At 34.9% G+C, this 276,542-nt stretch overlaps 7 protein-coding genes across 14 annotated transcripts; 4 read left to right on the top strand and 3 right to left on the bottom strand.

The window, feature by feature from the left end:
• Positions 1-45,746: 45,746 nt before the first annotated feature.
• Positions 45,747-183,506, bottom strand: LOC129947342 (protein furry). Of its 5 annotated transcripts, none has more exons than XM_056057865.1 (37): positions 183,350-183,506; positions 166,527-167,596; positions 166,322-166,459; positions 159,526-159,866; positions 159,331-159,469; positions 158,204-159,271; positions 157,888-158,011; positions 157,613-157,814; positions 157,371-157,553; positions 152,158-152,301; positions 134,618-134,785; positions 134,391-134,540; positions 134,149-134,318; positions 133,914-134,068; positions 133,731-133,841; positions 132,856-133,010; positions 132,624-132,784; positions 94,215-94,331; positions 94,008-94,141; positions 93,750-93,848; positions 76,720-76,854; positions 76,381-76,549; positions 75,998-76,100; positions 73,745-73,880; positions 73,500-73,642; positions 73,242-73,407; positions 73,036-73,159; positions 67,043-67,315; positions 66,438-66,980; positions 66,252-66,376; positions 65,977-66,192; positions 65,398-65,904; positions 64,385-64,927; positions 47,999-48,046; positions 46,903-47,841; positions 46,237-46,840; positions 45,747-46,171 (listed from the first exon to the last, which is right to left on the bottom strand). In XM_056057865.1, exons 1-37 carry the CDS (start codon positions 183,399-183,401, stop codon positions 45,996-45,998), a joined length of 9,831 nt encoding a protein of 3,276 aa, XP_055913840.1. In that variant the 5' UTR covers positions 183,402-183,506; the 3' UTR covers positions 45,747-45,995. The 5 variants fall into 5 exon arrangements, with proteins under 5 accessions (XP_055913840.1, XP_055913838.1, XP_055913842.1 ...); XM_056057863.1 differs by having other exon boundaries at positions 94,215-94,334; positions 183,350-183,505; XM_056057867.1 differs by lacking the exon at positions 152,158-152,301 and having other exon boundaries at positions 94,215-94,334; positions 183,350-183,505.
• A 4,778-nt stretch (positions 183,507-188,284) lies between these two features.
• LOC129945550 (UPF0046 protein C25E10.12) lies at positions 188,285-195,564 on the top strand. The gene is made up of 3 exons (XM_056055360.1): positions 188,285-188,393; positions 188,790-189,176; positions 194,230-195,564. Exons 2-3 carry the CDS (start codon positions 188,806-188,808, stop codon positions 194,759-194,761), a joined length of 903 nt encoding a protein of 300 aa, XP_055911335.1. The 5' UTR covers positions 188,285-188,393; positions 188,790-188,805; the 3' UTR covers positions 194,762-195,564.
• Positions 195,565-204,431: 8,867 nt separating this feature from the next.
• Positions 204,432-206,280, top strand: LOC129947688 (tubulin alpha-8 chain). The gene is made up of 2 exons (XM_056058349.1): positions 204,432-204,763; positions 204,826-206,280. The coding sequence occupies exons 1-2, from the start codon at positions 204,761-204,763 to the stop codon at positions 206,173-206,175; spliced, it is 1,353 nt and encodes a 450-aa protein (XP_055914324.1). The 5' UTR covers positions 204,432-204,760; the 3' UTR covers positions 206,176-206,280.
• A 5,480-nt stretch (positions 206,281-211,760) lies between these two features.
• Positions 211,761-258,519, bottom strand: LOC129948565 (ribose-phosphate pyrophosphokinase 2). Of its 4 annotated transcripts, none has more exons than XM_056059666.1 (9): positions 258,505-258,519; positions 241,787-242,012; positions 234,798-234,981; positions 229,383-229,406; positions 226,305-226,403; positions 212,904-213,028; positions 212,627-212,825; positions 212,400-212,534; positions 211,761-212,304 (listed from the first exon to the last, which is right to left on the bottom strand). In XM_056059666.1, the coding sequence occupies exons 2-9, from the start codon at positions 242,002-242,004 to the stop codon at positions 212,212-212,214; spliced, it is 1,077 nt and encodes a 358-aa protein (XP_055915641.1). In that variant the 5' UTR covers positions 242,005-242,012; positions 258,505-258,519; the 3' UTR covers positions 211,761-212,211. The 4 variants fall into 4 exon arrangements, with proteins under 4 accessions (XP_055915641.1, XP_055915644.1, XP_055915642.1 ...); XM_056059669.1 differs by lacking the exons at positions 229,383-229,406; positions 258,505-258,519 and adding exons at positions 234,339-234,395; positions 243,723-243,849; XM_056059667.1 differs by lacking the exons at positions 229,383-229,406; positions 258,505-258,519 and adding exons at positions 234,339-234,395; positions 242,115-242,260.
• LOC129948566 (sperm flagellar protein 1) lies at positions 213,045-214,186 on the top strand. Its single transcript, XM_056059671.1, has one exon. It carries the CDS (start codon positions 213,229-213,231, stop codon positions 213,934-213,936), a length of 708 nt encoding a protein of 235 aa, XP_055915646.1. The 5' UTR covers positions 213,045-213,228; the 3' UTR covers positions 213,937-214,186.
• On the top strand, positions 257,684-267,526 carry LOC129948567 (ubiquitin-conjugating enzyme E2-22 kDa). The gene is made up of 6 exons (XM_056059672.1): positions 257,684-257,832; positions 258,137-258,227; positions 258,978-259,130; positions 263,377-263,459; positions 266,807-266,970; positions 267,037-267,526. The coding sequence occupies exons 2-6, from the start codon at positions 258,165-258,167 to the stop codon at positions 267,171-267,173; spliced, it is 600 nt and encodes a 199-aa protein (XP_055915647.1). The 5' UTR covers positions 257,684-257,832; positions 258,137-258,164; the 3' UTR covers positions 267,174-267,526.
• A 187-nt stretch (positions 267,527-267,713) lies between these two features.
• On the bottom strand, positions 267,714-275,756 carry LOC129948563 (SANT and BTB domain regulator of class switch recombination). The gene is made up of 8 exons (XM_056059665.1): positions 274,992-275,756; positions 274,623-274,896; positions 274,295-274,566; positions 273,986-274,229; positions 273,786-273,923; positions 273,302-273,524; positions 268,272-268,464; positions 267,714-268,209 (listed from the first exon to the last, which is right to left on the bottom strand). The coding sequence occupies exons 1-8, from the start codon at positions 275,735-275,737 to the stop codon at positions 267,966-267,968; spliced, it is 2,334 nt and encodes a 777-aa protein (XP_055915640.1). The 5' UTR covers positions 275,738-275,756; the 3' UTR covers positions 267,714-267,965.
• Positions 275,757-276,542: the final 786 nt, after the last annotated feature.

The raw sequence follows: 276,542 nt of genomic DNA, 5'->3' as shown, positions 1-276,542 counted from the left end.
GTTGGTGAACCTGGGACGTCGTCTTCTCTCCTAACAGAGGGTGACGATGCACTCTTGTCCTCTCCAATCGCGAATGCACCCTCTACAAAAGTCGTGGACAGTCCATCCTTAATGGAGACTGAGGACGACCTTAACATGATCCTTCTGAGCGAGGACGAACTCTTGGGTTCATCCTCAGACACAGAGGATCAAAACAAAACCGTGGTGGAGGTTGATCTGCCTAATTGTAGCCGAAATGCTGCAGTTAGTACAGATTAATCTCCAACACTCCATAAAGGCCTCACTTCTTCTCCGTCTGGCGACTAACGGGGAAGATATTGTCCTGATCCAAGAGCCATGGGTTGCAGGATCCGTTGTTCGAGGACTCAGGACTCCTGGATACTACACACTTTGTGTGACAGATAAAGGTGAACCTAGATCTTGCATACTAGTGAAACGTAGCATTAATGTATTTTTACTCCATCGTTTCAGTGACAAAGATACCACCGGAAGTTTCTGGCTGGTATCGGCGTATCTTGGGCATGACCACCTTGGCCCTCTCCCTGGAAAAACCCTGGAGAAAGTCGTCGCTGAAGCGGAAAGGCAAAGGATCCGCCTAATTATTGGGAGCAATGCTAACGCTCATCATACTGTATGGGGCAGTACGAATATCAACGACAGAGGTGAGTCTCTTTTTGATTATATTCTTGGTACTAACCTCTTAGTAAGTAATGTTGGTAATGAACCAACCTTCATAACTAAAACTCGACAAGAAGTCTTAGACATAACTCTTGTCTCAGATAGTATACACCATATGATCTTGGACTGGAAAGTATCCAAAGAACACTCGTTTTCTGATCATAGATATATCCAGTTCAATATAAATGTGAATGATAACCCGAGTCCATTGACTTTTTGAAACTATCAGAAAACTGACTGGGCTTTATACAGGAACTTATTACAGAGTTTACTAGAACCTGGACTATCTAGTCCTTCCTCTAACGCTAACGAACTTGACAACAAAGTCAATGACCTTACCTCAGCTATGAACAGATCGCTAGAAATTTCTTGTCCACTTATACACATAAGAGGAAAGAGGAAACCACAATGGTGGGCCTCAGAGCTTGACTCGCTCAGGAAGGAATGCAGGAAACTTTTCAACCGGGCCAAAGCTGCAAGACTAGCCTCTCATTGGGACTCCTACAAAGAATCCCTAAGAATCTACAAGAAGGCACTAAGGAAATCCAAGCAATCTTCTTGGCGATCCTTCTGTGGCATGATAGAAGAAACTTCTGAAGCCTCTAGGTTACGGAAAATTCTTTCAACTAATCCAGCTATGCCAAGTTGCTTGAAAAATGCAGACGGCTCCTGGACTAATTCAAGTAATGAATCACTGAACCTACTATTGGACACCCACTTTCCTGGTAGTTCTCTTACCGAAACTTGCAACAGCTTTGCACGTTCAAGTTCAAATACAACATATCCACAAGGTCTGATCACAAAGGATAAGTTACAATGGGCTCTCAACAGCTTCAAACCATTTAAAGCTGCAGGACCAGATGGAATAATACCAGCAGAATTACAAAAAGCCTCTGATATAATTGCACCAATCCTTGAGGCAATTTTTACCAGCTGTCTTTACCTGGTCCATGTTCCCTCGGCATGGAGAGAAGTTAAAGTTGTTTTTATACCTAAAGCAGGTAAATGCTCCCAAGTCAATCCTAAAGATCTACGACCTATAAGTCTATCATCATTCCTTCTTAAGACCCTGGAAAGATTGATTGTTATCCATTTAAGGTCACGTATCGATACAAGACTTCTGTCTTCTTCTCAACATGCCTACTGTAAAGGTAAATCGGTGGAAACAGCGTTACACACTTTAGTACGCACCATCGAATATTCCCTCCATCATAAAGAGTTCACTATGGTTGCTTTCCTTGACATCGAAGGTGCCTTTAACAACGTGGAAACATCTGCAATCACTTCTGCACTGACATCTCTAAATGTAGAGAGTTCGCTTCGGGAGTTAATTCATTTAATGCTTACTAGCAGAATAATTAACTCAAAACTGGGCAACTCTTCTGGTAGACGATTCGTTAGTAGAGGGACACCGCAAGGTGGTGTTCTATCCCCTCTCCTCTGGAACCTAGTGGTGAATGAAATCCTAACTAGTCTGGATGCGGAGGGTTTCAGAGTGATAGCCTATGCGGACGACGTTGCTATAGCAGTTTCAGGAAAGCATCTTAATATCCTAAAAGAACTCTTACAAAATGCCTTGGACAGACTAATACTCTGGGCTGATCGGTGTGGACTGGGTGTTAACCCACACAAAACCGATCTGGTCTTATTTTCGAGGAGATACAAAATTCCATTTGTCAATCCTCCTTACATTAAAGGAATCCAATTAAAATTCTCAGACGAGGCCAAATACCTAGGTCTTGTCTTAGACAAAAAACTAAATTGGAAACGCAACGTACAGGAAAGAGTCAAAAAAGCTACTGTAGCTCTCTTTTCTTGCAAAAAAGCTATTGGTAATAAATGGGGTTTACAACCCAGAATCACGCATTGGCTATACACATCGGTAATCAGACCGATTTTAACGTACGGTGTGGCAGTATGGTGGACTGCTTTAGAGAAAGGTATAAACAGGGATAAGTTGAATAAAGTTCAACGTTCAGCCTGCCTATGTATAAGCGGATCGCTTCGCACGACCCCGTCTGCGGCACTGGACACCTTGCTCTACCTTACACCTCTTGACATATTTAGTAAACAAATAGCTGCAAGCTCTGCTTTCCGCCTCAATGCTTCGTCGCAGTGGACTAACAACAACATTGGCCACTCCGTAATTCTAAGGTACTTAGAATCAACACACAGACTACACCATCCCCCAACTACAATTCGATAGAAATTTCCAGATTTCTATACCTACCAGATCTTTTTGGGAGGATAGGACATTCTTAGAGGATGAGTCAATCCACTTTTACACAGATGGCTCAAAGACCAAGGAAGGGGTTGGTGGTGGTGTGTACTCTGAACGACTGAAATTAAGTCTCTCATTCCGCCTTCCCAATCATTGTAGCGTGTTCCAGGCGGAACTTTTCGCGATTAAGGAAGGTTTGTCTTGGCTCAAAGAAAACGTGATATCAACATCTGATATCCGTATTTTCTCCGACAGCCAGGCCGCTATCAAATCTCTGGACTCAGTCTCTACAAACTCTATAACAGTCCATAACTGTCGATCATCTCTAATGGAGATGGCGCAACAGTTTAATATTCACCTTTGCTGGGTGCCGGGCCATAGAGACATTCCAGGTAACTGTAAGGCAGATGAACTCGCCAGGAACGGTACAGTACAACCCATCCTACCACGTCTGGCAAGTACTGGCATACCAATCGCTACTTGTAAACTGCTACTAATGCAAGACGCTGTGAGGAGGGCAGGCACCAGGTGGACCAACATCACCACGTGTCAAGACACAAAAAACATCTGCCCAACACTGGATTTAAAACGTTCAAGGTGCTTGCTCTCTCTAAGCAGATCGCATATAAGCTCGATAATAGGTGTCATAACCGGACACTGTATAATAGGAAAGCACGCCATGAGACTAGGCGTATTCTCAAATGACTTTTGCAGAAGCTGTATGGACGAGGAAGAGGAAGAAACGGTTCTTCATCTTCTCTGCACATGCCCTGCTCTAGCTCGAAAACGCAAGAATTACCTAGGAGAATTCTTCTTTAACGATCTAAACGATCTAAATCATATCGGGATAATCAGCCTCTCTCGTTTCGTAAGAGACTCTAACTGGTTCCATTGAGCTTAGGAGGAAGCCTCAAGATTCATGTGGTATCACAATGGGCCATTAAACTGGCCTAAGTGTGTCCGTTCCATCTTGGACAGCCACTATAACCTAACCTAACCTAACCATGTTGTTCTACAGATAATTTATAAAGGATGGTTAAATTTAGAGGGCCGTTGTTGAATGCTATCCACATCTAACCTTCAAGCATTTATCTGAATTTCTTTTGAAATTTCTTACTTTCAGACTAATTCTATTTGAAAGACAGCGTTAAAGTTATTCAGGTTTATTATGAAAATGGGCGTTCAAAACAAATTGCATATCGTATTTTTGTCGGTCAATTTAATCGTCCAAAATTTGCGTACAATCAGAAAAATATTGCAAACATTTGAGTAAACCTGGTCTGTAGAAGATGAAAAATATCAGTGCATGCTCGTACAGAGCTGTCTACCTAAAATCATCGGCCTGCCCAACAATTGTACCTTTCACGCTCGTCACTGATAAACCTCACGCAAAAGGACTTGTATTTACACTCTTACAAGGTACAAGAATGAAAGCCTCTTAACCATTTCAAGCTCGACAATGGTAAAAATCGTGGCAAGAAATAGCAATAGTGAATGATCAATTTTGGAGGAAAATCATCTGTTAAGCACTATTCACATGAGCACGACCAACAAATGAACGAATATTAGTCGATTTTGACATTTTTTCACATGAGAGTTTTTAAATCGTCGCGAATAAAGTTTGACTTTGACAATTGTTTTTTTTTGTGTTTATCATTATTGTGTTTTGTTTTAAAAGCAAACAATTGAGAAAATGCGGTCGAAGCTATATTTGTTTAAAAAAAAAAGTTATTGGTGTCCTTGTTAATAAACATAACAAGAAAAAGATTTCATGTGCATCCATTTAATGCAAATCGGAAAATTGAAGGAGAGTATGTTTCCTTAATTAAACTACTGAAAAAAATATCCAGAAAAGTTCTTTACATATTTTCAAGGAGCCAGAACCGAACACCATTCAACACCGAAACCAAAACAAGAACGATTTTTGTAGGTTAACTACGTTCGATTATTTTATTCGTTGCGAGTGTGGATAATGTGGAACGCGAATAAAGTTTGACAGTTCGTATCAACTACAATTTTTTTTGCGTCAAATAAATGTTGTCGTTCGTTGGTCGCACTCATTTGAATACTGCTTTAGGCAGTTACTGTGAAATTTGTATGGCCTGAATTGAACGCTATGGATATGAACAATACAAGGTTTTAAAAGGACGGTGCCACTGGCCACAGGTCTAACGAAACAATAGATCTTTTGTGCGAAAACTTCGATGACGTGTTATTTGACACCATTGGAAATCCTTTTGTGGGGTTTTGAAAGAAAAGTAGTACGTTTATAAGCCAGTTACAATTCAAGAGCTAAAGGATGAACAAATTCGGAACATTAATGGCATAGAACTATAATTATGCCTCAGCGTAATCAAAAATTTGGACCATCGGATGGAAGTGTACCGCCGAGGTCGCACAGGCCATTTGGCCAAAATTGTAATCCATGCATAATTAAACCAAATCATTTTACCATAACAACTAGAAAAAAAAACTATTATTTCTTAAAATATTTTTTTAATTCAAGATCAACATAGGCCCTTAGAATTTAGCCACAAGTAATTTGCACAGATAGATAGATAAATAAATTGTATTTACTTGCAATTATTTGTACAATTTCATTAACAATCTTGAAAGTATGTTTTTGGCGTCTGCCTGAATGACAAAGTATCAACTGTATTAAAGTTTTGTAATTAATTAAATTGCAGTTGTGTTAACTAAAAATTTTCATCTCTAATTCTGCTTCTATAAATAAGTGCTGTTTTGCAATATATAAGCATTTTAGACACATCTTCTTCATCTAAGAGAGCTAAAGTTTCGTTTTTTGATAAAAAGTCTCTACCAAGTACATTTCTTCTAGTTTCTCTCAGGACTGAACACCTTTTGACAAAATTAAAAATATCCTCTCGTTCAGCCATGTTGCAAATATAACACAGCAGTGGAAACTCTTCGCGATGTGGAACGTAGTTTATGTTAAGCAGTTCACCTCTTACCTGTTCTGTGAACACATTTCTTAGATATTCATCCAGACGCCTAATTACCTGGTACAGTAACGATTTCCATGTACTCTGTTCACTTTTTAACCCATCCTGTTTTGCGTTATATCGCTTGTAAAGCTTTTTTTTGCTAAGCGATTGTTGGGCATATTCAGTACATTCAGAATGTAATCGACTTTCAGCTTCAACGTTTTTATAAAGAGATGGGACAAGCCTGTTCATGTAGTTTGGGGTGCATTAAGGAAGACGGAATGTTCGTTTTAAATAATCTTTGCTCCCCACACTTGGGCTGCGTAAAACAGGATTGATTGGAATACTGCTTCGAAAACTTTATATTTACTGCTATGCCCAATGTTTTTGTTGCTGAAACATTCTTTCCATGCCACGTTAGTCGCGGTTTTAGCCTTAAGAAGATTTTCGTTGAGGTGTTTTTCCATACTTAAGTTTCGGGTAAAACATACTCCTAAGTATTTGTATTCTTTCACTTCAGCTTAACCTTCATCCACCTTTCTTGATAACCATCACTTTCGACTTGTTCAGGTTCACTACCAAGCACCATCGTCTACAGTATACCGAAAGTCGATTTATCATAAGCTGTAAGGATTGCTGTGAGTTTGCCAGCAAGACCATTTCATCTGCGAAGAGTAAGGCTTTAATGACCTCTCCAGCATATCTAACACCTCCTGGTAATGCGTCAGTGATGTCATTTATAAATAGTGCGAATAAGCTAGGACTGAGAACACAGCCCTGTCTTACTCCCGACTGCGTCTGAAAACATTCAGATACCTGCTTTCCATTCCATACCGCTGCTCTTGTGTCTGCGTACAAGTTCTTAATAACTCTTCCAAACACTTTAACGAAATCCCGGATGCAAACAACTTGAACATCAATGCGTTTCGATCAACTGAGTCAAATGCAGCTTTAAGATCCAGAAAAAAAGTGTATAGCTTTTTATTTTTTTCCAAAAAAGACTCAGCAATGCTCCTATCAACTTCAATATAAGTTTATAGTGCACCTTGTGACGTCATACAAAATTGCTATTAACTTTTTTTCTAGCATAACGACAGGCTTAGAATTCGTTGATTTTAACTTTAAAATCAACATTTTCAGAGATGTTAGAATCTCGAATATCAGAAACTGGATGGATTATTGATAGCGGCTTGGAAAACATTTCAGTTGCAAGTTTAAAAAGACACTAGTGGAAAGAAAGATATGAGCCTGGGTTCGTTCAAACCTCTTTTTTAAATCTAAATGTTTTGTAAGTTTCAAGCAAAAAACCAATGCTTTCGCCATTTCTTTAGCAAGCAATTTCCGTTATTGGACTTTTCGTCTAGCATTTACGCTTACCACAATTAAATAAAAGATAGCCCTCATTTGAACTTCACAGACGTATGTATGCATATTATTTTTGTGTCATATTCTTAGGTCCACCTAATAAAAGAAGGAAACAGGTTATTTCGAATGCACCGTTTATCCTGACTAAAGACAAAGGTTTTGAATTCAATCTTCAACTTAATTTACTACCTTCATACATGATAACTTTCCTAGATCATTCCCAAGAGTTATTCTATGCAAAGAATAAGTAAACTTCAGAGCTTATCTTCAATGTTTGAAGTTAATTGTTTTAATAATTGCTGTGTTTAAAATTCTAAATCCCTATTTCATACTCTAGAAGTTTACCTAGTTATCTGAAACTTTCTTGGCCTTGAAAACAAGAAACAAAAAACTTAAAACTGTTTTGTAATTCGATTCATTTAATAACACAAACGTCAGTTTAAAATAAATTGAATTTTTTATAACAGGTAAAAGGATTACGCTATTCCTTTTTACTGGAATTTTAATTTCCATCATCATCTTTTACCAAACCAAAGGGTTATTCAATTCAATAAAGTTTTTCATGAACACAAGAATGAACTTCAAACCTAGTGTTGTTTTATATTTTGGTCTTGGGTAGAAAAGAGGATACAGGATATATGCACGTACTACTAATAGAGACGTTCATCGATTTTCCTTTGTTCTTTTGAATGCAAATCGTTTCAAGCTATAAATTTATCATTTATTGTTTTCTTCCTGTGCTTATGTACAAAACATATCTACGGATGATGTACCCATCTTTTGTCAATATTGCACACGTACTTTTATGCTAAAGGGTTTCGTGAGTTGTGAGATATATGTTCATATCATGTTCATTCATTTTCCTGATGCAGATACAATTTAGAAAGGAAAATTGAAAAAGAAACAAACATCAATAACCTCAACAATTTTGAATTCGAATATGGTTTTCAAATTCAAAAATTCCGAGAAATTTAAGTTATCTGAATTTTGAATGTTAAATGAATTGGAATAATGATAAGCTAATTGTACATAAAAAGTCAAAGATTTGTAATTTTGAATTGACGGAAATAATAATTTCTCATAGAGAAAGAGAAACAGAGACCGATTGTTTGTCAGGAAGTTAACACAAATTTAGCGTCTTCATTTTGAAAGGACAACAGATAAAGCTTAATTAGCAATTAGTGCGTTCTTTGGACTGTCACTTTGTATAGAGAACTAAGAGATTTACTCCCACGATCCACCATCCACGTCCGTAGCCCATACCACCCTATGGGCCATTTATAAGATAAATTTATTTTTTTCTTTATCAAGGACACTACCTCTTATGTCAAGAAGTAATAAGTTCTTATTTAGAGGTTAGATATTTATTGTATATCTTTTCATCGTAATATTTTTGTTGCGGTTTGTCAGAAACATGGGGGCCACTGGTTTTCAACTAAAATTATGTTTTTGCTTTCTTCTAATTATCTATTAATACAACAAATTTCTGTTTCGTTTCATCTTATTTAATGACTTCAGTTCTGGTGATTTAGCATACAACTACTCTGGTGCTAAGAACTTTTAATAGGTTTTTCGTAGAAACTCAATTCGTTCTATGCGAAAAAGGTACATTTATTACAGCAAAATTGTTAATATTCATCGTGTGCCAGTTGAACCATCAAAAAGTAAAAAGTCCGACTTTCTGGTTGATTTAAAGTTGAAATGAATATGAAAGGCAAGTATTAAAGTGTTCCTGTCGAGGAACTAGCTAAAATTCCTAACAAAACACAGTCTTAAAAGGTTAACATCTTACTTTAATTTAGTTTTAAGAAAAAATTTGAATTTTTTGTGCAGAATAATAAGCGATAAACACTTTTAAATCATAAGCCGGCATTAAAAACTATTATTTAGGGTTCTTCAAAAAAGGGGTTGATTTTAAAAAGCCCCCATATTTGAGCACCTGTCATTTCTGAAACTACCTACTGTCTTTACTACCTATTATAAAACGACGCTTTAAAGTCAAAAATTGCATTATCAAATATCAAGGATTTTTTAATTAGAAACTTTCAGGTAACTGTCAAGTAAAAGCTGGGCAAGTTCAGACCACGTAATGGACTTAAAAGTCAACAAGTTTCTAGCATCTGATTGGCCAGTTGCCAAAAAATTGCCTCCTTTGGAAGGTTGACTGGAATTACTGTCAAGAAAAATCTTCCTAACTATCAAGCCACATAATAAAAAAAAAATAAATAAATTAGGTGACGCAACAGTCCGTAGAGAACTAGGGCCTAGTGACTTACAACTCTCAACCATTTCGGTGTGCGAGTAATTGTAGGGATGGAAGCCACATATACTTCTGTCAAAATGACAGTTTATCAAGACTTTTCATTCAAGTGAAAACTGAAACTCTGTGATTTATTTATTTTCTGCACGACTTTCTTAAATGCTTCCTGTTAAAGGGTTCCTCGTCAATTTGGAAAAGAAAAAAGAGGCTGGGATGCTACACAGACTGATAACTTCTCATCCCGTATGTCGATTTGTCTTGCTTAAAAGTTTGTCTATATGTACTTTATATAAAAATGACTGAATATCGAAAACAATATTTTTTGTGTTATAATAAATATAAGTTTGAAACCAATATTTTTAATTTTTGAAAAGCTATTTGAGTCGAAAGTTTTAGTATTGTTTTTTTTTTAGAGTTTTATTTTTTATAAAAAAAACTGTCAATTCGATTTATTTCAAAATTTTAACGAATGTTGAAAACAATATTTCTTATAAGATAAAATTAGTTTGAAGCCAATATTTCAAATTTTTGAAGAGATATTTGAGTCGAAAATCAATGTTATACATTTTTTTAAGGTTTTTATTTTTTTGTAAAAAAAACTGTCAATTCGATTTTTCTCAACATTTTTTAGGATGTTGAAAACAATATTTGTTATAAGATAAAACAAGTTTTAAGCCTAAATTTTAAGTTTTTGAAAAGATATTTGAATCGATATTCAATTTTTACGAACTTTGAGTAATGTTTTTTTTAGATTTGTATTCTTTATAAAATATGATATATGATAGACTTGTAAAGGGTGACTTTTGAAAGCTATAGGAAAGATTTAAAAAAAACACATACATTTCAGAAAAATGCATGAAATCTTTATTTGAATCGATAGCACGGTCCATATTATAATTATTATTATTGACTTTGACTGCGCCTCAAATGGTTAAGCGTTAAATCGCACGACCTAGGCGGCCAATCGGCCGGTTATTTGTTTGGTCCCGAACGTGAAATAAAATGTTCACCGAACGTGCCTCTCAATAAATAAATTGTTGCGAGTGCTGTGGTACCGTCATGTTGAAAACACATGTCATGCGAGTCAAGCACTTGCATTTTGGGCAAAAAAAAGTTGGATATCATCTCACGGTAGCGTTCACCATTCACAGTTACGTTACGATTCGCATCATCTTTGAAGAAGTACGGTGCAATGATGACACCAGCCCATAAACCGCACGAAACTGTGACTTTTAGTTGGTGCATTGGTAGTTTTTGCAATGCTTCTGGCTGATATTCACTCCAAAATCGACAATTCTGCCTATTTACATACCAATTGAGCCAAAAATGAGCTTCGTTTCTGAACACAATTTTTTGGTAAGAAAGTGGATCTTCGGCCAACTTTCGAAGAGCCCATTCACCAAAAATTTTACAATGCAGTAGGTTGTTCGGCTTCAATTCTTGCACCTGTTGTATTTTGAAAGGCATCACACCTAAATCGTTCCGCAAAATTTTCCACGTTGTTGAGTAACAGATACCCAATTACTGCGAACGGAATTGATTATTGATGGTCATCATTAACGCTAGCCGATACAACTGAGATATTTTCTTCAGTTCGCACTCTATGTAAGCGTGTTGGTAGTTTAACGTCCAACAATGTCAATTTGGTGCGAAATTCACAATAGCCCGAATAGCCGCTTCAGTAGGTCCATTAAACTGACCATAAAATGGAAGAAGTGCGCGATGAACTTTCCTAACAGAGCACGCATTTTGATAATACAAATCAATAACTCTTAAGTGGTGTTCGTTTTTTATGACGATTCATGGTTAAATTATAGACCAAATTGAAGATCTTGACAGTGGAAGTAAGAAACCCGAAAGTGCATCATCTGTTTAAATCAGTGTTGCCAAAAAGATACAATCTAAGAAATCACCTGAAGATTGTTTGTAGACAATAATATTTTTGGTAGTTTTGCACAATGAACTTAAAGCAGAATTTGAAGGATTTGAAATTCGTGACACTTGAACTATTTGCCTCAAAATTTCCTTTCAAATAATGAAATTGACAGCAAATTAAGTCTCTTATGTTGTCTGAACCTGCCTACTGTTACTTAATATGGAACGAAACGAAATTGATTTTTTTTCAAACGTCACCTTCTCCGCCGGAAATTATGAAAAACCGTAGTGTTGACGAAAACTTAAATTTGTAGACTTCTCTTCGATACTTGAAATAATATTTTCTTATGAAATATCAATGAAGTTCAGTTAGCATAAAAACTCACGTCGGTCGATCCCCCAAAACGTAATTACTCCTCAGTTAAATTCCTTGAAATGCATACAAATGATTCCCATCGAAAAAACATCATCAATTATGGGCCATTTCCACCTTGGAAACTCCAATAATGATTGTAGAAAAACTCCTTCACTATTTATTGCGGGCTGGCATTTATTTTGGCGATGTGTTTAGATTTTACTTTTTCGAAAATGAAACTAATGTTGAACCTAGTGGTGAATTGATTACTCTTCCGAGCTATTTTGACAAGATGGAGCTATTGGTACTAAATGAATGTTTTCTAACCATAGTGACCACAATGAGCCTGTAATTTATGTCTGTCAAATAAGCACTGCCACTTTAAAATTTTAGGAAACTGATAATTGGATTTACTACCGTGCATCTGAATTCTTGTTACCACCCCATAAAAACGATAAAAATAACTAAAAATGAAAAATTGAGTTTGCAATGCACTATAGTGAATTTGTCGGAATAAAACAAAATGATAAGAAAAAATTATAAACATGAACCCTTCGTTAGAACCCTTTTGAAAGAAAAAATATTCTTAAAGGTACTTTTTAAAACTTCATTCATCTCCGATGGTTGATTTTTTGTCCATATAGTTCTTTAATACTTTTTTTAAAAGATTAAGTTTAACAAACTTTTATTTCTCTGAACTCCAGAGATACTATAAAAGAGACAAAAATAAACCTACAGAAGATCATCATATCATGTAAAAAGCCCACTTGATTTATCATACTAAAAACACTCAAACCACTCTATCCACCCTCTACTAATGGAACTTTCGATTTTTTCTTCTTTAATTTCAAACATTGTCAATCCAATTTTACGCATCATAGATACATATACCCCACATCAAAATCATCTTCTTCCAAATCCCTTTTCATCACCAAATCCCTTTTGGCATAGAGTCTCAATCCAAATCCCAATCCCAATCCCAATCTCAAATTACAAACTGCTTCTGAAAACATACAAAATTAAAAGGAACAACTTTTAAATCCCAGATATTTAAGACGAGCCGAATAAATATACATTCACCAGGCTTTTAAAAAAAATATTTAGATATTATTTAAACTAAACGACACACATTATAACATAAATCCTTTCACAATTTAATACAAACAAAATTGTTTTTATTTTTTGTATTAATAATCTTCAATTTTATTTCCGGGAAAAGTATCCCCGATAGAACATTTTGGTTTTCAAATTTTAATCCTGCAGAGTAGATAGTTTAAGCTTTACAATATTATAGGAAGATGAATGCTTAACAGAGCAAATCTAAATAGCAACTGAGTGTCCAAAAATTCATGTAAACCATAAGTATCTATCAGATGTCAATTAATTTCGAAAAAATTTCTTTTTCAACAAATAAGTCATAACCTAATGAATGTTGATAATCCTTTTTTAACTGGCTCTAATTTGCTAAGTTACAACCGATTTTATCCGCTCTGCTGATTTTTTAGACCGTGTGAAGATAACTGGGCGTTTTCTTAAGCCTAACGAAAAAAACACAACCCAATTAAAATGCTTTTTCAATTTCCGTTGCGACTCGTCTCGTCTTCACTCATCACATCAAATCATGATAGCTCAGCAAGGCGCAGTGCGTCGATCGTATGGAAAAAGTGGACAAAATTCTATTTTCCGTAGTCAAGTTGATATTTAGTAGCAAAATTGTTTTAAATGCAATAATTAATAAGTTTCTCCAAAATTCGCGTCATATGTACGCACCCTGCCATGCCCACTTCTAAATATCGATTATATCTCAAGATGGACTTGAACAATTTGATTGAAAATTAGAGATTTAATTTGTTAGCCAAGTTTAGAAGTACAAATAAAGTTATGTCCAACCTGACACGGCCACTTTTTAAGATTTTTCACAACATGCATTGTTAAAAAAATATAAAAGAAAGCGAAGAGGTATCAATGCATTCGCTTGTTTGGAGATATTGAGCAATTTCTTCTTGATCTTCCTTACATAATATCAGTTTTTTTTTCTAAGATTAGAAATTAAAAGACCGGACCTGAGAAGCAAGATCGTCAAAATGTCTTGGTTAGTGTTAACACGGGATGACTTTCTTGGGTGGCCAAGCCGATTTCTCCGAATTCCTTAGAGAATTGACTTATATCAATAGTTAGTCCTGAAAAATTTGTATATAAGCCGTTCATCAATTCCAGTAATTTCCGCCGTTAATTGTGAGTTCTTTAAAAGTTTCCCTGCTGTATTGCCCTCATTCGTCGAACCAAAATCAGGATTAGGCTTGTTGATATAAGGACCCAATTGTGTTTTAAAGATGGTTTCAATTTGTTTTTTCTTTCATCAAACACTTTCTTGTTTTCGGAGTCTTTTATTCCAACCCACTACTATTCAAATGGAAGCCTGTACGCTATATGCAATAAACATATATCAAAACATTTTATCCATGAATCGAAAGTTTTCTTAAATTAGTGGTTTTTCATGCACTTGCACCAAATTCATTTCCTTAGGAGTTTCTCCACAAAGAAAACATTTTGATGCACAATTGGTGTTTGATAAAATGTTACATTTGGTCAAATCAACCATTGTAAATATAAACCTATGAAATGTTTAAACTATAGCCGTTTTTGGTTATGGTTTTGGGAGTAAGTTGTTCTATAAAAAGGAAACAAAATAAAATATTTTTGCTTCTGAAAAACTGAGCATAAACAAAATTACCGATCTGAGATTTCATTTTGGTTTCCTCATTTCTTACATGTTTTGGGCATTCCTTAATGAACATGAACTTAATCGAACGGCAAAACATTGTAGAAGAACATCGAAGATTTTTCCATAACTCAACACCGATACTTTCTTCAACCAATTTTAAAGGTGATAGTTGTTGGAAAACTTGTTAAGTTTATAATTGCGATCAAAATCTCTAAGTAATCAAGTTTTAACTATTATGTATAAAGAAAATATTTTTCAATAAAATATTTATTCTGTCATTTACTATCGTTATAATCAAGTCGTTTTAATATAACTCTGTTAAAAGGTTATGGGCCCAGGACAATAGCAAGATTATATACATATATAATGGAGAAAAATGTCTGTACAACAGAATTTGGGAATCCATCAAATGGAGAAGCTAACTGGTTCTGAAAATTGGTCAACATGGAGTTTTGCCATGAAAACCCAACTAGAACTTGAAGATTCATGGAAATGTATCGAGAATGTTCCTATCGTTGAGTTGGATCTTTCTAAGGACAAGATTGCTCGTTGCAAAATGATTCTGGCTATCGACAAGAGTCTTTATGTCCATGTTAAGAATGCAACAACTTCCAAAGAAGTTTGGACTGCTTTGCAAAATCTTTTTCAAGACTCTGGTCTGGACAGGCGCATAAGTTTACTTCAAAAACTATGCTCAGTGGTTCTGGTAGAATGTTTCTCTATAGAAGATTACGTAAGCCAAATCGTTTCGACCGCACAGAAGTTGAATGAAATAAGATTTGCAGTAAATGATGAATGGGTTGGTAGCTTATTATTGAAAGGTCTTCCTGATGAATATAGGCCGATGATCATGAGCATTGGTTGCAGTGGAAAAGTAATTTCAGCAGATTCCATCAAAATGAAATTGCTGCAAGACGTTAAATAAGGTTCCAAATCATCCAATAGTGCTCTTTTGTCAAAGAGAGGAAGTTTTCCCAATTCACACAAGAAATGGAAGCCTAAGTATGACAAGAAAGGGAAATATCGTTGCTTTAACTGTGGTGGGGTCGGACACTACGCTTCAGATTGTCTATCGAAGTTTAAAGGACAAGATTTGAAGTCAGAAAAAGGTGGTTCAATGTTTGCAGCCTTTCATGCAGAGTCCAAACAGCATGAATGGTATTTTGATAGTGGTGCCACCGATCACATGACATCTGATCCTGATTTTTTCAAGCAACTCAAGCCATTTCAAGGTCAAATTAAGACAGCAAATAACATGTTAATGAATGCTGTTAGTAAGGGCGACATTTCGTTGACTGGTTTAACTCCTAAAGGAAGACGTGATGTTGTTGTTCATGATGCTCTTTATGTACCGGAATTAAAAGTCAATTTACCATCCATAAAGAAAATTGTGGATCATGACAATGTTGTCATCTTCGACAAAGATGGATGTCGTGTCATGAATTCTTCAAATGAAGTCATTGCAAATGGTAAATATGAAAACGGTCTTTACAAGTTGGATACTGCTCCATATAAGAATGCTAATTTTGCAAGAAGTAACCTGGACAATGTTTGGCATCGAAGCTTTGGTCACTTGGGACAAGAAAATTTGAAATTACTTGCTCGAGGCTTAGTGAAGGGTATTGCTTTGAATAAAGTTTCTCAGTCGACATGTTTGTCATGTGCAGAAGGCAAGCAGCATCGGACAAGTTTTCCATCAGAAGGTTCAAGGTCATCAAAAGTACTTCAGATAATCCATTCAGACGTGTGTGGTCCAATGGAGGCGAAATCTATAAAGGGAAGTATATATTTTGTTACTTTCATAGATGATTTCACTCGGAAGGTATTTGTTTACTTTATGAAGACGAATGATGCTGTGTTGAACTGTTTTCGTGAATTCACAGCCGAAGTCGAAAACCAACAAGAATCCAGAATTAAAATTTTACGAACGGACAATGGTACAGAATTCATAAACAAAGCTATGCATCTAGAGTTGAAGAAGTCTGGGATTGTTCATCAAACAACCGTTCCCTATGCTCCAGAACAGAACGGTTTGGCAGAAAGGATGAACAGAACTCTTATAGAGAAGGCTCGAGCTATGTTGTGTGATGCTAAAATGCCTAAATTTTTTTTGGGCTGAAGCAGTTAACTGTGCAAGTTATATTGTCAACCGTTCACCGCATAGAAAGCTTAAAAAAACTCCAGAAGAGTTATTCAGCAATCGCAAACCGGATGTTAGTTCTTTTCGAATTTTTGGTTGCACAGCGATGTCTCACATTCCCAAACAAAAACGACGAAAGCTGGATTCAAAATCCGAAAAATGCATTTTTGTGGGATATTCGAATACTTCCAAAGGTTTCCGTCTGTACAGCCTACAAAAAAAACATGTTTTCATCAGCCGTGATGTTGTATTTCACGAGGATAACTTTCACTACAAAATTCCAAATGAAAACACCAATGAAGTTCCAAAGTATACAGCTGTAGTGGGGGTACATCCAATAGAGAAACAAGAAAATCTTGTCATAGAAAACGACTACGAGTCATGTTCATCAAATCCAGAATTTGAAGAGGGGGATAACGAAGAAGATCCATCAGTGGCAACGTCGTCATCAAAAACTCAAGATCTTGTTTCAACGTTGAGCGTCCAATTTGATGTTGGTAGTCAGCAGATAGATGAAGATAATCAAAACCTACCAGAAGCTGGAGAATCTGCCCTCTCACGCCGAAGCGTAAGAATCTCAAAATTACCAAGAGTAGTTTACAATGCTGAGACATGTCAACATCTTGGAAGAACCCGAAGACATGGAAGATATGTTATCCAGAGATGACAAAGAAAAATGGATAGAAGCGATGCAGAGTGAGATGAAATCATTTGAGGAAAATGATACCTGGAAATGTGTTGACAAGCCTGCTGGAGCCAACATTATCAAGACGAAATGGGTATTCAAGAAGAAGCTAGATGAGATGGATAATGTACGATACAAGGCTCGATTGGTGGTAAAAGGTTTTACACAGAAGAAATTTATTGACTATGAAGAAACCTATTCACCTGTTGTGAGATACTCTTCTATCCGGTATTTAATAGCATTGTCAGTAAAGTATGATTTGCGAATTGAACAAATGGATGCTATTACTGCTTTTATCCAAGGTGAGTTAACTGAAGATATCTATGTTGAGAAACCGAAGGGGTTTTTGATGGGAAGAGAAGGTCAAGTGATGAAACTGAACAAAGCTGTTTATGGACTTAAGCAATCAAGTTTAGTTTGGAACACCAAATTGGATCGATTCCTACAAAAACTTGAATTGAAGCGTTCGCAAGTTGATCCTTGCATTTACTTCCATAGAAAGGATAAGGCCATGACGTTTCTAGCAATCTATGTTGATGATATCCTAATCTTCACTAACGAAACAGTATTTTATGAAAATCTGAAACTAAATTTGATGAAAGAGTTCAAAATGAAGTTTTTGGGAACCGCGAAGAATTGTTTAGGAATTCAGATTTCACGTGACAAAGATGGAATTTATCTAGATCAAGAAAAATATATATCTGAGATGCTGATGAAATTTAACATGGATGAGTCAAATCCTGTAGAAACTCCTATGGATATCAACATAAAACTGTCAAAAGAGATGTCACCTAAATCTTCAGAAGAAGAAAAAGAAATGGCTAAGATTCCTTATCAGCAAGCAATTGGGAGCTTATTATTCGCAGCACAGTGCACTCGACCGGATATTTGCTTTACAGTCAACAAATTAAGCAAATTCAACAACTGTCCTGGCAAAGAACATTGGACTGCTGTCAAGAGACTCTTTAGATATCTTAAATCCAAAATCGGCCAAACTGAAATTTTCAAGAAATGGAAATCCTGAATTTCAAATATATTCTGATTCAGATTGGGCAAGCGATTGTGACGATAGAAGATCTGTCACAGGATACGTATGTATCTTACAGGGAGGTGCATGCCGTGTCTTGGGCGACAAAACATCAGCCAACTGTTGCATTATCCACAACAGAAGCCGAATATATGGCACTTTCGGCCTCAACTCAAGAAGCAATGTGGATTCGTGGCCTCGAGTCTGAAGTGAACCATAATTTTAACAACTTGGTCATGAATATATATTGCGACAACAAAAGGGCAGTTCATCTGGCGTCGACAAGCAAGTACTTATCAAGATCCAAACACATTGATGTTAGACATCACTTTATTCGTGAGAAGAAGAACATGAACATTATCTCTTTCATTAGAATTTAAACTGAATCAATTGTTGCAGATTATTTTACTAAGCCAGTTTCTACCGAAAAACATAATTTCTGTTCTAATAACATGGGTTTACGTTTGAGGTAAATTTTGTTCGAGTGGAGGTGTTGGAAAACTTATTAAGTTTATACTTGCGATCAAAATCTCTAAGTAATCAAGTTTTGACTATTATGTATAAAGAAAATATTTTTCAATAAAATATTTATTCTGTCATTTACTATCGTTATAATTAAGTCGTTTTAATATAACTCTGTTAAAAATAATGCTATCAAGAAAATATATTCATCCGTGTTTTTCGAATCGGAAAAAACTTGTTTATATTGGCTATGGAACGTACTTCCGTCAAAGCCCCATTTACTTGTGAGAATGGCATGTGTCTCGCCCTTTACTTCAGTTATATCGGCAATACTTTCAACAGTTTTTTTGAGACGTTCCTGAAGGCCAACAGAGGCAGTGGTTTCCGAAACTTCTCTTGTTTTCGGAAGCATTTACTTTTTGAAATTTCTCAACTTATATAGACTAGGAAATAAATCCTTACGAAAATCGTTAACTATAGATCTCAATATATTATATTTTTTTCGGAAAGATCAAGTTCTAAGTATAGTGCTAATAATAATAATAGTAATTTTTTTTCCATCTTATAAGAATCAACTCTTATACCAGAGGAACGTTCGGAAACTTCCGCAGCGAAACTCAGCTCTTCAGATGAAATGGAGAGTAAACGATTCGCAATTCTTCTTTTTTTCGTCTTTATTAACGCATCTAAAAAAGGATTTTGGGGTCTGCCCAGTTTGTGGTTCATCATTAGACTATGTTCTCTGTAAGGGATTTAAAAAAGTGACAGGAAGTGTAAAATTATTACTAAGCCAAGCCTTGTTCTCTTCTTGAAAAGATTATGATTCCTTAAACATAGCTTCCATTTCCATTTTTTGATTCTTCATCGTCATGGTTCAATTAAGTTAGAGTACATAGATATTGTGCACAACAAAGAAATAAAGCCATAGTGAGCAATATCAAAGAATTTTCAGAAATATCGTCTCTACAACAATCAGCTAAAAAAAGGACAAAAGAAAACTCATCAACACGGCTGGTTTCCATTTGGATTTGCCCTAAATCTGTTTGAAAAGGTCCTTTGAAAAGAGATAACTAAGCGAATCATCATAGACAAGGCTGTGAGTTCCCTAATAGACGGGAGCTTATATTGACCGTAGATCCAGATTTTAGCCGAAAGTGTTCAATTGGGTATAAATGCATTCATAGAGATTGCTCTGTGTATAGCTTGGCGGAATCAATGGAGCAATGTTAACCCACTTCTGCGAATATTCGAGAAAATTTGAATTGTAAAAGATATGCAATACGTTTTGACAGCATTGGATTAATTTGTGTAAGAGGCATGATTAGGTCTATTTATTTATTTATTATTATAATGCGTTAAATACTAAACTAGACTGTTGAAAAATATTAATTTGCAATTAATTTATACTTTTTATATACTTGGTGAATTAGGCGAATTAGTACAAGAGTGAAATTTATTATTATTGATTTTAATTAATTAGATTGGTCTGCTAAAATTAGTATTCAATAGTTTCTGGAGGTTTATACCTTAACGACTAAAACTAAAGTTTAAACTACCAAGAACTGTTGGTGATGAGATTGGTCCGTTTACTATTCCAACAATAAAACAAAACTGCAAGTATATTCTATGAATTGTCAAAGAAAGAAGATTTATGAGGTAATGTTTGAATATCATGAAACCACGGAACGGATCGTAGAAAAAAACGCCAAAATCTTTTCCGAATGGCTTCGAGTCTTGTGACGTGTACGGCGCAGTAAGGTGACTATACTGTACAAGAACAAATGAAACCAAAAGTAATTTTAAAACATTTGGATCATGGGAATCACGGCCAAATGTCTTAATAAAACCCAGAATTCTATTTGTTTTAAAACTATGAAGTTAATATTTTCATTAAATGTTAGTTTAGAATCTAAGACAACACCCAATTCAGAAAATTCATATACTCTTCTTAAAGGACAAGAGTCAAACATGTAACTAGAAACGATTGGAACTTTTTTGAGTGTAAAACTCATCGGTTTACATTTATCAACATTTAAAACAAGATTGCAAGAGAACACAGTCAGATGTAGAGTTAGTTTTTTTTTATTTAATTTAAATGTCTTACTTACTTACTTACTTAAGGTGACGCTACAGTCCTTTGTGAACTAGAGCCTCACCCAATAAACTTCTCCATCTAGCTCGGTGCCTAGCTAGATGTCTCCAGTTTCACGCTCCAAGTTGGGTGAGGTCACCTTCCACTTGTGCGCGTCACCTGATCCGCGGTCTTCCTCTACTGCGCTGTCCTGTGGGTGCGGATTCGAAGAGTTCCCGGGCCGGAGCATTGGTTTCCATGCGCTCTACGTGATCCAGTCATCTTAGTCGTTGGACTTTTACTCTTCTAGCTTAGTTATTCTGCGTTTGATCTCAGCGCTGGTGTTGTTTTCTGCTTTTACAGCGGAGCCTAGGTAGACGAAGTCCTTGACTATCTCAAAGTTACGTCTGTCGATTGTGATGTTATGACCAAGACGTCGGTGTTGTACGTCCTTTCTAGACGACAGCATGTACTTTGTTTTTGCTCTCATTAACCGTTAAACCCATTTTTGCCGCCTCTGCCTCAATACTCACAAAAGCCCCATTGACATCACGCTAAGTTCTTCCGATTATGTCAATGTCATCAGCATATGCCAGTAATTGGACAGAGTTTTGAAAGAAAGTGCCTCTAGTGTTGACGTGTGAGCTCTGCACTATTCTTTCAAGCACGATGTTAAAAAAATCGCATGACAGCGCATCACCTTGTCTAAAACCTTTTTGGACATCGAAAGGTTCTGTTAAGTTGTTTCCAACCTTTATGGAGCAGCGTAAATTCTCTGCCATATGTGAATATTTGATTGACTGTGGACTTTCCTGGTCTAAAACCACACTTATAAGGACCTATCAGGTTGTTGACGATGGGCTTTAGACGTTCACACATTACGGCAGAGAAGATTTTATAGGCGATGTTAAGTAGACTTATTCCTCTATAGTTGGTGTAGTTTAGAGGGTCTCCTTTTTTCAGGATCGGGCAAACAATACTGAGGTTCCATTCATTGGGCATGCTTTCTTCCGACCATATCTTACAGATAAGTTGGTGCATGCTCCTTACCAACTTATCTCCAGCTGCTTTAAAGAGATCGGCATTCAAGCCATCCGCTCCAGCGGCTTTATTAGACTTCAACTTAGATATGGTAATCTTTACTTCGTCTAAGTCGGGAGGACGGGATTGTTGGCTTTCGTCGTCTATATTGAATGGATCATCCTGCCTGACAGCGGAATTCAGTTCTTCGTCGCCGTTATACAGTCTGCAGAAGTGGTCCTTCCATATCCTCAGCATTGACTGCGGTTCCACTATGATGTTTCCACTTTCGTCTTTACAGCCTTCGGTTCTAGGTTTATGTACCTGTGAATTTCGTTTCACCTGTTCATAAAACTTTCGAACCCATTCCTGCTTTTATACCTCTCAACATCTTCGACCGCAAGCTTCTCATGCCCTCTCTTTTTCCTACTGAGAAGTCGGCGTTCCTCTCGCCTCTTCTGATCATAGAGCTCACGAGCAGCTCTCGTCCTTTTATGCAGCGAAAATTATTTAAATTTAAATGTCATCAGTATATAATAGGACAGACGAATTTTGTATGATCGAAACCAAGCCATTTATAAATAAAATAAATATAATAGGACCAAGGTGACTACCCTGGGGGACACCAGAATTCACAACAAATGAACTTGAACACTCATTACGAAATTTAACACTATAACGTCTGTCTTGCAAATATGAGAAGATCCAGTTTACGAAATAGTCGTCAAAACCTTGCTGTGACAGTTTTAAAAGTATTGTTTGCTTTCTCAAAGGTCTTGCTGAAACCAATAAAGATACAATGTACTTGTTCACGTTTTTCAAAAACATCTAAGGAAAAGGACGTAAAGTGAAGCAGATTAGTAACAGTTGAACGCTTTTTAACAAAACTATGCTGGTTATCACATATAATTGAACTATAGTGAAAAGAAAGGGCGCTACATACGATTGACTAAAATAGTTAAGGTAACACAGATAGTTTTGTAATAGCTCGGTAGTTCATTATTTCGTTTTTAGGAACTTTGTATGTACTGGTATTATGAAGAAGCTCTTCCAGATAAAAGGAAACAGTGAGTTACTTAAAGACGTGTTTAAAAGAACACAAAACGGGTGTGCTAAATATGCAGCACATTTCTTTAAAATGTTTGATGGTACACCGTCGTCGGAACTAGGACTAAATCATTTGTCAAGTTGAAGGATACTATTAAAGACGTATAAGTAATATAACGAAATTCATAGAAATTAAGTGGGGAAAATTTGAAACAGTGATGGATGCGTTAGAAAAACTAATAGTGTTATGATCTATAAAAGCATCTTTGAAGCAGTTTGAAAACATGTTCGCAATTATAATCGGCTCATTACTATTTGATGTCAAATCAGTCATTAAGTTAGGGTACCCACATGCTTTCCTATTAAGATTAACAAATTTCCAAAAATTGTCAGGATTATTAAAACTGGATATATTCGGCTTGAGCAGAACTTCCACCAATTTGAGTAAAAGAGCCAAATCTGGGTATTTGAAGATTGGTAGATTGTAAAATACTTGTTTGGCTTTAATTATAAGCTTTACTGGGAAATCCAGCAAAACTTACAATTTTATTTGTTCAAAAACATCAGCAATCATTAATGGTTCTTCTTTAGAGAAGCAGTCTTTTTTGGCTTTTGTTCTTTGAAATATGCCGGTTAAACATTTGCATTAAGTTTTTTCATCTATTCACTGAAATATGTTCGTTTTTGTATTAACTACGAGCGCAAAGACTCCTTCGTATGAGAACATTTTGTTCGCCTTTTCTTGGGGAATTCACCATAGATGGTAAATACAGGACAATCGTCCTTCCTCTAAGGCCAATAAGTATCAGTAACTAAGTATCAGTAAATATACAAATCGAATGACTAAGTGTTATCGATATTTAATACAAGTTTTAAAAAAGTCTGAAGTGGAATTAAAAAATCATTTTTAAGAATGATGTACATTGTAGATAAAGCTCGGTGGATTGCATCGCACAAGATATCGGACGACCACTTCTAGGGTTATCTTTCCTAGGTGTCACTTCATCAAAGGCTAAATTATCATACCACTGAAGATGTGGTACCACGGGATATGTTGAAGACCCCTGGTTGATTATAGGAACATAAGTTGAGAATGCCTCCTTGTGATAGTATTGTGGTGGCTGTGGTTTATCCTATATGCATTGCATAGGGTATTGATTTTTTTCATTACTCAAAAAATCAATATATAGATAGACGAAGCCAATACCAAGGTTAACAAAGAGGTAAATTTGATATGTCTTGGTAGCTTAGAAAGAGGAACTCACTCGAAGCATTTTGCCAAGTTCAAAAACTAAGCGAATATACAATGTGAGGGGCAGCAAGTATAAAAACTTGCCGTCAAATTAAGGCTCATAGCCAGGTGTTGATGTTGTACGCAATTATTCTCTCCCCTTTTCTTGCTTAATCTTGCTTTCTTAATTTTGTGGCTAATTTTTGGAAACAGTCAAAAACTAGCCAATAGTTGCATTAAAATTAAATACTTCCGTTTAAACGGGTCAAGACACTTATAATTAAGAAGCATTTAGTTGTACCTATAAGTATTTCTATTTCTATGCTAAAACAGTTGATTTCCTACCCATTATAACCTTTATTGCAATAATATTGATTATAATATAGGGCTTCTTTGTCTACCTACTACCTAAGGGAAGCAAAACAAATAATTCTAAGGACAAATGTTAAACGCCACATTAATAACCGGAACTACTTAGTTTTTCCAGGAAGCAGACCTATAAATGATTTAATTAAATGCCATAAAAAATATACTCAAACTCATAAAAAACAGAACTCCTTGAGTGCTAATATGTCTGCAAAGTGAGTATCTCCTTCGTTTTGCATTGAAATTTTCCTTTTTTCAAGGAGCAAGGTAAAAAAATTTCAAAAACTAAAAAATGTACGTCAATGGAGCGGAGATAGAATTATTTTTCGTATTCATTTTTATTCCCTGTTTTAGTTCTGTAGGATGAAACATGGAAGAGTTGGTAACGTTGTTTTGTCATAATACCGTTACAAAGACATCTTCTGTTGGATGTTGAAAAGACAGTAGCTTTTTATGTCGCCAATGCATTTGCATAAACTTGCAGCTAATAAGAATTTGTCTGTTTCTGAGAAACTTTCTGAAAGTTTTGCGAAATAAAATAAATATATACATCTATCAAATTGTTTCTTATGTACTTTTTTTTTCTCCGAAAATAAATTTCTGTAACTCGACATCAGGGAAGAAAATTCTCCAGATATCCTAACTTCTTCAAGAAAGCAAAACAACAACAAAACAAATTGGAAAAGGATAAATATGCAAACGTAGTCCGCGATTCGGGCGCTTCCTGATGTTGAGTCCTTCAGACAATGGTTGTTGGTTTTCTTGACTTTTTACTCATTTTGTAGAAATTTGTATTTTCGGAAAATTATATCGCAAATCAAATCATATCCTTGGGGCGACACTGTCAAATGCACAACACACAGAAATAGAAATAGAAAAGAATCTAATTAAGGATGCGATTTTTCTAAATGTTTTCTTTTAAATGAAAACCTTATACAAAGATGTTATTCTTGAACAGAATAATGAAACCATTTGAAATTAAGTTGCTTTTTGTCGAACTAAAAAATAGAAAAGGAAAAATTATTCCTTTATTTTGTTCAGAAGATGTGTTAATAACATTGATTTTTCGTTTCGTACAAGATTTTGGCCTTATTTGAATATGGGGTAAAAATGCCAATGGGTGACAAATAAAAAAAAATTTTCTTTTAATTGTTGAACAAAAACAGAATAATAGAATAATTAAAACAAATATTTATGAATGTTATTCCATTTTAATTAATTCTTAAACAATAATTTGGTCAAATTTTGATTTGAAGACAAAAAACAGTAATCTGTTTGGGAGAATATCACACGGGTCTAATTCCCAACTATCCCGTTCTGTTTGTTTAGTCAATTACTTATGATACAGCCTAATCAACTTCCAAGTTTCCGACCTTAATCATTGTCAAACTTATAAAAAAAAGGGAGGGATGCGACCCACACTGATAACTTCCCATCCCGTCTGTCGATTTGTCTTGCTTAAAAGTTTGTCTATATTTATGAAATTTTAACAAATTTGCGAACTATTTTTTTTAGAAACTGAAATTTTCTCTGAAATAAAATAAGTTTGAAGCCAATATTTTTAATTTTTGAAAAGCTATTTGAGTCGAAAGTAAATTTTTACCAAGTTTTAGTATTGTTTTTTTTTAGAGTTTCATTTTTTGTAAAAAAAACTTTCAATTCGATTTTTTTCAAAATTTTATCGAATGTTGAAAACAATATTTCTTATTAGATAAAATTAGTTTAAAGCCAATGTCTCAAAGTTTTGAAAAGATATTTACGTCGAAAAACAATTTTTACTAACTTTTATAGATTTTGTTTTAGGTTTTTATTTGTTGTAAGAAAAACTGTCAATTCTATTTTTCTCAAATTTTGTCCTAATTTTGAAAACAATATTTAGTATAAGTAAAAAGTAGTTAGAAACTATTATCTCAAATTTTAGAAAGATATTTGAATCGAAAATCAGTTTTTAACAACTTTTGTTAAATTTTTTTTCGGTTTTTAATTTTTTGTAAAAAAAAAAACTGTCCATTCGATTTTTTTTCAAAATTTTACTGAATGTTGACAACAATATTTTTTGAAAGATAAAAGTAGTTTAAAGCCAATATTTCAAAGTTTTGAAAAGTCGAAATTCAATTTTTACCAACTTTGAGTAATGTTTTTTTAGGTTTTTATTTTTTTTTTATTAAAAATACTGTCAATTCGATTTTGCTCAAAATTTTACCAGATGTTTAAAATGTTATTTTTCGTTGCATAAAATTGTTTTGGAGATAAAATCATTTTGTATTCGTAAGATGTTCTAAGTGCTGTCAAACTTAATCATTTTTAAATCTTCTTGTGTGGTGAAGAACAAGATTTATTCAATCGAAATCGAGATAAACCTTTGGTGGAAGCACAGCAAAACCAAAATAACTTTACTATTGTTTTCTCTTGCAAAATAAGGCCAGTTAGTCCATTTTCATTAACAAAACTAAATAATATCAACAGTAACAGATTGATTTTTTCCCCCAATGGAAAACACACATTCGAGACTCGTTTCAATATCAAAAACCCATCCGTAGTAAGATTCCACTTTAACTTTTATCGGTAGTATTTATACTACGGATATTGTTTTTGTTATTCGTGTGAAATCCTACTTTACTGTTGATAGATTTTCCAACAAAACACGGGTATTGTGTCTATAGAATGTAATCAATAATATGAATTTAAACTATTTCATTTGTAGATATATTTGTGATGAAAACAATAACGTAAGTTCGACGATTCACGAGAAAAAAAACTGAAGTTTGCACAAATAGTTTGTTTTGTGAATGGGGTTGTTCGTGCGATTTGTAGAATTTATTGTGTAAAAATCAAAATAATTTAAATATTTGCTCAGGTTCGTCAACTTTTGCAAATACTTTTTTTAAAATGACAATGAATGAAGAGCAAAAATATTGGGGCGAATTTCTAGTGCTCTACAGGGAATAACCGGTTCTTTGGAAAGTAAAGAGTCCTGATTTTAAATCAACAACAAAATTATGATAAATGAAGGATACGATCGTTTAATTAAAGGAAAATTAATTAATAACCGACTGTGAGAAAGCTGTGAAAAAGATAAATAAAACAGCTCAAGTCTAAAGCAGTCAAAATTCAGGTCCATGGATCGTATGATATATATTTACGAACCGTCCTAAAGGTATTTTTAACGCTTTCGTGTGTTTTCATGACTATTTGTCTAGTTCTTTGCGGATAAATAGCTTTAAGGAATTGTAAACCTACGTACCTATTTCTGGTGGCCAAAAACCTTAAAGCTAACGATAGGCGGTTGTTGCTTTTCTTCCTATAGTCTTTCGATTAATGATGTCACTTTAAACAGAAATTAGTCAGAAGCACGTTTCTCCATGCTTATATAATATTTTTAATTTTTTTCAAAAGTTAATTTTTTAAAAACAAAATAAATAAATTATCAATCAATATGTTGTATAAAATGAGACAAGTTTGAAGTCTTTGTTTTCTTTCCATTGGAAGTAATTGTAACCGTGCCGATTGACAGAATTGCGAGTTTTCAAATATTTCCACGTTTTCGTCTCTAGATTAATAAAAGTCCTTTTTAGATAGATGTCTAAGCAAGTGGGTGTACAAACGATATCTTTATTTAAAAATATCATTGAAGAAATCCTGAATATAAGAAGAGCTGAATATTGTAGATGTTGCCATTTTTTTCTAATCTTCTTAAAATATTAAAGTAAACAATTATCACGATTTTCTATAAAAATAAGATCCAGCTTCCAAGTTCCCCAAGTTGATTATACGGGTGTAGGTCCAAGTCATGACGCAAGATGTGAAAATTAATTTTGATCAGATAACGAGAAATGGTTATACTTTTGTAAACTGTATCCACCAAATGACATCCGGTTTGACAGATGAACCATCAACAATATTGCCTTTATCAAGCATTCTGCTTTAAAGTTCTGATTATCCCAATAGCTTTTAATTATAAAGTACGGTCAAGTTTAAATCATAGCAGTAAGAGTATGCAACCAATTCGTGTCACACTTAATCAATAAAATTGAAATCAATCCAATTTATTGCCTCAACTTGTATCAGTTTCGGAGGTGATTTTTACAATAACAGATTTCAATCAGGTAAAGTGCTTTATAATGTATACAATATAACCGTACATAAATTTAGCAACTTATGATGTTACATATTCATTCTTCCCTTTGTTTGTTCAACAATTCCAAAAAAATACCTCTAGTTTCTATTTATTGAGGTGAGTAATTGAATTGTTGAATGTAATGGTGATACTCTTAAGTATATGAGTACAGTAGAAGTACCTAATGCGAGGTTTTGTATACATTACGCCATAAATCAAAGAAAACGTTAGAAATCGTTATTTAATGAGAATAAAGGCCGGATGGAATATAATAAACGTTAAATTCTTAGTACATTACAAACAATTAACGTTCTCTTAAATAACTTTCAACGGATGAATAGTTAAAGTTTATATGCAAGTTTATATGTTTTAAAAATTATGTAAAAGTGTACATTTTCCAATGATTTGGCCCCTAGATGCCAAAAGTACTCAACTACACATAGATTTGTCATTATATAATTTTAGTTTGCATTTATCTCTGCTTTATTAATAAATTAAAAGGAGTTGGTATCGAAAAATTTCCTGTCTACGAAATTGCTTTTGATGTACTGCAAAATATAAACACTTACTTACTAACTTAAGGTGGCGCTACAGTCCAGGGCGGACCTGGGCCTCAACCAACAAGCGTCTCCAGCCAGCTCGGTCCCTAGCTAGCTGTCTCCAGTTTCGCACGCCAAGTTGGTTGAGGTCCTCTCCCACCTGGGTGCGCCACCTGAGTCGCGGTCGACCTTCGGGGCTGGAGCGTTGATGTCCATCCGCTCTACATGACCTAGCCATCTAAGCCGTTGGACTTTAATTCTGCTAACTAGGTCAGTGTCGCTGTACAGCCCGTACAGTTCGTCGTTATATTTTGTCCTCCATTCTCCATCTATGCGTACGGGACCATAAATCAGCAGAAAAATTTTTCTCTCGAAGCATCCTAAGACGGTCTCATCTTTCTTTGACAGGGTCCAGGCCTCAGCGCCATAAATGAGAACCGGGATGATGAGTGTCTTATAGATAGTGATTTTAGATGCTCGAAAGAGGACTTTACTTCTCAATTGCCTTCTAAGTCCAAAGAAGCAGCGATTTGCAAGAGTTATTCTTCGTTTGATTTCAGCGCTGGTGTCGTTGTCTGCATTAATAGCGGTGCCTAGGTAGACAAAGTCCTTAACTACCTCAAAGTTATAGCTGTCCATGGTGACGTTTTGTCCAAGACGTCGTCGTTCAGTGTCCTTTTTTGATGACAGCATATACTTGGTCTTGCCCTCATTGACCACTAAACCCATCTTCTTTGCTTCCGTTGCAATGCTCAAAAACGCTCCACTGAAATCACGCTTTGATCTTCCAATTATGTCAATATCATCTGCATATCCGAGTAATTGGATGGACCTTTGGAAGATTGTGCCTCTAGTGTTGACGGTTGAGTTTTGCACAATTCTTTCCAGAACAATGTTGAAGAAGTCGCATGACAGTGCATCGCCTTGTCTAAAACCTTTTTTGACATCAAATGCATCGGTAAGACCTTTCCGACCTTGATAGAGCAGCGTGCATTCTCCATCGTCATTCTGCACAAACGGATACATTTGACAGGGATGCCAAAACTAGACATTGCTCTGTAGAGCTCTTCCCTATAGATGCTGTCATACGCGGCTTTAAAATCGATAAAGAGATGGTGGGTATCGATTTGAAGCTCCTGGGTTTTTTCCAAGATCTGCCGTAGTGTGAATATTTGGTCGATAGTGGACTTTCTTGGTCTGAAGCCACACTGATAAGGACCAATCAGGTTGTTGACGAATGGCTTCCGACGTTCACATAATACGGCAGAGAGGATCATATAAGCAAGGTTAAGGAGACTGATGCCTCTGTAGTTGGCGCAGTTTAGAGGGTCTCCTTTCTTATGTATCGGGCACACTATGCTGAGATTCCACTCATCGGACATGCTTTCTTCCGACCATATTTTGCAGATGAGTTGGTGCATGCTCCGTACCAAGTCATCGCCTGCTGCTTTAAATAGTTCGGAAGCGATGCTGTTAGCTCCAGCAGCTTGGTTTGGCTTCAGTTTAGATATAGCTATCTTCACTTCGTTTAGGTCGGGTAGAGGGAATTGTTGATCTTCGTCGCCTAGGTTGAGTGGTTATATCTCCCTTACAGCGGAATTCGGTTCGTCATCGCCGTTATATAATTTGGAGAAGTGGTCTTTCCATATTCTCAACATAAACTGTGGTTCTACTACGATGTTCCCCTGATCGTCTTTACAGGCTTTTTTACCTTTTGGTTATTTACAAACCTCATTCCCGTTGTGACATCCCTCTATCTCCTCTATCGCGCGCTTCTCATGCTCTCTTTTTTTCCATCTAAGAAGGGTGTTCCTCTCTCCTATTCTGCTCGTAGAGCTCGCGAGCAGCTCTTGTCCTCCTGTGCAGCGCCGTTTTGTAAGCCTCTTGTTTCGTTGCGTGCGCTTGCCGGCATTCGTCATCGAAACAGGAGTATCGCTTTTGTGGCCGTGTGAAACCTAGCACTTCCGAGGCTGCCTCTCTGATGGCTGCAAGGCAATGTTGCCACTGGTTTTCAATGCTTAATGCAGGCAGCATAGGACTCCTTAAGAGGTAATTAGAGACTCGATCGGAAAAGGACATGGCATCTCTTGCGATTGTAGCCGTCTAACGTCGAAACTTCTCACAGTACTTCCTTGTTTTGGCTTGGACCGGGATATCCGTAGCCGTACCTTGGCTACAACGAGGTAGAGAAGTGGTGGTCAATCTGGTTGACGGTTGATTGATCAGGAGATTTCCATGTCCCCTTGTGGATATTAAGATGCGTGAACTGCGTACTAGCTACCAGAACGTTTCGCCCCGCAGCGAAATCCACCAGCCTGAATCCGTTGTCGGAGGTGTTGTCGTGCAGGCTGTATCACCCGATTATGACACGAAAGATGTCTTCTCCTCCTAGCTTGGCGTTAAAATCTCCTAAGATAATTTTAATGTTATAGCCAGGGCACTGCTCATATGTCTTGTCCAAGAGCTCGAAGAATATGTCTTTGGTGTCTTCATCTTTCTTCTCTGTTGGGGCATGCGCGCATATTAGGCTTATGTTGGCGAAGCTTTGATGCGGATTGTCCTGATGCGCTCGCTCACACTGTTGAAACTCAAGACTTTTTGCTTGAGTCTAGTTCCAACAACAAATCCACACCCAAATGGACGCTGTCTTTGTTCTCGGTACCAGTCGCCGTAGTATACATTGCAGTCTTTTAGTTTGAGTTTGCCCGGTCCATCCCATCGCACTTCTTGGATGGCGGTAATATCTGCCTTGCAGCAGTTTAGGGATTCCGCTAATTGTTGGGCTGCACGTGGTCTGTTAAGGGACCTTACATTCCACGTACAGATCCGAAGTTCGTTGTCCTTATTTCGTTTGCGTGGGTTGTCAACAGTGTCCGAGGCTTGTTGGTGCTTCGCAACTAAAGGTATTTTTTACATGGCTAGGAAGTCACCCCGACGTTACAACGACCAACCTGAAGGGCCAGATCCTTAGTATAACTCCAAGGATGGGGAGCCGGATAAACCGCTCCTTATAGGCCTGGGCTCCCAATAAGTCGTAGAAGCCCTATAAGGTATTCACTAAGTAGTTCAACCTGTAGACGCCACCGTTGATTCTATCTCGAGAATTCGTCCTCTGCCGTCTGGATAAGGAGAGGTGCCTTAGTGGAAACACCTCTCCCCCCCTCTCTCGTTTGCTGCTCCCAACAACTTTCCACTGGGGTTGGAACCCAATCTCCAGTTGAGGTACTAGGCACCCGATGTAGGAGTTGATAGACAGAGGTGGGTTTTGAGAAAAAACCTGTGGACGCTTGTGTCCTCTTGAATGCACATGTCTACCATTTGAAGATCAAAATATGAACAAGTTCTCTGAAATTTAATTATTTATGAAACCAACGTTTTAAAAAATCATTTTTTTCATCTCCTAATTTTTCAACTAGATTATAAAAATACATAAATATGCAAATATTTGTTATGAAACCAAATAATATAACACATCTGAAAAACACCAACATTTAAAAACAAGTAATCATAACTATTATAGCGAACCTAGTGGGACAGTTGGCACAAGAAGACAAATTTCAATTTTGACATTTTCACAAAATAAAAATGTCAACAATCTCTTTGACACATACGCAACGCAATTAACAGATTGTTGTTGCAATACACAAGTCTTTTAGTTGACCCTCACAATTCAAGAAAACAGACAAAATATTATTTTCTTTCATTTCGTACAATTTATTGTTTACAAAATTGTAAGTTTATTAATTATATTTCCAAGATTATACTTGTTTGTTTTAAATATTGGGGCTAATACAAACAATTTAATAACTTCAGTTTACGAGCGGTTATGGCTAAATTTTGTGTCCAGGATAAGTGAATTTATAGACACCTTATTGAAAGAGTTGCTACCAACGATCTAACAAATATTAAAATTTTGAAGTCCAAACATGATGTAAAATTAAATTTTTCGTTGGATGTTTTTAATAATTCACTTTCTAACATCCCTTATTTATTTTTACCAAAAATCATACGAGAATTAAATTAACACTATGTTGAACTAGCTGTTCAGTCAGATACCCACATATACCAGAAGTTCTTTAAAGCTTGGTGTGGTTTTACACTCAATCCAAAGACAATCCATATGTAAAAAATGCTTGTTTTTAACTGTTCTATACAAATTCGTCGTAGTACCCGTGGCATTATGGTTAGTGCGTTGGACTGTCATACAAGGGGTCTTGGGTTCAATTTCAATCCCTGCCTGTGTCACCTTCATTTAAAAAAAAATCGCTGGTACTGCCTCTTGCGAGGAATTGACAAATCCTTCAAGAGTAATTCTTGTCATGAAAAAGTGCTTTCTCAATTAGCCGTTCGGATTCGGCCTACAAATTGTAGGTCCCTTCCATTCCTGACCAAAGTCAAAGGAAACTTAACTTTTTATATAAAACTCAATACGAAAAACAATCACAAGAAGTAAAATGTCATTTGGAGGATAAATAATTTATTAGATACTACAGCACAATGATTATTGCCATCATGGATACGGATAAAAGGAATTGGATCAAAAACTGGAGAGAAAATAGATCTGACTTCGGGTTCTTCACTTTCTTGACAAAAGAACTAAAATCAAATGATAAATCATCGTTTAATAATTTATATAAAGATGAATTAAGAAACTTTTGAACTGCTTTTGTCGTTCATTAAAAACGACGTTAAACAAAAATACAATTTTGAGAGACCTAATATCACCAGCAGAAAAGTTGGCTGTCACTTTTTTTGAAGGGGTGAAACTTTACAAATCTTAAACTACCAAACTAGACTCTCTGCCATTGCTTCATCTAAATTAATTCGGTTATAAGGTCTTTCTTCCACTTGAAATTGTCCGGCGGCATAGTCCACAACTCTGCGGGTTGAGACTTTTTAATTTCTATTTCACCTACTTTCTCTTTGGCACGTATTTCTGTCTTTCTAAAAACGTCTGAGTGTTATAACACATTTAGATTTTTTTTTATCATAAAATATGTATTTTACTTCCTAGAACTTTTTTGCCAAACGTATCATTTTTAACTGAGGACTTGACCAAGAACATAATTAAAATTCAGTCCTATTCCAAAAACTTAGCACAAATTTATCAAATTTTGACCAATCGAAAATTCAGGGGAGTCATATGAGCGATAAAGCTTTTACAATTAAGTTGTAAAAAGATTTGTTAGTAATTTAATGACATTTACCAAAAAGTTGTTTACTGTCAAAAGCAATTAAAATTTTTGTAACTTTTGTAATGCTTTAAATTATTTTTATAAAATTTGTTTCTAAGAAAAAGAGCACATCTTCAGGTTTTTAAGAAGAAACCTTTAATAAGGGATCGTCAATTTTATGTAAAGTTGCCTTTAAGTTCCTGCGACATATAGGAACAATATGGCAAGTATTGCATTCGCAAAAAATATCGAATCAAACATGACATTAGGATGGTAAAAAAGTGGGTCTCACGATTCCGTTCGTCTGTCTGTCTGTCCTGGCCCGTACAGCCTAAATCAAAGTGCCGATTGAAATGAAGATTTTCAGCCGACAAGCTTAAAGCGGTTTTTCAGTTGCCATACAATTTTTTTGGTTTAAGATCAAAAATTCGGTTTCTTTCTACAAGAAAAACATATTTTGGTTTTGCAAGCTCATTCAGTGCTCTTGTCGATAGTCAAATTTTCAAATTGATGATGATTTTTGAGGATTAATAATATTATTTTGTTAAAAAAAAGGGATGAACATTTTTAATCGAAATGTCTTAAAGGCAAAATTTAAAAATTGTAGGTAAATATAAAAAATTTATTTAAAAAAAAACCGCTCTAATGATTTTCAAAAAAAAAAAAATATTTTAACCTGGTTTTTTGAGAAATAAAATGGCATTTAAATGTTTGAAAAAAAACTCATTTTACAGGTACATTTTTAAATCTTAAAATATAGAAAGTATTTTTAAACAGACTTTTTTTAATAAAATTAGAAATTTCTTTTAAAATTGATTTTCGTTTGAATAAAGCTTTTAATATCTTAAAAAATTAAAGAAATCTACTTTTTGAAGTGAATTTACTTTAGATGTTCTAGAACTGAAATTTAAACACGAATTTCACTTTTGTTAAAGCTAATTGAAAAACACAATGCACGTTTAATATCTATTAATATAAAAGCTTTGAATTTCTTGATAACTGAAGTGAAAAGAGATTCTAAAATTTGTAATTTGTGACTGCCACACAAAAGTTTTTTCAAAGCTTATTTGTTTACCTTAATTGTTTTTTTATATTCAGAGAAATTTTGTAGTTTAATGGACCTATATCCTTAAATTCAAGAACCAAGCATTTTTCTCTCTACAATTTTGAAGTTTTGCTGACTCCTTTAAGATCAAAATATTTTCTAGCATCAGCTCCAATGTACGAGTAAGCAGAATGATGGCGATAGTAATAATAGACTCCCGAATATTGAGTCCTGTTTTAGAGTTGTTCGCATTAATGGAAATGGTAGCTAAAAAGGATATATTCTGGAAAAAAGCTAGGTTCCTAAATAATTTTATTAAATTTCTGCGTGAAAGCAACAAAAACTTTCTAAGCTATTGGGTTTGGCACTTAATTATTCCATACTTTAACAACTTTAGGAATCTTGGAATGCATTCAAACAGTCGACCAAATTAAATACTTCGACTTTACCTTGCTAATAACTAAACTAACGACTAATAACTAAAGGTGTCACTTTAGCCGTTGAAATTTGTTTTTGAACATTATGTTATTTAAATTTGTCTAGCCTAATTTATAGAACATTAAAGTACATTTTTAAGCTGTCCGTAAGAACTCTTCTATAATGTAAGCGTTTGACCCCCCCTGATTAAAATTCTGCACCCTTGTAACAAGATTGCTGGTTTGTTCGATTGTTCGAGCTTTAACGGGTGCAAGTTCAAGTTCCGAAGAAACATTTTAAATAAACGAAATGCAGATCAGTGTGATATTGAATAATTTATGAATTCGTTAATTTGGAAAAATTGCTAAATCTTGGAAAAATGCCTTCCACAAACTGACAACAATAATTTGGCTTTTCTATTAAGGCCTTGCATGCATGTCCTTATCCTAAAACTACTGTACTTTAAATTCATAAATATGCAATTATCTTAAGAGTTGTTCCTGTAAATGAAAACGCTTTATCTTTAAATATTATTCCAATTAAAACTCAAGTTAAATACTGTTTTTGATATTTAATTTTATTAGATTTTAATTGAAATTAAATTAAATTCTATATTATTATTTTAAGCTCTTATTAATTTCACACATAAATTCTATCATATTATCATGTACAATTTAACAAAGTCAACAACTTTCACCTACATCTATACATGGGTATATTATATTCTATCAAGACTATAGGTATATATATTTACGAGAAGAAGCTCATGTCTTTCTATAGAATACTAATTCACAGGATAAACTTGTGCATAAATTATTTTTTCAATAGTTTATGGTCAGAAATTCTCAGTATGTCGGTGGGTCTGTCATGTCGGTGGGTATAATAATGTCCATCATTGAGCTTATGTAGGATTCTCTCAATTCTTGTTATCGCCTGGGAAATAGACTGCCTACCTACCAAAAGGTCAGGTTATAGAGGATGCCTCAATTCGATTCTGAATTTTAAACAGAATAAATTAAGTATATCCTGTGCTTATGTACCTACTACTCGTATTACTGAACCTACTACCTTCAAAAAGCATCAACTCCAAAGACAAAACTAATTTACATTCTAGTAATAGAGCAGAAAGATGAAAGCACGTTTTTGGGTGTTTTTGAAAAGATGCATGTTAACGGTACCTTGCCTACCTACATTGCATATGTAGCTAATGTAAGTGCTTGATTCTATTTGAAATTTCCAACTTATTTCCATGCATAAGTTATATATACGATATTATGTATGTACATGAGTTTATGCATTGTAGTTACATAAGCAGCCTTTATTCCATCATTTTTGAATGAAAACCATCTATTTTACATTTTTTACTTCCGGGAACGGAAAATTTTCAACTTTGATTTATAGTTTTTCTCCTTCTCATATCGTCGTAGAGGAAAAGAGTTTCAACATCAAGTTTTGATGACGTTTTTAATACTTGAGTTTGTACATATTTACTTGACTTTAGGTACCTTTTTATACCTACTCAAAGTCATATTTCCTTTGTTAAATTCAGTCGGAAACGAGAAGTTAGGAAAAGTTAAATTCAAAAATAATGTAAGAAACTTTGATTGCCTATGTAGCGGGTGTTTTTTTTAACGTGTGATTTTCAATGTCATTCAATTTCAATCATTTGTAAAGAGATGGCTTTTTGACAGCTGTCACTTGTGCTCATTTTGATTTGCCATTTCAAAATGGCTGCGTTCAATATCAGACAGATAGGGTATCCGGATACCTTTTTGTTAGTGTTTTACGTGTAAAATAAAAGCTGATGAAAAACAGCTGAGATGTCAAAAGAGGAATCCAAGAATTTCTGGGGTATGTAGGTATCTGACAGAACAGCTGATTCAACACATGTTGAATGTTGAATTTCAAGAAACTTGAAAATTGATTTCAGCTTTTTGTATGAAAAAAAAAAAAAAAAAAAGATACAAAATGTTAGATGAAGTTGTATTTGAGGATGTTCTGTACATAATAGACGATAAAGAAGCTATTTGACTCCGAATTTTAGAAGGCAGTTGTGATCTATTTTCTTAAACTTCAAAATTGACTTATTTTGTTCTCGTTTTGTAGATGACTAATTTGCTAGGTCTTACCTGTACCTCCAGTCTAGTATCCAGGAAGTTGAAGAACCTCATCCTGTTCCAGAGGTAGAACAAAATAAATAAATAATATATATGTATTAATCTTGTTGAAATAAATAAATCTAACAATTTTGTTTGTATGTATAAAAGCAGACAGAGGAGGGTGGAGCTACAAGCAAATAAGTTCGCTTAAAGGAAAGGTAAGTTATTCTTTCAGATGATTCATAACCCCAAAAAAGAACCACTCTATTCCCTTTTTTTAAGGTGGGAAAAATACATAAATCCATTCTGCTCTACTTGGATGAGTGAAGAAAGTGAAAGGACCAGCTCCAAGACCCAAAAACCCGGCAAAGAACAATTTTTCAAAAAATTGTAAAAGTTCTTGAAAATGATTAAGGTTATCTCTTATTTATAAAAATGTTACCCAGTTATCAATTCATTATCGTCCGACGAATCAGTTGAATTGTCCATTAAATGTTTAAAATGACTTCGAAGCTTTAATTTTTCTCTGCTTTATGTGAACAGCAGAAAGTTGTTTTTATTTTTTGACAGCTATCTCAATACAGCTATCCAACTCGTTCAACAAGGTATCTAAAAATCCTTCTATCCAAGATACCCTATCGAACGCGAGATTGAACGCAGCCAATGAATATACTGTTAGGTCGCTCATAGACGCAGATAAGTCCGAGACTATTGACGTATTGAAAGAGAATATTCAATTTAAACTTCAATCGTGTCAAAGAGCCATGGAAAGATCGATTCTCAAGGTGAAAGAATATTTCGACGGATTTACCCCGAACGTTTATGAACCCAGACTAACTTTGAAGATGTTCCTTACAAAACGAGGAAACTTAACTCGTCAGATAATCGGAAGACCAAAATAACAACAGAGTGGACTCCAATAGACAAGAAAAGAAGTGTAGGAAGACAATTCTAGAGGTGGAGTGACGAAATAGAGTATTTTTGTTCAAACTGCTGTATAGAAGCTTTAGATCGAAGAAGTTGAAAAGGTGATCAAACATATTAAAAACTTTTAAAAGTATAAATAAAGCTTGAATACTAATAATAACCGTCTTAATTTTGATAAAAAGGCCAAACAGTCGCATTTAAAAAGCTAGTAGTCAAAGTATATCACAATTCTGGATCGACTAACTTTTTATTTATTCAGCTTAATACAAGCTATTACTTAACTTAACTAAACTTAACCTAACTTAACTTAACATAATTTAACATTTTTTTAAACAATTATTAATGTGGACCCTAAGGCCCACTTAAAAGCTCTTTAATGTACAAGAACTAACAATTTTAATTTTATTACACTTAAAATTGAAAGGGGGCTAGGAATGCGGACTCAAAAAGGTAAAAAGTAAAGGGTATCTTTCAGATGGGATTTGGAAATGTAAAAGTCGAAGACTAGCATAGCAGCGTTGCAGTGACGAAGAATTATGGACATTGGTTCAAAGTGCCCGTAATTAGTGCGTTGATGAGGGATATAGAAAGAGGAGACAGATTGAAGATTTCGAGGATTGGTGTTAAGATGAATATCACTCAGGAGTACTGGGGAATCAATATTGCTCATTAACAAGTGTTGAGCAAATAATATATCAGCGTTTTTGCGTCTATACCGCCTATCAGTTTTAATCGAACGGCATAAGGAGGCAAGTTGGATGTATCATCAAAGGGAAGGCCACGTGAGGTAAATCGAACGAAACGTCTTTAAACATTTTCAATTCTGAGTGAATTGTTTTCATAAAAGGGAGACCATACTTGGAATGCATATTCAAGATGAGGACGGACTAGGGAAATGTTAAGCGCTTTAGTTACATAGGGGTTGGAAAATTCTTTTGACCATCTCTTAATAAAACTGAGAGATCTATTAGCTTTCTTAATAATTTGGTCAAAATTGGAATGGAAATTCAAGTGTTTGTCACATATAATACCAAGATCTCTTATAGAATCGACTACGTTGACGGCGTCATTTGAAGTAGTACACCCGGTGAGATGGCCTTTGTTTGCGCGAAAAGGTAATTTGTTTACATTTAACTTTGGGAAATTATGCAGGCACCAAACAAAAAAGATAAGATCATTTTACAAAAGAAAGGAATCAGATGAAGTTGAGATAATCTTAAAAATGTTCTTATCGTTCGCAAACATTAGGATATCTGAGTTTTTTTAGTTAAAAGTAGACATCGTTAACCAATAACACGAAGAGAAGGGGGCCAAGGTGACTACCTTGTGGGACGACAAGGAATTTTTGGATATGAGATAATCGTTTTGAAATGAATAAGGACGCGAAAAAGGTTAGGTCTCCTCTCACTTTATGAGGAGAAATTTCAAGACCATCATAAAATTTAAAGAATATTTCCATAAGTGCATCATGTTTGGTAGGGAGGCCTTCTTGGGAGATTAAAACCTTCATGTTTGTATTTGTTTTACCTTCAAAGCAAACAGAATCTGGTATGTAGTGCAAAAACCTAGTTAAAGACGAACATTATTGTAAATTTTGTGGTCTCTAAGACGGGACATAACATACTGATCATTAATATTGGTCTCAAATACATGTTTCGTTAACTTAACTTAACATTTGGAGGGATCATTGAGTTAAGGAATCCTTGTGGTTCTTGGCAAACTGATGAAGAAGATGCAGGGTTAAGGGTGTGAGAATGGATACAATTCGGATACGTGAATTTCTTGACAGGAGGATCAACCGAGGGCGAAAACCAAGACCCAGATGAGAAGGGTTAACAGAAACTTGTTTTTTTTTAAGAGACAAAAGTTGGTTAGGGAGAGAAAGGATCGGAAATATTCTTTTTTTAAGAGTCCAATTGGGTTCAATATTATTTTTTGGTTTAGGTTTGGGTTTGTTATATTTAATGATATGATTATTGCTACTCATTCTGAAAAGCAGCATTCGACCAAGTCGTATATATCCTCTTTGGTTTAAAACATGTTATATTTTGAGGGAATTAGGAACTTGAATCTTCTTCCAGACAATTAAAGACATTCGCAGGTATTGACACAGAATTCTCGTTTAAAATAGGAGCGAATCCATGAAGCATCCGCATATCCGAGACAATTATTCAGCACGAACCATATGTTGTTAGCAGATTCAAGCCTGCTGATTCTTAAATTCCAATCGGATAACTTCCAGGAATGGCTACATATTTTGATTACTTCGTCTTCCGCAATGGTATTTATTGAGGTGGTTTGTTGCAGAGGGTCAGCAGCCAGGTTTGCCGCATGCGTTTCATCACGAATGGATACGCTCACGATATCACGGTATGCGGGTTGTTTAATGACGTCGTAGAGAAGCGATTCAATTTTCTGCGATTTAACATGTAAGCTTTCAAGTTCGCGATGCAAACTTGTATATTTTTGTTCTTGATTACTTACATCGTAAGCAATAGATATGAGTGCGAATATGAGCCGAAGATGTCATCACCTTTAACTCATCGTCAATGTCCGAATGGAGAGAATTCAATCCACCGATAACGACACAGTATTGTTTTTCCAGAGAACGTATCGTGGAAAGGCACTGGGTGGACTTTTTTTGAGATTGGATGTTCGAGTCCTTAACACTATTGCAAACGTGATCAAATTTCTTGGAGAGATTAGAAATTTGATCTTGGCAAACCGAATGTTCATTAGAGACGAATTCCTTAAGACATTGAATTGCAACCATAATATCCCACACGAATATTTTTTGCATTCATCGCAATAAAACGCAAAACTGCGTAGATAATCTCTAAGGTATACACTCGTCTTTCTGGCCAAGCCAGGGGTGATTGGCGCACGACATTATTAGTTGATTCAGTTTTTTTAGTGCAACTTTGCATTCACAAAGCTAGTTGAACTTTCACTACGTAGCCACTAGCTTTGTGAATGCACCCATTATGTAACACAACGCCGTTTAAGTGGCTACTTCAGCTGGCTTCACAGCAGCGTATTCTGTCACTCCAATTTTACAAGACCTTGTCTAAGGTTTCGGGCTATAACTTATGAGTTAGTTAGATGATATTGGTCTTAAGTGCTTGAATCATTTCCCGAATGTTGACAATGGTATACCTGCGCAAAGGGGTCAAACATTTTTATTAACTAGTGAAGCAGTACTTCTTGGTTTTCTAATTTAACAAGAAAGCTTTTTATACAAACATTTAAAATGGAAGTGTTCACAAAGTAATACATTTCAGCAAACTAGAAGGCATCGAAGACGAGACTAACATTTACCAAAATTCTCACTCCGGAGTGTTCAGTTTTTACCGTTTCAATTTTCTCATTTAATTTGGGAATGGAAATATTAATGAAAAAATGCGATTTTGAATTATTTCCATAAAAATATCTAACTCACATCATCTTCTACGTTCTCAGGATTTTAAAACACTATTATTAGATTAAGAAACAAATTAATTTTACTTAATTTAAAAGTTATTTAAAGAAGAAACCCAACAACCAAATTTAAAGACGGTTCTAGTTCAATGTGTGTTCACTCAATGTTAAATTATGCCCAGCCAGTAAAATCTCGTAAGAAACAAATACGGTTGGTTCTTTATATTTTAGCTTTAATTTTCATCTGTTTTTTTTTTTTAAATTTTCAAGAATAAATTTCTTTTGCCAAATATTCCGACTTTCGAATTAATCTGCAGACTACACTGCAAATGCATAACACATAAATTAGCACAAATTATCACCGACTAGACTTTAACAAGAGATGATTGCCCTCTTTTATAAATTTCTTTTTTCAAAAAACTTTGCATCCTCGGCAACCCTACCAGACTTTGTTTTTCTTACTTAACTAGTACTAAATAATGTAAACAAAAAGCTTAAGCCCTATTGTTTCTATATTGGGTTAGTCAAAGTGGCTGTTATGACACTCACGCCTACACGCTACGCTACACCACTTAACAAAATAGCCCTCAAATAAATCAAGTTTAAATTCAATTTAGATGTTTACTTGATCTCTCCACCAAAAAAACAAACCCTGCCATTCTGTTCTCACTCACCCATCTTATGTCCGCCCTTATAGTTTCAATTACCTTAAAAGCAATGTTGAGCCTAAGTAAAATATAAAAAATTAAAAAAAAAAAACAAGCAAGCTAACATAATAAAACGCTTTTCTGATGGACTAGATACCTTGTGGCTTGTTGGTCGTTCTCGTCGTATCGTGCGTCGCGTCAGTCGTCGGGGTTTAGAGAAGTAAATGTTGATTTGCTTTTATAATTGAAAAGAAATTATTCAATCTTTTTAAACCAAACTGAGCCGAGGGTAGTTTTGTAAAATATCTACCCTCACAAAAAACTTTCTACGTACTTTTTAGGGGTGCTGATGGTACTTCATGAAGCGTGCTACATTATTGTGTCCCTCTTATTTTGTAGTCCCTCAACAATACATATTATATTGGAATACAAATTTTAAACTTTATATAATTTTTCCAGCAGCAAGTAATTTTCTACATTTGATGGGATGGAAAAAAAGCACACTTCCTTCTTCGATAAGTTCCATTGAATCGCCATAGAAAAAATCCCTTAAATTTGAAATTAATAGGTACGTGTTCCGTTTACGAAGTATTCACCATGAAAGTTGGCAGGCAGCAGCAATACAAAAAAGAACACACACACGAAATTATGACATCCATGTAAATTTGGCTATAAGAGGGTTTCCGAGTTAACAGCACAAACAAAGTTATTATTTAACAAAGTAACAGGAAACGATTTTTTTGTTGAATACATAATATTATGTATTATGAACTGAAGACATCAATCACCATCGACGAGTTCAATAAGAAATTCCTCGAATTGAGTTAAATTAATTTTCTTGTGATATGAAAATAATAAATGTGTATACTTACGACCAAATTCATATATTCAGCTTACAAAGTGAATTATGTTTAATCAAACCTTTAAAGAGATATATTCTTTAAGAAGTCTATAATAAACTTGACGTTACACCTTATATAGTTGAGGGTAAGGAAAGGTGTAACAAATAACGTCTTATATCCATTTCGGCTTTTTGTGAAAACCTTGAACTTTGAGAATCTTACAATTCGAATTCAAATAGGGTAGTCCTTGTTTATACTTTTTGCAGTCTTTGCATAAATAACGACACATGTCTTCAATAAACCTCGCCATAGGCAATCCAACCAAACAAATTCTATTCGAATTTTTCAAAAACACCTCTTGGCTTCAATAATAATGGTGCTACGCACGCACTCGTTTTGTTTTTGCTTACCTGAAGCTTTATATCAAGGACATTAGAAAACAAAAACTCACATCGATTTGTAATGTGTTTTTTATCTTATGAATAATTTGCTACATTCTCAAGACGTCTGGTTAAACTGGTTCCAATGAATGAAGTTCTTACCCTAGGGAAATTTATATACTTGCATTCTATACACAATTTGCAACGATGAGTCCTTCTTATAGGTTAGGTTAAAGTGGCTGCGAATTCATAATCCACACACTAAGGCTAAAAAAAAAGGCCCATTGTGATACCACATGAATCTAGAGAGTTACTTCCCACTAGTCGAACCATTTTGAGCTTTTTATAAAGCGAGGGAGATATTTGATATCCTTTTTAGCTAGTACACTGGGATTATGAAAATAGTAGTCTCCCAGATGAAGTGTCTTAGTGAAAGAGCAGGGCAAGTGCAGAAGAGGCGAGAGATTGTTTCCTCTGCTGTTAGAGATTTGTTTGAGACAAGGGATATCAGTAGTTCTTTAACTACTATGTTCCACAGGAGAGGGTATAGAACACCACCTTGCGGAGTGCTTCTACTGACAGACTTTTTCGTACAAAAATCCCCCATCTTAGAGTTGATGATCCCGCTTTTTAGCATTAGATTAATCAACTCACAGAGTGAGTATTCAACGTTTAGGGTCGTCATAGCAGAAGTTATAGCGGATGTGTCAACGTTGTTGAAAGCGCCCTCAATATCCAGGAAGGCCACCATAGTATATTCCTTTTGCTCTAGGGAGTATTCGATAGTTCTTACCAGAGTGTGCAAGGTTGTTTCTACCGATTTCCCTTTGCAGTAAGCATGCTGAGACATCGATAGTCTCTTATCAATGCTATTACGTACATGGATATCAATCATTCGTTCCAAAGTTTTGAGAATGAATGATGATAGGCCAATAGGTCTTAGATCTTTAGAGTTGATATGCGAACATTTGCCCGTTTTGGGAATGAAAACTACCTTTACTTCTCTCCATCGCTGAAGTATATAAGCCATCTCAATGATGGGCAAAGTTATGTCAATTGTAAGTTGTAGCTCAGCTGGTATGATTTGATCCGGACCTGGAGATTTATACGGTTCGAAGCTATTCAGAGCCCATGTCAATTTCTCTCTTGTAACAAGACCTTGAGGAAAAGTTAAGTTAATACCCAACCCACGACTGTTTGTTGTATTAACGGATTTGGAGTTATCTGGGAAGCGGGTGTCTAGTAGTAGGTTTAGCGTTTCTTCGCAAGAGTTAGTCCATGTACCATCCGAGTTTTTAAGACAACTAGACATGGTTGTATTTGTCGAGAGAATCTTCCTTATCCTTGATACCTCCGAGGATTCTTCTATTGAGCTACAGAAGGATCTCCATGAGGATCTTTTGGCTATTCTCAGTTCTTGTTTATACTTTTTGAGGGATTCCTTATAGGAGTCCCAGTCTTGGGGATATCTAGTTTTTTTTGCACGATTAAAAAGCCTTCTACAATCTTACCTGAGTGTTTCTAGTTCAGCAGCCCACCAATATGGTTTCTTCTTTCCTCGCACTGTAGTGAGAGGACAGGCAGTTAATATGGCTTCATTGAGAGCTGCTGTAAGCTAATTGACTTTTTGATCCTTCTGATAAAAAATATAATAAAATGAAACTTAAACTTTATAGTTTGTCATTAATATTTGTTCTTTATTGAATATTCGGTATCTAAATTGTCTAAATGCTAAAAAAAAACATGAATATTGAACTCTTACAGACTAAATTTTTTTTAATTAATTATAATTTAAAAACAACAAACTTAGATTAATTGTGCATGATTTGAATGTATTTATCTTACTATTTTAATACGTTTGAATATGGAGCGAGTTGTCCTTGTTTTATCTTCGTTTTTATATTTTATTTTTTGTTTCTTAAAGATTTGTGACTATGTCACCACCTTCACGATTTGATGTTGTCGAGATTCCAGAAAAACTTTTCATATTAATTTCCATTGAGGTCAATGCACTAGATACCTGATATAGGCTCTCTGATAAAATTGCGTAGACTTCAAAAAGTTCTGAGCTGCTTTTTGAAACTATGAAAGTATCTGTAAGAAAATTTGAACATTTAAAGCAAACCTAGCACATTTGAATTTGATCTTTAAAAACAAACCTGTTCGATCCTTCAAAAGTTTTTGCGAATAGATGTTGAGTATGAAAATTACATCATCATATTTGAGTCGATTCTCTAGATTCGAATAGGGGAATATCGACAGATTGGAATTCGATACAGACATGTGGGACATTCGTTTATATTGACGGACGTGTGCCACTGCGTCTGTCCATTTTTGGTTGTCCATCAATTCGTGTAAAGTTGTTTCAAATTCAGCACTCGTCATTGGTAATCCCGGCGAGGGAGTGGGTGTGTGATCACCCTCGGTCGATGTCGATGTATCTAAGGAGTCTTGCTCGGATTCATTTATAGAGCGCACCAGCGCTTCACGTACTAGAACAAATAGCTCTGAAATGTCCAGCATCTTTTCGTTGTGGCGGAAATTGTTGACTACATTGGAGGCGATTTTATGATTCGACTCAATCAATAACAGCAGCTGGAACATTAACTTGTACAGGGCTCGACCTAAGTCCAAAACTATTTCCGCTGTAGCCGGATCGAACGGCATAAAACTGGTGGTACTGGGAGCCTCTGCCCCCGAAGGATGTTCTGTAACTTCGGTAAATAACGCAAGTTTGCAAGAAGTTTTTACCGAGTCCAGGCACTACAACGAGTAGAATAATTTTTAAGGTTACACAAATCAAAAATAAACATACACAGACATACCTCTAGAACTTGATCTTTACGATCGAAGAAAGTCTCTAAATGCTCTTGGATCTCGAGAACATTAAACCGGAGTGTCTCATACAATCGGGGAGTAGTCGGTTGCGACTGATTGCACCAAATCATAGGCGGGTCAGCTTTCGAGCTCAAAAGGTCAGTAAATTGAGATATTTGATTACCCAATTGTGCCCCCATCCCAGAGAAGTATTTCTTCGAATCCCTTGTGATGCTGATCGATTTAAGGGTAAGTTCTTTGATCATTTTGTGTAACTGCAACAACAAATCGGGTGCGTGGGCCGATGGTTGGTTTGTCAACATTGTCTGCAGTTGTTTACGCCAATTTTCTTCGGCTTCATCGCGCATTGGGGCACCAAATCGAATCAGACCTGGCAGATGGGGAGATGCATTGCATGGTGTTATGTCTCCCAAATCACCGGCACTCGAACCACTAGTGTCACTGCGTGAAACTGAGTTTCTGCGGTGCCGCTCGCGTAGGCTCAGCGATGTCGGTGGGCCTACATGGAATGGGGACTTCAAGAACGGCTGACGATGATCTTCGTCCATTGGAGATTCCGATTCGACCTCCTCATCCGAAGAATCATCGGCTGTTTGGCGTTTGCGTTTGTTCAAAATGGGAGTCTTGTCACTGTAACTCTCGTCCAAATTAGAAATACCCTTGGATCCCCCTCCGGCCACTGTATCACTGTCTCCATCGAAGAGCTGATGCCGACGAACACCCCAATTGAAATTATCCGTCGATTCGCCAGCTATGCTATCCTCATACTCAAGGAAATCAAAGTCTTTGAATACAGTGAAGTCGGGTTGGCCATCGTCTCGGCGTGAACCACTACTCAAATCACCCTGTGGACCTGACGTTTCTTCTGTGCTCGATGCCGCCGACGATTGTCGTTCCATCAGATCTGATGACTGACTAAATATAACCTACATTACATGAAGAAAAAAAGAAATTAGTAGAATAACGACATCAAAATATATGCAAACAAAATAATAATATTGATTTTTTATAAATACTAAAATTGTGCACAGGAAAAAGTCTTATTTCTTTAAGAGTGGAAATAATGTAATTTGAAAATCTTACACTTTGTTTAGATTTCATTGATCCCATAAAAAAGGTCATGATAGATGTCTAAAAAGTAAAGGACATGCATTGTTTTGGTTTTAAAATTGTGTTATTAAACGTGCAATTAAATTTTGTTTTTTTTTGTTTTTTTCTTAATAATATTTCAATATTGAAATCAAATTTTATTTTTACAAACTAACAACGATGATGGTTACAATTGATTTCGGTGTAACATATATTTATGATTGTCCACTAGACTATAGCGAGGATATGTCAAGTACAAATAGGAGCAAAACGAAAATAAAAGCGATAAGGAGATCTACCAATATTACATAGAAGAATATTGCTTAGTGTTAAATAATACATACTTTTTTATGAAACCTAGTTCAGGAGGTCAAGAGGGAGGTTTTAAGGTTTTCGATATTTTTGAAAATATTGATTATATTAGTTTTAATGATTACATGGAAATGTATGCATTTCTAGAACGCTAATAAACCGGATTGATGGACGAATTTTATATGAATTAATAAAATTGAACCGGAAAATATTTAGACTTTGAATTATAAAACTCTATTTAAAATTGATACAAATGTGCTCGTTCGTCATCATTACTAAATTAATCTGAAATCCAAACACAAAAGTTACACAAGTTTTAGCTACCTGCTAGATGAATGAATTGTACCCAGAATGAAGAGACTAATTTTCTAAGGTACATAGATAACTAAAATGTATCTCAGATAAATGTGTATTTTTATCTGTGTATGATTGTACATTTTTGATTGGATTTCAAATGAATTATTGATTCTTAATTACAAACAAAAATAATGTTTTCGTTTGCCGTCGTTATATGTTAATTTCACGTGAGAAACAAGAGTGTCAATTTCGATTAATATTTTTTACTTGCGATTGCGACATATAGGACCTTTGTATATCGCAGGTTTTGCATTCGTAAAAAAGTTTGAACTCGAGATTTTAATCAACAAACTGAATCCCGGATCGAGTCTGTCTGACCACGCCCCTGCAACCCAAAACCATTGGATCGAATGAGATAAACCTGGAAATAAAGGTTTTAAGCTGATCCTTGTTAAGGATTTTTTTAAAGAATAAAAATAATAGTAATCCTCAGCCCCGTCGAGAATGGGGGATTTTTTAGGGGCCCGTAAAATTGAAAGCAATGAGGAGAGTATTTTTTTAATATTGGTACTCTAAATTCATCATCAACATACATATTCCCATTTATTTTTATTGGCCCGAAAATTTAAAATCATTCATGCTTTCGGGCCTCTGTTTCCATGTTATCTACCAATCTTTCAGTCACAAGCTTGCCGATCTGGGCCCCTGATTATTATTGGCGTACATTTTTGGCAACTCTTAACTATTGGAAGAAAGTTATAAGAAAGTAAATTTCAAATTTATTTTATTTTGAAAATTTTTAAAATCAAAACAAGAGGCCCGGCAACTTAAAACACAAGTATTTATTTTGGTTTCTGTTTTTATAAAATTTCTTTTCTTCTATTTTTGTTTCTACTGGGAAAGAAATTTTTGATTCGGTTTCGGGAGACCGGAAAATCCCAGTCAAACGTTTTTCAATTGTGGTTTCCGTTATATTAATTAATTTTTATTTTGAATTAATTGTTAACTGAAGATTTGAAGGATATCAAGTCACTTCAATATCATATAATATATTAAACCAGCCATACAAAAATGGCAAGTAATTGGGCATCATCCTCTTCCTTAGGAAAAGGGGACTAGGACTACGAGGCGATAGCTATCTTAATAGAGAACCAAATAATGGAAATTTTTAGGCATTTTGGAATTAATCAGTCATTATGACCCTTTACTTCAGGAGCACTTGGAAAATGTAAGAATTTCACAACAAAGCACAAGTCCACTACCTTTTCGTTGAGATTCAAAATGACTTCATTAAAATGTGTGCTAATTCCGCTATTTTGAATTCCGCTATTTTGAAGGAGAGAGAAAACGCCAAATAGTTTGCTATAATAGTCGATGCAACACCCGATTCAAGTGATGTGGAACAAAACATTTATTTTGCGATATCTGCGCTTTGAAAAAAATGTGATCCAAGAACGGTTTTGGGAATTTGTCGATTGCAACAAAAAAAAACTGGCAACGCAATAGCTGATTCGATCTGTGAATCATTGGCAAAGACCAGCATCCTTTAGAAGTCTGTTGTTCACAAAGCTATGACTGACAATGGAAGCAATATGAAACGACGGACGGTATAATGGTGCACAAAGTCATATTTTAAACAAAAATCCGGATGCCGTGTATTCAACTCACACCCTTAACTTGCTTTGGAGTCGATTCAGCGGAATGTTCATTTTTTGGTGTTGTTCAAAAGTGTGTCAACTTGTTTTGCAGCAGTGCTCAACGTTGGGAAATTCTTAAGAAAAATGTGCCCTGATCCCTTCACAAACTTTCCGATGCAAGATGGTCAGCTGGTATAAGGCAGTGAAACCATTTGCAAATCATTTGAAAAATCTTAGAACATCATTAGAAGTATTAAGTGATATAAATTTAACTGCTGATGCTCGAAGAGATGTTTTAAAATATATGCACAAAATTGAATGCGTCTTCATGTCTTCGATTTGGTGCAAGGTTCTTAGCGCTATAAATGAAATAAGTATCCTTCTTCGAGCCAGAAACAGTACTATTGACGTTGAAATTCGAGATCTCAACAACTTGCTCTCCAATCTGAACATTATTCGAAACGGATGGGATCAATTTTTATCTGAATGCAAAGCAGTACTGAATTGAGAGATTTCCAGAATCGTTCCCATCGAACCGAAAATGGCAATTAAAAAGACAATTTGAAGAAAACCGAGGAGCTGGAAAGCAAATTGAAACAGACGAAATTTCAAGAGGAACACCTTTTTCGTCATAGTTGATTTAATTATATCTGAATTTCTCTTCGGTTCGATACTATGAAAGAGTACTGTATAGCCCAAACAGTGAGTTTTTTGAGAATATGTTTTTGCCGAAATAAAGCAGCTACTGAATCTTAGCTAGTGTATAAGACTAAGAATACAAGTCGTTAGTTTCGGAGCGTATGTGAATGTGGCTGTTGTAGCCGAGGTACTTAATTCAAAAACATTAAGTCACCATCGTTTTTAACAGTTCAAAATTTCACACAATAGTTTTAGAGAATTCTGAACAAAGATTTCGAATTATTCGCTAATAAGTTACGATGATTGAGAAGCTAATGCCTCCACAGAGATTGACAATTCGGTGAGGCTTGAACTATTTTCTCAATTCTATTTATTTATTTATTCCATCTATCGAGTACAATCTCTTTTAGACTAACATACTTAAATATATTGTTTATATACAAAATATCAATAAATACCTACATATACAATTTTAAATAAATAAATAGTTGGTGTAATGACGCAATATTTCTTTCCCTGAGAGGTCTTGAAGGAATTGGGTAAAGTGCAAACAGCATAGAACAATCTATATGATTACATATAACATCTCTGGCTAAAAGATCAAAAAACTATTTCCTTCTGATTTGAAAGGTTTTTAAGCCTATAAGTAAGCATCTCTGGTTATAAGCATAATATTATCTACCAATTCAATTTACGTAGAGCATATCTAGTGAATTTGCTAACTGCATATATTAGGCACTAAATGCAACTAGCATATTCTAACGAAGATTCCACCAATAATAATAAAGCATTTTGAAAGTATGCGCATCAGTAAATTCCTTTGAATTTCTTATTGGAAAACCCAGCATTTTATTTGTTTTCGAAATCATATCATCATCATTAAAAGCTAATTTTTAAAAACAACACATATATCGTTAAGAACCGAAACTTAATCGAGGATTGTATTATTAACCTTATATTTACAGTGAATAGGGTTGCGTGATCTAGTATAAGACTTTAGGTTACACTTGAAGATACTGAGATGAAGGCAGTTATCTTTACACCACTGAATATAAATATAACATATATAACATATAAATGAGGTCATCGCAATCAAGTAAAAAATAGTACATTTTCAGAAAATTTTACACAATCGGAGATCGTTTAAAAAAAGAACAAACAAATGTGGCCCAAGCTGGCTTCCTTGTGGAACCCCTGAAATGATATAAATTCTTTTTGATATTTTACATCCAATTTTCACAAATTGTGTACGATCTGTTAAATATTGATTTAACCATTTCAATATTTGAGAATGAAAACCAAGGTTTTCTAATTTTTTTTAATTACCCGTCATGCTGTTCCTTATCAAACGCCTTTAAAATGTCAGTGTATATTACATCAACTTGCTTACCCCGTTCAAAACAAAATTGGGAAAAAAGAGACAAGTTAGTTGCAGTCGATTGTTGACTCACAAACCCGTGTTGATTATCTGAAATCCCTTTCTTAATATTTTCATAAATTCTTTTCTTGACAGAGGCTTTCAAAATGTTTGGAATAGTTTGAAGCCTTGAGATCGGTCTGTAATTAAGGACATCCTGCTTCGAGCCTGTTTTATGAATTGGCGTAATGATTGAAGTTTTACAAGTATTTAAGAACTGACCAAGACTGAGCGATAAATTAAATAAGTTTAAAAAAAGTTTAGGAAGACAATATCTGCAGAATTTAAAGAACAAAGGAGCAATTTGATCACTGTCATCTGGAAACAATTTAATCACTTAAGGCTAATACCATACAAATTGATGAGAATACACTGCTCATAACGGTTTATTCTGTTTGCGGTTTAAAAAGTATAGGACTGGCATTCAGCATTTTAACTATTTTCTTTTTTCAAGTGAAAGTCTGACATACAGATTTTTGAAACCTACTACTAAAATGTTGATTCTACCACAGCCACATATCGTGCTTTAAGAGGAGATTATGGTTTACATAATCGTTCAAATACGCAAGCAATTGGCAAAATTGTTGAGAAGTTTGAAGAGACGGTAGTGGTTACTGGTATTGTAAGGCCTGTGAGTTATCGTTTCGCTCTTACCACTGAAAATATCGCTGCTGTAAGTTATGGCTGAATCACAAACACACTTCAGCTTTGGCTTCACCTGACGTTTGCGAGTTCAGCCATAGGAATTCAATGCATGCTATCACAATTGGGCTTCGACTTCACGTTTTGTTTAACAATCGTAAGGAAAAGAACGTAATGTGACACCAAACGGAAGCTCTAGTTCTTAACTAGTTTTATCTGACAGCTCAAAAGCTGTACAAAAATGTTAACAAACAAAATATTTGCTCTTTGGAGGGATGAAATAATAGAAATGTCATTTAAAGCAACCTCGAAACAGGCCCGCCGTAACGCAGACGAAGTCGAAGCTGAAGTTTGTTTGTGATTCAGCCATTATGGCATAGGAATTCAAAACAATGAAGCTTCGACCTCACGTTTCATATGACAATCGTAAGAAAATAGCGTAATGTGACTCCAAACGGAAGCTCTAGTTAAAATTTTCTGAACATTTGCTTTGTCTGACAGCTCCACAGCTGTAAAAAGTCAACAAACAAAATACATTTGTTTTGTAGGGATTCACATTGGTTATTAAAGGCTGTGTAAGCTACTTACGCGATAAATTTAATTTTGTCGATTTTAAAACTGATATTTTTTTTATGTTGAGAAAAACAGCTGCTAATGACAGAAGTGCCATTTTAGAAATGTCATATTGGAAGTGTCATTCAAAGTAACCTCGAAGGCCCATCGGAACGCAGACGAAGCCGAAACTGAAGCGTGTTTGTGTTTCAGCCATCAAGTGTTGCCGAAGACCCGAATGTATCAATTCCTCGTCATCTCCCGAATAAGGACTGTCTCATGGCACATTATGGCGTATTTTACATAAACAACTAACGCCAGCTGACCAATCACAACGTCGTAAATACATCGAAATGGGTGCTTGAACAACAAGCGGTGGACGGAGATTTTTCGAACAAGTTTTTCTTTAGCGGCGAAGCACATTTTCCACTCGGTGGCTGTGTTAATGAACAAAATTGTCGTATTTGGGGTTCACAAAATCCTGAAGTAATCGAAAAGAGGTCATGAAGTCCACAAAAAGTCACTTGGTTGCGCTCTTTGGTCCGGAATTGTGATTGGATCTTATTCTTCGAAAACGACTGTCACCGTCAATTCGGAGCGTTATGGTCATATGATAAGCGATTTTTTTGCCTGCCACTGAACAATACGTCTTTAAGAATAATTGGTTTTAACAAGACGGTGTCACATGTCACACTCCTGGCCGCGTAATTTCTCGTTGTGGCGATATCAACTGGTCACTAAGATCATGTGATTTTACACTTTTGGACTTTTTTTGTGGAGCTACGTGAAAGACCGTGCTTATAAAGATAAACCTTAAACTCTAAACCACTTAAAATCCAAAATTCGTCAAATTATGACTAACATACCGCCCAATATTTGTCAAAAAGTTGTCGAAAATTACCTCAAAAGAATCGATGGTTGAAACAATTAGGGTGGTTGTCATTTAAATGCTGTAGTGATAAAAAAATATTTTGTATGTGTTTTATTTACGTTTACTTTGAAACCGCAAAATGGATAACCCTGTATCGAATTTTCAGTTTGCTGTTTGCTTGTTTTTTTTAGGACAAATTCTTAAACTACATAACAATAATATAAACGAAGTAAATTGTCTTTTTGATTATTGATACAAGCTCAAGCATTTTTTAGTGCGTAAATTTCTCTTAAAAGTTTTTTTTTTAAATAGTGACAACGATACCATATTTCTTGGTGTTTTCATATAAAGCCCTACATTTTTTATTTTTGCATAAGTAAAGTTTTGTTGTATTTCCTAATATTTTGCAATAGGTTGAGGAAAGGTCATATATTTCTATCCTCTCTTATTTTTGTATTGTGTCTATTTCAAGACCAAAACCAAAAATGGATTTTTACTTTTACCACAGTTTTTGTTATTAAAACTTATAAAATATTAAATATACATACATATTTAAGAAGAAATGTAAATACCATTTTATTATATTTCATATTTGTAAAATAAAATATCCGAATAAAATTTCCAAATAAATTACTAGAGGTCAACCACAAGCCTCAAAAAAAAGGAGATTTACCTTAGTCTAATATCCTACATACATAAACGACCTACCTTTTCTTTTTTTTTTATTGAGTTTCTTATTTCTAAAAACAATTTGTGTTGCAAAGAAATTGTTATGTTTTCATATAAATATAGTACCTACATACATTTGAGTTGATTTAAACAAAGAATCTTTCATCATCGGTATTATGTAACAAGTACTCAGTAATTTACAGAATCTCATACATCAAATCAAAATGACTTTCTGTTTTCCTTTTGTTGGTGTTCGGGTTCACAAATAACCCATTAGGTTTCAAGTTACTGTGTACCTAGTTGGAAGTTTAAATTATACTCAAAACATACTCGTACCGTAAGGTATGCAAAAGGATATAAGCACAATCCGCAATGAATTAAGGGCGTAATTGAAATTTTAAACTTATTTGAGTTCCAGGGTAAAATTCTTTGAGCCTGAATATAACCAATCAACGATACGTGTAGCAATACTCCTACAAAATCACCCATTATCCAATTTATTAGTAACTCTTTAGGAAACATTTTTACTGGCCTTGCACTACAGCTGTAGTAATTACTTTTCCCTAGAGTCTAAATAGTTTGAGGTATTCGAATTAATAGACTGATTGTTTCTTAATTAGAAACAAGGAATATTTTAGTAAAATAATGATAAATTTGTCTTATCTACGTTTTTTTTTAAACAAACAACCAAAATAAATAACTTTAGGGTTTTTCCTTCATACATATTTTTTTATTTTTGCAATGCTATTTTATGAATTACAAAAAATTCCAATCAGTCTTGACTGCTTTTTTAAAACGATAGGTTTCAAGAATATTTTTTTTTTAAATATAATTTTGTAAAAATATTCCATGATTGTTACAGAATTTAACTTTTATTCATGTTAATTTCTTAAGGACTACTTTTAAGTTGTAGTATTGGTAAGTGATAAATTTTATATTGAAATTTTGAAAAATTCCGAAATATTAAATTTGTGAAACATTTTTCAAAAAATTCTAAGCATTAATAGTCGAGTGGATTTAAAACAAATAATTAAAATATTCGGCCTTATAAAAAGACCGATAAACACAAATATTCAACTATTAAAGTAAGAACTTTTTCTAAGAAAAAATAAACTATATTTAATATCGCGGAAGTTTAAATTTCTTTTAACAAAAAAGCATTTTAACTTTTTATAAAGGGTGATTTTTTTGAGGTTAGGATTTTCATGCATTAGTATTTGACAGATCACGCGGGATTTCAGACATGGTGTCAAAGAGAAAGATGCTCAGTATGCTTTGACATTTCATCATGAATAGACTTACTAACGAGCACCGCTTGCAAATCATTGAATTTTATTACCAAAATCAGTGTTCGGTTCGAAATGTGTTTCGCGCTTTACGTCCCATTTATGGTCTACATAATCGACCAAGTGAGCAAACAATTAATGCGATTGTGACCAAGTTTCGCACTCAGTTTACTTTATTGGACATTAAACCAACCACACGAATGAGTACAGTGCGTACAGAAGAGAAAGACCGTGAAATGTCGATTCGTCGCCGTTCGCAGCAATTGGGTTTGTGTTATTCGACCACATGGAAGATTTTACGCAAAGATCTTGGTGTAAAACCGTATAAAATACAGCTCGTGCAAGAACTGAAGCCGAACGATCTGCCACAACGTCGAATTTTCAGTGAATGGGCCCTAGAAAAGATGGCAGAAAATCCGCTTTTTTATCGACAAATTTTGTTCAGCGATGAGGCTCATTTCTGGTTGAATGGCTACGTAAATACGCAAAATTGCCGCATTTGGAGTGAAGAGCAACCAGAAGCCGTTCAAGAACTGCCCATGCATCCCAAAAAATGCACTGTTTGGTGTGGTTTGTACGCTGGTGGAATCATTGGACCGTATTTTTTCAAAGATGCTGTTACGTTACGGTGAATGGCGATCGCTATCGTTCAATGCTAACAAAATTTTTGTTGCCAAAAATGGAAGAACTGAACTTGGTTGACATGTGGTTTCAACAAGATGGCGCTACATGCCACACAGCTCGCGATTCTATGGCCATTTTGAGGGAAAACTTCGGAGAACAATTCATCTCAAGGATGGACCGGTAAGTTGGCCACCAAGATCATGCGATTTGACGCCTTTAGACTATTTTTTGTGGGGCTACGTCAAGTCTAAAGTCTACACAAATAAGCCAGCAACTATTCCAGCTTTGGAAGACAACATTTCCGAAGAAATTCGGGCTATTCCGGCCGAAATGCTCGAAAAAGTTACCCAAAATTGGACTTTCCGAATGGACCACCTAAGACGCAGCCCCGGTCAACATTTAAATGAAATTATCTTCAAAAAGTAAATGTCATGGACCAATCTAACGTTTCAACGTTTATGCGTTTTTTTTTTTTAAAGTTCTCAAGCTCTTAAAAAATCACCGTTTACAAACAAATTTAATTAAAATGATCTTATTTTAAGATCTGTTTGAGGCTTATCAACCAAAAATTTGTGGTAATAATAACCGCAACGTCAGACTTTTTTTTAAACCATAAATGTTTCAAAGATACAGTGTGAGTATTAGGAAAAAAGGGAAGGCTTTAAAAAGGAGATGTCGATGTACATTAAGTTTGAGTGCTTGAATGTTGCAATTGCAATGACTCAACAAAAATCAGAACGTTCCAAATTCGTGCAGTTCGGCTAATGAACGAATTTTTGTACTTCAATTTACTTCCAACGACAGTAATATTCTCATGATTATTAAAATTAAAATGTTTCAGAGGAGGAATGAAGCTGTTTCACTAGAAATTTAAGAAAAGAGTGTTGAGGAAAATATAACGACAGTAATCCATAAATTGAAGTTTAAAGACTGAAGAATTTCCTTAATCATAATTTGACTTTTAAGCTACCTTGCCTTAGTCTTAGTCTTACACGTAAAAAATACTTTTAGTGGTACAGGCAGGGATTAAGTCAAAGACCTTAAGCATCACACTATCACGCGACGGGTACTATTAATAGCATGATTTTAATAATAATCTGAGGGGATTTAGTATGGAAGAAATTGAAGAAGTGAACGTTTAAGCACAAGTCCTACTACTGATACTCGTACTTAAAATTATTAAAAACAGAGCAGATACAAACGGATTAGATATAAAAGGAATTAAAAACATTTAAGGAACTGAAAAGGAATTAAAAAATATACGGACATGGACATTAAAATAGATACAAAGACATTTGCTAAGAGTAAAACCAAATTAAAACAATAACATGTATTAGAAGTAGTTTTAACCGTTATCAAAAAAAGTTAGACGTTCTTATGCAAAATAACATGTTTTTTTTGCTTGTTGACTGTTTGGAGATGAACCGTCCGTAGGTAAGGCTGTGCTTTTGGTGGACATAAAAATAGAAACATATTGGAACATAAACCTTAGTACTTAACTAGTATCAAAAATATTAGTTTTTAATATTTTTTTTTTACTTTTACAAAACTTCACTTTAGGAAGTAAATTTAAATTATTATAATAACATTACAATTAATTCTAATGAAAGCATAGGTCACGGGAAGCATTGTTCCCTAGAAGAGAAAGCTGTCATTTTGGTTATACGAAGTGAGGGAGTAATAATCAGATCTCTCAAGTTGCAAGCAATTTGATCTCTGAGAGCCAAAAAACAGAGGGGAAACCCAAGCAAAACAACCCTGTTGAAACATTATTTGTGCCTCAATAAAAGATCGTTACAAGGCTTTAAGGGAAATAAAAAAGAAACTACAGCTTCCAATAACTTCCAGGACTGTTCGTAGAAGACTTGTTGAAGCTAACTTGCTCAGAAGGATCGCAAGAATGGTGCCCTTTCTACTGGACCAGAAGAAGGCAAAAAGTTGAGGAATGTTTTGTGGATGAACGAAACAAAGATAAATTTGTTCGGAAGTAATGGCAAACAAACCATTAGAAGGCTTCCTTTGAAAGAACTCAATCACAAATACATCCAGAAAACGGTCAAGAATGGTGGAGGCTATATAATACTTTGGGGTTCATTTTCTTGGTATGGCGTTGGACCAATACATTTGATAGAGGGTAAAATTGCTCAAAATATGAAGGTGAATATCATGAAGGACACGATGCTGACTTTTGCGGAGGAGAACCTGCCTCTCAAATGTGTTCTAGAGCAGGACAACAACCCTATGCACATATCCAAATCTGCTCAAAAGTATTTTAAAGACCAAAAAATCTGCGTATTTTAGTGGCCATCCTAATTAAATCCCAAAGAACATTTTGGGGAAGATTTAAAATGAACGGTTGGGAAACATTTATTAAAAAATTTAACCAAACCGTGGAGGATGGTTCAACAGGTGTGGTACAATATTTCAATTTACAGATGCCGTCGATTATTTGACTCAATGTCCGACAGATATCACACTGCAATTAAAGCTAAGGGCCAGGCTGCCAGATATTAAAATAATTTTGAAATCCAGAAAAGCTTTGCATTTAATTTGATTTTTTTAAATCTTTGTATCTATTTTAATGTCCACGAAATTTGTTCCTTTTTTTTACATTTATGAATTTAAAATATTTTATGTTATAATTTTACTACAAATAATTGGCAATTTTAGTTTGAAACAAAAAAAATAAGAAAATGAAGGCCAAACTTAAAAAGAAAATCTTTTTAAGTCAATAAAAAATTGAATTTTTAAAACTCTTTTCGGTGTTTCTTTTTTAATGTCCATATCTGTAAATCATGAAAAATACACTTGATATAAATATAGTTTGCATGAAGTATTTGTTTAATTTTAAATAACTAAATTAAAATCTTTTTATAAAATGTTGAGTTATTATTGAACTTTGGATTGTTTCAGATGGTTTGAAGAAAAAATAAAATATTTGTTTTTTAACCACTGGATATTGTTTATTATAAAAACAGATAATTCAACAATACTAACAAGTCTCTAGTAAAGATTCTAAAAAAAATTTAAAGGAATGTAGCCTTTTTATGTACTTGGTTAAATTACAAATCAACGATCCGTCACGTGAGTTGCCAACTACAACGAATGTTGTTGTGTTGACAGTGTCAAAGGCTTTGAAAAAATCCAAAAGAGTGAGAAAATACACGAAATTCTTATCTACACTTTCTCTTATTTCTTCGATCACATTTATAAGGACAGTAGTGCAACTTTGTTTGGGACGGAAACCGGATTGATTGGGACATAGCATGTCGTTACGTTTTAGATATTACCGCATTTGTGTTTTCATACATTTTTCAAAAACTTTGGATAAATATGGTAATATGGCTTTTGGCCGATACTCATTTCAGGTTCTTGGAACAGCAAAAAGTTTGACACGTTTCCAGACGGAAGGAAAAACTCCAGTCATGAGAATAGTGTTAAAAAGGTGTGTTTTGTATCTCAATGTAATTGGTAGAGTTGTCTTAACAAACACGGGACGGATTTCTTCAAATGCTATTGAGTTTGATTTAAAGGTTTTTAGAATAACTTCATCATCAATAGTTGGATGCTTTCTGGATGTCGAGAAAGCTTTCGACAGCGTATGGATTGATGCCCTCATCCATAAGCTCCGAATTTTTAATATCCCACAGCCAATAATAAAAATTTTGTTTTCTTTTCTTTCTTTCAGAAACTTCTTCGTAGAAATAGATAGTTGCAAGTCAACGATTAGAGACGTAAAGGCTGGAAACGCCCAAGGATCGAAACATGGACCGTTCCTCTCAAGCCTGATGACATCTGACTAGCCAGTGCCAACGGATTGTGAGAACCTGCTGTTTGCGGATGACTCACTCACCTATTCGTCCTCCATATTTTCTACGATCGCAGCCCGAAGAGTAGGAGCACACATAAGCAGACTTTACAAGTACTACCAGAAGTGGGGAATAAGGATAAATACATACCTCCAAATCGGAACTGGTATGCTTTCGGAGACCTGTGACCAACAACAACCGCTGTAGATCGGCGGCAGTGGCCCGAAAACTTGTTCTGACGTTCCCGGATGGATCAAGAATTAAAGCCAAGAAGAACGCCAAATACCTGGGAATACACTTCAATGAGCTGCCGCGTTTAACCCTCACTCTAAGGCTGTGATAACAAAAGCCAATATCTCACTCCATCGAGTTCATCCTCTCTTGAAGAAGAAAACTGGATTAAGTAAACCAACGAAACTGTTGATATACAAACAACTGCTAAGACTGGTTATCACCTACAATTTTCCGATATGGTTCACCATATCAAAAACTGCAATGGAAAGACTTAATGTTTTCGAGAGGAAGATACTAAGGATATGCACCGATCTACAATTCGACCGTCAACGACAGAAGCACTATAATAATAGTAGAGTCTACGAAGAAGCTGAAATCAAGCCACTTGACCAATTCCTTGCACATGCAGCAAGGAAGATAATCACCAAAGTCGCCAGCCACCCTAACCAATTAATGAGAAGGATGACCAATCAGGAACGACACCCGGACCCGAGATACCTTTGTGGTATGGATATGTTGGACAAACTCCCCACTGACGACGATGTCTCCTTCTATGCTAGCCTGGAGTCAGCATACTACCGCGGCTTAACACCGCCACACCCAACCAACCTCCATCAGGACAACCGGGACTGAAAAACTCGAGATGAACCCCGCCAACGACACTTTTTTTTTTAGCCATCGACTTCATGTTAAACACATGTTAAATTTTGAATTTTATCAATGTATAAAGTTAGGCCCCCTTTGTGCCAACAAATGTTTTAGTTAGAGTTATTGTTAAATATTATTTATGTTAGAATTAAGCCAAATGTATATAAATTTGTATGGTTCAATAAATTAAAATGTAAAAAAAAAAAAAAAATTCATCATCAATTGCTGAGAAGCTAAAGCCCCTTGTAGAAAAGATGTCAGTTTCTAAAAATCCAGAAAAACGTTAAGGTCAGCAAATCGGGCAATACATACGTGCCTGCTATAATCATATAAACAACTTCAAGTTCTGTGCATAAATATTGTATCTAAAAAAACGTTTCCCACAAATATAACTCGCATTGGTCTTACAATATAAACCAACACATTTATTCTTTTACTTATTTTTATAAATAATACTTACACCTATAATTGCTAAATGTATAAGAAAATATTCGCTTAAAGACAAGCTCTTGGGCTCTCTATGCCATTAATTACAACCCTTATTCCTTTATTTCCAAATAAAAAATTATTGGATTCCCTTTAGAAATTCTACTTTCCTGGGAAGCGCAATGTGTCTCAAGCTAGTGAGACCTTAAGTATAAAAGATTCTATAAAAACTAAGTATTGTTTGTAGGCTCCAATCACAAATAATGAGGGAAGAATATCTTTAAAACATACGTATTTATAAAGAAAATACGATGTATGTAATTAGTTATTGCAGCTCCCGTGCTTAGGAATACTTCACCATGGAATAAGAATTTTCTGAACTCAGACTAAAGGCAGTTTCCTATCGTTCCATTTGAGTCTGGAATATTTGTATTCCGTTGTGTAGTTTTTCTAAACACGGAATCTGAAATAATTGATTTTAATTATGTTTTTAATTATTTAATTTTGTATTTTAACCAAGAACAATTTAAAGAAATTATGGCCTGTGCCACCTAAAGTTTTTTTCACAGGTACTGCCCCTTGCTAGGAAATGACATGCACTCCAAGAGTAATTTTTGTCATGAAAGGTGCTTTCTCAAATTAGACGTTCGGATACGGCACATAAACTGTAGGTCCCCTCCATCCCTGCAATTACTCGCACACAGGAATGGTTGAGAGTTGTAAGTCACTAGGCCCTAGTTCTCTAGGAACTGCTGCGCCACCTAATTTTATTTATTTATAAACATCCTTTTGATTTTTTTTTTAACTTTTTAACTTGGACATTATTGGTTGGTTGTCCAAAATTAAAATATATTCTAAAGCAGATGAGTTCAATGAACAAAATAAAATAGAATGATTTCATAAGTTGGGAGTTTTCGAAGTATTTTTATTTTGCTGCACCACATTTATCTAAGAAAAATTCATAACATGATTTTACACAGCAAGTAAATGTGACCTAGTAGTTATTTTAATCTTAATATCAATACCTAAAAGCATCATCTTTTTCATTAATATTGAAGCACATGTCCTTCTTTAAAAACTCATAAAGATACCCTGCATATTGTTTCCCCATAGTCGTTTACCACTTTTAATATAAAAAGAGTAATTATTATACAGAATATAAAAGCAATAAGGCACATTATGTGACACCATGTGCCGATGTGATGTGCTCTACTGTGTTGTATATCCTTGAACATTTTTTGAAATTGTAGCTACAAATAGTTATTTGCACCCTTTATATTCCTAACTCAATAAATAATTTGCCACAAGTGTGTTTAAGTTCAACAATAATAACAAAAAATAAGAAAACACTTTATCGACGTTGAACAGTCAAATTTACGTATCTGAATTTAAGCTTTAACTCAAACAAATCATGGAAAAAAACAACTAACGTCTTGACTTAATGCTTTTCAGTGAACTTAAACTCTTTGTCCATTTTCATTATCGTCATCATCAGAAACAGAAACAGACAAAATTACAGCCCGAAGGCAAGTCTTTATTTGTCTTAAGTTTCAATTTCAATGTCATATATTATATTTTTATTGTGAATTCCTTTTTGTTTTCTTTTTTTGAAAACAAAGACTCCAAATAAAAAATAAACGAAGCGAGTTGAATGAATGTTCTGAATGAAAGTCTTACATATTGAAATTGTAGATACAAGTTTACTACTGTCCTTTCAAGGACACACAACAAGAATCAAAATATGAAGGATGTTTTCATAAAAATACGTTCAAACATATACACTACACCACCCCACACCCCCAGAGCCACACAAAACGGAACAAAAACATAAACAAAAAAATAAAAACAAAATCAACGAACACACTGTTCCTAGTTAGCTAACTATAGCTATACACTACAATGAAAGTAAAAGTAACAAAATGAAAGATGAGATACTTGGATTATTACCTTGGAGCATATAGAGTTAATGAAATCATCCTAAAGATATTTATTATATTTTTTTTATTTTGTTTATTTTATTTTTGGGGGAGGAAAGGACGAGCATGAAACGAAATGAGAAAATAAAAATATCTCTATCAACAATTTAAGGTTAAAAAAAGGATGTTGAAAGAGTGACTCGTTTTCTCACTTATGGATAAGGGAGATACGAGAAGAGCGAGGACATGCACGCGGATGATATTATAGGGATATTTGATATAAAATAGCAAATAGCAAAATAAGGGACAGAGGATTCTTGCATTGGCATTCCTAGAATGTTCTATGCGTTCGGTGGTGGTAGTTAGGGGATTAAAATTATTATAGACAAATATTGACTTACCGAAGGACTCTTGGGAAGACCAACTCTTTGGCCACATGTCGTGAGCAGATTAACCAAGCACTCACGAACTCGACCCTGTGACATCCATGGTCGCTTCCATCCACTTAATGGTGCTGAGTCTGCAGGTGACAAACTTGCACTTCGCCTTGGGGAATTCGGTGTACCAACATGAGGCAAATGTGAATAGTTGCCTTGTCCATTTTTATTTTGTTGTTGTTGTTGCTGCTGTTGCTGTTGTGCTGACATAACCGATGATGTATTATTAATAAGACTTGAAGACGTAGCATGTGATGATATTGATGGCTCGTCTGACTTTAAGAGGATTCTCCTTCCGATGAGCGGAGTTTGTGATACATCGAATGTAAATTCCATTGTTCGGCCAGCGAGTTCTTTTTTGCAAAACATTTCCGAGTCCGGATAAGCTCCATAGAAACTAAATGATAATCCAGGACTTGCACCTTCTGTAGGTGGAACAACTTGTAAACTTGAACTCCGTGTCACGATGAGTTTTAGTATTTTTAATGATTCTTTCCAATTGGCCGTCTAGAAGAAAATAAAACCAAATTAGTTAAAATATATTTCATTATAATAAGACATCTTGCACTTTGAAAGCTTAACTTCTTTTTGGCCCAAAACTTATATTATTATTGCTCATTCTCCATTGAACGAAATTGAAAGAAATTAAACAATGTATGTCACTAAGATTGTTAACCTTCTCCTACATTTTTCTCTTTGCTATGGTTCTAAAATAGAAGGGCTACAATATTGTTAACTTCTAAAAGTCTTTTAAAAGTCTAATTAAATGTTTTTACTTCACTTGCCCCAAATGTTTTTATAGCTAAGTTTCATATCGATTTTCTCTCTAAAATTACTTCAAATAAAACTTCATTCCATTAACCATTTGTTCTCTTTACATTTCGGACAAGATTTACACCTCAACATTAAGCTTTCAAAGTATTACAACATTTAAAATAAAATATATTAGTTTACTTTTACTTTACGTATATACTTACATCAAGATATTTACCAATTGCTCTTAATAAATCAGCATTTATTGTTTGCGCCTGGGGAGCAGAAAGATCCACATGATGTAACATACAATGTATTACATTTAGCACTGGCACTTGAATTTGCTGAGGACCTTTTTCGAGAACTTCAATGAGAAAAGCCAACATATGCAATCCCATATGTGCATAAGTATCATATAGATACTTTACAACACACTTCGTCCATTGGAATGACTCTTTACAAAATGTTTTTCTACTATACAAAGTCATGACTGTTCCTAGATTCTCTAGTTTGGCTCCAAGCTCCGACGAAACTTGAGCAATATTTTCTGCACTTCGAATACAAATTTCGTTAGCATCCTCGTAATGAAGTAGCATATAGGGTAATAGAGAGATAACGTTCATGGGAAAAGCACAACTCTGGGTGGGATCACAAACTGGCAGATTTAAGAGTGGCGGAAGTTGGGCCAACAGGGTAATGGTGGGTTCGTAGGTTGTTGTGTGTGTGCAACCCTGTTTTGATAAAAAGTCAATATTATCATTTGAGAATACAATAAATTAAAATATATTTTGTGTGTTTTGTACTTTAAGTAAAAGGGCATGAACTCCGGGATAACCTGTCCATTTTAATTGCTGTTGAAGCTTTTCAACTTTATCTCTGGCATCTGGTCTGTCGAGGGGAAGCCGATGCAAGACACGAGTCAAAAGTCGCAAGGCCAAAAGGAATTCATGTTCATAGTCGCTCTCTAGCAACGAAACCGACAACCAGAAGAGTTGTGCTAGTATAGTCATCTTGTCATCCTAAAAGGCATGAATCTTATAGTTAATATACATTCATTTAATCAAAAACTTAATCAAACCTGAGTTGCAGTGTCTCCAAGCATTTTCAAACTTTGTGCACTTCGTGAACGGGAAAGGGCAGAGCCGAATTTTGAAACATTTCGCTCGATGTCAATACCCGATGCTCCTCGGTTTCGAAGTTCAACTAGCATGTAAAATATAAAATGAAAGAGCTTTAAATAAACAACATTAAATTAATTACCAACCTTGTTTGTCACATGGAGAGTTGGTTGTCTTGCGAGTACAATAAGACACAGAGTAGCTTGTGCTGCGTGCGTGACTTGGCATCGAGAAGTTCGGTGATTGAGGTGTAGCTCCAGATGGCGACTTTTTTCCAGCAAGAACCGAATTCGGACCACCATCTTTGTTGTTAAGATTTGGTGTGCTCTTAAATATATCTTTCATGACATCCAAAGGCCTGAAATCTGAGTCGAGACTATCAACTGCAGCTTCAAGGGTGAGCAACAGCTCCGTTACATAGCCCTGCATGTCTTCTCCCTGTTCGGCTACAGTTTCCACCAAACGCGAAAGTATATCCGAAAGCATACGAGAGTTAATTGGAACATTAAGAGCGCGGAAAATTTGCAAACATCTTCCTGCATAGTGTCGGGATGAACAGCTTAATCCAAGTTGCAAGGCAGTTTGTGCCCACCGCTCAGCTATTCGCGCTTGTGGATAGCTATCTGCAAATACTTTGACCATATGCCTCAAGAACGATGTCAATTGCTCAGCTGACTTAATGGACCAAACTATATTCAAACAAAAACAACTTATAGTACGGAATTTAATATTTATTTTTTATAGGTTATACCTTTTGCATTTATATCTTCATAGTTCCACAACGGCTGACAACTTTCTTGAGATAAAAACTTAAGTAAACTTTTTATTACATGTGCAATGGGCATTGTCGGCCCTGGTTGAGGTGGTGCATTTTCATCGGTGATGATAAGGGGAACTTCCGAGTTCTCAGAAGTGTTGGGGTTTATTTGTAGAGGTTGTGTCGAATTGTTTGAACTCTGATGAACTGTTGCATTTGGAATATTACAAGGACCAAATAGATAGCTATCGAACTCTTGATTTGTTTCTAAATAAAAATGAAGGAGAAATATTGTGAAAATAAAAAAATAAAAACCCAAGGAAGAAGAAAACAAATATAAAACTTTGTCTTCTCTTTTCGCTATGTTGAGGAATCTGCTGTCGACCTTGGTATTTGGAAAAGTTTTGTTGTTTGAAAAGTTTTAAAGTTAAGTTAAAAAACTTATGGTAGGTATTTTAGAATCCAATATACTACATTATGATGTGTATCTTTATCTAAATAATATTGTTTAAAACTTCTAATTCTATTTAACTGTTAAAGATGCCCGGAAGTTTGAAAAAGGGAACGATTTCAATTTCAAATTTATGTATTCATGTATTTCAGAGAATTATGTGTATGTAAGGACACATATTTTATATACATTTATCGCGAAATTAAATGACGCAATGACATGATGATAAATATTTTCTCAATAAAGAGAAAGTTATAGCTACTGGCTGTTTGGTGACATCGCATCGATTCAAATTATAGACAAGTTTTGTATAAATTGATAACAAGAATATCTTGTCTCTTGTGCTTGAGAGGGCGGAGGAGGAGGAGGATAGAAGGACAAAATTGGACGACACATTTGTGATGTAAATTTATTCATAAAGTTGAAACTCACAATCGATAAACAACCCTTGGCGCTCAATTATTGAGAACAACAACAAAAAAGTAGCATCAGCAAAGCAGCAAAGTACCAAGAGTTTCACTTTAATGTGTACTTTTGAAACAAAGGAACGATACAATAAAAGTAAAAACTAACAAAGGAATTTAAAACAAAGTAATATCATGAGAAAAAAATACGAACGGATGAAGGACGTCAGAGTTGTTTTAAGTCATTGACGGGATGTATGACGAGAAAGGTTGAAATTCAGTAAGCTAGCTTAAAAAGACTTTAAAATATTACCAAAGTGGGTGGCCAATTTTTCAATGACCAATTAAATAGGAGTTAGTTGAACTTATGTACCTATTTAAAGCTTGGTTTTATTTATATTTATTGCTTTGATAGCTAAGATAGAAAAATTGGGTCCCTTAAGTTTTTAAAATTCTGGAAAACAATTGAAAATCAAAATTGGATTTAAATTGGTTTATTAGATCATGTTCGAATATGTAAACAAGGTTTAAATTTGCATTTAAATTCAAAACACTTAAGTGTATGGTCTTTAAACAACTTCAAAGGACTGCATATATGATGAACTGCTGTAAAAAGCACACCACATAGTGTTTTACTCACCGAAGGCAAATGATTTTGTGTAAGGAAAGGAGAATATTTTATTACGTCAATGTTTCTATTTCCATATACTTAAGCTAAATTTGAATCTGGCTAAGATTATCAACTTTCATCAGGAGAACACTCTGACTGAGACACTGACTGTCGTGTAGACTGGGAGGGAAATGTTACCAAGGTATAAGGATATTAATAAAAACAAACAAATGGCAAAAAACGGACCGACAAAAAATACTTCTCAAAAAATGTACCATCAACAGTTTTTTTTTGTGTCAGTTTTTATTTGTTTAGGCTAACATATTTTAAGAAGAGATTTACTAGTCTAACGAACTCCTAATAGCTTTCTAAAAGTTGCTAATGTTGTTGGCTGATGTTCAATTGGTTGTTTTGTTTGGGTTAGTTTCAGAAACCTAGTATATGGTAGTTCAAAATTTGTTATCGTTGTTTCATGGTCGATTTTTGTATATTATATTTTAAATAAGTATTCCAAAATTCGATATCCAATGAGAAAAAAAATTTGTACCGTTTGAAGATTAAATATTTGAGTGGTATTCAAGAAATGTATGTATATTTTTGCGTGATTTGTATAGTGACCTACCGTCCGTATTTTACATGTCCGTCCTACGTAATAAACTGTCCCGCAAAATGTCATTCATTTTCAGATTTGTTTCGCAAATTTAAAAAAATTACGAAAGTAGTCCAAATGCATCACATGCACACTCTTCGTAACATGTTTAAAGAGCTCTCTTAATAGTGCACATGTAAAACTTGCTTTATAATTTTTATCTTGATCAGACGTTGCTGTCAATGGGCAGGTTCAAGCGACATAAGGGACTTTAAAGTTAGGCAAGTTTCTAGTATCTGATTGGCCAGCTGCCAAAAAATTACCTTCCAATTAAGGCAACTTTAATGGAAAGTTGATTGGAAAGTAAGGCAAGAAAAACCTACATAACTATCAAGTCAAGTCTACTTCTTTCAAAATGACATTTGATTATGTTTTTTCATTCAACTGAAAGCTGAACTTTTTTTCTCTATGGTTTAATTATTTTCTGCGCAACTTCATTTAATGTTTTCTGTAAAAGAGTATGTTGTCAATTTGGAAAAGAAATAAGTAATATTTCTTTACAATGCAAAATACAAATCGTGACGGACTTATAGCTTGCCTGAAAAGTGTTTTGTAGACAATAATATTTTTGGTAGTTTTTGTACAATGAACTTAAAGTAGAGGTTTGTGAGATATAGTTCTGAATTTGAAGTGGATGACTCTTGGAAACTAACTAGTTGCCTTGGTCAGAACTTACGTTCAAATAATGAATTTGACTGCAAATGAAGTTCCTTATGTTGCCTGAACCTACCCAATGTCAAAACAAATGGAATGTCTCTCTCTTTTACAGTGTTTTCTGTATTCAAGTAAGTATTTTTTCTTAAAATTACGTGATGAAGTAGGAATTATTGAAATTACAAATTGTTTTTTGTTTATTAAGCTTGGCGTCAACATCAAGGGCAAATAAAAAAACAAAAAGAGAGTGCAAATTCACTGCGGAGATGCAAACAAAATACTCTTTCTTAAAGTTGAAAAATTGTTTTTTTAGATGCATAATTTGTGGCGGCGAATTTTCCATAGCTTCTGGAGGAAAACATAATATAACCTGACACATAAAATCCGAGAAACATTAAACATAGGTTGAAAGTCGAGGGGACGATAGGAACGAGAAAACTCGAGACTTTTTTGTCGAAACTCTCAATTCGGTGAAAATGAAACAAATTGGCAACTTCAGAAGCCGTCATGGCCTTTCATACGATTTGCCATAATCAGAGGTTCAGGTCGATATATTGCACTTCCAAAATATTGCAAAGCTTTTCAACTCAAAATTTGCCTGTGCCCGAATCAAATGCGAGGCTATCGTAACTGATGTGCTATACCCATTTGCCACAAAACAGCACCAAGAGGAATAAAAAGTCAGTTATGTCTTATAAAGACATAATGCTTTTTCCCACATTGGTACGATATTTTTGCCGACAAAAAGGCTCTAAAAGTACGGCGTTTGGATTTAGTATCATTACCTGGCGAAACTTCAGAAATAATAAGTGCGTCCATTTTGCAAATTTTAAGAAGGGCAAAGCTGCTAGATAGATTTTGGTGGCTTATCACAAAGTGGAAGGAACCATGTTTTTCGTAGACTAAATAAAGAATTAAAAATATCGATAATTCGTGTAGGTTGCTCGGCATACATTATTCACAATGCGATTAAAACCGCTGCCGATTTGCTTCCAATTGATATGGAAAACATTATTGTGAAAACATACTCTCATTTTTATATTTAAACGGTTAGAGTCGAAATTTTTTTCTTAAATAATACATTTTATCGAATGTTTTCTACTGTCTAGGGCATACCAGGGTTACAGTAACCTTTGTTATCAAAGTCCCGGTTCTTAGTACCATAACTTTGCATAAAAACGGCGATAGCAAACTTCAAATACATAGGGTATCAGAGGCTTAGTATTGAATAGCCCGGTATTTAGGCAGCTGTATTTTTTCAAGTTATTAACATTTACTATACAAAAATTGTGAACATTTTGCATTTAAAATTCGCAGTTTTGCAAGAAAAGTCTCTTACCCGAGGAGGAGGCCACAATTGGTCACGAGACCCTGTGATTAAACACCTTTAGTTTTTTTTCTGTTTGATCATGTTTAAAATAAGATGGATAAGATAAATTCTTGAAGGTATCGAGAAAATACAGAGTGAAATTTTGCCAATTAATCATGGACAATTTTAAAAAAAGGACATGCGTCCGGTTTGGCGAATTGAAAATTTTGACATTTCTCGTAGTTTCAAGGTCCTACGTTTTTTTCGCCGTCCATAGCTCAAGAATCAGAAGAGATATCGACTTCAAATAAATGTTGTTATGCAGATAATAAGGCAGAAAAAACAAAGAAAATTGCTTGGGAGGTTTTCTTACCATAGCAGTTTAAAAAAACGTGAACATTTTGGTTTGCCCTAAATAACTAATAACGCTAGAGATGTAACTTGATACCAAACAAGTATATTTTTTGAACAATTAACGTATTTTTTATAAATCAAACAAACTGAAAAAATATTGTCACTTCGAAAATTTTACGAAAAAAAATGATTTTTTCTCTAAAACAATTTTGTGCAACGAAGAACGTTTTTAACATCTGGTAAAATTTTGAGAAAAATCAAAGAGACAGTTATTTTTATAAAAAATAAAAACCTTAAAAACCATTACTCAAAGTTGGTAAAAATTGATTTTCGACTCAAATAATTTTTCAAAACTTTGAGACATTGAGTTAGAACTAATTTTATTTTTCGAAAAATATTGTTGTCACAATTGAGCACCTTTTTGAGAAAAATCGAATTGACAGGTTTTTTACAAAAAAAAATAAAAACCTACAAAATAATTAACAAAAGTTATTAAAAAATGTATCTTATGAGAAATATTTTTTTGAACATTCGATAAATTTGTTTGAAAAATCGAATAGAAAGTTTTTTTTAACAAAAAATAAAAACCTAAAAAAAACATTTCTAAAAGTTCGTAGAAATTGATTTTCGACTCAAATGTCTTTTCAAAAATTTAAAATATCCGTTTAAAACTTATTTTATCTCACATAAAATATTGTTTTCAACATTCAGTGAATTTTTGATAAAAATCCAAAGTCCGTTTTATCATAAAAAATAAAATCTACAAAAAACTGTTCGGACATTTGGTAAAAATTATATTCGGTTCTCGATATCACGTGAACAATAGAAGATATTTACTTCAAATTAATTTTATTCGTCCAATTGTTATTTGTTTATAAAAGAAATAAAAACTTTGAAGAAATGAAATTGGTAAAAATTGGTTAACGACTAAAAAATCTCGTTAGCAAAAATATGCAGAATACTATCATTAATTTTAAATTTTTTTAGAATAATTCAATTGACAACTTTTTTAACAAAACACGAAAACCTACAAACTTTTAAAGCAAGACAAATCGTCAGACAGGATGGGAAGTTATCAGTGTATCCCAGCCTCTTTTACTTTTCAATACCTCGTTCTCATTATTTGTAGTTTTTACACCACAGTTTTCTAAACCTTGAATTCCATGCATTCATGGTAACAAAAAATACGTTAGAAATAATTTTTGGGGTGGTGAGTTTGAGTTTTGTGACGTACACAGGCGTAAACTTTGGTATCTGACTTGAAGTCATTACAAAGATCGATTCAAAGCAAGGGCATCAAAAAAATCAGAAAAGTATAATGCGAGAGGTTGTCGAATTTAATAAAATATTATGTATGTTCTATTTTTTTAACTTGAAGTCCAACTTTTCCATTCATTTTTCAACATGACTTAAGATGCTAAAATAACATTTACAGGTCTTTGACATATTTTCGTCTTCAAATAAACGCTTATATTTGTATTAACTTTAAGATATCACTCATTTTAACTTAGTAAATACTTTTTTTAAACATTTTTAGAACAGAAGCTTATAGTTACCTGTAAAATTATTGCTTATTACAGGCAATGACGGTCCAGATAATCCAAGTTCCAGCTTTGAAGTTTCACTATTTAACAATATTCTAGCTACTGTCAAGTGGTCATTATGCTCTGCTAATACAATCTGTTTGAAAAAATACAATATTTCATAATATCCAATATTTAATTATCTAAATTAACAAAATAAACTAAAAGAATTGACTTACCAATAAGTTAATGCACAATTGTTTGCAATGTTCGCGTACAATAACACGATTATGGTCGAGTCCTAAAAATAAAATATGCAACATCAGAGGCAAATGAAGAGTCCAATCCACGCCTGGGATTCCATCAACCACAATGTCCGCCAGCAGCATAACAGCAACGTTACATCTTTTTTTTTTTGTAATTTAAATTTAAATAAAGATTGAAGAACATTTCATAAGGAGGCTTAATTGGGTCGTTTATAAAATGTGCACACTTACCGATGAAAACCACTTATTGGCAAACTGACGTCTGGCAGGAATTGGGTAAGTGGTGCAAAGTAACCACCATACTCAGGCATGGGAAGAGGATGCGGTGCTGCAGGTACTTCCGAACGTAGTTCAACATTTTCCTCTTGTCTCAACTGAAAGGTATAATAATTTTTCATTAAAAAAAAAAAAATAATAATAAAAAGGAGTAAAAAAGGGGTTGGTTTTCGTATCAGGTTCTTTTTTTGTATTTTTACCTCTGGATCGTTGATTAGAATATCTTCCGGGCGTGGCATTATGGAAGGACCAGATGCTGCGCGAATTTTATCTGCTCCCCTTGGTGGGCGGCTGGACTGAGTGAAGACACGAATTCCGCTGTCTGATTTGCAAGTTCTATAAAGGACATTGTGAAAATATTAATATACGGGAACAAGTTTCATCATCAACTTCTAATGAACTATTAAACTACGTAGATTTAATATTTTCAAGGACAAAGAGCTGGAAAATTCGAAAAGGAACTCTTTTATTCCCTCAATATTTAAATGGAAAAGCTTCAGATACAGTTTTCAATAAAAAAAAATATTTGTATTGGAGTGTTGATTTTGCACCATCATTGTGTTGACAACTTGTTTATTTATGGCAATAAATCATATTTCGTTTTAGAATATCGCAAGGGATAAAGGATACAGTCTGTTACATAAGAGCGTGGTCGCTGTTAAATAATAAAAACAGTTGATTTTTCGAAAATTCGCAAATTTATTGATAATTTTGTCGTCAATACTCAATGCAAATCTCTCAGTAGCAAGTCCAATCTCTTGCATTGTCAATTACGGCCTGGCATCGTTGGGGCATACTTTCTACTAGTTTTTCTGCATATTCTACCGGAAAAGACCTCCAAATTTTCCGAATTTGTCGAGAAAGTTGATCTAAATTACATGGCTTGCGTCTGCGAAGCTGCATTTCCATCAGAACCTACACATTTTCTATGGGATTTGTATCCGGTGACTGAGATAGTGAGATAGCCAATCTAAAGTGAGAACTCCATTTTGCGCCTTCCACTCGCTACACGCTCGACTCCGATGTTTTGGATCGTTGTCCTCTTCAAGGATCCATCTTTCATTTTCTTGATATACCATTGCTTAGCAGATGGTAACAACGCTTTTTGATATATTTTATGCATTTTTTCGGCTTTTAAATAAGAACTAAGTATCAAAATCTTTGTTTTAGAAGCACCCCGAAAGGTGGACCTTGACGGGGTGTTTAAAAGTCTGTTGAAGCAACCTACTGGTGGAGGTTGTCCAGGCGTGTTTGATCAGAAAAAATTACGTTGCTCCAATCGCGATCCAAGTTTTCTTTCGCCCATTCCACTCGTTTTTCAACGTGTTTTGCACTCAACATTGGTTTTTAAAAGTATTGCGATATTTCAGATTATTGGCAAGCAAGTGCCTGCGAATCGTAGGCATGATGGTTAGTGCGTTGGACTGTCATGCAAGGCGTCTTGGGTTCAAACCCTGCCTGTGCCACCTTAATTTAAAAAAAATAATAATAGTTTTCGCGGGTACTGCCTCTTGCGAGGAATTGACAAATCCTTCAAGAGAAATTCTTGTCATGAAAAAGTGCTTTCTCAAACTAGCCGTTCGGATTCGGCCTAAAATTGTAGGTCCCTTTCATTCCTGACAACAGAACTCGCACACAGGAATGGTTGCGAGTTGTTCACAACGGACTGTTGCGCCACCCAATTTATTTTTAAGTGTCTGCGAATCGTTCCGTAAGATATATCAACACCGTTTGCTTTCAATTTCACAGCAGCTTCACGTAAAGTCAAAGTTGGATCTTTGAAGATCAATGCGAAAATATTTTTGTCGTCTTTTTTGACACTTTGCTTGCACTTCCGCGATCAGGAAAATCGGCAACGTTACAGACCTTTTTATAGCGATTTATCCACTTGCTAACGAACTCCTTCGACTTATCCATATATCGTGCAGCAGTAGTTTGCGTTTGGGTCCGTTTTCATGCAAACATAGAAAATAGCCTCAAAGCGAGAGGCGTAAACAGCACTCATTTAGAAAAACCATTCAATTGAAGACTAAATTTGACAGACAGCAGTTGACTTTTTACAAAAAGCATTAAGGACTGAGGTGCCCTCTATGTCATAGAAAAAGAAACAGGACTCTCTTATTTTTTTAACTACGTGTAACAGTTACCACTCTTTTATGTAACTGACTGAAAATTGAAAAGATTTTTCGTATGAACAATGCATTTAATACAATATAAATAAATCTATTGCATGGCGGCCTGGTTCAACAATTTAAGGGAAAATTTAAATTCTGAGGGGTGTTTACCCAGATTTTTGATTTATCGTGGTAAGATTCATGAATGAGTTGACGGTGTCCTTTAAAATTTAAATTAAGTGCTAAGCTATTTAACTAGACCATAATAAATTCATCAAAATCAATAACGTTCTTTGGATTACGATTAAAAATATTGCGAAGGAAGTCTATTTTACTTACCCTGTCTTAATAGGATCTTCTCCACTGTGTCGTTTGGTGTGAATAGTTCCTTTTTCCACAGTCAGATCTTGAATTCGTGAATCATTAATTCCTGCAGCTTGTCCTTTTTATATATAAAAGCAAACAAAACAAAAAAACTTAATTATTCAAAAAGTTGCATCTATGATTGTTTGTTTCGTGTTTTTCATTTTAAAAAATACCTCGAGGACATTTGCTTTTCTTAAATAGATTCATAGACAAAAATAGATGGAAAATAAAATTAAGACGCATACCCTAACCATTACACAAATCAGCACATTTTTTTAATTGTTTTATAGGTATTTAAAATTAATGACGATTTAAAAATTTTCTTAATGTACAAATAATCAAAAATAATAATTTACCATCTGAATGACTTGAGGCTTTTCTCATGCTCGTTAGTCGATAAAATGGTGGTGTTTCCGTTCGCTCAATCAGACAATTAAGGGTTTCTACAGTTTGGAGTTCAGCCATTAATTCATCTAACAATCGATCGGCACACGTCCTGGCAAGATATAGTGCTACTCGTTTTGCCTGGAAGCAATTATTTAATGAGATTCAATTGATTATTCACTATTAAATTTCATAGAGAGAGAGTGAGTGTGCGGCAGAGCTTTTCTGTTTATATTTATTAATGATTGTTTTATTTGAAAAAGACTATATTGGAAAAAGAAAAAAAGGATTTATAGTTTTAAAATACTTACATAAGGAAGTAGTTCAGTAGGTGCCATTCCCGACATAATGACCAAATATCGAAGGATCACTTTCAAATTATTGGGCCAAAACTGACATAATGTACCCCATAGTTCTTCTATGTCTCGTGGATGCAAGTCAGAAAACTGTAAATAAGTTTATTTTTATTATTGGATTGTTGTATTGAAAAAAAAACAAAGGCACTAAAAGTTATTAAACATTACAACCCAATTTAGACAAATAGTCACTTTACACTTTTCGTCAATCTGTATGTCACTGTATTGAAAGATCTTTTTCATGGATAAAAAAGTCTGGTTCTATTTTCGGATCCCTACTTAATAAATGGAGTTAAAAATGTACAGATGTGTTCATAATATCAATCATAGATTGTCAATTATGTTACATGTTACTTGCATCTAACGGTCTTTCGTTTTCATATTAAGACTTTTAGCTTGAAGTTATACTCTACTTTTCACGGTGAACACACATTATTTCAAATTCTCTGGATATAGAGTGTTCATAAAAATAGCAGTGCTTTTGATTGTATAATTAAATAGTTGCATTAACAATTAACATTTGTTTTTGTTTTATTTTTCGATAAGTAAATATTTTATTACCTATTTAAAGTTTTAAGTATTTGTAACATACTAGCATATAGAAAATTAATAAATATTACCTCAAAAATAAACAATGGACGGTCAAGACATTGCACCAAACAAATTTGAAAACTTATTCGAAAACTGCGTTTGGAGGGAAAAACCTACCAAAATATTCAAGACATCCTAGGCTGTTCAGCAAAAATGGTCAATAACACCTTAAAATGGCAAAATAAAACGCGAGGCCCAAAAAGGATGACTACTGGTGAAAGAAAAATTATTCAGTTAGCAAAACAGAACCCTTTTTACGTAAAGGCATGTGGCCCGTCCCGAAGCCAGGATTTCGGTTCGTGGGGGGCTTTTTCAATTTCGAAGAAGTAATTTTATATACAAAAATTAAAAAAAACTACATAATGTAAATGTTTTATTTTTGTTTGTAGTTTTTTTTATTTAATTAAATAAATAGTTTGGATTTTTACAGCAATAAACACCTTATCTTTTTTTTAGACATAATTTCGATCACTTCATCTGGATCCACATCAATACCTTAGTGAACAGACAGCATTGCAAGTGCGCTTAGTCTTCGATGGCCCATAACGCTTCGGGATACTGTTTTGATCCTTTTCACTGTTGAAAAGGTTCTTTCAACGCTAGCTGTTGTAACTGGTAGTGTGGCCAAAGTTGTAGGCAAGTAGCTTATGCGCCTGAAGTAGGTCCTGTCACATATACCTAGCAGTTTCAGAACATCGGAAGAGGGATCCATGGACGAAATTTTTTCGCACCAGAGTATGTACTCCGCTTTAACAGCTGACAAGGATATTGCGTTATCGAAGTAGAGTGTTAGATTTTCCATTTCATTTACTCGATTGGCGGCAGCAAAACCTGGAAAGCAGAGCTTGAAACGATAGTAAAACGTGCTCGTTGACCATAAATGTGTCAGTAAGATTTTGTATGAGAGAATCTAGACAGGGATTAAGTTTAGAAACTCTAAAATAGTCTTCTGGACATGATGTTTCTGGATTAGAGCGCGTTGTTTGTTTCAAAGAAAGCCTTGGAATTGTTATTCTGACAAATAAATCCCTGGCAAGTTGTGATGCGGATTGAAAAGCGTCTCTGGTAGTTTCTCTTATGTTCTTAAGAGAATTTAAGACTTGTTTTGTGTGATTTATTGCAGACACGAAATTTAAAGATTTATTTTGAAGGAAAATTGATAAGGGTAGCGTTAAACTAAAAAGTTTCTCGCATATAAGAGGCTTACCAGAAAATCTTGAGCCCTTCTAGCTCCTCCCCTGGCTACGTGCCTGAATGTGGCAAAAAGAATGAAGTTTGTTAAAGCGCATAGAGATTGGGCAAAAGAGAAATGGAGGAATGTTCTGTGTAGCGATGAAAACAAAGTCGTCCTTTTTGGATCCAAGGGTCGTCGAGAATGTTTGAGAAGACCACAAAATGCAGCAAACGATCCACGGTACACTATAAAAATAGAGAAGCTTGGTGGAGGAAAAATTATGATATAGGCTTGCTTTTCATACTACAGGGTCGGGCCTATTTATCCCATAGGGGGTATAATTGATGCAACCGAGTATGTGAAAGTTATCGAGGAGGTAATGTTACCCTATGCTGAAGAGGAAATGCAGTTGGTTTGGGTATACCAACAAGACTATATCCCAAAACATACGTCGAAAAATGCAAAATCATGGTTTGCGCAGAAGAAGTTATAACATTTTGTGGGGGATGTTAAGAATGCAGTTCATAAAGCAAAACCCAGGAATTCGAAAAAAAATTGTGGGAAGCAGTGCGTGATTCGTGGAACGCAATACCAATCGAGAGGTGTCAGGTTTTAGTGGGCTCGATGCCACGTAGATGCGAAGCATCATAAAAAACAATGCTTATGCAACCAAGTACTAATTGTAAGCCAAAATTATTTGTATACTTTCGTATTACTTATTCCTATTTTTCTTACTTCTTACGTAATAGATATAGTACTATTTTTATGAACACAACTGTGTGCCACATGAAGGATAATTTAGTACTGAAAGCAATAATATAAGGTTGCCATCTTTCAAAACTTCACATGTGTTTTTTAATTGCAACTTATTTTATTTTGATAGAGTAAGGATGTTTTATACATTAAAAGAAAATATGTGAGATGTTTCGTACTTAATAATAAGGTTTCTTCAAATTAAATGGTTTTAAGTTTTTCTTTTTCCAATGAAATTTATACAATTTTATGAAATTAAAGCTGAACCTAACAAATTGAACGGGAGCTCTTGCAAAATCTGTTAAACTAATATTTTTAAGACACACTATCACACGGTAAAGTCCGATCAGATGTTCAGATTTTGAGTAAATTTATCAACCGGGTCACATTAAAATCTCTAACCTCACGACCCAAGTCAATTGATTGTAGAGGCTTTGATTGACACTAGTCAAATGTATTGTGATTTACTACACAATACAATCAGGGACGACTGTCAAGTAAGCACTACATTTTTCTAAATTTAAAAAACTGAGTATGCAATTAATTGTAGCTTTTTTAAAGTGGTATGTAGTGCTAGGTTGATGTCAAGTTAGCACTACACTTTTTGATTTTTTTAAAACTAAGTACGCAATAAGTTGACAATTATTTGTTTAAAATTAGTTATGGAAAGAAAAAAATTCAAAAAATTTAGTTTACTTTAATTTTTTGTAAAAAGGGGGTATGTCGTGAGTGTGTGCAGTTAGCCCCCCTTTTTCGATTTTCATATTTTGGAAAGTTGTTCCGGTTTGTTCCGCAGTATTCCAAAGTTTTTTTTTTTTTAAAAAACACCCAAACATTTTTTTGACTTAACCCCCCCTTTTTCGAAAATAGAATTTTTAAAAATTGTTCCAGGTTGTTCTGAACATTGTTTCAAATTTTTGGACCTCTTCAAAGTTTTAAAAGCCCAATTTCTTTCGAAAATATAACTTTTTATATTTTTTTTTAGATTCTAAAAAGTGTTCTTACCATTGTTCCAAAAACTAAGAGTCGTGAAATGTATATTTTAAGAGATATTGTCCCGGATTTTTTTTAAATGCAAAATACGTCTCTTTTTTTAAACCCTACATTTTAATTAAATATGAAAAAGCACATGTACTGGAACCAAAACTTGGCTTACAAACTGTTATTTACTTTAATGATCTAACTTTCAAAAATTATCTCGATGTCTTTTAATTTTGTAAACCTTTTGTAGCTCCCTTTTTGAAGAAATCAAAAATTCCAAAAATGTTCCGAGTTGAATTTCTCCCAGTTCGTGTCCAAATTTCGTCCAAAACCATAAGTAAATATAGCTAAAGGCAAACAAAAATGAAAAAATAATATTTTTCCTCCTTCGTGCCACCTTAAAAAGAATTTAAATGCAAAACCAAAAGGCCTCTTAGATTCCGACTCTATGAAATAAATAATGATTATGCCTATATTTAATTTAATTTTGTAGTTTTTATAATTTATAATTTTTGCAATTTATATAAATTTATAATTTTTGGATTTTTTTTCTTTCCACAACTACTTTTTAAAAAAAAAAATGAAGTAAACCAAATTATTTGAATTACGATTCCATCAAACGCCGATTTAAGCCCAGAAAAAGTCCTTTTCAACATTTGTTTTATATTTTTTACTTCCCATAGGAAATTATTGTAATCGGTCCGATTTGTCGAATTGAAAATCTTGATATATGTATCTCGACGTTTCTAGTCTAAATAAAAGATTTTTAGAGAAATGTCTGTGCCTGCGTGTGTACGTACGTATGTACGTTCGTACGTTTGGGAAGCTTTTTTCGTCGTCCATATCTCAAGAACCAGTGGAGATATCTCAAAATCCTGATGCAATAGAATGATTTTGATGACGAAATCGAAATCTAATTAAGGCTATCATAATCATAAAAAAAGTGTGCCAGATACAAAAACTTGTAGACCGATGTTACTATCTTTATATATGTATCTATTCGTTTGTGGGTTTGATTAGTTTTTTCTGATGATTTAAGGCTGAGCAGCAGTGTTGCCAATAGGCGTCTAGAGATTTAATTTTAACTTTTTTCAATAGTTGACTTTTAATTTTGTTTATAGATGTAAATGCTTGCTACTTTCGACATATAGGATATATGGCAAGTTTTGCATTCGTAAACAATTTCGAACTCGAGATACATAAACATAACATTATACGATGATAGGGAAGTCAAACAAATTGGGTACCCCGATTCCATCGGTCTATCTGTCTGTCCTAGCCCCTACAGCCCGAACCATTGGTTCAATTGAGTTCAAATTTGGAAATTAAGGTTTTAAGCCGATTCGCGCTAGGCGTAAGAGTACAAATTTTGTGGTCAAAAATGGAGCTTTTTCAAAAACGAACCGATAGATTTTTTTAAAACTTTCCCTATTTTTTTTTCTAATTTCGCTTCTTTCAATTAAAGAAAAACAAATGTTTGTATTGCTCCCGCATAGAACCGTTATTTTGTTTTTAAGTTTTCTCAAAAACTAGTCCACCGATTTCAATTAATTGTTCTGCACGAGCTCTTATACTGTCTTAATAATAATTGTTGATCAAAAATGTCATTGTTTTTATTTTTAATTAAAAAAAAAACCTTAAGCTTTTTTTCCAAATTCATTATCTGTAAAATGGGTCACTTTTTTGACTGAAATTTAAAACGTAGAAGGTAACTCAAATTACAAAACATTATGTATACACAAATTAGTTCAAAGAAAAAAGCTTAAACGATTTGCAAATACAAATTTTGAAAAATTTAGGACTTTTTGAAAACTCAAATTTAAAAAAACAAACTTTTTTTGTAGGTATAGGATTTTAAAATTAGCGCGGGTAAATTTTGGCGCCCCGTGGCAACCATTCTGTTTTTGTGACATCTGTCAAATCTTCAGTTTCTGCCAAATCATTAGGTCCGTTCGCGTACCCTCATAAAACAGTCCAATTTTACGAAAAAAATAAGAAATTTAACCAAATCATGTTCGAGTACTCAAAAATTTCGTAGTTTTTTGTAAAAGAGAGCGCTAACGAGAGAGTAAAATATTTCCCCAACCTACGAGTTTCAGCCCAAGAAATTTTTTGGGCTGATTTGTGAAAAGTGGAAAATTTGATAGAAATTCAAATAAATTAAATAAATTGCTCGCTTTTGCTGTCAGTTATAAAATTTAAAACAAAAATCAAAGAACAGCAACAAGACAGTAATATTGTGTGGAAATTTTTTTTTTCGCTTACTTTTTTCTAGTTTTTTTTTGGTGAGAGAATTCTACCCCCACTCTTTATATCTCTTTTAACGAATTTTAGTGCAGAAAGTACGCGAACGGACCTATTATGTAAAGTCACACGATTAAACAGCACGTTCAAATGTTAAAATTTTATTATTAAATGAGTGTTTGTTAACGGCGACGCAGATCAACAATTCCGCCTACCCGACCTTGACGAAGTGAAGATAGCTATATCTAAACTTAAGTCAAACAAAGCTGCTGGAGCTGACGGCCTCGCTGCCGAACTATTCAAAGCAGCAGGCGATGACTTGGTACACCAACTCATCTGCAAAATATGGTCAGAAGAAAGCATGTCCGATGAGTGGAATCTCAGCATAGTGTGCCCGAGCATTGCGACGGAAGCGAAGAAGATGGGCTTAATGGTCAATACGGGCAAGACCAAGTATATGCTGTCATCAAAAAAGGACACTGAACAACGACGTCTTAGACAAAACGTCACCATGGACAGCTATAACTTTGAGGTAGTTAAGGACTTTGTCTACCTAGGCACCGCTATTAATACGGACAACGACACCAGCAGCGCTGAAATCAAACAACTCTTGCAAATCGCTGCTTCTTTGGACTTAGAAGGCTATTGAGAAGTAAAGTCCTCTCTCGAGCATCTAAAATCACCATCTATAAGACACTCATCATCCCTGTTCTCATTTATGGCGCTGAGGCCTGGACCCTGTCAAAGCATGATGAGAGATTAGGATGCTTCGAGAGAAAAATTCTTCGGGTGATTTTTGGTCCCGTACTCATAGATGAAGAATGGTGGAGAAGATATAACGACGAACTGTACGGGCTTTACAGTGACACTGACCTAGTTGGCAGAATTAAAGTCCTTCCAGCCCGGAAGGACTTCGAATCCAATCCCTAGGGATGGCGCAGTAGAGGAAGACCGCGACTCAGGAGGCGCACCCAGGTGGGAGAGGGCCTCAACCAACTTGTCGGGCAAAACTGCAGACAGCTAGTTAGGGACCGAGCTGGCTGGAGACTTAAGTAAGTAAGTAAGTTTGTTAACGCAAACGTTGCTGGCATTGTATTCATTTCACTGTAGACGTAGTGGCCCTTCAGTCGACTCTTTAACGTTTGGTGGACAAATTTGAGACTACCGGTCCAATAAACAGTCAGCCAACACCCGTACGTTCAAGATCGGCCGAGAACATCGTCGCGGTCAGTGAAAGTGTACAGCAGAACCCGAGGCAGTTTATTCACCGCCGTGCACAAGGACTCTGGCTTTTAGACTTCAACTTGCCAAATTTTGCGCCGGGACCGGGAGCAAGAGGACTTCAATTTCGGCCGAAAAATTATTTTTAGTTTTGGGGCGCATTTTTGGATGCATGGGTGTGGTCACAAGCAAAATTGCTATATGTGGGACGACACCAACCCACGCGAGGTTCACGAGGTTATAATGCATTCTCAAAAGGTTTGGTATGGATTTTGGGCTGGGGCGGCGGCGTTAGTGAGGCTACGTGCCACATAGCAAACGCCACGACATCTACACACAACATTTACCCGCCCTTATTGAAAAACCCTTTATTTAAATTTTAAAATACAGGAAACATTTTTGAACGGACTCTTAGGATACATGAGCAAGTGGATGAAACCCATCGTCTTTTTTTATTTAATCTCGTTGCTTATTACCGAAAAAAAAGTGTCCCTTTCTTAACATGTTGGTGTATTTTGTTTTATAGGACACTATTTTTTCTGCTCCTATTAGTCCGATTTCTTATAGGATCTGGTCGTAGGAACTGGACTGTTAAACAAGACAATTTGTATATATTTATTTATATAAGGTTAACAAAACTTAAAAAAGGGAGAAGTTGTAGAAGCAATAATTGTATAATAATTGGCTTCCTATAATGTTAAGTAGTTTTTATATAAAATTGTTTTTATTGTAAAGGATGTTATTTACGACTTGGATTATAAGATATGTTTAAGATTCTGAAATGCGTTTCAAGAGTGATTCTTATTACATTTTACATTACATGAGGCTTTCTCCTAAGCTCAATGGAACCAGCTTGAGTCCCTTACGAAACGTGAGAGGCTGATTATACCGATATGATTTAGATCGTTAAGATCGTTAAAGAAGAATTCTCCTAGGTAATTCTTGCGTTTTCCAGCTAGAGCAGGCCATGTGCAGAGAAGATGAAGAACTGTTTCTTCCTCTTCCTCGTCCATACAGCTTCTGCAAAAGTCATTTGAGAATGCGCCTAGTCTCGTGGCGTGCTTTTCTATTAGACAGTGTCCGGTTATGACACCTATTATCGAGCTTATATGCAATCTACTTAGAGAGAGCAAGCACCTTGAACGTTTTAAATCCAATGTTGGCCAGATGTTTCTTGTGGCTTGACACGTGGTGATGTTGGTCCACCTGGTGCCTGCCCTCCTCACAGCGTCTTGCATTAGTAGCAGTTTACAAGTAGCGATTGGTATGCTAGTACTTGCCAAACGTGGTAGGATGGGCTGTACTGTACCGTTCCTGGCGAGTTCATCTGCCTTACAGTTTCCTGGAATGTCTCTATGGCCCGGCACCCAGCAAAGGTGAATATTAAACTGTTGCGACATCTCCATTAGAGATGAAGGACAGTTATTGACTGTTATAGAGTTTGTAGAGACAGAGTCCAGAGATTTGATAGCGGCCTGGCTGTCGGAGAAAATACGGATATCAGATGTTGATTTCACGTTTTCTTTGAGCCAAGACAAGACTTCCTTAATCGCCAAAAGTTCCGCCTGGAACACGCTACAATGATTGGGAAGGCGAAATGAGAGACTTAATTTCAGTCGTTCAGAGTACACACCACCACCAACCCCTTCTTTGGTTTTTGAGCCATCTGTGTAAAAATGGATTGACTCATCCTCCAAGAATGTCCTATCCTGGTAGATCTGGTAGGTATAGAAATCTGGAAGTTTCTGTCGAATTGTAGTTGGGGGATGGTGTAGTCTGTGTGCTTTGGAATTGATTCTAAGTACCTTAGACTTACGGAGTGGCCAACGTTTTTGTTAGTCCACTGCGACGAAGCATTGAGGCGAATAGCAGAGGTTGCAGCTATTTGTTTGCTAAATATGTCAAGAGGTGTAAAGTAGAGCAAGGTGTCCAGTGCTGCAGACGGGGTCGTGCGAAGCGATCCGCTTATACAAAGGCAGGCTGAACGTTGAACTTTATTTAACTTATCCCTGTTTATACCTTTCTCTAAAGCAGTCCACCATACTGCTACACCGTACGTTAAAATCGGTCTGATTACCGATGTGTATGTGCAGTAAAACTTTTTATTATTTTTTCTTGGCCTAAAGAAAATAAAATTGAAATACAGATAATTTGTAGTTAGTTGACATTTAAACACTTTTCCTTATAACAAATAACTAAAAAATGACCTTATATAGGTTAGGCATGTATAATTGCCAAAACAATATATAAAGTTCTATATAATCTTCCAGTTTTTATTTCATTATATTCTAGGTCGTAGTTTTATTGTTTCGAACACCCTTTATTATAACACAAATTACATACCAGTTGAATGTACGACTACCTATGTACATAGGTACTGAAATACATACATATATAGACAAAAGAACTCACAATCAGTTGGAATTTAATTAAGGGTTACATTGAAAACAAACGCTTTTGTAACGCAAATTATGTGCAATTTATAAAGACTTTTATGTACAGCCAGCAGGTGTGCAACTTGTGGAATTAGGTTGTGTCTATAGACAGAGGGTTAAGGACGATGATGGAAATAATGTTGTTATGCTTTTGTGTTTTGTGAAAAGGTGTGTGTTTTGGATTTCGAATGTCAAATGAAATTTCACTAGAAATAGATACATAGTATGTTAACAAATTAATATGCAACAACTTTTAGTAACGTTGTATGAATATAGTTGCATGTTTATTATAGGGATGTAGTTGCACTGTCACAACTAAACATACTTATAAATTATCAAAACTAGTTTGTTTTATATGCACTCTAGAGTTTTCATATAGGGTTTTCCAATAAAGCCTTTCATTTTGATAGCTTGTTATTTGGGCAGTTTTTACTCAACCTATAGAACTACCATGATGCGCAGGAGCAGTGATTCCAAAATATGGGCTAACAAGTCGCACATATCGTACCAGATTTGATTTATTGAAGAAATGTTTGGTAACTGCAAAGTTTTACGTTACACACCCAAAAATTGACATCCAAGATCTTGCGTTTTAACGCCACTTGACTATTTTCTGTGAGGAAATGTAAAGTCAATGGTCTACACCAGTGTTTTTCAACGTGTGGGTCGCGAAACCTTTTTAGAGGGGTCGCGAAGATTCTTACGAGGAATCCAAAAAGTTGAGAAAATATTGCAGTTAAACAAACCAATAAAAATAAAAAAGGTTTATTAAGAAAAATTATAATTAAAGAAAATAATCATTTGTGTCAAATAAACAAAAAATAAAAATAACCTATAAGATATAATCCATCTTAAACATTTGTATCAAATTAACAAAATGTTATTCTTAATGCTTGGGTTGCGCTTGGTTTCCAGAAATCAATTTCTCCCAACGTGGATCCGTTTTTGCTACATTGAAATAGTTTTCCAAATTTAATTTCGTTACTTTTAATTTTGGTCATTGATGCAAATGTCAACTCGCACAGCTACGAGGTGGCAAAATGGAATCAAAGACTTCAAAACTTCAAATGTTAATCCAGGATATTCTAATTTCCTTTTTAACCAAAAGGTATTTAAATTGAAAGACTTAAATTCCATTTGCAGCATCCATTCCATCGGCAGATAGATCCTGCAGACTTTCCTTGAGCTTGATTGCCAATTTTGGCTCATTTACAGCTGCATTTAAAAACGGAGTTTAGATGCATTTTGGCCCAATATTCTTCGATATCTCTTCCATTGACATTTCTTCTTTCAACTTTTCTAACACCATTTTCAAACCAGGTACAAATTCCTTGATATTTATCTCACATCAGACTTCTTCAACAAAAGATTGTGTCGAGGAAAATGAATGATTAAGAGACGATGACCAAAATTCAATTTTGTTTGTAAAGTTATGGATTTTGTCTTTAGCAGTTATGACATTTTCATCCCGCCCTTGAAGACTTTTGTTCAAGCAAAAAAGTTCGAGATGTTAAAGTTAAATTGTATGAAAGAAAAGCTCTTAAGACTGTTGCCACATTATTTTAATTAAACAAAATTCGAGATACCGAAGTTCGCCGGCACGGAAAAAAACGTGCCTTCGTGCTAAAGGGTCCATTTTATGTAAAAGATTGAAAAACACTGGTCTGGGTTGACCACTTGGATGCCGACATTTTCCGCGTTATTCAAGATATACGGGCACAATTAACTGATTTTTGACTACGTCCGAGCCAGCCGTGTGTTGAATTAAATTAAGTTAGTAAGATAGTAAGTAATTTATTCATTTATTGTTCCGTTTGGCTTTTGGTACATTGTTTATAATTTGTATGAAATTTGCAGCTATGGCATTGCCGTCAGCTCGGTTAGCAAAATAAAATTAATAATTTTCTAGGTATGAATGATAAACGAATTAAAACTAAATAAATTTAAAAAAAAATCGGTTATAATTAACATCCTATAAGGAAAGGAATAGAGTGCTTTCCGTTCAAAATTGTTTAACACTTCTACTGTTTCTTGCAGCGTCAGCGATTTTTTTTTCCAAAGGTTGCATTTCTGTAGGCACTAAAAACGGGACATATACTCATGAAGTGGAAGCAATCTTCTTTTGCTTTTAAACCACATAGCGTGCAAAACTGATTCAAACTGCCGTTGTATGATGTCCCGTTTAAGCTAAGGACTTTACATCTTGTTTTAAATATTAAGGATATTATTTGACTGTAAATAAGTGAATCGTTAAAGTAGTTTGATGCAATAAGATTCAGGGTCAGTTGTGAATGAAGAATCCTGCTTTGTGATTTTCGAGCTTCCTCCATAAGAGCATCTTCAAAATTGTCATATCTTTGTACGATTTTGTAGAAAACCTCTTTTGTATGATTTGATTTTGGTGGATCCAGCGATGTTTCTCCCCACGCGTTTCTCAGAGCTTTCCATATCGACATCCACCAGTCCTCGTTTCTTAGCTCATAAAGTGACATTCGTTTTGTCAGTCGGTCATCATGATGGGATAAAACCTTTATAATGTAGTCTGCTTGTAATTTAAGCGTGTTTGTAAATATTTTTAGAAGTCCTGTTTCCAAATATAAAGCATAGTTACATAGGTTCTTTATGGGGCAAATACAAAATTTGTGAAACTTTTCTATCTCCTAGTTTTCGTTGATTCCCCATACTTGGGCAGCATAGCAAAGCGAACTTTTTATAACAGCATCAAATATCTTGTATTTCGTAGATAATACTATTCGCTGGTTTGGAAATATATTCCTCTAGGTTAGATATAACAAACTTTGTGAAGTCTTGGGTTTGACATTAACGTGATTTTTTAATATATCTACAAGTCCCTTTTTATCGCAATAATCAACTTGGAGATATTCAGGAGAATCAGAAATTATTACCATAGGTCATCAGCATATAAAAGAACATTTACTTTCAAGTCAGCAATGTGAAGTCCTCCAAGTAGATGAGCTTCTATATCATTAATTAAATGTGCAAAAAGAAGAGCACTTAAAAAGCATCCTTGTTTTTCACCAGAGTCCGTTTCAAACCATTCCGTTGAACCATACCAGACAGATACATTTAATTCAGAATACATTTCTACTATTTACTTACGCCCTGCTCAATTTAAAATAACCATATAAAATGTGAGTACCCGTGGCATGATGGTTAGTGCGTTGGACTGTTTCTCTTGCAGCGTGATTTCGACAAGATTCAGCGATACTGCGACGACTGGAAACTGAAAATAAATGTCCAGAAGTCGGAGACAATTCTGTTCCGGACTCCGTTGGCTAGGGCCACGAGAGATACGTGCAAGAATTGGCGCAAGATGGTTATCGTTGATCTTCACGGGCTGCCATTAGCGAGCAAAAGTGTAGTGAAGTACCTCGGTATCTGGTTAGATCAGTATTTATATTTAGACAGACATATAAATGCTGCTCTGAGCAGGGCCAGAGGAGCCTTCGCTCTGACAAAACGGCTGTTTTTCAGCAGTCGGCTTGACCCTAGAGTGAAGGTAATTTGCTACATGGCCCTCATACGGCCGATGATCGTTTATGGTTGTCCAGTGTGGTTCAACGTTGCCCCTTCCCAGATGGAGAAGTTTCGGGTGTTCGAGCGGCAGTGTTTACGACGCTGTACCGGCTTATATCGAACAGCCGAATCTTCTTATGTGCATTACTATTCCAACGAGGTCCTATACAACGGGACTCGAATCAACAGAATTGACAATTTCGTGATTAAACTCGTTCGAGGTCACATTGCAAGAGCTATGTCTTCGACCAACAAATCAATTTTCGGGGCGTTCTATCCGAACGAAGAGTATTTTGAAAGAGTACGCTTGAGCGGCTTCATTCCACCAGAGGCATTCCTCTTTTTCGACAAATGCGGTCTGATACAGGATAGATTGGCAGTTCCGCTAATCTACCACGTCAGACAAAGAACCGTGGATAGGCGTCTCCTGTACAATCGGGACGTCATGGCACAAGGCGGAGCAGAGCTCCTTCGGTTCAGTAGGGCTGTGTCCGAACGGGACCGAACTGATAGGGTGAAGCAGGAGAACCACTTTTGGTGGCTTCAATCGGCACTTGATAGTGGGTAGTCGGGATGGGGTTTTAAGCCTTGGCCGGCTTACATACTTGTTTTATAGTTTAGGGTTTAATTTTAAGTAGAATAGGCATGGTGGCACGAAAAATTAACATTAAAAACAATTAAAAAAAAAATAAATACAAATAAAAAAAAAAAGACAACGAAATATGAAGAACAAAAATGTTAGATTTGCTGCTGTGGTTGTTCTAGTTTTAAGTAGTTTATAGGTAGAATAGGTAGTTTAAGTTAGTTAAGTTTTATTTAAGGACCTAATTTTAAGTAGTTTGTAAGTAAAAATAAAAAAGGATATCGATATTTAGTTTCTTTTTTCAAATTTTCTAATAAATACAAAAATAAATAAAATTAAAATGAAGTAAAATAGGTCTTAGGGCCGAAAGGCATTAGTTTTAAGTGTTATAGTTTAACTTAGAGTATCCGTATGGGACCATTAAGTTAGTTGTAAGTAATGGATAATTAGGCTAGTTTTATGAATTTTTGTCTTGCTTTAAGATAGGTTTAAGAATGAATTAATAAAAATTAAAAAAAAAAAAGTGCGTTGGACTGCAAGTGGTCTTGGGTTCAATCCCTGCCTGTGCCGCCTTAATATAAAAAAATAATATTCGCGGGTACTGCCTCTTGTTAGAAATTGACAATTCCTTCAAGAGTAATTCTTGTCATGAAAAAGTGCTTTCTCAAATTAGCCGTTCGGATTCGGCCTAAAATTGTAGGTCCCTTCTATTCCTGACAACAGTACTCGCACACAGGAAGGTTGATAATTGTAAGTCACTAGGCCCTGGTTCACAACGGACTGTTGCGCCACCCAATTTATTTATTTATATAAAATGTGAAACATTGTTTGTAGTTTTACCATTGCTAGTGTTTTTTTACAATGAATGTAAATATTAGTATGTACGAGGTTATTAATAATTTTAGTTCTAAAGTGTTAAATTTTGAAAGAAGAGTTCTAAAAACAAACAAACAAACAAAATCTGGGGCTCCAATTTCCCCGATTAATAGTCCTAAACTTTATTAACCTTGTTTTAATTGTTCCTCCAAAAAGTCGACCGATATCATTTCGAAATCTCCGTACTCGCCTGACTAAACGAACTAACTGAATTCTATGTCTATTCATTAAATTTAATAGAATTATCCGTGGACACCTGTTGGAATCGATAAGAGAGATAAAACGGAAATTGGGAAGGCATTGAAGGCTACCCCTGAAGAGGACTGGCTACACTCTTCGAAAATTATAAAAAAAAAAACGATGGTTTGGAATTGATGAAATGAATTTAGAACAACAAGTGGATTCCGGTTTTAGTCTACATTTCTTGCAGTGAAAATAGTGTTAATGTAGTAAATTAAAAAGCTAATAGTCTGTCATTGCAATTGCTAAACATTAAAGCTTGCATTGGAAGGATATTAATCATCTAGCTGCAATAGCGTAATATATGCATCGATTCTATAAGCTTTGGTTACGTTTGAAAACTCATTGGGGTTTTTAAATTAATATGAAAGAATCAAAGACTAAGGGTAAATTCACAAACGTCAAATTGTTTGGTAGTGATTAGAAATCACTGCTTTTTTGCGATGCTGACCGTTGCTCATCTGATTACGATGCGATGCTGATTGACAAGAAGTTTTACGTTTAAAAACAAATTTAGCTAGAGCATATATATTAAAATAACACCTTTTTCAAATACATTTTAAACCCTTTCGTTTTTCTCATTTTATTAGATATTATGGTGTATTTTTATGTATTTTATACATTTATAAATAGTGACAATATTGACATTAGTTTATGAAACAGAGAATTTTCATTCAAGATTTTCTTTTTATCGCAAAAAAAAAACTTGCGGTTGGCAGTGACGCTGTGAAGTGGATGTGCTTTGCTTCTAACTTATGCCATGTTAGTTTGAATCAAGCCTCACAGTATACAGCTTTTTTTATGAAGGCTTACAACAACCAGTTCAAATTGAATTGTACCTGTGGCATTTTAAGGGATAATAAGGTTTTATTTCTCAATCCTCTGTGTCAGAAAAATTGCTTTCCTGCAATTCTATTTTTATTATGATAATGTGTAAAACAATTTGAAAACATTTTTGTGGTAAAAATTACATTAAAGCTACATTTTTAAATGAATAGATAATAGATATTTTGCTTCAGAATGCATGTAAATAAATACAAAATATAGTGTCTTTAACTCCTTCATATCAACACCCTGCCGATCATTATTGAGCAGTTCTTTAAATATCGACCACCACTACACCTGACATTCACTACACAGGGAGTACATCTGGTTAGCTTTGCAGAGGAAAGGCATATTCTAGAAAAACTAATTGCTATTATTAAGGCAACATATGATGGAACCAAGTCCAACGTTCTGCACGATTAAAAGTTGTCAGAGGATTTTGAAATCAGTAGCGGAGTCAGACAGGGCTGTAATCTGTCGCCAATATTTTTTTTGTTGGTGATAAGTGATGTACTGCTCGCAGCCTTCCCAGGTAGCGGAGGGATCCAATGGACTTTGACATCCTATTTAAATCACTTGGATTACGCAGACGATGTTTGCTTACTCTTTTATAGAAGAAGCAGAAGTCGTGGGTCTGAAAATTTATTACTGCAAAACAAAAATGATCAATTTCGGAACCCGACCATCCTCTCAAGTAAATATTTCCTCGCAACCGGTGGAAAAAGTGGAGAGCTATCAATATCTTCGAAGTATTATCTCCATCGAAGGCGAAACCGGCCCAGACTTTATCTTGCGCATCACCAAAGCAAAAGCGGCGTTCGTTAAGCTGTCGAAAATTTGGAGGAATAACTCTATTAGCTTAAGAACAAAGCTATGACTGTTTCGCACAAATGACTAATCTGTGCTTCTTTATGGATGTAGCACCTGGAAGGTTACAAGAAAGCAATCACAAGAAAGCTACAAACATTCGTGAATGGATTTTCTGGCCAAACCGAATATCCAATGAGGTCCTTCATAGAAGGACAGATCAGAAACCTATAGACTCTATTGTCCGAAGGCGTATTGAATTAGACATACGCTTCGAAAAGGTAACGACTGTATGCAGGCCAAGCATTGCTGTGGAATCCGCTCACACAAGAAAGAATAAGCTGGACGACCGAGGAGCACATGACGCAAGACCTAAATAGGCAAGTAACTGCTTCTAAAATTGAAGATTCTCCATTATTTGAAAGAACTTTGGTCTTTCATTACTCTTTATCTCGTATGTAAGACAAACTTAATCCAACAAAACCCTAACTACGTGGTAACATTGACAAACGTCTTTACGAAATTGATCATCATTTACTGTAATCCCTTAAGAACCCAAATAAATGACACTATTCTAAACTGCATATGCCTTTAAGCTTAAAGCATTTAAGGAATAATTAAACAAAACATCATATCGCCAGCTCTTTATTTCATATTTAAAACACCAACAACAACAAAAAAAAAAGAGGAAGAACAAAATAATGACTTAAGGACTTACCTTTGCAGTAATGTAAAAAAGATTATTCAATATCATTTCTGTAGCCTCCGTAGAGCCAGTACCTTCTCGTCGGCCACGTGTTCCAGAATCTGGAAAATACTGAAATAAGGAAAGAAACATGAGAACGAGGAGGAGGTGGAGGCGGAAGCGAAAACATGTTATGAAAAAGAAATAATATTTACACGCCACATCAAAAACGCTTTATGCAAACATTTTTTTGTTTCAAGGATAAAAAAAAAGGAATATATAACAACCTACCATGATGTATGATAAAGGCGTTGCAGGAGGGACTGTTGTTGCAACTAATTCCATATTTTGAAGCCAAGGTAACAGGCATTGCAAGAGCAAAGCTCTTACTTCTTCCCTTGCCGTTTGGAAACGATGAGTTATTTCTGCATGAAAATAAGAGCAATGAGCAGACTTTTTCTTCTTGTTGAAATTATTTTTCTTTTTTTTGTATCTTACCAGAAAACATTGACATGGTCAGTTCTGGACGCAGCTGGGCCATTTGTTTGGAGAGGAAACGTTGCGAGCGACAATATGCATTGCTAAGTAAAATATCTAGAGTACCAGCTTTCTCATCTTCTAAAAATAAAAATACAAAATGAAACATTAAACTTGAAAAATGAGATAAGGATTAATTTAACAGATTCTTTTTTTTTACTCTCAAGAAAATGTCATGTTGTGTAGTTTCGCGGAAATAAATTGTGTAATTTCGTGTGAATAGAAATAGCTGATTGCTTAGGTTGTGTTAAAAATTATCATTGTATTTCCTGGATCAAGGTTATACCTGCCTTATAAATACTTTTAGAGGACATTATCAATCTTTAAAGTACCTACAATATGGAGAGCTCTGCTTTATTGCGTACGTTGCCTCTCGACTGATAGAAATCGAAGAGTCACGCAATTGGAACAATACACTTAAATAATTCTAAGTGCAAGTAGTGTCAGGAATAAAGGGGACCTACAGTTTTTATGCCGAATCTGAACGGCATATTTAAGAAGCACTTTACATGAGAATTTCCCGCAGCAACTGATAAATCAATATTCAGCATCAGCCTATTGGCTTTATTTTATTGTTTTCTATAAAACTAACGGTTTGAAGAAGTTCTGAAGACGTTCTGATGAATATCCTTAAGGAAGGAAAACAAAATGCCCAGTGATAACTAATCTAAATTTATTAAATATACTATAAGCTCCATATAGTGCAGAAAAAATAGATACAAAAATTACCTTACTTCTAAAAATTTCGAAAATTTCGGCTGAATTTTTGGCGTAGAGCTTCATTCGTAAATTTTTGAACCCCTTGTTTCACCAATTATCAAAATGAAAAGTTTAAACGAGAAAACAATACCAATATTTTTGTTAAAGTAAACTATACAATGCATTTTGTCCAGGAACGACATTTGAGCTCATCAGTTAGATGGCTGTCGTACCATTGATAAAAACGGGAGGTATTGAGAAAATATTTGCTTGATTTTTATGCGCCAACTACTAATACTCGTAGCACTGGTCGGCAAAATTTTCTTCTTGGCAATAAAATTGAACTTGGGTTTCTATGGCTTTAATTTTAAGTAATTCAAAATTAATATATATTTTTTTGTACACTTCAGAATTTTTAGAAAGTAAACGGTGATTTTTTAAGAGCTTGAGAACTTAAAAAAAAAAAAAACACATAAAGTTTGCAAAATCTCATCGATTCTTTATTTGAAACGTTAGATTGGTCCATGACATTTACTTTTTGAAGATAATTTCTTTTAAATGTTGACCGCGGGTGCGTCCTAGGTGGTCCATTCGGAAAGTCCAATTTTGGGTAACTTTTTCGAGCATTTCGGACGGAATAGCCCGAATTTCTTCGGAAATGTTGTCTTCCAAAGCTGGAATAGTTGCTGGCTTATTTGTGTAGACTTTAGACTTGACGTAGCCCCACAAAAAATAGTCTAAAGGCGTCAAATCGCATGATCTTGGTGGCCAACTTACCGGTCCATTCCTTGAGATGAATTGTTCTCCGAAGTTTTCCCTCAAAATGGCCATAGAATCGCGAGCTGTGTGGCATGTAGCGCCATCTTGTTGAAACCACATGTCAACCAAGTTCAGTTCTTCCATTTTTGGCAACAAAAAGTTTGTTAGCATTGAACGATAGCGATCGCCATTCACCGTAACGTTGCGTCCAACAGCATCTTTGAAAAAATACGGTCCAATGATTCCACCAGCGTACAAACCACACCAAACAGTGCATTTTTCGGGATGCATGGGCAGTTCTTGAACGGCTTCCGGTTGCTCTTCACTGAAATGCGGCAATTTTGCTTATTTACGTAGCCATTCAACCAGAAATGAGCCTCATCGATGAACAAAATTTGTCGATAAAAAAGCGGATTTTCTGTCAACTTTTCTAGGGCCCATTCACTGAAAATTCGACGTTGTGGCAGATCGTTCGGCTTCAGTTCTTGCACGAGCTGTATTTTATACGGTTTTACACCAAGATCTTTGCGTAAAATCTTCCATGTGGTCGAATAACACAAACCCAATTGCTGCGAACGGCGACGAATCGACATTTCACGGTCTTCAGCAACACTCTCAGAAACAGACGCAATATTCTCTTCTGTACGCACTGTACGCATTCGTGTGGTTGGTTTAATGTCCAATAAAGTAAACTGAGTGCGAAACTTGGTCACAATCGCAATAATTGTTTGCTCACTTGGTCGATTATGTAGACCATAAATTGGACGTAAAGCGCGAAACACATTTCGAACCGAACACTGATTTTGGTAATAAAATTCAATGATTTGCAAGCGTTGCTCGTTAGTAAGTCTATTCATGATGAAATGTCAAAGCATACTGAGCATCTTTCTCTTTGACACCATGTCTGAAATCCCGCGTGATCTGTCAAAGACTAATGCATGAAAATCCTAACCTCAAAAAAATCACCCTTTAGTAAGCTTATAGCAAGCAAGTGCATGTGTTAGTTGTTAGAAAAACAAATAATACAATTATAGCCTAACACTCGCACAAAATACAAAACATGGTTAACATTTATCGATTACAGATAGTGGAGTGGAGCAATAGTTCTAAACAATGATTTTAATCCCACCTTATTTAGATTTAAATCTATCGATGAACAGTTTATGTTATATAAAATGCTCATTCGACTTAAAGCTTCATTCTTCTCATAGTTGATGAGTTCCGTCTCGGTAATTCAAATATACACAAGACAGCAAATAAGGTGCATCAATTTCATCATTAATGAGTTGATGAAAAAATACTAATTCATTATTAACACGCCTTTGATGGAGAGACTGCATTTGAAGAAGTAAAATACGATCTTCATAGAGAGGCAGATCATAAGGATCATCCCAAGGAAGACCCTCTAGGGCAAAGCGAATGATATTATGTTAAATTGATTCAATACGTTTTCTATGAATAGGGAGTCCATACCTACGAAGCATACTCAAGATGAGGACGAACATGGCAATTATACAAAGAAAGGGTAACATAGGGATCATTGAACTCCTTTGCCCAGCGTTTTATAAAACCAAGCATAGAACTTGCCTTATTAACAATAAAACTAATGTGATGTGTAAATTCAAAGTTGGAACAAAAATGAATACCTAAATCTTTAAATGTGGAGACGTGACAGAGTTTTTGCTGTGATATACAGTAGTCAAATACGTTATTGATTAGTTTTTTAGTGAAAGTTATAGTCTGGTATTTTAAAGGGCTGAGGGCAAGGCTATTTTTTCCACACCAAAATGTGAAACTATCAATGTCGGTTTATAAAAGATACGATCATGGGTGGACTTTACTATCTTAAAAATCTTTATGTCGTCAACAAAAATGAGCGTAGACATGACGATACGTCATTAATAGACAGGATAAATAGAAAAGGGCCAAGATGGCTTCCCTGTGGAACACCAGATTTGACAACAAAAGGTTCTGAATGACAATTTCTAAATTTTACCTTATAGGATATGTTCCCAAGGTACGATTTTATCCAAGCTAAGAAAAATGGTGGAAAATCAAGAGCTTTAACTTTAAATAAAATAATTCCGTGGTTAAAATGATCACATGCTTTAGAAAAGTCAGTGTTTTCACACTATCCGCAGTCAACTTCATAACCTTGTTCTTAAGCGTTTGAACATATGTTTGAGAATGTCAGGAGATTTGTAACGGTTGATCTTTTTCTCACAAAACGATGTAGCTGTTCACAAGTGAAATTTTTACTAAAAAATGCTACAAATGTTCAAACAATTTAGGAATGGAAGAAAACTTTACAATGGGCCTGTAGTTTGTTATATCCACCCTGTTACCTTTCTTGAAAATTGGTGTTAGAAATGACTTCTTCCATATACTGGGAAATTTGTCTGTTTTTAGAGTTAGTTTAAATAAGGAAGTAAGGGGTTCAACTAAAGCATTACTACACTTTTTTAATACTATCAGGGGAATATCATCAGGACCGGCTGAACAGTCATCATTCAAAGCGGTTAAAAGATCACCTAGTTTGCGAAAAGGAGTGAAGATTATGAAAATACACGTCATCAGCTTCTTCAGGGCTATTAACAAATGATTCATGGAAATTTGTTGCGAAAGCCTTACAGATATCAACATTTTTATCTAATGAAAGGTTCTTGAAAGTGAAGTTAACTGGAAAGCCATCTGATTTTTTCTTTGAGTTTACAAAATTCCAATTTTTTTTAGGATTTTCATTTTAGGTGTCCATATCAGTTTTTTTTTTAATTCATTTTTATTAATTCAATCTTAAACCTATTTCAAAGCTAGACAAAAATTAATAAAACTAGCCCATAACTTACAACTAACTTAAGGGTCCCATACGGACACTCTAAGTTAAACAATAATATTTAATACTAATGCCTTTCGGCCCTTTGATCTATTTTAACTTCAATTCAATTTTATTTATTTTTGTATTCATTAGAAAATTTAAAAAACTAATAAAAAATAAAATAAATAAATTGGGTACCGATTTTTTTTTTTTTTTAACTAATATCAATATCCTTTTTATTTGTACTTAAAAACTACTTAAAATTAGGTCTTTAAATAAAACTTAAAGCTAACTTAAACTACCTATTCTACCCATAAACTACTTAAACCTAGAACAACCACAGCAGCAAATTTAATTATCTAACATTTTTGTTTTTCATATTTTTTTTTTAAATTATTTTTTTTTTGTATTCCATGTTATTTTTAATGTTTTTGTTTTTTTTTTTTATTTTTTTTCTCTTTTTTTTGTGTGCCACCATGCCTATTCTACTTAAAACTAAACCCTAAAACTGTAAAACAAGTATGTTAGCCAGCCAAGGCTGAAAACCCTATCCCGACTACCCACTATCAAGTGCCGATTGAAGCCACCAAAACTGGTTCTCCTGCTTCTCCCTATCAGTTCGGTCCCGTTCGGACACAGCCCTACTGAACAGAAGGAGCTCTGCTCCGCTTTGTGCCATGACGTCCCGATTGTACAGGAGTCGCCTATCCACGGTTCGTCGTCTGACGTGGTAGATTAACGGAACTGCCAATCTATCCTGTATCAAACCGCATCTATCTATCGAATGTCTATCGAAATATAAATACTGATCTAACCAGATACCGAGGTACTTCACTACACTTTTGCTCGCTAATGGCTGCCCGTGAAGATCAACCATGACCATCTTGCCCCAATTCTAGCACGTATCTCTCGTGGCCCCAGCCAACGGAGTCCGGAACAGAATCGTCTCCGACTTCTGGACATTTATTTACAGTTTCCAGTCGTCGCAATATCGCTGAATCTTGTCGAAATCACGCTGCAAGAGAATTCTAATAACCTCAACCTTTCGGGCCGTTCTGTACGCAATTAGATCATCGTCGTACGCAATTGCCTTTGTAAGACTACCTATCAGATTGCTGGTGTAAATGCTGAAGAGAATCGGCGAATTCCCCGCTCCCTGTTGAAGACCATTTTTAGTTGAGAATGTTGTGGTAGAAGTTACATTGCCACTTTTGACAACAAACTTTCTACCGTTAAGCATATCATAAAGTATATACAACAATGGCTTGATTGCCAAGCCGGCTCAGTTTTAGGTAAAGACCCTCTAACCATGCGGTGTCAAAGGCCTTTTCCAAATTAACCAGAACAGCACCTGTGCATAGTTGTTTTGATTTATTCCATTGGATATCAGAAACGAGTTTAGAGGCAGCATGAATTGTGTCATGACCCGCCTTGAACCCGAACTGTTTATCCGGAATTATTTTGTTGTCCGCAGCCCACTTAGTCAGAGATCTATTGATGATCTTTTCGAAAACTTTGCTGATACTCGGAACAAGACTTATCGATCGAAGATTTGCCGGGTTGGAGTTGTCCTTTCCTTTTTTCGGGAGAGGATGAAACAGCGGTCTTTCAATGTACTGGATAATAAGCATTATTCAGTGCATTGTTCAGGAGTGTGGAGTAAATGTCAATTGCTTCCATCGGTAAATGTCATCCCCACCTGCTGACTTTTTATTTTGTATTGAATTAAAGATGAGCTGAAGCTCAACGTTCGTGACTAACAAGACTTGGTTCCGTTTGCTCGATTATTATGGCATTTGCCAAGGAATCGTCATTGAACCGCATGGAACCGCGGTTCGCAAATCGCCATTGTGTAATGTCATTTCGGAGGTAAAAGTGATTAAGTGGGGCTCTGTTTTCCAGGTCGTGGTCGGGGCGAATGCTAACATTCACCTTGTACAGTTGCTGGAAAGCAGCTCCCACCACCTCCACTTTTTCTTTCAGAACTTCAATTATGTAAAAGTCATTGTCAAAGTTGGCTTCATCTGGATCTATTTGCGCTGTCCTGAGTTGTTCTTTGGAGTTTCAGACTCGGAAGGTCATTGTCGTTCTTTTTCCCGAATATCTTGTTGATTTTAGGGAACATACTAGGGTCACTCGAATTAACTGACCGGATCTTGCGGTGCCCATATCAGTAACATAACAAGCATATACAAAATTAGAAAGAGTTTTAAATTTGTTAAAGAGTTCAACATAAAAAGAGAAGTTGGTTGGAGACAGAATTTTGAGATAAATTGTCCATGCCTTATTTCTTTTGTAACGCCGTAAACGTAATTCTTTTGTGTACCAAGGGTGGCTAAATTTTGTATTTCCAAAGGGTGGTGATATCTATCAATATTAGTAATTGATAAATATCTATATATAAGAAAATCGAGAATGCGATTTTTTGAGTTTTTAATACAGCTTTTTTGCTGTAAGTCAGTAAGAAGGACTTTATCGAGCAAAGATAGTTTCAATTGAGAAACTATCCAACAAATTTTTAAACAAGACAAATCGACAGACGGAATGAAAAGTTATCACATTTCAAAAGCTTTAAAACAGAAAATGTCGTCAAAAAATCTTAATAACTTTTTATGGTTTTTGGGGACTTTTTGTCACTTATTAATAACGTTATCCTTCGACCTTTGTGCCTGTAAACAGTTTTTTTTTCATCGATATGCGAATTACTCCTCAGTGTTCACTGGAATATAAGTGATGGATCTTTATGTTATGTTTTGTTTTAAACAATTCATTTAAAGTAGCCTCAAGTTTGAGTGAAGCAAACATTTTAAGAGGTTGGTGAGGTGCAGTTTTATAAATTCATTTTATTTTTGGTTTATTTGAGCTATGATTAATGATTTTATGGTCATAATTGGAAAACGTTGATGTCGCGCTATGTCTTTCGCAAACTACAAAGTAATCGCAATTTGTCACTAAGATCTTGGGCGATTTATCACCCTTCGTGAAAGACAAGCTGTGTGTCAACACTCTACAATTGATTGAAGAGCTTTAAGATGGAACTCGTAACGTTATCAAGGACATACAGATGCAAATATGCGAATTGGCCATGGTAAATTTCATGAAAAGGATATGATGCTGCTGTTATAATTTTTTTGTGTTCATGTTCCCTCCTTTTCCTCCTTCTATACAATTAAATAGACATTCATTTCTTTTAAAAAGTACTTCCCATAGGAAGTTATTGTAATCGGTCCGATTTGTTGAATTGAAAATTTTGACATTTTGACCGACGTTTCAAGGTCCCTAGACTCGAAATAAATGATTTTTAGAGAGATGTTTCTGACTGCGTGTGTACGTACGTTCGTGAAGTTTTTTTGACGTCCATTTCTCAAGAACCAGAAGAGATATCAACTTCAAATAAACTGTTTTTTATAAATCAAAAAAAAAACTGAAAATAAAAACATTTGTCACCTCGAAAATTTTACGAATATAAAATGATTTCATCTCTAAAACAATTTCGTGCAAGGAAGAATAACTTTTTTTAACATCTGGTAAAATTTTGAGAAAAATCGAATTGACAGATTTTTTTATACAAAATAAAAACCTAAGAAAAACATTGCTCAAAGTTGGTAAATATTGAATTTCAACTCAAATATGTTCTTGAAAATTTAAGATTATGGCTTGCAATTTATTTTATCTTCTAAGAAATATTGTTTTCAACATTCAAAAAAAAATCTAATAGACAGTTTTTTTTACAAAAAAAAAAACCAAAAAGAATGTTTAAACTTTTTTTTGACTGAAATAACTTTACAAATCTTACAGACATTTGCTTTAAACTAATTTTATTTTTTAAATAATATTGTTGTATTCAGTTTTGTTAGCTTCAAACTAATTTTATCTTATAAGAAATATTGTTGTCAACATTTAATAAAATTTGAGAAAAATCGAATTGACAGTTTTATTGATAAATATAAATATGTACATAAAAAAGCAATTAGTAAAAGCTCGTAAAAATTGATTTTCGACACAAATATCTTTTCAAAACTTTGAGATATGTGCTTCAAATTATTTTCATTTTATAAAAAAAAATATTGTTTTCAACATTGGGTAATTTTTGTATAAAATAAAACAGTCAGATGTTCGGTTCTTGCCTTAAATTTAATTTAATTTAACCGCAATTTGTATTTGTTTATATAAGAAATACAAACTTTTAAGAAATGTCTAACATTGTTAAAAACTAACAAAAATAGATTTCGAAATCAAACTATCGTTAGGTATTTTAAAATTTTTAAGAATAATTTAACTAATAACTTTTTTTACACAACACGAAAACATAAAAACTTTTAAGCAAGACAAATCGACAGACGGGATGGGAAGTTATCAGTGTGGGTCGTGGGTAAGTTGATAAATGTCTACAAATTATAATTGTATTTGTAGAATTTTTCGGTAAAGTAAACCAAGATTTCGAAAAATAATTTTCGATTTCACATTTAATATTTCTAAGAACCAAAATCGTTATCCTATTCAGTATGTTTTGTGTTTTTGAGATAGTCATAGATTATATCGAAAATATTTTAACATACTTCTCACAACTGAAATAAAAATACAAGTTTTCATGGTTAATCTAACTAAGCCAAGTTGAATGTAAAATACAATAAGCATTAAGCAACATTGCATATATTCAAAGAAAAAGGAATTCAAAGAAAATTCAACATCTATGCAGAGCTGTAAAATTATTTCAAATTCTTACAATGTTTTCTATCTCTTCACTCGATTATTCTTTTTTTTTTCTTTTACTAGCTTGAGTGGATTCTATTTTATTTTCGTTTGAATATAAATAATACATTGAATGTAAAGCCATTATAAATCAAACGAACCGTAAATATCAACTTTCAGCACTATGAATCCTTGTTGTTCCTTATTCATAAACTTTGTATTTTTCTTATAAAATTGAACACTCCTGACATTTCGTCTACTTCTTCTTTGTTTGTTTTATTTAATCTTTAAAAAGAAATTCTCATAACTAATAACCTTTAAAAAAATTAAATGGGATTTCAAACAATGGCGGGCGGACCCAAGGGGGGGGTCGTAAGGGTCATGAATTGAATTCAAAACTATCGTATTTCGTTAATGGATATATATTATATTTTTTATCTACAATAATACCTTAAAGATTTGTATTTTTTGTATGTAACGAATAAACTCAAAAAGTACTGGACCGATTTTAATAGTTCTTTTTCCACTAGAAAGCTACATTATCACTGAGTAACACAACCTATATTTAGTACTAGATTACTATAGAAATCTTTAGAAATTCTTATTAAAACCAACTAAAGGTCTGAAAAATTTGCCATAAAATGTCTTTCATCGCATGAACTGCGAAGAGTATTAATGATAGCATAAAAAAAATGTTCGAGAATATTATAGAATATATCATTATGTACAAAAAACTTCGCGAGGCCATATGTCTAACTATTGTAGTTACGTCACTATAACTACTTTTTTACATATAACAAATTGATACAAATACCGATCAAAATCAGCCCGTGTTATCCATACCATATAAAATTTGTATCCAAATAAATAATTTCATATTTAAGACTGACTCAATACCTGACCGCGCGCGACTTTGAATATTTAGAGTTTTTTTAACACATTTTTATGCTTCACTTAAAAAGTTCTTTTCCGAGCTACTTAGTGTTAGGAATCACATTTTTTCATAATATTTGTCAAAGTTCTTTTTAGAACTATCTCTTTAAACTTGAATAATTTCTTTTTTATTATTATTATTATTATTAGGGTCCGTAAAGCTAGAAACACCACAATCGAATTTCGAAATTCTAATGATGGGGTGATTTAGGGCTCTTTGTGTGGTAATTTAGTGATTAGAGAATCCCAGCTTGGTTCAAAAATCCTTTCCCCTAAAACTTGTGGTGTTCCCAGCTTGACGTCAAGCTGGAAACACCACACCTTTAGGTTCATAATTTCAAAAAACTGATGATGAGGGAATTTAGTGCTCTTTTCGAGCTCCTAAGTTAGCGAAACTCATAATAAGTATCTCCACCTCTTACCCCCTAAAATGAGTCGCAAAGTTGAAGTGTTTGGAGACTTTTTAAACCAAACAAAATTTAAAAAAAAACTAATGATGGGGTCATTAAGTGCTATTTTTGGGCTCCTTACTCGCAGAACTCCAAATTGTTTTTTTAAGCCCTTATCCCCAAACTTAAGGCTTAAACTTTTGGAGACTTTCTCAGCCAAACACAATTTTCAAAATTTAGGGCTCTTTTTGTGCTAATTTAGTGCTCTAATCCTGAGTTGGTTCAAAAATCCCTTCGCAATAAAAATGAATTTCAACCCTGACGAAATTTGAACAGTTTTTAAATTTGAAACTTAAAATTAAATTTCTGTGGGGAAATTCTATACCTTTTGAAAAAAATACAAAATAATACCATTCCATTAAAGATAAGATAATTTGCAAGCAAAAATACGAGTTTCGTGTTTTTATTCCCACTGGTTTGTGTTTTACAGGGGAAAAATCAATTTGTGATGACGTCACTCCCAGCAAACTGAACTCCGAAGGCTTAACTCATTTATATTTACTCTTATTTTATTTTGGAGATTTTTATATCAACCAATTATACACTCACCGAAATATTTATAAAGGCAGGCTGATTTTATTATTTTTAATATGAAAGGAGTTATTTTTCAGAAAACAAATCATACATGGTTTTGAGTACTTGGAAACCCTCAATTCCTATGTATATAAAAACATGTATATTTATTGTTTTAAAATGAAACAGCCGTTTTTACCGTTTTTCCTGCGAAATAAATATAAAGGCATTTATGATTTACACATCTAATTTGACCTTCAATGAGAGCGCAAATGGGTTAAAGTTATTATTATGGTTTTAACAGTAATTTTTTATTTAATTTTTGTTTTTTTTATTGAATTTAAAAAGCTTTTTGGTGGTTTCTAAACAATGCCGCGTGGAAAGTCGTTGACCGGCGAAGAAAAAGGAAAAATCAAGGTATACCATGAGATAGGCCTATCCAATTGCGAAATTTCACGACGTTTGGGAAGGTCGAGCTGCGTCATTGACAATTTCATCAACAATGGTCCGCAATATGGGACAAAAAAACGACCAGGAAGGACGCCGCTCGTCACCAATCGTGCCAAAAGAGAGATGAAAAGACTCCTTATTAGAGATAACTTGTGTGCTAAGGAGTTAATGGCAAAATTGGACTTAGGAGTGGGAGTGCGACGAGTCCAACAAATAATAAAAAAAGATTTGAAGCTTTCATACGAAACCAAATGTGCTAAACCAGAGCTATTGCCACGACACAAACTAGCCCGGCTTCGATTTGCTGAAAAACACCGGTTCTGGAGAGAGCAGTGGAGAACAGTGATTTTTACAGACGAGAAGAAGTTTAACTTGGATGGTCCAGACGGCGGACACAAATATTGGCGCTCTAAAAACGACCCCAAAATAGTGCGCAAACGGCGAAACTTTGGTGGAGGATCCTTTATGGTTTGGGGGGGTATAGGGTACAATGGAACTACTCCCATTTGCTTCGTGAGCACGAGAATGGATTCTGTTTACTACATTCAACTCCTCGATGATGTTTTAATCAATTTTGGAGATGAAATAGCCACACCAGAGTTCATTTTCCAGCAAGACAACGCTGCAATCCACAGATCAAGAGCCACAAAAGAGTTCCTGTCGTCCCGAAATATCCCCACTTTTGATTGGCCAGCATTAAGTCCCGACTTAAACCCAATTGAGAACCTGTGGTCACTTTTATCATCAAAAGTTTTCCATCATGGCCGCCAGTTTAAGGATGTAAAGGAATTAAAGCAATCAATCCAAGAGGAGTGGAAAAACATAGATAATTCTTATGTTCAAACCCTAATTAACTCAATGCCTAGACGAATGGAAGAAGTTATAGCCAAAAAAGGCAACCATACTTCGTATTAGAATTGTTAAACACGAAAAAAAACAAGTGCCTTTATAATTATTTCGTAGCGAAATTTTAATTTTTAGTTAATTTGTTCCTCTAAACTAAAAAAAAAAAAATCAAAAGTGTTTATTTTGTTAGAATAAGTGTTTTTGTTACGTTTTTCATTAAAATTTTTTTAAAAAGTGTTATATTTTCTTTTTTTACTTCGAAAAATCATACTGCCTTTATAATTATTTCGGTGAGTGTATTTAAACAAAGCCTTTCAACCAATCAGATTAAGAATTTCTTTTTTCAAATCAAAGTAACCCTTCATCGGAATTCAAAATTTAAGCATTTGTTTTCCAAATATTATTGAAATATGCGTAAATCTTATGCATATTGAGATATGCGTAAATTATGCACAAAATTCCTATCACAATATGCGTAAATTCAAAATTGATTAGTTAAATTTTGAATTTCGATGAAGGTTACTTTGATTTCAAAAAGGAGCCCAAAAATAGCACTTAATGACCCCATCATTAGTTTTTCAAAGTCTCCAAACACTTGAACTTTGCGACTCATTTTAGGGGGTAAGGGGTGGAGATACTAATTTGGAGTTTCGCTATCTTAGGAGCCCAAAAAGAGCCCTAAATTCCCTCATCATCAGTTTTTTGAAATTATGAACCTCAAAGATACAATTTTGAGGGGTAAGGGATTTTTGAACCAAGTCGGGATTAGAGCACTAAATTAGCACAAAAAGAGCCCTAAATCACCCCATCATTAGAATTTCGAAATTCGATTGTGGTGTTTCAAGCTTTACGGACCTTTATTATTATTAGTTTATTCTTTATTTCTCTGATTTAAAATAAATATCCTTCATAGCAAGAAATTTCCATTGGCTATGTTCGAGAGCGATATTTTCACCCAGGAACGATTCAGTGAATGAGATAAACAAAATTGTTATTGAAAAAGTAGCAGGTTATTTTAAATGTTACAAATCTGTTAACACCGTGTGCAACATCAAAGATACATTGCACTGCCCAAAGGAATTTTTAAATTTTACTCAATCCTGCTGGCTTGCCACCTTATGAACTAAAAATAAAAATAGGTACGCCTGTTATACTTTCATCATTACGGGTCCCGCGGCTGGTCAGCTCGCACATGTTCCGCGGATCCCAATGATACCAACTGATTTGCCCATATCTTCTAAAAGGTTACAGTTCCCTTTAAAAATATCCTTTGTCCTTATAATAAATAAATCCCAGGGAAAAACTTTTTCCATAGGTGGTATCGACTTAAGGAAAGAGTGTTTTTCCCACAGGCAATTGTATGTGGCACTTTCTTGAGTAGGATCTTCTGAAAATCGATACGTTTTGTTGACACTTACAAATACCACAGCCAACTTAGTGTACAGGGAGGCTTTAAAGCAAACAATTTTTTTTCTAATTAAGTGATTCATGGTCGTTTTAAATAGCATGCTTTTATAACTTTAATATCTGTACCTATTTATGCCTACCCGTGAAAAGCCAGGACGGGCCGCTAGTTTTTTATATATGACAACAACATTTTTATTTTACTTCCATAAAATTTGTATGCTAAAAGTACTATTTTTAACTGAGGACTGGATGATAACCCGAGTCCATTGACTTTTCAAAACTATCGGAAAACTGACTGGGCTTCATACAGGAACTCATTACAGAGTTTACTAAAACCTGGACTATCTAGTCCTTCCTCTAACGCTAATGAACTTGACAACAAAGTCAATGACCTTACCTGAGCTATGAACAGATCACTAGAAATTACTTGTCCACTTATACACATAAGAGGAAAGAGGAAACCACAATGGTGAGCCTCAGAGCTTGACTCGCTCAGGAAAGAATGCAGGAAACTTTTCAACCGGGCCAAAGCCGCAACACTAGCCTCTCACTGGGACTCTTACAAAGAATAACTAAGAATCTACAAGAAGGCACTAAGGAAATCCAAGCGATCTTCTTGGCGATTTTTCTGTCGCAGGATAGAAGAAACTTCTGAAGCCTCTAGGTTACGGAAAATTCTTTCAACTAGTCCAGCTATGCCAAGCTGCTTGAAAAATACAGACGGCTCCTGGACAAATTAAAGTAATGAATCGCTGAACTTACTATTGGCCACTCACTTTCCTGTTAGTTCTCTTACCGAAACTTGCAACAATTATATACGTGCAAGTTCAAATACAACATATCCACAAGGTCTGATCACAGGGATAAGCTACAATGGGCTCTCAACAGCTTCAAACCATTTAAATCTGCAGGACCAGATGGAATAAAGACAAAAGACTTTTGACATAATTGCACCAATTCTTGAGGCAATTTTTGCCAGCTGTCTTTACCTGGACCATGTTCCCTCGGCATGGAGAAGTTAAAATTGTTTTTATACCCAAAGCAGGTAAACGCTCCCAAGTCAATCCTAAAGATCTATCGATACAAGACTTCTGTCTTCGTCTCAACATGCCTACTGTAAAGGTAAATCCGTAGAAACAGCGTAACCCTGTTTTTAGTACGCATCGTCGAATATTCCCTCCATCATAAAGATTTCACTATGGTTGCTTTCCCTGACATCGAAGGTGCCTTTAACAACGTGGACACATCTGCACGATCATCTCTAAATGTTGAGAGTTCGCTTCGGAAGTTAATTCATTACTACTGGCAGAATAATTAACCCAAAACTGGGCAACTCTCTGGTAGACGATTCGTTAGTAGAGGGACACCGCAATATGGTGTTCTATCCCTTCTCCTCGGGAACCTAATGGTGAATGAAATCCTAACTAGTCTGGATGCAGAGGGTTTCAGAGTGATAACCTATGCGGACGACGTTGCAATAGCAGTTTCAGAAAAGCATCTTAACATCCTAAAAGAACTCTTACAAAATGCCTTGGACAGACTAATACTTTGGGCTGATCGGTGTGGACTGGGTGTTAACCCACACAAAACCGATCTGGTCTTATTTTGAGGAGATACAAAATTCCTTTCGTCAATCCTCCCTTTATTAAAGGAACCCAATTAAAATTCTCAGACTAGGCTAAATACCTGGGTCTTGGCTCAGATAAAAAACTAAATTGGAAACGCAACGTACAGGAAAGAATCAAAAAAGCTACTGTAGCTCTCTTTTCTTGCAAAAAAGTTATTGGTAACAAATGGGGTTTACAACCCAGAATCACGCATTGGCTATACACATCGGTAATCAAACCGATTTTAACGTACGGTGTGGCATTATGGTGGACTGCTTTAGAGAAAGATATAAACAGGGATAAGCTAAATAAAGTCCAACGTTCAGCTTGCCTATGTATAAGCAGATCGCTTCGCACGACCCCGTCTGCGGTACTGGACACCTTGCTTTACCTAACACCTCTTGACATATTTAGCAAACAAATAGCTGCAAGCTCTGCTATTCGTCTCAATGCTTCGTCGCAGTGGACTAACAAAAACATTGGCCACTCCGTAATTCTAAGGTATTTAGAATTTAGAATCAATTCAAAACTGCAATTCGACAGAAACTTCCAGATTTCTATACCTGCCAGATCTTCTTGGGAGGATAGGACAATCTTGGAGGATGAGTCAATCCATTTTTACACAGATGGGTCCAAAACAACAGAAGGGGTTGGTGGTGGTGTGTACTCTGAACGACTGAAATTAAGTCTCTCATTCCGCCTTCCCAATCATCGTAGCGTGTTCCAGGCGGAACTTTTGGCGATTAAGGAAGTCTTGTCTTGGCTCAAAGAAAACGTGATATAAACATCTGATATCCGTATTTTCTCCGACAGCCAGGCCGCTATCAAATCTCTGGACTCTGTCTCTACAAACTCTATAACAGTCCATAACTGTCGATCATCTCTAATGGAGATGGCGCAACAGTTTAATATTCACCTTTGCTGGGTGCCAGGCCAGAGACATTCCAGGAAACTGTAAGGCAGATGAACTCGCCAGGAACGATACAGTGCAGCCCATCCTACCACGTTTGGCACGTACGCTGCTTGTAAATTGTTGCTAATTCATGACGCTGTGAGGACGGCAGGCACCAGGTGGAACAACATCACCACGTGTCAAGTCACAAAAAACATCTGGCCAACACTGGATTTAAAACGTTCAAGGTGCTTGCTCTCTCTGAGCAGATCGCATATAAGCTCGATAATAGGTGTCATAACCGGACACTGTCTAATAGGAAAGCACGCCACGAGATTAGGCATATTCTCAAATGACTTTTGCAGAAGCTGTATGGACGAGGAAGAGGAAGAAACGGTTCTTCATCTTCTCTGCACATGCCCTACCTTAGCTGGAAAACGCAAGAATTACCTAGGAGAATTCTTCTTTAACGATCTAAACGATCTAAATCATATCGGTATAATCAGCCTTTCACGGTTCTTAAGGGACTCAAGCTGGTTCCATTGAGCTTAGGAGGAAGCCTCAAGATTCATGTGGTATCATAATGGGCCATTAAACTGGCCTAAATGTGTCCGTTTCCATCTTGGACAGCCACTATTACCTTACCTAACCTAAGATATAATAAAGATTTTTTTGGGAAAACATTAGCAAGTTCTAGCGACCCAGTCGTGCATTTTATTTTTTTCAAAATGGATTATCTGTTTAATACAAAAACTTTAAAGGTCTTAAAAAATTAAATAAATCTACTTTTTGAAGTGAATTTGCTTCGGATACCTTAGAACTGAGATTTAAACAAGAATTTCAATAATATATACGTTTCAAAAACAGCAAAAGTGACACTTTTTTTTAAACTAATGGCTAATTAAAAACCATTAGGAACTTTTCATATCTATTGATATAAAAGCTTTAAATCTCTTGAATTTTGAAGTCATAAGAGATTCTGAACAAAACCAACTTATTTGTTTAGCTTAATTTGTTATGATTTAATGTTTAGAGAAAGTATTTACCGAAATTCAATATTTCCTTAAATTCAAGAACCAAATATTTGTCTCTCTGCAATTTTTAAGTTTGTTAGTGCGTTGGACTGTCATGCAAGGGGTCTTGGGTTCAATCCCTGTACTGTCTCTTGCGAGTAATTGACAAATTCTTCAAGAGTAATTCTTGTCGAGAAAAAGTGTTTTTTTCAAATTAGCCGTTCGGATTCTGCATATAAACTGTAGGTCCCCTCCATTCCTGACAACATTACTCGCACACAGGAATGGTTGAGAGTTGTTAGTCACTAGGCCCTAGTTCTTCATGGACTGTTGCACCACCTCATTTATTTATTTAATTTGTTGACCCCTAATATTTTCTAGAATCTACGAGTAAGCAGACTAATAGCGATAGTAACAATAGACTCCGGAAAATTGAATTCGAAAAAACTACACCAAAAAGTCCCTAAACTCTCATTTTCTGGTTTTTTTTTTGAATTTTTGTAGCGTTCTTCTCGTTAATAGAAATGGGAACAAGAAGAGTATATATTATGTTTGGAAACAAAGCTACGTTTCAAAACGATTTCTTACATTTCTGCGTGAAATTAGTCTGAACCCCCCCCCCCTTATTAAAAGTCTGGATCCGCCCTTGATTTCAAATATGTATTTACCAATGATTTTGTGAAGTACAAAACTCTTGCAGTTATATCTAATTCTATGAATTTGTTTCTCAGAATTAATATTTATATATATCCTGTACAAAAAACAAAATCATAAAAACCTTTGTTTCCAGCAACGTTTCTTTCAAGAAAAACACCGCAACAAAGAACTACAAGATATCAAATACAAATAAAATATTTTAAAGCACAAGATGAAATATTTTAAATATTTTTCAATATTAAAAGTAGAAGAAGACAAATTTTTAAATATTATGAATGGAAAACATTGAAAATAGTATTTGAATTTTTTTTGGAAGATTCATTAATTTTAGTCTGTAAACGTACGAGTGGGTATTTTCAAGTTTCGATTTTGTAGTTTGTAGAATTGACGTTTTAAATATCATGGTGGGGAGGGGCGAACGTAATTTAGGGGTTTTGGGGGTTAAACCGACAAAAATTTTAATAAATTTGATACGGTGATAGAAATCTGTGCACTAAATATAAACACACTAAATCAGAAAAATATATGTATTTCTTTATTTTTTAGTAAAGAACAAAAAATATTTGCCTTGTTTTCATTCATACCAACAATTAAAATGTTTAGTATTTTTATTTTCCAAAAATTAGTTATGAAGGGTTTTTAACTTTTTGTATGAAACTAAGTATTATTATTTACTTTAATAAATATGATTGATGATATATTGTCTTGCTATGGGACTTTTTGAAAGTGTTACGGAGCTTTTTGCAACGACTTTTAATAGTCAAAATTTCTTTTTCAAAAACTCCCATAGCAAGGCAATAAAATAGCTACAATTTATCTTCTTTAAAGACTTGTAGCAACTATATAATTCGCAGTTGCTCTATGTAACTCGAATTATATGGAATCTCGATTTATTCGGGAAAAAATGCGTCCAAGACAAGGTGTAATGGCCATCTTCTGATGAGCCCAACCATTACAACGGGCGAAACACATATATGAACACTTATGCTGGTTATATTTTAAATCATATTTATTAAAATTAAACGGTGTTCAGGAAAAAACAATTCAACTGTTACCAGTCAAATATTTCATTATTATTAACACCTTCTTATGGCTAAAAATGAAAATTTGAAAACAGAAAAAGAATCAAATTAATAAAGAAAGTTACGTGATGTCTCTTAAATTCAATATTTTTAAACATTTGAATGCGTTTCTGCATTTAAAAACATACCTTAACGTAAGACACAAAACAATATGGGGCATATCCATAGTCATATTTGAATCCCGAGTCTATTTGAACTGGAGTCTAAAATTAACATATAAGTTAGATAACGCTGCTATTCACAAAGAATTTGTCAGCTTTGTTTAGTTAGAAACAGGTTTAAGGCATATTCTACTATAATGGTTTATAGAGGGTAACAAAATAAATCTTTGAAACCCTTTAAACTATTTTGTTTGCTGTTAGTTGAGAAATTTTATGAAGTCGGGCTGGTAGTCTTAAGACTTGGAAGCACGCAGATATTAGCAAAACTTTCATTGAATTTCGATCTATAATATTTAGATGGTCAATCATAAACTTGACAGTTTTTTTGTCAATCGATTCCTTTCATACAAATCGTCTACAATATGTGAAATTAGTAACATAAACGCTCTAAATTTTATTGATAAACGCCATCTATGAACGAGTTTCGGCAACTCATTATTCCGTCCAACTCCACACAAAGGGTGCAGTAGGAGAAATGCGTGTTTGAGAAATTCAAAATTGTATAAAAAATATAAAAATAAAATGTAGTGATTGAAAAAAAATGTACCAGTAAAGCAAATAATATAAATATTATTGACAATGTGAATTTTTTCGATTTTATGAAGTAACAAGTACATACTTATAAGTTGAAAAAACGGTTTGGATCAAATATGGCACACCATGCAGAAATATAAGTTCATTTGCACCAACATGCAATAAGAGCACAAAAGTTGAATATTTTTTTTTACCTACATTCATACATATTTACGTGTCCCATAAAAAACAAACTGCTGGCAACACCCCTAATTACTTTTTAATTATTTTATTTTACGACTTCCTGTACGAGTATATTGCCCTAGGTTATGTACAACAAGGGCATTCATATATAAGGAATTGTATGTACAATAGGAATCAAACGATCGTGATAACTTACGACGCAAGTACCCAAAGGACAACCAGGACATGATCCCCTTCACAAAATAAGACCATTCCTGGACCAAACAAGAGACTCCTTACTGTCCCTAGAGAAGAGTATATGGCAGTAGATGAACAAATCATACCAACCAAAAGCAGATCATCTATGCGGCAATACAACGCAAAAAAAACCACACAAATGGGGATATAAAAATTTTGTTCTCAGTGGTATATCTGGATTCAGCTACGACTTTGAACTTTATACTGGAGCCCAAGGACTTGTACAGTTGGTAACCGATTTGCCAAAGATTAGTACATCCAGTGACGTTATTGTTCGACTAGCGAGAACTATTCCCGACGGATTCAACTACAAATTATTCTTTGACAACTGGTACACGTCCTTACCGCTGTTGACTTATCTTACAAAGAAAGCGATTTTACAGCTAGGAACAATAAAAGCCAATCGGATTCCGGGTTCCTACCGAAAAGGAATTGAAAAAAAAGGAAGAGGTGCAACTGTGGAAAAACCGGTGACAATTGATAACCTGGATATTTCTGTGGTAACATGGTTTGACAAAAGAATTGTGAACCTTGCTTCGACATATGTCGGCAGCAAACCGTCTTCTGAAGTCCAACGCTTCAACAAAAAAGAAAAGAGCTACCAAACTGTATCATGTCCAAAGGCTGTCATGGCATATAATCGGCATATGGGTGGAGTTGATCTGTTGGATGCTCTTCTTGGCTACTATAGAATACAAATTAGATCAACAAAATTTTACCACAGAATATTCTTCCACATGATCGACATGACAGCCGTGCATGCGTGGCTATTGTACAGACGAACGCTTGATGGTTCTGAGGCGTGGCTGCAGATTTTAAGTTCGCGGTAGCCGAAGATTTATGCCATGCCAGCAAACCAAGTACAACAAACAAACGTGGACGACCCTCTTATGTCATGGAGAATAATCTACAATTGAAGAAATTGAAGGGACCTGTTGCCATAATGTAATCGCAGGACGTTCGATTAGATTAATTAGATCTCCTTCCTGTTTGGACAAAAAGACAGCGGTGTAATGTTCCAGACTGCCCTGGAAGATCTTATGTGGAGTGCCGAAAATGCAAAGTAAATCTTTGTTTGAATGAGAAAAGAAACTATTTCACGATATTCCATACTACATAATTTTTTGAATAAATAGTTGATTTAATTTCCAAACCGGAAATCGCAAAATTCTCCACTTTTTTCTCAAAAAAATCTAAATTCCTGAAACACGTGTTTTTTTAATTATAATTAACTATCACATATATTTTTTTCATGAAGAAAAAAAAATCATGCAGTAAGGGGTTAAGTTCGTGAGACTCGTCGTCCAAGTGCGAACTGACAATGTGGCTTCTGTAGCCAAGAGTTTGGGACTCAATTGACGAACATCAGCTCAAGGAAATCCTTATCTTTTTGCAGAGTAAAGATATCGGATTATTCGCTTACAAGGTTCATATCGCTTTGTACCATAATTAAGGAGTTATATAGCCTTGATTTTGTGCACATTTTTTTGAAGAAAATTCAATTTTTCTGAGTCGTATCTGGCCCACGGAAAACCCATAAGTTGCAGTCAAAAAGCTTATTGAATAACAGTTTCATGCCTTTCTTCGAAAATAACGCTACGAATAACGTTTCAGTCAAGGTTGGGCGTTACAGGACTATTTCCATCGCCTCTATTTAATGCAGACATAGTGTCATGCTACACAACCCATGCCACAATCGATGTTTTGGGCACCACGTTGTCAGTCATCCTGGTCATGTTAATTAGCCGCCTCAGAACTGCAATTTGGTAACTTTGGGCTTTTTTGTGGGGAACCGTGAATGACTAATTTTATATTAACAATCCTTAAACGATGCAAACATCTAAGGCCAATATCATCGAAGCAATTCCTGGGTTTCGGTTTTATTTAAAAAGAAATTTGTGTGCCTTACATTACAAATGCTCAACCTTAACTAAATTAATTCCAATCAAAAATCAAGAAACACGTGCGTTTCATGAATGAATGAATTGATTCTATGAAAAAGTTTAGTGTTGCAAAAATAGGGGAAAAGCTTCTATTCCAAATCCAATATTAATTCCAGGATGCAGAATTTCCAGTCAACAGGAAAGGTAAAGCTTTTAAAGCATCGACTTGAAAGTTCTTGTAAAGTATTTCTCAAATACTCAATTTCAAAAATAATATCTTCTCACAGGTAAGTAAATGATAAAAATAAGACAGTGTAAATTACAGTTCAATGAACTCGCAATTCAATATTAATGGCATTTTTGATTAGTATTCTATTCTAACAAGACGAATCGATGGAGCTTCACACATTTTGTTCGATTCTCAAATTTGAGAATACTTGTACTATCATAACAACTAAGATGAATTAACATTAGGCATTTCAATAGATTGATGTTTTTGTTACCTTAGCACTTAAGAATTTACAACTTCTAAGTTCTAAGTCTAGAATGGTTGAATTAAATGTTTCATCTAAAAAAAAATAATGGTATTTGATTTAAAAACAATAATGGCCACACTAATACGAAAACTTAAAATAAGACAATTTTTTCTTATTATTGAGCTTAAGAAAACATACGAAAATAGCCACTAAAACAAACTGCTTTATCCAAAAAATTGCCTAATTTTTGAATAAAATCAACCAACCGTATAAACGGACAATTTTCACTCAAAATAAAATTGGCAACTGCCAACTAATTAGATTATATTGGAAGACTTTCAACAGATCTTATCTTTCATGTGGCGCAAAGAAAAAAGTAAAGGTGTTAAAAATCTCTTGGCCAATTTTGGTTGCCTTTTTGAGAAATTATGGCTTTTCTATCAAAATTGCGATTTCGGAAAGCTTACTACATAAGATGTTGCACGAGGCGAACCTGGGCCTAAACCAACATGCGTCTCCAGTCAGCTCGGTCTTTAGCTATGTGCCTGTCTTCAATTTCGCACTCCAAGTTGGTTGAGGTCTTCAACCACCTGTGTGGGCCACCTGATTCGCGTTCTTCCTCTACTCCGCCGTCCCTCGGGATTGTTGTTGATCTTTAATTCTGTTAACAAGGTCAGTGTCGATGTACAGCTCGAACTGTTCATCGTTATATCTTCTGCCCCATTCTCCATCTATGCAGACGGGACCAAAAATCAACCGAAGAATTTTTCACTCAAATCATCCTAAGACTCTCTCATCTTTCTTTGACAGGGTCTAGGTCTCAGCACCATAAATGAGAACCGGGATGATGAGTGTCTTATAGATGGTGATTTTACATGCTCGAGAGAGGACTTTACTTCTCAATTGCCTTCTAAGAGTTATTCTTCGTTTGATTTCAGCGCTGGTTTCGTTGTCTGTATTAATAGTAATAGCGGTGCCTAGGTAGACAAAGTCCTAAACTGCCTCAAAATTATAGCAGTATATGGTGACGTCTTGTCCAAGACGTCGTTGTTCAATGTCCTTTTTTGCTCTCATTGACCACTAAACCCATCTTCTTCGTTTCGTCGCAATGTTCAAAAACGCTCCACTGACATCACGCTTTGGTCTTAAAATTATGTCAATATTATCTGCGTATCTGAGTAATTGGATGGACCTTTGGAAGATTGTGCCTCTAGTGTTGACGGTTGAGTTTTGCACAATTCTTTCCAGAACGGTGTTGAAGAAGTCGCATGACAGTGCATCGCCTTGTCTAAAACCTTTTTTGACATCAAATGAATTGGTAAGATCTTTTCTGACCTTGATAGAGTAGCGTGCATTCTCCATCGTCATTCTGCACAAACGGATAAGTTTGACAGGGATGCCAAAACTAGACATTGCTCGGTAGAGCTCTTCCCTATAAATGCTGTCATACGCGGCTTTAAAATCGACAAAGAATTGGTGGGTATCGATTTGGAGTTCCTGGTTTTTTCCCCAGATCTGCTGTAGTGTAAATATTTGGTCGATAGTGGACTTTCCAGTTCTGAATAATGAAAATGATAAGGACCTATCAGGATGTTGACGAACGGTTTCAAACGTTCACATAATATGGCAGAAAGGATCTTATATGCAATGTTCAGGAGACTGATGCTTCTGTAGTTAGCGCAATTGAGAGGGTTTCCTTTGTACTATGTTGAGATTGCACTAATCGGCCATGCTTTCTTCTGACCATATTTTGCTTTTAATAATTTGGCAGCGATGCCGTCAGCTCCAGCAGCTTTGTTCAACTTCAGTTTAGATATAAAGGGTGATTTTTTTGAGGTTAGGATTTTCATGCATTAGTATTTGACAGATCACGCGGAATTTCGGACATGGTGTCAAAGAGAAAGATGCTCAGTATGCTTTGACATTTCATCATGAATAGACTTACTAACGAGCAACGCATGCAAATCATTGAATTTTATTACCACAATCAGTGTTCGGTTCGAAATGTGTTTCGCGCTTTACGTCCGATTTATGGTCTACATAATCGACCAAGTGAGCAAACAATTAATGCGATTGTGACCAAGTTTCGCACTCAGTTTAATTTATTGGACATTAAACCAACCACACGAATGCGTACAGTGCGTACATAAGAGAATATTGCGTCTGTTTCTGAGAGTGTTGCTGAAGACCGTGAAATGTCGATTCGTCGCCGTTCGCAGCAATTGGGTTTGTGTTATTCGACCACATGGAAGATTTTACGCAAAGATCTTGGTGTAAAACCGTATAAAATACAGCTCGTGCAAGAACTGAAGCCGAACGATCTGCCACAACGTCGAATTTTCAGTGAATGGGCCCTAGAAAAGTTGACAGAATATCCGCTTTTTTATCGACAAATTTTGTTCATCGATGAGGCTCATTTCTGGTTGAATGGCTACGTAAATAAGCAAAATTGCCGCATTTGGAGTGAAGAGCAACCAGAAGCCGTTCAAGAACTGCCCATGCATCCCGAAAAATGCACTGTTTGGTGTGGTTTGTACGCTGGTGGAATCATTGGACCGTATTTTTTCAAAGATGCTGTTGGACGCAACGTTACGGTGAATGGCGATCGCTATCGTTCAATGCTTACAAACTTTTTGTTGCCAAAAATGGAAGAACTGAACTTGGTTGACATGTGGTTTCAACAAGATGGCGCTACATGCCACACAGCTCGCGATTCTATGGCCATTTTGAGGGAAAACTTCGGAGAACAATTCATCTCAAGGAATGGACCGGTAAGTTGGCCACCAAGATCATGCGATTTGACGCCTTTAGACTATTTTTTGTGGGGCTACGTCAAGTCTAAAGACTACACAAATAAGCCAGCAACTATTCCAGCTTTGGAAGACAACATTTCCGAAGAAATTCGGGCTATTCCGGCCGAAATGCTCGAAAAAGTTACCCAAAATTAGACTTTCCGAATGGACCACCTAAGACGCAGCCGCGGTCAACATTTAAATGAAATTATCTTCAAAAAGTAAATGTCATGGACCAATCTAACGTTTCAAATAAAGAATCGAAGAGATTTTGCAAATTTTATGCGTTTTTTTTTTTTTTTAAATTTCTCAAGCTCTTAAAAAATCACCGTTTAGCTATCTTTTTTTGTTTTATAATAGGAGCACACTTAAAGGGAGATATTACTCTTATTATGTAGACACAGTGTGAGCACTAGGAAAGGGAGAGAGGGTTTGAAAGGAGATGTCGGTGCACATTGGTTTTGAATTCCTGAAAATTGCAATGTCTGGGAAAGACAGAGTGTGGCAAGGCACATTCGTGTAGTACGCTAACGAACGAATCCCTGTGCTTGACAGTACGACTGATGTTGGGCTCGAGGGTATATTGATGAGCATTCCTAGAAGCGCGAGTATTACGGATGAACTATTTAAGGGGAGGAATGCAACTGGCTTTTTCTCTAGAGCTTAAACCATTAAAATAACGCTAAAACAGCGTGAGACAAGAAACATCTCGACGATGTTCAAGTGACGTAAATGATCTTATGATGGTAATATCACCAATCAATCTGCTCTATACGTTCAATACTGTCCAAGAAGCTTAAGTAAGTTGCAGGAGCACCAGCCCAGATATGGGAGTTATGCTCAAGCTTTGGACGTTCATATATAAGTCTTGTAGATAACAGCCAGATCAGAAGGGCAGAAAATCTTCTTAGAAAATTCAAACATCTTCCGGCATTTTCGGCGACATCGCGATATGATCGTTCCACACAAGATGGTTAGTGATGCACACATACCGAGAATATCGAGATGTTCAGTTTCCTCGATGCAAGTGCCATTTATGGATAATGGCAGGGAGGTATATTTCGCTTTAACGATACAAGACAACATTGCGTTTTCGAAGCATTAAATTCCACTTGGTTTTTTATTCCCCATTGTACAATGCTGTTTAGGTCGGAATTTAATGAGCTTATCATATTTTGTCGTTGCAGTTCCACATCCGAAGAAGAGGGGTGTGAATCTGAGAACGAATATGAAAAGCTAAGAGTACTATCGACAGCGAAACAATGTATTGGATTAGATGATGCAGACAAGAGATCATTAATAAAAAAGAGAAAGAGTGTTGGAGATAAAACAGAGCCCTGGGGCACGTCAGCATTTTTTTTGTGGTTTTCAGACTTGAATCCATCCAATACAACTATTTTTTGTTGGTTGTTTGTTGTTTTTGCTTTGTTGTAGTTGATTTGGTGTGGCGTGGTTTATTGTTTTTCTATTTTTTTGTTGTTTTTTTTTATCACTGTTCATATTTTATTTGCTATTTTTTTGTTTGTTTTATGTTGTTATTAATTATTTGTTTTTTTTTTTTTTTGTTAACATTTAAAATATGTATGGGAAATAATTAAATACATATCACGATTAGGCACAAGACTCAAACAAGACGCGCATGGGCAACGGACGCACAACACAGAGGGGACCTTCCCCAACGAAAATTAACTGGAGCTATCTTCACTTCTATGAGGTCTATGGTTAAATCTCCCTTTTAGAACGATAAACGTCGTTCACATCAATATTTTTCAGTTTTGAAACCGTAAAAATTGCAAAACAATACCAGACCCCCAAATGCTATAATTTTGGTACCAAGATGCAAATAAACCCATAACTGATCATGATTTTTCGCTGAAAATCCGAATCATTTTGGTGCATTTTAAGAGCCAATAAGCGAACATACGAAGTTACTGGTGATCAACTGGCTTGAGTTCTTGTGTAAAATAAATAATTATTGACTTACAACTCTCAATCATTCCTGTGTGTGAGTCATGTCAAGGTTGAAGGGGACCTAGATTGTTCTTGAAGGATTTGTCAACTCCTCGCAGGAGGCATGGGTTATGTTGATCTTTTAAATTGACCGTTTGTATAACTACAAACCATACTTGGTTATTTCTTTAACCACTGGGAATCAAGGATATTTAAAGCATCCTTTTAAATTTGCAACTTTAACCATCCTTGATAAAACATTATTCTCTTGCAATTTAAAATTACAACTTTTTCTTGGTTTTATTTTTTGTATATATTATTCAAGTTTTCATTGTTTAGGCAATTACAAAAGAAATCTAAAATTTAATCTTTATTTGAATTTCAAGGTGTTTTTTCTGTATATTGTTCTTTCTCCTCTGGTCTTCTATCTTGTATTACTGTCTTTTGTTTTTATCACCTTAAATAGTGTTAGCAGCTCAAGGTTCTGTGTCTCTAATCTATACATTTATTAAAGGGTCAATTATACACACATGAACAAATTCTCCTTTTTTTCAATCTTTTTGGCATATTTAATTGAATCTAGGCACAAATAATTTAAATTTGAATTCAAAGAACAAAAGAAGATAACGAATCTCTTAAGAACGAAAATAAGAAAACGATTGTGTAGATATTTCGAAGCAATATTCGTTTGTATTAAAGTTTTTGATTTAAAATACGGAAGAAAATATATTATTATTTTAGAAGTTTGCTTAGATATTAATATACAGTGTCGAGCAAAAGTCTTGGTACCCGTGTGGGTATTCTTGATAAATGAGTTGTGTAAATGATATTAAGACACAATTTTCAATTTATGTTTTGATTTATTCAAGTTTAAGTTTATTTAACAAATTAACACAAGAAAAACAGAAAAATATCCTTCAAGGATCTTAAAAAAGTTGAAATAAAATTATTAGTCCCTAACAACAATAGTGCAAAAGTCTTGGTACCCCAGAAGGACAAACGAATTTAATTCGGTTTCGAATGTTTTATGTTAAGAATATGTATATGTAATTACCTAATATTTTGTGGGAAAACCTTTGAGCCTAATAACCTCTTTTAAACGATTTGGCATAGAGTTCACAAGTTTTCGCGTGACATCTGACCCTATTAATTCCCATTCTGATACCGGGAGCTCTTTAAGGTGGGTTTTGCTCGTTATATTGTGTTTCCGAAGTCGTTTCTCTTAGACATCCCATAAATGTTAGATTGGGTTAAGATTTTAGGGGGGTGTAACTAGCATGTGGGGCGTGTTGTAGGCGACCCACAACTTTACATTTGTAGCCGTATGCTTGGGATCGTTATCCTGTTGGAAGTGATATGTGTCTACGATCCCAAGTTTCTCTGCACTTTGTTGTAAGTTTTGTTTTAAGATGTTCAAATAAACTTCCTTATTCATAATTCCATCAATTATTGTCAAATTCCCGACACCACTGGATGACATACACCCCTATACCATTACACCACCGCCACGGTGTTTCACAAGTTTTAATTGTGTTTTTAGGATTCAAGGGTGTCTCATTGTTTTCTCCACACTCTAATCCTTCCATCTGAGCCAAAAATGTTGAATTTCGACTTATCGGATAATATTACGTTGTCCCAAAATTCATTTGATTTATTTTTATAATCTTTTGCAAAGTCCAGTCTTTTCTTTTTATTTATTTCACTTACGAACGGCTTTTTACGAGGTGTGCACAACTTAAACCCAGATCTCTGGTGCGATCTTGCAACTGTCCATGGAGAAACTGTTTTATTTAAACTAATCTGTATATCGGTAGCAACCTTTTCAGCACTTTTGAATTAATCTTTTTTTATTATACTCGCGATTTTTCTTTCATCTCTTTCTGTAAGCTTGCGCGGACGACCAGACCTGACCTTATTTTCGATACAGTTTTCTTTATTGTAACGGTTAATCACATTTTGTATGGTAGATTTGGGTCGTCCAACAATTTTATTAATATCCGCATAACTTTTACCTTGCTCATGGCAATTAATAATAATTTGACGCTCATTTACCGTTAGTTCTTTTCTAACCATCGCTTTTTTGGTTTTGCACAACAAAATTTCTTTAACCTTAACCTGCACGACCGATCGCTTTGTACTGATTGAAACACACATGTCATATTACAAGCTTCATGCAAAAAAAAAAACAAAGCCAACTGGACCGTTACAAATTTAAACAGTTAAAACTGGTAAAGTGCAGAAGTACCTAGACTTTTGCACTACTTTTTTCATAGATTTCAAGGTTTTATTATTTTTTGCTAGAAAATAGAATTTGTTTTTGAAGTTTTTCTATTGGTAAAAGAAAGAATAAGGTTTTATCATAATAAATAACTTGATGCATGAAAATTAAGTCCTTAAGTTTTCTTTTCTTTCAAAGCTTTTAATAACATGGCACTTTGAGTACCATGACTTATGCTCGACACTGTATATGTAAATATTGACAGTATACCCCAAATTGGTGCTTCTAAATTAACCTTCTTATTTAGAAAGTACTAAGGTTAGAATTCGACTTAGAGTAAACTAAAACATTACAACATCAATAGACACATAAACTGACAATACTCAAAAGTCCCCTATTTTCGCGTTCTGTTGGGACAAACGAGTTGATTTATTTGTGCTCTTGAATGAAATTCACAGATCTTAACATTATACAGTATTATATTTATTGCGTAGGAATTCCAACGTAACTGGTGAGGTATGACAGGTGGCACCATCTTGTTGGAAAAAAGTACAATTCAGTTTATGTCTCCGCTTCAACTGTGGTACCAAAAACGACCGTAGCATCTCGGCATAGCGCTCTGTATTCACGGTTTCGGTGAAAAAGTAGGGGCCAACTATCCCCCACTCTGCAGCTCCGCACCAGACGGTTACGCGTTCGGAATGTAGGGGTTTCGCAACGATGCTGTGCGGATTTTTGACAGCGTAATATCAACAGTTCTGTTTATTAACGGTTTCATTCAAATAAAAATGCAACTCACGTGGAATTTCTTTGCTGGCTAACTTCGCTGTCATTTGTCTAGGAAACTGTAACCTCGCCGCATAATCGGTCGGTAAGAGTTCTTGTGTGATATGAATCTTGTATGGATGAAAGTGAATTGCATTCAACATCCTATTGAAAAATCGGCGAGAAATTTTCAAGGCTTGAGAATGTTTTACGGTCGAACGGAAAGGACTTTTTCTGTAAAACACTCCTAACTCGATCAATGTTTTTTGGTGTACGCACCGTGATCGGACGCCCGGTTGTTTTTTTTTATCAGCCCGGGCCGTTTCCCGAAAGTTTTTAACCCATAGCTGTATTCTGCGACGCGACCGGATCACGATGATTTAATTCGTATTTTTTACGAAATTCAGGAATAACAGCAATGTAAGAATTTGTTATGAAAAATCAGTCGCAAACGAACGCACGATGCGGAGCAGTCCACTTCTCCATGTTGACACTAAACAACTAAAAAAAATAAACCTTCAACCGTCTACTTTCCATTCTGGCAACCACGAATATCTCGCGTCTCGGTAGGACGGAGCCATGGGTCCTTAAAATGTGTCAGGTTTTTATGCCCAACCCTGTACGTATGTACATATGTAGTTTGTGATCTGTTCGATTATGACACGTTTTGTCCAAACTTTACTACGACTTTTCTGTGGCAACTCATTTTCTTCTTCGTGGTCTTCAACAAATATAATCTCAAGGTAGACGTTATTTCCTGCTTCATTATTGTTTAATTTTTTTCATATTTTATAGTTTCTTAAATACTTAAGAACGACTTGTTTTGTTAATTTTTAAAATAAATGTTCATATTCTCTGTCATGTGACAAGATGAATCTTCCAATGAGTCTAGCATTTTTCTGATTTTTTAATTATTAGTTATCATTTCGAACTCAAAATAGGAAAAAAAAACCGTTTTCGAACGCTTACCCTCCTTACCCCGGTTTAAATTTATATAATGGTGTATATATATACACATTCACAAAAAGGAATTATTGTTATCACACCACTTCCAAAATGTGCTGCCGGCTCTGGGTCTATTACTTTTAAGCACCGTATGTCGTTTAAACCTGCGCAATGACACAAACTTAAATACTGTTCCATCGCCAGCAAAAGAAATCTATTTGAGGAAATATAGACCAATGATTTCACCAGCCTTTGAACAACTAATTTAATAGTTACACTTGGTACTCTTTCGGTTACGCTTCAGCTTATATAGGGCGAATTTGTTTATCACCGTACCCATTGAATATGTTGGATTTTTAGTTAATATTAATTAATTGGGTGGCGCAACAGTCCGTTGAGAACTAGGGCCTAGCGACTTACAACTCTCAACCGTTCCTGTGTGCGAGTACTGTTGTCAGGGATATAGGGGACCTACAGTTTTAACCAAAAACCGAACGGCTAATTTGAGAAAGCACTTTTAATGACAAGAATTACTCTTAAAGAATTTGTTAATTCCTTGCAAGAGGACAGTCCAACGCCTAACCATCATGCCACGGGTACTACATTCACATTTTTGGTTAAGAGACGCGCCTTAAAGTCCTAGCTGTGAATGTAAATTCACTGATAAGGATTGAACGAAGGGCCAATATGTTCCAATTGTTGAAAGACTACAGTCCCGATGTGTTTATGGCTAGCGAAACTAAGCTAAACCACAAACACAAATTGACTCATAAAAATTACAATATCGTAAGAAGAGACCGGCCCGACTCCACTCAAGGGGGCGGTGTCGCTCTCTTTATACGAAAAGGCATTAGTTATAAAGTCATATATAACAATGAATTGCGAAAGCTCAAGACGATAGAAGTTTGCGTTGTATGCATCTCTCTCTCTCAAGGGAAGCGGATGTATATGATTGCGGCTTATGCGGCTGGAGCTCCGCAGGTTACTTACTTTGCTTCAGAACTCGAGATTCTTTTTAGGGAACTTAAACTGAGCTTGGAAGAAAACTATTTCATCTTGGCCGGTGATTTGAACGCAAAACATGAAGATTGGGGAAATCAACATAGTAATCCCAGAGGTAATCATCTTTTTAATTTGATGAATCTTAACAGCGTTGAATATGGCGTCGACCTGCTGGCTACTGAAAGGCCATCGTATCCAAGAAGCGGCTCCTTTCTGGATCTTTTGCTGTACGACACCAGAATGACAGTAACAGACAAAGTGGGTAATCACCCTCGAAACTGCTTACAGACAGTCGAGTACGACAGTGATCACTGCGGACTGGCTGCTGTAATGCAGATTCCGAACGAACGCGTGGAGTTGGAGGAATACGTTGCAACGCACTCTTACAATTACAGTAAGATGCGTTGGCCTCGTTTCACCAACGCCTTAGCAAGAGAACTTCGTTCGAGTGACATAGCCCCACCAAACAACAGAAACCTGACAAATACAGAAATTGACCAACACTTACAACAGATGGACGAAACAATAAAACGAACGATGGAACGGACAATCCCAAAGTACAGAGAACGGGACCAAATGGACGCTTACAGAAACGCGACAATTGACGCACTGCGAAAGCACAAGAGTGGCTTACTGACAAGACTCAAAAACTTGTACAGACGACTTACAGACCCACACGACTTGGAGGTTAGGACACTGAAGTCGTCAATAAAAAATGTCAATCTGTTGATTAAGGAGAACTGCAGGCTATCAATTAACAAGTACTGGGACCGCAAGATCCGGTCAGTTAATTCGAGCGACCCTAGTATGTTCCCTAAAATCAACAAGATATTCAGAAAAAAGAACGATAATGACCTTCCGAGTCTGAAACTCCAAAGAACCGAAGAAAACAAAGACGTACTCATGACAGCGCAAATAGATCCAGAAGAAGCCATCTTTGACGATGACTTTTATATAATTGAAGATCCGAAGGAAAAAGTAGAAGCGGTGGGAGTAGCTTTCCAGCAAGTGTACAAGGTGAATGTTAGCATTCGCCCCAACCACGACCTGGAAAACAGAGCCCTACTTAATCACTTTTACCTCCGTAATGATATCACACATTGGCGATCTGAGAACCGCGGTTTCATGCGGTTCAATGACGATTCCTTGGCAAATGCCATAATCGCCGAGCAAACGAGACCAAGTCCCTTGTTAGTGACGAAGGTTGAGCTTCAGCTCATCTTTAACTCAATAAAAAACAAAAAGTCAGCAGGTGTCGATGGTATATCCAACGTTGTACTAAGACATTTACCGATGGAAGCAATTGACATATACACCACGCTCTTCAATAATGCACTGAATAATGCATATTATCCAGTGCATTGGAAGACCGCTGTGGTTCATCCTCTCCCGAAAAAGCGAAAGGATAACTCCAACCCGTCAAATCTTCGGTCGATAAGTCTTCTTCCGAGCATCAGCAAAGTTTTCGAAAAAATCATTAATAGGGCTCTGACTAAGTGGGCTGCGGACATCAAAATAATTCCGGATAAACAGTTCGGGTTCAAGGCGGGTCATGACACAATTCATGCTGCGCCTTAACTCGTTTCTGATATCCAATGGAATTAATCAAAACAACAATGCACAGGTGCTGTCCTGGTTGATTTGGAAAAGGCCTTTGACACCGTATGGTTAGAGGGTCTTTACCTAAAACTGAACAGGCTTGGCATTAGCAAGCCATTGTTGTATATACTTTATGATATGCTTAACGGTAGAAAGTTTGTTGTCAAAAGTGGCAATGTAACTTCTACCACAACATTCTCAATTAAAAATGGTCTTCAACAGGAAGCGGTGAATTCGCCGATTCTCTTCAGCATTTACACCAGCGATCTAGTAGTCTTACAAAGGCAATTGCGTACGCCGACGATCTAATTGCGTACAGAACGGCCCGAAAGGTTGAAGTTATTAGAATTCTCTTGCAGCGTGAGTTCGACAAGATTCAGCGATATTGTGACGAAATAAATAAATTTCCAGAAGTCAGAGTCAATTCTGTTCCGGACTCCGTTGGCTGGGGCCACGAGGGATACGTGTAAGAATTGGCGCAAGATGGTCATCGTTGATCTTCACGGGCAGCCATTGGCGAGCAAAAGTGTAGTGAAGTACCTCGGTATCTGGTTAGATAAGTATTTATATTTCGACAGACATATAATTGCCGCTCTGACCAGGGCCAGAGGAGCCTTCGCTCTGACGAAACGAACTGTTTTTTAGCAGTCGGCTTGACCCCAGAGTGAAAGTAATTTGCTACATGGCCCTCATAAGGCCAATGATCGTTTATGGTTGTCCTGTGTGGTTCAACATTGCCCCTTCCCAGATGGAGAAGTTTCGGGTGTTCGAGCGGCAGTGTTTACGACGCTATACCGGCTTATATCGAACAGCCGAATCTTCTTATGTTTATGTTTATGTTTTATGTTTACTATTCAAACGAGGTCCTATACAACGGGGCTCGAATCAACAGAATTGACAATTTCGTGATAAAACTCGTTCGAGGTCACATTGCAAGAGCTATGACTTCGACCAACAATTTAATTTTCGGGGCGATTCTATCCGAACGACGAGTATTTTGAAAGTGCACGCTTGAGCGGGTTCATTCCACCAGAGGCATTCCTCTTTTTAGACAAATGCGGTGTGATACAGGATAGATTGGCAGTTCCGTTAATCTACCACGTCAGACGAAGAAACGTGGATAGGCGACTCCTGTACAATCGGGACGTCATGGCAGAAGGTGGAGCAGAGCTCCTTCGGTTCAGTAGGGCTGTGTCCGAGCGGGACCGAACTGATAGGGTGAAGCAGGAGAACCAGTTTTGGTGGCTTCAATCGGCACTTGATAGTGGGTAGTCGGGATGGGGTTTAAGCCGTGGCCGGCTTACATTCTTGTTTTATAGTTTTAGGGTTTAGTTTTAAGTAGAATAGGCATGGTGGCACAAAAAAAATACAAAAAAAAAAAATAAAAAAAAAAAACAAAAAAAAATTAAAAAAAAAAAACAAAAAAATAAAAAAACATGGAATTTAAAAAACAAACAAAATTTAAAAAAAAAAAAAACACACAAAAAAGACAGTAAAATATAAAAACAAAAAACGTTAGATTTGCTGCTGTGGTTGTTCTAGTTTTAAGTAGTTTATAGGTAGAATAGGTAGTTTAAGTTAGTTTTAAGTTTTATATTAGGGACCTTATTTAAGTAGTTTTTAAGCAAAAATAAAAAGGATATTGATATTAGTTTTTTTTTTAAATTTTCTAATTAATACAAAAATAAATAAAATTGAATTGAAGTTAAAATAGATCTTAGGGCCGAAAGGCATTAGTAGTAAGTGTTATAGTTTAACTTAGAGTGTCCGTATGTGACCATTAAGTTAGTTGTAAGTTATGGATAATTAGGCTAGTTTTATGAATTTTTGTCTAGCTTTAAGATAGGTTTAAGAATGAAATAATAAAAATGAATTAAAAAAAAAAAAACATTTTTGGTTAAAGTACATTTATTTCGTGCCATCGCGAAACGCGAGAACGAAATTTTCACTAGATATCTAACAAAATATTATTTGTTTACTGTTTCCATTAGCCTAGTTTACTATGAAATCGAAATAAAACTATTCCAATCTATTTAAAGTTACATTCATTTTTTTGAACAAACAAACATAAAAACAACTTTTCTCGATACATTAAAATAAATAAATACAAAATAAACTTAAATTCAATTTCAATGTTTTTTTTTCTAAAATTTATTTGTATCGTAATCCTCTTTGAAAAAAGTCTAGACTTTTCCAAGAATTCTAATATTATTATCAATTCGGTCATTGAACAGCGTATTGCAAAATTATTTTTGTTTGTTTTATTTGTTTTTTAAAGTAGAACAACATTATATTTTTTTATTTATTGAAATTTATCACATGCATATACGACTATATGTGCAACTATACTTTTATGAAAACGATGTGCAAATACAATGTACGCGTATAGTAGTATTCCCCCACAGGATAATAAATTCAAATAAAACAAATAACACCTTCTAGCAAGAGGGTTTTAAGAGGAACACAATTTGAATGTTTTCTGCTTCGAAAAACTTTTATGTCAATATCATCAACACACAAAATTAAGGTGCTTAGGTTAATTGAAGTTAAAGTATAAAATTCCGCATTACATCATAATTGAAGTTGTTTTTTACATCCTCAAATAACAAACTCATTCACAATGTTTTAATGCCAAACAAATTAAAAGCATTTTAAATGGAGAAACTTATTAATTGTTGTTTATCAAATGAAAATAAAATACATTTATAACGTTGATTGTTTCTCGTTTCGACGTTGTTAGTATTTGTTTACGGAATTTAAACTTTTCATTGAAAATAAAATAAATAATAATAAAAACAAATTAAAACATTTGTTTTTAGTAAGTTTTAAGAATGGACGTATAACTGATAAGTGATTTCGAGAATTTATTAGAGAATATTGGTGGTACTGAAATATTTTTTAATGTTTTTAAAACTGATTCTTAAATCAATCTAATCTAATCTCAATCTCCTAAAATTGTCAATATTATCAACCGGATTGATTGAAGCTAATAAATACTTATACATTACTTTGAAAAAAAAAATAGCAACTTAATTGCATATTTCAAAAACTAAAAGACTTAGAACACTAATAATTTTAATAGTTTTACTTATTTGATCAAGCATCAATACGATTAGAGTAATCAAGTTTTAAAATTAATGACAGATTATCATAGGGTTTCTTTATTTGAATTGGTACTTTTAACTTCTCCAATCATATTTTATTAAGCAAAAATCTTGACATTATATGACACTCCAAGAAAATGATTTTTTTTAATAAGCGCACACTTAAGGGGATAATACTACCCTTATTATGTAGACACAGTGTGAGCACTAAGAAAGGGAGAGGGGTTGAAAGGAGGTGTCGGTTAATATTGGTTTTGAATTACTAAATATTGAAATAGCTGGGAAAGATAGAGTGTGGCAAGGCATTCCACATTCGCGTAGTACGCTAAAGAACTAATCTCTGTACAGTACGACCGAAGTTGGCTATATCGATGAGCATTCCTAGAAGCGCGAATATTACGGTTGAACTGTTTAAGGGGAGGAATGCATCTGGCTATTGCACTAGAGAATAAACCATTAAAATAACGGTAAAAAAGGGTGTTACACGAAATATTTCGACGATGTTCAAGCGACGTAAATGGTCTTATGATGGTAATATCACCAATTAATCTAAATAATCTACATTCAATACTGTCCAAGAGGCTTAAATAAGTTGCAGGACCACCAGCCCAGATATGGGAGTTATACTCAAGCTTTGGACGTATGTATATAGGTCTTGTAGATAACAGCCAGATCACAGGGAGAGACAAAATTCTTGGATCGCCTTAGAAAAACCAAACATCTTGATTCTTGATTATGATTTTTGGCGACATCGCGTATGTGATAGCTCCACAAAAGGTAGTTGGTGAAACACATACCGAGAATACCTAGATGTTCAGTATCTTCGATGCAAGTGCCATCTACGGATAATGGCAAGGGGGGTATATCTCGCTTTAACGATACAAGACAGCATTGGGTTTTCGAAGCATTAAATTTCAAGTGGTTTTTGATTTACAATTGTACAACGCTGTTCAGGTCGGGATTTAATGAGCTCATCATATTTTGTTGTTGCAGTACCACATCCGAAACAGAGGGTTGTGAGTCTGAAAACGAATATGAAAAACTAAGAGTACTATCGTCAGCGAAACAATGTATTGGATTAGAAGTTGCAGACCAGAGATCATTAATAAAAATGAGAAACAGTGCTGGAGATAGAACAGAGCCCTGGGGCACACCAGCATTTATTTTAAGGTTTTCAGACTTAAATCCATCCAATACTACTTATATTGAACGATTCGAAAGGTAATTACTAATGCAATGAAGGAGGCACGCATTTTCCATAAGAGCCTGATGCAAAATCCTATCAAATGCTTTTGAAATATCAAGTGCAATAATCCTACTTTCTCTAAAGCGATGTAAAGTTTTGCTCGACTGTACGGTAAGATGAACCATGAGATCACCAGTGGACCTATTGCTACGAAAGCCGTATTGTCGGTCATTAAAAAGATTTCGATCTTCGAGATATTTCTTGAGCTGATAATTAATCAGCGTTTCCATGACTTTGGAAAGAAGGAACGTAAGTGCAATCGGTCGGTAGTTAGAGGGTGAGGAAGATTCGCCTTTTTTGAGAATAGGCTGGACAAATGCGGTTTTCCATCCGCTCGGAAAGAGACCTGAGGAGTAGGACAGATAAAAAAGCTTACGCAGTGGTTTTGTAAGCGTTGAAGAACACCTCTTCAGAAAGCCATCACACCAATCATGTAACAATATATAAGAATAGAAACTAACCTTTTTCATTTTCCGTGTGCAACGGTCCAACATTTCCAAAAAAGCGTTTATCTAATATTTGAAGAAGCTGTAAAGCAGTTGAATGTATTTCTACGCGCGGGCATCCAGTCATGAGGAGAGTTACATTAATAACGGATGTATAATGGTCACATGGATATTCCCTGAAATAAAAGCAAAGACACGCCATAAATTGATTTCCATTTAAAAAGGATTCAAAAATATGACGTCTTACCTTGCACTAAAAATTGCAGCCAATGATAAAAAGCAAGCATCAGCTTCTCTCGGTGTCGAGGTGTAACAACGATCAATAACCCATTCAAGCAATTGTCCCATATCAGGATTTGTTTCTAGAAGCAAAACCACAGTATCACGAGCCAGTTGATATACCTGCAAAAAAATAAAACAAAGTTACTATGATGAAGACTGTAAAGAATGTGGAATAAAAAAAGTTAAGTCCAGATATATTCTTCCTTACGCCTTTTCTTCAGCTAGACCACGTTGGATTATTTTAATTTTTGCTATTGGACACATTTGATTTAACATAAATAAATTATTATAGTTATTCTTTAAAACGTCGATATAAACCATCATGAGTTAGCATTGAGCTATCGTTAACAAATTTTAAGCTCCACCGGTTCGAATAAACTACTTTTGAATTTTTGCAACAATAATTTTCTACCTAGTTAGCTAGTCATGTACTATTATTACAAAAATTGGAGTCATATTTTAGTCGAAGAAGAAAATACTTTCGGTTTCTCGTAAACTGTGTGATTCTATAAATATGAGAAAAATACTCCATTTGACGAAAAGTTCCTGGAAACATAGGGCTTGAGCTAGCGAACTCTCTGTTTCATTTAAATAATCATTCACTTGTCCGGCTATAAGTTAATAAAGCCCTTATGTTTAACAATTAACTAGAAAAACATAGGAATTAAAAGTCCTTAGTGTACATTTCTAACGAAATTAAAAAGCTAATTTAATCTCATTAAAAATAATTAAAACTTAATCACTTTGGCTTCAAAGCTACTCAAATGCAAATTCCATTCGTTGTGATAATTGAAATACCCCCACTTTCAATGCTTTACAAAAAGTACACTCAACACACACCTTTTCATCTCTTGATACCAGTAAACAATCCAACCATTTATAAATAATCCCATCGTCACCTAAGTAAGTGGTATGAAAGATTGGACCACAGGAAAGAAGTGCCGACATCGCCTGAAAAAGAAAAACATTTGTTTTTTTTTTTTTTAAATTAATTAAAAAATAAATAATTAAAACACTATCTACCTGTAGAGCACTAAACTGAAGTTTTTCCTCGTCAACTGTTGATCCAATTTGAGAAGATATTCCAAGTGCCTTGGCAAAGGTACCAGACCATGTTGCAAATAAATTGAATAAATTCCTTTTGAGATCTCGAGATAAAAGAGTCCCACAAGCTTCAACTTTGATGTTATTATAAAAAGAAAAGAAAAAAGTTTATTAACACGAAATCGTATGATTCAATATTTGAACTTATACTCACGCGAGAAGTTCTTTATCATCTTTCGAATAAAGTTACAGAAGTGTGCTTTTACTTCACGGATGCTGGTGTTATCCTTGTCAGTTTCCGATTCCAAATAGAGCCGAGCACCTTCTATGTATTCAACAAATGTTGGATGTAAGGACATGGTATCTCTTTCAAGAACACAAGTACTGTGTGCAAAGGCAAAATGTCATTTCGTATGAAATAATTATAATAAGCTTTTCGATATCAAATAAAATTACCTAACACCAAAGGTACCATTTTCTGCAATCTTTTCCAGAACACGTACTAATTGCAAACGTAATGCGTCACGGCGACGACGTCTTCTCATGTTTTCTTGTTTTCTATCGACTGCCTCGCGTATAAAAACAACCAGCTCTTCCATCAAATCCCTGTTAAAAAGGAGAATATATGATTATGTTAATTTAAGACCTTTTCTGTTTTTGGGAACTTCTTTGTGAGATATTACTTTAGAGCATCGTGATTTATCATTCCAAGAGCATTTACAGCTGCATCTCTGACTTCAGTTACCTCACACCTAAGAAGAGGTACGACGAGTTTATACAGAGCTTGAGGTGATGCAGATCCAATTGCTGATTTGTCACTTCTGTCGGCGTTCAAGGAATCAGGTGATGAACTGAAATATTTGTGTATAAATTTAGTTAAGCAAAAGTCGAATATTATTTTGCATAAGCAACCTCATTCTTCTAATTTAAAAAAAAAAGAAAAAAAAAACAACTAAAGATAACTCAGCATAGTTAAGTAAGAATAACACTTTCATAAAATTTTTTGAAGAATTAGTTTTTGTGGTAAGAGGAAGAAGATTATACGTTTTTTACAGAAGATCGGAAACATTGTAAATGTGTTAAATTAATATAGGAATCTATGTATCAAACAAAGTGCCTATCAATATATGTACACTACCGGTCAAAAGTTTGAGACCATTTTCAAAGGGTTTATGAATGAATATAGGATTTTTTTCCAATTTAAATTTATTTGAGACTGTGATCTTCTCCAGTAAACAAAGTGCGTATTATGGGAAAAGTTAAGGAAATAACTATTGAAACTCGATCTGCGATTATGACCCTTATTGAAGAAGGCTGTTCGCAAAGAGAAATCGCCACAAAACTGAAGATATCCAAAGGAGCAGTGCACAGGACCATACAGCGTTACTCTAGTACCGACGGTTTTAAGGAAAAACCAAGGTCAGGAGGACCTAGAGTTACGACGAAAACCGTAGAACTCCATATCATCACCATAAGCAAGCGTCCTAGGAAGAAAATAGCACCAGAAATACACGCAAAGATCAATGAAATCCAGGAAGAACCATTATTTGTATCAACGATACAACGAAGGCTAAGGCATGCTGGACTTTTTGGGTGTGTTGCAGTGCGGAAACCACTTCTACGAACCCAAAACAAGATCAAACGGTTGGTATGGGCTAAAACCCATAAGGATTGGATGGAGAAGATGCTACCAGACTGTTTGGTGCCAACTGTAAAGCATGAAGTGGGTTCAGTAATGGTGTGGGGATATTTTTCCTTCGATGGAGTAGGAGATCGATTTAAAATGGTAGACATGTGCATTCAAGAGAACACAAGCGTCCACAGGTTTTTCTCAAAACCAACCACTGTCTATCAACTCCTACTCTCACCTCCCCGCGGTGAAAATCGGGTGCCTAGTACCTCAACTGGAGATTGGGTTCCAACCCCAGTGGAAAGTTGTTGGGGGCAGCAAACGAGAGAGGGGGGAGAGGTTTTTCCACTAAGGCACCTCTCCTTATCCAGGCGGCAGCAGACGAATTCTCGAGATAGAATCAACGTTGGCGTCTACAGTTCCAGTAAGGTCGAACTACTTAGTGAACACCTTATAGGGCTTCTTCGACATGTTCGGAGCCCCAGGCTTATAAGGAGCTGTTCATCCGGCTCCCCTTCCTTGGAGTTATACTAAGGATCTGGCCCTCCAGGTTGGGGGTTGTGCCGTCGGGGTGACTTCCTGGCCACGTAAAAACATCATAGTTTCGAAGCAACAACAAGCCTCGGATACGGACGGATTCACTGTTGACAACTCACGCAAACGAAATAAGGACAAACGAACTTCGGATATGTACGTGGAATGTTAGGTCCTTTAACAGACAACGTACAGCCGAACAACTAGTGGAAGCCCTAAACTGCTGCAAGGCAGATATTACAGCCATCCAAGAAGTGCGATGGGATGGACCGGGCAAACGCAAACTAAAAGACTGCGGTATATACTACGGCGATTGCTACCGAGAACAAAGACAGCGTCTATTTGAGTGTGGATTTGTTGTTGGAACTAGGCTCAGGCAAAATGTCTTGAACAAGACATATGAGGAGTGCCCTGGCTATGACATTAAAATTGTCTTAGGAGATTTTAATGCCTAGCTAGGAAGAGAAGACATCTTTGGTGGCATAATCGGGAGATACAGCCTGCACGACACTACCTCTGACAACGGATTCAGGCTGGTCGATTTCGCTGCTGGGCGAGACGTTCTGGTAGCTAGTACGCAGTTCACGCATCTTAATATCCACAAGGGGACATGGGAATTTCCTGATCAACCAACCGTCAACCAGATTGACCACATTGCGATCGACGCACGACACTTCTCCAGTATCCACGATATCCGAACATTCCGAGAGGCCAACATTGACTCGGACCACTACTTCGTTGTAGCCAAGGTACGGCTACGGATATCCCGATCCAAGCCAAAACAAGGAAGTACTATGAGAAGATTCGACGTTAGACGGCTACAATCGCAAGAGACTGCCATGTCCTTTTCCGATCGAGTCTCTAATAACCTCTTAAGGGGTCCTATGCTTCCTGCATTAAGCATTGAAATCCAGTGGCAACATTGCCTTGCAGCCATCAGAGATGCCGCCTCTGAAGTGCTAGGTTTCACACGGCCACCACAGCGAAACCCCTAGCTTGACGACGAATGCCGGCAAGCGCACGCGGCGAAACAATAGGCATACAAAACGGCGCTGCACAAAAGGACTAGAGCTGCTCGCGAGCTCTACGAGCAGAAGAGGAGAGAGGAACACCGGCTTCTTAGACGAAAAAAAGAGAGCATGAGAACCTCTTTCGAGGAGATAGAGGGATGTCACAACAGGAATGAGGTTCGTAAATTTTACCAAAAGGTAAAAAAAAACCTCCCAAGGGTACCAGCCACGAACCGAAGCCTGTAAAGACGATCAGGGGAACATCGTAGTAGAACCGCAGTCGATGATGAGAATATGGAAAGATCACTTCTCCAAATTATATAACGGCGATGACGAACCGAATTCCGCTGTAAGGGAGATAGAACCGCTCAAACTCGGCGACGCAGATCAACAATTCCGCCTACCCGACCTTGACGAAGTGAAGATAGCTATATCTAAACTTAAGTCAAACAAAGCTGCTGGAGCTGACGGCATCGCTGCCGAACTATTCAAAGCAGCAGGCGATGACTTGGTACGGAGCATGCACCAACACATCTGCAAAATATAATAAGAAAGCATGCCCGATGAGTGGAATCTCAGCATAGTGTGCCCGATACATAAGAAAAGAGACCCTCTCAACTGCTCCAACTACAGAGGCATCAGTATCCTTAACATTGCGTATAAGATCCTCTCTGCCGTATTATGTGAAAGTCTGAAGCCATTCGTCAACAACCTGATTGGTCCTTATTAGTGTAGCTTTAGACCAGGAAAGTCCACTATCGACCAAATATTCACACTACGGCAGATCTTGGAAAAAATCCAGGAGCTTCAAATCGATACCCACCATCTCTTTATCGATTTTAAAGCCGCGTACGACAGCATCCATAGGGAAAAGCTGTACAGAGCAATGTCTAGTTTTGACATCCTTGTCAAACTTATCCGTTTGTGCAAAATGACGATGGAGAATGCACGCTGCTCTATCAAGGTCGGAAAAGATCTTACCGATGCATTTGATGTCAAAAAAGGTTTTAGACAAGGCGATGCGCTGTCATGCGACTTCTTCAACATCGTTCTGGAAAGAATTGTGCAAAACTCAACCGTCAACACTAGAAGCACAATCTTCCAAAGATCCATCCAATTACTCGGATACGCAGATGATATTGACATAATTGGAAGATCAAACCGTGATGTCAGTGGAGCGTTTTTGAGCATTGCGACTGAAGCGAAGAAGATGGGTTTAGTGGTCAATGAGGGCAAGACCAAGTATATGCTGTCACCAAAAAAGGACACTGAACGACGACGTATTGGACAAAACGTCACCATGGACAGCTATAACTTTGAGGTAGTTAAGGACTTTGTCTACCTAGGCACCGCTATTAATGCAGACAACGACACCAGCGCTGAAATCAAACGAAGAATAACTCTTGCAAATCGCTGCTTCTTTGGACTTAGAAGGCAATTTAGAAGTAAAGTCCTCTATCGAGCATGTAAAATCACCATCTTTAAGACACTCATCATCCCGGTTCTCATTTATGGCGCTGAGGCCTGGACCCTGTCAAAGAAAGATGAGAGCGTCTTAGGATGCTCCGAGAGAAAAATTCTTCGGGTGATTTTTGTCCTGTACGCATAGATGGAGAATGGAGGAAAAGATATAACGACGAACTGTACGGGCTGTACAGCGACACTGACCTAGTTAGCAGAATTAAAGTCCAACGGCTTAGATGGCTAGGTCATGTAGAGCGGATGGACATCAACGCTCCAGCCCGGAAGGTCTTCGAGTCCAATCCCGAGGGACGGCGCAGTAGAGGAAGACTGCGACTCAGGTGGCGCACCCAGGTGGGAGAGGACCTCAACCAACTTGGCGTGCGAAACTGGAGACAGCTAGCTAGGGACCGAGCTGGCTGGAGACGCTTGTTGGTTGAGGCACAGGCACACCCCATTGAGCTCTTATGGGAAGAGCTTGACAGAAATATCCGGAATCACCACATAACATCGGAATCTGCTCTTTGGGAAACTCTACAAAATTGCTGGAATAATATTCCACAAGAAAAAATACGAAACCTTGTAAGAAGATTGATTTTATATTTTTCTATCATTTACAACTCGACATGCTCTTCACTTTTTTCACGTATTAACTTTTTTCCTAAAACTTCAGTTTAGGTGTTAAAACTCGATATTTCTCAAATTTCAGAGGTGGTCTCAAACGTTTGACCGGTAGTGTATACTGTATTTTCAGTCGCTTAAATTTAATTTCATTAAAAGTTTTTTAATAGAAATTAAGAACACTGAATTACTTAATTTATTAAATTAAAATAAACAAGCCATTTTTCATTTAAGTATGTAAACAACTAATTTTAATTAAATTAGGTCTTCAAAGTATTCAAATTTTATTAAAAAAAAAGATGGTTTTGAAAAAAAAGGTAATCTTATGCAAGTTCCAAGACTTTTTTAATTTGATTTGCAGCTGTGTTCATAAAAATAGCAGTGCTGGTCACATTTTATTAGATTGTCAATTATTTTAAGAACGGAAATCCTTACAAAAAAAATTGACATGTTACTTGCGTCTAACGGTCTTTCGTTTTCATATTAGAGACGGTCAACACACTGCACCGAAGAAATACGAAAACTTATTTGAAAACTGCGTTTTGAGGAAAAAACCTACCAAAATATTTAAGACATCCTAGGCTGCTCAGCAAAAATGGTCAGTAACTCCTTTAAATGGCAAAATAAACCGAAAACATGAGGCCCAAAAAGGATGACTACTGAAAGAACTGACAGAAAAATTGTTCAGTTAGCAAAACAGAATCTTCCATAGGCTATAGGAAATGGACTTCAACTGTCTGTTAGCGCTGTCACAATACAAAGACGTCATTTAAGAGCGAAGCTACCGGCCCGAAGTCCACGAAAGGTACCATTCTTGACGAAAAGGCATGTGGCCAAGATAATGGAGTTTGTTAAAGCGCATAAAGATTGGGCAAAAGAAAAATAGAGGAATGTTCTGTGAAACGATGAAAGCATAGTCGTCGGGAATATTTGACAAGAACCTAAAATGCAGAAATCGATCCACGGTACACTATAAAAACAGTGAAGCATGGTGGAAGAAAAGTTAAGATATGAACTTGCTTTTTATATAACGGTCTAATAAATAGGCCCTATTTATCTAATGGGGGGTATAAGGAATGCAACCGAGTATGTGAACATTCTCGAGGAGGTTATGTTACCCTATGCTGAGGAGGAAATGCCGTTGGTTTGGTTATACCAACAGGACTATGATCCAAAGCATACGTCAAAAGAAGCAAAACCATGGTTTGCGCAGAAGAAGTTATCCGTTATGGAGTGACCCGCTTAATCCCCCGACCTTAGCCCCATCGAAAATTTGTGGGGGGATGTTAAGAAAACAGTTCATAAAGCAAAACCCTAGAATTCGAAATAATTGTGGGAAGCAGTGCGTGATTCGTGGAACGCAATACCAGTCGAAAGGTGTCAGGTTTTAGAGTTATAAAAAACATTGGTTATGCAACAAAGGACTAATTGTAAGCTATCATTATTTCTACACTTTCATAGGTTAGGTTAGGTTGGAGTGGCTGTCCAGATGTCATTGACATACGTAGACCTCAAGGTTCCATTGTGATACCACTAATGAGGTTACTCATGGGAGAATTTAAACAAACCATTTTGTACTTTTAATAAAGTTAGAGAGACGTTTTGTGTCAATCGTTGCCAGTTCACTGGTGTTTTCGTAGAAGGGATTACCGAGAAAGTAATTCCTTCTAATGGAGAGTGCTGGACATGTACATAGAAGGTGTTGGACTGTTTCCTGTTCTTCCTCGTCCATGCAGCTTCTACAGAAGTCATTTCTGTAGACTCCTAGCCTCAGAGCATGTCTTCCTATGAGGCAGTGTACCGTTATTACTCCAATTGTAGAGCTTTTACTTTGTCTGCTCAGTGATATCAAGCTTTTTGACCGTTTTAAGTCAATACTTGGCCATATTTGCTTGGTTGCTACGCACGTGGTACTTTGTGACCATCTAGCATTTGTTGTTTCTAGACCATATTGCTTGAGAAGATATTTACATGTAGCAAGTGGTGTTCCTATGTTATGTTTTTGTCTAACATAAGGCAGAATTGTTCCGTTTTTGGCGAGCTCATCGGCTTTGCAATTTCCCGGAATGTCTCTGTGGCCCGGCACCCAAATGAGGTGAATGTTAAACTGTTCCGTCATCTCATTCAGAGATGATTGACAATCGTGGACTGTTCGAGAGTTTGTGGAGACAGACGCGAGAGATTTAAGAGCGGCTTGGCTGTCTGAGAAAATTCGTATATCCTTACAAGATATAACGTTTTCTTTGAGCCAGGATAGTACTTCTTTAATCGCCATTACTTCTGTCTGGAATACACTACATTGATTGGGAAGTCTATAGGATAGACTGAGATTCAGTTGTTGTGAAAAGATACCACTTCTAACTCCGTGATCGGTCTTTGAACCGTCAGTATAAAAGTGTACCGCATCGTCTTCCAGGGGTCTCTCTTCTTCCCAGGAGGATCTTGAAGGGATGGACACATGGAATCTTGGGATAGATCTGTAATTGTCTAGAATAGTAGTATGTCCAGTATTGTTACTGGTCCATTGAGAGGTGGCTCTAAGCCTTACACATGAGTTGGCAGCCACCTTTTTAGAGAAGATGTCAAGTGGTGTTAGGTTTAAAAGCACTTCCAGTGCTGCGGTTGGTGTTGTGCGAATTGCTCCTGTGATGCACATACCTGCTGACCGCTGGACTTTAATGAGCTTATTAAGATTTACCATCTTGTCCAGTGCGGTCCACCATACGACGGCTCCATAAATGAGTATCGGCCTGATTACCGAAGTGTATAGCCAGTGGGTTATTTTTGGGGAGAAGCCCCATTTTGATATTATGGCCTTTTTAGAAGTAAAAAGCGTTACTGTAGCCTTTTTGACTTTTTCATCAATATTTGCCTTCCAATTTAGTTTTTTGTCTAAAATGAGGCCCAAATATTTAGCTTGGTCGGAAAAGCCTAATTCCTCTAATCATGGGTGGGCTAATCTGAGGAATTTTATATCTTCTCGAAAAGAGTATTAATTCTGTTTTGTGTGGGTTGACGTCCAATCCACATTGCTTAGCCCATTTAGTTAGCCTTTTTAGGGCATTTTGTAGGAGTTCCGAGAGAACTTGGGGGTGCTTCCCAGATACGGATATCGCAACGTCGTCAGCATAGGCAATCACTTTAAAACGCTCTGCTTCCAATGTTGTAAGTAGGTCGTTTACTACCATGTTCCATAAAAGAGGCGAAAGGACTCCACCTTGGGGAGTGCCTCGATTCACCGATCTGGTGGTAGTAAAACTTCTGATGTTAGAAATTATTGTCCTGCTTTTGAGCATGAGACTTATAAGATCTATGAGTGACTTCTCTAATTTCAGCTTATCCATTGCTGTTGTGATCGCCTGGTAACTGACGTTGTTGAAAGCTCCTTCAATATCTAGGAACGCTACCAGGTTATATTCTTTGTATTCGAGGGAATGTTCAATAGTACGTACCAGTGAGTGAAGTGCTGATTCTACTGATTTTCCCTTAGAGTAAGCATGTTGAGCTGTGGAAATGAGACATGGTTTTAAATTATATCTGATTTAAATTTCAATCAATCTTTCCAAGGTTTAAAGAAGGGAGGATGATAGGCTGATTGGTCGTAGATCTTTAGGGTTAACGTGTGAGGGTTTCCCTGCTTTGGGAATGAAGACTACTTTTGCCATTCTCCAGGCTTTGGGAATATATCTCAACTTTTCACAGCTTGTCAGAATGATTTCTAATGGTGGAATAATCATGTCTGAGCATTTTTGTAGCTCGGCCGGAATGATTCCGTCTGGTCCTGGAGATTTATATGGATCAAAGCTGTCTACGGTCCATTGCAGTTTTTCCCGCGTTATTAGATCAACTAAATCGCTTGTATAAGCTAAAGACTCTGATGTTAAGTCATTGATTGTGTAAGAGCTACCTGGAAAGTGGGTGTCTAATAACAGATTAAGAGATTCTTCATCTGTGATAGTCCACGTGCCTGCTTCTGTCTTTAAAGCACTGGGTATTGTTGGACTTTTTGAGAGAATTTTCCTGAGTCTTGAGGCTTCTGAAGTATTTCCTATTTTACCACAAAAATTTCTCCAAGAAGACCTTTTACTCTTTCTTAATTCTTTTTTATATTGCTTTAGAGCTTGTTTGTATAAGGCCCAGTCAGAAGGAGATCTAGTGTACTTAGATCTGTTGAAGAGTTTGCGACAGCTCTTTCTGAATGGTTCCAGTTCTTTACGCCACCAATAAGGTTTCTTTTTACAGTTTAAAATGGTTACAGGGCATGAAGATCTCATTGATTCATTTAAGGCTTCGGTGAGATGATTTACAGAAAGGTCTTGTTCATCTTTACTGGAGGAGCTTTTAAGAAGGTTGTGATTAAGCAGTTGTGCTAGTACTTCCCCATAACGCTCCCAGTTAGTATTTCGGTGATTTCGAAATCCCGTAGATGTATTTGCTACATCTTCATATAACTTATTACAATTTTTCTTACTTCTCACGTAATAGATCTAGTACTTTGTCATGCACTGCTATTTTTCTGAACAGCCATATATTTAAAAAACTGTTTTTAATGTGACAAAGCTAACGGTAAAAAATCGATAGTACTTACATATTTTCTGTTATTATGAATAAAATATTTTAGTTTGTTATTAGAAGTTTAATAAAATACAATATAACGTTGATATTGAAGGCCTTTTTGTTTTATTTTGAGAGCACCGCTATTTTTATGAACACAACTGTATTTATAACAATATATGGGCAAAATTCAATCATAGGTTAGCTTGCAGTATTATTTAATGATTTTTCCCTAAACCATTCAATGGTTTCCGCAGAATTCCGCAAAATACTTTTTTTCAATTGTTAATATTTAAACATAAACTACATACACTGCCGGTCATAAGGTTAGAAGCAGGCATTTTCGAGAAGTAAAATCTTCATTTTTCCCGTTGCATGATGGATTAGAAAAAAACAACTTTGGTAAATGAGGGACTATTTTGTTAACAACAAAATGTAAAATTTGGGTAAAGGAGAGATTCAGCTAACGAAACTTTCATGGCAAATTGTTAATTGAGTCAAGAATATGCGAAAATAAATCAGGTCATTAGATTAGAAGCACATGAACTAAATGGAAATAAAATGCAAGTATTTGTTCTTTGTTATGTTTTTTACGAGGTCTTCAAAATAGGCCTTTGTTTGCGAGATGACTTCATCATTGGAATCAAATCTTGAAATGAGATCGTTTTTTTTCAAATCGTCATTAAATCGAGATCCCTACGGCTTCCACAATCTCTCGCACATTCAATCTTCGGTTGGAGAACACCATATCGTGAATTTTTTCGATTGTTTCGGGTTTAGAGACCTCAACTAGACATTCGGCATCTTCAGTGCTTGTACGGTCACAACGAAATTCAGTAAACCACTTTTTTACCATTGAAATCGATGGTGCAGAATCTCCATAGTATTTATCAAGCTTAGCCTTGGTCTCGGTAATGGTTTTTTTTAGCAAGAAATAATGTTTAATAAGCACACGAAATTCACTTTTATAAAAATAGCTGTCAAACACAAACTAACTGACAGAAAGTTTAAATTTTGACAGGATTCAACTGACAGATGCCTGTTGACAGGAGCAGTGTTGCTGTTTCAGTTAAAAGGTCAGAAATTCAAAAAGTCACGGACTTACTGACCCGCCCTCGTAGTATTCATTAGGTTTTTAATAATGTGTGCTACCACCAGCCTTCAAAATAACTTCAAAAATTCAACCTTTTAAGGATTTATAAAGAGATTCCAAGAAGATCAGAGAAATCTCACTCCAGGCCAATTTGATACCATGAATTAGCGCTTCCTTGTCACCGTATGGCTTTGCTCCCTCATGTACCTTACGTGTAAGCTAGCCCGACACATTTTTAAATATGATAAGGCCCGAGGAATATGGTGGCCAAGGCAGCAAGTGGAAGTTTTGGTTTGCAATTAGGGATTTCACCTCTCGGTATGGAAGCGTTTTCCTGCTGAACAATCCATAGAATTTGTCGAAAAATCTGGATAATATTAGGGAACACTGATTCCAGGAAGGCATTTGTTAAATTGTTAGATTAAATTTTTCGTCTGAGATGAATAACCTTCCGCCAATCATTTGCGGTCATTCTATTTTGCACATTCCAGCTCATGTGATCTTTCTCGAAACACAAGCGTTGCTTCTTCCTTGCGTCATTAAGTGGCGGTTTTCTTAAGCTTCAGGTGCTTTAAGTGTTTAGCATGACGAATCGTGTATTTAACAGTGGATAAGCTGGCATTATAAAAATGTTATATTTTGTTGTTAACAAATTGTCCCTCAGTTACCAAAGTTGTTTTTTTCTAATCCATCATGTAACGGGAGAAATGACGATTTTACTTCTCGAAAATGCCTGCTTCTAACCTTATGATCGGTAGTGTACGAGGTGTTTTCAAAAAGTACCGGACATTTTTAAACTTCGCAGGTCTGGCGAGTCGGATGGTCACCCATTTTTTTTTAAATTGTGTTGGTATACATGCCCCTAAAGTATATATAGCTATATTTACTGTTTACTTTGTCTGTGGTAGTTGCTAAAGTTGCAATGGCTGGGAAATACAGTGTGGCAAGGCATTACACATTCGCATAGTACGGCTAAGGAACGAATCTCTGTACTTGACAGTACGACTCAAGTTGAGCTCGAGTATTACGGTTGAACTGTTTAAGGGGAAGAATGCAACTTGCTATTTTTCTAGAGCATAAACCATTAAAGTAACGGTAAAAGAGGGTGAGAAAAGAAACATCTCGACGATGTTTAAGTGACGTAAATGATCTTATGATGGTAATATCACCAATCAATCTAAATGCTCTACGTTCAAAACTGTCCAAGAAGCTTAAGTAAGTTGCAGGAGCACCAGCCCAGATATGGGAGTTATACTCAAGCTTTGGACGTGCATATATAAGTCTTGTACGAGTAGATAACAGCCAGATCAGAGGGGCAGAAAAACTTCTTAGAAAATTCAAACATCTTGCGGCATTTTTGGCGACATCGCGATATGATCGTTCCACACAAGATGGTCAGTGATGCACAAATACCGAGAATATCGAGATGTTCATTTTCCTCTATGCAAGTGCCATCTATGGATAATGGCAAGTGAGGTATATTTCGCTTTAACTATACAAGACAGCATTGCGTTTTCGAATCATTGAATTCCACGCTGTTTCTTATTCCCCATTGTTCAATGCTGTTTAGGTCGGAATTTAATGAGCTTATCATATTTTGTCGTTGCAGTTCCACATCCGAAGAAGAGGGGTGTGAATCTGAAAACGAATATGAAAGGCTAAGAGTACTATCGTCAGCGAAACAATATACTGGATTAGAAGTTGCAGACAAGAGATCATTAATAAAAATGAGAACGAGTGTTGGAGATAGAACAGGGCCCTGGGGCACACCAGCATTTATTTTGTGGTTTTCAGACTTGCATCCATCCAATACAACTTGTATTGAACGATTCGAAAGGTAATTACTAATCCAATGAAGAGGGGATTCATGCAAACCGAAAGCACGCATTTTCGATAAGAGAGCCTGATGCCAAACCCTATCAAATGCTTTTGAAATATCTTACTTTCCAAAACGATGTAAGGATTTGCTCCACTGTTCGGTGAGATGAACCATGAGATCACCAGTGGACCTATTGCTACGAAAGCCGTATTGTCGGTCATTAAGAAGCTTTCGATTTTCGAGAGTCGATAATTAATCACCGTTTCCGTGACCTTGGAAAGAAAGGACGTAAGTGCAATCGGTCGGAAATTAGACGGTGAAGTTTTGCCTTTTTTGCGAATAGGCTGGAGAAATGCGGTTTCCATCCGATCGAGAACGAGACCTGAAGAGCAGGACAGATGAAAAAGCTTACGAAGTGGTTTTGGCAGCGATGAAGAACACCTATTTAGAACAATAGCGGGGATACCATCTGGACCAGCGGATTTATGTATGTTAAGATCTCTTAGGACTCTCGGTACAGTACGAGTGCGAAAAAAGATGTGCCCCACAGAATCATTAACTCGCTCAAGTACAGGCGGAGTCATAACACTCACTGGCAGCGTTGAATTGACGGCGAACTGCCTAGCAAAGAGATTTGCTTTCTCTAAAGAGCCAACAAATGGAGTGTCATTTACAACGACCCTAGGAACCGAGGAAGAGGAAGAATTCCTCACATTTTTTACAAATGACCAATAATTTGTACTGCCTTTGGGACATTGCAGTATTTTTTGCCGTAATTTTTGGTCATGTAAAAATTTATTCCGTCGAATATTGGAGTTGCAAGCCTTCCTGGTTTGCTTGAACTTATTCCGGTTTTTCTCAGATGGATTGGCTTTAAAACAACGAAAACTTACCTTCTTGACCCTAATAACCTCTTTACAGCTCGCATCGAACCATGCGTTTCCTTATGTCTGATGCTTTTAACCCTATTTGGGATAAAAGTTATCATTCCCAAGACGTCATCGAAGATCCAAGTTGCTTGAAAGGGTCATAACTGGTGAAGAAACATGGGTATACGGTTATAATGTCGAAACCAAAGCACAACCGTCCACCTGGAAGCATCCACCGCCAAGAAGAACGAAAAAGGCACGTCAAGTTCGATTAAATAAGGTTTTGCTTACTTTTTTCGATTATGATGACATAGTGCATCAAGAGTTCTTACCACAAGTTCGTACGGTTAATAAGAAATATAACCTTGAAGTTATGCGACGTTTGCGTTAGGCAATAGGAAAAAACGCTTAAATTTATGGAAAAACAATTCATGGCTTTTGAACCACGATCACGCACCTGATCACTCGTCGTTTATTGTTCGTAATTGTTTGGCCAAAAACAATGCCTAGTCATGCCCCAAGCTCCACATTGACCAGATGTGGCTCCACGTGACTTTTTCCTGTTTCCAAAGTTAAAGAGACCAATAAAGACGGCGTTTTTCATCGATTGAAGAAATAAAGGTCGAATCGCTGAGAATACTCAAGAACATATCAAAAAATGAATATCAAATATCAAGAGTGCTTCGAAGATTGGAAAAAACGCTGTCATATGTTTATTATATCTGGGGGCTACTTTGAAGGGGACCACATTGATGTAAGCGATTAAATAATTTATTTTTTTGAAAATAACGAAAATTCTGGGTACTTTTTGAACACCACCTTGTACTTTAAAAAAGAATTCTATTTACCCTATTCCAAGAACAGACTTCTGAATCAATTTTGTTGAAGTGAAATAAACCATCAACTTAGAATGGGCAGGTTCAGACGTCATAAGGGACTTTGAAGTTAGGCAAGTTTCTAGCATCTGATTGGCCAGCTGCCAAAAAATTACCTTCTAATTAAGGTAATTGACTGGAGTCAAGAAAAATCTCCCTAACTTTAAAGTCGAGTCGACTTCTATCAAAATGACAGTTGATCATGTTTTTTCATTCAACTGAAAGCTGAACTTTATTACTTTGATGTATTTATTTTCTGCACAGCTTAATTTAATGTTTTGTGTAAAAGGTTTCCTTGACAATTTGGAAAAGAAATAAGAAATATTTCCTTACAGTACAAAATACAAATCGTAATGGACTTGTAGCTCCTGGGGAGTGTTGTTTAGACAATAATTTGTTTGGTACTTTTTGTACTATGAACTTAAAGTAAAAGTTTGCGAAGTAAAGTTCTGAATTTGAAATTCATGACCCTTGAAAATCTAACTAGTTGCTTTGGTCAAAATGTACGTTCAAAGAATGAAGTTGACTGCAAATGAAGTCCCTTATGTTGCCTGAACCTGCCCAATGTATGTGAAGAAAGAAATATTCAAACTCATATGCCTTATCAACAAAAAAAAACAATCCTAATTATGTTCTGATTTAATCATCAATTTCATCATAAGACTACGAAAATCATATTTATGAATATCCAAAAAACAACCAATTCACTTCAAATCTTCAATTACGTGATCTTTCGAAGATTTCATCCATAACGCTCGAGAGTTCATGTTTCTGATTGATTATTTCTTAGACCATCCTACAACCAACTATAGCTAGTTTTAAGTTTTGGAAAATGTGTTGGTTTTGGCTTCAGAATCAGAAAATTAATTTTACTCACTATTCTGTTACATTTTCAAAACGCAATAAAAGAAAGGCTACTGAATATTTTTCGATCAAATGTTGTATACGTTAGTACCAGGGTTGTTGCGGATGTACAAATTTTGACATCCACGGATGCGGATGCGGATTTTTGAATTTATTACATTAAAACAATTTTAGTCCGTAAATAAAGGAAAATTGTATTGATTATCTTTGCGTTTAATAATTAAATTTAAAAATGGGTGAGTTATATTTAATAAAAAGCAAGACTGCAGCCTTCTCAGACTGTAATCTGCTCCGCTAAATAGTTGTTCGCTGGGAACACTGGCTGGTGGAAGTGATAAATACCTCAGTGCAACTTTGGAGAGCCTTTTAAAGTCTGTTTGATGGACTTTCCACCAATCAAGTGGATTATTATCCAATTCTAGTCTTTTTTATTTCGGTAACATGCTAACTCCCTTCGGAGAAGTGATTCGTGACTAGCGTTATCAGATTCTCCTTCACCTTCGTCTTCAGTTGATGAATCTAGCATAATTTCCATATCGCTTCTGAAGCAAGTATTTTGTTTTATGTTTATAAAAAATAACATACCTGCATCTTCTTTTTTTTTTAAAGGTTTTCATTGTTGCCGCTCTCAAATAAAACAAACTCTTCTGGGTGCTTTGACTTCAAGTGATTTTTCAACGAAGAAGTCGTGCTTCCTTTTCGTGAGTATGTTTTACGACATATTTTGGATTCGGACTTGTCAATATCATTTTTAATTAAATTAAAATAGATCCAGATACTGCTTTTTGTTGGTGGCGTCATTTGTGTTCTGTATTTGTATCACTTTTTCACTTAATACATATATAAAAATAAACTATGTCCTGTGGCCACTTAGCAAGAAAGCTTTTATATCCTCAAATCTGTGACCATTGCATATGACTTGTTGTTGCTTTTGTCGTCGCCTACTTGGGACCGAGATTTTTTAATTTAAAATTTTTACTAAGGGTGAAAGGGTCGTTTTTATTGATCATGGTATAGTATGCCGTGCTGTTGCTATTTTTCGAATTTGAAAAAAAAAAAAAACGGTTAAAAAACCTCCGTATTCGCAACAAACTCCGCATCAGTTTATGCGGATGCGGATGCTAATGTTCGAATTATTGCGAATAATCCGCAGTTGCGGATGCGGATGCGAATATTCGCAACATTGCTTATTGTGTACTAAATAAAAGTTTGAAGAAAAAAAAAGTTTAATTTAAAATGGCCGCCTAGAGCTTTACTGCAAGCTTTTAAATGGCTTGACCATTGTTCTATAGCGTCGTGCACTGTTTCGATAGGAATTGACGAAGCTGCCGTTATTAGGGCTCACTTCAAGATGTTCAAATTTCGATGGAGAATCATACAAGCCATGCCCACAAACCCTGACCACAAACTGTATTCGGATTCAAAAGTAGACCTCCAGATGGCTAATTTGAAACGACGATAAAATCGGGAATGTTTCTTTTGAAGCCAATCTTGCGTTGTTTTGGCCACGTGGCACCTTTCTCCGTTGAACAGAGTATACGTTAAATCCTTTACAACTCCTTTGAGAACATTTTCTAATTTTAACATTTCAAAAATGCACTGTGACACCTTGATAATATACCCCCCCCTCCACCAAACCATAACAGGTGACGGATGGTGTCCACACTGAACCCTTGTAACAACTTTGTTTGCTTCTTTACACCTTAAACCTTATAATTTTGTTTATTAAAAACTTCTTCTACCGTAAAAAAATGTTTTCATCAGGAAATAAAATATTTTGATGCCACTTTCTCGAGTGCCACTGCAACAATCATTTACTTCTTTCCAATCTAATTATCTAATTTTTCCCGGTTGGGAGTTAGGAGATGTCCCGTCGATCGACGATAGGCTTTCTTAAGGAGTTCTTTTTTAATGAGCCTTGACATCGATCTAGCGGATATTTCCAACTACCTGGACATAATCAGCCCTATCATGAGTTCCATCGTAATCGGAAATTTTTACGAATCCTGAAAAACTGTATCATCTATTATAAAATCCGTTCGTAATGCAAAATTGTATGAGATTTTCCACTACGAATGGATTTCATGATACAGTTTTTCGAGATTCGTACAAATTTCCGATTACGATGGAATTAATCATAGGGCTGAATATTTTGCTTACGAAGAGGATTTCTGCTAATTCGTTCACGCAGAGCTTAAACCTTCAAAGTTGTTCGAGCGACGCGTGGACGACCACTTTTTAGTCTGTCCTCTATTTTCAAAAGTTCATCAAAACATTTTCTTAACCTATAGATAAAAAAACTGTTTTGATAAACCGATTCGATTGGTCTAGCAGCTCACAAATTTGGTTGGAATTTTATCCGCGCCTAAGTAAACCAATCACCGCAGAACCATTTTCTTTTGAGCCCCACTTCATGTTAACTGATCGAAAGTTTAAACCAAACTAGATTCTATTGAAAGCTCATAAGTACATGTGTTACAAAAAATGTTTAACCTGGCTGAAAGAAATGAGCAAGGAGGGCATCTTGAAAGTTTGTTACAGAACTTATGGATAGACTAAGTGTATATCTTTTAATATATTACTCTAAAAAATCTATTCTTTTTTAATTATATTTTATGAAAGTGTATTTACTTAAAACTGAAAAAAAGCAATTCTATTCTATTTATATCAAGCGCGCAATATATTTAGGTAACGACAGTTTTTAACTATACTGTGTTTATTTAAAAAATGCATTTTTTTTGTTTCAAATCAAAGACAACAACGAATAAATCTATTGCAAACTATTAAGAATAAAATTATTGAAACTAATTTTAAAAAACAATTGAGATTTATCGTTGTTAATTTAGTTTAATTTTTTGTTTGTATTTTGTATAAAAGTCTATCATCACTTTACCCAAGTCTCTTTTGTCTGGCTTCTTTGCGCCCGTATGACAGTGGCAACGTAAACCTTGTTACAATTCCTTCTGGCCCAAAAACATTTGAAGGAATGTTGTCCAAAGAATCAGACAACGATCGAGAGTCCGATTGATCTTGTAAACTGTTTTGTTTATGTTTTTGGTATTTGTTAGATTGGTAGAATTTATCACATAGGTACACGTTACATAAAGTCAGCATTCGCAGTTCATTCGAAAAATAGTAAACGAAAAAAAAAAGAAACGATAAAAGAAACCAAATGAGAAAAGGTAAACATAAATTTGAATGATCACTTTAAGGATACAAAACAGTAGCATATCATGAACAACGAAACTGACTTGATGGAATGACATAAACAATTAAAATTCATAAAGATTATTTTTTAATTTTTTTATAAAACAAATGAATATGAGAGAGGTGATGGTATAAAAAATGCTATCCATTCAAAGGGCTTAGTAAGTTAATAGCTTGTGCTATTAGCAGATAATGATATATATGGTTTTTTGTGCAGTTATGCTGGTTAAAGAAAACGGCCAAACGATTCAATGTTTATGATATTTTTGAAAATTTACTACAAATTGATTTCAATGAAATCTTAAAGAAGGGCAGTTTTAACGCTGAATGTAGTTAAAGCATATTCAGGACCTTAAGGCCTAAGGCAAATCTTCATCTCTTTAATGGAGTTCTTTTGGACAAGTTAACTCATATAATGTTTACAAAATTATATCTTGGCAATGGAAAAACGTAGTTTCTGTCGATGAATAAGTCCATACTTTAACACGTTCCCGCCGGCGCGTGTACCACTTATGGTACATTGAGGGCTGTTCCATCTGTCGGCTTGTATCATTTATGGCACATACACGATTGTCCCATCGGGCGGCATGTACCATCAATGGTACAATGAAATAAATTAATTAAATATGTATTTGTTGCTAATAAAATGAAAAAAGGTTTAAAAATGAACTGAAGTAAAACTATTTAAGTTGCTTAAACATAAACATATATATTTCTTAGTGTCCTTCGTTACATTAAAAAAAAATATTTATTTTCATGAGTGGTATTGAAACAAGGTAAGCACAAAGGTGGTTTATCTTCACAAGTTACACAATATGTTGGATTTTCAAATGGTAGACATGTGCATTCAAGAGGACACAAGCGTCCACAGGTTTCTCTCAAAACCCACCTCTGTCTATCAACTCCTACTCTCACCTCCTCGTGGTGAACATCGGGTGCTTAGTACCTCACCTGGAGATTGGGTTCCAACCCCAGTGGAAAGTTGGTGGGGGTACCAAACGAGAGAGGGTGGGAGAGGTGTTTCCACTAAGGCACCTCTCCTTATCCAGACGGCAGCGGAGGAATTCCCGAGATGGAATCAACGGTGGCGTCTACAGTTTTTCGACTTACTCGGAGCCCAGGCCTATAAGGAGCTGTTTTATCCGGCTCCCCATCTTTGGAGTTATACTTAGGATCTGGCCCTTCAGGTTGGGGGTTGTGCCGTCGGGGTGACTTTCTGGCCACGTAAAAGCTTTCATAGTTCCGAAGCACTAACAAGCCTCGGATACGGACGGATTTACTGTTGACAACCAACACAAACGAAATAAGGACAACGAACTTCGGAGCTGTACGTGGAATGTTAGGTCCCTTAACAGACCACGTGCAGCCAAACAATTAGCGGAAGGCCTAAACTGCTTCAAGGCAGATATTACAGCCATCCAAGAAGTGCGATGGGATGGACCGGGCAAACGCAAACTAAAAGAGTGCGATATATACTACGGCGACTGCTACCGAGAACAAAGACAGCGTCTATTTGGGTGTGGATTTGTTGTTGGCACTAGGCTCAGGCAAAAAGTCTTGAGTTTCAACAGTGTGAACGAGCGCATCACGACAATCCGCATCAAGGCTAAATTCGCCAACATAAGCCTAATATGCGCGCATGCCCCTACAGAGGAGAAAGATGAAGACACCAAAGACATATTCTTCGAGCTCTTAGACAAGACATATGAGCAGTGCCCTGGCTATGACATTAAAATTGTCTTAGAAGCTTTTAATGCCAAGCTAGGAAGAGAAGGCATCTTTGGTGGCATAATCGGGTGATACAGCCTGCACGACACTACCTCCGACAACGTATTCAGGCTTTTCGATTTCGCTGCGGGGCGAGACGTTCTGGTAGCTAGTTCACGCATCTTAATATCCACAAGGGGACATGGAAATCTCTTGATCAATCAACCGTCAACCAGATTGACCACATTGCGATCGACGCACGACACTTCTCCAGTATCCACGATATCTGAACATTCCGAGAGGCCAACATTGACTCGGACCACTACTTCGTTGTAGCCAAGGTACGGCTACGGATATCCCGATCCAAGCCAAAACAAGGAAGTACTGTGAGAAGATTCGACGTTAGACGGCTACAATCGCAAGAGACTGTCATGTCTTTTTCCGATCGAGTCTCTAATAACCTCTTAAGGAGTCCTATGCTTCCTGCATTAAGCATTGAAATCCAGTGGCAACATTGCCTTGCAGCCATCAGAGATGCCGCCTCTGAAGTGCTAGGTTTCACACGGCCACCACAGCGAAACCCCTAGCTTGACGACGAATGCCGGCAAGCGCACGTAGCGAAACAAGAGGCATACAAAACGGCGCTGCACAAAAGGACTAGAGCTGCTCGCGAGCTCTACGAGCAGAAGAGGAGAGAGAAACACCGGCTTCTTAGATGGAAAAAAAGAGAGCATGAGAAGCGCGCGATCGAGGAGATAGTGGGATGTGAGAACAGGAATGAGGTTCGTAAATTTTACCAAAAGCTAAAAAAAACCTCCAATGGGTATACCAGCCACGAACCGAAGCCTGTAAAGACGATCAGGGGAACATCGTAGTACAACCGCAGTCGATGCTGAGAATATGAAAAGATCACTTCTCCAAATTATATAACGGCGATGACGAACCGAAGGGAGATAGAACCACTCAACCTCGCCGACGCAGATCAACAATTCCGCCTACCCGACCTTGACGAAGTGAAGATAGCTATATCTAAACTTAAGTCAAACAAAGCTGCTGGAGCTGACGGCATCGCTGCCGAATTATTCAAAGCAGCAGGCGACAACTTGGTACGGAGCATGCACCAACTCATCTGCAAAATATGGTCGGAAGAAAGCATGTCCGATGAGTGGAATCTCAACATAGTGTGCCCGATACATAAGAAAGGAGACCCTCTAAACTGCTCCAACTACAGAGGCATCATCTCCTTAACATTGCGTATAAGATCCTCTCTGCCGTATTATGTGAACGTCTGAAGCCATTCGTCAACAACCTGTTTGGTCCTTATCAGTGTGGCTTCAGACCAGGAAAGTCCACTATCGACCAAATATTCACACTACGGCAGATCTTGGAAAAAACCTAGGAACTTTAAATCGATACCCACCATCTCTTTATCGATTTTAAAGCCGCGTATGACAGTATCTATAGGGAAGAGCTCTACCGAGCAATGTCTAGTTTTGACATCCCTGTCAAACTTATCCGTTTGTGCAGAATGACGATGGAGAATGCACGCTACTCTATCAAGGTCAGAAAAGATCTTACCAATTCATTTGATGTCAAAAAAGGTTTTAGACAAAGGCGATGCACTGTCATGCGACTTCTTCAACATCGTTCTGGAAAGAATTGTGCAAAACTCAACCGTCAACACTAGAGGCACAATCTTCCAAAGGTCCATCCAATTACTCGGATACGCACATGATATTGACATAATTGTGAAGATCAAAGCGTGATTTCAGTGGAGCGCTTTTGAGCATTGATGGGTTTAGTGGTCAATAAGGTTGGACTTAGAAGGCAATTGAGAAGCAAAGTACTCTCTCGAGCATGTAAAATCACCATCTATAAGACACTCATCATCCCGGTTCTCATTTATGGCGCTTAGCCCTGGACCCTGTCAAAGAAAGATGAGAGCGTCTTAGGATACTTCGAGAGAAAAATTCTTCGGGTGATATTTGGTCCGGTCTGCATAGATGGAGAATGGAGAAGAAGATAGATGAACTGTACGGGCTGTACAGCGACACTGACCTAGTTAGCAGAATTAAAGTCCAACGGCTTAGATGGCTAGGTCATGTAGAGCGGATGGACATCAACGCTCCAGCCCGGAAGGTCTTCAAATCCAATTCCGAGGGACGGCGCAGTAGAGGAAGACCGCGACTCAGGTGGCGCACCCAGGTGGGAGAGGACCTCAACCAACTTGGCATTGAGAATTTTTACCGGATATTTAGGCATGAGATCTACCGAGAAAAATTTTAAAAAAATAGTCCTTTCTTGTTTTCTATGAAAGCGGTTTGCATCTAATGCAGACATAGTTAGCAGAAGCTAATGAGAGATATGCGTTTACGTGCAAAACAGCGCCGCCTGATGAGACAAACTTGATTTTACAGATCCGTCAGATTCCGAAGACAGTGAATTCAGCCGCCGGTGGGAACGTGTTAATGTTTTGAATACTTTCAATACAGAAATATTGTATATCAATATAATGTGGAAGTAGTTTTTAGTTAAATTGTTAAGTCTATTCATATTTTTTTGCAATTTATAGAACAAAAAGAAAGCTTTGTTTTAGAAGAAGGAAATCTAAGTGGGAAAATATGAATTCGAAGAAGAGAACTTTGGTTTTAATTTTGTCAAAGGTTTTCATTGATTTTAAGAATGTTTATATTTAGACGAAGCAACTAAGGCTTCAAGTAGTATGATTGTGATTGTGAAAAGTTTGTATGTAAAACGTTTTAAAACATTAATTCAACACAAAGCTATGAATTTCAGGATATGGTTGTTACATACATAGTTTGCTATATGCATGCGTTAAAAACCATAAAATACCAACCGACACAAATTTACATTTAATTTCCTTAAATACAACACCCAATCCCTTTTTTTTCCCAAAAACAAAACAAAAACAAAAAACATAATTCTATTGGACTCTACTCTACTAACACTAGCAGAGCACTTACTTACATACGTACATTGTAATAATATTATTCAAAATCAAAAACAAAAGGTGTTATGAATATGAAAAAGTGCATTTTTAAATGATTTCAGTTGTTGATCTATTAAAATTTTCACAAAACGTATTTTTATGTATTGTGAATTCTGAACTATGTGATATCTAAGAAATGTTCGTAATAACCTACAACCAAACACTCATATATTTCTACTTACCTTAGACTGAGATCGGGCGAAGCACAACGAACAGCAACACTTGGTATTTGTGGGACTAATCTCATAGCAAAAGCAACTTGATTTCGCCACAATCTGAGATATAAATCTTTCTGTCCTTCGGTTGGAACCTTTTTAGTCGGTGCTGAACTTCTTAAAAGTGATGCTCTGTTATCACTTACTGGCCTATAAGATATAAAGTCAAATATTTAATACTCTGTTATAAAAATGAACAAATTACTTACGTTGGATCAATGACACTGTAAAGAGTTGTTACTCGAGAATAGCATATTGGCCATGCCTGGGCTACAGTAGATGGACATTGTTGTAAGATACGATGTCGTTCCATGAAACCAAATAAGCAAACGGCCCATGGATCGAATTGTTGTTGGTGGGGATTACTCGTTTGTGAGAGGTTCAATGTTGATGTTGATGATTTTGACGATTCTTTTGGAAATATTAAAAAACAAATTAAGTTAAGTTTTCTTTAATTTTTCATGTGTTGTGGTTAATTGTTTACCATCAGTTCCTGCTAACCAAGCACCACTAGAGCGTTCAGCAATCCATTGCAAATCAATAACATTTGCATTGAGAATGGCAGTCTTCTCAGCTTGTGGCAAGTGTGGCAAGCATTTCTCCAAGACCTGTTTAAGATTTTAATAAGCAAATACCAATAAAATATAATCAAAAAACAATAAGGTTGACGAAGGGGAACGATCTTTAAATATTTAAAGTTGTGAAAAAAGTAAAAACCCAAATCAAAATTAATATTTAACTTACAAACTAAAAATAAGTTAATATAATATTTATTCGTTTATATGATTTTTTTAACATACCTGTGGCAAGCATTTATCAATCACATCAATTACTGGTGGTTCAGTTTCTGGTATTCCTAAAGCTTTCATCAGATTTTTAACTTCCTTTAATATTATCGCACCAAGTTTTCTTAAATATGGCCTACAATTACATAGCAATACTAACGCAAATCCTTCAACAAAATGCAATGTCGTTATCAGTGGAACTTCGTTCTTTTTTGTGCTTTCAGCTAAATTTATCACAGTTGTTTGAGTGATGCTCGATACACCACTTGAAGTTATTGTCGAAGCTCCACTGGATGTTGTATTTGCTCCGGTACTTTTAATATTGCTAGCACTTGAAATTTGACTATTTGTTGTTTCTTTTCCACTTGTTGTTGGATTCAATGCAACAACAACACTTGTAGGTGTTTTGATATTGTTATTTCCTGTTGAAGCGTTTGCATTTGCAATGCCACAACGCCAAATATTTAAGAAAACATACAACATTCTAGTGCAGTTTTCCAACAATTGTGGAAATGTGTCAAGCACATCACGCACTAGAAATTGCGTATATCCATGTACTACGTCCTGTCGCCAATCTGGAAAGTCAATTACCAAAGTCTGCAAGGACTGATGTGTGAGCATTCGAAGTTCTTCGTCCATGTGAACAGTTAGTCGAGAGAGTAAATCGACAAGCTCTTGAGCGGTCATGGTATCGGGAATGAGACGTGGTACGGCAGCAACACACGTTCGGAATAAATCAATGCGAGGTTTTCGTTCACCAGTAAGCATTTCGTCGGGTTCTTTGTTTTGATTTTGAGTGTTGGTCATCATCAATGGTCGACCAAGGTGTACGTCTAGGGCTCGTAAAATGTCAACAAATACACGTCGGACATGTGGGAAATATGTTGACATGCCGATGCTTCGAGCCGTATCGTCAGTTAGCATTTTATTGATATACGTTTTCTTGACGCGCAAAGTGTTGCCTGAAGGAAGAACACCCACAGTTCTAGGCATGGGAGGTTCACCGTCTTTCTGTTGCAAGGAATCCGCAACAACCAAAAATGCTCTTAGACCAATGCTCATTCGTTCAGGAGTCAATATAAGCTGCAAAATAATCATATTCACTTCGAATTAAAATTTAATTCTTAATGTGCAACACTTACCTTAATAGAGCGGCCAACGCATAGCAAATCATATACAATTTCCCGCATTGCAAAATCCAATCGTTCTTGTGCAATGAATTGAATGATTTTGACGAATATATTCAGTGGAGTGTCTCTTGGTATAACACCTTTTGATCCTCTGAAAATTGAATTCAATTTATAGGTGAATTGTTTTTTTTTTTAAAATAAACTTACTTTGGGAAAAGTGAGTTAACGATGCTCTGAAGTCGTGAATGTGTGGCAGAATTTGATTCACATTTTATGCGAATCATGTAGACCCATAAGAGACGATATAGAGATTCTAGAGCAACACGACTCATTTTTGAATCTCGATTTTTTAAATTACTTAAGCACATGGCTAGAAAGTAATGCCAGTTGGTAAGGAAGAATGTTTTCTGAGATACACAGAGCAGGCATGTGACTAATGGAAAAAGAGCCAAACGATGTTTTGATTTTGTCGATGCATCCAACGTCTGCATGTACAGGAGCTCTACAAAGTTTTTAACACACGGTACATTAACCTCGTTTTTGACAGCCTGAAAAGAGAATCAAATTTAAAAGTATTATATTTTCAACTTCAATTTATTTACAAAATTATTTAAACTGTCTGAAGTTAATAGGCTTTAAAATCGTTTGATTGATTCGATACGGTGCTCTGGAATCAGAAAGGTCGGTAGAAATGTCAATCACTAAACTTTCTTTCCCAATAAGCTCCGAATCATAGCTCGTTCGACCTACAGTGCGTTTCATAATTATAACCCACTTTTCCATTTGAGATTCAACCTTCAATGAAATTGACAAAAGCTCTAAATAACAAAGGGAAAACTGACAAGTGAAATCGTTTTTAGTCTTCGATTGTTCGATAGTACCGCAATTTCTTGCTTGATTTTTCTCTCAAGAGAATTCCCTTATATTTAAACTGAGCTATGTTGTTCGGTCGATTTGATGCGGTTCATTAATATAAGACACTTCACAATGCTTCCTATTAACATCCAGTTTAGTGTGTTTAAATTAAAGTGTTTTGGCTCAGTCATTTAAGTCTTTTTTGTTGCAAAATATGTAGCGCGGTATGGTAATATCGATATGGTGTCGAAAACGTAAAATTTTGGCTCTAAATGAAGAAAATGTTAGTATCAGTGCAACTTCGAGGAGAATTAGCAGAAGTCGTCGCATTATTGCTAACTTTTTTAAAAATCCAGAAAGTTGTGGTACTGTGACACGATCAGGAAGAAAAAAAAGCTCAGTGACCGCGAGGAACGAATAATCGGTCGCGCCGCCAGCAATTCAACCGTAAGTTGCACCAAATTAACAGCGCTGATTCAGACAAGAGTGTTAAAACCAACGGTTTGGAGAGCTATTCAGCGAAATCCAAACTTGTGTCGGTCTAAAATGAATTGGGCACAAGGTCTTTTTGATCATCACAAGGTCGGTAGGCTGTAGTTCGCCTAGTAAAGGGTGTCCCAAAATTAACGCAAGATTTGAATTTGCCGCCATTTGTGCAGTGAAGTGTTGGCAACCCTGAAAAAAAAGCAATTTGACAGCTAACAGTATAGGGTTATTAAAAATGGAGCGTTACACGATAGAACAACGTGTCTTCATTATTAAAGAATATTTCAAAAATAATGAAAGCTTGGCGGCTGCAGTTCGAAAATTTCGTACAAAATATGGTCGGAATAGTGTTTTAACTTCGTCAACTGTGAAGAGATTAATTGAAACATTCATGGAGACTGGATCCGTTGGAGACGCCAAGCACACTGGTCGTCCAAAAACAATCCATTCAAATGTGAATGTCGAAGCAGTGCGTGAGAGTGTTGCTGACAATCCAGGAACCTCATTTCGACGTCGTGGACAAGAATTGCAAATTTCAAGAACCTCTCTACAGCGTATACTCACCAAAGATCTGTGTCTTCATGCTTACAAAATTCAATTAACACAATAATTGAAGCCTAATGACCATGGACAGAGAAGAGAGTTCGTTGAATGGATTATTGAACATCAACAAATGGACCCTGATTTTTCGAGCAAAATCATCCTAAGCGATGAAGCACATTTTCATCTTGATGGCTTTGTCAATCGCCAAAATTGCCGCATTTGGGGTTCGGAGAACCCACATGTGATTGTCGAAAAACAAATGCATCCACAACGCGTGACTGTATGGTGTGGATTTTGGGCTGGAGGCATAATTGGGCCATATTTTTTTGAAAATGATGCTGGTCAAGCAGTGACTGTTACTGGTGCTCGATATCGCGATATGATTACACAGTTCTTTCTGCCAAAATTGGATGATATTGATGTGTCCAATATGTGGTTTCAACAAGACGGTGCCACATGTCATACAGCCCGTGAAACAATTCAATTACTGCATAAGACATTTCCAGGTCGTGTACTCTCTCGTTTCGGTGATCAAAATTAGCCTCCTAGATCGTGTGATTTAACACCATTAGACTTCTTTTTATGGGGTTATTTGAAATCACAAGTCTATGTCAACAAGCCCACCACCACCCGTGCATTAAAAGAGGAGATTCATAGCTGCATCAACGAAATTCAGCCACATTTATGCAGAATGGTCATGGAAAATTTCAACAAAAGAGTGCGCATGTGCATGCAAAGCCGTGGAGGCCATTTGTTCGATGTGTTATTCCATACATATCCCTATCCTATGTACTTTACGAGTCAATAAAAATATAACTATCAAAAGACTAAAAACGGTGTTTTCTATTTAATTCAAATCTTGCGTTATTTTGGGACACCCTTTATAATATGGACATCTACAGTTTGGGACTTGAGTCTTCATACATACCCAAAATTGCATATATTCGTCAATCAATGAGAACCAGGGAAACAGTCTTACACCAAAAGTATTCAAATACATATTAATTACTGTACCACGCAACAAATTTTATTCTGCTTTAAAAATAACGGTAAATACGAAAAAAAACTCAAATTAAGAGAGACAAAAGTGTTCATACATTGCATTCTCTTCTGCTTTATTTATAATTTGAAAATAGTTGCATTTAAAATACCGTTAGATTTTTGCAATACAAGTAGTCTACTTGATTCTTAAATTATTTTTTAGCACTATTATTCAAATAAATTGTTACAAAGCGTCAAGATGACCACGCGTAAAGAAGTTAGTGTCTATATAAAAAAGCTTATTATTCAAGAGCATAAAAAAGGAAAATCTTACCGCGCAATCAGTAAACTCTTCAACACACCCTTTGCTACGGTCCAATATATTGTCAACAAATTCAAAAACACTGGCTCTGTGAAAAATAAGCCAAGATCGGGACGCCCAAAAAAGCTCTCCAGACGAGATGTCAGTCTCATTATAAGGGAAGTAGCGAAAAATCCAAGAATTTCAGGGCCAAAATTGGCGGAAAAAATCGATTCTACGGATAAAAAAGTTCATCCGAAAACTATCCAAAGGGCATTACGAGATCAAGGGTATGCAAGCAAGTTAAGGTACGAAAGCAAGTTTAACTTGTTTGGAAATGATGGACCCTCGTTTGGCGTATAAAAAATGCAGCTCTTGAGCCAAAGAATATTGTGCCAGCAGTGAAACATGGTGGAGGCAACGTAATGGCTTGGGGCGCAATAGCAGCATTTGGAGTTGGCCGACTAGTGTTTATTGATGGTATTATGGATCGATACTTTTATAAACAACTATTAGAATATAATTTGCAGCCTCAGTGGATATGTTGGGTCTTGGCCAGAGTTGGATTTTCCAACAGGACAACGATCCCAAGCATACCGCGATCATTGTTAGAGATTGGCTGCTATATCATGCACCAAGGCAATTAAAAACCCCTCCACAATCGCCAGACCTAAATCCTATTGACCACGTTTGGGATATTTTAAAACGAAAAATTGTTCACGTCGATGTTACCAACAAACAAACGTTAAAAAAAGCTTTAGAAAGGTGCTTGTCGGAAATTACCCCCGATGTGACCCAAAATCTTGTTGAATCTATGCCAAGACGTCTACAGGCAGTGATTAATGCTAACGGTGGACCAACAAAGTATTAATGTAAAAGGAATTGAATTCAAAAATTATGTTTTTTATTTAATATTAAGTAATCTTTTTATGTATAAACATTTATAATCTTAAAAGAATAATGAAAAATTTTGTTTTCGTATAATAATTGAAATGTATTTGAATACTTATGCTGTATAACTTTTTCCTGGTTCTCTTTGATTGACGAAGATATGAAATTTTGTACCTTTTTTGGCAGATAACCATGAGAGATCTTGGATTTTCAGCAGGATAATGCAAGAATCCATACCAGCAGAGAAACAATTTATTGGTTGGGAATAAATACTGTTGATGTAATGAATTGGCCCGCATGCTCTCCCGATGTTGATGTAATGAATTGGCAATATAGTTTTCCGTCGGATTTTTTTGGTCGTTGTAATTTTTGTAATGAAACAATTAAGTTACATTCACTTTCCCAACTTTTCGGCAGGGATTGCTGCCTTCTTCAGGAGAACTTTATTAAATTACAGGGTCTTAAAAAGTCGACGGAAAACTATATTTCCACTACTCACAATAATTACACAAATTGGTCAATAAATGAACTCAATTATTATCCTTTCCTGCTAGTGCTTTGCAACTATGGAAATGGGTATTCTGAGGAATGCGACACAATACCATACCTATGTCTACACACAAAAATCAGTAGAAGATGGATTAGAAAGATATTGTTAAAGTCTGGTAGCCGGATAACCGGAGTCATTTAAAAACTCTTTGACATGCCAATTCTACATTGTTAAACAATAGTGCCACTGCAAACATAAGCAATATCATCTTCTCAGATATTTTGAGAAAAATAAACTTAAACATACAATCTTTGATTTTAGTGATAAGAAGAAAAAGTTAGCATTTTGATTTAATCCAAAGCAAATTTAAGGATTTTCTAAATTGAAACGAGTAACGGTACGGTCGGGTAACCTTTACTTTTAGGCACAGCTGCACAAATGGAGTGCTTTTTTAATTACAGGGAGATTTTTGAACGCAACATTTCCAAGCATATTTTTATAATGCGATTGATCCATACGTTTTTCAATTATCACACCTGGCCAGGAAAACGCTACCCAAACCGACACATTTCCGGTTCATGCTTGATTTTTTTAATTGTGTACTTGCGATTTGGCTTCTGATTAGTTAAAAGTTCACATAACATTTTCAATCTGACCCAAATATGTTTACTTTGGATTCATAACTTTAAAAGATTGTTTTCATAAATACGAGCGGTTTTTTCAAATGTTCTAGCTTTAAATTTTTTTTAAACGCATGGTTTTGATAAGCAATACATCCCCGAAAGATATGGAAGGACCACTTCTGCAGACTGTATAACGGACAACGAACTGAATTCCGATGTCAGGCAAGATGATTTATTCAACATAGAAGACGAAAGCCAACAATCCCATCCTCCCAACTTAGACGAAGTAAAGATTGCCATATCTAAGCTGATGTCCAACAAGCCGCTGGAGCGGATGGCTTGAATGCCACGCTCTTTAAAACAGCTGGAAATAAGTTGGTTAGGAGCATGCACCAACTTATCTGTAAGATATGGTCGGAAGAAAACATGCCCGATGCATTTAACCTCAGTATTGTTTGCCCGATTCTGAAAAAAACAGACCCTTTAAACTGCACCAATCATAGAGGAATCAGTCTACTTAACATCGTCCACAGTTGATCAAATATTCACATTACGGCAGATCCTGGAAAAAACCCAAGAACACCAAATCGACACCATCTTTTCATCGATTTCAAGGCCGCATATGACAGCATCTACAGGGACGAGCTGTATAGAGCCATGTCTAGTTTTGGCACCCCTGCCAAACTCGTCCGTTTATACAGGATGACCAATGACCATGGAGAATTCACGCTGCTCCATAAAGGTTGGAAACAACTTAACAGATCTTTTCGACGTCAATAAGGTTTTAGACAAGGTGATGCACTGTCATGCGATTTTTTTAACATCGTACTTAAAAGAATAGTGCAGAGCTCACACGTCAACAAAACTCTATCGAATTACTAGCATATGCTCATGACATTGACTTAATAGGAAGAACTCAGCGTGATGTCAATGGGACATTTGTGAGTATTGAGGCAGAGAGCAAAAAAAAGCACACGCTGTCGTCAAGAAAGGACTTACTTACACAACGTAAATTTGAGATAGTCAAGGACTTCGTCTGCCTAGGCTCTGCTGCATAACGCAGAAAACAACACCAGCACTGAGATCAAACGAAGATTAACACTTGCTAACCACTTTTTCTTTTGAGATAAGAAAGCAATTGAGTGGCAAAGCCCTCTCGCGAAGGACCAAAGTGTCGCTCTATAAGATCCTCATTATTCCCGTCCTGCTAAACGGTGCAGAAGCATGGACTATGACAAAAGCGGACAAAAGCAACTTGGGTCGTTTCGAGAGAAAAGTTCTTCGTGTGATCTACGGTCCCGTATGCATTGAAGAGGAGTACGGGCTGTACAGCGACGTAGACTTAGTCAGAAGGGTTAAAGTCCAACGATTAAGATGGCGGGGTCACGTAGAGCGCATGGAAACCAATGCTCCGGCCCGAAAAGTCTTCGAATCTACACCCACAGGACAGCGCAGTAGAGGAAGACCACGAATCAGGTGACGCGCACAAGTGGAAAGTGCCCTCACTTAACTTGGAGAACTAAACTAGAGACATCTAGCTAGATGGAGAAGTTTAAGTAAATAATACATCCCCGAAAGACTCCTTTTTGGTAGGTGCTCTTATTTTATGGCTTAATTAGGATAAAATAACATCACAAATTCCTTGACTGGCAATTGAATTTAACTCTCAAAAGTACGCACTACCTTGGGCAATTACATATCAATGCAAAACATTATATTTAAATTAAGTGTCCTAGGGCGTATGTGCACTTTTTCTTAGTATTTATTGTATCTAAAACTGCATTAAAACTATTTGATTGAAAAGAAATTCCCATAAATTAAATAAATTCTTACCGCAGCAACAGGGACTAGAATTTCGACAAAAAGTCCAGCCAATGCATGTTTAATATCCTTTTCTTTGACTTCCAAAAAGTATTGTCCGCATTCATGCATAAACTGAAATGAAGCTTCAAATTCCTCAATAGGTACCATCTATAAAAATAAAACAAAAATAAAATACCATTTCCGTCAACAAATTACAAAACAACTAATATCTTACCTTAACACGAAAAAACTTCATGCCCATTAAAAGACTTATAACGCTTTGTGTTGTATGCGGACTTGGTTCCTTAGTCCGAAGCTCTTTTAATTCGCTCATAAATCGCTTACGCACCGAAGCGAAACGACTCTGAGCCAAAGCACCAATAACTTCCGCATAAAGATCGGCTATCATGTGAATATTATTTGCATTGGGATTATTTTGGAGACCATCTTTATATTTAAAATGTTTAAATGCTAGATTTTCAATATTTCTTATAATATCCTCGTGTCCAGGATGTACTGGGAGTTGTTTAAGTATCTCAATTAGAGCTAAACAAAATATAAACTCAACTGCAGCTTCACGACGTTGCAATTGAAAGTCCATGTCGATGACCGGCTTTGGAGCTGTGCTCTTCTCCATGCGTTTTAGATCATTTTTTATTTCAGCATCGGATAGCTGACGTCTGTGCCAAGCGAGTATAGTATGCAAGAGCGAGGGCAAGCAATGTTCGGCTACTGATCCAAGTGCAGATAGTAGCTGATCGAATTGCTGATCTTCGCCACGTTGCAATAGCTTAGCTAGATTTTTGTCCGCACTCTCAAGCATTACCAATTCGATTTTCTTTTCAGCTTGAACTGTGAAATCTGTGAAGAGATTTCTCATCACTATTTCACCTGGCCTCAATGCCATTTCGCCGCTTGTTTGTGATTCGTTGGAATTAAAAGAAATTGTATTTATTATGGATATGCGGGAAGGTGCTCCCCAGGGTAGTAACGAATGACGTGTGGACGTTGGCACTTGTCGTATAATTTCTGTAACATTGGGCAATATATGAGATTCGGCAAATGAGGCATCGGCTGTGCTTATGGCAGCCGCTGCAAATGTTGAGTCTGTCGAGGAGTGAACTGTGCCTCCTTTCGTCAATGGTTTGGGATTTGGTGTGCTTTCAGTAAATTGATTAGTTGAATTTCGATTTGAAGGGGATCCTTGGAGGTTTTCAATGTTTCCGGATGTGTTTTGTTGTTGGCCTCCATCTTCTAATAAATGGACTTGAGCTTCTTTTAAACTGTCATTCGATGTGTCATATTCTGAAAGTATAACAAAAACAAACAAAAAAATATCAATATGGAGTTTGAGGAAATCCCTACTAAGGTAATAACATTGGACTCCTTCGACTTCCTGGAAGTAGACAACATAGTGTAGACAACATAGGATTCTCTCTTGGTTTTTTGGACTCTTGCAAATTTAAAAACCAATAGGATATGAATTCATTTGATTTTACTCGTTAAGAAACTCTACTGTATTAGAACCCGAAAGACTCATACGATGTAATTTTGCTTCATTGTATCTAGCCAGTTTATGAAACAAACAATGCAACTTATTCAAAACAACTTGTGACACACAAAAATCGATTAAAAATTTCATTGAACTTGAGCATTTGTTAAACGGTCATCTAGATTTCAACTTTTAAATCATTTAAAATTTAAGAAAATTAAACAATTAATGTTCAATTAAAAAAAATTATAATATTTGTATGAAACTAGACATAAGTGTACCTTTTTAAAACCGTAATATATCAAGTCTACTAATGCAGTTATATTTTTTATGCAAGCAAATTAGAAGGGGTTGAAAAAATTCAATTTAAATGGCTACAGGGTTGATGTTGTGCATTATTAGAATGACACTAATTATAATGTATTGCACGAGTCTAGGAAGCAAAGTATAAGTTAAATGAAGAACAATGTAGCAGTCGATAAGGCGAGAATAAGTATTTGTTTACATTAGACTGTGTTTTCTTTAAATGCGTAGGTTTTCTATTTCTTACGAATTACTAACCGTTTTTCTGTTACTTTGTACATATTCTTTATACCGGAAACTGAGATTTGTGTTTTAATGTTATTAAATATTTAAGTGCAATACCAAGTATGTTATAAATACCGAATCCAACGTTCCAAGTGAGATATTTTCATAAGCGAACTAATACATTCGACATACCACGGTTGGCGAACTTTACAATTCGAGTTCGAAATTCGGTGCTACCATAGAAAAACAAACAGACATAAATAAACGCCAACTCATGATAATTAAAAAAGAAACTGTTCTGTTCATTAATTAATAAATTTCCTTAATTAATAAAAATGCAAAATAAACCCAAAATAGTGAGCAACATAGATTCGTTTTTTTGGAGAAAACGAAAATTACAGAAAACAAGTAAGAATGCTACGACTCTAATGTCTTGGAACTCTCTAAGGAAGAGTTTGTTTTCGTATTAAACAAGTTGGAAGGCCAATTTAAAAATGCAAGCACCTCTTGAATCCTTGCTAAATAAAAAAACTAAAATTAGCTTGTGCCCTTAGATTTTTTTGCTAGTGGGACTTATCAGAGCAGCTTATTAAATGATTTTGATTTATGTCTGTCACAATCCTCGATTTCCTTAGGATTAAAAGAAGTTGGTTGTGCAATTGAAGAGAAATTATGTCCAACCTGGATCAGTCTCAACGTGTTATCCAATGAAAAACAAAACGTAAGAAACTGGCCAGGTAACCAGGATTAATTGGATGTGCAGAAAACTTAGCTTTTCGTCTTGTAACAAGCGAAGCCGTTCTTTTTCAGAATTTTCATTTGTTGTGGTTCTTTTCATTAGTGGTGGTGGGTCGATGATGACTCCTGTTTATCGGCTTCACCAGTCTTTTTAATTGAGCACTTCAATGTCTTACTTGAGAGCTTTGTTCATCGCAATTTTTCTTTATATTTTAAGCTTATAGTCCAGCCAAACTTGTTGAATGAATATAAGTTTTTTTTCAAATTCACATTACTTTGTGCCATTATTTTCCATCACGAGTAGGTGGCCCAAGTAATTTGAGGGCTGTAGTAAATGGGTCACAATATTCCTTTTGATTTTCTTTTGAAGAACCTTACTTACTTCGACTTACTTCTTTAAACTTAACTTATTAGTTCTCTTGCAGCAGAAATATACATATGAATCTACATTTTTTATTTTCCGACATTTCTTTTACATAAGCTTCGACTTTTTCTCACACAGAAGAAGGTGCACCGGCTATTCGCTGCCCAATCAGCACGCATAACGACTCGTTTAAACGTCAGCTACGATAATGTGGCAAAGGGTCCAACCACTCAACTAAACATTAGCTACGCTAAAGTGGCGAAGAGTCCAGCAGCGACTCCATTCAAACAAGCCACTATGACCCTATTGAAGACCATTGCAAACAAAACGAAACCAACTCAATCGATGAACCTTAACAACGAAGTTCAAACATTTTTTTTCAGCAATCAGTTCACCATTATGGAGAAAGCCAAAAGCACCATCCCAGCGAACTACACCAATCTGAGTGATTGGTGGCTTTGGCCACTTTCATCTTCCAGATAGGCAATTGAATAAGCTCCGCATTCTGACGTATAATGTGAATTCATTGTACAGCTTAGAAAGAAGAACATCATTCAACATATTTATGAAGAACAACAAGCTGGATATCGCCCTCATCAGTGAAACCAACGTAGGCCGCAGAAACAACATCGATGTCGTCGGATACAAGACTTTCCGATAGGATAAAACCCAGAGTCGTAGAGGAACAGCCATCTTCGTGAGGGACAATATATCCTACAGAACCAGCGGAGTTATCATCTCAGAGCTTTATACCAGCAAAGCCACTGCAGTGAGAATAGAGTTGGGACAGGGTGAGTCCTAAACAATTATACGCATTTATTTCAAATTCGGCTCCACCAACGAAAACATCCAAAACGACTTGGGAATCCTCAACAACGTTCTAAAGTGGACTACTTACGGACTCATTGCAGGCGACTTCAACGCACGTCACCATCAATGGCAGGATACAACTATCAGTATCGAAGGAAAAGCTATAGTGGACTGGTTGGACGATGATGTCGATGAACATTCTTTGGTGGGAGTGTCGCAGCCAGAGCCAATATTTCCTAGAACTCTATCAACTCTTAATTTTTTTTTTTTTTAATTTCAATTCAAACTTTATTTTCATAACTTACACAGTAAGATACAATATCTCATTTGATAGTGCAAGCTTCATTGATAATTCTATTTATAATATTTAAGTGAATTTAAGCGATTTGGACCACGTAGCAGTACTCCTGTCCATAAAGCTCAGCCAACCAGACATTTTATCAGCGAGACCACAAGCGGACTACATCGACTACAAGAGACTAAATTTCGAGATATTGCGGTTGGACATCGAAGAAAACCTGGTGCTTCCACCAGCGAATCGAAACCTCCAGGACAACGAAATTGATAAGGCTGTCGAGTCCAATGAATCAACAATTACAATTACTCTTGATGCCCAAAAAATCCACAGGACAACGAAGTACATATAAAAACACCTCCCGGAATATGTTCAAAACCTATACTCTCGCCGATAAAGGCTGAGAAAACGCCTTCAGAGGATCCATCAGAGGGAACTCAACAGGGTGAACCCCGAATACCGGACTATCAAGAGCGCACTGGAATATGTGAACATCCTGTTCCGAAACTCCATCCGACACAACAACGACATCTCCTTCAAAAAAAATTGAGGGAGATAAAACCTAGATCAAATGCTTTCAAGGAAATCAACAGCTTCATCGGTAGGAGAAAACCACTGCCGGGAGTCATGATGAGCAACAACATCGAGCTATAACCAACTAATGACAAAATGGAAGCTTTTGCTAAACACTTTGAACAGAGTTTCACTTCAAAACCATCAACGGACCGCGCCTTCCTGAACGAAGTAGAAATCTCCATCCAGTTGACTGAACAGCCAAACATTTTAGTTCAATTTGACGACAACTGCAATCCTGAGGAGATAGCTGAGATCATTAACAACTTGAAGCCGAAGAAGTCAATTGGCAGTACCAATATGATCTCCAACTACAGGCCAGTCTCACTCCTCAACAACATCAACAAAATTCTGGCTGAAGAAATTCTGCAACGAGCATAGCATCGTCCCCCACATGCAGTTTGGATTCCGACAAGCTCACTCAACGATCCATCCACTTCTAAAGTTTCAGTCCGACGTCACCGCTCTTAATAGCCACCAAGTCACAGTTGGATGCTTTCTGGATGTCGAGAGAGCTTTCGACAGAGTATGGATTGAGGCCCTCATCCATAAGGTCCGAATTTTTAATATCACACAGACAATAATAAAAATTTTGTTTTCTTTTCTTTCTTTCAGAAACTTTTTCGTAGAAACAGATAGTTGCAAGTTAACGATCAGAGATGTAAAGGCTGGAGTCGACCAAGGATCGAAACTTGGAATGTTCCTCTACAGCCAGTGCCAACGGATTGTGAGAACCTGCGGATGACTCACTCACCTATTCGTTCTCCAGGTTTCCTACGATCGCAGTCCGAAGAGTAGAAGCACACATAAACAGACTTTACGAGTACTACCAGAAGTGGGGAATAAGGATTAATACCTCTAAATCGGAACTGGTAAGCTTCCGGAGACCGGTCACCAAAGACAGCCGCTGTAGATCGGCGGCAGTGGCCCGAAACCTTGTTCTGACGTTCCCGGATGGATCAAGGGTTAAAGCCAAGAAGAAGGCCAAATACCTGGGAATACACATCAACGAGCTGCTGCGCTTCAACCCACACTCTAAGGCTGTGATAACGAAAGCCAACATCACACTCCATCGAGTTCATCCTCTCTTGAAGAAGAAAACTGGATTAAGTAAACCAAAGAAACTGTTGATATACAAACAACTGCTAAGACCGGTTATCACCTACAATTTTCCGATATGGTTCACCACATCAAAAACTACAATGGAAAAACTTAAAGTCTACGAGAGGAAGATACTAAGGATATGCACTGATCTACAATTCGACCGTCAACGACAGAAGCACTATAGCAATCGTAGAGTCTACGAAGAAGCTGAAATCAAGCCACTTGACCAGTTCCTTGCACAGGCAGCAAAGAAGATAATCACCAAAGTCGCCAGCCACCCTAACCAATTAATGAGAAGGATGACCAATCACCCGGACCCGAGATATTTTTGTGGTATGGATATATTGGACAAACTCCCCACTGACCACGACGACGGTGTCTACTTCAATGCTGGCCTGGAGTCAGCATACTACCGCGGCTGAACGCCGCCACACCCAACCAACCTCCAGCAGGACAACCGGGACTGAACAACCCAAGGTGAACCTCGCCAACGACACTCTTTTTTTAGCCATCGACTTCATGTTCAACACATGTTAATTTTTGTAATTCCCCAATGTATAAAGTTAGGCCCCCTTTGGGCCAACAAATTTTTAATTTAGGTTATTATTAAATATTATTTATGTTAGAATTAAGCCAAATGTATACATACATTTTTTATGGTTCAATAAATTAAAAAACAAAAGTCTAATTGAGAGGTGTTGGTCTAGTTTGTAAGGAAGGACGTTGGAGAAGTTATATTTTACATTGGTAACATGAGCGAAGAGGAATCAGGAAGTTATTTGTAACACATTCCATGGTAACGGAAAGCATACTAGATCATGATGGCATTGATCTAAATGCCCAACGCATTAGAATGCGCAACAACAAGATGACGGTTTGCAACCAGGATCAAAAGCAATAATCTTCACCTTAAGTCGAAGCAATGTTCTTGGTTACAATTATTTAAAAAAATAAACATTAACTAAAGATGTTGATAACCTCTTGAAGAAAAAAACTCCTACGAAAAATGAATATCTCTTTAGTTGGGGAAGAGCAACACATAATACGCTATGACCAGGAGCTGTACGCAATCATCTTCGAAGTAGATATTGACTTGCAGATTAATTCCAAGATCTTTGCAAATAGACGTAGTATACTCATAGGTACAATTCTTTTAAATACATACAAAGTTATTGAATTCACATACAAAATTATAGCCTGTAGCCAGGGCTGGATTGAGGGGAGGGCAACCGGGAGAAGCCTCGTGCCTCCACAAACGGGGGGCCCCAACAATAGAGTCTTCGGAAAATGTATGTTTCAAATTCCAATTTATAAACACTAGTAAACATCTTTTCCTTTGATATGCATTTTTTTTTTTGTTGCTCTTTCAAATTTACCTACAGCCTACAATACATTGTACATACATGATTATTTAATTATATTAATCTTAAACAACAGAAATCATTGATCTATATTTGTTCACTCCAATCAGGCAATCATTGAAATATCAAAATCTCAAATGGCCCTGATAAGAAGCTCTTTCAATTCACTACCCATCTTGAGGGAGTACCTGAATAGCTTAATGGCTGAGTGGGGTAGCACTTGCCCGCGACCTCGGAGGTTGGGTATTCGATTCCGTGTATTTTTATATATGTGTAAATATAAACTAGTTGCTGTATATGAAGAATCGATGTTGCTCAATTTTTGGAAAAATCAATTATTATTCACTAATTGGTAATTTGTCCATCGACTGTTCAACGAATTCTGATTGAGAAATTATCGGAGAAGAAAAGCGGCCAGTTATTAGCCCTGAAGAAGCTCAGCGACACTAGTTGGCCTTGTCAGGCTGAAGCTACGAAAGCCTTAGTCAACGGCTATTCGGAAATCGGTAAAGCTTCAACCAGCATACCTTTGAATAAAGAGCAAAAAGACATCATGAGGAATGAAGCAACGCACCTTCTACAAAAGATGAGTGGTCTCGAAACCGCTTTATTTGCAACATTTTGGAACGATATCTTGAAGCGATTCAAAGCTTTAAGCAAGATGTTTGTAAGACCCGAAAATGATTCTTGAATCTGCAATGGCACTAGAATCATTGAAATCATTCGTGGAATCCAAACGAATTGATTGTAATAAATACGAGGAAGCAGCCAAACAAATGTCTCATACTGATGAATAAGTAGAAATCACGCACCCGCACCAGAACGAGAAATGTGAGGTTGAATCCGATCGATTACGGGAAACCACAACCGATATCCCTCTATAATTATTTGCTAGGTTAACATCGCCTTTTTTAAAAATTGGATAGAACAGAGAATCTTGAAAAGCTTGTGGAACCTTTCCGGTATTGAAAATATTATTAAAAAGGTGAAGATTTTCATATACAAAATCAACAGGCGCATTTTTGTAAAACTCATTGCTTATTCTATCCGGACCTGGGGCTTTGTTGTTCGCTGCGTAATGGATTGCAGTTTGGATTTCAATTATTGAAATTTGACAATCGAGAGTTTGATCTAAAATTAAAGGTTCCGCAAAAGAATAAACACTAGTAAACATCTTTTCCTTTGATATGTATTTTTTTTGTTGCTCTTTTACCTTTACCTACAGCCTACAATACATTGTACATACATGATTATTTAATTATATTAATCTTAAATAACAGAAATCATTGATCTATATTTGTTCACTCCAATCAGGCAATCATTGAAATATCAAAATCTGAAATGGCCCTGATAAGAAGCACTTTCAATTCACTACCCATCTTGAGGGAGTACAGAGCGGCAATGAATTCTGATTGAGAAATTATCGGAGAAGAAAAGCGGCCAGTTATTAGTCCTGAAGAAGCTCAGCGACACTAGTTGGCCTTGTCAGACTGAAGCTACGAAAGCCTTAGTCAACAGCTATTCGGAAATCGGTAAAGCTCCAACCAGCATACCTTTGAATAAAGAGCAAAAAGACATCATGAGGAATGAAGCAACGCACCTTCTACAAAAGATGAGTGGTCTCGAAACCGCTTTGTTGGCAACATTTTGGAACGATATCTTGGAGCGATTCAACGCTAAAAACAAGATGTTTGTAAGACCCGAAAATGATTCTTGAATCGGCAATGCGTGCACTAGAATCATTGAAACCATTCGTGGAATACAAACGAATTGATTGTAATAAATACGAGGAAGCAGCCAAAAAAATGTCCCATACTGATGAATATGTAGAAATCACGCACCCGCACCAGAACGAGAAATGTGAGGTTGAATCCGATCGATTACGGGAAACCACAAGACGCAAATCTGTCACCCAAGGAAAAATACAAATTATCCGCCTTCATCCCAGTGATTAACCAGCTATCCGTTTCTCTTACCGAAAGATTGCATGGTTATGAAGCTGTTCGTTCGTCATTTGGATTCCTGAATCACATCGACAAGATGTATGCTAAAAATTTGCACGCTGCAACAGAGGCATTGGTGAAAGTGTATCCGGATGATTTAGAGCCTTGTCTTTGTAATGAGTTGGTTCAATTTGTGTCTTTGATTGACTCATACAAAAAGGAAAAGGACTATGGAACAAATCAATCACCGGAACTACCAAATTCTCGAAAATCAAAATTTCAGAGCTACATTCCCAAACCTCGAAATTGTATTGAGAATGTTATTGGTTTTGATGGTAACAAATTGCACTGGAGAGCGCTCATTTTCAAAAAGGAAAATTATAAAAAATAGACTTCGAACCACGATGGGATAAGACCGTCTATCGAAGCTTTCTCTCCTGAGCATTGGAAGCTATTTACTCAGAGAACTGGATTTCAACGAAATCAGCAACGATTTTCCGGCGAAAAAAGTACAAAAGTTTACGTTCGTTAACCCTAAAATGTTAGATCATTCTTTTTTTCCGTTTATATTTATTTATATGGAATCTACTTGGTTTCACAATAAATTTATTGAAAAACTAGAGTGAAAAAAAAGGTTTACTTTATTTTGAAAATAGTTTGGCACAGTCACCGACTAACCATCGAACTGTAAGCATCGTTCGTAGACTACTGTGTGATTTTGCTTTGTGCTTTTCGCGCACCCGGTATCTCCCGTTATACCATTTTTTTCTTATCTAGTTGTATTTCTTTTCTTTTTCTTTGTAAAAAAAAATACAATACACGTGAGTGCTATCTAACGTTTTAAAAATGGCCCACGGGCTAGGTGGCTCCCGCTTCAGGGGGCCACCACTTGACGTGGATTCAGCATTCCACCAACCCAATAAAAAACATAAAGCTAATCAATAATCTTTTTCACAATTTTTCTTCTCTGCCCGCGGTATCAAATACGAAAAATCCAAAATTTATAGTGATCTCTCCTCAACTGGAATTTATTCCAAGATCATATCACACAAAAATTACCATCCTCAAATGTGTCCTCAAATATAAATCAAGAGGCAGCTCAAATTTCTAAAGCGATTCGATTTGCAGCCAATAAATCGATACCCCAAAATACTCCAAAAGGTGCAACTCGTACAGTATCTTGGTGGAACTCAGAACTACAACGTTTACGAAAAGAAAAGAACAAAGCATGGAAACTTTTTAAAAAGTATCCTAATCAGCAAAATCTTATCGGTTTCAAAAAATCGAACGCCAAATTTCGTAGGGAAGTGAAAATTTCACTTCCTCCCCTTCGAAAATATGTCAAGAAATCCGTTGCCTTACTGGAACATATACACCGTGCTCAATTATGTGCATTTCCAAGCAAGACCAACAAATAAGTACGCCTAACGAAATAAGTAAGCTTTTCTCTGAAACTTGGTCAAATCGATGAATCCTTCTCTGATGCTTTAAAAATAAACAAAACAAATACGCTAAATACGCCTTTCAACAATAATTATTTATCACCTCAATCCAAGCATATAGAAATACCCATTTCATTACTCGAACTTGAAAGTTGTCTCCCAAAGTTAAAAGGTAAAACACCTAGCAGGAACCGTATCTCATATCCTATGCTCAAGAACCTTCCAATAATAACAAAGCACAAACTTTTGAAACTCTACAACAGTATTCTTGACACAGGGACCATTCTACAGAGTTGGAAGCTCGCAACTATATTGCCTTTGCCTAAACCCAACAAACCAAATAACAGAATTAACAGTCACTGATTCCATGCAGTTCGAAAATATTAGAAAAAATTGTTGCGAAAAGACTGATTTGGTTTTTGGAATCCAAAAACATCATATGCTCTAATCAAGTAGCCTTTAAAGCCAATAAAGGCTGTGCAGACGCACTCCTACACCTGGATTTTTATATTACAAAGGCTCTATCATCTCGAAACCATGTCACAATCTTGTCTTTAGATTTCGAAAAGGCATTTGATAGGATTGGTATATATCAAATCTTAAACAAAATTACGTCTTGGGGTATAGCTGCTAGGGCTAATTTAGTTAATTTTCTATCATGCTCAAATCAAATCAAATGCTCATTTAAACACTCTATGTAACGTAACTAGATCGCTAGTATTAAGTAAAAATAACGATAAATATTATCAAATCCCCATATCACCAGGCAGTACGGAGGAGTTTAAATGCTTTCCCCAACGTACGAAAACGGTTCCCTAATATACATAGGGGTATTAGATAATACCGCTTCCATTTTCACAGCTGAGGCGACAGCTATTTTACAAACAGCAAGGATTATCGCCAAACTTCCTGGCAAATTTGTGATTTGCTCTGACAGTCAGTCGGTGCTTCATGCAATTCAAAACCCCAATAATACGACAAATATTATCAGTAGATTAAGAGACCAACTTACAAAATACCCTAACAAGTTGAAACTTATGTGGATACCGGGCCATGTAGGAATTTTGGGTAACGAGCATGCTGATAAAGCGGGTAATAATGCTCATCTTTCCCCAGTCAAACTGGTCAAATTGCTGACGAAACGTGATGTATTACGACAAGTTCAAAATAAATTTAAAGAACAAAGAACAAAAACTTACTGACTGGAACAACTATTCAAACTCATACAAATTCAGCAATCTCACTAAATCCAAACCGATCTACCCAATCACCACCTCGAAGCAGATGAATACCTTTTAAAAAAAGAAAGTTCACCAACCTGCCCTCACTGCCAATCACGGATAGACATTAGACACATTCTAGGAAAAGATATATGTAAATCCTTGACTTCCAACACCAGCGTTAACAACACATCATCCTCAACAACAAAAATCCTAAATAACTTTGATCCAGAAAACATTAAACAAGTTTATAACTTCATAAAATTAAATAACTTTCATATTTGATTTGAAACTATATAAAGCACAAAATGTAAATTTAAAACTACCATTAATTTATCTATGTACATATTTACCAAATTAACGAAATGAACGAATAACAAGTGTAATTCATATCTCAGCGCCATTTGCCATTAGCAATAACAGCTCTAACTCTTTTACTCCTAAAAACTTAGGGTTTGATAATGATTGCAAGAAGCTTCGCAAACTATTATTTGTGTATCTCAAACTATTTCGATCCACAAATGCATTGTTCTTCAAAAGTATTTACCTTCACGTAAATAAGGAGTACAAGACTTTATGCGCAGCAAAAAGAAGAGATTACAACACTAGTCTGGCGAAGAAACTTGTAGATTGTAAAAACTCAAAAGTTTTGTGGGATAATATTCGCGAGCTAGGAGGACGTTGTCGACATTCGGTGAATACTCTCGCAGCTGAGACACTAGCGACTCATTTTAAAACGCTTTTGTCGGCTAACGTGAATTTCCATACCTTCTCTTATGCTCTCCCCAACTTTATAGTCGATGAACTGGATGGTCCAATACTGTTAGGTGAATTGTAATCAACTTTACAAAAAATGAAAAATAATAAAGCACCTGGTACCTGGTATCGATGGAATTCCAGTAGAATTTTACAAAAATGGTACTGAGCAATTGAAAAATTATCTTCTTCTATACTTCAACCGATTATATGATGAGTCTCATGTTCCAAACAATCTAAACAAAGCAGTTATTTTTGCAATTTACAAGAGTGGAGATGTGAACCAGCCAGAGAACTATAGAGGCATATCTATTCTTAGCTCATGAAGTAAGATCTTCACTTCAATACTCTACGAACGGCTCACCAATTGGATTGAGGACAAAAACCTTCTCAGTATATTCCAAGCCGGTTTTCGAGCGGGTTACTCAACGCTGGACCATATATTGCGTTAACAAGTATTGCCAAGAAATGTATTGATAAAAAGAAAAAATTATACGCTTGTTTCGTTGACTTCAAAGCTGCATTTGACAAGGTGAATAGACAACCATTGTTGTACAAGCTTTCAATGCTTGGAATCTCTCGGAAATTCTTGCAGCTATACTTCAACCTCCTTATCCTTATCATCGACTGCTTCGGTATGGGATGGGTCGCATCTATCAGATTGGTTTGAAACGACAACAGGTGTCCCACAAGGCTGCATTTTAAGCCCAATCCTCTTCGCTTTATTTATTGATTATATTTCCGATGTTCTTCCAGGAGGAATATCTTTTGCCGACATACAAGTAAAAGTTTTACTCTATGCTGATGACCTAGTATTTCTGGCGGAAAACCCTTTCACTCTACAGCTGCAAATAAACAGGTTAAATACATTCTGCGAGAAATGGGGGTTAGCTATCAATACTAGCAAAACTAAGGTGATGATTTTTGAGACTTGTCAAAGAAGAAGGCTTCCCGAAGAGAATTGGCAACTAAATAATATTGCTATTGAAGTGGTTCAGAAATTTAAGTATCTGGGAGTTTTAAAAACACACAACCTTAACTTCGCAAAGCATGTTAAGAATAAAAGTAATGAGGCTAAATTAGCTTTGAGCACAATGTGGCCCAAGTTCTTTGCGAACCAAGAAATTGATCTGTTGTCAAAATACCGTGTGTTTCGCGCGACTGTGAATACATGCATGTGCTATGGTACCCCGGTTTTCGGACATACTCATACAGAGGCGTTCGAAGCAGTACAAAGATATTTCTTCAAGCACTTATTTAGATTGCCAAATTCAACGCCAAATTATGCCATCTACGTTGAATCAGGATTATCGCCTCTTTACATTGAAAATCTAAAATCAAACTCCGACTATTTAATAAGAGTTATGAGAAGAAGCGGAAGAAGTCTTCATAAATCAATCATGGTAAGATTGTTGCAAACGAGGGCTTCACCATTCAAGGATTGGAACGAGTTAGCCATAGCCCAGGGAACTAATCTTCCCCTAAGTGAAACAAACGTTGATGAATGGCCGGGGTTTTTTGCTAATGTCATCGCTAAAATAGATGAAAAAATGTACACCCAGCATCTATCTAGAGCATATGAAACTACATCTAGAAATATCTATAAGAACATCAATCACCAGTTACCCTCGGAAGCGAGTTATTTCTGTACTGAATTTTCGGCCGAAGCTATAAGCTACATATTCAGAGCTCGTGTCGAATTGTTAAACTTAAACTTTATGCCCCACCGAGCTGACTTGTCACAAATTTGCGAGCTTTGCAACAGACGAGATACAATCCATTTTATTGCGATCTGTCCAATGCTGCAGGAAATCCGACGATTGTATTTCGAATCAAGTCATCTCACCCTAAACCGACTCTATGAAATACTCAATGGAGCGATAGGATGGTCTACCCTCTATAAGTACTGCAAACACGCCTTAGCATATCGCAATAGTTATGTAACTTGAAACAGCAGGTGTTGCAGTTCAAGCAGCAACATTTTTGTTGATATCTTTTGTGTTTCAAATCACTTTAAAATTGAAAACGTATAAATATATTTGTGTTTCAAATCATTTCAAAATTGGTATCTTTTTGTGCCATGTCATTATTCTTAAGAAAAGAGATATTGTTAATCAAAATTTTTTGTTAATAAAGAAGTTATCTATCTCTATCTATTTACCAAATTAAAATTAAACGTATTTTCTTTTTAAATTAAGAGTCAGTAGCCCCAGGCAGCTAGTGCTCGTTTCTATTAACATGTACATTTTAATTTAATGTTAATAAACTATAATAATAATAATTTGGGGCGAGGGGCCTCCGCTTCTTTATTGCCCCGAGGCCTCTGGACCTTAAAATACGGCCCTGCCTGCAGCTATTGGTTTGTATAAAAGCTTGTGTATAAAAGTTTTTTCATTATTATCTTTTATTCGTAATTTGATTATCACGGCACTGTTATCATATCACCACCATTCGCACCATTATTACGTATTGCAAGAATTGTTGCATTTATTATTTTAGGTGTATGGTTTTTTGCCTCTGTGAAAGCCTAAAAAAGACTTTATTTATTGTAATGAACAAAGAAGAATAACATAATTTTTATAAGAAATATTATTGGAAAAACATGTTCAGAAATGAGTCACAACGTTTTTCTAAATTTTCATGAACAATCTCTTTGTGGAACCGTCAATATGGCAGAAGATTAAAATATTTAACTTGGCTCGAGGAAAATAGAAAAACTTAAAAAGTGAAATGAATGAGAAATTACAGTAAAAGGTTTAAGTTCGTTACTGTCTCAAGTCATTATTACGCAGAGCTGATAAAGTGAATGTTTACTAAAAATCTATAAATGTCTCTGACGCGAAAGTGAAACAATAACAATAACAAGAGTTCTTCATTATTTTTATCAATGAACAAATAATATTGATGTATGTACCTAAATTATACTAACCGACCGAAAATGCAATAAATACGTGAATATATTTTTTTTAATTACACAATTTTTGTCTTGTTTTATTTGCTTTTGAAGATTCACAACTTGCTTGCTCTAGACTAGGAGAAAACCAAAACGAAAATATCGTGTAACTCGCAAAATTTGATTCGGTCACCCTTCGCAAAGCGCTTACATTTTAAATACACACATCATTGTTTCTTGCTGTAGGTTTTAAGTATAAGAATATATCTTTTTCTATATTACACTAACTTTTTTTTCACGATAAAGATTGAAGGGTTATGTCATCTCCGATTTTAAAACCAGCTGATCGAAAACGAGAAAGAGAAATATTGACAAAAACATTGAATTTTCTTTTACAACAAACAACTCTTAAACAAAATCATGTCTATACTCCGTTACACGCACTCGGGAACTAAATTTAAGTTTAGTAAAAATTAATTTATTAGATAGGTAGATAGATATATGTAGGTAGGTAGGTAGGTATACATTGAAGCACATCTGTTTTCTGGGACAGACTGAATGTGCCGAATAGTGTGTGGCCGACTGCTGCCGGTCTTTTGCTTTTGCTTTATGGAAGACCAAGAGGCTTTTCTAGACCCCCAAGTCCCCAACCCATGTTCATTACACAAACATCAAGTCAATAAGCCGCTTATCTAAAATCAAGTGTGCATGTACACTCCATGTCAGATAATTTAGATCTAGAGTTGTATTATTTATATTTTTAAACCTAACGCTTTCTCTGGAAGTATGGGAGGTTGCGTTAGAGTGAATTACACCCAAATTGGAAAGACATTGGTCAACATTGAGAACATATCAATATATAAATCTTTTCATTTAATTATAAATGGTTTTAAAAACTTATATCCACTAACAATTAGATGCATAGAAAAGAGTATTCAAGTGAAGGCTATTTCTCAGTCTCTCTCAGTATCTAAGTATCACAAACATCGCATTTTAAAAACAATGTTTTCTAAGGTAGAAGACTTAGACATGATTTGAAAATCAGACTAGAACATAGGATATCGACTGAAATACTTCTTAAAAGTTGTCTGGCAAGTCCCAAACAACAAAACAACAAACTTTTTGGTATACCCAATCATTAGACGCAAAGTGTGTGTGTGGTGTGTATGAAAGGGAGCTTTGCGAGCAAGACAATGGAGCAAACAAAAGTGTAGTGAGGAAAATAGGTAAATGCATAAAAATGCCTAATTAATTAATTTTTGTAAACAATTTTTTGGCTAAATCCAAATGTGTGAGAAGCTGAAGCAGTCCAGAGTGGGAGGAAGGTACACTCAATATATTCATGTTTGTAGCTTTATTGTTATTTAGACGCCTTGTTTTGTTTAGAAAACAAAATAACTAAACATACAAATGGGGAAGAAGACGCCAAATTGAATTGGAAAAAAAATAAGAATAAACTTACTTAAAAATCAAAACCATTAAAATCAATCCTCAACCAAATTACATAGAAACAATTAAAATCAAAAATAAATGCAATACCTTTCATTTCTTCTATATGAAGTTCGTCCATACTAGTTTCGGTGTTTTCCATTTTCTATTTTGGTTTTGAAAAGAAAAACAAAACCACAAAAACTAAAATTTTATTTAACTATTGAAAATATTTCTGTCGGAATATCTCGGAATGCAAAACCGCAGCCATATTTTTTTCGTCACAAACTGACATTTGTCGGAGCTGTCAGTGATGAACAGCTGATTGATTGTAAATAGAAACACTACTTTTTAATAGTTATTTCAGAATACAATTAAGAATAGAAATTTGATTTAAATGAATAAAACGTGTATTAAGATATTTTCTAAACAACTTAGAGAATTATATTTTATTTGATTTTCTAAAAATTAAAGTTTGTAAATGTATCAATTTTATGATTGTAAATTTATAAAAATATAAACAAACCACTTGTTGATCAAAACAAACACCGATGACAATTCAAAGAAAAAAAATGCAATTGTCAGTTTTGAAGGGTGTTGGCTTTTTCGATCTGTTCCTTTTAAGTTTCAGGAATGGCTTGTTCAATTCGCAGATCTAGTTGTTTTAAGACAGCACATTCAAAAATTATTCAATTGCAATTGTATTTTTGAACCTCCTTACCAATTATCAAAATTAAAGGTCGCTTAAATATTTAACTGCGTTTAAAATATTTTGCCATACCAAGAAACATTTTAATAGAAAGGTTAAAGGGTTAAATTTTATTGTTGGAAAACTCAACTATAAACGGACAGTTAAATTAAACTCTTTGCACTGTCGTTTTGACAGCACACGCAACAAAATACTTTTCAGGTCACAAGAGTTGAGATTTGTTGTCTGCTGATTGTTTATGACAATATTGTAAGGAGAATAATACTTGCTGAAAAACAAAAATATTTATATATCATATTTTGAAAATGGTTCAATTTTGTCTTTATATACTTTTCGCCTCCTTGCTTCAGCCACATCGTCCAAGACATTTATACCTTCTATTACTGAATCGTGCGATTCCATTTCGAAATTTAATTTTAATCAAATATTTTTTCTTTGCAAATTTTACTAATGTCAATTCAATGCTGTCTTTTTGACAGAGAATGAAGTAGATATTGTAATAGAATGCTTAATTGTAAAAGACGTGTTTATTTTGTTTATTAGTGTACACGCAAATTAACTCAACGACACCTAAACGTTTATTATTATTGGTAAGGCCCTTAGAGTCTAACAAAAAATGAATTATAGAGGTTATGTAAAAAGAAGCATTTCTGAATGTGTTAAATATTTAAATTAAGTTTTCCGTCTCACAAACAAAACAATTATTTTTTAATATATTTCGTTGTTCTGAATTCGAATCTCATCTTAAAATTTCTCTATCGAATCAGATTTTTTGATATGCCCCTTTTAAATGCTAAAGGCTACCAAAAATGGGTCCTTAAGTCTTATATAAAACAAAAAATATGTCTTTAAAATAATTTGTTGGATGGTTTTATAGAGATATTTTTCGTTTACAGTTTAAATCATTTGAGTATCTTACTTAGATCCTTGAAATTTTCATTTGTCGTGATTCTTTTTAAGCTCTGTATAAGATATTTTGGTTCGAATTCATTTTAAAAGCTGATTTCGAATATTTTTGTAGTATACTTCAAAACTTGATGTTATAGCCTTGTTTAGAGGTAAAATTCGTTACAAAAAGAAAAATTATTATTAAAAACGTTTTAACTTTTTCTTTTAAAATTAGTTTTAGAATAAATAGTTCAAGGTTTCTTACAAATTTTTGTATGAGAAACTAAAATTGTAGACAAGGATTATAGATTTAAAAAATACTACTTCATAAACTTATTTCAAAAAGCCAAGTATGCAGATCGAGATAAGAAGATGAATAGGGATATTCACGATTCGGTGCAAATGGTCTTGTATCGTTGCAAAAGTGTAACATTTTCTTGCAACTAAAACAACAAAATATAGAGACTACACTTTTGCTACACTTTTGCAATACCCTAAAACCGGGTTTCCCAAAGTGTGCTCCGCGGAGCACTTGAATATCCAAGTGCTCCGCAGAAATATTTGAAAAAAAATATTAAAAGTCCAAAACGGACTAGTAACTAGTTAATTTGGTCTTCTGTTATTGTAATTTTGATCGCAGCAGTCGGATTTGAAATTCATATTTAAAAAAAAAAACAGCATAGGGAACTAAAAGCAAATTTCAAATAATTTTTTGTTTTTTTCAACGGCATGGCAGCCAAAATAGGCCTGCAGGCTATAACAATCAGTCGAATACCGAAAAAGGGCAAAACGAAGTATAATTTTCTTAGTTGTAAGGAACACTTTTGCATAATACATTTTTCGAATGGATCGCTGGCTTAAGTCTGAATCTTTGAAAAAAGCAAATGAACTCTCCACAAAAGCACCCGAAGCTGCCGAAGAATTACCAACTGACGGGTGTGTAAAAACAAAATGATAATTTACGTAAAAAAGTAATCGTCGGTTAATATCAGTTAAAAGGGAGTACCAAGAATCATATTTGAATTTTAGATTTGCTGAGACAAGTGACAACACACCTCACTGCGAAATTTGCGGTAAAGTGTTGCCGAACACTGCTTTGTTTCCATCAAAACTTAAACTTCATTTTGTAAGGATTCATCCCGATTGCAAAAGCAACCCGACTGATTTCTTCAAAAGAAAGTATGCTGAACTTACTAAATCTCAAACCAATATTACTTATCACTCAAAGACAGTGAACGAAATACGTCGATACGTCCTACTTGGTAAGTTCAAAATAGCCCAGACGAATTCCACTTGAAGATTAAAGAAAACGTATTTGTATTGGAAAAACCGCCTTCCCTCATATCGCTGCATTTTGAGTGCTTGATTGACCTGACATCAAATTCTTCGATAAAAGAACTTTTTGCAACAATAAAGTCTTTATCAGAATATAGATCCCGTCTCGACGCAGAGCCTGATATACCCACTTAAAAAAATCTCCATATAATTATAATTCATAAAATATAATTATGTAATTCCTTATTAAGTTAAGGTAACATTAATCTTCTGTTTTTCTTTGTAAAAACTCATTCCTGAATTCAATAAAATAAAAGAAAGTTAAAAAAAAGACATTTAATTTGCTACATGTAACTACGAAAAATGGCATATGCGCATAAAAGTGCTCCGCGTGAAATTTCTCACGCAAAAAGTGCTCCGTGACTAAAAAAGATTGAGAACCGCTGCCCTAGAAGCTAGAACTATTGCAACAGAAAAATACAACGGTGTAAAATTTGTCTGGTGAAGTTGACAGTGTGGAAGTTGTTAATTCAAAATTTTAAAATTCGTGTATTCCTGAAACAAATTTCTTTTTCACTTTTTTTTGTTTGCCATGACAAATGTCAGTTTCCAACTAATTTTGACATATTTATGAAATTATATAAGAATTAAGAACCCAAGGAGTGATGGCTAGTTGGTAGGACTGTCATGCTAAAGGTCTTGGGTGTAATCCCTGAATATACCACCTAAAAAAATGTTCAAGGGTACTGCCTTTTTTCAGCAATAATTGACACTGAAATGGGTGAGAATTGTAAGTCCCAGTTCTCTACTAGCTGTTGTAATACCTAATTTACTTATTTTTTACAGTAAATAACTGCAAATACTTTATCTTGTGCTGTATAGCCTTTTAAAATCGTAGTACTAATAATTTCTTCGAACATTAGTTAAAACTTAAAATTGGAAACAAAATATTGTATTAAGAAAACAATCTACGTTTTACGTTTGATTTAAGGAAACTTGTGTTTTATAAAGCTGGACATACATGGCAGAGCCAATTGGCTCCAAGTCATTTACACTAAGTTCAAATGCACACCGTCAAAATTTGGCCGGCATACACGACCGATCCACAGCTATTTTGACAGATTGATAATTTTAATATTTTTATCATCAGCATAAGCAAAAATATGCTGATCTTGATAAAATCAAACTTAAAAAAGGGTTTTAATAAAATTAACTAAAAATTAAAGAAAAATGTGTAAAAATTACTAAACTTGTGAGTAGAAAAACAAAACTGAGTATAATATCCCCACATACAAAGGTTGGTACTTGACAACAGAAAAAATGAAAAAAGAGGAAATAAATAAATAAGATTTTTAAAATAGGTAGAACTACTTCGATCATTGATTACCAACAAAACGCAGAAACGAGCCTTGGCTCGTTGGTTCGGAATCGTTGATTTTTCACTTGATAAAAATCTAAATGGATCAACATAGCCAAACCAAACCATCTCAGTCAATTTTGAATGGGATCATGTCTATTTGGCTCTATCGTGTATTACTAGCTTTAAAGTTTCTTTTACTATTGGACTAAAATTCAAATTAGCTGTAGTTAATAAATCCATATTTTAATATCATTTTTAAATATAGGTACAATGTGAACATTTGTAACATATTACAGGTCTCTAAGCAACCCGGGTTTTAAATTCAAAATGTAATCTTTGAGTCGTCTGACCACATTGACATCACATTATTTTGAACTCTTCTCTTCCACTAAACCAAAGCGAGTTAAAATGAAGAAAATAAATGAATCAAAATAAATGTCTCAAAAGAGTCTAATGTATTCCATTAAATCCTTAAAATGGGTGACATCTTTGCATATAAAACCTACAGTTCTATCATGAACCAATTTTGCGTTCGTCTCAGCTACAATATGGGTTTGGAAGTTTAAAAAAAAAATTTATAAAAAAAAAGTCAAAAAATTCTAACTTTTTACATAAATCTATATACGCCATCTTGAGACTCCAACGACCTCGTGAAAATAAAGAAAAACTGCTCCATGATAATACAATAGATTTTATGTACAATGTTGACATTTGGTATTTAGAAAAGACTAATGTAAACATAACTCAAAATTATTGTGTGGGATTTTTTTTTATATTGAAGGTAAATTTTCCCCGAGCATTGAACACTTGAAATGTCAATTCGAAACGTCAAATTTTTGACAGGCAAAAAACAATTTTGAAAACTCCCTGTATTGTTCTAAAGTTCTCATTAAATTTGTTTAATTTATCAATAACTAAAAAAGGTATAATATTTACTTAGAAAAAGAACAATACCTACATACTTTACAAACTTACGTCGCAAAGTTATGTTGTTGAATTTTCCTTAAGAAGTGTAATCACTTCCACTTGTATGTTAAGGTTCTTGTTTCCGTCTGCCAAACTTGTTATTTTTGTTTAACTTAATTAATTATCAAACCCTGTAAGACTGATAATTCATATCTAATTGCTCCTGAAGAGTTCCAATTGAAAATGCACTTCAAAAACATTATCATTTCTAATTCACTTCCCAACTTTACCCTTGCATGATACGTTTGTTATGACAATGATGTCATAGATTAGGAATCATCCTCATAGTCATAATTTCTTGTTGTTGTTTAAGTATACACATTTTAATAAAGGACATACTATTATTCTTTCAGTTGATAGTAAGTAAGTATGGAAGTCCCAATACATCCTCTCACAAATGACCCAACAGCTGCATGGAAAGAACTCTCCAAGACCCAGAGAGTCATCAAAGTAACGATGAAACCGCCACAAACGACTGTTCCATTCAACAAAGCTCGAATTGTTTGCATGAGTGACACCCATTCCTTGACGCCTTATATTAAATTTGATATCCCAGATGGTGATATATTTATTCATGCCGGAGATTTCACGAAATGCGGTCAGTTGGAAGAAGTAATAGAGTTCAACAATTGGATCGGTAATTTGCCGCATAAGCATAAAATTGTCATAGCCGGAAATCATGAACTTAGCTTCGATTCAACGTTTACACATCCCTTTCAAAATAAATCGGTTTCGCAAAGGTAAGTCTTTCTTAAAACCACAGAAAAACGATTACAGTTCTGCGTAAGACGTTACTTTCTCTGTGAGTTGTTGATTTTGTTTAAGTGAATTTGATTAGATTTTAATATATGTTATCTCTTGTCCAAAGTATCTCAACTTTTTAATACGTACACCAAACGTTCGACCACCTCAAACGTTTTTTTAAATAATCATGTTTCTAAAAATACCCGTTGGAAAATCTATCCATAGTATAGTGGGATTTTTTGGGTTTTTTTACATTTATACGAGTCTCGAATGGATCTTATGTGATTTCGTTCTCAAATGTTGGTACCATTGATGTTGCATTTGTGTCTCGATAGTTGTTGAGTAGTTGTGCATTTGGAATCATGTGTGGTTTCCATTGGGGGAAAAATCAATCTGTTAGTAATTTCTCACTGTACTATATATGGAATTCCAAAAAACGCACTTAATCTAATGATGGATGTGACATTCTTTTAAACAATAAGAATTGTGAAAAAGAGGCTGGGATGCGACCCACACTGATAACTTCCCATTCTTATCCCGTCTGTCGATTTGTCTTGCTTAAAAATTTGTAGGTTTTCGTGTTGGGTTAAAAAAGTTGTTAGTTGAATTATTCTTAAAAGTTTTAAAATTACCAACAATATTTTTCATATAAGAAAAGTTTAGTTTGAAAATCAAGTTTTGTTAAATAGATTTTTAGTCGAAAAGAATTGTTTACCGATTTTAGTAGCATTTCTAAAATTTTTACAAATTGGATGAATGAAATTAATTTCAGAGATATCAAAAACAGAGCATCAATTTTTACTAAATTTGCGTACTATTTCTTTTAGATTTTATTTTTTTTAATAAAAAAAAACGGACTGTTGAATTTTTATAAAAAAAAACTACTCAATATTTTCTGTGAAATAAAAAATATTGGCAATATTTTTTATTTTTTAAAAAGCTATTTGAGTCGAAAGTTAATTTTTGCTAAGTTTTAGTATTGGTTATATTTTAGGTTTTTATTTTTTGCAAAGAAACTCTCAATTAGATTTTTCTCAAAACTTTATCGAATGTTAAAAACAGTATTTTTTATAGAAAATTAGGTTGAAGCCAATATTTCCAAGTTTGAAAAGATATTTACGTCGGAAAACAAATTTTACCAACTTTTATTAATTTTTGTTTAGGTTTTTATTTTTTATAAAAAAAAACTATTGTTTTGGGATGTTCAATTGGTAGACATGTGCATTCAAGACGACACAAGCGTCCACAGGTTTTTCTCAAAACCAACCTCTGTCTATCAACTCCTACTCTCACCTCCCCTTGGTGAACATCGGGTTTCTAGTACCTCAACTGGAGATTGGGTTCCAACCCCAGTGGAAAGTTGTTGGGGGCAGCAAACGAGAGAGGTGGGGAGAGGTGTTTCCACTAAGGCACCTCTCCTTATCCAGATGGCAGCGGAGGAATTCCCGAGATGGAATCAACGGTGGCGTCAACAGTTCCAGTAACGTTGAAGTACTTAGTGAACACCTTATAGGGCTTCTTCGACTTATTCGGAGCCCAGGCCTATAAGGAGCGGTTTTATCCGGCTCCCTATCCTTGGAGTTATACTTAGGATCTGACCCTACAGGTTGGGGGTTGTGCCGTCGGGGTGACTTCCTGGCCACGTAAAAGCTTTCATAGTTGCGAAGCACCAACAAGCCTCGGATACGGACGGATTTACTGTTGACAAACAACGCAAACGAATAAAGGACAACGAACTTCGGATATGCACGTGGAATGTTAGGTTCCTTAACAGACCACGTGCGGCCGAAGAATTAGCGGAGGCCCTAGACCGATATAAAGTAGATATCACTGCCATCCAGGAAATACGATGGGATGGGCCGGGCAAAAAGAGGATGAAAAACTGCGATATTTACTATGGTGACTGCTACCACGAAAACCAACAGCGCTTATTTGGATGCGACTTCGTCATTGGAGCCAGACATAGGCAAGAAGTCTTGAGCTATAGGTGCATCAATGAGCGCCTCATGACCATACGCATCAAGTCTAAATTCGGCAACATTAGCCTGATAAGCGTGCACGCCCCCACAGAAGAGAAAGACGACAACACCAAAGATATGTTCTTTGAGCTCCTAGACAAAACATATTAAAATAGTCCTGCGCGATTTTAATGCCAAGCTAGGAAGGGAAGACATCTTTGGTGGAATAATCGGGAAAAACAGCCTGCACGACAACACTGCGACAACGGATTCAGGCTCATAGATTTTGCTGCGGGGCGAAACGTCATGGAAGCCAGTACGAGTTTTCCACACCTCAACATCCACAAAGAAACTTGGACTTCTCCAGATCAATCTACCGTCAACCAGATTGACCACATTGCGATCGACATGCTTCCAGCATCATGGATGTACGAACTATCCGAGAAGCTAACATCGACTCGGACCACTACCTCGTTGTAGCCAAGGTAGCACTTCGGATTTCCAGACCCAAGGCAAAACAGGGAGGTGCTGGGAGAAGGTACAACGGTGAACGAGTTACAAGTAACCTCTCTCGAAGTTCTCTGCCGCCAACACAATGTATCGAAAACCAGTGCAACATTGCCAAGATGCAATCAGAGAAGCCGCCTCTGATGTGCTGGGTTTCAAACAGCCACCAACAAGAACCCCTGGTTTGATGAGGAATGTCGGCAGGCAAATGCAGCCAAACAACAGGCACGCAAAGTGTCGCTGCATAGAAGGACGAGAATTGCTTAGAGCTCTATGAGCAGAACAGGCGAGAGGAAGGCCGACTCCTCAGAAGGAAAAAGAGAGGGCATGAGAAGGGTGCGGTCGAAGATGTTGAGAGGTTTAAAAACAGGAATGAAGTTCGAAAGTTTCATGAACAAGTGAAATGAAATTCACAGGTACATAAACCTAGAACCGAAGGCTGCAAAGACGAAAGTGGAAACATCATAGTGGAACCGCAGTCAATGCTAAGCATATGGAAGGACCACTTCTGCAGACTGTATAACGGCGACGACTAACTGAATTCCGCTGTCAGGCAGGATAATCCATTCAACATACACGACGAAAGCCAACAATCCCGTCCTCCCGACTTAGACGAAGTAAAGATTGCCATATCTAAGTTGAAGTCTAATAAAGCCGCTGGAGCGGATGGCTTGAATGCAGAGCTCTTTAAAGCAGCTGGAGATAAGTTGGTTAGGAGCATGCTCCCACTTATCTGTAAGATATGGTCGGATGTGGTCAGTATTGTTTGCCCGATCCTGAAAAAAGGAGACGCTCTAAACTGCACCAACTATAGAGGAATCAGTCTACTTAACATCGCCTATAAAATCTTCTCTGCCGTAATATGTGAACGTCTAAAGCCCATCGTAAACAACCTCATAGGACCTTATCAGTGTGGTTTTAGACCAGGAAAGTCCACAGTTGATCAAATATTCAAATTACGGCAAATCCTGGAATAAACCCAAGAACACCAAATCCACACCCACCATATTTTCATCGATTTCAAGGCCGCATATGACAGCATGTACAGGGACGAGCTGTATAGAGCCATGTCTAGTTTTGGCATCCCTGCCAAAATCTTCCGTTTGTGCAAGACGACCATGGAGAATTCAAGCTGCTCCATAAAGGTTGGAAACAACTTAGCAGAACCCTTCGATGTCAAAAAAGATTTTAGATTTTTTAACATCGTGCTTGAAAGAATAATGCAGAGGTCACACGTCAACACTAGAGGCACTATCTATCAAAAGTCTATAAAATTACTAGCATATGCTCATGACATTGACAAAATCGGAAGAAGTCACCGTGATATCAATGGGACATTTGTGAGTATTGAGGCAGATAGCAAAACAAAGTACACGCCGTCGTCAAGAAAGGACTTACTTACACCGACGTCTTGGTCAAAACGTCACTATCGACCGACGTAAATTTGAGGTAGTGAAGGACATCGTCTACCTAGGCTCTGCTACAAACGCAGAAAACAACACCAGCGCTGAGATCAAACGTAGAATAACTCTTGCTAACCGCTGTTTCTTTTGGCTAAGAAAGCAATTGAGTGGTAAAGTCCTCTCTCGAGGGACCAAAGTGTCGCTATATAAAACAGAAGCATGGACTATCACAAAAGCGGACGAAAGCACATTGGGTCTACGGTCCCGTATGCATTGAAGGGGAGTGGAGGAGAAGATGGAACGACGAGCTGTACGGGCTGTACAGCGACGTAGACTTAGCCAGAAGGTTAAAGTCCAACGACTAAGATGGCTGGGTCACGTAGAGCGCATGGAAACCAATGCTCCGGCTCGGAAAGTCTTCAAATCCACACCCACAGGAGAGTACAGTAGAGGAAGACCGCGGATCAGGTGGCGCGCAAAAGTGGAAGGTAACTTCGCCCAACTTGGAGCGCGAAACAGCAGACATCTAGCTAGGGACCGAGCTAGATGGAGAAGTTTGTTGGGTGAGGCCCTAGTTCACACAGGACTGTAGCGCCACCTTAAGTAAGTAAAGTAAATCAATCATATTATATCTTCTATTTGGTTTTATTGAATTTAAAAAGAAAGAAAACTATTTTAAGGTGTGAAAACACAAATATTTCTTATTTTATATATTTGCATTTGTCATTAATATGACAGTTCCGGATTGACAAAATTTGTAGTGCAATTTTTGTTGTTTTCACAAAACTAGTTGAATTTTGACTACGTAGTCACTAGCTTTGTGAATGCGCCCAATGGTTTTCATTAACCTAATGTAAATGGTTTGAATTTTGCAAAAAGCGCTATGAACGTTTTGACAGAAAACTTGGATATCAGTAGCTCTACTTTATGTACAATACAATTTATGTATTACAAAGCCCTTATCAATTCAGTTTGCCTTCGCTCAATCGTGTTAGGTTATCTGTCCAGTACACCAGAAGCTTGCAGTTTATTATTATTTCAAAGCAACTATAAATACCTAGATTTTCAGAAAATTAAAACAGAAAAAAAAAACTTTCTAGATTTTCAGAAAATTAAAACAGAAAAAAAAAACTTTCATAAAATTAAGCTGTTAAATTAATAAATAAATTTAATTTTTACAGAACAAAACATTCTGGCCCATCGATACTGGATGATATGCCTACATTAGGCAATGCAAAGGAAAACATCGAAGACGCTGTACAAACGCTCAATATCAGACAGTATCTGACAAATTGTCAATACATCGAAGACGAACTCACAACCATTTATGGCCTTAACATCTACGGCAGCCCTTGGCAACCAGAATTTTGCAAATGGGCCTTCAATATTCCTCGCGGCAGAGAATGCCTTGAACGTTGGAATAAAATTCCCGAAGGCATCGATCTGCTTATAACACACACCCCACCAGTGGGACACGGTGACTTATGTTGTTCGGGTGTTAGAGCTGGATGTGTTGAGCTATTGGCTAGTGTTCAACAACGAATTAAACCAAAGTATCATGTTTTTGGGCATGTTCATGAGGGATATGGAATAACATCGGATGGACGAATAATATTTGTGAATGCTTCAACTTGTGACATAAACTACCTGCCAAATAATCCACCTATAGTCTTTGATATATCACTACCCAAAGGATTTTCCAAAGAAGTTTAGTGAAAACAAAAAACGGATCGTATTATTGTAGGCTTTTGTTTGTTTAGTTTTATTTTCCTATAATTTACTTAACAAACTTATTTTGTTGATATGAAATTTTTATTTTTTGTTGAGCATTTTTTTTTACAATTAACAAAATCTAGTGATATTATAAAAAAGAATTGAATTTGTTTAGAATTATAAGAATTAACTTAACACACATTAATTATATAAAAAGTGCCATTTAGAAATGGCTTGTAATTGTATCTATATAAAATGAATACCAAAAAAAAAAATAACGTTCAACTCTAATTACAAAAAAATAAAATAAATTAAAACAATTATTTTGCAAAATAATATAGACAAATTATATGACACGCTGTAATGTAGCATTGGACAATTTATATTATTCGATATGAGTTATGTTAAGAAAACATACAAGTAGCTTTAAGTATGTACGTATGTAAAAGCTTTTTTTTTGGTTTATTTATAATTTTATTCAAAAAAGTTGTATTTATATTAAATGCCTTGCACAAGAGTGATGTTTATCTCTTTTACAATCGCTAGTCTTTTGTACTAAATTTTTCTGAGCAAATTATAGAAAATAAATTAAAGTTTAATAATTATGCTAATTGAAATCTGGTATATGAATTTGTTGAATTCCTAACCAGGTTAACACTATTTGGACGACACATGAAAGACATGACAGACTCAGTGAGGTTGATGGTTTATTAAATAGGTCCTTATTTTCCCTGTCAACTATAAATGCCATAAGATACAAAATTTAGTTTGACCTTTCTCTTTAAAAAAGAAATAAAGTTATATCTATCGATAAGGTTAAAATAAAATGGTTAACTATAAGCTTGGTGTCTATCAGGGTTAAAAGAAACCTGAAATTAATTAATGTAAAATGAAGAAAGGGAATTAAAATAAGGATTTAAAATGATACTATTTGTGTGTTTTTTTTAAATCTTTTATATTGTCTTGCATACGCCTGAAGTGTCTACTAAAAGAGAAGAAACATAAAATAATCTACTTAATTATGTATTTTTTAATTTTTAAAAAGCTTTTTTTTTATATTCGCTCTTTTCCCAATTGGTAGATTTGTGCCACTTAGCGTATGTTAAATTGCCTTCCCTTGTTGTCTTCCTTTCACCATATTGTCAATGTCTACGATCACGATCCAAAAATTGAACTAAAGAGCAACCGTGAAAATTTTTAAAATTATATAGAGTCCAAATTTGTATTTAAGGGTGCTAACTTTAGTACTCTAATGAAGAGGAACGATCGAAGCGAAATCTGAGAGGCGTGGAGATGATTGATTTTGATCCCTTTTTTTATATCCCTCAATAGTTGGGAAGAGTTGAGAATTAGGGAAAATTCAACAATAATTAAAGAATAGAAAATAGAGAAGAACATATGCAAATGTAGTAGGAGATCGAGGGAGACAATAGCAACAACGTTTTGACATTATATGTGTGTATGCATATATGCTTGAAGAGGAAAGTTTTTACGGTTTTGCTTTGGCAAGGAATAGAAAAAGTACAAGAGAAACAATAACAACGCTAAAAAGTACTGCATGGATATTTTTTGCGGTAGGTAGTGAATATAATATATTTTCTAATATATTTGTTTTTCAATTCATTAGGGTGTTCCTGATAATTGTCTTTATTTTTGATATGACTCTTAAATAAAAAAAATTATATTTTATCTTTTTTATACCAAAAATTTAGTTTTATATAATTCCTTTAGTTCGTACGTTTTATATGTTTATATTTATAAAGGGTGAATTTTTGAAAGCTATAAGAAAGTTTAAAAAAAACACATGCAATTCAGAAAAATGAATGAAATCTTTATTTGAATCGATAGTACGGTCCATATAATTTAATTTTTGAAGATTATTTCATGCAGTGGTCCATCCGCTTAGTCCAATTTTCAATATTTCAATTCAATAATTTGCAAGCTTGTTCGTTTGAAGGACGATTCATGGTTCCATTATAGACCAAACTGAAGATGTTTGACAGTGAAACAAAACATGAAACTTGCGTCAGCTGTTTAAATCAGTGTTACCAAAAATATAACAGATACAAAATCTCCCTTCACTTTAAAAGGGACTCTTTTGTTTTCAAAAGGATTTTTTTATGAGAAGCTGTTCGTTAATAATTTTGATTGCATCAATACTTGCAGCTAAACCTGAAACTATCTACGAATTCCTTGGTACGTTCTCATGTACTAGAGTCAAATGGACTATATGTCCTAATAAGATATCCATTTTTGAGACTTTTTTGTTGCTAAATTTCGAGACATGCTAATTGAAATCTCCACCGATATCAAACTAATGTGGAAGCATGGTCATGTTAATGTTGTAAGTATTAAAAACTCAAAAAATCGAATTCTCGATTTAGTCTTTTCTTCTGACTTAGTACTCTTGTGCTAGAATCTAGATCAGGAATTACTAATATTGCTAAATATCACCCACCTTGGACATTTTGTTTTGACTCAACACTCAAGTAATCACCTTACTAAACACAGTAATTCTTTTGATTGCTTATATAATTTTGAATTCACAAGAGCCAATTTCCAGCAGTTGTCTGAAGATTTAACCATTTCTGGAATTGCTGATACACTAGCATTTTCTAACATTGACGAAGCAGTTTCAACTTTCTCAAAACTCTGTCTCCAGTCAACTTCTCTTTTTATGTTGAACTCTTTAACCAATTTAAATCTCTTTCTAATTATTTATATGCTTGTTATGTTACTGATATGGGCACCTCTTTGAAAGAGAATCCTAAAAAATTTTGGAATTTTGTAAACTCAAAGAAAAAATCAGATGGCTTTCCAGTTAACTTCACTTACAAGAACCTTTCGTTAGATAAAACTTTTGGTATCTGTAACGCTTTCGCAACGAATTTCGGTGAGTCATTTGTTAATAGCCCTGAAGAAGTTGATGAAGTATATTTTCATAATAATCACACTTTTTCGCAAACTAGCTGTAGCCACATACCTGTGCTACACAGTACGGTCCTTGATCTTTTATCTGCGTTGAATGAAGATTGCTCAGCCGGTCCTGATGGTATTCCCCCGATAGTACTAAAAAAGTGTAGTAATGCTTTAGTTGAACTCCTTACGTTTTTATTCAAACTTTCTATAAAAACAGGCAAATTTCCCAGTATATGGAAGAAGTCATTTCTAACACCAATTTTCAAGAAAGGTAACAAGTCGGATATAAGCAACTACAGGCCCTTTGCAAAGCTTTCTTGCTTTCCTAAAGTATTTGAACAAGTTATTTGTGAAAGCGTAGCATATTTTAGTAAAAATATCATTTGCGAACAGCAACGTGGTTTTGTGAAAAAAGATCAACCGTTACTAATCTCCTCACATTCTCAAACATATGTTCAAACGCTTTAGAACAAGGTTATGAAGTTGACCGTGTATACACTGACTTTTCTAAAGCTTTTGACCAACTAAGCCACGAAATTATTTTATTTAAACTTAAGGCTCTTGGTTTTCCACCATTTTTCTTAGCTTGGATTAAGTCATACCTTGAAAACAGATCCTACGAGGTAAAATTTAGAAATTGTCATTCTGAACCTTTTGTTGCTCAATCTGGTGTTCCCCAGGGAAGCCATCTTGGCCTTTTTCTGTTCATCCTGTCTATTAACGATGTAACGTCATGTCTGCGCTCAAGTGAACTTCTCATTTATGCTGACGATATGAAAATTTTCAAAATAATAAAGTCCACCCATGATCGTATTCTTTTACAAGCCGACATTGATAGTTTTAGATTTTGGTGTGGGAAAAGTAGGATTTCACTCAACCCTTTAAAATGTCAGACGATAACTTTTACTAAAAAACTAATTAGTAACGTATTTGACTAATGTATATCACAGCAAAAACTCTGTCGCGTCTCCACATTTAAAGATTTAGGTTTTCATTTCTGCTCAAACTTAGAGTTTACACATCACATTTATTTTATTGTTACGATAATAAGACAAGTTCTATGCTTGGTTTCATAAAACGCTGGGCAAAGGAGTTCAATGATCCCTATGTTACCCTTTCTTTGTATAATTGCCATGTTCGTCCTCATCTTGAATATGCTTCGCAAGTATGGACTCCCTATTACGAAATTCATAGAAAACGTATTGAATCAATTCAACATAATTTCATTCGCTTTGCTCTAAAAGGTCTTCCTTGGGAAGATCCCTATGATCTGCCTCCCTATGAACATCGTATTCTACTTCTTCAAATGCAATCTCTCCATCAAAGGCGTGTTAATAATGACTTAGTATTTTTTCATCAACTCATTAATGGTGAAATTGATGCACCTTATTTGCTATCTTGTGTACATTTGAATTACCGGGGCGGAACTCATCACCTGCGCACGTTTGATTTTATACATATTGACTTCCATAGAACTAACTATGGCAAGAATGAAGCTTTAAGTCGAATGAGCATTTTATATAACTTAAACTGTTCATCGATAGATTTAAATTTAAATAAGGTGGGATTAAAATCATTGTTTAGAACCAGTGCTCCACTATCGTAATTTTTTGTTCTGTAATAGTTAAATGCTAATTTTGTTTTGTATTTTGTGCGTGTGTTAGGCTATATTTGTATTATTTTTTACTAACAACTAACACATGCACTTATGATGAGCCTCTGATCGTAGTTTGACGCTTGCTATAAGCTTACTACTTTCTGAAATTCTGAAGTGTAAAGTAAGAAACTCTTGAAACAAGTTGCAAACTCGGCATACATTGTTCTCACAATTATGTTTGAATCTTTTACAAGAAAAGACCTTGAAAGATTAAAACCGAAAAAAAGTAAATATTCTGGGCTATATGAATCGAAGAGTTCCATAGAAGCAATTAATGTTATCATAATGATATCTCCACACAAGAAACACTTCCACTCTGTCCTACAACGTTAAAGTATACATAGCTACAAACATATGTATGGATATGCACATCTCCTCTACATTCACACGTGAAAGCAAAACAAAATTTAAACAAATATTATTCCTTTTTGGTTTGGCATTTATATTTTGGCTATCTCCCTCGAACATATACTTATGAAACCTAAACAAATTTACTTTTCTCATTCTTTCTTTAGTAATTTTCTCCTCATTCTTAATTCCCTACCAAATAGTTTGATACACGCAGCGCCACCATTAGTTGTGGAGATGAAATAAAAAAAATCGTCTCATATTAGTACTATAGAAAATATATATACAATCAGCGTTGCTGTTTGTCCCCTAAAGGGGCCATTTGGCCCCTTTTTTGCGTTCGATCCCAGTGGTCCCGACTTTTTTAGAAATTGCCTAATTGGCCCCTTTTACGATTTTACTAGTAATGAAATAATTTTCAAGGATAAATTAAGATATTTTTTATCTTATCCACTTTTTAAGTAAATTAATTAAAAATTAAAAAAGACTTAACTTCCGTTAATTTATTTATGTATTCGTTGTTATTAACAACGGACTTATTGTTACTGTTTTGTTTTTTAAATGAATTTAAGTTTTTATTTTAATGTTCTTGAAATAAAATTGTTTTTTTAAGTTTTTGAATACATTTTTGTTTTACTCCTATCAATTTATATTTAATTATATTACAATACAAAAGGTTCTTGTGCATATAATACATAATATAAAAAGCGCACACTCAAGGGGATAATGCTACCCTTATTATGTAGACACAGTGTGAGCACTAGGAAGAGGAGAGAGGGTTTGAAACGATATGTATGTCGGTGCACATTGGTTTTGAATTCCTGAATATTGCAATGACTATAGGAAATACAGAGTGTGATAAGGTATTCCACTTTCTCGTAGTACGGCTAAAGAACGAATCTCTGTACTTGACAGTACGACCAAAGTTGTGCTCGAGGGTATATTGATAAGCATTCCTAGAAGCGCTAGTATTACGGTTGAACTGTTTAAGGGGAGGAATGCAAATGGCTATTTCTCTAGAGCATAAAACGTTAAAATAACAATAAACGAGGATGAGATAAGAAACATTTCGACGATGTTCATGTGACGTAAATGATCTTGTGATGGTAATATCACCAACCAATCTAAATGCTCTACGTTCAATACTGTTCAAGAAGCTTAAGTAAGTTACAGGATCACCAGCCCAGATTTGGCAGTTATACTCATATAAGTATATAAGTCTTGTGAATAACAGCCAGACGCTTTAGAAAACCCAAACGTCATCTATATGTGATCGTTCCACAAAAGGTGGTTGGTGGTATACACATACCGAGACTATCGAGATGTTAAACCTCCTCGGTTAATGGCTTTAACGATACCAAACAGCGTGTATTCTCCATTGTTTGAATGTTTTTTAGGTCGGAATTTATGAGCTTATCATATTTTGTCTTTGCAGTTCCACATCCGAAGAAGAGGGATGTGAATATGAAAACAAGAAAAGCAATAATTAAGAAATGCACTCAACAAACCTTTTTAAGAATAATAAGAATATTTTCCTTTTTTTATAGTTATTTTTAAATAATTTTGTATTGTTATTATGTGAAGGATTCTTTATTTTTTTTCACTAAAAATGTGCGTTTCGTTTCATTATGTTTGTGGGTGTATATCTTCATTATGTGTTTAATTTGTGTTATGGACAGAATCCCAAAAACCAAAATTCCCGAAAACCCTAATTCCAAGATCCCGAAAAACCCATAATTTTTTTATTGTATTTTATTTAATTTGTCGGGATTTCTTATTTCAATTCAAACTAACCACACACAATTGTTTGTATTCGGTTGTCCAATTCCATTGAACCACAATAACCAGTGAGCATCGCAATACAATTATAGTTAAATAAATTAGGTGGCGCAACAGTCCGTAGAGAACCTACAGTTTATATGCCGAATCCGAACGCCTAATTTTTTTCATGACAAGGATTACTCTTGGAGAGTTTCTCAATTCCTCGCAAGAATAAAACTGTAGGTGACACAGGCAGGGAGCTAACCCAAAAACTCTCGCATGACAGTCCAACGCAATGTTTTTAAAATTAGTTTTTTTTTAATTTATCCTTAAAACTATCTTAAAGCAAGACAAAAATTCATAAAACTAGCCTAATTAACCATAACTTACAACTAACTTACTGGTCCCAAACAGACACTCTTAGTTAAAATATAACACTTAATACTATTTATTTTTGTTTATTAGAAAAATTAGAAAATTAATTATTAATTAAAATTAAAATTAATTAAAATTAAAATTATCTTTTTTGTATTTTTACTTAAAAAGTACTTAAAATTAGTTCCTTATTTTAAGGAACTTAAAACTAACTTAATCTACCTAACCTATTGTTCCTATAAACTGTTTAAAACTAGAACTACCCCAGCAGAAAATCTAACTATCTAACATGTTTTGTTTTTCATATTTTGTTAACCTTTTTTGTTCTTATTCCATGTTTTTTTTTTAATTATAATTTTTTAAATATTTTTTTATTGTATATTTTTTTTTTGTTTGTGCCACTATTCTACTTAAAACTAAACCCTAAAACTATAAAACAAATACGTAAGCCGGCCAAGGCCTGAAACCCCATCCGGACTACCCACTATCAAGTGTCGATTGAATCCACCAAAACTGGCTCTCCTGCTTCACCCTATCAGTTCGGTCCCGTTCGGACACAGCCCTACTGAACCGAAAGAGTTCTGCTCCGTCTTGTGCAATGACGTGCCGAATGTACAGGAGTCGCCTATCCACGGTTCATCGTGACGTGCGGTAGATTAACGGAACTGTCAATCTATCCTGTATCAGACCGCATCTGTCTAACACACTAACCTAATAACATAAACTATGGCTACGGAGCAGGAAATTAAGTCTCCAGGAACTAAGTCAACTGAGGGACTAAGTTCTTACTTTTGCGAGGAAAGAAGTCCCCAATAACTAATTCCAATAAGGGGCTAAGTTCTTACTTAATGTTAAGTACACTTACCTATAGTCCTCTTTGTTCACGCACGATTTGATTTGGTTATTCCCGAGAACTCGAAGCAACAGCATAATTTTATTTCAAAATTCAGTTTTAAAACATTCGTGAATAGATGTCTTCGTAACATCCTAAGGATTTTCTGGTCTAACCGTATATCAAAGAGGTCCTTCAAAGAAGGACATGTCAGGAACCTATAGATTCTATAATACGAAGGCATAAGTGGCAATGGATTGAACATACGCTTCGAAAAGGTAACGACTGCATTGCAGGCCAAGCAGTGCAGTGGAATCCGCTCAAACAAGGAAGAAGAAGAGCTGGAAGACCGAGAAGCGCAGGACAGTCGAGGCGGAATCAGCGTCACTAGGCAAAAGTTGGAGGGAGCTGAAACACATCTCCGGAAATCGTACACGATGGCGCGTAAGCGTAGTAGAGGCCCTATTCCCCTTAAGGGGTTCCAAACGGACTTAACAGGTCTGGGTCCCTTAGTGAGGAAGTAGTAGGTTAGTCCCTTAATGGACTTAGTTTCAACGGACTTATTTCCTTGAACCTAATACTACATACGTAGATGATAGTGAGTATTGAATTTAAAATTCAAAACCAACCCATTTCACATCGCTTTCAGTTGGAATTGCGTTAAAAAAATAAAATTTCACGTTTCCCGCCCTTTTTTAATACAATTTTGGGAAAAGCTTCTGATTTTTCGCCTAATTAGTTAAAACCAGTTGCAAATTTTTGAATGAAAATTTAGTGTTGTATAATTTGTGTATTAAATTTTGTTCGAATAGGTAAAGAATAAGCAGTAAAATAAATGTTCAAAATATTAACATTTCATAATTTAGATCAGTATGTTGACAAAATTCATTTGCGTTCAAGGATTAAAGTAAGTACTCATAATTTATAATAAAGTTAATAAGTTTCATTTTCGGGAACTTATCTCCGAAGATTTTTTAATTTCGGGACTTACATGATTTTCGGTGTTTACAATTTTTGGAATTTCAGGATTTTGATTTTTGGGATATTGGAAATTTTTTGACGATTACAGAAATTTTGAATTGTGATTTTTCAGGATTTTGATATTCGGGATTGTATCCGCCTCAACTTTGCAGGGAGTAATATTTTTTGGAATAGGGTTTTGTAATGTCTAGATTTTAATGATTTTGAATTTTCGGTATTTTGAATTTTTGGAATTTATTTCGGATTTTGAATTTTCAGGATTTTGGATGAGAAAAAATCAAAAACAAAAAATACGTAAAAGAAAATGTCGAAATGCAAAACATGCAATTGTATTTTTCATATTTTATTGTTATTTTCTTCTGAATTATTTTCTGGATAACTAAAAAAATTGTTTTGCACAAGGAAAAATAGCATTAACTAAGTTTTTCAACATTTTTGAATTATTCTTATGCTCTTATGCCATAATTGAAAATGAGATCAAAATAATAATTGCTATTATTGTACATTTACTGAGATCATAAACGGTGTAATTTTTCCGTGTGACTTAAATTAATTTATATTTGTTTTTCTGAGTATTTACAAAATTCTGTAATGAAACGCAACCGCTTATTTTTTAAGCTGGAATGTAAAAAAACAAGCGAAAATCATTTTTTTCTTTAAACAGCTAAAACCTTACACTGCGACTTTCCGAATTTCAAGCCACCCTGTATATTCCTAAAAGCTTTGAACTAAATCGACTTATTAACTTTTCAAGCTTAAATTTCAAGAGACTCTGCTTAGGTTTGAAAAAAAAAAAGATATATTCCGTTATCCAAGTCTCTGCCCAGCTTGGCTTAAGAAAAGGCAGTTTAAATTTGTGCATTTGGTTTTATTGTTTTAATTTAATTTTAAAGAAAAATAGAAAAAGATTTCTAGATCATTTACATATTCAAATCTAGATATACTGTCGTCCTACATAGCATTTAATTAAATTCATTTAAAACTGCGTCTTCATCTTTATTAACCTTTTACCCAAGCTGCGACTTTCAAACCACCTGCTTGCACAGTTAATCGAATCGCGGCCATTATCATCTTAACTTGATTCTTTTCTTAAGACAAACAAAAAGAAGAATTAACAATCTAAAAAATGGTATGAAAAACCCTTTGGTAAAAAATTGTACTTTATAGATTTTTGCACTTTTTATATTTTAGCGCGAAGTTATTTCTCTACAAATTGGCCAGGCAGGTGTTCAGATTGGTAATTCATGCTGGGAGTTATACTTGCTGGAGCATGGAATAAATCCAGATGGATCGAACAATAAAACCGAAGCAAACACGGACGACAGTCATCATACATTTTTCTCTCTTACCGAGTCTGGTCGATATGTGCCTCGTACGATATTTATCGATTTGGAGCCTACGGTTATAGACGACATTAAATCTGGACCCTGTCGAAGTCTTTATCATCCACAACAGCTTATAACGGGCAAAGAAGATGCAGCAAATAACTACGCGAGAGGTCACTATACCATCGGAAAAGAAATTATAGATCCAGTGATGAATCGAGTTCAAAAACTGGCCGAGCAATGTGAAGGGCTGCAGGGTTTCTTAATATTCCATAGCATGGGTGGAGGAACCGGATCGGGATTTACTTCATTGCTGATGGAACGGATAGCATGTGAATACGCCAAGCTCTGCAAACTTCAATTTGCCGTCTACCCGTCGCCTAAAGTATCAACAGCTGTTGTCGAACCTTACAATTCCGTCTTAACAACGCATTCAACCCTTGTGCACTCGGATTGCGTATTCATGGTAGATAATGAGGCTATATACGAGATTTGTCAAAAAAATCTTTCAGTTGATCGTCCAAACTACACAAGTCTCAATAGGCTGATAGCGCAGGTTGTTTCGTCCACTACTGCTTCACTGAGATTCCAAGGATCAATGAATGTGGATCTGAATGAGTTCCAGACAAATCTTGTACCATATCCCAGAATTCATTTCCCTCTGGTCGCTTATGCTCCCCTGATGTCGGCCGAGAAAGCCGTTCATGAGCAGTTCTCAATCTCATCACTTACCAACAGCTGCTTTAGTCCGGGCAATATGATGGTAAAATGCGATCCACGACGAGGCAAGTACATGTCTTGCTGTATGTTATATCGTGGTGATGTGGTCCCCAAAGACATCAATGCCGGTGTTTCGGCAATAAAATCCAATAGAAATATCACGTTCGTCGATTGGTGTCCAACTGGCTTCAAAATCGGTATCAACTATCAAGCTCCAACTGTGGTACCAGGCTCGGAATTAGCAAAGACTTCAAGAGCCGTTTGCATGTTATCCAATACGACTGCCATTGCTGAGGCTTTTACACGACTTAATAATAAATATGATCTTATGTACCAAAAACGTGCCTTCGTGCATTGGTATGTGGGTGAGGGAATGGAAGAGGGCGAATTTTGTGAAGCTCGTGAGAATTTAGCCTGTTTGGAAAGAGACTTTGAGGAAGTCTCAGCAGACACGAATGATGGTGAAGTTGGCGATGATGATGAATATGAATATTGATTGAAATACAATTTTTTCTAATATTAACATTATTATGTGTAGTTATGTAATTTATAAACGATTTTTAAAAACCAATTAATAAAAACAATGTTGTTATGTTAGTAAGCGAAATGTATTTTTGTTTTTATTCGATCTTACACAAAAAAATTTACGATTTTCTAAAATTCAGTTATATTTACAAATGTATCTTTTTCGTAAAGCTTACCAGTGAGAGTATATGCATTCCGCTGCCAGTAGTTTAGGTTTTTCTATAAAATCATTTGGTTTTTGTGCGGCCACTTAAAAGGTTATGAATGCAATGATCGAACTCAGTGCGAGACATTAGGCAAAAGCAAGTAAAGTCATCCAAATTCGTGTTGTGCGGCAAAAAAAGGTAAACTTGGAAGTACCTGAAGGTACGCAAGTTGAATTATTTCTGGAACAATTTGAATATATTTATAGATTTATAAATAAAATAGATTAGGTGGCGCAACAGTCCATTGAGAACTAGGGCCTTGTGTCTTACAACTTTAAACCAATCCTGGGGCCTGATTATGAAGATCGCGGCGAATCGTTTTGCTAGCGAGTTTGCCATTTTTCAAATATTGCTTTCGCCTTCTTCGTTTTGAATTCGACCAATTAACGAATTCGAGGCGAATTTGAAATGTCTGTTTGTTGGCGAGTTGAATCCAATAGCTTTTTTTGGCGGACTCACAGACGAAAGAGTGTTTATTATTATTTTTCAGTGCTCGAATTCGTGGATTCTTTCTTTATTTTAATTAAAAAATGTGAGATAGCTTTATTTTAATTTTCTTATACTTCATCCATAATAAAATCCAAAATTTTAAAATTCAATCAAGGAACGATAAAAACAAGCAAACAAATCAAATCAAAATTTTTGGTTCTCGTCGAGTTTATGAAAAAAATGTATCATTTTTGGGGACAACTTTCTCTCAAGAATTTTAAGAGTTTCAGACAAAACGATTGAGACTGTTGGTTGTGCCATTTCAAGGAGTACGTCTTGTCCAACTCCTTTTCCTCAGCAAGAAATCTCAGAGTAGCGGCAAGCTTTAAAATTGAAGGAATGTCGTTCCTGTTCTGATCCCTGAATTCCTCACTGATCTCTTGCAAAATGAAGAGAAAAGCTTCCTTCGAAAGTCGAAATAGTTTGATTAATCTATTAAAACAAAATGTTTAAACAAAACTTACTCAGTTGAAGGGAGATCCAGAGGAGAAGATTTGCTTCTTAATAGTCTCCTGGCCATCCGTAATCTTGAGGATTCCTGGGATTCCTCAAACTCTTCCCTTTGAGAATAAATATACACCATAATTGATTACATTTTTTTAATTTTAATATTGTTTATTAAATAAATCAACGCAAATTTCAATCAAAACAAAACAAAATTTGTGGAAAGCTGTAAAACCAAAAGAGTCAAATCACTGGAATATAGGAAGAAAAAGTAAAACCAAAAGTGTCAAATCACTGAAATATATGAAGAACTATTTTCGCTTCGCCGCGAGTTTTTTAATAAAGAAATACGACGCGAGTCGAATTGAAAGGTCGATTTGAAAACGATCCGCCGCGAACCTCATAACGTGGCCCCTGTGTGCGAGTAATATTGTCAGGGATGGATTTTAAAGCCGAATCCGAACGGATAAGTTAAGAATCCACTTTTCTTGACAAGAATTACTCTTGGCGAGTTAGCCAATTCCTCGTAAGACTTTAAATTAAATCAAATTGGGTGGCGCAACAGTCCGTTGTGAACCAGAGCCTAGTGACTTACAACTCGCAACTATTCCTGTGTGCGAGTAATGTTGTCAGGAATGGAAGGGACCTGCAATTTTAGGCCGAATCCGAACGGCTAATTTGAGAAAGCACTTTTTCATGACAAGAATTACTCTTGAAGGAATTGTCAATTCCTCGCAAGAGGCTGTACCCGCGAAAATTATTTTTTTTTTAAATTAAGGTGTCACAGGCAGGGATTGAACCCAAGACCCCTTGCATGACAGTCCAACGCACTTTTTTTTTATTTTTTTTAAATTCATTTTTATTAGTTCATTCTTAAACCTATCTTAAAGCTAGACAAAAAATCATAAAACTAGCCTAATTATCCATAATTTACAACCAACTTAATAGTCCCATACGGACACTCTAAGTTAAACTATGACACTAACTACTAATGCCTTTCGGCCCTAAGATCTATTTTAGTTCAATTTAAATTTTATTTATTTTGTATTTATTAGAAAATTATGAGAAAAAAATAATATCAAGGTCCTTTTTTATTTTTACTTAAAAGCTACTCAAAATAAGGTCCTTAATATAAAACTTAAAGCTAACTTAAACTACCTATTCTACCTATAAACTACTTAAAACTATAACAACCACAGCAGCAAATCTAACATTTTTTGTTTTTATATTTTATTGTTTTTTTTTGTTTTTTTTTTTAATTTTAATTTTTTTTTGGCATTTTTTTTGTGCCACCATGCCTATTCTACTTAAAACTAAACCCTAAAACTATAAAAGTATGTAAGCCGGCCAAGGCTTAAAACCCCATCCCGACTACTCACTATCAAGTGCCGATTGAAGCCACCAAAACTGGTTCTCCTGCTTCACCCTATCAGTTTGGTCCCGTTCGGACACAGCCCTACTGAACTGAAGGAGCTCTGCTTCGCCTTGTGCCATGACGTCCCGATTGTACAGGAGTCGCCTATCCACGGTTCGTCGTCTGACGTGGTAGATTAGCAGAACTGCCAATCTATCCTGTATCAGACCGCATCTGTCTAAAAAGAGGAATGCCTCTGGTAGAATGAAGCCGCTCAAGCGTGCACTTTCAAAATACTCGTCGTTCGGATAGAATGCCCCGAAAATTAAATTGTTGGTCGAAGACATAGCTCTTGCAATGTGACCTCGAACGAGTTTTATCACGAAATTGTCAATTCTGTTGATTCGAGCCCCGTTGTACAAGACCTCGATGGAATAGTAATGCACATAAGAAGATTCGGATGTTCGTTATAAGCCGATACAGCGTCGTAAACACTGCCGCTCGAACACCCGAAACTTCTCCATCTGGGAAGGGGCAACGTTGAACCACACAGAACAACCATAAACAATCATTGGCCGCATGAGGGCCATGTAGCAAATTACCTTCACTTTGGGGTCAAGCCGACTGCTAAAAAACAGCCGTTTCGTCAGAGCGAAGGCTCCTCTGGCCCTGGTCAGAGCGGCATTTATGTGTCTATCGAAATATAAATACTGATCTAACCAGATACCGAAGTACTTCACAACACTTTTGCTCGTTAATGGCTGCCCGTGAAGATCAACAATGACCATCTTGCGCCAATTCTTGCACGTATCCCTCGTGGCCCTAGCCAACGGAGTCCGGAACAGAATTGTCTCCGACTTCTGGACATTTATTTTCAGTTTCCAGTTGTCGCAATATCGCTGAATCTTGTCGAAATCACGCTGCAAGAGAATTCTAATAACCTCAACCTTTCGGGCCGTTCTGTACGCAATTAGATCGTCGGCGTACGCAATTGCCTTTGTAAGACTACCTATCAGATCGCTGGTGTAAATGCTGAAGAGAATCGGCTAATTCACCGCTCCCTGTTGAAGACCATTTTTAATTGAGAATGTTGTGGTAGAAGTTACATTGCCACTTTTGACAACAAACTTTCTACCGTTAAGCATATCATAAAGTATATACAACAATGGCTTGCTAATGCCAAGCCTGCTCAGTTTTAGGTAAAGACCCTCTAACCATACGGTGTCAAAGGCCTTTTTCAAATCAACCAGAACAGCACCTGTGCATTGTTGTTTTGATTTATTCCATTGGATATCAGAAACGAGTTTAGACGCAGCATGAATTGTGTCATGGCCCGCCGAACTGTTTATCCGGAATTATTTTGATGTCCGCAGTCCACTTAGTCAGAGCCCTATTGATGATCTTTTCGAAAACTTTGCTGATGCTCGGAAGGGAGGGAGAGGATGAACCACAGAGGTCTTCCAATGTACTGGATAATATGCATTATTCAGTGCATTTCTGAGGAGAGTGGTGTAAATGTCAATTGCTTCCATCGGTAAATGTCATCGACAACTTTTTATTTTGTATTAAATTGAAGATGAGCTGAAGCTCAACCTTCGTCACTAACAAGGGACTTGGTCCCGTTTGCTCGGCGATTATGGCATTTGCCAAGGAATAGTCATTGAACCGCATGAAACCGCGGTTCTCAGATCGCCATTGTGTGATATCATTTCGAAGGTAAAAGTGATTAAGTAGGGCTCTGTTTTGCAGGTCGTGTTTGGGTCGAATGCTAACACTCACCTTGTACACTTGCTGGCAAGAAGCTCCCACCTCCTCCACTTTTTTCTTCGGATCTTCACTTATTTAAAAAATTATCGTCGAAGATGGCTTCTTCTGGATCTATTTGCACTGTCCTGAGTACGTCCCTGTTCTCTTCAGTTCTTTGGAGTTTCAGACTAGGAAGGTCATTGTCGTTCTTTTTCCTGAATATCTTTTTGGTTTTAGTGAACATACTAGGGTCACTGGAATTAAGTAACCGGATCTTGCGGTCCCAATACTTGTTAATTGATAACCTGTCAACAGATTGACATTTTTATTGACGGCTTTAGTGTCCTGTAAGTTGTCTATACAAGTTTTTGAGTCTTGTAAGTAAGCCACTCTTGTGCATACGTAGTGCGTCAATAGTCGCGTTTCTGTAAACGTCCATTTGGTCCCGTTCTTTGTACTTTGGTATTGTCCGTTTTATTGATCCGTCCATCTGTTGTAAATGTTGGCCAATTTCTGTATTTGTCAGGTTTCTGTTGTTTGGTGGGGCTCCAACGAAGTTCTCTCGCTTGGGCGTTGTTTTTGAAACGAGGCCAGCGCATCTTACTGTAATTATAAGAATGCGTTGCAACGTATTCCGCCAACACCACGCGTTCGTTCGGAATCTGCATTACATCAGCCATTCCGCAGTGATCACTGTCGTACTCGAATGTCTGTAAGCAGTTTCGAGGGTGATTAGATTACCCACTGTCTGTAACTGTCGTACAGCAAAAGATCCAGAAAGGAACCGCTTCTTGGATACGATGGCTTTTCAGTAGCCAGCAGGTCGAAGTCTTATGCACTATCCATGACACCACGGGTACTACAGAAAATTCCATTATATACATTTTCCAAATAAAGTAAGTAACGTTTATTTCGATCAAATGGAATTCGAAAAGATTCCTCACTACGGCATGTTTCATTGAAATATGTCAAAATTTAAAAAACACTATCAAATATTTCCTGTATAGGGAAATCTCATGCAAATTATTACCATTAGAGGATCGTGTTAAAATCCTGTTCCGTATTCGTAACTATAGTTTCCAATTGCATGAGAATTCATTTTTTGAACACATTTCTATTTTCCAGTGATTGAAAACTTTTTGTTTCTGAAATACGATCGTCGATAGGTCGCATTTTATAATGCCTACCATCAACATAAAAACAAATTTAAATTACGAACGAAAATCGACATATTCTATAATCTAAAGTTTGTTTTTTTTTTTTAGAATGATACGCTAAAAGAAAGAAAAAAGATTTAAAAAAAAAACAAAGGACTGATGAATTTCATTTGATTTTTATTTTCCTATTATTTGCTTCTAACAGTACAATTATTCACGGCTTACGATCAATGATACATTAAAAAAATAATCTATGCTGCAATAGAGAAATGATAAATCAATATTAACATTAATTAAACATTCAGGTTTGTTTGCTCTTGTGTACCTGATTGCCCTAAACAAACGCAAAATCAATTAAAATGTGTTTTCTTTTTTCTTTGTCGCTTTCAATCAATTGGTACACAGATTTGTATCTTATTTAATAAGCAATATTATTTTGTTTAATATGTCCACAAATAATCATACCTAGAACTTGGGTTACTTCACTTTACATGACATTATTATTATTATTATTAATATATTTATGTTCATTGCATTATGAAATACAAAAAAAAAGTATAAATTGAAAAATTATGTAGTTTTATCATAAAAATAAAAAAAAGAAAAAAAAACTAATATGGAACATTTGAAAAAAGGTATGAGACACTTTCTCCATTGTGTGTTCTCCTTACAGCCTCGGCGAACATCATGGACACATCGATGCACTGTAAAAGAAAATAATACATTTAAATTAATATGATTATTAAAAAAAAACCTTTAAATAAAGTTAGTTTCCATTAGAGAGATATTAAAAATTTACCTGAATTTTGGGACAATCCCGCATGTGACCATCCTGGGGAATAGTATTTGTGACAACAACAGCTTCAAAACAAGCGTTGTTAATTCGGGATATGGCTGGACCCGAAAATATTCCATGAGTTAAAATGGCATATACCTACAAACAGAATAAAATAAAATTATTAATTTAATGGAATAAAAAAAAAAATATGAATTTTTGAGTTCATACTCTTTTTTAACTTTAATTACCTTTGTAGCTCCTGCTTCTACAAGTCTGTCTGCAGCATGAACAATAGTTCCACATGTGTCAGCCATATCATCTACCAATATGGCAATTTTATCTTTAACATCACCAACAAGCACCATCGATGCAACTTCGTTGGCCTTTTTTCGTTCTTTGTGAATCAAAGCAAATTCAACATTGAGGCGATCAGCAATTGATGTAACACTAAAATACAAAATTCCATTAAATCTCAAATAACTCAAGAGAAAAAATCATTCAAATTGAAAATCAAAAAATACATACCGTTTTGCGCCACCTGCATCTGGAGAAACAATTATCGAATTTTTCCACTCTGGAATGTTTTCCTTAATCCATTTAAGAACTGCCGGCTCGGCATACAAATTATCGACAGGTATGTCGAAAAATCCCTGCAATAAACGACCATACATAAATATACAAACATTCACAATTCGTTAAGAATAAAATTTTTATTAGATTAAAGATTAGGTAATATTTGAACTTGAAAAAAGATTAAATTTTGTATCACTGATTTATTTATCAAATAATATGAAAACTCATATATATATTTTTTTATCATAAGAGGAATAAACAAAAAAAAATTAAAATAATGAATAAGAAATTGACAGAAAATCAACTGCAAGAACTAAAAGAATGGTTAAATAAATTTTCTCTGGATAAAATTGATTTTTCTAATAAATTCCATCGAGATTTTTCTGATGGAGTAATAATTGCGATGATATTGAAAGAGATATACCCAAAATTAGTAGATTTGCATAACTATCCATCAAGCTCTTCGGTTAAACTAAAACGAATCAATTGGGAGACACTCAATCATAAAGTATTTAAAAAGCTTGGTATCCAGCAGAGCCCCAATGTTTTGGATTCGATTTCAAGATCAATTCCTGGATTTATAGAAATTCTTCTATTCACAATAATGCGCAATGAAGCTTTGACACAAAAAAAGAAATTTGAATTGGAAAACTCGAATTTGGATGATTCGTCTTATATCGTGAATGACGAAATCGTAATGGTCAATATAAATAAAAATATTGGCGATGCAATTATACAAGTTCCACAGAAAATGATTCTTTATTCGATATTTGAAGAAATCGTACGTGAATCAAAAGAAAAGGACATCAAAATTGAAGTACTTTGTCAAAAAGTTGTGCATTTGGAAAATATTATCGGACTGAAAAATGAACGCATTGAAGAATTGACGGGCCAAATAAATAAACTGACTGTTCGGAAACTTGATAGCGATGAATCATTGAACTTATCGGCACCAAGTTCTTCTGTTCTTTGCAAAATTGAGTAATTGTAATGATTTGTTACGTTAGATTTTTCTGACAAAAACTTATATACATATCAAAAAAAGGAATATTACAGATATTTTATTCGAGCTTAATTTTATTCTAAATAGTTCTCAATTATATTTGATACTGATATAAAAAAAGGGAGATTTTTTCTAAGTTTTCAAATTTACATCCATAAATACAAAAATTTTGGCACATCATGTTTTTATGATTTAAATTTCTTATTAAAAAAATAAAATATATTTTACTGTAGCACTTATCTTTCAGCCCAATTATGAGTATCAATTTGATAGTTGATAATTTAAATTAAAATTAATTACGTGGCGTAACAGTCCGTTGTGAACCAGGGCCTGGTACTGTTGTCAGGAATGGAGGGGACCTACAATTTTAGGCCGAATCGGAACGGCTAGTTTGAGAAAGCACTTTTTCATGACAAGAATTACTCTTGAAGGATTTGTCAATTCCTGGCAAGAGGTAGTACCCGCGAAAATTAATCCCTCGCAGGGATTGAACCCAAGACCCCTTGCATGATAATATCTATCAACTATCGTTATTATGGGTATCAACTTTTAATTTTTTAACCGATTGTGAATGAGATTTTTTACTCGTTTGACGTTTTCAATTTTTGTTTTAATGTGGCTGGAGTTAAAATTATTTTGCCAACAAATATAAGTTGTTCTAATAAAAAAAAAATGGTAATTTTTTAGGAAAATATATTTAGAAAACAAATGGTGGAATTAATGGAGCAAAATCCTTAAGTAGCAAGGGGGAGTTGTCCAAAGCGGAACTAGCAAAAAATTCGGAAGCTATCGCAGTGGAGTTGAATAGCTTGGGGCCTCTACAACGCGACGTAACCAAGTGGCAAAAAGTGAGTTTTTTTTTTATTTTTACAGGTAGGTAGGTATGGATTGATCAAAAAGCAAACATTTCAAACAATAAATTAAAAACAATTGCAACTGGCGAAGGGCCTAATAACACAATCCAATTGACTGATAATGAAGAAGCAGTAAAGGGCCTTGCACATGAGAGCGAACAACGAATGGACGAACAAACGTGATTTTATACATTTCAAAAGGACGAACAAACGTGATTTTATACATTTCAAAAAGTCAATTTCAAACAAAAATACTTTTTAATTATAAGAAACCAAATGACACTTATGTAAGGATAATAAAATTTGCATTTTGTTCTCTAAAATAAGACAATTTTGTAAAAACAATTTGGCAGTAACGAATTGCAGTGTGGTTGCTACGAACTGTCAAACTCTATTCTCGTTCCACATACCATCCGCACTGCAACGAATAAATTGTTCGCGCTCAACTTAACCTCAAAATTATACCACTCTTGTTTTGTTTGTTGAAAAGGGAAATTATTAATTGACAATTCGTCGATGTCTGGGAATAGAAATAAAGTTCATCATCCACAGTTCGCAGTTTGTAGCTCATGTGCAAGATGCTTACGTCATCTAATGGATTCTAATGCCTGTGTTAATCCCCCTGTTGTACCTTAGCGCATACATCGAAAAATAGTCAACCAAGAACCTCAAAGACCAAAATGAAAAACAAAACCAAACGTCGGCAGAAGAAAATTGCGTTAACTTCATCAAAACTCCCTTCAAAAAAACAATTCCGTTGAAGTCATAATTCCTTTTTTTGTTGGCCTTTGAAAATGCTGAAATATAAGTTTTTTGACTGCATGCGAAAATATATGCGAATAAAATACATACAAATCGCTGTTTTGTATGTAAATATTTATATTTTATGCTATGAAGAGAATTAAAAAACGTACCTTTAATAATTATTTAAACTCTTTAGAGACTCAAATGATGTTTTTTATAAGACTTTATATCAACGCTTATAAAGATTTATGTAAGCAAAAAAAAGAACTTTAAAAAAAAAACTGCATCAAATTTGGTTGTTAGTCATGACTCCAAAGCTTTCTGGGCCAATGTGCGCATTTTGAGTGACCGTAAATGGTCAGTTATAAATCCCATTGGAGTGGATATGCTGGCATTGCACTTTGAACAACTTTTCATAGCTGATCCATGCCAGAAATCTATAAGCTTTGCACTGCCTTTTATATATATTGAAGAGTTAGATGCTCCATTCTCAATGTTAGAACTGGTTGTTGCGCTAAAAAAAATGAACAACTACAAGGCTGCAGGGCTGGACGGCATACCAGCTGAGTCCTACAAGAATACAGTTTTTAGAATTTATTTTAGTGCTTTTCAACAAGATGTTTGAGGAGGAGCAGTTTCCAGGAATTTTCCAGTCCTCATCTACCTCTGCAATTTTAAAAAAAGGTGACCCTACTTTACCTGAAAACTATAGAGGCATCTCTGTGCTTAGTTCTCTAAGGAAATTATTCACCCAGATCCTCTATTCCAGGCTTGTAAGATGGGTCGAACAAAACAACAAAATAAGTTGCTTTCAGGCGGGCTTTCGAGCTAATCTTTCGACAATCGACCAAATTTTCACTCTCACGAGTGTTGCTAGGCGTTACTTAGAGAAAAAAATAAATCTTTACTCTTTTTTCGTTGACTTTAAATCAGCATTTGACACCATTAACAGAAGATCTCTACTATTTAAACTTGCAGCTATCGGGCTATCGACAAAATTTATCCGAATCTATGAGCAGCTGCTCTCAAATATGACAGCTGTAGTTTCAAACGGTAGTAGCAAATCGAAACCGTTAAGTTGTAATACAGGTGTGCCTCAAGGCTGCGTTTTAAGCCCGCTTATCTTTTTACTATTTATAAATGATATTGAAGACTATATCCCTGGTGGTGTTACTTTTGGTGATTTGTTTATTAAAGTTTTGCTCTACGCCGATGACTTGGTGATCTTAACTGATAATGCAGTCACACTTCAGCTTCAAATAAACAAATTAAAACAATTTTGTGATCAATGGGATCTCCAAATAAACACCTCAAAGTCGAAGATTATGGTCTTAAGGTCCCAACATCGTAGCATTAGAACCGACCGCAACTGGACCCTCAATGGTTCCAACTTAGAAGTGGTGAAAGAATTTAAATATTTAGGCTACACATTAACTCATAACCTGAATTTTGGTGTTCACATAAAAGATAAGGTGAGAGTTGCAAAAACTACAATAAATTGTATGTGGTCAAACTTTTTTAATAACAAACTTGTTGAGCCTACGTCTAAGTTCAAAGTGTTTGAAGCAACTATCAAAAACTGTTTGTGTTATGGCAACGAAATCTATGGGTACAAGCAAATAGAAGATATCGAATCTGTCCAAAGATTTTTTTTTAAGCGTATCTTTAGACTCCCACCTAACACGCCCAATTATGCTATACATATCGAATCGGGACTTGCTCCAATATTTATTATGAATTTAAAAGCAAACGCTGATTATATATAGAGGGTAATGCAAAGGTCGGCCAACAATTTACAAAAGAGGGTCATATCAGTGTGTTTTAGATGCCGATATACTCCATTTGAAGACTGGTATGATTTGGCCTCGGCACACAACTTTCCTCTGTCTCTATCTGTTGATAGTTTAGATACGTGGAGAAGTGCTCTGTACGACTGTATATCTACCATTGATGATCACTCATTCCAAAGCTATCTAGATAGGGCGAGGGAGTCTGTGTCTAGATCAATTTACAGTAAACTTAACCTTAGACTCGGGTCTTCTAATTACTTTAGTGATAAATTTACTGTAATGGAAATAAGCATCATATTTAAAGCACGCACGGAGATGCTAGAGCTTAATCACAGACCGCACAAAACTGGTAACAACCCAAACTGCACTTTGTGCAACCTAAATCAAGTTGAAAACATTTTCCACTTTGTTGCATTGTGCCCAATCTTGCAGGAAATTCGTCGGCTTTATTTTAACAAGAGTTTTCTGTCACTTGAAGAATGTCTAGGTGTTCTGAATGGAGATAACGGTTGGCGTCTACTCATTCAGTTTTTATTGGATGCAGTTTCATATAGAAACATGTACATTAATATATACTAGAATAATAATTCTATTACAATTTTGTTTTAGCTAAACTAAAAGCCTAAATCACATTTGAAAAATTGCTAATCATTAAATTCCTTGAGATATCTTTCTTTTTTTTCGTTTTCGCCAAACTAAAAGCCCAAACCGCATTTGAAATTGCAAATTTTTTATGATCTATGTATTGTTTAACACATATTGCCATAATTAAATGATTGCTGTTTTTGAAAAACTTAATAATTTTGTTTTAGCTAAACTAAAAGCCCGAATCAGATTTTGTTTATATTTTTTTTTATAAAATTATTTATCTATTAAATTAGCTACACCATTAAAACGAATATTTTTTTTCTTCCCTCTGGCATTATTCTTTTTCTTTTTTCAATTGCTATTTTCATTATATAACCAAATTTTTGTACTTTCTCTCACAAAATGTTTAGTTTATAAAAATATACCGGCAGACGGCCCACGAGCCATGCTTGTAATCTTTAGTTTTAAGTTTGAAAAAAAAAAAAAATATTTTCCTAACTTAAAAAGTATTTGAGACGTATCAACCAAAAGTTTGTGGTTGATATGAAAATTGAAAAAATCATTCACAATAATGATAAAATTCACATTACATCAATAAAGTTGATAGACATAATACCAATGCATCAAAAATAATGTTATGTATCAAGTATCTAGTCGATAGCTATAATAGGGCTATTTGATTTGATAGAATGGTAACAGCCTTGATTAAGCCACCAATAATTCCTTAATAAATAACTTTTCTTTTTTTTAAACAAAACATCGAGTGTAACTTCGGCTGTGTGGCACGTAGCGCCGTCCTGTTTAAACCAAATGTTGCCAATATACTCTTCTTTAAAACTTGGGAACAAAAATCAAAATGAGCTTCATCTGAAAAGATGATTTTCTTGGCAAAATCGGCATATTCTCTATCGATCGCAGGCAATATTTACCAGCGCTGCTCAAGCGTATACACAACCATATTCGTTCAGCAGAAGGATAAACTATTAGCCCTATTATGGCTATCAATCATCAATTATATGATAACTGATAACTTCCATCAATTTATTAATAATTTGGTATTATGTGTATCAAATGATAATTTTTCACCCATTGTGAATACTCGTACTAGTGAATAGGTTTTGTTTGGTGTTTGACGTTTGTCATTTGTGTTGAGTTCTTGTGTTTTGGTCTATAAATAATTTTGGGGGGGATAATGTAGGTTGTTAAATTTCTCTTTTTTCTTAATAGTAATTTGTTTATTTAGGAGTAGAATAGTTAGCAAAAGAAAACAAATAGAAAGGTTTGTGGAACTAATGGGGGAAAATCCTGAGGTTGCAAAAGGCATTTGTGCTAAGCCAGTCCTAACCAACAAATGGGAAGACATCGCCCTGGAACTGAATAGCTTGGGCCAGTTAGTCACCTTATGCATTTTCCTGTCTGTGTTGATTCACTAGGAGTTGAATTTGGGTTGAAATCACCAAGTTTTCTCATTAAAGAAGATGAAGGAGTCGAAGAAGTTTTTGCAATGAACACCGAATGTGGCTGATAGAAAATTTGATGGATATCATAAAAAGTTTAATTTGCTTATTTTAATTCATGAATTTATAATTTGTCCAGTGGGTTTGAAGCATCTCGTAATACTGTATATTTTAGCTTGCACGATAAACCTTCGTTTCTCAATTGCCTTAAAACAACAATTCTATTGAAGGCATTTCGTTCTTCAATTTGTATATTCAACAAAAAAAACTTTTATAAATCGAATATTTGATACATTTGTCAACGAAGATTTTGTAGCTGATAGAATATTTGATGGGTATCAATATGTTTGATAGCCGTAATATCGAGTTTATCAATAAAGCTATTCACAATAGATCTTTTAATTCACTAATTATCAAAAATATTCATTAATTTTGTTGATAATTATCAACTATTATCAAATATCGTGTTGATATTTGATAACCATAATAGGGCTGCAATTATCTTTCAAATCAGACATGAGCTAAGTGTTACCATTCACGAAACAAGCACTAGTTGAAAAAAATACGTTAGATAATAAATAAATAATTTAGGTGGCGCAACAGTCCGTGAAGAACAAGCCTAGCGACTTACAACTCTCAACAATTCCTGTGTGCGAGTAATGTTGTCAGGAATGGAAGGGACCGACAATTTTAGGCCGAATCCGAACGGCTAGTTTGAGAAAGCACTTTTTAAATAAGAATTACTCTTGGAGGCTTTGTTAATTCCTCGCAAGAGGCAGTACCCGTGAAAAAAGTTAGGTGCCACAGGCAGGGAATAAACCCAAGACCCCTTGCATGACAGTCCAACGCACTAACTATCACGATACGGTTACAACAATTTCAACTACAAAGTTGAAAAATCAATAAAGAAAAGTTCGTATACGCCCAGTGTAACTCACAGAAAATAACGATATGGTTAGTTTCAAATTCCGCATAGACACTTTAAAATGACAAATAGAAATAAAATTATTTGTTGTCAAGGCATTCAATTCGATTCTTTGCCTATGCATCAATTTAAAGGATGATGATGACAAAATAAATTTTTTGTATATCAGCACAAATAATTAAAGTTCCGAAAAGAACGAGAATGACTTTAAATGTGTTTAAGTTTTGTACAAACTTTTTAAAGAACCATAGAAATATGCAATTATTTAATGTCTTGCAAACCTACACAATATTAATTTTATGTAATTTGTCATAATTGTCATTTCATCGTTTCAAGTTAAGAGGTCATACTTAAAAGTGGGTTTTGAAATAGGGAATAAGTTAGGTTGAGATTCTAATCAAAACAATGACTTACATATGGTTCAAGTTGTTTAAACGACCTCTACTGCGGAACTAATTACGACAAAACAAAAATCCATCCCATTTAATTTACAGTTGCCCATAAAATGTTTGGTTTTTAAAAGACATTTGTTTTTGTATTTTACTATTTGTTTGTTAGTTGACCTTGGTCTATATGAGTTAAATACTGACTTTAATGGAATATTAGCTACATATGTATGTTTTGTCGTTTTAATTGTTGTATTAAAAGGCATAGTTATATTAACAAACACGTGCCTTGTAGACACAAATATTTTTTTCAATTTAACATTTTTTTTTCAGAAAAAGAAACCAAAAAATTCCGAAAATAATTATTTTATTTTCTGTCTATGTGTCGTCTATTTAAAAATAATAATGTGAATCCCGTTACAAACAACAAGATCAATTTAAACAAACACACGACTGTATAAGAGAGTATTCCAATTATTATTATCTATATTTTTGTTTGGAAAAAAATTTAACCTTTTATTATCAACAATAATATTATTATTATTATTATGAATTCGTTCTTGATTGTTTTCCCGGCAACAACTTTATTTTTATGTTTATACACTTAATTTTATTTTGTTTATGACGACGGATAAGAATTATTAACGTCATATTTGTTTAAGGGTCATCATAGGTCAAAATAATTCCACTCAGTCAATGGGGGGTAAACTAACTGATAGCATAATAGAATATATTTGAGAGTGTATTTAATTAAATTAAATACAAAAATAATCATATTAAAAACAAATTGAATTAATAGAGCATAGATTGCATGAAAACAGATTGCTACGAGTATGATCTAGAAATGAGAACATAATCAAAGAAACGAATAATATTGATGTTTTTTGTTTGAATCTCAAATGCTTATGTCGTCAAAGATTGTTTTCGATTTTTTGTTTTATGGAAATATAAGCATTTCGAATTTCAAATATCACAGGACCTATTCAATTTTAATACTGTCTACCAACCTTAAGGTTATGGCACAATTGTCTTGTGTGGTAGGACCAGAGCCAGCCCCAGGCAATCTTGCACAAGGTGCGCCCCTTTTTATATTTTCACACAAAAACTGATACACAAGCATAAGCCTTTCCCACATTACCCAGGAGGCAGACTTTCAGTGCGTTTTTGTTATTCAGGTATCGCAAGTAACCCTAAACTAAAACGCAGAGATGAAATGAGCAGAGGGGAAACGTTTAAACTTGGAAACTTACTTTTCTGGCCTTACATTTTGCAAATTCAGAAATGAGATCATCTAAGTCTAAAGAATTTAATAATTCCTTTTCAATGGACATTATAGATAAGCCTACCAATCTCTCTTGTGGCATGGTTGTCCTAAGATAATTTTTAATAATTTTAAGTTTAGAAAAACTATGTTCTCCTGAAGCTATCGTGACCGGGATTTTATTAGGGATTTGGAGAGCAATTACTAAATTCGGAGCAAAATCTTCAAGGTTTGAACTAAAAATAAAATTTAATACATCTAAACTTGAGCTTTGTGGTGTAACAAGCGGATATATTAAGCGGGTTAACTCTTGAAACAATTCTTCTCCATCTAAATCTCTAAACCTACCTAATGTTATAACATTCTGCAAATTAAGGCAGGAAGCACGTACATTTTCATTTTTAAACATTCGTTTATGTTACATAAAAATGAAAAATTGATGTTATATGTATCAAGCTGTTCAAACCTTTCTGTTATTCATTAAGAATTTTGAAAAAAATCTACTTTAAATCTTTGTTTTGGGTCTAATATAGTTTCAAAACATTCATCAACATAAAGACTTTTTCTCTGTTGAAATCGCAATGATAAAGCTTCAGGAAACTTATTTAGTATTTCTAGAGAACTAGCAATGCGCTCGGGTAATTGAACAAACCTACCCATTAAATTTTTCATTGGAACGCATTAAAATTAAACTATTTTTTGTATTTTCTAAAACTTTACTAGTTTTATTTATATTTTCTAAAACATCAAACCAAATTGGCAGGCAGCAAATAAATGTAAAATCAAAAATTTTATTTCCTAACGATTCTGCAATGTTTTTTGCCTCTTGATTTCCTATTTCTATAAGGGCTTCATGTGTTTCTTCTAAATTTGTTTTTAAATGCCTCAATGTTTCTAACTTGCTCTCCCATCTAGTCTCAGAAAGGGGTGTCAAAGTAAGACTAGGAATTTTTTTCTTATAACTATCCCACCTCGTTGTGGAACTTGAAAAAAAGTTATACAAACATTGAATTGAATCGAAAAATTTAACTGCATATAATGAGCACCGAGCAGCATCATTAACCACTAAATTTAATCGAGCAACATGGAACGAAAAATGCTTTTGGTTCCAGGGTTCGAATTCGATTCTGAACACCCACTTTTTTTCTTTTCATATTCGAACCATTATCAACCTTTGGCTCCGACAATTACTTATTAAAATTTAATGTAATTCAAGCTTGTCTAAAATCAACTGAACCAGTCATACTTCGGTCTAGTCTTGTTACAAAATACGTTACTTCTATTAAAAACTGATATCTATTTATTTAAGCAATTAACCAACAAAGGGAAAAACAATTGAAACAATCTGCATTCTGCACCAGGCTAGATATAAACTACTCAAAACAAAATAGGGCCCAACCAAATTTATTTTGTATTTTACCTAGAAAATACTTCATTGGTGAACATTATCGAAGCCCAGCATTTTATTGTAAAGGTTGCACGTGTATGACATGACTCCATATTATTGGGCAGATTCAGGCAACATAAGGGACTTCATTTGCAGTCAACTTCATTCTTTGGACGTAAATTTTGACCAAGGCAACTAGTTGGTTTCCAAGTGTCATGCATCAAATTCAGAACTTTACTTCACAAACCTCTACTTTAAACTCATTGTACAAAAACAACCAAAAACTGTCTACAAAACACTTCTCAGGCAAGCTACAAGTCCATCACGATTTGTATTTTGTACTGTAAAGAAATATTACTTATTTCTTTTCCGAATTGACGACTTACTCTTTTACAGACAAAATTAAATGAAGTTGAGCAGAAATTAATTAAACCATATAAAATAACAAAGGTCAGCTTTTAGTTGAAAGAAAAAAACATGATCAAATGTCATTTTGACAGAAGTAGACTTGACTTGATAGTTAGGGAGATTTTTCTTGACTAACTTTCCAGTCAACTTGCCATTAAAGTTGCCTAAATTGGAACGCAATATTTTGGCAGCTGGTCAATCAGAACCTGTTCAATGCTGAACCTGTTCAATGCTTTGCACAACAATTTCACCTTTACGTCCAAGTGCAAAAGCAAAAAAGCCTATCGTTAGAAAAAACAATCAATGCAAAAATTATTACATTTGATTTGTCAGTCTGATTCTAACGTTGTTGTTAAGTGTTTCTTTATTTAATATTGTTCTTCTTCATTTCTTCAGGATTGAAGAGACTACAGTGTCGGGTTCTAAACGCCATTTGGATTCTGAAAACGCAATTAGAGTGGTTAACATGCTGGAGCAAGGAGTGTCTTAAAGGGCTGTTGCAAAATCACTGTGTTCCGGTGAGCTATCCAAAAAATATGGGAACGCTTCCTGGAAATAGATAGAGTGGCAAGGAGACCATGCTCAGAAAGAATTCGATCCAAACCTCAGCAAGAAGCCCGGTACATTCGAATAACTGTTGTTCGGGAGCGTACTGTTACCGCCTGGGCTTTACAAAATCAACCTACGGCAGCCAACTGGCTCTCAAGTCAGTGATGAAATATTTGCAATCGGCTCCATAAAGATGGAAAACGTTAAAAAGTGGATATTATTCGGTCAAAACTTAGACCGGTCTATCGGACAGCGTGATAAAAGTACACCCGTGAGCATTCAAATTGGATCAAAGTTAACTAGAGGTGTGTACTCTTTATAGACGAATGCAAAATCAAATCAAACGAGTACGAGTGTTGAGAAGGGCAGGTGGACGTTTTAGTGACCCGTGCATTCAGGGAAGTTACTGATTTGGGGCTCCAATGTTATCGTATGGGCTAGAATAAGTTTGCTAGGCAGCTGATTATCCTGGATGAAGGCACCGTTACCGCTGCCGCACTTACATTAAAATGTTAATACGACCTGTTGTGATTCCATTTTCACAAAGAGTTGGTCATGGGTTTGTTCTTATGAAAGACAATTCGCTCGATCACATACGGCCTGTATCACGCAAACAGCTCTTTCTGATTCCAATATTATACTTTTGCAATGGCCAGCGAAGAACCTAGACCTTAATTCGATCGGTGATTTATGTGTCTAGTCAAAAACAAGCGTTAAAGAAAACCAAAACACTGTCAACACTAAACAAGAGCTCATGAACGTGTTAAAAGCCGAATAAAATATAAGGCATGTAATCGAAAGCGTCCCAGATGGGCTTGTACAGAGCATACGGAGTAGAGGAGATACTACTCGCAATGAAGCAAAAGAAAAGAATAAGAAATCATAACAACAAATAGTTGTAAAGTAAAGAGAATTTTTAAAAATTTGTTTTAATTTTCCTATTAAATGATTTTTTAGTGTAACTTGTATAAAGAATTTTTTTCCGTGTTAAAGTGTGTATACTATTATTTAATACTTAGCTGAAACATAATAACCAAAAAAAAAAAAAAACATAAACACCAATTTTTTCAGATGAAAGCCAAAAAACTTTGTGGGCCATATTTTGTTTTGAGTTTACATTAAAAGTAGCCTTTACAGCAGTCATTAACTTAAAAAAAAAACTGCCTGCGCAAGAACGATTCGACTTCACTTCCCTCTTAATTTTTACACTCTATGCTCCTTCCTTTTCCATTCTATTAAATATTTCATCTCCTGTAAGCAAGCACTTACATATGTAACTCTTACACAGATACAGCGAGCAATAACAAAACCTGCACGCTTTACCCATTTTTTTTTAAATATCTCCCATCTTTTGAGGTATAATGGTCATCTTCTGATGAGCCCAACCATTACATCGGGGCAAAACGCATATAAGAACACCTATGCTGGTTTATTGTTATTTTCATTTCATGATTTTAAAAATAAAAATTTCATTTTCATGATTTTAAACCATATTTTTTAAATTTTCATTGAATGCAACAATGAAAGTGATGTTAGTTAGTGCGCAAGAGATAACTTAGGGCAGTTGTGATGAATGTTTTTTTGAGTTTATTTTAAGAATATTTGTGGTTAAAAAATGGCAAATAGTAGTAGTACAGATTACATTTTCTTTTTCCTGTTAATGCGCCCTCAGAGTTGTGCACCCTGTACATTTGCACATCGGGCACATATGCTTTGTTCGGCCCTGGTCAGGACAGCGGTATTTTAACATTTATCATTTGAAAAAATAGTATTAGTGATAAAGAACTAATTGTTTTGCACGCAAATGCAACTTCTTGATAAGTTGGGTTGTTTGGAGAGTTTCTGAAATCTCGTGGTGGAAGTTGATCTTGGATAAGGACCTTATTCTTTAATGTACAAATTCCTTAATGAATTATGTTGTTTTAAATTTCTATTAATATTCAATCCCAAGCTCTTTTTTACCTAAAACTTCAACTTAAACACTCTACAAGTATTACTTACTTGAATTTGAGATGCATGTAAGTCCATCGTTATGATGTGGTCAGCTCCAGCCACTGATAGCATATTCGCAACCAATTTCGCTGAAATAGGAGCACGGCTCTGTAAATGAAAAAAAAGGAAAATACCATTAAATGAGTTCTTACTGATCAATAAGAATGTATGTATTTTACTATTTTCATGATATGATTCGTTTTATGATTTTATTTTTCTTTTAAATAATATTATGTGCATAATGACAAAAACCAAATGAAATTTTAAACATTTTTATTCCAAAAATAACAAAAAATCTAGTAATAGTTAAAATATTAACAAATAAAATCTAAAGAAATAAGAAAGAAACAAAACACAAAAGCAATTTTATATTTTTTTTTGTTCTCAATTGAAATGTTTGCATGTTGTATGTATATATCATTTCAATTTACAATAATTTATTATTTGTGTATGGATGAAATTATCCCAGAATGTTTATTTAAATTCAAATTTTTTGTCTGAATCTTGTGAACAAAAATGTTGTTTGATTGTTGACAACCGATGTGTTGAAGTACTAACATAAGTAAGGTACTTTTGGTATGAGAATATGACATGGACTAAGCATCAGTTTGCAAATAAAACTAACATTTCCTGAAAACTAAAACTAGAAAATAAAACTTAAAAAAAAAGAAACGAATTCAACATATTAAACCACTAATTTTGATGAACGTCTTGGCTAAATAGGATAGTTAAAAAAAAAAAACAATGTCTCCATCTACATCTTGTCTGACACTATAATAACATCTAAAATGTAATATTTAAATACAAATTTTATTAATTTAATTTTGTTTTTGAGAACGTCGAAAGTTTTTAAACAAAAGAAAACTTGCAAATCAAATTTAATTCTATCTGCTAAAATATTAGGTATCCACAAGCTATAAAGCTCAGCTGAATGTTTACAGTTTCTATTTTGTTTGCAGAAGAAATGGCGATCTCAAGGCAACCTAGCCTGAGATCCAATTAGCGCTGTAGTGCGCCGTTTTGATATTGTTTGCAGAAACAATGTATATTTAAAAAAAAAGTAACAATTAAAATTCCATTTCATGTGAAGAAGAATGGTGATAAAAAGACATAAGCCCCAAACGTCTTTCAAATAATGTTATGATTTACATCTATAACTTTGAGGATGTTAATAATATTTATACCTAAGCTCTGCTATCAATGCAGACAACCACTCCTCCTCTCGAGCGGATGAAAACTTTTAACGTTACTTTGCAAGAAAAATTCTTCAGGTAACTTATGTTTCCTTATGTATAGAAGTTAAGTGGCTGTTCAGCGATATTGAACTGGTAAATAGAAATAATAATTATATGGGTCATATAGAGCATTGCTCTATATCCGACCCTGAAAGATCATGAACTTAGCGTGTGATTGTCTTTAGTTATCAGCTATAGACCAAGGGCCTGATTATGAGGTTCGTGGCGGATCGTTTTCAATTCGACCTTTCAAATTCGACCCGCTTCGTATTTCCTTATTAACGAACTCGCGGCGAAGCGAAAGTAGTTCTTCCTATATTCCAGTGATTTGACACTTTGGTTTGACTTTTTCTCACTATATTCCAGTGATTTGATACTTTGGTTTGACTTTTCCTCTCTATATTCCAGTGATTTGACACTTTTGGTTTGACAGCTTTCCACAAATTTTGTTTTGTTTTGATTGAATTTGTGAAATTTGCGGTGATTTATTTAATAACAATATTAAAATTAGAAAATGGAGTCAATTATGGTGTATATTTATTCTGAAAGTGAAGAATTTGAGGAATCCCAGGAATCCTCAAGATTACGGGTGTCCAGGAGACTAATAAGGAGCAAATCTTCTACTCTGGATCTCCCTTCAACTGAGTAAGTATTGTTTCCTTTTAGTTGAAATCAAATTAATCAATTAATTTACACACTTTGTCTTAATAGGTTTATCAAACTATTTCGACTTTCGAAAGAAGCTTTTGTCTTCATTTTGCAAGAGATCAGTGAGGAATTCAAGGATCAGAACAGCAACGGCATTCCTTCAATTTTAAAGCTTGCCGCAACTATGAGATTTCTTGCTGAGGGATCGTACCAATCCTTGATCCTTGAATGAATTTTAAAATTTTATATTTTAGTGTGGATAAATTATAAGAAAATTAAAATAAAGCTAGCTCACATTTTTAGATTAAAATAAAGAAATAATCCACGAAATCGAACACTGAATAATAATAAACACTCTTTCGCCTGTGAATCCGCCAAAAAAAGCTATCGGATTCAACACGCCAACAAACATTATGACATTTCAAACTCGCCTTCGAATTCGTTAATTGGTCGAATTCAAAACGAAGAAGGCGAAAGCGAAAGCAATAATTGAAAAATGGCAAACTCGCTAGCAAAACGATTCGCCGCGAACCTCATAATCAGGCCCCAAGTTAGCTTGAGAAGCTTGTTGATTGAGGCTCAGATCCACCTTGGGACATGTCCATTATGGGACATGTCCACCAAAATTAAGATACATCATTTGAACAACCTAATCCTTTATATATATATTTTCTTTGGCTTATAAAAAAAATACTAGAATATTAACGTTTAAAATATTTAATTTACAAAAAAAAAATATTGACTCCACATTATTTTCCAAAAAGCTATGATATGCAATGTTCGCAGTAGACTGATCTTGAAAAAAAAACAAATTTTTATTATATAAAATTTCAAATTTACAGATTCAACACTATTAGTAGGAACAGCAAATTAAATAATAAAATTGGGGAAAACTTGTTATCATTCTCATGCCTTCAAAAGCTACGAAAAGGTATGACTCTTGAGGGTTGACTTATAAAAATTTTAGAATACAAAAAAAAACCATACAGAATTTTATAAACAAAAATAATAATGAAGATAGTATTTATAATAATTTATTTATATATGTAAGAGTTTGGAAAAGGGTATAAAGAAACGGTAAATGAAAACAAAAAAAAAATAATTAAAGAAACTTCGTTAGAAATTATTTTAACGTCATTAAAGTGTAGGTAATAATTAATTTAGGGTTTCCTTCAGTGCAACATTTGTTGCATCAATTACTCACAGTATATTGTTTCGTTGAAAATTCCTAAAAAGATATTGAAAAGAAAATAAAAATCAAATACAGAGAATAAGGACAAATTAAACAATCTGCTTGCACGAGATATCTTTTTTTTTTTTATTATTCGTCCGAATCGGAGTTGTGGAAATATAGAATGGTTTGTGCATTTTGGAAAGTAATTCGAAAAAAAAGAAACAAGTAAATAATTTAAACAAAGAAATCTGTTAAACTAAATATTTTCAACCTTTTAGTGATTTGTGGAGAAAAAACCTTTCTTTTTACAACGCAGTGCATTACCAAAAATATACTGGCACAAAATTATAGTCAGCCTTTTAAAATAAAAAAAGCACATTTAAACATTAGTAAATAAAGTGCTCAAAAACCAAAATAATGGTTTTGTCTTCAAAATAGGAAATCAATTGATTTGCTGCTGAAGAATCTTGTCCAACAAATATTGAGTTCATGACTGGACTACAATTTTTAGCCACTAAGAAGAATAATATTTTGGTTTTCAATAAGTGTTGAAGAAAATAGTTCTTATTCAATTATTTTGATTCAAATATGTTTAGTGCGTTGCGCCAATACATTGTGACGGATTTAAGCCACTTTAGTGACATAAGTTGGTGAACATAAACAGATACCCATGATACACATTTTTTTAATGTTAGCCTTTATGAGTAATATTTAATCCAGGGCTTTTATTTTCTCATTATATTTGAATTAGGTACCAATTCTTTGTTTTAAACGCATTCCAAAAGAAATTTCATCAGACAATTTTAGCCACCCAAACTTGGTTTAAGGAAATAGAGCTTGAATGAATTTAAATTTATTTATTTCTATGTACATATACACGAATTTTAAACTTGATTGAAATAATGAATTTGAGTACAAATTTGAGGTGACCTATTTTAATAGAGAATTAGAGCCTTCTTAAGAATAGGATTGTCTTTTTGAATTTGCTTTGCAACAGTTTCATTAATAGAGATGGAATTGAAAATTTTATCAATGCAGGTACATAGATTCCTTCAATACCTACAGACTTCCACATCAAGTAAGTGTATGCTTCAGATGAAGTTTTAAAATAATACGTGTATTATCTATGATATTTATAAAGTTCCAACTTTAAATGATTTTCCTGGATTGTTCAGATAAAGTTCGGAAAAATAACAATACGATTTAATGTTAATTAATTTTTAAAGACAAACGCCTCTAAATATTTTGCTGCATCATCATAGCTACCAAAACAACTGAAGAAGAACAAGATTCTTCAACACAAAATATTAAACCTAAAAAATTAAGATAAACAATGTTTATTATGGGTTAAATTAATAACATATGTAAATCCTTGAGTATACTGTTTGTAAATGTAAAATAATAATGACTTTTTATAAAGTTAAATAATAAAAGAAAAATTAAAATATAAATTAAACGCAATCCTATAAATGGGAAAACATTGAGAGTTTTTTTGTGAAAACCAAAAACTGAACCAATAAACGTATAATATATTAAAAAAAAAAATAAAATTAATAAACAAACAAAAATATTTATAATTTATTCGCAGCCTTGCATATCTAAGCTGATTTTTTTTTTGTTGTAAATTGTGTATTAGGTTATTAGGCGCATTCAGCGGGATTTTGATTGATATAGGAACATTTTTCAATTCAAATTCATTGAATTTTTCCAACACCATTCTACACAGCTACATAATGTGGAAGATGTTTGGTATTTTTCTCCGACTCAGAAAGTTTTTTTGTATACTTTTTATTTATTACATACATTTGGTAATCTCAATTTGTAAGTTTCTTTTGATACAAAATTTCGAAAGATATTTTGGCATAAATAAATGATGAATATTGCTGAATTTAAAATAAAAATAATAAAAGCAATTGAAAGAGATGAGTTGGGACTTTAGTTTCTAACAATTTTTTTTTAAAGGGAATAAAACGCCACATTTAAAAAATGCCAGCTTAATGCATTTGTAAACATTTATACCAATCCAAAATCTAATACTAGAGAGCGGAGTATTATCGAAATGAAAGCAGCAAATTATTTGTATATTTTCTTTTTTTATAATAAGCGCACACTCAAGGGGATATTTCTACCCTTATTATGCAGAGGCACAGTTTGAGCACTGTTATTTGTATTTTCCACTAACAGTTGGTTTAAGTAATATAATATTAGATGGTTATAGATATGTCTTTCTTTTTACATTTATTTCAATCTATAAATTGAAAATATTCATCTTGCACTCAAAATTTTCTAACAAGTTCGGTAACATTTGTACAAATTTTAAATAATCCAACAGTTGTATAATTATTTGTAGAAAATGTTCAATTTCTGTAAAAGGATTGAAAATATCTCCCAAGTCTGTTCTATCAATCAACACATCGTCCTTGCGAATTAACAGTCTCTTTCAAACATGAATCAATTATCCTTCATTATTTGAATAGAAATTAAGAAAATTTCGATAGCAGAATATCCCAAAGTATTTTTTTTACAATTAACTCTAAATTAACACAGACCTCAATATTCTAGAGTTAGAGAGCAAGACTAATTGTACATCTTGTAATGAGTAAAGGAAACACCAGATGTGATGCCAGGATAAATCATCTGGGACATTACTTAATAGAAAAACTGAACTATCTTCACTTTACCGCTAACACATAATTTAAATCAAATTTGGATGAGCACCGACAATACAGCTCAAGGTTGCAATACAAAAATATCCCATTAATATATTTCTTCAATAAAATAAGTAACTTGGACAGAGATGTCCGTATTTTCAGAAATACACACAAATAATCTCATATATTTCATTAATTTCTCGTTTTTTCTGTCAAAACTTTTAGAAAAGAATTTTTTTTCTCCGAATCAATAATTTAAATACAAAGAAATATAAAGAATTATTGAGCTTATAATACTCCTAGGTAAGAAATCTTAAGTATAATTGATTATCATCTCATTAACTTCTGTCTTTTGATGCATACATAGATTATATAAAACGGCCAACTTTGCCTTTCTTTCATAAGTAACGATTCATAAACTCTATAACAGTCCATAACTGTCGATCATCTCTAATGGAGATGGCGCAACAGTTTAATATTCACCTTTGCTGGGTGCCGGGCCATAGAGACATTCCAGGTAACTGTAAGGCAGATGAACTCGCCAGGAACGGTACAGTACAACCCATCCTACCACGTTTGGCAAGTACTGGCATACCAATCGCTACTTGTAAACTGCTACTAATGCAAGACGCTGTGAGGAGGGCAGGCACCAGGTGGACCAACATCACCACGTGTCAAGCCACAAAAAACATCTGGCCAACACTGGATTTAAAACGTTCAAGGTGCTTGCTCTCTCTAAGCAGATCGCATATAAGCTCGATAATAGGTGTCATAACCGGACACTGTCTAATAGGAAAGCACGCCATGAGACTAGGCGTATTCTCAAATGACTTTTGCAGAAGCTGTATGGACGAGGAAAAGGAAGAAACGGTTTTTCATCTTCTCTGCACATGCCCTGCTCTAGCTCGAAAACGCAAGAATTACCTAGGAGAATTCTTCTTTAACGATCTAAACGATCTAAATCATATCGGGATAATCAGCCTCTCACGTTTCGTAAGAGACTCTAACTGGTTCCATTGAGCTTAGGAGGAAGCCTCAAGATTCATGTGGTATCACAATGGGCCATTAAACTGGCCTAAGTGTGTCCGTTCCATCTTGGACAGCCACTATTACCTAACCTAACCTAACGATTCATACGTGGTATATTTGAAAGCATATAACTTTAAAACTCAACCTGGATTGCAAAACTTATCTTAGAGAAAGAAGCTATTTTTTTACACAGACGAGTATATTTTGCCTTTAAATTCCAGTTTGGGTACATTTACTAGATAAGATTTCTACCATACAAACTTTCAATTTTAAAAATAGGATTAAATATTCTTGTGAACTGTAAAACAACTTTTCAGTCAAATAAGTGAAAAAGTTTATTCGTTTTTATAGTACCTACTTAAATTATTTGTAAATTTAATCTAACTTTTGAAAGCTAACTGAATAATTTGAAAAATCAAGAAAATATCAAGTTACCTTAATGTGAAATTCTATACAAAAATGGAACAGCTAAGAAGTACATTTTCCTCACTTGGAAATAATTTACTAAGTATTAAAATTACCCTCATTTGGCTTCGCAAAAAAAGTCAACTAGATACTTAATATATACAAACTGCATAATCTAAATTACATCTTCCAAGAATGTATCAAAGTTGTTCACTTCTAATTCTCACACTGCAATATAACTTGAGCTTTATTAAAAAGAGGTTTAGATAATATCAAAGAATTTCCCTTCCCCATTCCATTGGGTAGTGTCCCTCGTCAAATGGTCATAAAACACACAGGCCTAAGATTAATCATATAAAAAAGAAAATTGTACCTCTGCCTACACAAAAGTTTAGCTATTTCAAGAGAACAATTTCTTTTAGCTAATTTAAAAAATAACAATTTTGTATGTATCCAAAGCGAAACCTGATATTTAAAAGCATTTACAATGTCCATTGTTTGTATAAGTTTAGAAAAAAAAAAAATAATAATAAATAAATATGTACATAATGTAGCCAAAACAATTTCAATCACAAAAATAGCACAAAATGAATAACAAATAAAACAATTATACATAAAGAAAATACCAATATTATGCTATTGACACGATCACAATAGGTTTACGTTTAAATTATGTATTAAAAATAGGTCATGCAAATTTTGCCGGTAAATCCCAATCACAATATAAGAACGTTTTACATTTTTTTAAAATTAATTTTAAATTTAATTAATTTATAAATTGTTTGTTTGTAGTAAGAAACGCTTTCGAAATTTTGTACAAAATGAACAAATATGAGAACACAAATTAAAAGTTAGTTTTCCCCAATTTCAAATTAAATTTTATATAAAAAAAAATGTATACCCTAAATTTCCAATCGTAGTTTTTCTTTTTCATCATAGGACCTTCTTCGCCACCTGTCTGTAAGGAGTAGGCAAAATCGATTACATTTTCTGTTCGTATATAATTTCTGGGATAAATATTTATTATGTATGAATAATTGTTTTATTATATACTAACTCAGCTTCCACATTAAGAGCATTTTATCAAATTGAACTTATATGGAAATATATAAATTAAAGTACAAAGGTATTGCATATAAACAAAAATTAAATTATATCAATTCAAATTAAAAAAAAAAAATAAACTACGTCAAACAAATGTTTTTCACTGAATAAATAAGTTTTTTTTTTATAATCAATAAAAATTATAATATAATTATAATTTGCACAAACAACTGAAAACTTTTGTATAAAATTATACAAAAATACACAATTAATAATTTGATTAATATTGTTTTGACAAAGACTACATAATTATTACCTTATCTTTTTTGTCTTGACGGGCATAGGGAAAACAAGGAATCACAGCTGTCACACGAGATGCTGATGCAATTTTGCAGGCATTTATCATAATTAGCAGCTCCATAAGGTTATCGTTTATTTCGCCCGAACCAGACTGAATGATGTAGACATCTTCGCCTCGAACAGATTCCCCGATTTCAACGCTTTGGTAAAATGAAATTAAAGATAAAATGTGTATGGGTTAGGGATGGTTACAGGTGCCAAAAAATAGTAGGAAAACTTTAGTTCAGAGCTTCGAAAATTATGTTAATATTTCTATTTCCTTTTCTATAAACTGCAATTAAAAAGACGAGGTTCTTAACAATTACATTTAAATTTTTCATTTCGTCGAGAACAAACCCTAAGGGCTTATGTCGTCAAAAGGCACTTTTATAGAACTACATATAAGTGAATAGGAGTGGAGTTCATTGATCAACCATTCAAGTAAAAGAATATCAATACATCCTTTCTCGAAGCTTTAATGTCCAAAAGAATTTGTTTGACAAATTTGTTTACTCTAAACCTAGACCCGGTTTATTTATCAATATTCTTTGAATCATTGATGTGGTAAATTAGGTTTTTTTCTTAACTATTAAACTTAATTAAAAGATGAAATAATGCAACATGCATTTCTATGGCTAAGAACAGAATTTGTTTCTACATGATTGTTTTTTATGTTTGCATTCAAATAGTCGTCATGGGTGCTCTAGAAATTAAATGAAGCATTTCAAATCGTATCTTATCACTTGGAAGCTTTTTGATAGGGAAGTATTTATTCAAAGTAAATACAATGTAAATACAAAAATAATGTTTTTGTTTGGTTAGACGAAATATGAACTATGTGCATAGTGCATTTACTTCCTGACTATCAGCGGGAATAAAAGCTTAAAAATTGCGACTAACCACGATTTAAATTCTAAATGGTTTTTAGATCAATAAGTAAATATTTGTTCTTTAAGTTATAAAATATGAACGTTTGTAAACTCTTCAGTAACACACATATTTTGTGCTTTTAACCTATTTAGAGATTTGCATGGTGAATTGAATATGAAAAGCTCGAATTTTCCAGTCTTTAATTGTTCACATCATTAAATATCTTTTTCCTGATTAAACTCCACCAGAGCAAATAAAAACCTTCCAAAAACTATACACATTATAGAATTAAAAAAACGATCTCGAAATCATCGCTAACATTGACATAATTTGAAAACATTTCGAGGTACAGTCGCATATGTTCCGAATTTCGATCGAAAGCGAATTGAAATCACTTTACAATTTCACGTGAAATGAAATTGCATGTTCTTCAATTTGATAGATTTCGAAAACTTCGAAATTACTTCGAACTGTCAGAGTTGAAGCATGATCCATTTTTATTTTGTTTCTGAAGCACAATTTTTGCTGTTTTGAAGATGGATTATTGGCATTTTTAAGTGAAAAAAGGAAGCAGAATTTAAGAGAAAAAATAAGAGGACGAATTTCGGGAGACAAAACAAATATATTATTCGATTTACCTGACACAATGTAAGTGTGTGAAAATTATGAAGAATTTTTCTGATGAATAAAGTAAATTCTTGATTTCCTCTTTTAAGCGTTCATTGTTATTTAAGATTAAGCAAAGACGTTTTTTATATGTTCTAAGGGAAATAGAATCTTTTATAATACCTTCATCGATTTCTTCAATTCAAAAACTTGCTGCAACCCTCCGATTCCTAGCAGAAGGGAGCTACCAAAGATCAAATCACAGAAATAAAAAATGTGATTTGAATGCGATCAAAAAATGGAACAAACCGAAATACAGAACATCTATTTGCATGTTCGAAAATCCAATTCACAATAACGAATTGTGGAACACCGAAATTCACTTTCGCAAAGTGTATTCACAAGAAGTGAAATGCAGAACATGGGCAAGTAAGTTTCATTAATATTCGGTTTTTATTATTTAACATACTTTTGTTGTTTTTTTTTTTGTAGTAAAGTTGGTTATTTTATAAATAAGTATATCATTCCCTAAATATTTCATTAACTGCATTAAGATATACGATAAACAACGCAAAAAGGACACATGTAAGCGCTTCATTAATATTCGGTTTTTTGTTTTCTTTGTTGAGTTTGACATTTCTTCCGATTAACAGTTTGTCTATTCAAGAGGCTCGTTAAAATTAAATTTTGCCTAGGAGTTTGCATACATTTTAAACGATTTAGTGTAAGATCGTTTGGTTTTATTTAAAAAGTTAATCATAGGGCACAAAGGAAAAAATACAAGCCTTGAAGAAAGAAACTTTGTTATTTTTCACCATAATAAAGGTGAAACATACAAAAAAAATTACTGGTATTTTAGACATGAAGCCAAACACTGTCGGTGATACTATGCGGAAGTATAAAAGAGTATGAAGGATCAAACCACAGAAGCAGATGGGTCAACCAAAAAAGTAAACGAAAGAAGAACGGCTTAAAGGAAGAAAAATTGAAGCAAATCCTCGTTTAAGTGCACCAAAATTGTGCAAGAAGTGTTAATGGAATGCAAAAACAAAGTATCTGCATCAACGTTACGCCCAACCATAAAGACAATGTCGTGTTGCCGAAAAAAGCCATTTATCAATGTGCGCAACAGGCAAATTTGGATCTAATTTTTGAGTTAACAAAAAAATAAGGATGCAACTGGTGGGATGATGTAATATTTTCTGACGAGAGTAAGTACAACCTCTTTGGATCGGATGGAAGATAGTGTGGCGCAAGCCAAATTAAGAGCTTAAAAGCATGAATACAAAGCAAACAGTGAAGCATGGAGGCGGGCACATCATGGTTTGGGGTACATTTCGGCAAGAGGCATGGGAAATTTGGTATTCATCGACGGTATATTAAAAAAGGAATACTATTTGAGGTTCCTAAAAGAAAATGTAAGCCAAGTGCTGAGGAAATGGGCATTTTAAGAAATTTCAGGAATTTCAAATTTTACCAGGACAACGACCCGAAACACAAGGCGTATGTTGTAAGGGAATGGCTTCTGTATAACTCTCCAAAAGTTATCCAAACACTTCCACAATTTCCAGACCTTAACCCAATCGAGAATTTGTGGGATGAATTTGGACCGTCGAGTTCGCGAAAACCCTGTCTCTTCAATAAGTGCACTAAAGCAACGACTTCAAGAAGAATGAAGCAAAATAGATGCAAAATATGCCCAAGCGACTTGACGGAGTTTTATCCAATCAAGGGTATGCATCAAAATATTAAAATCAATGGTAAGAAAGATTAATTAAAAAGTTAATATAAGTATGTAAAAAACCGAAAATTAATGAAGTGTTATTTTTTCAATTTATTTATTTTATTTTGTTATATTTTTATAGTGAAATTATTAAATACAAAATAGCTTAGGTGTAAGACTGGCGGAACACGAGGCAGACGTAAGAAAGAATAAAGAGTCAACAGGGCTTTCGCAGCACATAGCACAGAGTGGACACTCGATGGACTTCCAAGGGGTAAAAGTACTGGACAGGGAGAGGAAATTAAACACATATCTCACTTTGGAAAGCTTACGCATCCAGCAAAAAATTAAGAGGACAATGAACACAAAAGAAGACATCGACAATATAAAACAAACCTGCGAACATTCTGTGATATAAGTGTCAATTCTGTTTAATTTGATAGTTTTTCTTGTTTATACCTATTATTTATTTCATATTCTTTTTGTTCATTTATTTTCAATTTTGTGTCAGTGCCATCGTTTGGAAGGATGCAGGAATGGGAGTAAAATTAATAGAATTAATGTGATTTAATGTAAAATATTGAATAAAGACACACCTAAAGAAGTAAGGAACACTTACGAAACGTTGGAAAAGAATGAAATAAGTTTTTTATTTGCATTCCAAAAACAAAAAGACCAAAAGAGCCAAACAAAATATCTTAAATACAAAATATTTTAAAGAAAAACTGTTTTTTAACCTTAAAAAATGTTTTTTTTTATGGAAAAAAAACGAATATTAATGACACTCGCTGTATGTACATATGTCAGGTCTATTGCTAATAAGATACAATTTTATTGTTTGGTGCTTTGTAACTTCTTTTTATACTTCGCATTATTTGTATAATAATCGCATAATAGTTTTTTGAGAAAACGTACCACATACTTCAACTAAAGCTATAACTCACCCCCCTTCTAAAGCAAATCCAAGTCAAGCTAAACTTTACGAGTAGGAACTTTGGATACTTAAATGATTAAGGCTTGATCTCAGATTTCGAATAATTTGAAATGGAAACAAATTGCCAAGAAGACGGTTGACGAGCGTTATGTTACATAGAAACAAAACATCACATATGTATGTATGCAGATCGTCGTGACATTGTCCCCCTAAAGCCAGCAGCGTAAATGATCCGAAAGTTTTTATTTAATAAATTAATTTAATTAAACTTTCGAAATATCAAACATTTGAATCTTTAAACTATAAACTATGTAAGCTTACAAATTAAGGTTTTATTATTTAGAATAATTTAACCCATGGTTACAAATGTGTTTGCCATTTTCAATTTCACTTAAATAAATCACACGAAATAAACACTAATTAGTAAAAGGCATAATTAGGTTATTCTTTAATAGCTGACTCATAAAATAATTAGAACGAAAATAAAGTGTGCTTGTTCATAGAATAGAACGCCCATAGTTAAACAAGATTTTCAAAAATGAGAGAACCCTAAAAACCTACAATTCGCAATGTTTTTTAGCAATTTGAATTGATGACTAATATTGTTTTGTCAACAATTCTTCAAATAGTTATTTTATATTAAAGAGATACAAAAAACAGGTTTACAGGGTTGTTGACACAAGAGAAAATTTAGTCGTTCAAAAAGTAATTTTTAACTATTAATATTCAACTATTGGTGAACCAGCTGGGGAGAAACTCTTTGAAATGATTTAAATAGAATTAAAAATTAATTTTTAAAATTCTAACAATCACCGTAAGTTTTGCATGGAAAAAATGTCTCTAATTAAATCCTTATTTAACAAACAAAACTTGCTCCGCAAATAACTTAACATTTTTTGTATTTATTTTTTTACATTTTTCGAAAACCTGAGCTAATAGGGGAAAAACGGATTTTGGTTCTTAGAACAACACCAGAGATAGGGTAAACATAGCTAAATCAATAGGTACAGTCCTAATAAATTTATAAAAATACCTAGTTTGTTTAAATTATGTGGTTACCTACGCCTTAGATGCTCATACCAACATTTACCTACTAACAAACGGCTAGACAAGGTCCCAATTTGTTTTTTTTTTTTTGTTAATCAATTTTACCATCATAGAGTCAGAGAGATAACCAGTTCTCAAAGGCATCATTTAAAAATGATAAAAAGAAATAAACAGATGATAACATTAATAATCGCAAATTCCTACAACCTATCTACCTTTGTATATATTTTTGTTTCCATTTTGTTCCCTTGAAATATTTTGTATATTGTTTTCAATTATTAGTTGTCCCTCGAACATTTAGGAATAAATTTAATTGGTAGGTTTTAATCAAATTCGTTTTCTATAGAAAGACATAATAGAACATTTACGTGACAACAACTGCCATTACAGATCATCAAATAGATTCTAGGCAAATTGCCAATAATAAAATTAAAAAAAAAAAAATACAACACAATAACTGGCGGTCACGAACATCACACGATACAAGCACCATCTTTTGAGAAGTAAATAAAAGGGAATAATTTTAGCTCTCACTCATTCTCATTCTCTCTATCTGTGTTATGAGCAAAATTATTGTTTGGTCTTAAATTGAAACGCATATTTATTCTAAAAAAGGTACAAATTAATACCTGTTTTCTTGAAAAGAAACAAACATCATTAAGAAGTACCCGTGTAGGTACTAGGGAGTCAAATAACTCCTTGTAGATGATGAATTTTATATTTTTTTAGCGCTCCATCCCACGTGGATTCTGCTATATTACAACAACATTGGACAAGGCATACACATTCGACATCTAAACAGCTGACTAGTGCCACCACGAGGTTATTGAAATACACACCGAGACCGAACAGAACAGAACAAAATCAACCCAACCATCTAGCTACAACATAAGACAACATAGACATACATAGTAGGTACATAATGCTATAGAAGTGGAAAGTTTCCAATAGAAATACCTAATCTCCTGCGTCTCAGAATCAGATTCAATGGAACAATTGAATTCCGGTTAATTTTAGGAACTCTTAGTTAAATCGTAGGGTATTCATCTAACAATAAGTAATGTTCTCAAAACGCCGAAAAATAGATTCACCATTTAGGCATACATATACGAGGTAATTGAAAATATTGAAGGTATACAATATTCTACATCGAGTGCGAGAATCTAACTGAACTGAGAGCTAGTGAGTATGAGTGCGTCAAATAGCGACATGAATACCGAAACCGAAACTGGGAACACAAAAAAAAAATATAAATTTAATTAAAGAACACTTGTTAGTGATTTCTTTATCTCTTGCTTGTGCCTCCTCCCTTTCGAACAGGGAACACGAATAGGTGGTGCAATTTCATGGACAGGAAAAAACGAAAAAAACGTGACAGCAACAAAATATCGTACAGTCACTTAAGTAGTCTCCATAACCTTAAATTTGTAATATTTTCTTCACCTCACATGCTTTCAAACGAAACACAAATTCGATTCTTTTGTTTAATAAATAACATCACTGTACTTAAACAAATTTAAATTAAATATTTAAATTCGTTGACATGTAAACGCACTTGTTTTTTTTTGTCTTGTTTTATTTATATTTAATCGATATAGTTGATTGTTAAGTTATGTCACATTTTCTGTAGGTATTCACAGAGTAGATAGTTAGAAATTAATTTTTAGGACAAAGGGAAAAAAAAGAAGAAAAAAACTACGAGCAAGAAAACACTGTTTTTTTTTTTTGTTTTGTTGTAGGTAATTACAATTGTACAAAATTAAATCACATTTCATAATATACTCACCATGTTTCCAAATTGCTGAATTTCTTTGTAACGACTTTTCCCAAATCAATGCCTAACCTATCGACAATCCGTTGGGCCAAATCAGGATGAGAAGTACCCGAAAACACTTTTATGTTTGGCATTCTGGAGTGTAATAAGTTCCTATTACCAGCCTGTTTCTCCAAATTGTCGCGAATTAAACTTTTAGCGCGTATCGGATTAGCAGATCGAACTGGCATCACACAATCTACGGGTAGAAGTTTTATTATTTTTACTTTTGGTTCTTCATTGAATGAAAAAATTTTACACAATAAAATGTATTTTTTATGTTTATGTGTGCGACACCCACCAAGCTCACCAACCATCAAGCAGTGCTCAGTGTTGTTGTTTGCAGCAGCAATACACCAACATAATTAAACATTAAATAGACTTGTATTTGGATTTGAGTTCTGTTCTGACTCTGAGTTCGCTTTGCTCCAAGTTAATTGTGCTTGGCTTTGGCTTGATGATGTGCAAAATCGATGAGAACATCGAATCGAAAGCAACAAAAATGAGAATAAACGAGAACGGAGAGATTCTATTCTGGATTCTACATTCGTACACTGAGAAAATTTTTATAAGTACCTATAGGTAGTGATAGTGAGCGCTCTCAATCAACAATCTAAGAATGTATTATTCTTCTCTATTTGTTTGAATAGATTTTGATTTCGCTTAAATGTATGTGTTTAAAAGCATTTTTAAAAAGTTATTTAGTTCATAAGGCATTGCCATACTTTGTTAAATAAAACTTTGATTAAATTTATTTACTTAGTAGAAGCAAACAAAAAAATAGATGATAAAATAGTAGAAAAAGAACAGGAAAGGGATGAACTTCCTTCATTTCTTAAAGGAACTTTAATAAGCATGTTAATAGCTTTAATGATGCTCACAAATTACTTCCTTCATTCTATAAAGGAACCCTAATAAGCATGTTAATAGCTTGAATGATGCTCACAAATTATTTTATTTATCAATTACTATTTAATTAAGTACTCAAATCGAGGTTCGAAGTGAAATGACAAAAGCTTATGTCGGCTCATAGATCTCTTTCCAGTTTGAAAACTATAACTTCATACTAAAAGTTTTAAATTTGTATGTCTAAGGAACACGACTTTTAATTCAAGGATATCGTCACTGTCGAGGGAATATAAAACTCTCCAAAAGAATCATGATGGTAGAAGTGTTATTCTCAATTCCTGTTTCGATTGAACAAAAAATATTTTGTGTGTACATATTAAAAAGAGGAATAATGAAGATATTTTATTAACTTGTTTTCTACAAGCGAATATAAGGAAGGAAGGAAAGACTTTTATAATTTTGGTCATCTATTAAAAATAATTCTTTTTATTTGAAGGCAAAACCAACAAGTTACTTAGTTCGTTAGCCATTTTTTTAGATGGCAATGCTGCAAAAATAACGTGCTCCACTTGTTGTTTGGCAAACAGTGTGCCTCTATATTGGAGACTTCTGATAAGGTATTGCTTGACGTGCATATATTCATACATATATTATATAGTTAGAAATGTAACTACACACTACACATATAACATGTTCTGACGTTTTTTAAAATGAAATATGTATATAATTCTTTAGAGTGCAAAGGATTTGTGCTATTCAAAGTAAATAACTAACAGCTTTGAGGCTTTTCAATTGATAACGAATAAAATGTTTACATTGAAAATCATCCATAATGATACATAAGGTGATTAGAATATTAATTGACGTACATTTATACGCTAGAATTAAGAAACATTTTTCAATTTGTTGTTTTTAAACAACAATTAAATGAAAACAACAGATACACTTAAATTCAAATCTATTTAAATAACAACTGAAGATATTTATTTAAAAAAAAATGATCTTTTTAGTTGGTAGGTACATATGCATATTTTAAATATTGCAATTTTTTTGAACTTACACACAAATAATATTCACTTAAAACGCACTGCAGCACAACACAAAACCAAGATACTTCTGAAAGAAAGCACGAGTTCCTACAAACTAAATTTAAAGTTGTTTGTTAGGTTAGTACACTTTAGAAGATGATGGCAGACAAAACTCAAGAATTCATTCGCAATCATCAACAACACCGAACATTCATGTGTTGCAGGTTGCAGCTTGCTTGCAGGCATGCAGGGAATTTAAGTTACGATCTTTTTCTTTTTTATTTATGGGTGTATACAATGTTGACCTTTTTTTTATGGTTTTATTCTTCTATGGGAACTGGGAATCATAAAAGAAAATGTCCTTGGAGTAACCTCTGCTTGTTATTGAGAAGCTACTACCTAATGATACAATAGGGACCATTGACCTGACTTGAAAATTAATATCTCAGGGTTTATATTTTACTGTTTTTAAATGTTGCTCTTAAAATATTATAACATAAGATCTACCTGTCAAGGTAGAAGATATTTCATAAACGGAATTGAACTTGATGTTGGATTTTAATATTTTCAACCTTTCTTGGATATTGAATTCATGAATCTGTATAGTAATTCGATGTGGCTGTGGTTATAAAAAAAATGCAATGGATTTGTTAACTAGAAAGTAATTTGTGTTCTTCCTAGAAGATCTATAAAGTATTTTTGAATTTTAAGAAAGGTGATTTTTAAGATTACATTTCCGTTTAAGGTTATTTCGTTGAGGTAGATTTTTTAGAATATTTTACAATATTGAGATTGCCTAATTTACATTCGGAGATGATATTTTAGAATCTTACATCGAAATTTAAAAAATTTAAAGAAATTTTGAAAGGCAATCTTTATGTTGTTGGATTTTATATCCACAGTTGATTGAATCTTAAATTCTACAAATTTTAAAACTGTTATAAAACATACAGTTGCTCCCAAAATTAACGTACATTCAATTAAGAGTTAGTTAATTGTAACATTCATATTTAATCTGCAATGTTATCGGAAAATTATTTTTAATTTCTATTTTTTATTATTTTTCTCTTACGAATACATAAAAAAACATTATTTAAACAATTAACAAAAGGTTATATTTAAAAAAAAACTTCATTATCTCAACATTTCATCGCACAAAATTAAGTGTACATCTTGTATTTATGGCTTCTTAAATCAAGTTTTCAAAAATGTACTGCTATATTTACTTGTTTTTTGAAATCGAATTTGAAGCCAATGTTCGTCGCAGAAATAATTTTCGCTTCGATATTCACTTCATTTTTTTTTTTTGAAATGGCAGAGAAGAGAAACTAAACCGACATTGCTAGAAGACAATTAATTTTAAAACTTCATTTAAACAATAAATCTTAACGTGAAATTGGCGAAATCTTCGGTCAAACACATTGAAAGGTCTAAAAAATACTTCACAAATATCGGTATGATAGTACGACCCTAAACAAACCTAAAAAAGGACAGTTTTCAGTTAGCCTTATTCGATGGCAAGTTTTTAAACGTGCTGCCCCTTGCATTGCTTTGTCGATTAGTTTTTGAAATTAGCTAAAATTATTTCATAAGATTTAACCTCTCGTCTTTGAAAAAATGCTTCGAGTGAGTTCCTCTTTCTAAGCTACCAATTTGTTAACCTTTGGTCTTGGTTTTGCCTATCTAAGTATTGATTTTCCTAGGTAAAAAATGATGAACCAATACCCTATGCATATAGGATAAACCACAGCCACCACGATACTCTCACAAGGGTGCCATCCCATATATGTTTATGGAATTAACCATGAGGCTGTAACATATCCCGCGGTACCATATCTGCAATGGTGTGTTAATTTAGGTCTTTGATGTGGTGCCATCTATGGAAGATAACCCTAGAAGTGGCCGCCCGATTTCATGTTGGATTCAATCCACCGAGCTTTATCTACAATTACTTTTTTTATAAAATGATTTTTACTTCCACTCTAGACTTTTTATCTTATATAAAATACCGACTCAATTGCCGATTTGTATATTTACTGATTTCTATGGATATTTTTGTAATTTATATCAGTAAGTCTACCTCGAACCCATGAGGCAGGAAGACAGTCCCTCTTTACCATCGATCATAAGATTTTTAATCTTAGGAAGGAAGATAACTATAGCTCCTTGCGTTCGCTCACAAGAAGAGAATTTTCTCAGTGCAGTTCTAAGCTGTGCCTTTTTCAATAAGTATGAATTGCAACATTATCAATCATCATCGAACTACACTGATTTCTCTTACTTGTGCCCAGGGGTCACCACGAGGAGATGCAAGTAAACTCATCATTGGGACTGTGAACTTTGAATTTATTGACACAATCATTGACAAGTGGAAATTTTTCGACGTTCTTTAAAGAAATATTTGACAGTCTGCAGAAAAACTGAATTTATCAGCAACCATTCACTTCCAACAAGATAACCATATAAAACACACATAATTTGTTTTGAAGGAATGGTTGCTGTATAATGCCTGAAACAAGCTCAAGATACTACCTCAGTCACCGGACCTCAATCCCATCGAGAATTTGTGGGAACAAATAAAGCGAAGGTTGCAGAATTGCAACTCAACCAACAAAAGTCAATTGAAAGCCCCCGTCTTTTCCTACAAAAAATGTTAAATCAATGCCTCGGCGACTATAAGCTGTGATTACGGGTAAAAGTGGCCCTACAAAATACTAAAATTTAAATTTGATCACTAATTAACATTTTTGTATGCTTTGAATTCCAAGTATACGCTTAATTTTGTGCCATGAATTTTATGATTTTTTTAGTTTTTTAATTTGTATTATTTTTATGTTTTTCCTCTTGTTTATTTAACATAAAATATTGAATAAAAGAACATTGAAAACAATATACTTTAATAATTTAAAACAGCAACACATTTTTTTTGCTGGTGTACGCTCAATTTTAAGAGTAACTGTAAATATGATCAGACAAAATTATGCAAGTTGAAAAAAGACGTTAAATGGATCAAGTTCTGCATACATCAACGTAAGTTCAACGTGAATAAACATTTCACAAAGCTTAAAGCCAAATATATTTTAAGTCCAGGAAAAAATTTAAAAACCAAATACAAGGAATTTTAGACATAGTTTTATTTTAAAATCTAGATTTTTAGTCTAGAATGAATTTTAACAAGACAACATTTTTTGAAAAATCAAAATTCCCTAACATTCATTTTACTACGTTAAAGGTGTGTTGTATTTTTAAATATATACACAGCTGGTCAAAAAATAGGTGTAAGAAAATTGTTGACATCCACTGTTGATTTGTTGCGGATTAGCGGTTGTTTTGACTGAAGGCAATGCAACCAACATTTTTTTTTAAAGAAAGAACAGTTAATTTCTCTATGAGGATGTCAAACTTTTTGCATTTAAGTAATGTAATGCTAAGCAGATAAATTATTTGTGTGGAATAAGATTTTCTGTGTTATAGAAGTTAACCATAAAAATAGGTGTGCTGTAAATAAAATCCAAGCTTCTTATAATATTTCTTATTTTATGGTATAAACTCTTGAGGTGGGTTGTTACTAATCATTTTACTAGCTTCAAGCCATAGTTTTTTATTCATTAGTGTTTGAATATGGTCCGTAAAACCCACTGCTCGCCAGAAGAAAGGAAATTAGTTCGTCAACTTATTGATGGGGGCAAGACAGATTTCAAAATTTAATAAAAAATGTTTTCAAGCCCGGAGGAGTACGCGAAGCGAAAATAGAGGCCGGCCAAAAAAAAACATCAGCTACCACTGACCGCCTCATATTATTTCTAGCTAAATCTTATCTTTTTATTTCGTCAAGAACTATAGGTGATCAAATTAATAATGCGATCAGTGCACGCTCGATTCGAAGAAGGCTTTAGAACTCGAATCTCCCAGGAAGAATCGCCGGGAAAGTTCCATGCCTTAGGGCTAGCAACATAAGGTCAGAAAATTATTTGCCTTAAACCATGCTAATTGGAACGAAGCAGAGGGCGTACACAAATAGCCAAATATCCTGTGGAGTGATAAAACAAAAGTAAATTTGTTTTTATCGGTTTATGGCTGAATTTAAGGGGATCAAAAGGTAGGGACTACCACCCCCGCTATACACAGAAAACTATTAAACACGCAGGAGGGAATATAATGGTGTAGGGCTGTTTTTCCTGTTTGCCCCTGCGATGGCACTTTTAGCATGACAATAATCCTAAACACACCGCAGGTCTTGTGAAAGATTGTTTTCGAGAGAAACAAGTATCCATATTCAAAAGGCAAAATTCAAGACTTCCTCATCTAAATGTCGATGGAAATAAAATAATTTCAAATGCTCATAAAGCAAAAGAGTTGGCTAAGTTTTTTGAAACCAGTCACTCTCTAACACAGAGTTTTAACGACCCAGGTACAGTCAGGGAAGTCGAGTCTAGCCTAATAGAAATCGAGCAACTCGTTACTGACCCCCAAAGTGTTCCTCAAATTTCTCACACATTTGTAAAGAACAGGTTGCGATAATATCTCCAACAAAATAATCAAAAATTTTTCAAACAAATGTATTTTTTCTTGAGCAGTCTCTTTCTTAGTGCCTCTTGCTGGGTTATTTCCCCACAAGGTGGAAGTTAGCAAAAATCATCCCAATACCAAAACCAAACAAACCACTATCAGATATAACTTCTTACCGCCCAATTAGTTTACTTGGCTGCCTTGGCAAGCTATTTGAAAAAATTATCTGTCTAAAAATGACAGAAATCATTGAAGACAAAATGTTCTACCTCCAGAACAGTTGGGGTTCCGAAAAGATCGCTCCTCGACTCACCAAATTGTAAGCCTTTTTAAGGATTTTAAAATAGCCCTTAATAACAAAAAATCTGTCGGCATGATATCGGTGGACATCGAAAAAGACTTCGATTGTGTTTGGCATAATGGTGTCCTTCACAAGCTCCTAAAAATTGGTCCTTCAACTTACATTATAAAAATAATTAAAAGTTTTTTGAGCGATAGGAAGTTTTACGTTGAAATTCGTCAAGAAATGTCACCAACCTATGAAATCAAAGCGGGCGTCTCTCAGGGTTCATCCCTTGCCCCAATCCTATACAATATTTATGTTGCCGATTTTCCTATTCGAATTATTGCAGGAGGTCCTTTTTTGCAGACGACACATGCATATATTGCGTCTCTGAAAATTGCCAAGAAATAATGTTTAACATCCAAAAAGCATTAGATGAAATATATTTTTATTTCTATCGCTGGAAAATCAAAATAAATCCTTTAAAAACACAAGCTTGTTTTTTTACAAAAAAACGAAAAGAAAGTAATTTGCCGCAATCAAACTTAGTCTTATGCAATAAACCTATTCAATGGGAACAAAAAAATAAATATCTGCGAGTAACTCTTGACAAACGTCTTACATTTTCAGCAAATATAAAAGAAAGTATAAATAAAGCTCAATTTTTGATGAAAATCTTATACCCACTTTTAAACAGAAATTCCCACCTGAGTGTAGAAAACAAGTTATTAATATACAAAGTCATTTTTCTACCTGCTCTGTTATATGCATCACCAAGTTGGTTTTTTTGTGCAAACTGTCATCACAAGAAAGTTCAGATTTGTCAAAACAAAATTTTGAAAATCATATTGAATCTGCCTTGGCATTTCTCTACAATTGGATTGCATGAAATAGCAACTATTAAAGAAAATTATACAAACATCTATGAAAATTTATCATTTATAAATGTGTAAATAGTGAAGATGCTATTATTAAGGATATTGCTCTATAAATTGTTTATACATATATTAGTTTTAAGTTTTATTAAAAAGCTATTGAGTTTTTTTTCATAATTTTTCTCAAAACAAAACCCATTAATTAATTAAATCCCTTTTTCAAAATAATCATTTATAGTTGCTAAAAATTTGGATAACATTCTAATCACTATTTTTAAGTAGCCATATGTACATTGTACCAAATAAGTTCAAATAAATGAAATGAAAATGAAACAAGTATCCGTTGTCCCATGGCCAAGTCAATCCTCTGATCTCAATCCTATTAAGAACTTGTGGAATGAGCGTAAGTTAGGGGTCAATATTTCACTAATGGAAACCAATTGTGGGAAGCGGTTCAAAGAAAAAAACGATACTATTGATACTTTAGAAAAACGCACCTATTTTTTGTCCAAGTGAAAAAAACCTCCATCTGTAGTTTTGGGGCTATATTGTCTATAATTGTAATGTATTTCAATACCTCAGTTTGTTTATTTAATTAATATAAGAGTTTTAAAAATATCCACGTAAAATTAATATGTAACATAAAAAGAGTAATAAAAAATGAATTAATACAAACATTAATTATCACACCTATTTTTTTGACCAGCTGTGTATATAAATACAAGTTTTATAATGTAACAAAAAGCGGTGTTTTAAGGAACGCAACATAGTTCTTAACAATAAATTGTTTGATAGTTTTATAAAGTAAAAATGTGTTTAAGTCATTTTCGCTTAGTTTAGTTATGAGATAACTTATAAGATTTCATTTACCTCTAGGAAAACATGCAACTAAAAATTGCCCTATCAGCAAAGATCAGAAAGCAAAATGTGTGAACTGCAAGGGTAATCACCCGGCAAGCTATAGAGGCTGCCAAGTTGCCAAAAAATTCCGAGAGTTCAGAAGCAAAAATACATCTGCTAGAGACAAACCCAGAAACACAGTATATAACGATTTAACTGCTGAAAACAATACTAACAAGGAACCGACTAAAAAGACTGTTCAAAGTAAAGGCCATGAAAAGAAGGCTTATTCTCAGATTGTTAAAAATGTGCGGAAGAATGAAGAGACTTCCATAAAAGAAATGCTACAACTTATTCTTAAAAGAATTGATAAACAGGATTTGAATATCAAACTGCTAAGCGAAAAAGTCGCTCTTAAAAAACAATGATGGACAGAACACTTAAAATCGCTACATGGAATGCAAACGGTCTTCAACATTCATCCGAATTAAAAATCTTTTTAGATCTAGAACATATCGATATTTGCTTGGTGTCCGAAACTGATTTCTCCAATGGGCAAAGTCTAGATAATGTAATAGAAAACTATTCATATTACCACGCTCCACATCCAGCTAACAAGGCAAGAGGTGGATCGGCGGTTCTTAGAAAAGAAAGCTTAAAACATTATGAAGTAGCCAAGTTTACTAGCGAAAGTATGCAAGTAACAACTATTAGTATTGGTATAAAAAAGAAAGAGTTCAAGATAGCAGCTATATACTGCCCACCAAGGCGCTCCCCGACAGAAGATGGCTATAGAGATCTATTTAATCTTCTTGGGCATAGCTTTCTTGTTGGCGGAGACTTCAATGCGAAACACACCCATTAGGGTTCAAGACTTATATCAAAAAAGGCAAAAGACTTTTCCAAGCAGGCCGTAAATACAATTGCGAATTCTATTTCTCTAGGTCGCCAACTTACTGGCCTTCCGATACTAACAAAATACCAGACCTTATTGACTTTTTCGTAACTAAAGGTATCAAACGAAATCACATTAGTGTCGAAGGTAATTATGACCTGTCATCAGATCATACTCCAGTGATTCTATCACTAAGTGAATCGCAACAGGTCGCTGAAGAAAGTACCCCAACATTTTCTAATAGAAGACAAAATGAAATAAAATATCCTTTAGAGATAAGAGAGTTGATAATATGAAAAACAAGAGCTCGAAGAAAATGGCAAAATACTAGATTTTAAGATGATAAAACAACGTTTAAGCAACAATCTTACAAAACAAATTTACAAATTCAAAAATAATTCACTCAGTACATTACTAAGGAATTTAAAGACTGATGCTTCAACCGATTTTTCGCTATGGAAAGCAGCCAAGCGCCTGAAAAGAACGTAGTTACAAAACTCGCCCTTGAAATCTCAAGATGGGAAATGGATGTGTTACCCGAAGAAAAAGCTAACCTTTTCGCTGAACATCTTGCGAATGTTTTTAAGCCATACTCATCAAACGCGGCTGAAATAAACTAACAGTTTGTTGATAATATAGATGAAAGTGAAATACCAATTGTAAGACTTAAAGAAATAAAAAGTATGATTGTGTTTACATCAACTACCAAATAAAAAATCACTAGGTTACGATCTAATTACTGCTCAGGTTATGAAGAAATGCCATTGAAAGCCTTCATAAAACTCCAATATATAATAAATGCATGCCTTAAGCAACTATATGTCCCGCACCATTGGAAGTTTTCGGAAGTAATTGTCATACCAAAGCAAGGTAAACCACCTACAGAAGTGACTGCTTACAGACTAATATCGCTTATACCAATTATGGCAAAAGTTTTTGAAAAACTGCTTCTGAAGAGATTTAGCAAAATCATAGAAGAAAAAAGGTTAATCCCAAACCAACAGTTTGGCTTTAGAAATAAACATTCCACGATAGACCAAGTTCATAGAATATCGGATGTAATAGAAAAAGCATTAGAAGAAAAACAAGTATGTTCAGCTATTTTCTTAGATGTTGCTCAAGTTTTTGACAAGGTTTGGCATGAGGGACTTGAGTACAAACTGAAAAGGGATCTTCCCAGGCAGTACTTTGAAATATTAAAATCTTACATGTCAGACCGATTACACAAGGGATATTCCAGTTGGTAATCACACCATAATGGCTACTTTCGCAGATGATACCGCAATTTTTGTACCCGACAAATGTGTCTCTAAGGCAGCAGTAAAACTACAAAATGACGTCGACACAGTGAGAGCTGGACCGAAAAATGGCGTATCAAACTCAATGAAACAAAATCTTCACATATAAGCTTTACAAATAAAAAGGTAAACAATATTCCAATAATCATTAATAATCAAGCTCTATCTTACGCCAATACGGCCTAATATCTTGGAATGACTTTGGATGCAAGCATCAAAAAGAAGAACTAAACTTGAAATATAGAAAAATGTGCTGGTTACTTGGTTACTTGGTTACAACTCAAATTTATCAATCCAAAACAAAATAATGCTGTATAATCAAGTACTAAAGCCTGTTTGGACGTATGGAATCCAATTATGGGGCTGTACAAAGAAAACAAATACCGAAATCATCCAAAAATTCCAAAACAAAGTCCCTCGTGGAATAGTTAATGCACCTTGGTACATAAGAAATACCGATCTACATCGTGACTTACAAATAGAAATGGTTACAGAAGTTGTTAAAAATTACGCTGCATTGCACAACCAGAGACTGCAATGTCAAACTAATTCTGAAATGGAGTCCGTCTTGAATATAAGAAACCATGTTCGGAGATTAAGAAGAACCAAGCCTCATGAGCTTATGGTCTAAAAAAACATGGGAAAGTATTAAAAGTTTAAACTTCCCCCAAAGTGATTGAACAAAATTAAGAAAGAAAAATCGGAAGTCGATCCTTCAAATTGGTCCTGATGGAGAGGTGGTTCTAGTGGTTAAAAGTCCCAGACTACTTGGTGTCGAATACTGCCAAGTGTCTTTTGAAGATTTCCTCCTGTCAAAACAAAAGTACCTTTATATCTACATAAAGATTTGAGAAACCTTGCAAATTATGCTCAGAGATAATTTTTGGCCACGAACTTCGTTTAAGGTATTTAAGGACTTGATGTGATATTTTTCTTTCGAAGACCAGTTTGTTATAAAAACAAAATCAAATACATCTTCAGGATGTAATAAAGTTTTAATTATCAACTAGTTACGTTAACTAACTATGAAAACAAGTATTTGAGTTGAATAAATTTGAAGGTTGTATAATAAATTGAATCACTCGAACTACAGCAAACTGATGCAAATGGTAGTGTATCAAAAATAACAACCTTAAGATGGGAAATGACTTAACAAAGGTAGTTTCTTAAAATATTAAAATCTAAAACAAGACAAAAAGGATAACGATAGAATTCTCCTAGTTTTGATTAAAAAAGCCGAAAAAAAACTGAATTTGTAATTCAGTGCTTCTTTTCCGATCTGACCTACCTAGGTACTTATTTATTCCATACATTATATTAATTTATCTAGAAGGTGCAATTAAGGTCTTTTATTCAGAACATTTAGCACTCGTTACATTACCAGATGCTCCAAAACTAACCAAAGTTGCCAAAAACTCGGCCGAATAAATCACCTGAGATAAATTGCATCTTTAGTTAAGCTCATTGGATTGCAGCTTTTTACATATCTAAAATGTTGAAAATTTAACTTTCTAGGTAAATTCTTAACCGACTCATTTGGATTTATAGTCCCCAGTTGTACAACCAGACCTACTTTTTTTATTCCCAAATAGTATGTTTTGTAAATAATGACGATAGTTAATTTTTTTGATTTATGTTTACCTTATAATTTTTTTTTAAATTAAGTTCACCAATAGCTTATATTATTTATATTTAATTTAATAAAATATTTGTAATTTTGTATTACTTCTTCGTTGTTCGTTTAACTTAAATTTGCAATTTGGAAAATTTTCGAAAATAATAACAGTAATTTAATTTGAAAGCGTTCAGCGTCGGGTGAAATTTAAGAATTCAGATACAAAATATTACCCAGTTTAAAAGGAGAATTGAATCTGGATTTAGCGCCTTATGTACCTGGATCGGATCGAAATAGGATTACTCGATTCGGTCTCTCAAAACGAGGTGAATCGAATCGAAAATTGTTTTGTAAACCTGAATCGGGGAATCGAATTATTGGTGTGTGAGGTTTTGATTGTGTACGTGTGTCGTGTTTTATTTTTCGTGTTTGTTTTCAGATGAGTTTATTTTGGTGAGCGTTTTTGTGTTGTAAGCATTATTTTATTTGAATTTTAAAACTACACAATTTATTATTTCTTATAAATATAGAAATTACTCACACAAAGTTACACAGTACGCATACAAATAAAATCCAAATGTCATTTCGATTCTATTTTAATTCAATTCATAGATCCACTGTGACGTATACCTTAATCGAAATAGATTCAATTTCGATTCGATTCCTCAATCTTCTCTTGTAACCAGGGTACATATGTCTCCAGATGTGAAACTGCCATTTGCCATAACACTCGATGTGAATAATTTTCGTACAAATTTAAAAATAAATTGAATATATCTATTTGAATAATATTCATAATTTAGCATTTTCAAAAATGAAGTATTTTAAATGCAGGATAATATCTTTGTTCTTGAGATAATATTTGGTCTCAAATTAAAAAAAACTGGTTAATTCGCAAAGTTTGAAAAGTCACTATACTCTTCAACTCGAAATAGGTGTAGTAGGTTGTTATTAAGATTAAACTCACTTTAGGCAAGTCATCTTGACGTCTCATTACTTTATCGCACGCCACTCAGAAGGAAATGAAAATTAAAAAATGATTTGAAACCAAACTGAATACGCCATCTTGCTTTCAATATAAAATGTTCATATTTTTAAGATATTATTGTCCGATTTCATAAACAAAGCACTTTTATCTAAAAGCTTTTTGAATTTTATCAGGCCTTTAAATTTGTTCAGTTTCAACAAGCTAAAAATGGGAAATTTCAGGGATATTTTTGTTAAAATAGAGTTCTCCTCACAACCCTGTAAAAAGAAAACTTCTTTTTTCTTTCTATTAAGCGAATTGTGTGAGAAAAAATGAGAAAGCATTATATGTTGAAATAAATGACAAGAATCTCAAAATACAACAAAGTAAACAAATCAAAAACAAACGTTTGACTAATCGTGTGGCTTGGACGGTGGCGTATAACTATATATGATGTTCTTCTTCGTCAAATAAAGATGACGAATCTAATATTCGAATTCAAAATTAAAATCATAAAAATAATATTATAAATAGTAATGCAATGTTGATTGGTTAACCTATTCATTCCGTATCTAAAAATATTGAGAAAAAACATTCTACGAAGTAAATTATCAGGTGTCAACCTGTCATTTTCATTTTTGAATGACACTTTGAAAATTTAATGAGTCAAAAACGGGCATTTAGTTTTAAAAGGGGTTTAAAAGCTTATTTAGTTTAAAAACGCTTGGTGAAACCAAAATATCCCATTTTACAGTTTAAAATCTTGTTAAATGTTTAAAAGTTGTTTATGAAATTGGGCATATGTTTTCTTTTGATGTTTAACCCCATAGCATATGAGGATCCAAATCAAATGGGAATTTTTATTATTATGTTACATGCTTTCCATGCGAAATTTAATTTTTTGACATCTTATTATTTTTATTGTTATTTAATTAACATTACAGGCAGTGAAAGCTATCAGTGGCTTAAATCATAGATTTTTTTTTTTTTCAAAATATTAAAGCACTTAAGAAAGTCAAATTCGTTGCGTTTGGTAACTAACGATCGAACTATTTGGTTTCAAAAAAGTTGCGTGTGCGCGCTCTAGTTTAAAGCTATCAATGGATTAAATCATTTTGTTTTAAAATATAAAAGCGCTTAAGAAATCCAAATTCGTTACGTTTGTTATCAAAATGAAGCTTATTAGTTTTCAAATTTGGTTTTAGAAACAAAATTTAATTATTTTAATTTAATTTTTACTATTTCAATGAAAAAATGAACAGCTGACTTTTGATTTATTTATCGTTCCACTGATCCCACTAGTCAGTTTTACTTTCGTCAAATCCTTAATAACAATCATGAAATTTGTGTTTTTAACGATGATAAAACAAAAATTCCAATGCTTGGATGAAAACCAACGATGCCTATAAATGGGCCTTTACTCAATGCTGAAGAAGTCAAAAACAAAATTAATTTTGTCCAGTATTACACAACGCATGTTTTCCCATGGATCAATGAAGTGCGAAAGAGAAAAATACAAATAAAAAATGAAATAGAAATAAATCTGTCTCGGCATGCACGTACAAGCTATTCCATGCATGTTTTTGACGTTTGTCTTTCCTTTTCTTCATATTTTTTCGCATTTGCTTGACTTCGTGTTTGTGTTTAGTAGAGATAATACCTCAATATAATACACGGAAGTGAATTCAAGTGAACGATAGGTATACCAAACTTTGCTGCTGCAAGAAAAAAGTTTGTGTCCAAATTTGAAAACAATCATGACCACTTGTAGGTAAAAATTACCAACATAATTCAAGTCAAAACAATTTGTAAACACAGATTAACAAATTCATCACATTTTTTAAAACATATTTTCATATTATGCAGATGTCATTTGTTTTTTATTACGTACTCACAAAATTTCTAGCATACTTAATTAAATTAGTAAAGTGTTTTAAGACGAGATCAAAGCTTATAAGCCTAAAAAATGTAAATGCAAAACCATAATTCAAGAAAATTCTAAATACAAATTTAAAGCGTTTGTTTTTACAATAATTTTATTTAAAGTAATAAGGTTTGATTTTGAAAATTTGTACCATTTGTATAATGCGTAGATAACTTTCTCTGTTCCCTTAGTCCAATTCAGATCAAGAATTTATATTTTTAATAAAGTTATTATTTACACAAAGTTGCTTAAATAATTTTAACCGTCATTTCTATTAAACCAAGTGAGCGTGTTAAAAGAGTGGTTTCAGTACATATATGACCAAATAAAATAAAATATGACCATTTGACCGAGTAAAAAAATAATAAACAAATTTTTGTCACAGATGACCAATGTGACAATCACGGGTTAGGTACACCAAGCGAACAACGAAAGTAGAAATAACAGATATCTGTCAAAATAATGCACAGACTTAAACATCAGAAAAAGTCTTCGTATAATAATGCGCGCATCACCGATAACACTTCAAAACATGAGTTGTGTAATGCCGGACTAACCAGAATCTAATAGATGAACTTATTGTTTAATTTGAATTAAAATAAAGATATCATATCATATCATTCCTACCAAACTACAAAAACCAATTCCATGAAACACCTTCATTGATATGCCTTGTTTACTTTCATGAGTTAATCAAAAGATACCCCTGAATGGTATCATTTGACGAAAGACGACAAATCAACGAATGTAGCAAAATCTGGAAGTGACACATAATTTGACAGTTACATTGGGCATCCCTGTCGTTGAGAGACAACAATTAGTATTGCCGTCACGTTAAAAAGAGATAGTTAAAAAACACTAGATTTGTGCAAAATTTTACCAAAAAATATTTAACAAATAACTTCTTATATTGTTCCGTTTTATTTTACACAAAAAGTAGGTATTTTCTCGATTGATTATCGCAAGGAAATTATTCCCAACATCTTAATTCATTGCAATTAAAATAAATATAATTTATTTTGCTATCTCCATAAAGAATTTGACGTTTCGCGCAACAATGAAACATTATGCATAAATAAGTGAATACTGTTTCCTTGTGATCCCGTTCCCGTCTCTTCATTAACATTAATTTGAAAAAAAAAATTAAATATTTTGAAATTCACGTTTAATGTTTTGGAAAATCTAAATCACAATTTAAACAGTTTTCATTTTCTTATCAAATAAAATCGTTTCACCTTAGGAACAATCATCGACAAAAATTAACCAGAATGGCTGATATGGCAGTATCCCGCATCAAAAGGGAGTTCAAAGAAGTTATGCGAAGCGATGAGGTAAATTATGTTACAAATGCCAATATAATTTTCAGTTAAATCAATCATCGAAATTGATAACATATTTCTTCAATTAACCATAACATCAAAACCAAAAAACTTGCACAACAATCAGAAATAAATGAAATGCGGCTAAATCATTTTAACCTTAAAGTTGCATTTCCTAATTTTTGGACACAACATTGACCATCACTACAGAGAACAGAGGATTTACGTAAACATTAAACAAATAAGAATTGATAAAACGCCTTGATTAGATTCGAAACTGGGTACTTGCCCGAATTGCTGCGCTCTCCGGAACCAGTATCGGCGGTCACTGTGTCACTCGACTTGCAATTCATTGCCACAACAGTTATTGTACAATAATTTCCAATTTTTGTTACTAGCAGCAGTTGATCTTGATTTTTTTTTATAAACTATAGCTAGAACTTTGTTTTTGCTCAAATTCTTTTAAAGAAAATTGTGGCAATTCTAAATTTAGAATAAATCAATATGTGAGGAAAATAATGCTCATATTTTGTACAACAGAAGACGGACGTATATTTTCTTCAGCTGCTGCTACTGCTGCTGATGTTGCTTTTATTTTTATAGCAAATCTAATTACACTCTGACCTGACACTGCAAAGTTTTGTCGATAAGAAATTTAAAACACTTTTGGTTGTTGATTTTTATGTTGTGAATTTTATTTGTAAACAAAATATAGTTTTTTTTTGTTTTTCTTGTAACATTGCATTTTGTTTATTTTTGCAGATCGTTCAGTGTTCAATTAAAATCGAATTGATTCACGACGATTGGACACAGCTGAAGGGAGAAATCGCTGGACCGCCAGATACACCCTATGAGGGTGGGAAATTTATTCTTGAGATTAAAGTACCCGAGACTTATCCATTTAATCCGCCCAAGGTAATAATTTGTTATACTTCTAATACATAAGTACATATTTTTATTTAAAAAAAAATTAACTAACAAGACGTTGAGGTGCGTTTACACTTGTTGTTGGTTGGTTTGAGAGAAAAATAAGTTATTAATGATGGGTGGACTAAGAACCACTAATTCCGTGGACTTGATAAGTAAAAAAGGGGACACTTTAGCTATACCTATATTGGACGGTTTATTTATTTAGGAAACAGAAGAATTTGTCATAGATTCTGTTACATTTCATATGGCCTAACAATTTTTAAAAAAGTATTTTGATAGAATTTCATAAAAATCAAAATATTGCCTAATGGTCTTTACATTTTACAGATGGTTAATTTTTCAAAAAATGATCATTGAATGATCATTGCAATTTTTTGTGTTTAAGTTGCTTACCGCAACTAACACGACAAAAAAGAGTCATATTTAAACCGTTATCACTTAAGCCTTTTGTTGTTGGTAGCTTAGAACATTAGACTGTACATTAATAGTGGACAGAGAAATAGCATAGTTGTAAGTTAAATTGTAACTTTTCATTTGTTTATCGAACTTCGTAGGCGAAAGTTGTTTTTTTTTATTGTGTACGATAATACAACTGCAAAATCCTTTTAAATCCTCCCGCATCATTACGAAATTATATGGATGCGTTAGCAAAAAAAAGAACTTTACTTTGAAAAAAAAAAAAATATTAAGGCTCGTTTGGCATTTGCCAAAACCCATCTGAACAAAGACCTAAAATTTTGGAAAAGAGTGCTATGGAGTGATGACACAAAGTGTCACCGCATGGGATCAGATGGAAAAACGTTGGTTTATCGCCTAGAAGGTCAGGCTTACAACTCAAAATATACTTTAAAAACAGTGAAACATAGTGGAGGAAGTGTGATGGTCTGTGGTGCTTTTTCTTGGCATGGGCTGTGTCCAGTGGTGAGAATAGATGGACGGAAGGATAAGTTTGCATACCTTAACATATTGAAAAACCCAATGGAACCATTCGCGTTCGAGTCAATGCCAGTCAACTGGATTTTGATGCATGACAATGATCCGAAACATTCACCCAAGGTGGTCAAGGATTGGCTTATAAATAAATAAATTAGGTGGCGCAACGGTGCGTTGAAAACTAGGGCCTAGTGACTTACAACTCTCAACCATTTCTGTGTGCGAGTAATGTTGTCAGGAATGGAGGGGACCTGCAGTTTATATGCCGAATCCGAACGACAAATTTGAGAAAGCACTTTTTCATGACAAGAGTTACTCTTGGAGAATTTGTCAATTCCTCGCAAGAGGCAGTACCCGTGAAAAGACTTAAGATGGCATAGGCAGGGATCGAACCCAAGACCTCTGGCATGACAGTCCAACGCACTAACCATCATGCCACGGGTACTACATCATTGGTTTACCCACGAAAATATTGAAGTTTTAAGCTGGCATGCGCAAAATACTGATCTTAACCCAATTGAAAACTTGTGGAATGATATTAAAGTTAAGACTGGGCAAAAAAAAAATTCAAAAATTCGAAAGAACTTTGGACCGGAATTCAGGAAGCTTGGTCCTCTATTACCCAGAGCAAATGTAGGAAATTAGCGGAGAGTTTACCAAGAAGATGCCAAGTTACTTTGAAAAATCGTGGCCGGTCCACAAAGTATTAACTAGGTAAATAGAAAGACTGTATAAAAGAAAAGTTTTAATTTTTAAACCTTTGATTTTTATTAGATTTGTATGTGTGTGCAGAAATAATGTCATTACAATCAAGATTTGGTTTTTTTTTCAATTTAATCCCCAGAAGTTTAGTTTAAATTTTATTTCTTAATCATCTTATATTCTAATCTAAATTTTCTATAAAGTAATGTAAATGTTAAAGTTGTTAATTAAGAAATAAACTATGCTGTTACAAAAAAAAGTCTTGACTGTGCTATTTGTCTGTCCATAACTGTATTAAATAACCTATTAAGGCTTCAATTATGACTTAAACCAATGAAAATCCTTGATTTAATACACCAAGAAGTGATCTTATTTTTGTAAGCGCCAAGAATTAGGTTTTCCAAACTGTTTTAGTTTTACAGCGCCCAGCCAGACGTCTTTAGAGCTCGCTTATATAAAAAATCAAGTCTTTGATTTTTTTTTAATTTCTTAAGATCGCTACAGAATTATTTTAAAAGAGGATAACATTATCATTCTACTTACTTACTTAGGTCCTCAGACCTGTTAAGTCCGTTGGGATCCCCCTAAGGGGCATAGGGCCTCTACTACGAATACGCGCCATCGAGTAAAGTTTCCGGAGATGTCTTTCAGCTCCCACCAATTCTTGCGTAGGGACGCTGATTCCGCCTTGACTGTCCTGCGTCATGTGCTTCTCGGTCGTCCAGCTCTTCTTCCTTCTTGTGTGAGCGGATTCCACTGCATTGCTTGGTCTGCAATGCAGTCGTCACCTTTTCGAAGCGTATGTTCAATCCATTGCTACTTACGTCTTCGTGCCATAGATTCTATATGTTCCAGACCTGTCCTTCTATGAAGGACCTCATTTAAAATACGGTTTGGTGAGAAAATCCTTAGCTTAGTCGTAGCTTAGTTCTTAAGCTGATAGACTTATTCCTCCAAATTTTTGACAGCAACGAACGCCCTTTGCTGTTGCGGCAGATGACGTCTTGTTCGGTTCCGCCTTCGATGAAAAAGATGTTCCAAGGTATTGAAAGCTCTCTATTTTTTCCACCGGTTGCGAGAAATTTTTTATTTGAGAGGATGGTCGGGTTTTGAGGCTGGTCATTTTTGTTTTGCCGGAATTAATTTTGAGCACAACTTCTGCTTCTCTCTCCACACTTGTTGTCATTCGATGGAGATCCATGATCCTATGAGAGAGTAAGCAAACATAGCCCGCGTAATCCAAGTGCTTAAAATAGGATGTCAAAGTCCATTGGATCCCTCCGCTACCTGACAGCGCTGAGTGCAGTACATAGCTTATCACCAACAAAAACAATATTGGCGACAGAATACAGCCTTGTCTGACTCCGCTTCGGATTCAGTATCATTCTGGTCAAAATTAATGATTGTGTCCTTTTCATATTGTTCCCTTCAGCTCTGGCTTTGGGCATTGTGAGAAACGATCATCTTTACTGTTGTTCTTTTATAGGCCACATACTGGAATATAATTATTGCAATGAAGGTCTGTGCTATTCTAGCACTAAAAATGATGATAATAATTTGTCCAAGTGAACTATTAATTGCTAACCTTTGGCTAGCCAACTCGTCAGCTTATTTTCTTCAAATGTAAGACTGTCCTTAAGTTTGCAATTTTCAACCGACATTGCTGGGTCAGTTAAGAAAATAAATAATGCAACCAAAAATAACTTTTACAACCGCCTTTTTGTCTCTGAATATTTAACGTTCAATTCTTTTAATAAAATTGTGCATTGCATATGAAACAGGTGCAAAATTAACATGTCATACACTTTTTTACTTAATAAACGACTTCCAAAGTTGTACTCCAAAAAGTACCCAGTATTTTTGTGAAAGTTTATTTGTGCACTATTTTAAAAGTTCTACAGATATTTCATTTATTTAAAGAAACAAAAAAAATAACGCAAAAGACAAGAACAACATCCAGAAAATTAAGCCTCATCATTACAAATTAAAAATCCATCAAAGCTCTTAAGTTTGGTAATTTATTTTCTTACTTAAAAAAACGAGTTTTTATTTCTTAAAGACGTCTGTTCATTGACAGTGTTTTAAAGTGTATCAAAACTGGTCGATGGCCGAATACTTATGGGGAAAATAGTTGACTTTTTAAAATAAATAATTTGACTTTACGTCTTGGTACAAATAGCTTGTTTTAAGGCAGGCTTCATTAAGCCAAAGTTATCATTAGTGGTGATTACAATTCGAATATATAAAAAGAACGATAAGCCCAATTAACGTTTTTGTTTTATCAAAACCACAAGGTGCTCTGGATTCGTTAGTTGAGTTTTCAGTAAATCATGGTTTAATTTAATTTAACTTTATCGTCTAGGCAAAAGAGTGGGGTCATTTTAATTTTAAATAAAGTATTAAGAGGATAGATTTTTGTTTACACCTTTGTCTGATAGAAACACAAAATGGTGGTTTTAAAAAGTTGTTGCAAGCTTAATTCTATGATATGTTCTTGTTTTCTTTTTTCGTTTTATCATTAATGGTAATAAATAAGTAAGAAAAAATCGTTTCTAAATTATATTAATATTTTGTATTGCTTATTGTCTTTTTAAAGGTTCGATTTATAACAAAAATCTGGCATCCCAACATATCTTCAGTGACCGGAGCTATATGTCTGGATATATTGAAAGACAACTGGTAAGAATAATTGATAAATTTTTATATTTTTGCAATTTGGTTGTAATTTCATTTTGAAAATTTGGATTGTTACGCTAAAGGAATCGAAATAGTTGTGTTCGATTGGTACGGAAATAGATTCGAGTTTAAGAGTAGATAACAGGCTAAAAAGTGTAGTACGGGAACAAACCCCACTAAGAGGCCTGTTTTAGCTATTAGTAAAATACATCAGTAAATATTGAAACAGGAGGGATCTGAAATGTTTTATTAGTGAGGGTCTATAGCAGTCAGTACAAAGTCCCTGGCTGTATTATTAGACGCGCTGCATTTGTATGCAAGATGAAGCTCCATGCCACACAACCCGGTCCATAAAAACTTATTTGAGGGAAGAAGACATCCATCTGTTGGACTTGCCGGGAAACAGCCCTGATATGAACCCATTTGAAAACTTGTGGGAGCTAATGAAGAAGGAAGTAAATAAAGCTGTGGTCACTTATTGAAAGAGAAATTCACGTGTGGAAGTAATTCACCCACAAATGCAGGAAACAGTCAAATCATGCATTGACAGTATCCCGCGCAGAATTGGGTAAAGGGAGGTTCAAAAAAATATTGAAATGCTTAATTTTAAAAAAATCTATTAGTCTGTTGCTTTATTTCTATACAAATTTAGGAAAAAGTTTATAATCTGCATACAAAATAATTTAAATCTAAAGGCCAGGGACTGTATATGTCTGTAAACTTAAGGCATTAAATAACCAGGATCTTCGCATCTGCTTTTTGATGTTGATTACTTGATTTCATCAGTAATTTTTTACTGAAGCAGGTAACAGTAAAAAACTATAATGTTATAATCAGTAAAACAAAATAGAATTTCTTTTGGCATTTTGAAGTCACCTGTTCAGTGAAAATCAAGTTTTATTATTAACATTTTTAAAATGTATTTAGGAAGACAGTTTTGCTTCAAATCTTATTGCATTTATCTTTTGCTAAATATGAAGATTTAAAATGTTCAAAAAAGGAAAAAATTATACTGGGAGCTATTACCGGCTCCTAGCCCTTTGGAAAAAAAGAGATATTGTCCAGAGAATTAGATCAATTCACTTGAACCATTTGCATGCTAATTAGGAAGCAAACAAAGATACAACTTATATGCTACATCATCTTATCAAACGAAAACTATTGTTCCAGTAATTTCTTAATAGAGACAAGATGCAAACAAAGCCAAAACAATACAGGAATGCTTTAGGGTCAATATCGCTATTTTACAGAAAACTTCTAACAGACATTTGTTTAATCTTAAAATAAAAGTAACCGAAGCAGAGGGCAGGTTTAGACAACATAAGGGACTTCATTTTGCAGCCAACTGCATTCTTAAAAACGTAGGCAACTTAAACCAAGGCAACTAGTTACTTTTTCAAATGTAATAAAGTTCAAACACAGAGCTTTTACTTCACTTTCCTCTAACTTCCACTTCCACACTTCTGGATTTTGTTTTGGAAAGAAATATTACTTATTCCTTTTCCAATTTAACAAGGAACCTTTTTACACAAAACATTTAAAGAAATTGTGCAGAAAATAAATAAATTATATAAAAAACATTATCAGCTAGCATTTTGACATAAGTAAACTTGACTTGATAGTTAGGGAGATTTTTCTTAAACTAACTTTCCACTCAACTTTCAAATAAAGTTTCCTTAAGGGGGTCATCCCATGTGACGGCCTGTATTTTAAGGAATTTTTAGGATTTTTTTTACGACCAGTAAATAGATACAACTTTATTAAGTTTATTATAATATATATATAAACATAAAATATGAATTAAAAAAAATGTAAAGAACACGAGTTACACCAGTGTGAACGACTCCACCTCGAAAAAATAGGCTAGCACTTCCTCCACGATTCTGGCTGATTAGCTTATCTAAAACAAAAAAGGAAAAAGTTTTAATCTGTGAGCCTTAATGCATGGAGTGAACTATCATCAAATGAATATATCGAAAATTAGACTTTTGGGAGACATTTAAAAAAAGTCATGAATTTTTTTTTTTTTTTGTTTTTTGCTATACAAAAATCGAAATTTTTGGAATTTCATGAGTTTACATGTGCTAAATCCAACGCATCAAATTTAAAGTCATTCGGTCAAGCCTTTTTGAGATACGATGGAGGAAAGTTTGAAAAACACAGTTTTGAGAAAAAGTCGTTTAAAGTTTCAAGTCCTCTTAACTATGAAAATATAAACTTACCTTTCAATCGCCGATGCCTGGTCTATACAGTATTCCTTCCTCTTCTTCTTGAAACACTTTTAAAGCAGATTATTCAGCTCTTGAATCAATTCTGGCTCACTTACGTGCCGCTCTGAACGTGAGATTAGGTTTTCATCACGTTTCTCGCGGCCTATAGGGCATCCCATAACCGACATTATTTTCAAATTACCTTCAAAACCTTCATTAAAGATGAAAACTAGGATCCCTTTGTAAGTTTTATTGTCACCATCGCCGTAAAATACTTTACCCCATATTTTTCCATGGACCTGCTGTATCTTTAAAACGACTTCGAACTTTGAAAAATCCCTTTACTACCGTATTCTAGACATATTAAACTAGCAATTTATAAAAAAATCGTTTTTTTGAACCCTTCACATGGGATGACCCCCTTAATTGTAAAGCAAGTTTTTGGCAGCTGAACAGATCAGATACTAAAAAGTTGTCTAACCTTCAAGTGCCTTGTTTCGTCTTTGTATATAAAGACTATAGTATTATTATGAAGCTGTTTTCTGTAATGCTACACGTAGCCTCATTTTGGCGTTGGAAGTTTTATATATAAAGTTACTGAAAAGAAAACTTCAATAGCTAATGTCGCCGTACCACTTAGTGTGACCCCCGTAAAAAATCACGACGATAGTGCTATAGGTTTTATATACAAAAATTTCGTCTGACCCTGCAATCTTTCAAAAATATCAATAGAAAACACACCAGTATAGGTCGTTGGCCGTAGAATTAATGATAAGGCAGTTTTTTCGAGTTAAACCATTGTTTTGCATCGTTTTTATCTCAGGGTGTTTGATATTTATAACTGAATTTATCCCAGGATAGACATGTTTGTTGGTTCCTTACGAATCTAGAACTTGTTAATTTAAAGAACACAAGAACGATTAGCATTTTCTTGATAGGAAACAAAAAACCAGAGGGGTATGCTATATCGATCTTAGACAGAATTGAAAAATCCATTAAAAGACGACCTAAAGTCCAGAGATCAGGCTGATTCGGGGACAACGTCCTTACACGTTTTTAATTCTATTTATATTGAACATTAAATGTATTGATCATATTTACTTAAATCATCGTAACCGACTTATTCTTACATGAAACTAGGGCGGCAGCGATGACCCTACGGACGGTTTTACTTTCATTGCAAGCACTATTGGCTGCGGCTGAACCCGATGATCCCCAAGATGCAGTTGTAGCTTCACAATATAAAGAAAATCACCCTCTTTTTGAAATCACTGCAAGGCATTGGACAAATGCGTATGCCGGAGGTAAAATTTAATTTCATAATAATATTGTTATCTTTAAATATTAAACAAGTGTTCACTTTTATAAAGGTCCTCATAAATTTACTGATATTGATGCTAAAATCCAGCGTCTCAAAGACATGGGTATAGACGAACACGATGCCCGAGCTGTATTATCAAAAGAAAACTGGGATCTAGAAAAAGCAACTGAATACTTATTCAGATAGCTCGACAAACGAAGTTCTTAAAATAACTCATCATGTTCAACGTAAAAAATGACTTTAAATAGAACTCGAACAACTCCATTCTCTTCAAAAACAAAAAAAAAATAAAAAACAAAACAGGAACTTAAAAAGAAAATCCTGTTATTTATTAAAATAATTAATTAATTTACCATCTTATTTGCTAAACCAATTTTTTTTGTTTTTGTTTTTTTAATACCCCTAAATTGATTTTTTTAAATGTTATCGTTATTGTTGAGGTGAAACCGAAAAGTGTTATTCAATATTTTATTTAAAATTTTCAGCTAAAAAAAACCCATAGTACCTTTTTTAGAAAATGCAGTAATTACCGAAACAAACAAAGTAAAACAAAAAAACAGTGACAAACACACTGACTAATAGAACGGTCCGATTTAAACAAAAAAGGCTGTAAAGTGATTTTATTCTTTCTGCAAGTAAAAATAGAGTATTTATGTGCTAACATTTCCAAGCACATTTAAAATATAATTAAAACAAAAATATGTATACAAAAACGCATTTAGTTTATTTTTGTGTTTTTTTTAGAGAAAACAATTTTAACTCTTCAATTTATTAAAATGTATTAAAACAGGCAAAACAGTAATTTTTTTGTAAACAAAATGTTCGGAGAGCAATTGTTTGCGAATCAAAATTTGTAAATTAAATGAGAAAAAAAAATAATAAACAAAAATTATTTGATTTTATTTAAAATATTATTCTCCCTAAAATATTACTTTACTTTAATGAAGTTTATTTTTGTTTTCGTCAAATTACTTGAATCTATTTAAATTTTTGTTTATTTGTGTGTTTTTGTTTTAACTGATCTTTCCATTCTGCTTCAAGTCGAATGTAAGTTCCACAATTTGTGAAACTACCTTGATTCGTATTGTTATCGCTGCCTGTCTTTTTACCAACAGCTGCAGTCACTTGTTTCATAATTTTCTCTTCGAACTCTCTCTGATGGTCTTGATTGCTTCTGGCTGATAATTCTCCTGACCAGTATCTTCCAGATAATTCTGGTTGCCTATGATGTTTGAGATGTTTTTTTAGCAAGCTCAAATATTTTCCAATAAAATCCGAACATACCTTTTGGTTCGTCTTCTACAAACTCTTTTTAAACTGCTACTTTCTGATTCACAACCGTCACTGCTGGTGGAAAAGTAGCGTGGTGCAAATTGTTTTGATCTCTCTGGTGTGTTGCTTGTGTCAGTTTCACTACTTGATTCGGCAAAGTGTGAAACTCCTAGACGTAGTCTACGTGACAATTTTGTGTTGTTTTCTGAAAAATTATGTTCATTTCGATTAGTTTAGTTCTTTTAGACCTTTTAATAAATTGGATGGCGCAATGGTCCGTTGAGAACTAGTGACTTACAACTCTTAACTATTCCTGCGTGCGAGTACTGTTGTTGGGGATAGACGGGACCTACAGTTTTAAGCCAATACCTCTGGCATGACAGTCCAACGCACTAACCACGAGTACTACTTTTATATGAATTAAAAAAGAAACGTACATTCAACTCAAAGTGAACGTTTAGGAAATCCAAGGTGGATTCCGATGGAGTTCAAGTAGAGCAATTTTACTTTTGTCATATTTTTGCCTTTTGAAGCGAATATAAAAATAAATAGCTTGAAGAATTTTTCGTTTTGAGTTAAACGATTAATTTTCGCTTTTCATATTTTATAACAAAGGCGTTACAGCTTATACGAAAATTATCAGAGGTTAGGGACAGCAGGTCTTTTTGGAGTCTCGAAATAAACATGAATGTTTTAGCTGATCACTTCGAAAATCTTCTAAGCTCAAGGACAAATCCAAACCCAACATTTTTCTACGCAAGAAGTCATCGAATTAATACATAGATACCAGGTGAGGACCGAGTCCCATATGAATTTTTCATAAACGCCACCGAAAACTTTTTTGAAAAACTAACGACTGCTTTGAAGTATATATTTAACGACGGTGTTATTCCCGAAAGCTTCCGAAAAACCATCATTTTCCCTTTATTCAAAAAAGGTGACGTAAATGACCCTATTAACTATCGAGGTATATCGTTTATCAACACCATAAGGAAAATCTTCACCGGAGTTATTCTTGACCGACTTTTGAACTGGACACAACAAAACAAACTACTCAGCGAATTCCAAGCAGGCTTCAGGAAAGAATACTCTACTATTTATCATATTTGCACCCTAACCTGCATTGCTAGATCTTATCTAGACAAGAGAAAAAAGCTGTACGCATTTTTCGTTGTTATCAAACCGGCTTTTGATTCAATCCATAGAGACGCCCTTTTTTACAAGCTTAGCTGCCTTGGAATTTCCCATAAAATGTTGACAGTACTAAGACGGCTCTATGAAAACATTGGTTTTAATTGGTTTAAAACATCGACTGGAGTCAAGCAAGGATGCCTCCTAAGCCCACTCCTGTTCTCTATTTTTTTAGATGACATCACATCGGCTCTTCCCAGAGGAATAATGTTTTCTGGTATCAACATCAAAGCGCTTATGTATGCAGATGATATTTTAATTTTAGCGGAATCACCTCAAATGCTGCAAATGATGATAAATAAGCTTAAAATATATTGCGACCTCTGAACCTCGCAGTCAATACCGACAAATCAAAAATTTTGATATTTCGAAATGGATCTGGTAGATACGCCAGAGAAGAGAGATGGACCTGGAATAATGTTGCACTGGATTTTGTTAAGGAGTATAAGTACCTTGGAGTTATAATTACCCCAAATCTTTCATTCAAGAACCTGCAGGCAAAACTAATAGAATCGAAACAAGCCATCAACTGCAACTGGAAGGGAGTGCTGGGAAAAAAATATGCAGCATTAAATAAAAAATATAAACTTTTCGAGACGGTGATGAGGTCGATCTTATGCTATGCTGGACAAGTGTGGGGATTTCTAAAGTACGAGGAGGTTAAAAAGCTTTTAAGATATTTCCTCAAAAAGATATTCTAGCTCCGTAAGCATACACCTACGTCCTACGTATATACTGCACTTAGAGACCGGAGTCCCGCAACTATATATTTTCACGCTGAAGATGCATCTAAACTATATTAAAAAAAAGTGTTGGCGCTTCCAAATCATCGACTACCTAATTCCATTGTGAGACGCTGCTCCGAGAGAGGTCACAGTTCTTCGTAGAATGGTCTCGTTTGGATTTGCTACATAATGTTCAGCTAGTGGAAAGCGATTGGAGAAACTGGGACCCGACCTTCCAAATATTGTTGCAAAGAATTGATGCCAACATTTAAGAGAACTTTACGGAAAGAGCTGAAGGAAGTGAATCTAGTAATTTGTATAAGGCCTTGCAGCACAACCTTGGTGAAAACAACTATCTCCATGACAAGTAACTTTAAAACCAGAGGAGAGCTGATACGGTTAAACTACCGACCATATGGCCCTAAAGAAAACACATAGAACAGTGGAAAACGTACTCCACTTCATAAGGATTTGCCCTGTTTTGTCACCAATCCGTTATGCGCATTGGGGAAAAAGCGTTCTTAACCAAAATGAAACTCTCGAACTGCTTAATGGATCAAACTGGAATGTTCTAAGTAGTTTTGTCTTAACTGCACAAAGATATAGAAACCAAATTCTGAATGAAGCTTTCTAATTTTGTATACACTAACTTTTAATTCAATCATAAGATATTGATTACACTCTTTTCAATTTATTTCAATTAAATCAATGAAGCCTTTTTTATTTTTAAAATATATGTAAATTTAAACTTTGTTTAGATAATACTCTTCGCAAGGTGGTGTTCTATCCCCTCTCCTCTGGAACCTAGTGGTGAATGAAATCCTAACTAGTCTGGATGCGGAGGGTTTCAGAGTGATAGCCTATGCGGACGACGTTGCTATAGCAGTTTCAGGGAAGCATCTTAATATCCTAAAAGAACTCTTACAAAATGCCTTGGACAGACTAATACTTTGGGATGATCAGTGTGGACTGGGTGTTAACCCACACGAAAACGATCTGGTCTTATTTTCGAGGAGATACAAAATTCCATTTGTCAACCCTCCTTACATTAAAGGAATCCAATTAAAATTCTCAGACGAGGCCAAATACCTGGGTCTTGTCTTAGACAAAAAACTAAATTGGAAACGCAACGTACAGGAAAGAGTCAAAAAAGCTACTGTAGCTCTCTTTTCCTGCAAAAAAGCTATTGGTAATAAATGGGGTTTACAACCCAGAATCACGCATTGGCTGTACACATCGGTAATCAGACCGATTTTAACGTACGGTGTGGCAGTATGGTGGACTGCTTTAGAGAAAGGTTAAACAGGGATAAGTTAAATAAAGTCCAACGTTCAGCCTGCCTATGTATAAGCGGATCGCTTCGCACCACCCCGTCTGTGGCACTGGACACCTTGCTCTACCTTACACCTCTTGACATATTTAGCAAACAAATAGCTGCAAGCTCTGCTATTCGGCTCAATGCTTCGTCGCAGTAGACTAACAACAAGATTGGCCACTCCGTAATTCTAAGGTACTTAGAATCAATTCCAAAGCACACAGACTACACCATCCCCCAACTACAATTCGACAGAAACTTCCAGATTTCTATACCTATCAGATCTTTTTGTGAGGATAGGACATTCTTGGAGGATGAGTCAATCCATTTTTACACAGATGGGTCAAAAACAATAGAAGGGGTTGGTGGAGGTGTGTACTCTGAACGACTGAAATTAAGTCTCTCATTCCGCCTTCCCGATCATTGTAGCGTGTTCCAAGCGGAGCTTTTGGCGATAAAAGAATTCTTGTCTTGGCTCAAAGAAAACGTGATATTAACATCTGATATCCGTATTTTCTCTGATAGCCAGGCCGCTATCGAATCTCTGGACTCTGTCTCTACAAACTCTATAACAGTCCATAACTGTCGATCATCTCTAATGGAGGTGGCGCAACAGTTTAATATTCACCTTTTTTTGGGTGCCGGGCCATAGTGACATTCCAGTTAACTGTAAGGCAGATGAACTCGCCAGGAACGGTACAGTACAGCCCATCCTACCACGTTTGGCAAGTACTGGCATACCAATCGCTACTTGTAAACTGCTGCTAATGCAAGACGCTGTGAGGAGGGCAGGCACCAGGTGGAACAACATCACCACGTGTCAAGTCACAAAAAACATCTGGCCAACACTGGATTTAAAACGTTCAAGGTGCTTGCTCTCTCTAAGCAGATCGCATATAAGCTCGATAATAGGTGTCATAACCGGACACTGTCTAATAGGAAAGCACGCCCCTAGACTAGGCGTATTCTCAAATTACTTTTGCAGAAGCTGTATGGACGAGGAAGAGGAAGAAACGGTTCTTTATCTGCTCTGCACATGCCCTGCTCTAGCTCGAAAACGCAAGAATTCAAATCAAATGGGGTGGCGCAACAGTCCGTTGTGAACCAGGGCCTAGTGACTTAAAACTCTCAACCATTCCTGTGTGCGAGTACTGTTGTCAGGAATGGAGGGGACCTACAATTTTAGTCCGAATCCGAACGGCTAGTTTGAGAAAGCACTTTTTCATGACAAGAATTACTCTTGAAGGATTTGTCAATTCTTCGCAAGAGGTAGTACCCGCGAAAATTAATTTTTTTAAATTAAGGTGGCACAGGCAGGGCAAGACCCCTTGCATGCCAGTCCAACGCACTAACCATCATGCCACGGGTAATACGCAAGAATTACATAGGAGAATTCTTCTTTAACGATCTAAATCATATCGGTATAATCAGCCTCTCACGTTTCGTAAGGGACTCAAGCTGATTGCACTGAGCTTAGGATTCATGTGGTATCACAATGGGCCGTGAAACTGGCCTAAGTGTGTCCGTTTCCATCTTGGAAAGCCACTATAACCTAACCTAATACTCTCTTTTGCGGGCTGACGGTACTGTCCAATGCTCTAATATTGTGAAAAATGTAAAACAAAGTCAAATTATTATTGTTAAATAAAATCACATACCAATAAAGGCGTTAAGCAACTATTACTCTATTTAAGACTGGAAAATAAAAACATAACTATAAACAATTCAAACATAACTTTTAATCTAAGGAAAAACTAAACAACTTCCGGTGAACAGTTAATACCAACCTTGTAACAAATTAATTTATTTACCTTCTATGCTTAATATGGGTAAGAGTCCCGGTCTACATTTTGTTGGCATCAAACATAATCCAATCCATCTTGGTTCCATAAGATTACTTGAAACTTCTTCACGTAATTTTGCGGGCGGACTTTCAAATAAATTTCCTCCCTCTGACGCAATTTGAAGCAAAGTCAGAATAGCCCTATCCCGATCATTTTCAATAAGAACACTATGCTCCCGGAATTGACATCCCTTTAGTATAAGAAAGAAAAAAACAGGTTTTAGAAGATATAGGGCTAATCGTAAACAAAATTTCATTCCGTATTTTCCACATCGACGGGATCTTAAAGCGCCCATAAGATGGAAAACATTCTGAAGGAAATTTTATAGAACCGAATAGATCAGAATTGAAAAGAAAACAAATGATAAATTAAATACGTCAATCCAAAAGAACAACTTTAAATAACTGAAACTAGCCACAAATAGTAGCAATTAATCATCAAAATTATATACATTTGGTCCTGGAAGTGTTTCATATCGAAATGCTTGCTGGCCACAGCATTGATATCGACCTGCTGGACCCGCGACACGTCCTTCAGTAACAGGTCCCAAAAATTGGGCACCCTCCGGATGAAAACGACACCAAGTCATCTAAAATAAATTGATACATAATATTGGTTTGGAAAAGATGACGGTTTTTCATTTGTTCATGCCTGATAAACAGGGAAATGACTTTCACAAATACAACAGTAAAGAAAATGACAATGTCCCCAAAGTTTCCAATAGACTTTGCGCCAGGACTTAAGTTCTTTGAATAAAGACGTTACGTAGTTAGATAGATCCCATGTCGTGTCTCGAGTATGCTGGCTAACCAGTTGTCCCCATCGATTAAGACGAATGTTTGATGGAACACAACTGATGTAAGAGCTCATTGTCTGAGTCAAACATTTGGAACACCTGATTTTTAAATATTTTGGTTTAAAAATATAAAGCAAAGAAATGTGTGTGTGTGTGTCTACTACCTTGAGCAACGAAATAATCCAGCCAAACTAAAATAATGACCCCGAAGGGCTTGTGGTTCTGGTTCGCTAAGACTTTGTATTAGCTTAGTCCATAGTCGTGGTGTAACACGTTCCTTTTTATCCTTAACCATTTCTAGTTCCAAATTTGTAAACATAGCAGCTAACCGAGTTATTATTGAGTCATTTAAACAGGATAAATTAGTTGACGAACGAACAACATCACTAAGACGAGCATGACAAAAGGACAAACAATCTAAAAGGAGTGGCTCCATCTAAAAAAGTAGATTGGTATACATTTTATTTTTTTTTTTTCAAAATGACAATTTACTTGAAGAAAACTGGCCGAAACTAAAATTGGTACTACATTTGTAGCATCCAACTGAGGCAGGGCATCGTCTTGATCGTGAGATTTCTTAATCCATTTCATAAGCCATTCGAAAATTTGAATGTCACAATGTACTGAAATATCCATATCTTCGAGTTTCTGCCCAGCAGTGACGTCAGTGAAATAACCCATTTTGCTAACCAAAAGTTTCTGTGGGCAGGTGAAGTCCCGAAAAGTGCCTTTTATTTCATCACACACATGTATAATAACTTCAACGCTAAAAGAATAGTTGATAGTTTTCAAGGTTTATTTGGAAAACAAAATGTGTTTCCTTTTGAATATTATACAAAAGATAAGAAAAAACCAACTTACTCTTGCTTCTTGTTATCAAAGCTCAGATTCGATCGAGTGCTTGTTGAAGATTTTCGTCTTGACATTCTGCTATCTTTTTGCACAACTGTTATTCCACATTCTTCCACTGATGTCTGGGAAAGTGGAGCTTGTTCTTTTGATTCTTCAAAATTTGGTCCATCACCACCATCAATATTTACAGATGCTAAAGCCTTGGAGAGAACAATGGGAGCCGGAGTAGGAGCCGAAACTTGGCTATTTTCTATTACTTTCGTTTTACTATTTTTTTCCTTTTGGGCACCTTGATACAGATTTCTTGCTGTCACAACAGGACAAACAAATGGGAGCACTGAATCCAAGACTCCCTCATTTATAAGATAGTCTAATTTTTCACTAAGCTTTGGATGAATCTTTGACTTCTGCTCTGGTTCAGCGTTATTGTGTCCATTTAAATTTGATCTTTGTTTACAGGCAATAGAATTTGATAAAGCTTTACGGTCATTTCGAGAATCGAATAACGATTTTTCTGATTTAATATCCGTTGTCATTGTCAATGATGTTGAAGTATCTATTATATTTTCAGAGCCTATACTCTCTTTGTTAGGTCCACAAAGATTTTTTATGATTTGATTTGAAGCAAGTTCATCGAAATCGATAGAAATTGAATTTGATTCTTTTGAATCTCGTATTAAATCGTTGACATGACAAGAAGTTTTTAAAAATTTTAGAAATTCGTCAATTTCAATTTCTCCGCCTGATTTTTCCATAGTGTATCAATGTTTCAATCTTTTTGCTAAGGACTTTTTTAGGTATTTAAATATTGGTTAAGAATAAAATTGCAATTAGCAATAATAACAATGCGTCTTCCCATAGCAACTTCTTTTCAGGTGTATGTAATACACTGGGGTGAAAAAAATCCTAATTTAGATTTTTTTATAAATTTAGATTTAATGATCCATTAATACAATATGGCTAAAAACTAAACTAACTAACTGGAAGTAGTAACTAAACAATAAGAATAGGTGTCTAGTTACAAAAATTATTGAGCCTTAGCTATGATAGTATGGCTGCCCGAATAGAAATGTTGGCCCTTTTTTCGTCCCCAAAATTCAGGTTCTCTGAGGTTCAAAAGAGGATCAAATACTGTAAAAATGTTGCTTCTCATTCGAACCTAATAGTGGACGTTATCGGGCAAAATACGATGTTTAGGATCAAATGAGGACGACAGCAAAAAGACTCAAATGAACCTTTTTCAACTAGGCCATAGCTTTTTTCTTTGTTAATTTACTCTCTCTCTCTCTTTCTTTTTTTTCTCTGATACTACTTTATTATACATACTTCTTATTTTCTTTTCTCTCTCGATCTCTATCCTACCCTACTTGCTTTAGCTCTTTCTTTCCACTCTTTTTCATTTTATTTATTAGGAAGCTTTTTTGAAAAAATAATATTGTTTATATCTTAATTTTATTCTATATTTATTAATAAACATAGAAGATTTTATTAACATTAGTGGTTAACTTAAAAATAATAATTCTTCGTCGAAATCGTTTTTTACATTGTCGTCTACGTCGT

Source organism: Eupeodes corollae, chromosome 2, assembly GCF_945859685.1.
Source record: "Eupeodes corollae chromosome 2, idEupCoro1.1, whole genome shotgun sequence".
NCBI lineage: Eukaryota > Metazoa > Arthropoda > Insecta > Diptera > Syrphidae > Eupeodes > Eupeodes corollae.
This window is presented reverse-complemented; position numbering and strand designations above follow the sequence as displayed.

Excerpts from the sequence above, each read along its gene's own strand:
- LOC129948565 (XM_056059667.1), bottom strand. Across the intron at positions 234,982-241,786 it reads TTCAGCAATTTGGAAACATG|CGTTGAAATCGGGGAATCTG; the intron begins GTGAGTATATTA and ends ATTTTACCAAAG. Across the intron at positions 213,029-226,304 it reads TACATGCATCTCAAATTCAA|GGATTTTTCGACATACCTGT; the intron begins GTAAGTAATACT and ends CGTTTATTGCAG.
- LOC129948567 (XM_056059672.1), top strand. The coding sequence starts at position 258,165 with ATGGCTGATATGGCAGTATCCCGCATCAAAAGGGAGTTCAAAGAAGTT. Across the intron at positions 259,131-263,376 it reads ATCCATTTAATCCGCCCAAG|GTTCGATTTATAACAAAAAT; the intron begins GTAATAATTTGT and ends GTCTTTTTAAAG. Across the intron at positions 263,460-266,806 it reads GATATATTGAAAGACAACTG|GGCGGCAGCGATGACCCTAC; the intron begins GTAAGAATAATT and ends ACATGAAACTAG.
- LOC129945550 (XM_056055360.1), top strand. The coding sequence starts at position 188,806 with ATGGAAGTCCCAATACATCCTCTCACAAATGACCCAACAGCTGCATGG. Across the intron at positions 189,177-194,229 it reads AATAAATCGGTTTCGCAAAG|AACAAAACATTCTGGCCCAT; the intron begins GTAAGTCTTTCT and ends TAATTTTTACAG.
- LOC129948566 (XM_056059671.1), top strand. The coding sequence starts at position 213,229 with ATGAATAAGAAATTGACAGAAAATCAACTGCAAGAACTAAAAGAATGG.
- LOC129947342 (XM_056057863.1), bottom strand. The coding sequence starts at position 183,401 with ATGGAAAACACCGAAACTAGTATGGACGAACTTCATATAGAAGAAATG. Across the intron at positions 73,160-73,241 it reads AATTGTGCATTAACTTATTG|ATTGTATTAGCAGAGCATAA; the intron begins GTAAGTCAATTC and ends TTTTTCAAACAG. Across the intron at positions 46,841-46,902 it reads GTAAAGATCAAGTTCTAGAG|TGCCTGGACTCGGTAAAAAC; the intron begins GTATGTCTGTGT and ends TACTCGTTGTAG.
- LOC129948563 (XM_056059665.1), bottom strand. The coding sequence starts at position 275,737 with ATGGAAAAATCAGGCGGAGAAATTGAAATTGACGAATTTCTAAAATTT. Across the intron at positions 274,897-274,991 it reads TTTGATAACAAGAAGCAAGA|CGTTGAAGTTATTATACATG; the intron begins GTAAGTTGGTTT and ends CTATTCTTTTAG. Across the intron at positions 273,525-273,785 it reads AAACACTTCCAGGACCAAAT|GGATGTCAATTCCGGGAGCA; the intron begins GTATATAATTTT and ends CTTATACTAAAG.